Source organism: Rhinatrema bivittatum, chromosome 3 (genome assembly GCF_901001135.1).
Source record: "Rhinatrema bivittatum chromosome 3, aRhiBiv1.1, whole genome shotgun sequence".
Lineage (NCBI taxonomy): Eukaryota > Metazoa > Chordata > Amphibia > Gymnophiona > Rhinatrematidae > Rhinatrema > Rhinatrema bivittatum.
This window is the reverse complement of record NC_042617.1, coordinates 525,339,465-525,627,822: the sequence shown is the minus strand read 5'-3', so window position 1 is coordinate 525,627,822 and position 288,358 is coordinate 525,339,465. Positions and strand designations below refer to the sequence as shown.

The window sequence follows — 288,358 nt, the reverse complement described above, 5'->3', positions numbered from 1 at the left end:
GCGCACTAAAGGATAGCTTTTAAAAAAAATACACTGGTGTAAGTTGCGCATGCTGGCAGAGTGGCAAATGGCTGCTGTACCGGCGGCCTCCAGCTCCGCCCACCCTGCCCTTGAGACCGCCCCTTGATAGAGGCCTGGCTCTTGTGCACGTAATGGGTTACGTACGTGGCTGGGCCTCTTCTAAAATGCGCGCAGCTGATTTAAAATTTAGCTATAAGTCCATTAGTGTGCACTAACACAAAGTACTAATTTTTACAAAATTCGTCTTTTTTGTTTCATGGCTCCCGAAACAAGACGAAATAGACAATTTTGTTGCCTTTGTCTATTTCGTTTAAAACGAATGCACATCTCTAGTAAAGACAACAGTAGACATCCTGAGGCTTCAGCAAAAACATCTCTCAACATGCCACTTCTGAACCAGTACTACAGGTTGCTTTTAGATGTGGGATAGTTGGATGCTGGTTTCCTTCTGACTTAGGGCTGGCAGATTTCCCTTCCATTGTCAATGGGATGGATGAGTCAGGGCTGACTGAGGCACTATTTGATGCAGTTATTCTCCTCCTTGACATACTTCTGAGGCACATGCTTTTTGGTATGGTTAGACCTCTCTTGGAAGTCTCTTCTACCTCCTCTCCTGGGGTCCAGATGCTCTCTTGTTTCTGCATTCAGCATTAACAACTAATTCTGGGCATACTTTTAGACAAAGTGCCAAATCCATGAGGAAAGAGGACTGTACATATTCAGTGTAACATGTACTTGCCATTTTTAATATGACCTCACACTATTTAATGTACAGATGCTATTAATGCTCAGAAGCTACATTTTTATGGCTTACTTTTCACTTAAGGGGTCATTTTCAAAGGAGTTACGCATGTAAATGTGACATACTATCGTAGCAATTTTCAAAAGCTATTTACTCGAGTAAAGTGCACTTACTTGAGTAAATCCTATGGACAATTCAATGGCATATATTGTAGCAATTTTGAAAAGCCCACTTACTTGAGTAAAGTGTATTTACTCGAGCAAAAACCAGTTTTGCTCGAGTAAATGCTTTTTAAAATCAAACCCTTAGTACTGATACTACTTTTTAGTGTGTACACTCTGGGGTAGATTTTCAAATAGCGCGATTTGGTGTACTTTTGTTGGCGCATCAGGCGCAAACAAAAGTACGCTGGATTTTAGTAGATACGCACGTAGTCGCGCGTATCCGCTAAAATCCGGGATCGGCGCGCGCAAGGCTATCGATTCCGTATAGCTGGCGCGCGCTGAGCCGCACAGCCTACCTCCGTTCCCTCCGAGGCCGCTCCGAAATCAGAGCGGCCTCGGAGAGAACTTTCTTTTGCCCTCCCCTCACCTTCCCCTCCCTTCCCCTACCTAACCCACCCGCCCGGCCCTGTCTAAAACCCCCCCTTACCTTTGTCGGGGGATTTACGCCTCCCGGAGGGAGACGTAAATCCCCGCGCGCCAGCGGGCTGCTAGCGCGCCGGGATGCGACCTGGGGGGCGGGTCCGGACCGCCCCGGGCCGTAACCACGCCCCCGGGCCCGCCCCCGAAACGCTACGGCCCGCCCCGAAAACGCCGTGCGGATCGGGCCCGCCCCCGACACGCCCCCCTCGGAAAACCCCGGGACTTACGCGAGTCCCGGGGTCTGCGCGCGCCGGTAGGCCTATTGAACATAGGCGCACCGGCGCGCAGGGCCCTGCTCTCCTAAATCCGCCCGGATTTAGGCGGATTTAGGCGAGCAGGGCTCTGAAAATCCGCCCCTAAAAAATTTAGTGCATCACCCATTAAGTTACATTTTTGCATGTACATTCATTTTTTTTTCAATGCACATACTAAAAAATGTAAAGTTTTAGTGCATAGGCGCCTTGTTCTTTAAATAATTGACTATTAATTTTGAGAAAGAGGAGAGTACAACAATTGGCTGGATTCAGGATCAGTTCTAAATATTCTAGAATTCTCAGAAAGCATCACAAGAAGAAGACAAACAATAGGAGGAGTTCCTTCTGCTGAAACATAAAATAAATTCCCATAAAGTCCAAAGAAATCTATTCGTTGATGCAAACTGATTTTGATGGGTCTGAGTCTTGGTTCATACACCTGCTGAGGTAGCTGAAGAAGTGCTCACAGCCTCCATCCACAAATCACGGCCTTACTTGCCCTCTGTATAGAATGGGAGGTGAGAAGAAATAGGAAGGACAGTGGAGGCAAGATTTTTATTTTAATTACTCACCTTTTCCAAATCTAAGCTCAAAGCAAGTTACAATTGAGAAATATTTATTTTAGCAACCACTGCAGTATCTAGATCTACTGATAACACTCTGGTTCGGAGGGCAGTAATACACTCAGTCTTGTGCTTTCATCCCTGTTGCAGGAGAATACGTGGAAGGAGTGAGCGATCAGGACGTCATCCTTATTCATTCTTGCCGACAGTGGACAACGGTGACTGCCCACAGCCTGGAGGAAGGCCATTACGTCATTGGTCCGAAAATTGACATCCCACTCCAGTACCCAGGTACGCATGAATTATTCGAAGGGCATAGTGACACTACATGAACTTCCATTCAGGTAGGAGAGTGACCACTGCTTCATGGCACATTAGCTAGAATGGGATACCTTAGCCATGTTAGCCATGGAGACATAGAGCAAAATGCTAAAACAGAGGATAGTACAGTTTCTGGAAACCAATGGATTGCATGATCCGAGGCAGAATGGTTTTACTAGAAGTAAATCTTGTCAGTCGAATCTAATTAATTTCTTTGATTGGGTGACCAGAGAGTTGGATCAATGGAGAATGCTAGATATAGTACAACTGGATTTCAGTAGGCTTTTGACAAAGTTGTGCACTGAAGAATTATAAATAAATTGAGTGCCCTTGTTATGGAACTGAGAGTGACTAATTAGATTAGAAACTGGCTGAAAGGGAGATGAAAAAGGGTAGAAGTAAATGGAGTTTACTCTGAGGAAAGGGGTGTTACTAGTAGTGTGCCTCAGGGATCAGTCTTGAGACCATTCCCCCCCCCCCCCCCCCCAATATTTTCGTGAATGACATAGCAGAAGGATTATTGAAAAAAGGTTTGTATTGGCAATGATACCAAAATCTGCAATAGGGTAGGCAGCCAGGAAGGTCTGGAAAACATGAAGAGGGATCTAATGAAGCTTGAGGAATGGTCTAGAGACTGGCAGCTAAGTTTTAATGCTAAAAAATGCAGAGTAATGCATTTAGACTGCAAAATTCTAAGGGAGAGGTACACTATTGGAGGCAAAAGTTTTCTAAGCAAAAAAGAAGAGTGGGATCTGGGGGTGATTGTATATGATGATCTTAAGGTGGTCAAACAGGTGGATAAAGCAATGGCAAAAGCCAGAAAGATGCTTGGTTGTATAGGGAGAGGAATGGTCAGCAGAAAAAGGGAGGTGATATTGCTCCTGTATAGGTCCCTGGTGAGCCCTCAATTAGAATACTGTGCACAATTCTGGAGACCACACCTTTAAAAAGATATATACTGGTTGGAGTCAGGTCAGAGGGTGGCCACTAAAATGACCAGTGGTTTCCATTCTAAAGCATATGGGGATAGACTTAAAGTTCTAAACAGGTATACCCTAGAGGGACCAATCAGAGACAGTGAAGGCGTGAATACATTAATATTATGTATCAGGTAGGGGGGATTTGGAGGGGTGGGAGTTCTGCTGGGCTAAATTTTCTTTTTAAGGTGAGAGGGAGCTGTCTGGGAGGGGAAGGAGGCCTACTGGCAGGACTTAAACTTGACGCAGCCCTGACTTTTTTTTTTAAGGTTAGATGGTTGGGTATGCTTGAGCGAGGAGACAGGACTTGCCAGGCAGACCGACCCACCCAACCCGACCTAGCCCACTTGAGTGGGGTTCGGTGGACTCCTCTTACCATGGGAACTTTAATGCCTGCATCTGAGCAGGCGTAAAATTTCCTGGGATAAAAGGCAGCATGCTAAGCTGCTTCTCTACTAGCACTCCTCCTTGCATTACAAGATAATAGCTAATAAGCATGAGCAATTAGCACGAGCCACGCTAATTAAATCGTGGGTTTGTTAGCAAGGTTTTTAGTACTAAAATCCTTATTACATGTCCGGGTAAGTTTAGCTCCAAAAAACCTGAACTAAAACCCGAGTAAAACCTGCGGTAGGTTCAGCGCAACTTATTTCATAAGCCTCTATGTAAATGTGTTAGCAGAAAAAGACCATACGGCCTATGTAGTCTGCCCACCCACACCAACTATTCAGCTTTACAATTCCTACCACTACCTCAAAGATACTCTGTGCTTATCCCATTGTTTTTTGAATTCAGACACTGTCCTTATCTCAAAAATCTCCATGGGGAGGCCGATCCATGCATCTACCACCCTCTCCGTAAAGAAATATTTCCTTACATTACTCCTGAATCCACCCCTTTCGTTCTCATCCCATGACCCCTCGTTCTAGAGCCTCCTTTCCTTTGAAAGAGGCTCACCTCCTGTGCATACGCAGCCTGCTTTAGAAAATATTTTCAGTTGTCTGAAAATGCTCCGCGTGGTTACATCATCTTGTAGTGTGTAAATCTGTTACAGTGCATTATTATTTCTTGTGTGCTGAATAGAGCGTTGTAGTGCATCACAGTATTTTGCACTGGGTCTGTGGCAGTGCAATAATATTTCTTAGTCAGTGTGTTGTGTTACAGTGCATTCAAGTGAGTTACAGTATCTCTTGCTCTGGTACTTGGTAACTTGCTGGAAATCTTTTCTTTGCTTCATACTAGATAATGCGTTCAGCTGGTGTGTAGTGATTCATGTGTAGTGATTGGAGCTCATAGCTGACTGTAGGGAACCCAATTTACTCCCACTATACATCACTTTCTGTACAAACTTGATAAAGTCAATTAATTTTTCTGTGTTCACATTACAGGGTCATTCTTCAAATTGCATTAGGGTGTTATTGCGAGCGTTAGGACCCTAATGCCCATGATAAAACCGTAATGCATTGTGAGATGCATATGCAAAGTTAATCAAAGGGGAAGTGTTTATGAAAATGAGGGGTATTTAATATTGTGTGTGATAGAGTAATGCACATTAACTGCACCTTTTTTCCTGGTGGAACTGGAGGGGGTGGGGGAGGAAAGAGAGAGAGAGAGAGAGAGAGAGACTCTGAGGTGGCACACATATTAGTCAACTATTTATAGCACTGTAGGAGGGTCAGCTAGTAACTCGAGGTGAGATTTTGGTGGTGGTCCAGGGTTTGGGGCTGGGGGCAGTTTTACATGCACAGTCAGAGGTACGAACAGCACAGTACATATCAGTAAAGCTTTGATGTGATTTGGAGTGAGGAAAGGGACTCAAAGATGAGATTTTTTTCATTGTATTCCCGCCCCCAGCTTGATAGCAACTAGTACTCCTGGGGAAATTCTGTACAAATTGTGCGCTCCGCAGTAGCGCAGAATTCCCTCCCCCCCCCCCACGTAGAATTACCATTTTCTGTGCAGAATTGCCAAATTTTGTGCAGAAAATAGCAGAGGAGACCCCAGCATGCCGCGGAGCTCGTCCCGTGGCACAAGAGACGCGCTCTGTTCGCGGTGAAGATGAAGGCTCGGTGTGCCGTTCGCAGCGAAAAGGGAAGGCTCCCGAGTGCCGGACTGTGCTTCGCTCAATGTGAAAATGGAAGGTCCCCGTGTGCCGCGAACAGCGTGCCGGGCCTTCATCTTCACCGCGAACAGAATGCATCCCGCGGCACACGGGGGCCTTCCCTTTTTGCTGCGAACAGCGCGCCGGGCCTTATTCTTCACCGCGAACGGAGCACCGTCCCGCGGCATGCCAGTGAGAGAAAATGTGTGTCAGAAAGGGGAAGGGAGGGTGAGAGAGAGCAGGAGGGTGTGAGAGACAGCATGGGAAGGGGTGTCAGTGAGAGAGAATGTGTGTGTGCGAGAGGGGAGGGTGACAGAGAGCATGGTTGGTAAGAGGGGGGGGGGGGGGGGAGGGTGAGAGAGAGCAGGAGGGTGTGAGAGAGAGCATGGGAGGTAAGAGAGGGTAGGTAGGGAGAATGCTTGAGTATGGGTTTCAGAGAAAGGGAGCCTATATGAGGGGAGGGGGATGCCGGTGAAAGAGAATGTGTGTGTGAGAGAGGAGAGGGGGTGTGGGGGAGGGTGAGAGACAGCTTGGTTGGTAAGAGGGGGAGTGGGGGGGATGCTTGAGTGGGAGAGGGAGCCTATATGAGGGGAAGGGTGTGGGGGAGGAGAGGGTGACAGAGAGCAGGAGGGTGTGAGAGAGAGCATGGGAGGTAAGAGAGGAGGGCTGAGGGGATACTTGAGTGTGGGTTTCAGAGAGAGGAAGCCTATATGAGGAGATTGTGAAGGAGTGTGTATGTGTGTGAGAGATTGGGAGCTCGTGTGTATGAAAAAGGGATCGTGTGTATGTGAGGGTCTAGCCTCTATGAAGGGATTGTGTATGTTTGAGACAGAGCCTGTGTGAAGGGCTGCGTGAGAGAGAGAGACATAGGTAGCCTGTGTGAGGATGTATGTGTGAAAGAGAAAGGGAGCTTGTGTGGGTGTGTATGCAAGAGAGAGGGTCCTGTTTGAGGGGATGTGTGTGTGCAAGAGAGTGAGGGAGCCTGTATGAGAGTGTGTGTATGTGGAAGGGACAGTTTTACAGTGAATTTCTAGGGAAATTCTTCTCAAAATATTTAAAATTCTGCAACTTTAAGTAATAACTGTTTTCTGTAATAATTTTAAAATGTAATTACTTAAAGACTGTCATGTAAATTGTGGTATTTTGACCAATATAAAATTTGTAGAATTTTGCAGAATTTTCAGTTTTTGTGTGCAGAATTTTAAATTTTTTTGCGCAGAATTCCCCCAGGAGTATTGAGTGCATCAAGCTAGGCCAAGAGTAAAGTACATTGTATAAATCTCATCTTTGTGTCCCTTTCCTCACTCCAAATCACATCAAAGCTTTACTGATATGTACTGTGCTGTTCGTACCTCTGGCTGTGCATGTAAAACTGCCCCCCAGCCCCAAACCCTGGACCACCACCAAAACCTCACCTCGAGTTACTAGCTGACCCTCCTACAGTGGAATAATTGGTTGACTAAAATAAAACCCTTATAAAGAGTCTCTCTCTCTCTCTCTCTCCCTCCCCTTCCCCCTCCCTCCCTCCTTATTAGGTGTGATAATTTAACATGTGTTGCAGGAAGTCAAAAATTACATATTTTCTCTCAACCCATACAAAAGTAACACTCTACAAAAACATAAACAAGCACACCACACAGTTTCCCACATGCTCACACCCACTGAAAACAGCAAGCTCTTTAATCGCCACATCAGAAAAGCCCTCTGCAATCGGGCCATCTGTCACCATCTTATCCTCTCCCCAGCCAAGCTTCTCTGGCTCGGTGCACTTAGTGTGGCTTGACATTGCTTCCCCGGGGAGTTGGACAAGTAAGAAAAGAAAAATAAAGATACTGGCGCCCATCTACAACCAGATGCAGCCTTTATTAACAAGTGAGAAGAGGGCTAAACAGGGCGATGCCCCCCCCCCTCTCCGAGTCCACCACACCCCTTTTTTTATCACAGGTGCTATTCATGCAATTTTTATAGCAAAATGTTGAATCGAGGCCTGAGATAGTAAGTTGCATTTGGATTTAATTACTAGCCTTTCCAACCCTATACTCAAGGTGAGTTACAGTTCAGGCACAGTAGGTAGTTCCCTGCCCCAGAGGACTTAATATATAGCAAGGTCATTCATCAAGCCACGTTAAGGCTATAATGCGTGCTATATTGCGTTTGAAACTAATAAATTACAAATTTGCCTTATACACTGCACCGCCACCCTACTAGAACTAAACATCTCCCCACTAATTGAATTCCTAACAACACATCTAAACACCTCTAAACCCACAATTGTACTAGGTGATTTCAACTTACACATGGACACACACCCCTTATCTCACACATGTCAAACACTAATAGATTTCATGACAGCACTAGGCTTCATCCTAACGACTGATAAACCCACTCACAAAGCAGAACACTCCCTTGATTTAACATTTATCAATCACAGCCACTTAGAACATAGCAAATCGGAATACACTCCGATACCATGGTCAGACCACTTCCTAATAAAATACTCGATCAAATTTACGGAAAAACAAACGATACAAAACAGAGACCCCATCAACTTTGAATACCGCCCTCCATACACCATAGACTCCCTGAAAGACAAACTAGAAGAAAAACTAACCGAAATAGACTGCACCGACTGTGACTCCGCCATAACAGCGTGGACACAAACAACCAAAAACTTAGCCAACGAGATCAACCCAATAAAAAAGATCGACATATAAGAACCCAAAGAAACAAACCCCTGGCATAACGAAAAGATAAAGATAATCAAAAGAAACCTTAGGAAAAAAGAGAAGGAATGGAAAAATAATAAAACAACAGACAACCTGACTAATACAGAAAACAGCTAGCCTACTATAAACAAGTAATTCTCAACGCTAAAAAACAATATTACAGCACTAAGATAGAGAAATTCTCAAATAGTCCACGAGCCCTGTTCACCATAGTAAAAAATCTCACAACTGACAAAAATGACAATTCACAGAGCCTACCAATAACCAAATGTAATGAAATAGCTACCTTCTTTAATGACAAAATCACAAATCTAAAAGCAAAAATCCCTAAAATAAATAAACAAAAAATCAACATGCAAAAAAGAGATGTTAAACAATGGGAAGCATTCGACAAAATATCCAAAATTGAAGTTGAATCAATGCTAAAAAAAAACTAAACCCAGCCCCACATGCACAAGACACAATTCCAACCGCAGAGTTGAAAAAAGTAGCCAACGTAGTCTCTCCAACTCTAACAAAACTCATTAACCTATCATTAACCTAATCATTAACTAAAAGAAGGAAACATGCCAGACTCACTAAAAGGAGCAATAGTAAAACCAATTCTAAAGAAAAAAAACAGCGACCATCTAATCATGAGCAATTATAGACCAGTATCAAACCTGCCCTTAATTGCAAAGTTAATAGAAAAAGCCATACAAAAACAACTAACAGAACACTTAGAGAGCAACAATATACTGTACCCATCACAACATGGCTTCCGCAAAAACTTCAGCACTGAAACACTACTACTTGCACTAACAGACAACATCATGAGAGGGTTTGACAGCGGTAAGCAGTACATTTTAGTAATGCTTGACCTATCAGCGGCATTCGACACAGTTAACCATGACATATTGATAAATAGATTAGAAGAAATAGGATTAAGCAACTTGACTATCAAGTGGTTTAAATCATACCTAAATAACAGATACTTCCAAGTGCAATCAAAGAAGTAATGTCAAAGAAAATAAACCTTCAAACAGGAGTTCCACAGGGATCTACCCTATCCACCACATTGTTCAACATATACATGCTACCTTTATGTCACCTACTAACAGGTTTTGGTATTTCGCACTATATCTACGCCGATGATATTCAGTTAATACTCCCAATTGACGACACAATTGAGAAAACATTAAACTTAGCCAACATGTACCTAGATATAATAAAACAACTTCTAAACCAAATGGAACTAGTGATCAATATAGAGAAAACTGAATTCTTACACCTAGAACGAAAAAACATAATGATCATTCAGAACCAATTACACTCAACAACAACCAAAAAATACATCTAGCTGAGAAAGTAAGAAACCTGGGAGTGATAATTGACCCAGAACTAAGTATGAAACAACATATATCTCAAAAGGTAAGAGAAGGATATGCCAAACTTATGACTCTTAGAAGATTAAAACCACTACTAATGCCCACCAACTTCCGCTCAGTCTTACAAGCCTTAATCTTTTCCAGTACCGACTATTGTAATGCCCTCCTACTGGGCCTGCCATACACCACAATAAGACCATTACAGATTCTACAAAACACAGCGGCAAGAATTGTAACTGGGAAAAGTAAAAGAGACCATATCACTGAAACCTTAATAGAATTACACTGGTTACCCATTGAACAAAGAATACAATACAAAACTTTATGCACCATTCATAAATTAATACACGACGAAAAAGCAGAGTGGCTGAACACAGCCCTCCGCATACATACTCCCCACAGAAATCTAAGATCAGCAAACAAAGCACTGCTAACTATTCCGTCAATCAAGACGGCCAGATTAACACAAGTAAGGGACAGGGCCCAATCCCTAGCAGGACCCATAATATGGAGCACCATGCCGGTGAAAATCAGATTGGAAAGAGACATCAAAACATTCAGAAAAGACTTAAAAACATGGCTATTTAAGCAAGCATACCACAAAGAGAATCAAGAGTAGAACCCAGGGAACTGTTAGTTGCGGTCAGGCAAACGCACACACACACACACCCCTTTCTTCTCTTCTATATTCTAAATTCTTCTTTTTATTTTAAACAACAAAGAACTAGAGTTAAGTAACACCAATCTTATAGCAGAGTTAGAAAACCTAGACATGACTTATAACACTCATCAAATAGTATTTATTATGACATTATGATACAGTATTTTTGATGGCACCTGTTTAAGAGTTAGAATTCTAGACACTCTATACAACATAGTTTTTGTGCCCCATTGTGAACCGTTGTGATGGCGCCCGCTTAACGACGGTATAGAAAAGATTTTAAATAAATAAATAAATAAATAAATAAATAAATAAATATTGCGCAATATTTTGCATGTCCCTGCCCAAATATCCTCCTCTATTACAATGACCTTTTTTGAATGAGATTTGCTTGCATGAATATTGTAAATGCATGAAAAGAAGGTCATTTCTAAGCAATTTGATGGAAAAATGTATTGCAGCCGATCAAAAAGGTGGTCAGCCAGGATAAAATAATAACACCTCCCTGGTAAGTGTTAAATGTGCAGCGGGAGGCCCAGGGTCCTAATGCAGGTCCCGAGGCTCCTGCTGCACATTTAAAGTAGATCCGAAAAAAAACGCAGCCAAATGGGGAGGTTGAGTGGGGGTCATTGTTAGCCCATGTTTGAACTTGAGGCCGCTGGTTGAGGTGGCCCCGACTCCCCCAAAATAAAGAAAAGTTTAAAGTATGTGCACAACCACCCCTCCCTAATGTCCAAGCCCCCCTTCTCCACCCCCCTGGCCACCCCAATGGAGCCGTCTCCCTCTCCCTGCCTACTGGCCCCCGACAGTCAAAGCCCCCCTGCCTGGGCCCCCCGATGGGCAAGCCCCCCTCCAGAGACCCCTTTAACTTATCATCAGTCTCATGTTGGGGCAGGGTGCACCCTCACATCCATGCCAGTCAGCACCATTTTCCAAAATGGCACCCGTCCTGGTCGGTGCATTTTCCAAAATGGCACCAACCTCAGCTTGCCCCATGCATGCGACTGGGGTAAGTTCCGGGGATTGGACTATGGCCATGTGACCTTACCCTTGTCACATGCTGGGACAAGGTGAAGTCAGCGCCATTTTAGAAAATGGCGGCAACTGAACAGTTGTGAGGGAGCACCCATCCCCAACATGGAACAACGATAAGATAAGGGAGTCTCTGGAGAGGGGCAGGGTGGAGGGGGCTTGTCTATTGGGAGGCTAGGGGGTTTAGGGAGGGGTGACTGCTCCTTTTCAGGGGAGTTGGGGTCTTTGACTATGCAGGGCACAGGGGGATTGTCCATTGAGGGGTGGGGGAGGGCGACTGCTCCTCCGGGGGAGCCAGGCTGTGGGGGCAGCTCCATTAGGGGCCGGGGCTTTTACTGTTGTGGGGATGAGGAGCTCCTTCAGGGGCCTGGGTTGATAGGGGGAGGGGCAACTGCTCCTTCAGGGGGACCAAGGAGGCTGCTCCATGGGGGGCTGGGGGAGGGGGACTACTTTGGGGGGCCGGGAGTTGCTCCCTTGGGGGTGGGGGAGGGGTCACTGCTCCTTCGGGGGTTGGAGTGACTGCTCTTTTAGGTGGGCAAGGGAAGGGCTTTGACTATGTGGGGAGCAGGGGGCTTGGACATTGTGGGGGACACCACCATATGCATAGTTTAAACTGTTTTTTTATTTTGGGGCAGTCTCTCTCGACTGGCGGCCTTGGGTTGAAACGGGAGTCATCAATGACCCATGCTCAACCTCTCCGTTTGCCCGAGGTTTATTTGGTTTTTTTTGTGGCCAGCAGCCATTTAAGACAATGGGGGTCCCATGAAGTTGGGGCTGCTATCACATTAAAGGGTCGCTTGCCATGTTCTTTTGTGTCACGGTGTTTGGCCGCAACACAAAAAAACACACCATCAAGCCGCAATGTGTTTTTGGAGGAGGTTCCCCAATATTGGGACGACACCCCCCCTACAATAGTGGGATCCCTCCTGTGAGAGGACATTTGGCTTGATGAATCTAGGGGTAAGTTGGTAAGTAAAGCATTGGGGGATGAAGTGACTTTCCCAAGGTCACAAGGAGTGACAGTGGTAGAAGTTGGACTCCTTGGTTCTCATTCTCCTGCTCTAACCACTCCAGCAATTTGGGATAGTGACTTTGGAGCTACATGCGCTGTCTTGTTTGCAGCTGTGTACATTGATAGTACTATATAAACATTCTAGGGGTAGATAATCAAAAGCCATTTATACAGATAACTGAAAAGTTATCAATCTAAATGGCTTAGCCATGATATTCCGAGACTTATCCGGCTAAATTCTATCTGGCTATCTCTTTATCCAGCTAGGATTTAGCCGGATGTGTCAGAGGCATTCCTGGGGCAGGTGGTAGGCATTCTGGGAAAGGGCGGAGTTAGCTGGTTAGGTTTTACCTGCTAGCTCCGATATTTGGAGTTAGCTGGTGAACCTAACTGGCTAACTTTGGCTGTACTGCAGGCAGATCTAAAGTTAGTCAGATGTAACTATCTGGCTAACTTTTAAGATTGCCGGGTATATTCAGCAGCGCAGCCCTGTAACTGAATATCCCGGTTAGATTATTTGTATCCATCTAACTTATCTAGCCACTCAGCAGCTGAATGTGGACCCCAGTTTATGTATTCTGACTGTCACAGACAGATGGCTCAGAAAGGAATGGACCACTTAGTATGATACATGTGTAGAAACGTCACATCACAGCTGTAAAGTTGATACATGGGGTGATAAAAAAAAAAAAAATAGGGCAAAAACCTAGGAAAGAGGCCAAAATATTAGCACAGAGTTGATGCCAACTTGCTTGGGGAGGTTGGACTCAGTGGACAGATGGTGTGGAGGCAGAGGAATGACTGGAGGGGTATTTTAAGGGTCTGAGATCATTCCCACTGTCGTAGAAAGAAGTTTAATGATTGTTCTAAGTGCGTCCTATTCTGACAGTGATTCATGCTAATAAATAAATAATGTGAAATGTATCCAGGCAAGGGGGGCGGGGAGGGTTTGATCGCCGGTCTCAGAGGAAGAGATCAGAGGGACATGGAAGGAGGGAGAGCAAGGGAAAGAGGAAGAGAGCTGCTTGAGAAATGTGTTAACTTATCTTACTGTGCTCCTTGCTAAACTAATATCAATATCAGCCAACCAGAGCTCCCCAAGGTCAGGCACACCATGGCCCTGAATGAGGGCCGTAGGATGAATCACTTCTAATCCCCCAGTTCCAGTCCCTGTTCTGTTCAGCCTTAGCAGAGGATGAGTAGGCATCTGCTTTCATCACGGCACGAGGCATGAGCAGCTGGGCCACTCAGTCATGAGGAGACAGAAGTAGTTTTTTTTAAAATAATCTTTATCCTGTATCTGCACAATACAGTAGCATGTGAAGTGTGTCATTATACCAACATTGTAAATATTATAGTGTATAATATGATGGACATCAACGAGCATCAACAGCATTGTAATTCATATCCTTGGCCAAGGCTTATTCACTATAGGGTCAATTTTAAAACCCCAGCATGTGCAAATACTGGGAGATAGACGTGTGGCTAGGCCGCCCATGCGCCGAGCGCATTTTCACAGTGGCCCGGCCATGCGCCTATCTCCCGGTATGCGCGGAAGAGCCGGGTTTCGGAAAAAGGGCAGGCCGGGGGAGGGCTGGGGCGGGGTCGGGGCGGGGGCCGGCCAGGACAGCGCCATTAGGCACTGTCCTGGTGAAGTGTGTGCCAGCAGCTGGCTGGCGCGAATAATTTACTGCTGCTCTTGAGAGCATGTAAGTTCTAAAATTTAAAAAAATGGGTTAGGAGGAGTTTAGGGGTCAGGGCAGAGAGGAGAAAAGGGAGGAAGATTAGCTAGGGGGGGGGGGTTAGGGAAGTTCACTCCCAGTCCGCTCCTTTATTCTGTATCTGCGGACTGGGAGGGAACTGGGGAAAGGCCTAATTGCATCGGCACGTGTTTGTTAAAAAATGTCCCTCCACCTTGCGCGTGAATCGCGACTCGCCTGCACATGCACGCGCCAATATAAAATCGGGCGCCCATGTGTGCACGGGTATTGTGTTTTATAACATGCATGCGACGATGTACGCATGTTATAACATTGACGCGTGCACATGGATGCCCATCCGCCCCTTTTAAAATTGACCTTTATGGGTCTATCTCCCATCCTACGCTCCCCACCGCCGGCACGCGCTTGTGCGCACACACACACACACACACACAGACGCACACACACACTTTTCTTTTGAAGAAGAAAAAAGAAAGAGTATTTAAGCCCCAAGCTGTAAATGTTATCCTTGCTTTATCACGTTTCACTGCTAGGCCCCAATGATATTTGTGTTTGCTTAGCAGCATCTCCTCAACAACCAGGATACAGCTTCCCTTGCCCTTCTGGTCTGGCTCTCCACTGAAGTTATAAGCCTCCTTTTGTGACACTGCAGTCTGTTGCTATGGGAATTAATGCAATACCACAGATTATACATTATAGGCCCTGTATTTCATTGCCAATGATTTTCCATGCAATTGGAAATCTTAAACATCGGAAAACAATCAGAAAATAAAAAGAGCGATTTTAGAAGCAGGAAGGTGAAGGTGTTCTGATTTTGTTTCTGGTTTGTTTTGCTCAAAGGCTGTCAATGTTAGTCAAATCAGACATTCCCAACAGGAACTGAGGCAGTGAATGAATGGGAAATCAGTGCCTTAACAGGCTTCTCAGCACAGTGGGCCCTCATCTAAAACCCCTGCTTGTTTGCACTAGCAAATGCAGGGCTAATCCACACTTTCAGAGCCAGTTCTCTGGGTAAATTGGTCGTCTGAAAATTGCCCTAAATCCAGTTTGAAGCACCTGTGGGATACCATAGCACGAGGACTTTTTTTTAACCCGATTGAGGGGGAGAGAATCCTAGGATTGGAAAGCATCGCACGTAGGTTGGATTTTCAAATTCAAGTTCACCACTGTCCAGCACAAACCTGCCCGCAGGAAAAAAGCAGATGCAAAAAGACCAAGGCTCCTTTGTATTGCTCATGGGTAATTTACAAAGGGAAAAGCAGATGCTTTACTTTCCCTTTGACAAATGGGTGGAAGGGACTTTGCCGTCAGGCGGGCTTTTTTTTTTTTTTTAATTGACCCCCCCCTTTAAGTAAGGCAAATAGCAGTGGCAAACGAGTGTACTGAATTAGCTCTGGGATTAGCCCAATCACCCCTTTCTCTCTACAGTCTGGTTTAAAATAACTATAAAGTCTAATAGCTGCTCGTCCCTATCCCAGAATTCTCTGATCCCGCAGTCTGAAAGCTCTGCCCGTCTCTGGTAGGACATACAATCTCTGCCCTAGATAAAACATGCACTGCCCTGCTTTCCTGCTCTGCATATTTCCATCGACCCTCATCCCCCATTCACTGTGTGATACAGGGGGCTGCTGCCAAAAGATGTGTGCTTTATTGAGAGGGGCATTTGTGGGCAAAAAGAGGGGCATACATGCATTTCCCCCCCCCCCCGGACTGAATTTGCTGAACATTTTTAAGGGAGAGAAAAAAAAAAAGAGAAAAATGCTAATTTTATTACCCAGAAAGGAATGATTGTATCTCTTAAATCAGGGCTTCCAGCAACTCTTCAGTCCATTTGCTGTTTCTTTTCACTGACTGCTGCTGCGGGTTCCTGAGTCTCCTCACTATCTCATCGGTGCAATGTAACATGCATGGTGGTGATTACTGAGCGAAGTCTTCTTGTTTGTGGGAATCCTCTTTACTAACTTATATTTTGTCTCTACTCGGGTACTTCCTTGATAGCTCCCATTCATATCCTGATAGTCACTTATGTGCTACGACTGCCTAAAGCGCGGACTGGGAACTTTGTTTCACTTGTTACCCTTAATTGATGTCATTATTTATAACCTCTATAGGGGGCCTTTGTTTTCAGTTTTTATTGTATTTTTTTTTCCTGGGACTTTAGCAGTGTGTTTACTACAGCAAGAACAAAAATAAGAGAAAATCAGTGCAAAAAAACCTGTCATTTCTTTCCACTGATTATTCTCCCATTTTTATTTGTTATAACTCCCAGGAAAAATAAAATAAAAACTGAAATCGAAGGTCCCTGCCCATGAAATATCGCCTGACGTTTATCAGAAATGGTTGCAGATCATAGGGACAGGTTAGCCAATCTCACTTGTTAATTGCTTCTCTGTTGTATATTGATGAGATTTGCAGGTCTGTTTTCGCACCGTGAAACAGGACTAAGGCTTATGGGTACACTGCACTGCCAATCAGGAGACCTGTACTTTATTCCTGGCTCGGATACCTTAGCATGGTCAAGACTGGGAATGTTACCAAAAAAACCAGTTCCTGGGTGAAGGCTGTGCTCATGTACTGACCCCTGGTGATTCTTGAATGTGGTAATCTTCTTCGTCTGGGGCTACTTCAGTGCTTGGCCTGATAAAACCTGATATATGCTGTAAGTCTTGAAGAGATGAGTCGCCTATCTGCCGGTGCCTGATCTGTGTAACTGCTTTGACAGGATCACATTCAGATCCAGGCCTGGATTTGTCAATAGGCAGACTAGGCCTGTGATTAGGGTGCCAAAAATCCGGGAGGTGGGGGAGGGTAGCAGGCTGGCTGAAGATTTACTGCCTTCCAGCTCTGCTGATTCTCACTCAGCAAAGGGCAACCCTTTGCTTCCTGATCCAGTCCCTCCCTTCCCAGGCAGCAGGCAGGGAACAGGAGGGGAGGAATGAGTGAGTCTGGAGCATATACAGCAAAGTGGGATCCTTTTTGGTAAGATTGGGAGGGGATGAATGGGGGATCATTAGGGGGTGCAGGATGAGTGGATCAACTGAAGGGGGGGGGGGGGGATAAGGGGGGAGTGTTTGTGTGTTGGAGAGGAAAATGAATGGTGATGGATTGTGTGCCAGATTGAGAGTTAGGAGAGAGGATGCAAGGGGAGGAGCAGGACCAGAGCACGTTAGGGACCCCTACCTCCTCCATCCCCTCACCCCTACTGAATTTCAGATTCTCTCTCCCTTGATCTCAGATTCAGTCCCCCAGATCCTGGAACCTCCCTCCCTCCCTCCCTCTCCCCCCAGTATATCCTACTCCCTCCTCCTCTTTGTCAGTCCCAGATCTTCCCTCCCTTTTCTTTCATCCCAGATTCCTGAATTTCCTCCTTTTCTTGATCTTTCCCCATCTCCCATCCTCCCCATCCCCAGCCCTCTTTCCCTCTCCCTCTCCTACTCCTCTCCCTATCCCCAGTCCTTCACCTTCCCCTCACCCTATTTCTAATGCTCCTCCTTTCCTCCCCACAAACCCTGGCCCTCTCCTCTTCTACCCATCCCTGGGATATCGTCCCTGTATTGATATTTAAGATCCCTTTTCCTCACCCTAATAAAAACATAAAGTATAAAGACACAAGCAAGTTTGGAAGCATTTTTTATAATGTAATATAAAAGATGGAAATGTACTGGCAATGTGCGTCAGAATTTTCTAATTTTTGCAGCAAACTGTGAGGCTGTGCCTTAGACCTCCTGCTCCCTGTTGTCTGTTCTCTGACCTCACTGGGGGGATTTGGTGGTGGTGGTGGTGGTTGGGGGGTGGCGACAGCAGCAACAGTGCCTAGGGTTGGCAAAACTCCTGAGTCCATCTCTGTTCAGATCTGATGCAGTGCAATTACGTTTCACACAAAATGTCATCCCCCAGATGCCTTGTATAGTGTTTTAGGTGGCATCCCATCATGTTGTGTCATTTCGTGGCAGACAGCAGGCAGAAGGGATATTTCAGGCCAGACTGAAGCCAAGTGATTTTCCCTGATGTTGCTGCAGCTTGAGAGAAGTGGCTGATCAGTGGGTTGGTTTGGTTATGTGATCACGTGGTCAGGCTGTCTCAGTAAAGAGAAAATACTTGAATGGGGTGACAAAGTGAGCAGAGAAAAGGAAAAGAGGACATGTCCCTGAATTCGGTTATCTGTTACAGAACACTTCTCCTGTCTCCAGGTGTAGGTTCGTTCTAACAGGAGATGATTACCTTCTAGGCCCCTGGGGTTTATTCTCTTGAAAATAAATACAGTCAAAGGTATTTCTGCAGGCAAAGCAATGCTTTACCTGTAAAGATTCTCCTTTCAAAACATTGCCTGCTTGATACGCAGATAAATGTGTGCACATAAGATGTGTTCATATGCACTTACGTCTGCATTCGGGAGATGCATTCCTGGGGCAATGGGGTGAGGGTTTGCGATCTAGAAAATGTTTTCGTTTATATGCACATGTAACACCCGGGTTAAGAACCTCCCTAAGAAGACCAGGGTCACCTTTGAATGTTGAGGCTTTTGATGGACCAAATTCTCCTACTAACATTAAACTCCTCTTAGTCCAGAATTCCATGTGGGGGTGTGCGAGGGGGGGCGGATTAACACCAAGGTCCTGAGCATTGTTAAATTCATATTTGAAGCATTAAACTATTTTGTATACAGCAGTAATAATTATGTAGGAAGCTTAAAATGCTTACCAACCTAACTTTATTAATTAATGCTGGAACATTTCTGAAAATGCTCATTTACAATTTCTTATTCAATACAGTCCTACTTAAACTGTATGTCTTATGCAATAAATCTGTGATTTGATAACTTGAATTAATTTGGGCTGATGTTATTGATCCTTTTCAATTGAGGTAGTTTTAGAGCTCTCTCCCAAGATTTGGTAGATAGGGTCTTAAGTCCAATTTAACTATTACAAATTAAAGTCCCATTTATCATCCTTTTGTCCTGATGTACTGGAAGAACTTCTTAGTTGTTGTCCTTGCTCCTTACTGGTACCTAGAAAGTATCTTCTCACTCCTCACTTCAGTATCCGAATGATATTATAGTGGTTAATACCAGGGGGGCAGCCAATGCTCTCCTCTAGACTTCAGTCCCCAGGAATGAATGGAGATTCATTCCCTTGCAGGACTTCCAATAGTCCACGGGCTCTCCTGTTGAGAGACTGCAAACTCCTTCAGGAGAGTGATACTAAGTCCCTGGATCCTGGGACACTCCAATCGATGGAAAAATAAAGTTTACTTGAAAGTGCAACTAAAACATGAGGAAGGAAGGAAGGGTGAATAAAACTTCCTTCACTGCAACTAAACAAGCAAAAAGTATTTCTTTAAAAGAGGGGAAAAGGCACCCTTTTCTCTAATCCATACCCGGACTTCATGCCAAGAAACCCCAGGGCCCTTCAACCAGAAAAGCACAAAAAAAGCAGCAGGCATCGAGATATCCTGGATCCTGAAAGGAAAACTCAAAATCCACACTGCAAAATGGTAGTCCAGGGCTTTATTGTCTGGGGCAGTGCTTCTGAATCCAGTCCTCAGGGGCACATCTAACCAGTCAGGTTTTCAGGATATCCACAATGAATATGCCACTACTTAGCCGGATAAATCAGACCTTATCCAGATACGAGGTAAGTGCCACTGCTTATCTGGATAAGTCTGAACTTGTGCAGCATGGGGGTTTTACATACACGAGCATGTTTGAACATAAGAGCATAAGAACTTGCCATGCTGGGTCAGACCAAGGGTCCATCAAGCCCAGCATCCTGTTTCCAACAGAGGCCAAACCATGTCACAAAAACCTGGCAAGTACCCAAACACCAATAAGATCTCATGCTACTGATGCAATTAATAGCAGTGGCTATTAGCTAAGTAAACTTGATTAAAAGAAGTTAATGGAGTTCTTCTGCAAGAACTTATCCAAACCTTTTTTGAACCCAGTTACACTAACTGCATTAACCATTTCCTCTGGCAACAAATTCCAGAGCTTAATTGTGTAAAAAAGAATTTTCTCCGATTAGTCTTAAATGTGCTACTTGCTAACTTCATGGAATGCCCCTGGTCCTTCTATTATCTGAAAGTGTAAATAACCGATTCACATCTACTTGTTCAAGACCTCTTATGATCTTAAAGACCTCTATCATATCCCCCCTCAGCTGTCTTTTCTCCAAGCTGAACAGCCCCAACCTCTTCAGCCTTTCCTCATTCCCTTTATCATTTTGGTTGCCCTTCTCTGTACTTTCTCTACCACAACTATATCTTTTTTGAGATGCGGCGACCAGAATTGTACACAGAATTTAAGGTGTGGTCTCACCATGGAGCGATACAGAGGCATTATGACATTTTCCGTTTTATTAACCATTCTCTTCCTAATAATTCATAACATCCTGTTTGTTTTTTTGACTGCCGCAGCACACTGAGCCGATGATTTCAAAGTATTATCCACTATGATGCCTAGATCTTTTTCCTGGGTGGTAGCTCCTAATATGGAATCTAACATCGTGTAACTACAGCAAGAGTTATTTTTCCCTATATGCCAGACCTTGCATTTGCCAACATTAAATTTCATCTGCCATTTGGATGCCCAATCTTCCAGTCTTGCAAGGTCCTCCTGTAATGTATCACAATCCTCTTGTGATTTAACTACTCTGAATAATTTTGTATCATCCGCAAATTTGATAACCTCACTCATCGTATTCCTTTCCAGATCATTTATAAATATATTGAAAAGCACCGATCCAAGTACAGATCCCTGAGGCACTCCACTGTTTACCCTTTTCCACTGAGAAAATTGACCATTTAATTCTACTCTCTGTTTCCTGTCTTTTAACCAGTTTGTAATCCACAAAAGGACATTGCCTCCTATCCCATGACTTTTTAGTTTTCTTAGAAGCCTCTCATGAGGGATTTTGTCAAACGCCTTCATGCATATGAAGGCGTTTCTCCCTCGTATCTCCACAAGACCCACCCGCTCCTCTCTTCGTGGAACCCTTATTCCCCCCTCCATAAAATCCACAAGACTCATCTCTACCACCAATAGGGCCCTTTCCCTCGCAGGCCCATCCCTGTGGAACTCCATGCCTCTTGACCTACGCACCGAAACCTCCACACCCACCTTCAAAAAGAAACTCAAAACCTGGCTCTTCCTCCAAGCATACCCCCAATCATCATCATCACCTACTAGCACTCAAACCCAACCTCCCTCTCGTATCAACACCCCCACCACAGGACCCCCACCCACCCTCTCGAAGGAACTACAAACCCCACACTTAACCTCCTGCACATAATAAATTGCCACCTAGCAGAACCGCACACATCTTCCCACTTCTCTCACTGTTGGCCATGCGCTTAGACAAATTTTGTATATAGCCTATGTACATATCATTTCCCCATTGATTCCCTGTACATATTTTTTCCTCATGTATCTGTTTTCACCCCCCCCTACCCCCTCCTTGGTCGCGATCACCCCCACCCCTCCCTCCCTTAGTTATCAAGTTATTTACTCTGTTACTATTGTTTATGTTACACACTGTTCCTTGTAAAGGCTTTGCCTATATATTTTTGGTTTGTAAGTTATCTGTAAACCGGCACGATGTGCAAACGGCTGTCGGTATATAAAATTAAATAAATAAATAAATAAAATAAATAAAAATATGTACTTATATTTTATAAACTGTGCATATCTTTTGTGCATAGATCATAAAATATCGTGGTAACTGTGCATGCATCCATATACACGCGTATATGGGTATGCATGCGAATAGTTTTGCTGGGGTAATTTTAAAAAGCAAGCACGTGTTATGAGCGAGCTCCTCTGGAGGGAGGAGCTAGCAATCTGTTATGGTTACACTCCTATGAAGGGGAGGAGTTAGCAAGCTGTTAGGAATCTGCTCCTGTGGTATGAGGCGATAGCAATCTGTTATGAATCTCCATAGGGAGTTAGCAAGCTGTTATAATCTATTCCTGAGGAAGGCGAAGTTAGTAAACTGATATCCTCAGCTCCTGTAGAGGGAGTAGTAACAAACTGTAATGAATCTGTTGCTGTAAACTCCTGGTGGGGAAGGAATAGCCATCTATTACCAGCGGAGTGCTTGGAGAGAACACTCAGCTGTAGAGGAATATAGATAGGTGAATCCTTGGGCCGATGGCAGATGACTGCACCCCCAGGAGGATATCCTGAGAGGGACCACCAGCTAGGCTTGAGTACGGAGACAGACACAGATAATTCTTTTATTAGACAGGTTAGTAGAACCAACAGAGGTGGCAGTAGTGAGCTGATATGCCCGGCAGGGCTGAAGTCCCTCAGGAACTGGAACAGCGATCCCAGGGTTGCTGAGCTGTAGAGAAACTATAGATAGTGAGTAGACAGGGCATGCTGTGTTCATAGCCAGAACTGGATGATAGATCTCACATAAGGTCGTTAGAAAGCTCAGTAGCTGGAAAGGCTTAGGCTCTCGAGGAGCGAGTACCTGGTTCCAGGAAAAGCTCTGAGAGAGCGATGGTAACTCATAATTGTTAGTAGCAGCGATAGCTTCCAGGCAGTAGAGAATCTTCAGAGTGTTCAGGAACATGGGCCCTCGAGGAGCGAGTACCGGTTCCTGTCGGCAATCTGAAATAGAGAAAAGAGAGCGAGGCCCCCGAGGAGTGGGTACCCCTGGTAAGTCCCAGGAGGCAAAGTAGCTTGGACGAATCCTTTGCTAACTCAATTCATTTAGCAAATACTGAGACCATTTATACTGGAAGCGGATGATGTCAGTTCAGGGGGACGCCCCTGAGGTTCGCACCCTTGCTGGTACATATTTCGGAGTGCGCGCCCTACATCATCAGGAACATGGCGGATCCACAGCGTTGTGCCGCTCCGGGGACACCGGAGGAAGACAGCAAGAAGGCGCCGTGGCAGTAACCTGTCCATCAGGCCCGGAGGGAGTCGCCACAGTGGTAAGGAGGGCGGAGTGAGGGCGTCGAGCAGCAACGGACGCAACAGCACGTAAGCTTGTTTTGAAAGTGTATGTAATTAATGTATATAACAGCCTGCATAAATTTGCAGGCTGTCAAAAAATTACCTCCAACGTGCATCGACATCAGCCTAGGAACTCCTTGCCCCTTGAAAAATCACAGTGGACTGCTGTGCGGGCTCCAGATCTCTTTCTAGCAACCCAAAATAGGCTTCTCTTTTGAGCTCAGGATTTTTTTTTCTCAGGGAAGGAGAGATTCTATGAGTGAGAACTATCTTCCACTACAGTGGGGAAACTCACACCTCTTTTGTCCTTGACCTTATGATTGTAAAATAAATAAATAAATAAAATAATAAGAATGGCTTGCTTTAAACTGATTGATTACCTTCCTTCTTTATCTATCAAAAACTTTCTGGAAAACTTGTCACCCTTGCTCTTGCAGAAGCTCAGGCAAAAAGATATCTTTGACTCCAGTCTTCAGGGATACAGGGGGTGGGAGGGGTAACCCTTCCTTTCAGACAAGATCCAATATAAAATCTTCAAAAGATTAAAAAAAAACACTTCTCCTCCAGTAGAGATTCTGGATCAATCTAAAAAAGCAGCTCTCCAAACATCTTCCTTCTTTCCACAACTCCAGCTTTTGCTTAAGATCAGGGGGGGGGGGGGTGTGAACTCTACCTGCTCTCCTGACTCTCTCCTCAGATCCTACCCCTCTAACCCACTGGGCATGCTCCCGGGGTTTATAAACCCCATAAGTTGCCTCTCCCCCAAAAAGATGGGCTTCAAGCAATGGAAGGAATTCCAAAATCCAACAGCTCCTACCAGCCCCAGTTTAGGAAAAAATATTTGGGGGGAAAAATATTAGTGACAGGCAAAGCCCCATCACACATATACAATTCAGGTTAGTAGCAAATGAATTCACCTACAGAATACCTGAAACATTTTACTTCATTCTGTTTTCGGTTTTGTCGCTAACAAAAACAGCAAAACAAATGTAGTGTTAATGTAGGTTTGCCACTTTACTGTCTGATAATTTTTATGGTTCTATCACGCAATCACTCACACACACTTTATTTGAATGGACACTGATACTGTTAAATTTTCCCATGAATAAATTCACCGTCACCCCTCCCCCCCCCCCCCCCCCCCCCCCGAACCAAACATTAACAAGATGCTGTACACTGCTTGTGTAATTTGTTTCAGCAGCTGATTGTATAGTTGAGTAGGTAACTCACGACAGGTGCACCTTGAGCCCGTTGTCCGAGGGAGTTGCACAGAGTGCCGGTTTGTAAATATGGCCCTGGGTGCAGCACAGAGTCAAAGCCCTGCCAAACAGTTTCACTTTTGGGAACCCTGGATTCTTTCTCCCCAAGTACAGCGATCCCAGGAAAAAGCCTGTGACGAGGAAATATTCTGCTGTCATTGCAGGAGGTCGAGGCCATGCCGTAAATGGAACAGTGTGCGTGATGCTCAGCTCACTACCTGTATGGCTAGTGTGAACCAGACCTGAGAGCGCCGTTTCCCTTCCTTATGTTGATCAATGCTGACCAGCTACTTGGTCTGAGGAGTTTTAAAGCTGAGCTACTTGGATTTTAGCTGTGGTCCGAGGTATTTACAATCAGCATGGCTCCTCTCGGCTCAGCAAAAATCAATGTCTATATTGTAAACTGAAAAACTATTACACTTACTTATTCCACAGTCTGATGGTTTTATGTTTTCTTTTGATGTCATCCAATATTCTTTTGGCGGTTAGAATGCCAGATGGGATGTGAATGTCTTCATTTCATATTTTACAGTGCCTTTAAAGTTGGGTTTCTGTTTAGTTCACTGTCCACCTTCATCCCCCTTGAGCTTGCATCAGACCTTTAAGATATAATGTTATCTGGGTCTATTGGAGCAGTTCCTCACATATTGCAGGGGGGAGTTTTATCTACATGGGGGAAATTCTGGATGTTTAATTTTAGCACATTTTCCACTGGTTCATATCCTGCTGCCAGGAAGAGTGCAAAGATTTTTGCTGCCCACCGGGACAAAGGAGGGACTGAGGACACGGAGAAGACCACAGTGACACTAACAGTAGGGGCGGGTGCGAGAATGGGAAGAAGACACCAGCATGGCAACTGCAGTGGCAGAAGGGAGAATGCCAAGGAAGCTGGTGCTCAGGGCAGCAGGGTGCATGAGCCTTCGAGGAGCAGCGGTGAAGGGAGAGATTGGAGCCAGGAGAAGTGGCGGCAGGGTGGAACCCAGGGCAAGGGGAGATTGTGAAACCCAAGGCCTGGAACAATCGTATTGAGGAAAGGGCATGGAGGAGCTCACAGCATTCCTATCACCTGCTATCAGACTCTGCTGCTGCTGGCTCCTGTCATCTCCCGCTGCTGCTAATGCGGAGCATGCACGGTGACTGGCAGAAAGGGACTGCGGTGGAAGCTGGCAGGCCAAAGTCAGGCTTGTATGCCCCTTTCCACTGTAGGCGATATGGCATCCCACTCCGAGCTGCTCCCTCACATCTAATTTTGGACATCATGCAGTGAGCAAACATACAGTCCTAGCAAGCAGGGAATGAAAACCCAAGGCACGAGACCGGCCGCCAGCAGTATTGGGATTCCCTTATTCTTCTGCTAAGGGGCTGCTACACCTTTGTTGGAGACCAGGTGTAATGCCTATGGATTCACCTAAATCACTTCTGGATTGGCCAAAGAAGTGCGTGACTAATGAGCATAGCTGGGCCTATTAGAATGACCTCCATAGTCTCCGTGGAGAGATCCTAACAGCAGCACATATCGTCGACAACTGCCCCCTCACCGAGTTCAATGGAGGCCCAAAGGCACCTAGACCTGCATCCAACTCTGTTGCTGGCTGGCATAGCTGAGTATGCGTTCACCATAAAGAAGTCCTCCACACTAAAGGCTTTCTGTTTGGTAGAAATCTAAAACAAGTGACTAAAGCTTCTGGAAGAGGGTTGTTGTTTTTTTTTTTCAGTCGAATTTCATCTTCGGGAGAAAAGGTGGTTTCCTTGTGTGTGTGAGTGTGTGTGTGTGTGTGTGTGTGTGTGTCTTTTCTTTCTCAGAGCAGTTGGATATATTTGTAGCCAGGGCTTCTGCACTTATTCTTCTCTGCTGAACTGTGACAAATCAATCAGTATTAACTCTGGCAGTGGATGGGGGAGTGGGCTGGGAAGAGGCAGTCAGAGAGAACGAGCAGAAGAAGGGAGGTGGTGGTTGGGGGTGTGGGGGAGGGCAGGGGGAGAAGGGAGGGCACAGTTACATTGATTCTTCTAGTCATTGCTCTCTGCAGGGTTTGCTAGTTCTACACTTGTAGTAACCTGTATGTTTTTTTATTCATTTAAGATATTTATATCCCACCTCTCTAAAAATCCTAAGTGGGTAACAAATGAACGCTCATACTGGTTAAACATAATACAAATCAACATAAAACAGTGTCTCCTATATCACTGAGAACAAAACAATAGACAACTAAAAAAAAAACCATGTTAAAATGAGCCAAAACAAAGTCTAAGCCTCTACTATTCCAACAAGAAAAATTAAACCCTCGAACGCCTGCTTGAATAAGAATCCTTTGACCGTTTTTCTGAATGTTCTAGTACAAACCTCAGAACGGAGGACCTCTGGTAGTGAATTCCAACATAAATGGCCTGCAACAGCAAACATCCTCTCCTTAGTTTCACATAAACGCACGTGCTTGACAGACAGAACTTCTAGCAAGTTATTTCCTTGACATTGTAACAGCTGGGTAGGAACATAAATTTTCAGAAATGCACTGATGCAGGAAGATGCTGTGCCGTGAATACCTTAAAAATTAAAAGCAGAATTTGAAATTTAATGCACCAAAATTTAATGCACCAAAAGAGAATTATTGAATATGCTTTGATATGAGCTGCCTAGGACTTAGGTACAGATGGCATATAAATGCAAATAAATAAATAACAATGAGAAGTGGTTTAAAAAAAACCAAATTATAATAATACTTGCAGTCTATCTAGCAATTTTTTGGAAGTCCAACATAGCTATAGTTGCAATAATCTAGTTGAGATAACACCATTGTGTCTTGGGGATGCAAAAAAGCCCAGAGTTGCCTAACCAGATGAAGATGGTCAAAAGCTTTCTTCAAAACTTTCAAAGGACAGTTTAGAGTGAAGAATAATACCCAGGCTTTTAATTTTAATAGTCAAAAAAATATTGAATTGTCCAGAATTAATTTCAGACCACTGACTACTCACAGAATCTCTGACTTCTCACCATTAAATTTCTGATGACTAGCAAACATTAAATTCAAAATTGTCTTCAACAAAATCTGTAGCTTCTCCACCAATATCTTCTCCACCATGAACTCTACCAGTGGACTAATATTGACACATCATCCATGTAGATATACATTGCCACCCCTAAATTCCTATTCAGTTCTCCCAATAAGAACAAATAGATATAAATAGTATGGAGGATAAAAGGGAGCCCTGAGGAACGCCACAAAATAGTAACTATGGCTGAAACTTTACCTTTTGTCATCCATCCGTCAAAAAGGTTTCTATCTAGTTAAGTGCAGCACACTCCAACCCATGATCAGTCAATTGTAACACCAAGGGAGGGATCAATTGAGCAGCCTCCTTTTTCTACCTTATCTATCTACTTTCTGAACTCCCCACAATAAACCTGAGCAAAAGAAGATAATGTGGTCATCAGGGAGGCCTCTGTTTTTTACTGTATCACAGATTTAACAAGTCCCTCATGAGAGGCTTCTAAGAAAACTAAAAAGTCATGGGATAGGAGGCGATGTCCTTTCATGGATTACAAATTGGTTAAAAGACAGGAAACAGAGAGTAGGATTAAATGGTCAATTTTCTCAGTGGAAAAGGGTAAACAGTGGAGTGCCTCAGGGATCTGTACTTGGACCGGTGCTTTTCAATATATATAAATAAATGATCTGGAAAGGAATACGACGAGTGAGGTTATCAAATTTGTGGCTGATACAAAATTATTCAGAGTAGTTAAATCACAAGTGGATTGTGATACATTACAGGAAGACCTTGTGAGACTGGAAGATTGGGCATCCAAATGGCAGATGAAATTTAATGTGGACAAGTGCAAGGTGTTGCACATTGGGAAAAATAACCCTTGCTGTAGTTACACAATGTTAGGTTCCATATTAGGAACTACCATCCAGGAAAAAGATCTAGGCATCATAGTGGATAATATTTTAAAATCGTCAAAAAAGCAAACAGAATGTTAGGAATTATTAGGAAGGGAATGGTTAATAAAACGGAAAATGTCATAATGCCTCCGTATCGCTCCATGGTGAGACCACATTTTGAATACTGTGTACAATTCTGGTCGCTGCATCTCAAAAAAGATATAGTTGCGATGGAGAAAGTACAGAGAAGGGCAATCAAAATGATAAAGAGGATGGAATAGCTCCCCTTATGAGGAAAGGCTGAAGAGGTTAGGGCTGTTCAGATTGGAGAAGAGACAGCTGAGGGGGGGTTATGATGGCGGTCTTTAAGATCATGAGAGGTCTTGAACGAGTAGATGTGAATCGGTTATTTACACTTTCAGATAATAGAAGGTCTAGGGGCATTCCATGAAGTTAGCAAATAGTAGGGGTGTGCATTCGGTCCCTACATATTGGCAATCCACAACGGATGTGCCAATATTCGTTGTATTCGTGGGGAAGCGAAACTTATCGCGATTCCCCATGGTTACAACGAATTTTCGCCGAATTATTCAGCCGCCAATTTAAACAACCCCCCACCCTCCTGATCCCCCCCAAGACTTACCAAAACTCCCTGGTGGTCCAGCGGGGGGTCCGGGAACCATCCCCTGCACTCTCACACCCTCGGTACCAGTTCAAAATGGCGCCAATAGCCTTTGACCTGCTATGTCACAGGGGCTACCGGTGCCATTGGTCAGCCCCTGTCACATGGCCATCGGCGCCATCTTGTGCTCCTGCCATGTGACAGGGGCTGACCAATGGCGTCGGTAGCCCCTGTGACATAGTAAGGGCAAGGCTATCGGCGCCATTTTAGTTCCTGGCACGAGTGCAGGAGATCGCTCTCGGACCCCCGCTGGACCCCCAGGGACTTTTGGCCAGCTTGGGGGGGGCCTCCTGACTCCCACAAGACTTGCCAAAAGTCCAGCGGGGGTCCGGGAGCGACCTCCTGCACTCGGGCCGTATTGCCAGTATTCAAAATGGCGCCGGCGCTACCTTTGCCCTCACTATGTCACAGGGGCCAAGGTTTTCTTTTTCTTTTTTACTTTTTACACCCTTCGAGACCTCCGACTTAATATCGCTATGATATTAAGTCGGAGGGTGCACAGAAAAGCAGTTTTTACTGCTTTTCTGTGCCCTTTCCCGGTGCCAGCAGAAACTAGCGCCGACCTTTGGGTAGTCGCTAATTTCTTAGAGTAAAATGTGCGGCTTGGCTGCACATTTTACTTACTGTATCCCGCGCGCATACCTAATAGGGCCATCAACATGCATTTCTGCCCCTTACTGAATAAGGGATAAGGGAAAACGCGAGTCCAAGGGCAGGTTAACAGTGCGCTCCGTCGCAGCGCATTGTACTGTATCGGCCTGTCAAGGAGTTAACCAGGGCCTTACAGGTAATGAATTCAAAGGACCATTACATATGCCATGACAGGAATGATCCTTACTAGTAAGCCAGAATATGCTGAGTGCGATCTCAGTCTCTTAGATTTACAGCTAATGCTCATTTTAATACTTGCAGCATACAAGAGAGCTTCCTTCTGGAGTTCCTAGGGTGTAATATGAACAGGCAGCATATCAAACTGGGCTTGGAAGTTGTTTCTAATCAGGCTGGTGGTGCCCACTACAACTGGGACGATTTCTGCATCTTTCCACCATCGACTCTCAGTTTTCTTTAGTTGTTATTACTTATGCGCTTCATTGCTTTGATTCTTCCACTTAGAGATCTTAAATGTGTGCGAGATGCTTTTTTTGCAGCTTTCCCTTGAAAGCATACATCTTTCTTCTAGTTTTTGGCAGGCTCTCTCTGTGAGCCCTCTTGATTTAAATATAGGATTTGTAACATAAATATAGCAGCACATGATGTCCTTTGTATCTTCAGGGGCCCTCTTAAATTTTTCATTAACTTCTCTGGTTCGCCTCCTGCAGCAGTGGGTCCATGAACAGATTCACTATGGCCTATTACTTCAGCAAGGGGGTTGTCTTCACCTGAAGGGTTTGCACTGTCACTACCACCATCATTACCCTGGTGCTGAACCTAAGGGTGGGCACTTTTTTACCCTGGGCGATGTGTGGACAGCTTGAATTTTTCTTTTTCTCTCCTTTTTTATACTTCAGCAGTAGTGTGGATGCCTTGCTGAGATTTGGTCTGAATGAGATCGCCCCGCGAAGGTACTCGGCAAGATTTGGAGGTGCATAACAATTATTTATTATTCACCGAAATCTCCACAGACCCTGTAGAGCAGAGCTTTCCAAAGTGTGTGTCGCAACACTTTACTGTGTCGCCTGAGGTGTGCCGGTGTGTCGCGCAAGCCCGGTGCACGTGACACACCGGCAAGTGGGAGCCAATGCAGCCGCCGGTGGAGCTCATCCCACTGGCGGCTGAGCAGTGAAGTTTCGCTGGTCTGTGTGCCGGAGACACACAGCATGAAGATCGGTGAGCCGTGGTGGAACTTATCGTATTTTTCGCTCCATAAGACGCACTTTTTTCCCCCCAAAAGTGGGGGGAAAATGTATGTGCGTCTTATGGAGCAAATATAAAAAAAAAACAAACAAAAATCTAACAAACCCCCCCCCCCCAGACCTGCCGACTTAATTTACTGCAACCCCCCCCAAGACCTGCCGACAATTTACTGCAAACCCCCCCCCCTCCTGACCTGCCGACTTAATTTACTGCAACCCCCCCCAAGACCTGCCGACTTAATTTACTGCAACACCCCCCCCCAAGACCTGCCGACAATTCACTGCAAACCTCCCCCCCTCCTGACCTGCCGACTTAATTTACTGCAACCCCCCACCCTCCTGACCCCCAAGACCTGCCAAACGTCCCTGGTGGTCCAGCGGGGGTCCGGGAACGATCTCCTGGGCTTCGGCCGTCGGCTGCCAGTAAACAAAATGGCGCCGACGGCCCTTTGCCCTCACTATGTCACTGAGACCGACCAATAGCAGCGGTCGGTCCCAGTGACATAGTGAGGGCAAAGGGCCGTCGGCGCCATTTTGATTACTGGCAGCCGACGGCCCACGCCCAGGAGATCGTTCCCGGACCGCTCCTGGACCCCCGCTGGACCACCAGGGACGTTTGGCAGGTCTGGGGGGGGGGTCAGGAGGGTGGGGGGTTGCAGTAAATTAAGTCGGCAGGTCTGGGGGGGTTGTAGTAAATTAAGTCGGCAGGTCTTGGGGGAGTCAGGAGGGTGGGGGGGTTGCAGTAAATTAAGTCGGCAGGTCTTGGGGGGGTCAGGAGTGTGGGGGGTTGCAGTAAATTAAGTCGGCAGGTCTTGGGGGGGTCAGGAGGGTGGGGGGTTGCAGTAAATTAAGTCGGCAGGTCTTGGGGGGGTCAGGAGGGTGGGGGGTTGCAGTAAATTAAGTCGGCAGGTCTTGGGGGGGGGTCATGAGGGTGGGGGGTTGTTAATTTAAAGGGTTGGGATGGGGGTTTTTTTGGGGGGGGAGGGGTTCCCAGAGAAAGAAAAGTTTTCTGATCTGGGGAGTGGACCGAAATGGCCCTCCCCAGACCCGAAAACAAAATGGGGAGACAAAAAAAAAAGCTATACACTCCCCTAATTTGCTCCATAAGACGCCCAGACGCAGAGCCGGTTTAGCACAAATTTTTTTTTTTTTAATTTTCCCCCTCTGAATCCTAGGTGCGTCTTATGTTTGGGGGAATTTCAGTGGATGCACAGAGTTACAGAACTGGAGGTGCAGGATTTATATTGACATTCTGTCCCTTCCTATAAATTCCAGTCTTGAAACTGGCCAGCTTTTTAAAATTACGCAGAGGACCCTTTGGACTTTCTTATTAACACCAAATATTCAAAATCTGTGTTCATCCCATCAAGCTCATATATCTCATTAAAGAGGTAAATTGAATAACACAATAACTTTGTTTTATTATTGTTATTCATAAATTAGAACAATAACATTAAGCTTGGAATATTATATATTTTTAATATAAATGAGAGGTTTTCACAAGATAGGTTGTGTCGTGAAACATTTTATTATGTATATATTTAAGGAAACATACATAAATTGTCGAAATACATTTAGTTCGTTTAACCTTTAACCTCTGGTTTGCTAGTAAACTGAATTACTGTATCCCGAAATTATGTTTGTCTAAAAAGTGTGTCACCAACATGAAAAGTTTGGAAAGCTCTGCTGTAGAGGTATGATCAGGTATTCATCAACCTAAAGTAGACCAGGGAAGGCAGTAGTGAAATCAAACTACAAGGCCGTGCATACAGAGTGCTAAAACCAGGACTGCTTCTTTCTGCCTTGAACAGTCAGTTGGCAACATTAGTCTTCCTGTGTGTCTCAGAAAAAAAGAAAAAAAAAGGCAGTTAGAGTTCAGAGCAGCGTCAGAGAGAAGTGCTTCTCAAAGATAGCACACCAAATATGTTCTGTGTTGGCTGCAGGCACCTTGCTCTCATTCTCACCAACATCCTTCCAGTATCTCTTTCTATACAGCTCCCACAGAGGACTCAACAACAGCCGACACCTACTCGCTGCCTGTCAGATTACATCTCACTGCAGTAAGCAGTTTAACCCCCCTATTAGCCGGCCACGCAGGGCAGACAGGAAAGGGCTCACATTCTCAGCGTTTCAAAACCAGAAACCGTGCCTACGTGGAAACATCTTTCTCATAGGTTCTGTCTCAGAGAGACGCCTCTGCTTCCTTACTGCAGATTTCTTAGTCACTGTGGCTCTTCCGTGAGACTGACTGTGCCATTGACTGTGTCGTGCAGTGAACACTCTGAGAGGCTTGGCTTGCTATTGGCCAGAGGGTTCATGATTCAGCTCTTCCTGCTCTTTCTCACACTGCCCTTGTTGAATGAATGAGTATTCTAATGAGCTCTTGCCCGCAGGCTCCATTAAACAAGTAACCCTAGTGGCCTCCCTTGCTTCCCAGCCGCATATTGTTTTAGGCTTCAGAGGAATTTATTGTTCTCCGTCGGGGCGACAGCAGATGAGCACCTTTGCTAGGAGGTGATGTCACTGCAAGGACTTTCATGCCTACAGTAACAATAGAAGCCAGGTTTTCGCTATCGCAGGATCACGATAAAAACATTAAACAGAAGGGCTTCTTTTTAAAACAGATGCTTTTTCAGAATCTACAGCTGCCTATATTTAATCGCAGAAAGGGTGGTAGATGCATGGAATGATCTCCCAACAGAGGTGACAGAAGCAACCCCCCCCCCCCAAAAAAAAAAAACAAAACAAAAACACAGTAAAAGAATTCAAGAATACTTGAGATAAATACAGCAAATACCTAGCATTACAGTTATAGTCTTAAAAGTCTGCATTAGTCTTTTCAGAGAAAATTATCGGTAGCTCAGCCATGTGCAGTGGATATGGATGCTTTTGTATATACATAATTAGCTGTGAATTATTTTTGAAAATTCACTTAACACTTACAAGGGAACATGTAGTTAGAGTAGGGCTGTCAGAGCTATGCCGGAAAGCAGGTAGTCCTTTTAATATGGTATCTTATCTTGCACCCTGCTGTGCCAGCACATATCACAGAATTTCCATAATTACCCATATGGGAAACACATTCACATAAATGGTTCACATTCATGCTTTTTTATTAGTATAGTATACAAATTATAATGCAAAACATGTGAAGAAGGATGCTACATCAGTGAAACAATAAACAATTAAGGACAAGAATAAATCTTCACAGACATAATGTTTCGTTTGCCGCTCACGGGATGGCCCTGCGAGCGACTAAACTTACTCCGATAGCCACAAGGAGATGCAGCCAACAATGATCCTGCGCTCACATGACATGAATGCCGTCATCCTGCCTGGACATCTTTAGGCGCACATGTGAGCCGTGCAGCTCCTTTTGAAGGTGCCGGGATGGAAACGCTCCTGGCGGCCCCCTCCTGATGACATAACATGGCTGGGTATTTAAACCCATGACTCTGTATAGTCGCCTCAGCAAACAGGTCCTTGCCTTGTCTTCAGCCAAAGCCTTCATTGTCTTCAGCCTACCTTCATCTTCGTCTTCAGCCTCAGCCATACTCTTCAGTCTGTCTTCGTCTTCATTTTCAGCCTCAGCCATAGTCTTCAGTCTGTCTTCTTCTTCATTTTCAGCCTCAGCCATAGTCTTCAGTCTGCCTTCGTCTTCAGCCAGGGCTGGCACAACCCACTGTACAAGCCGTGCACTTGCACAGGGTGGCGGCCTCGATAGGGCGACGGCCTCAGGGTGAAGACCAAGTTGAGTCAGCTGCTGGTGCTGCCATCCCACAAAGAAAAGGAGGAGCCGCAGGCTGCAGCGGTGAAGAGGAACTTGCAGGGCCCCATGGTAGTTCCCAACCTGCCACATAGTGAAGATGAGCTGGCAGTGGAGTACCGCATGGAGCTATGGCTCCTCCTCTTCTTCGCCATGCGGGGAAGAAGAACCCTATGGCCGCAGAGTGGTTTGCAACCCATCGTGCGGCAAAGATGAGAGATTTGCAAGGCCATGCGGAGAAGTAGAGAAGGAGCCGTAACGCCATGCGGTGAAGAAGAGGAGCCCTAGGGCCGTGCAGCGGTTCCCAACCTGCCGCACGGTGAAGAACTGTAGAGCTGCAAGGTCAGGATGAGCTGCAGGACCATGTGCTAGGCAGCCAGAAGGAAAAAACAAGCCTGCCGAAGAAATGGAGGGCCAGGGCTGCAGGGGAGGCCTTAGTTCTACAGTGTGGGGTAGATCTTAAAAACATACGCAGGCGTGAACAAAAGTACGCATGTATCTTATAAAATCCGGGGTCGGCGCGCGCAAGGGGGTGCACATTTGTGCAACCTGCCCGCACCGAGCCCAGCGCTCGCTGCCTGTTCCCTCCGAGGCCGCTCCGATTTCGGAGCGGCCTCGGAGGGAACTTTCCTTCACCCTCCCCCCACCTTTCCCTCCCTTCCCCTACCTAACCCACACCCCCCGGCCCTATCTAATCCCCCCCTTACCTTTGTTGGCAGATTTACGCCTGCTGAAAGCAGATGTAAATCTGCGCGCGCCAGCGGACTGCTGGCGCGCCATCACCCGACCCAGGGGCTGGTCCGGAGGCCTCGACCACGCCCCCGGGCCCGCCCCGAAATGCCACGTCATTCCGCAACGCCCCCTGACACGCCCCCGACACGCCCCTTTTACGAAGCCCGGGACTTACGCGCGTCCTGGGGCTCTGCGCGCGCCGGTGGCCTATGCAAAATAGGCGCGCCGGTGCGCAGGGCATTTAAAATCCATCCCTGTATGTATAAGCAAGAGGAAACCTGTGTGTGTCTGCACATGTATGTCTGAGCACAAGTGGAGTGTATGTGGGTGTTTGAGCATTTGTGCGTGTGTGCCTGAGCATAAATGGAGTGTGTGTGGGTGTTTGAGCATACATGTGTGTGGGGTGGGGGTGGTTGGGTGGGTGTCTGAGCATGTATGTGGGTGTCTGAGCATAAGTGGAGTATATGTGGGTGTTTGAGTGTGTGTGTTTGTGTGGTTGGGTGGGTAGGTGAGTGTCTGAGCATGTAAGTGTGTGTGGTTGGGTGTCTGAGCATAAGTGGAGAGTGTGTGAGTGTCTGAGCATGTATGTGTGTGTCTGAGCATATGTGGAGTGTGTGTGGGTGTCTAAGCATATATATGTGTGTATGTGTGTGTCTGAGCATAAGTGGAGTGTGGGTGGGTATCTGAGCAGAAGCAGAGTCTGTGTGGGTGTCTGAGCATGTACATGTGAGAGGAGGTATTTGAAAGAGGGTGCATGTGTGAATGTGTGAGAGAGCACTGAGACAAATGCAAGCTCTAGAGATGAATGAATAATAGGACTAAATAGTAGTAAGTTCTTTTTGAGCAGTAAATTCTTCAGTTTATATCAAGAAAGGTTGAGGTTTTGAAACATAGGGTGTTCTCTTCATATGTGAGTATGTGTGCATTTGTGAGCGTGTGTGTCTGAGCATGTATATGTGAGAAAGAGAGGTATCTTGTGTGAGTGTATGTGTGTGTAAGAGGGAACATGCGTGTGAGTGTGTGAACATGTATATGTAGGAGGGAGCATCTGTGAGCACGTGTGTGAGAGGAAGCATGTGCATGTGAAAATGTATATGTAAGAGGGAACATGTGCGTGTATGAGAGAGAAAGCATATTTATGTTTGTGTATGTATAGCTAAAGATCTATGGGAGAGAGGAGAAAATGTATGCATCTCTCTCTTACTAATCCACGACAATCTGAGTGACTAGAAATCAAATGTTTCCCAGTATGGAGAGTGTGAATTATTTGATCCTTATTAGTTTTAATTTTTGGATGCTGTTTGATGTGTCTGCTGTTTTGAAATATTTTATTGGTGTTTGAGAAATTTAAAACAAATTGTTTGCATTTTTAATTAGTGGCTCTTCCATTCACCAGCTGTTTAGAAATATTCTTTTTATTAGTATGTTTTTACTATTATGATTAATGTATTTATTATATTTCTTGATTTTAATGCTTAATGGCTGAGGATTGGTGATTTCTGTTTTTCCATTGTTGCATTGCAGAGACTCTGGCTTGTTGCAGTTTTCCTATTCAGTTTTTTCCTGCATGTTTCTATTTATATTTTATGGTTTCTTTTTCCTGTATTTGGTGAGGGTCTGCCTGTGTTCTGCCTGTGTGATGTGGAGGAATCTATAGCAGCTTGGTTTCTTCTATTTTCCTAAAAGGAGGTGTATTGGTGCTTTAGGGCCTGATATTGAGTTGTTACTTTTTTAAGTGCTGGCAGTTAGTGCTGTTTTGGTGTGGGAGGTTTATTATATTGTAATTCTAATTTACTCATGGCTTTCTGAGGGTCAAACCCACACCTAACACGCATGACAATAGCACTAATGCCATATGGTTCCAAGTGGGTGTTTTTGGTAGGATTTTCTAGTTGGCACCAAAGAAGTGCTTGCAAATACTTATGATATTTTTTTACCTCAGAAGACTGACCTTTGAATATTCTTTTTCATGCAAAATCTATTATAAATGCATAATTTTTAAGCATGTACCTGGAGAGAGCGGGAGGAGGGGGTACAAGGGTGTAAGATTTGCTTAGCGCACCTAATATTCTTGCACCAGCAGTGGGTTCCGGGGATGGGAGTGAAAACCCGGAAGGTAGAGGGTGACAGTTTTTAAACTTTAGGTTGCTGGAAAGATTTGGGCTTTTTCTGGCAGGCCCGAGACAGAGAACGAAGTGTGGCGGGGGAGGGGAGAAGCACAATAATTGTTTGCACAGGGCAGCAAAAAAGCTAGCACCGGCCCTGTCTTCAGCCTCAGCCACAGTCCTTGGCATTGCCTAGTCCTTCAGCCTTCTTTGGATGCCGACTATCACCTTGCTCTTTGGATCTGACTGTTGTCACATACTCCTGGACCTTATCATAGCCTGGCCCATGTAAAGACTCATCCACCCGCCATCGGCATAGCCCTTAGAGCCCTGCCCACGAGGTTGCGTCAACTATGCCATGGCAAGAGGGGCTCATGCTTACACCAATCACAACACATAAAATAACACATTATTGTGAAGAACAGAGGTGAACATTTCTCATAGTAATATTACTCCTTTAACAGCTTCACAAAGTACTTAAAGGGATGTGTTGGAGGCCCTAAAATAGGTCCTGGCCACTAGTGAATTATTCCTGGAAGAAATATTACCTTTACTTGTGGGTTATGGCAATAAGTCATTGTGGGGAAGGTTTATTATTAAGGGGATTGGTATAGTCCTTTAAAGGAGTGTTATGAGAGAGAACCACAATGGTTCAATATAAGGTGGCGTTCAGAGTGGGAATTGCTCTTTTTGCTGCAGATTTTCTAAAAAGATGATTGGGAGTGGGGAGTTCTCACAGCTCACTGAAGGGCAGTTGGTTGGTCTTCATAATCCAGCAAGGCTGTTATGATTCTGCACTTATGTCCGCAGCGCAGGAGCCGTGGACTTTAATCTTCAGAGCGGCTTGGAGCCATGCCTATTGGGACCCTCTTGCAGCAGGGAGTGCCGCCGACGCTCTCTTCAGCTTCATGGCCTGGAAGCCGCAGTCCCCAGGCTTTCCTTGTGGGTGGAGCCGCCCTCGGTGCTCCCAGCAGCGGCAGGAGCCGCTGCTGACATCGGGGCCCATGTAGAGGCCCGGCTTCTCCCTGCACTGCTCCTGCAGCATGGCTGCTGGCCATGGTTCTGCCTACTTCCTGCTTCTTGTCTCCTAGGGTGCGAGCCGCGCCTCCTTCAGAGTTAGTTTGTCTCAAGGACTTCTCGTCTTCCCTCCTGTTGGTATTTCCTGTTCTTCGTGGGATCCCTCATTGTTCTTCATGTTCCTGTCTCTTCCTGATGTTTCGTGGTTTTCCTGATGTCTTGTGGTCTTCCTGTGATGTTCCAGCTCCTCAAGTCCTCCAGATGTCCATCCTGAGGGTAAGTCCGTTTCGTCTGGTTCCTGTTCTCAGACATTGGAGCCTCGGTCAGTTGAGATCCTTCCTGATGCCTCGTCTCTGCTTCTGCTTCCTGCACCCTTGGTTCCTCATGGCTACCTTCTCTGGCGTGTGATGTTGTGTCTCGTCACCTCGTGGCATGGGCCAGCCTTCTCGTCTTGCAGCACTAGTCTCCGGAGGGTCATTTTCACTTTGAAGCCAAGCCTCATCTTGGTCCCATGTTTCATGCCTTAAGCCAAGTCTCGCCTTGGCCCCCTTCCCTTTGCTCAAAGCCTCGTCTTGGTCCCTTACCCTGGAATTTGTCTCGGCCCTCGGATGTTCTGTTGGCTGCACCATCCATGCCTAAGACTCTGATTGAACCTGTGCCATTCCAGCGTGGTCCGCGACCAGCCATGGGCAGCTGTGTAGGGCGCGCCTTGGTACAAGCTTCTATTGAATCTTCACTATGTTCCGACTTCAACTACCATGTATTTGTCTGGAGTCTCTTCGCACTCAAGCGTGGTCCACGACCAGTCCATGGGCTGTGGGCTGTGTAGGGCGTGCTGCGTTGCAGCCTCAAACCAGTACTTGTTCCTAAAACCTTGATCCTGAGTCTTCATGCTCAAGCTTCTCTTCTGAGTCTTCACATCTCAAGCTTCTTGTCTGAGTCTTCACGTCCCAAGTCTCCTGACTCAGCCTTCATGTTCCAGAGCCTTCGTCTGCCCTTGTCTCCTGTCCGGCCTGCTGCCATTGCTGTTCCCAAGGGCAGGTCCGAAAGGGCTTGGAGTAGTCGGAGGACCACTCAGAGACCAACTAAGTGTGGTTGGTCTCACTGAGGTATGCAGGTCGGCAGGGGCTTGGGCTTGGCCTCAACCCAGACACAGATTTGTCTCACCAGCCTCGGTGTTTCCCCGGAGCTCCTCTTTGGATTCACCGAGGTCCAAGGGCACACATCTCCTATTCTCGCGCAGCAGCTGCTCATGGCATCTCTTGCTCCGTCTAGCCAAAGCCTGTGTTCGCATAACAGAGGGCTAAGGCCTCTCAAGGCCCCCCTTTCTGTAACAAAGGCCAAGGCATGGGAGACTAGTAAACAAGTACGGGACTTCTGGGTGGCATCCAGAGGAATCTAGGAGGAATATGGTCCACAACAGCCTTTTGGACATTTTTACAAAGGAGGTGATTGTTACATTTGCCGGCTCACAGGTCATCCCTGTTAGCTGGCACACTCACGCCAGGACCCGCCAACGCTGTACTCCTCTTTGCAGCGGCAAGAATGCTGTTGCCAAGCTGCCTTCAGGAGTTGCCCTAGGCGTGCCTGTGCACTGTGCACAACTATTCTTAATGGCCTTGCAGCGGGAATCTCTGAAACCGACACCCAGGGTATTTTAACTCCAGTGACAAACAGATGTTTCAGCAAAGGGCACCTACATGCCTGTGTAGAGTGAGTTGCTGCTTCTTCTTCTTCCTGTTTCTGTGTCTGCCTTCTCCCTCCAGTCCAGCCTATCTTGTCTTATCCAGCCCTTGCCTTCCTTCCTGCCCTTCTGTGTCAGACCTTCTCCTTGTCTCTTACACCTGCTCTCGAACTGACTTTTGGATCTGACCCTCACCTGGACTTCAACCTCCCTTGCCTGTAGCCTGACACTGACCTCTGCCTGGATACAGACTATTTTTGCCTGCTGCCCACCACTGACCCTTGCCTGGATACTGGCTCTTCTGGTCTGCCGTTTGCCTCTGACCCTTGCCTGATATTGGACTTATGCCCTTGCCTCCTCCTAGAGACACTCGCCTAAGACCTGTGGCTCCCGGAACCCAAGGGCTCAACCTGAGGGGAAAGGAGTTGGTATAGGAGAGGCTCCTATTCAGTAGGGATGTGAATCGGGTGCCCGATCATTTGCACTTTCGGGTTCGTGTGGACGCGGGAAAATCTCATTTTCCCATGGATCGGCATTTTTCTTTTTAGTGAAAAATCATTTTTCGGCTTAGTGCACGCTAACGGGAGTTAGCGCGCACTAACAAAAATTAACAAAAAGTAACAAAAAATAACAAAAATAAATGTTTTTTTGTTAGTGCGCACTAACAGGAGTTAATGCGCACTAACCAAAAAAGCGATTTTCACAAAAATTTGGAGGAAAAAATGTTCGTTTCACTTTTTAATCAATATATAACGAATTGAGAAATATCATATGATATTTCAATTCGTTATAAAAATGATTCACATCCCTACTATTCAGTCTCTTCCCAGCGTAGATCCGTCTGCTGTCGAAGGCTTCGCCAAACTTACCACAGCACAAGGGTCCATGAATCTTACAGTGAATTGTTCAGAAGGTACTATAACTGAGAAGAAATCTGGGTGGAGATGTGCGTACTGAGATCGCAAATATTTTTTGGAGAAAGAATGTGTTTGTTGTTGCTGTTGCTGCTAATCAATGCTGTGAGAACCTATAAACCTTGATTAATTCAGTGAACTTTAATATTGTTCATCTCTGACTAATGGAAACCCCAGAAATAAACGTTTTATTTTGTTGAAGATACCTTTTGTGTGAGACCTCCTTTATCAAGAGAGGCATACTTTGGAGACAGAAGAATGGGATCTAAAGATTTTGGATGTAATGAGGTGCAGTCAGAGGAGTCACAGAGGAAAAACAAATTTTTGGGTGTGTAGTTCCCTCTCCAGCCTGATAAATGCTACTCTTGCCTCAGTGCTGGGTCTGCTACACCCATCTGCTCGACCAGTTTCATTTTTTTGTGAACACGCAAGAGCCTGGCACTTGCCTCAAAAACAGGCATCAGACATTCTCTCATTATATGTTTATTTATGTATTTATTTGTACAGTTTTTATATACCGTAGTACAGAAACAAGTTTCTATCATTACGGTTTACTTTCCAATTAAAATAAAACCTAAAATATAAATAATTAGAATACATAATTAGAATAAAAATCACAAAGACAGGATTAATAAAATAAATAAGACTAAAAGATAACTACATTCATTACTAAAAAGTAAAAGCTAGAAAAAGTAAAAAATTAGAAGAGTCTTTTCATTCGGGGTCAGCTATGAATGTCTGTTGGAAGTACCATGTTTTTAGCTCTTTTCTGAACTTTCTCAAACCCGGTTGTAATCTCAGGTTCTGTGGTAAAGTGTTCCAAAGTTTCGGACCTGCGACTGAGATAGCTCGGTCTCTCACCTCACTTACGTGGGCAGATTTCACTGTGGGAACTGTAAGGAGACTCTTATTTGCGGACCTTAATTCCCGTTGAGGGACATGAATTCTGATTGACATGTTCAACCAGTCAGTCTTTTCTCCATATAAAATGTTATGTATGGTACATAACATTTTATGTTTTATTCTAAAAATTACCGGCAGCCAATGAAGGCTTTGCAAGACTGGGGTTATGTGGTCTCTTTTTTTAGTGTTTGTTAAAAGCCGGGCGGCAGAATTCTGAAGAACCTGTAAGGGGTCAGTGGTAGATTTCGGCAGACCTAACAAGGTAGAATTACAATAATCAATTCCATTGAATAGCATGGCCTGGAGCACATGTCTAAAATTATTCCAAGAGATGAGTGGTTTTAATCGTCTCAGCATCCGCAGTTTACAAAACCTTCATTGACTTTTTTCGTTATGTGAGCTTTCATATTCAATTCAAAATCCATAATGAGTCCTAAGTTCCTTGCTGTATCATTTAATTTAAAACTTGTGTTGTTATTTAAAATAACTAATTTCTGTTCTAAATTAACATTTTTCCTATCTAAAACCATAAACACAGATTTGTCCATATTTAAAATCAGTTTCATTTGAACTAAAAGGGGGTTACAGGGAATTTCAGGAGCAAGCAAGAATACAAAACATGTGAAATTAAAATGATCAGAGTCTTTGAAACAAACGTAAAAGGATTTAATAATGACATTGGCTTTCTTACCCACTAAGAGATGTAGGCCTTTTGAACTGTTTGAGTTTTATTAACACAGTCATCTTTGCCACTCCACACATTCCCCTTTTCTAGGCTTTATTAGCATATTCAGATAACTTGTGCCTTAGCTGACTCTGTATTATTTAAAAGCAGTGTAAATGTGCTGTCTCTTCACTGGCCTGATGAAAGGAGCTTAGCTTTCAAAAGCTAGTCACAGATACACTGAATTAGTCCAATAAAACATTATCACCTGCAACTTGTTTGCTGACCCTTGTTTCTGAAGAAACCTTGAATTTCTAAAGCTTTGGGCTTTTGAATAAAGCAGTCAGATCCAAAAAAAAAAGACTGCCATTGACCATGAGTTAACGTACATGGTGAATTGTTTCTCTTACATTAAGGGCCGTATCATAAAAATGATTAAAAACATCTTAAATTAACAGCATGCTAAGGGAATGAGTTGAAGATAAAATGCTGAATTGATGCAGGGTGAGCATACCTGCATGTATTTGTGATAATACACTGCTTAAGACACGGTGGGAGCAGTTTTCTTTTTACTGTGTAGTGCAGACAGAGCTCATCTGCTTTTCTGTAAACGTTAACACAGCAAGGCTCTGAAGTGTGTCTTTTTGATGTGTGATCCTTTGGGTCAAGCTGTTCAAACTGGACCCTATCCATACTCAACATTATACTTTGCCCGCATGGATATATTCCTTAGATAGACAAACAGATGCCAGAAAATGGTCCTTAAAATAATAGATGTATACACTATGGAGGTAATTTTCAGAGAATTATGTGGGGATTGTACATGTAAAATTAGCTGTATGCATGTAAGTAACATATACACATGTTTTTGCTACTTTTTAAACCTTGATAGTACATGCATATTTGCAGTGTCACATGTAAATGCAAATAGAGAAAAAAGGTTTGGGGCATTCCAGGGTAGAGTTCAGAAGTAAGTACAAGTCACTATTTTATAAGTGGTATATGCACATTATCAAACTTATCCTTACAGGTTTACAACTGCTAATTGATGCGTATGATTGAAATCACACTTGCCTTTTGTCTGTAGCTCTTAGCTGGGAGATCTAGCTGAACTAGTGAGGGTTCAGGGTGAAGTGCTGGAAGGTCTAGGTGAATCTGGGTGAAGTGGTGGTGAGCACTGAAAGGAGAAGATCATCTTGCTGGTGGCTGAAGAGGATTAGTAAGTATTGCTTTGGGACATTTAAAGACAGAACATTTGGGAGAGAGGTGAAATAGTGGGGTATATTCTTTTGTGTATGTGTGTAGGATATAAAAAGACAGCCAAAGAAAGTTAATTCCTTTAGCAACCTAAACTTAACTAAGAACTCATCAAAATTAAGATGAAGGCAGTAATCCAGTAGCAAGAAGAGGGTTTTCCAGTATTTTGCATCAAGTGTCACATGTATGATTTTTAACCATCGGTGAGAGGTTGTATGTTTGCACCCAGTGCAAAGAACACCTGGCTCTCAGAGAATGAGTCTGATCTCTGGAGGCTAGAGTGGCAGACCTGGAGAAGCTGAGGCAGACAGAGAGGTATATAGATGAGACCTTCAAGGACATAGTAGCCAAGTCCCAACTCCAGTCTGGCAGCCCTGGTACGAGAACATTACCCTGGTGTAGCTGGAAGTAATCCTGTAGAAGGACCTGCTCTCCAGGTGATGCGCTGTTCTCTCGGACTGAGGACGAGTCTCCCAGGGCTACTACCCAGAAGGAAATGGCTAGGTCAGCTGTCATAGTTGGTGATTCAATTATTAAGAATGTAGAGAGCTGGGTGGCTGGTGGATGTGAGGATTGCATGGTAACTTGCCTGCCTTGTGCGAAGGTTTTGGACCTCAAGAGTCACCTAGTTAGGATTTTAGACAGTGCTGAGTAGGAGTTGGCTGTCATGGTACATGTGGGCATTAACGACATAGGAAAATGTGGGAGGGAGGTTCTGGAAGCCAAACTTAAGGGGTCATTCATCATTTTGCGATAAGCCGTTATTGCATGCATTATGTATGCGATAACTGCCTCTCGCAAATCGCGTATGCAAATTAAAACTTTATTCAACAAGGAGGAATTTGGGTGGGGTTTTTGGAGATTAGGGGCTGCCAGCACTCAAGCCGATACAGTAAAATCACGGGAGAGCAGGCGCTTGCCCGCTCTCCCGGCACGCGCACAGGCCACTCTCCTGTGCGCGCGATTCAGTAACAAAAATTATTCAAATTAGGGCTCGCGGTAAAAAGAGGCGCTAGGCACACTAGCACGTCCCTAGCGCCTCTTTTTTGACAGGAGTGGCGGCTGTCAGCGAATTTGACAGCCGACGCTCAATTTTGCTGGTGTCTGTTCTCAAACCCGCTGACAGCCATTGAATAACTCATTGAATAGGAGCGGATCGAAGGCTTAAATACCCGGAGGTACTGATGTCATGCGGTAGGGACGCCCCCGAGGTTCCCGCCATGATATATTGATAAGCGTAGGTAGCATGTGAGCGCGCCCTAGGAGCCACAGGAAGGAGCATGGTGGACGAGGACGCCCATGCTGTGTTGGAGATGCCAAGGGTTTTGGCACTCAGCATCAGAGGCAGCCATCTTTCCCATGGAGAAGGAGAAAGGCAGAAGAGAGGTGAGGCAGAGCGGTCGCAGCCATCTGCGACTGATGGACGCAACAACTGTATAACCTGCAGTCGGATGCGGGTTAAATAGGCGCTAATCCACCCTCTAATGCAATAAGGGGATTAGCGCCTATTTAACGCGCGTCCGATGCGGAGTGAATGGGATAGCGCTCATCACATGCAAATGCAAGTGAATGAGGCTGTTATTCACTCCAAATTACTCAGCTATTAACTCCTGCCTGGAGCAGGCGTTAATAGCTGAGCGCATTGAAAAGAAGTACAGAAAAGCAGAAAAAACTGCTTTTGTTGGAAACAGGATGCTGGGCTTGATGGACCCTTGGTCTGACCCAGCATGGCAATTTCTTATGTTCTTATGATAAACTTGGCGTTGGTTTTCCTAACTGGCGGACTGCCATTATGAAAAACGATGCCGAGTTTATCAGCGTCGGTGTTCATAACCGGCAGACCGCTGGTAACGCGACCCCTAATTATAATATAGCATGGTGCCCCCCTTGTGGGTGCCATGCTTTCCACACTTTTTTTTGCATCGGCCCCTTAAAGGGAGGATCATCTTGGTGAGGGTGTGGTGCTTTATGTCTGAGATGGCATAGAGTCCAACAAGATAAAGACCCTGCAAGAAACTAAGTGCACATGGAAACTTTATGGATAGAAATCCCATGTGTATTGGGGAAATGTTTAACATTAGGAATATACTACCATCCACTTGGTCAAAATGATAAGACGGATGATGAAATGCTAAGAGAAATCAGGGAAGCTAACCAATTTGGCAGTGCAGTAATAATGGAAGACTTCAATTACCCCAGTATTGACTGGATAAATATAACATCAGGACATGCTAGCGAGGTAAAGTTCCTGGACGGATTAAATGACCATTTCATGGAGCAATTGGTTCAGGAACTGATGAGAGAGGGAGCTATTTTAGATTTAATTCTTAGTGGAACACAGGATTTGGTATAAGAGGTAATGGTGGTGGGGCCACCTGACCATAGTGATCATAACATGATTACATTTAAATTAATAACTGGAAGGGGGACAATAAGTAAATCTACAGCTCTACCACTAAACTTTTCAAAGGGAACCTTTGAGAAAATGAGGAAAATAGAAAAAACTGAAAGGTGCAGCTATAAAGGTTAAGAATGTACAACAGGCATGGACATTGTTTAAAAAGACCATCTTAGAAGCGCAGTCCAGATGTAGTCCATGTATTAAGAAAGGTGGAAGGAAGGTCAAAAGATTGTCTGCACGGTTAAAAGACAAGGTGAAAGAGGCTATTTTAGCCAAAAGGACTTCTTTAAAAAATCGGAAGAAGGATCCATCTGAAGGAAATAGGAAAAAGCATAAGCATTGGTAAGTTAAATGTGAAACGTTGATAAGACAGGCTATGAGAGAATTTGAAAAGAAGTTGGCCATAGAGGTAAAAACTCAAAATAAAAAATGTTTCAAATATATCCGAAGCTGGAAGCCTGTGAGGGAGTCATTTGGTCTATGAGATGATCGAGGGGTTAAAGGGGCACTTAGGGAAGATAAGGCCATCACAGAAAGACTAAATGAATTCTTTGCGTTGGTGTTTACTAATGTTGGGGAGATAACCATCTGGAGATGGTTTTCAAGGATGATGATTCAGATAAACTGAATCAAATCATGATGAACCTGGAAGATGTAGTACGCTAGATTGACAAACTGAAGAATAGCAAATCACCTGGACTGGATGGTATACACTCCAGGGTTCTGAAGGAACTAAAAAATGAAATTTCAGGCCAATTACTAGTAATTTGTAACCTATCATTAAAATTGTCCATTGTACCTGAAGACTGGAGGGTGTCCAATATATCCCCGATATTTAAAAAGGGCTCCAGGGGTGATCCAGAAAACTATAGACCGGTGAGCCTGACTTTGGTGCTGTGAAAAATTGTAGAAACTATTCTAAAGAATAAAATCACATAACTTATTGATAGACATGGTTAATGGGACACAGCCAGCATGGATTTACTCAAAGGATGTCTTGTGTCACAAATCTGCTACAACGTTTTGAAGGGATGAATAAACATGTGGATAAAGGTGAACCAGTAAATGTAGTGAATTTGAATTTTCAGGCGTTTGACAAAGTCCCACATGAGAGGCTTCTAAGAAAACTAAAAAGTCATGGAATACAAGGCGATATTCTTTTGTGGATGTCAAACTGGTTAAAAGACAAGAAACAAAGAGTAGGATTAAATGGTCACTTTTCTCAGTGGTAAAATGTAAATAGTGGAGTACCTCAGGGATCTGTATTTGGTCCTGTGCTTTTTAATATATTTATAAATAATCTGGAAAGGGGTATGAAAGTGAGGTGATCAAATGCACAATTAAGCTCTGGAATTCATTCCCAGAGGATCTGGTAAAGGCGGTCAGTGTAGCTGAGTTTAAAAAAGGTTTGGATAATTCCTGGAGGTGAAGTCCATAAACTGCTATTAATCAATAGGGAATAGCCACTGCTTCTTGCCAGTATTAGTAGCATGGGATCTATTTAATGTTTGAGGACTTGCCAGGTACTTGTGACTTGGATTGGCCACTGTTGGAAACAGGATACTGGGCTTGATGGACTCTCAGTCTGACCTGGTAAGGCATATTTTATGTTGTTAAATCTGCAGACAACACAAAATTATTCAGAGTAGTTAAATCACAAGTGGATTGTGATAAATTGCAGGAGGGTGTGAGATTGGAAGATAGGATATCCAAATGGCAGATGAAATTGAATGTGGACAACTGCACTGTGATGCGTATAGAGAAAAATAACCCATGCTATAATTTCACAATGTTAGGTTCTACATTTGGAGTTACTACCCAGAAAAGAGATCTAGGTGTCATAGTAGATAATACATTAAAATTGTCAGTTCAGTATGCGCGGCAGTCAAAAAAGCAAACAGAATGTTAGGAATTATTAGGAAGGGAATGGTAAATAAAACAGAGAATATCATAATGCCTCTGTATCACTCCATGGTGAGACCACACCTTGAGTTTTGTGTGCAATTCTGATTGCTGCATCTCAAAAAAGATATAGTTGCATTGGAGAAGGTACAGAGAAGGGCAACCAAAATGCTAAAAGGGTATGGAATGGTTCCCCTATGAAGAAAGGCTGAAGAGGTTAGGGCTGTTCAGCTTGGAGAAGAGATGGCTGAGGAGGGATTTGATAGAAGTCTATAAGATCATGAAAGGATTTGAACAGGTAAATGTGAATCGGTTATTTACTCTTTCAGATAATACAAGGACTAGGGGGCACTCCATTAAGTTAGCAAGTTTCACATTTAAAACAATTTGGAGAAAATTATTTTTCATTTAATACACAATTAAGCTCTGGAATTTGTTGCAAAGGATGTGGTTAGTGCAGTTAATGAGTTGGGTTTAAAAAAGGTTTTAAAAAAGGTTTGGATAAGTTCTTGGACAAGAAGTCCTTAAACTGCTATTACGTGCGCTGGCCGCAGCAGACCCACGGCTCAGCCCCCTCACCTCTTTCAAAGTAATCCAGTACCTGGTCCCTCGTCTCTGGCAGCTGTGGGTCACCGGCTCTGTCGTCGTGCTGCCCCTGGTGCCTCCAGCTCTGCTACTGCTCCCGGCACGCCACACCAGGCCTCTCCGCGTGGCCCGTGGAGAGACGCCGTTCCGACCAGCGCCGCGCCCAACCAGACCTTAAACCTAGCCGCAGGCCCCGGACGTCAGCAGAGCTCCAGTACATAAGGCCGGGCCCCGCTACCTCAGATTGCCTTTGCAACAGGTCCCCTCGCTTGTCGAGTGCTCGTTGCTTCTGCTGTTCCTGGTTCCTGATCCTGAGTATCCTTGTTCCTGTTTCCTCATTCCTGTGTTCCTGTTCATTCGTTTCCCCTTTGGACTGCTGACCTGGTTTGACCTCTGCATTGACTGATTACTCCGCTGCCTCTCTCCAGCCTTGGATCGCTGCATCACCTGACTACTCTGTTGCCTCTCTCCAGCCCCGGACCTCTGCATTGCCTGACTACTCCGTTGCCTTTCTCCAGCCCCGGACCTCTGCATTGCCTGACTATTCTGTTACCTCTCTCCAGCCCTGGATTTCTGCTTCGACTGTCCATCCACTTGCTTCTCTCCTTGTCCAAACCTCAGCCTTGCTTGCCACCGCTTCCAGATTGCCGCCAGCCCTGAGCCCAGCTTGTTCAATGTCGCCTCTTCAGCCCTTGTCCTGGACGTGGCTTATTCATGCTTCGGCCTGCTCTTGCTCGGGCACCCCCTGTCTGACTGTGTTCCTATTGGCGCCCGGGTCCCTGGGACTCCGCCTCGTCCAGTCCGTACTGTTGCTGCCCCTGGGCTGACCTCGATCCATCCATTGACAACCACCGACGGAGGCCACCTAAGTCCAGCTGGCCCTGGCACCCAAAGGCTCAACCCGTGGGGAACGAGGGCTGGTATTGGTGAAGCGCCAGCCGACCTCCGTCCATCAGCCCTCTCTGCCTGCTGATGGTGGGGACCCGTAGGATCCCTCCTATGGGTAGCGTCAACCTCACCTCGGCCCAAGGATCCACTTCTGGCACAACCACTGCTTATTGGCTTTAGTAGCATGGGATTTATTTAATGTTTAGGTGCTTGCCAGGTACTTGTAATCTGGATTGGTCACTGTTGAAAACCAGATGCTTAATGAAACCAAGGCTTAATGAAACCTTGGTCTGACCCAGTATGGCAACTTCTTATATTCTTATTGGCAAACTAGTGATTCCAAGTACAATTGCAAGTATTTTCAGAAGCGGCTAACATGCATACTTTAGAAAATAACTGTATCCGCATTTAATTCTGGATTATTATATATACATTGTAAGTTTGTATTGCAGGAACTCGCATTCTTGCTCTATCTGTTTTCTAAAATTATGCACATGTATTTTATGTGCATAATTTTATGAAATGGGTAGAGCAAGTATGCATATTCCTGCATTACAAATTTACACATGTGCTGAAACGTGTATTCTTTCGGAGCAGGAATACGCAGTATTCTATAAATCTTGCAGTTCCCACCCCATAGTTTATAAAATACTAGCACAGACCTCTGCATGCTCACTCACGTGCACAAATGATATATCGCAGACAGTTTTGAGAGTTGGGTTCCCTATTTTAATTAGACACTATAAATGATTATTTTAAATGATTGATTATTGCAGCCAGATAGATACTAGAAAATAGATTGAAATTTGGAAGTGATTGTAAATAAAGACATTAAAAAAAATACTACAGAATGACTGTAGATAGAATGACATAAGAGATAAATAATGCAACAGGCAACCAGTGGTAATGCAAAGGGCACAGAGCCAGGTGGCACCTTTAGCACTGGCTCTTCGCCTGCAGCCTGTGCTCTTAACATGAGGCTTTTTCGTTTCTGAGTCCTTGAAGATGGAGCCAGAAGCGCCGAAGAAACAGTCCAGAGGGCTGGCTGGATGGTCCCCTGTGTTTTAGGAAATAAATTGAGTGTGTTTAGTGTTTGAGAAAGGATATGAGCTCAGAGAATTCAATATTTACTCAGGAAGGAATGATGACAAATGATAGGCTTAATTATTCCAATGAAAATCCCAAGGGGAGGAGGCAGGCAGAAGCGAGAGAAAGATCCAGGTGCAATCAGAAAAAGGGGGAAGAAAGGTACACAGAAAATGGGGAGAAAACGTGGCATGGTTAGTGAGGGGAGGAGGTAGGCAGAGGGGAGAATACAGAGATGGGAATGGAGAGCAGCAAAGAGGAACAAGGTGCACAGAGGGGAAGGTAGCGGTAGCTGAAGAAAGAGAAAGAATGAGCATGTGTGTATGTGAAGGTGGGAAAAAGAAGACGTCAATTTAGAATCCAAGGAAGGAAGAAAAGAGGAGGGGAGGGAAAGGGCAGTGATGATGGTGGCAGTGCAGGTAACCCGAGCTGAGCCCATCTGTAAAGAGCCAGCTGTCTGATGACCCCCTCCTAGCCACCTGCCTTTAAACTGGTTGGTTTCTCATCTGTTCCAGTCCCAGCTTATTGAATATATGGCATCTGTCATCCTTCAGACAAGGTAGGGGGTGGGGCATACATTGACACACACCCCCCTTCAGATATCACCATTGATGAACCGAGTAAGTCTTAAATTTGCTATAACTCTAAATCCATCAAACAGTAAAGTAATCAGTCTGTCAGACTCCAGGGGTCAATCCTCTTTCAGTGTCTGCAGATTAAATGTGGAGCAAATTCCTTCCAAGCCATGCAATGCAACAGAAAGAAGGAGAGTTTACTCTTTTGCAGTAGTTGCCCTGCTCCTTTATGTAGGTCTCTTGGCATGATCTTTTCTGGACGTTTGTTAACATTACAAAGCTAGCACATGCTTTAGTATGCTCAGGAAAGGCGTGACACTGATGATTATGTTGGTACAAACCAGAATTCAGGGGCTTTGGTCAGGCAGAGCTCTATGGAGGCCCAGGACTGGGAGGAGCCAATCATTTTACTGGTCAGAATCGAGGGATACTCCCATTATATTAGAACTGTTAGACTTTTACGTTTGTGAGCACTAAAAATCCTTGCAAGTTTTACAATAGAAGGGGACTGGTTGATATGATTGACTATGTTGGGATGGATTTGGAAGATATAGATCTGTTTCCTGGATGGTGTGAGGCTGAACAAGATCCAGAAGCTATACTGGAATATATTGGGGAATAAGGGAGGTGATTGTTTTCTGCTTTGTGGCCTTGTGTCCACAAACAGGGCATCTGAAATAAAGAAAGTGCCTGAAGCAGGGCTTTTAAAAAATGCCCAGCTCATCAATCATGAATGAGCACTTATGAATAAATTATTTGCAGGGAAAAGTACCAACCATGAGAAGATGAAGCTGCTAGTGTAGTAGGTACAAACGAAATATTCTACAGGTAACATTCAAGCAGTCAAAAGATAAGTATGAATCTTTGGAAAACATTTTAGATGAAACAGGTCAGAGATAGGTAGCAGTGTTTTGTAGCTGTGGTACTCACTATAAATCTCACCTACAACATTTAATTGACTAGCCAAGAAGATCCTCACATTTTCAATGCATACAGCATGCATACAATATCTCTTTCTCTTACTCAACCAAAGCGTGCAACATTCAGTCAAGTGGGCCCTGCAATTTTCAGTGCATAAGAAGGTCAGCCAGGGGGTCTTGCCTCTGACTAAGTATATAGCTCTCAGCCAAGTAAGCCTGTACTTCCATATAAACACAGCATTTAGCCAATGGGACTTCACTATTCCATAGTGCTGACTAGGAATATGTAGCTCCTAATTTTTCATTTTTTCATTTCAGGGGGTTTTGTTTTTTGGTTCATTTAGTTTTGTTTTTTTGGTTCAGTACAATTGCCAAACCAAAAAACATTAAATATGAATAAAAACTTAAAACAAGCAACAGAAAAAAAACTGAACCAATAAAAGAAAAAAACAGGCCTCAGGGCCTGGGCCTTCCCAACTGGACCTTTCCAGGCCCAGCTAGGGCCTCCCCAGCCCCTCTAACTCCCACCCCTGGCCCAAAAATTTAATTCAGCCTGTTTAGGACTGCCCTGGATCCTGGTTTGGGCTGGCCTGAAACCTGCCTGATGCCTGGTTTCTGTCTGGTTGAGGCCTAGACGTGGCATGGTCATGACCCCTATTTCAATATGCTAGGGCCAAGGCCCCCCTACCCCAGCCTCCACTTATCCCTTCTAGGATCCTGTGTAAAAAGGAGGAGCAGCAATACCCACTTACTCCCATCTACTTCTTGATCCTTTAAAAATGGCACGTTCGTCTGGTCAGGGTTCTGACCTAGACCCTACTAGGCTCTGACATGGTCAAATTCGTTTTTTGGACCAGGTGCGGAAGTTGGAGGGGTCTGGTGAGGCCCAGCCAGGCAGGCCTGGGCCTCAGGGGTTTCCAGGACTGCAGGAGGCCTATTTTGTTTTTTTTAAATGCTACGAATATGAAAATATTCAAAAAGTTTCAGATATTTTTGTAGGAGGCTATTTTTGGCTTCTTCTGTTCAGAATGAACTGAAAATGGCCTCATTTATTGCAATTTTTGCATTTGTTTCAAAGAAATGAACATCCCTAGTGTGCAACACTTATTCAAGATAGTCTTCCCTTCCCAAGGCATTCAGCACTTAGCCAGGGGATCTTCATTTCTCCAAGACAATCAGAACTCATGTACAGGGACTCTCACTTATGGGTAGATTTAGAAAGGTGCGCGCACACATGGATGTTCTAATTTTATAATGTATGCACGCCATGGGGGGAACATTAATGCAAATTTTGCACAGCGATGCATCCCGGCCTTCCCCAGTTTCCTCTCAGTCAGCTCCAATTAAGGAGTGGACTGGGAGGGAACTTCCTTACCCTAACTTCCCTTCTCCTCTCCTCCCCAATCCCTAAATCTACGTTTTTTGTTTGTTTTTTTACCTTTTTCAGCAATTTAATTCGGCTCCCGAGCTGAAGTAAGTTGCACGCGCCAGCAGAATGAACAATGGCACTGACCCAGCCCACCCCCCCATCCCACCCAGAACACGCCCCCTGGCCCGCCCCTTCCAAGAGGCTTGGCATTTAAGCGCGTACTGGCCTTTACACGCGTGGCCGGGCCTCTTGGAAAATTGGCCCATCACGTGTAAGCCCTGGCCACGCGTGTAAAGGCCAGAATTTACACACGCCAGGCATTTAAAATCTGCCCATTATGAATCCAAATAGACTTTTAGTTGTGAGGTATCACAGAAAATGTATTTCTGATTTTGATGGGTTATTTTGCATTTACATGGAAATCTTATCAACATTTTCCCACCTTTAGTTTCTACTTGATTTCTCATAGCAAGAAATTGTTTTCTCCTGACCTGTGTCTGACGAGACAGGTCAGGATAAATCCACACAGGGGCTCCATAAAATTTTTCTAGCCTCTTCCTCATATAAATGCGAAAAACTGCATCCCTATCCGCTGAAAATACAAAGGAAACATGCAATGTAGCTCTAGTTTCAATTTTTGTATCTACTGAAGCTTCAATTATCTCTGATAAATGTAATTGTACCTCCGCCGACTTATTTTCTACATTCCCTTTCTCCCTCTTAGTTTCTACATAATAAATCTTGCAATGGGAGGGATAGATTTTTGTGGCATTTGTAAAATGGTACTAAGATATTCTTAGACTGGGGAAAAGAGGCATGATAGATGGAAAGCGCTATCTTATATTTCATTTGTATATTGAGTGAATTCTCATTTCCTTAGACCGCTTGATTTTTCTTATCTACCTTTAGTGGATTACCTAATGCTTTGTTCCAAGGAAGATACTTGTGAAAATGATTATCTTATAATGTTATGTTTGATGATGTTATTACAGTATCTAAATTGATTTTTTATTTATAATTTGAAATGCATAAATTAAAAAATAAAAATAAAAAAAAATCTGCCCATTAGAGAATAGCTTTCATGTATCTGGGTGCACGCAAAGTTGCTACTATATTTTATAACCTGAAGGCAAACAATACCTGCAGGCTATAAAATACACGTACATACATATGCGTGCATATGTACTAATTAAGTAGCAGCAATGGGTCTATTTATCATGCTTTACTCTCAACATAAAAAAAATTTGATATATCCTAAGTCAAGATACCCACTCTGCATTCAGTCTTCACAATGACTCACTGTATATTCGTAAACAGCATCAGAAGCTAAGAACACTAGACTCTCCTGGCAAGGACAGGTAGTCTCCTTGCTTCTAAGTTATAAAACCCATCAGGCCTGTTAGCACAAGATACATGGCCAATCTGCCATTATCCAGGTAGCAAATAGTATATCAGATCTCAAGCTGCCCTCTTACATCCATATGGACTACTTGTAGACACTGAAACTTCCCAGCGCATCCTCAGATTCGTCCAGCAAAATGGCGCCAAACCTTTTGCCATGATGTTATTCACAAACATGTTCCAATGCTCCATAAACATTTCCACATTTCTGCGCCATTGTTAATCACCATATCAAACTGCCAAGCTATTAAGAAAAATAAGAATCAAACCACTGGAACATGCAGGAATCACTCTGCCAAAATGATCTCCACCTTGTTGGTGCTATTGCAGATTTTGTAGAAACTGCTGCATTTGATCTTTAGTAACCAGGAATTATATTTTCCCCCTCATATTGCACTCTGAGCTTGGCAGGAAATAAAACTGTGAAACAGATCCCACGCTTATGAAGCTCTACTCATGTAGGCAAACGTTCCTTGCATTGCACTGCTACTCAGGCTGAGCAATCATTGAATATGAGTAATTTAGTTCCCTCATATTCCACCTCTCTCTTGTCCAGATATAAAGCCATGATTTTAGTTTTGTCCACCCAATTTAAGACGTGGGTGATCACAGGCATGGCCAGTTAAGGTTCTCTCTAAGCGGCCCCACACAGTGAGCCCTCTCACAGACTATGGGACTCCCCATGACATCCAAGCTGAGTGCCTCCGGCAACCATTTATCGGAAAAAAGATGGAAGCTCTCTATCTTTTACTGCCTCTGATAACCTGATCACTCATAGGTTATTCCTGCGATTCCTGTTCTCTTGATCTTCCATCTTTTTGATCAGAGCCAAATTTTCTTTTTGCAATGCCAATATCTGAGAGTCTACTCACACTGCGTGGTCCTCTCGAGCCGACACCCACTGTTCAACTTTCGTTAGACATTGAGCCTATGCTTCCAGCCCATCCTTAATCTCATCGATGGCAGATTGAATCTTAGATAGCCGGTCTTCCAGCGCAGCAGAGACACTTTTGGAAATAGTAAGTATCATCTCTTCCAATACTACCACAACAACTTTATCTGTTTCAGATCCAGTTTTGAGGGAATTTGTTGCCATTTTAGCTTCAGGCTGACGGCCCTTTTCCCCTGCAGCTCGAACAGGTTTCCAGCTCATATCTTATCATTTTAGAATAACAAAAGAGTCCATTAGGTGCTTTACCTTACAAAAAGAAGGTATTCGAAGGCATTCGGGCCATAAAAGGCTCGTATCAGTGGTATTCAGGGAGAAGCCCATGGAGCACATCCTTCCAATGTCCATTCAGGCAACTTCCATCATCGAAGTCCCATTTTGTCACTTTTAAGATGTTTACAATCACTTACTCCAGATATTGAGCAGGAGTAAATATACATGAATAAGGTGCCACATTTTCAAGAGTGGAAAACATAAAGAGGGATCTAGCAAAGCTCGAGGAATGGTCTAATGCTTGGCAGCTAAGATTTAATGCTAAAAATACAAAAACCCAAGAGAAAGGTACAGTATTGGAGGTGAAATTCTTCTAAGCACAAAAGAATAGTGGGATCTGGGGATAATTGTATCTGATGATCTTAAGGTGGCCAAACAGGTTGATAAAATGGTAGAAGCCAGAAAGATGCTTGGCTGCATAAGGAGAGGAATGATCAGCAGAAAAAGGGAGGTAATATTATCCCTGATTAGGTCCCTGGTGAGACTTCACTTGGAATACTGTGTACAATTCTGGAGACTGTATTTTTAAAAGGATATAAACAGGATAGAGATGGTCCAGAGGGTGGCTACTAAAATGCTCAGTGGTCTTCTATCTAAAACATATGAGGTTAGAGTTAAAGATCTAAACATGTATATCCTAGAGGAAAAGCGAGATAGGGGAGATATGATAGAGACATTCAAATATCTCAAAGGTTTCCATGCTTAGAAATGGAAAGTAAGCTCTAGAACAAGGGTCATGAAATGAGGGTGAAACGGGGTAGACTCAAAAGTAATCTTAGGAAATATTTCTTTACAGAGAGGTAGGTGGATGCATGGAACAGCCTGCCAGTGGAGGTGATAGAGACAAAAACAGTATCTGAATTCAAGAAAGCACAAGATAAATACAGGGATCTCTAAGGCAGTGATGAGAATTATAATGCTAAATTAATTGGATGGGTAGGCAGACTGGCTGGGCCATAAGGTCTTTTTCTGCTGTCATATTTCTATGTTTCTAGATTGCTTATGAAATAGTAATTTACTCATGTAAATGTTGACCCCCTCCCTGCAACGTCCCTGAGACCTGCTCTTTTTTTTACACGAGCAAATTTATTCGTAGGCCCTGCTTTATGCATGAATGGACAAGAAAGGCCTTATGGTCTTTTTTTGCCACTCCTTGTGACCTTGGGCAAGTCACTTTACCCTCCATTGCCTCAGGTACAAATTTAGATTGTGAGCCCTCTGGGGACAGGGAAATACCTACAGTACCTGAATGTAATCCACGTTGAAATGCCAAAAAGCAGAATATAAATCAAATAAATAAATAAAATGCCTTTTAGCAAAATAGCATGTGAAAAAAACAAATTAGTGCATGAAGTTTGGCACACCTTAGTATGCCGATCTCTTAATTTTTGGGATATACAATTAATGTCTCATGTTTCTTTGGAGCTCTTGGGACATAGATCAGGTAAAACCTGCTTGCCCTTATTCCAGGTTAAATCTCATGCTTTTGTGGGTTTTATTTTTCCCATTTTCTATTCTTGTTAATTTCCCCATAACAAAGAAAAACATACTGTGTTTGGTGGAAACAAATTGTAAAAGTTAAAAACATGGTATTGAATTTACGTTTCCAACAAGAAGTGCCTTGTCAGCCTGATTTCTAACATATTGTTAGCGCTCCCAGCCGCCGCCGCTCGCGGCTGGCCCTGCCTACCCTTCTCCGCGGCGTCGGGACTGCCGCCGGCACCTCTGGTAATGTGGGGAGATGTCCCCGATACGGGCTCAGGCTCTCCTCCCGTCTGGCATGTTCCTCGGCCTCCTCCCCGCTGCGTCGGTTGGCACGCCAGCACTTCCGGGTTCCAGCAAGCCACCACCCTCCTAGGCACGCAGCCGCGCCTCCTGCAGTCTCTTAAAGAGCCCACATCATCGAAATTACTTTCAGCTGCCTGGATGACGTCAGAGCTCGGGGAGTATTTATGGAGGCTGCCTTTTCCTGTTCTTTGACTTGGCAACGAGTCTGCTTGCTTCAGTGAGTTCTTTGTACCTCTGGTGCTCTTGTTCCTGGTTCCAATCTCTCCGAGTCCTGCTCCTGCCTTTCCCAGTCCTGTATCCATTATTCCCTCTGCAGCTTCTGAACTGATTCTCTGGCTTTGGACCTCGGACCAGCAACTGACGATTCTCTGGCTTTGGACCTCGGACTGGCGATTGGCGATTCTCTGGCTTTGGACCTCGGACTGGCTTTTGGCGATTCTCTGGCTTTTGGCCTAGGTCTGGACTTCGAAGAACCTTCCATCTTCCAAAGGGCCCACCTAAGTCCAAGCGGCTCGGGTCCCCAAGGGCTCAACCCGGGGGGGACCTCGGGCTTCCAGTGGTGAAGCTTCCTTCGGCCCTCGCTTCAGCTCAGCCTCGCCTCCCGACGGTGGGGACCTGTGGGAGTTCGCTTCCTCAGGTAGTACCAACTCCCCCTCGGGCAAAGGGTCCACATCTCCTTGGCCTTCATCACACATATGTTGGTATTTGCCTTAAAGCTGCTGTGCACATATGGATACAAGTGTAAGCACAAGGCAGCCCCCCCTGCCCCCACAGCTTGCCCCCCTCAAGCCCTGTTTTGCACAGAGTCCAGACAGAGCATGAGTGTCAGTGCCAAGGCAAGTTAAAGTCAAGATCACCGTGAGGAGGGTTGGAGGAAAAAGAAAAAGAAGGGGAAAGCCGTTTAGACAGTGTAATGTGAATTCCATGAGAGTGCCTTATTTATTTATTAAGCATATTTTTCACCCCTCCCTGTTATACATCCAAGATGTATTTTGTGCCTGTCCCGGCACAGCCTGGGCAGGTCATGGCACCTGTGCTGGAAATTGTTTAATGAGGCAGAATAGCTATGACCCTGCTTCTAACCCCCCTCTTTCTTGCTTGTGTAAGTAGCGTGTCGGCTGCCAGCTTTGTCAGCTTCAGGCTTTTATTTTTCTGCAAAGGACAACATTTTTACCCACAGTTGGGGGAGGGGAAAAGAAGGGCTTGGAAAGATCAATGATTAAACAAGGTCCCAGTCAATACCAGCTGGCTGCTAATTGGTTAAAGCCAATACAAATGGAGCTGGCTGCAATTCTACCAGGAATGTAAAAGTAATCTGGCCAGCAAAGCTTGCTAAACTGAGCATTAATTGCTTTTATATGACGTGTGCTGTGCTATGATTTCATGTGACCTGCAAATATATGAATATGTGGAAGTGACTATGGAAGACTGGACCTTGTGTGTTCTATTTGTAGCAAGGCTTTGCCTCTGTTGCTAATTCTATCCCTTGTTTTTCCAGCTATTAAAGAGTTTTTGCATTTTTTTTGGGGGGGGGGTTTCCCCCATAATCCCTCTCCCCCGAGCATGTGCAGAGGGTTTTTCTCCTGTTCCAGTGGATTGACCAATGAGGTTTTTTGAGAGCGTGGTATTTGGTGAGCCTCCAGGAGACTTTGAACAGAAATGGTTACCGTTAAGTCCCTTCAAAGAATACATCTCTTTATGGAAAAGATTCATAGGCGACATAGTCATGTTTTGGATGGGTCAAACGGAGAAACTGGAAGAGTTTATAAAGTGGCTTAATTCCTGCAATAGTAATTGACAATTCACTTTCACACATAGCAGCCGACAAATATCTTATCTGGACATTACAATTATTCTTACGCAAGAAGATTTTTCAGTTCATCGTAAAACAACGGACAGGAACACTCTCCTACATTATACAAGCTGTCATCCAGAGCATCTTAGAGACAACTTACCAACAGGTCAGTTTTTGAGAATAGGGGGTAGATTTTCAAAGGCCCGCACGTGCGTCCATGTGCGTGTGGTTCCCGGTGCGCGCACACGGAAGTGGCAATTTTATAACATTCGCACATCACCGCGCGCATGTGGCAAAATACGATTCCCGTGTATGCATGCACGCCCGATTTTTAATATCGGCGCGCACATGTGCGGGTGGATGACATCTCGCGCATGCAGGGGGGGAGGATTTAAGAAAATAACGCATGGACTGGGAGGGAACTTTCCTATCCCCCTACCTAGACTTCCTCCCTTTTCCCCCTCTTCTCCCTGACTCCTCAACCTACCTTATCGTAATATTTTTGTTTTAGAACTTACCCGCTCCTCCGAGCATAATGTTCCGCGCTCCGGCCTAATGCCGGTGCGCGCTTCCCTGGGACAGGGCCTAATCACCGCTATCCCGGTCGGCCCCCGACCCACTCAGACCCCCCCCCCCCCCCAGTTCACCCCTTTCAAGGAGCCCAGCACTTTGGAGATAACACGTGTGGCCGGGCTGTTATTAAAATGCGCTCAGCATGCACAAGGCCCGGCCACACGCATATCCCCCAGTTTCTGTGCACGCCGGGCTTTGACAATTTGGGCTTAAGGGTTTGATTTTAAGAAACATGTGTAAATGTAATTACTACTGTAGCAATTTTCAAAAGCCATTTACTTGAGTAAAGAGCACTTACGCGAGTAAATCCTATGGACAGTTCAACTGCATTTATTGCAGCAATTTTCAAAAGCCCACTTACTCGAATAAAGTGCATTTACTCAAATGAAACCCAGTTTTGCATGTCTAAATGCTTTTTAAACTCAGGTCCTATATTCTTTGTTTCTTTAAAGATTTCCTAGTCTTTAAGGCAGACGACTTTGTTGGATGTATCAGTTTAGCCCCTGAAGCAGATGGTCATGTCAAAACTCTAACAGTATCGGGCATTCACTTCAGTGAAGACATTATAAGGGCTTTACCAATCACTCCGTTCTGAGCATTGAGATAAGTACTGATATTCTATAATAAGAACTGGAGGTCTGCTACAGATATGTGAAAGAGAGAAAAGTTGTTATACAAAAAATATTTTTAAATGCAAAGAAAATATTTAAAAAAAAAAAAAAAAAGGATATACATAACATTATTGGTATGTGATTAAACTCGGTGGTCTCAGCTGGTTGAGTGGCGATAAACCATCTTTATATAGTACCAAAAGGTTTCCCAAATAAAGGATATTTGAAGAAGTTTTGAGAAGAGAAGAGTATTGTTATTTGGACCTTTTTGACCAGGTCTTGACAGAAGATCTATTCCCCTGTATCTTGAAGGACTGGTTTCCTGGTTTGTTTGTTTTTTCACCTTTATGCCCAGCTAACAACAAGGGGAAAAACTATTTGATTTTTTGTAAAGAAATTGTGAAATCATCTATTTTATCATCTATTTTGAAAAAAGGGGATTTTTTTTTTCCACTCCACCCTTGGCTTATACTGGTTCTTGAGCAGAGTTATCCCATCCTTCATGGGGAAGGGATCTTGGACACTGGTTCGGCTCCAGAAAGAATGATCAGAGGTTGCACTATGGACAAAGAAACCACTACTTTTGTTGCTATTATTTTTATTTTGCTGTTCATGATTTTTGCGATCCTCATGTGGAACTTGACTTTTAAGTTAAAGTAAATTTTCAGTTGAACAACATTCTTGGACTCCGAACTTTATTTAAGAGCGCCTTTCCTCCAAGAAGACTTTTTATTGTGAATATTTACCAACCAGTGAAAGCAAGAAAGAAGGAGAGAGAGAGATGGCGTGTGAATACATGACTAAGGTCAAGGCCAGATTGTGGGAAAATATCGGCCCGAGGGATTTTTATCCATACCGGCCCATGGGTATACAATTGCATGCACACACACAACATATATATATATATATATATACACATATATTCTATACATATATACACAAACGCAAACACATTTTTGACCACTTAAGTATAATAAAATTACTGAATAAAAGACAAAAATATAGAAAGTTCCAATATTTTAATATAGTGCAAATTTTAAATACTTAATATATAATTTCTAGAATATTTCAGAAAGCACTTTCAATCACCAAGAAACCTACTAGTTTGATACATTTTCTATTTTCAGTGGAAGAGCAAGTGGCAATATAACAATGCAGTGTTCCATAGTCACCGGCAGCTTGAACTGATGGACTTAATCCCAGAGAAAGAAAAAGCTGCTGAGCTAGGACATTTCCCCTTACCACTCACCATACAAAAATAAATATGTAAATGCTGGTGTTACTTCAGTAACAGAAACAACGATTGCCTCCACTATCAGGAACATTGTATAATCCAAAATCCTGCAAAAAATGTTCTCCTGCCAACTGATAACATACTAACTGCCAGACTCAAACCATAATAGCCCTACCTATAAAAGGCAAAACTGGAAATATAACATCAGGCCCTAAAACACCAATTCACCTCCTATTAGGAAAACAGAACAAGCCAGGCTGCTATAGATTCATACACAGAAATTACATGTTAGCAGAATACCTCACCTTGGTCACATATGTGGAGTAGAAATAGACCCTCATCATATACAGAATAAAGAGACAATAAACTATAAATGGAAATGTGAAGACAAATGTGAATTAGAAACTGCCAGATTCTGTATGCAGTGCAACAATGGAAAACAAAAACACTACCATACTCATACAACATCAAACAATAAAATCAAGTATATAAAAAAATCAACCTCATAAAAAGAATAAATATTCAAAATATCTGACAATTAGAACATCCAATAATTTAAAAAGCTCTTTAAAATGTTTAAAAATTTACAAACATAACAAAATATTTCAAAACAGCAGACATCAATACTACAATAATTAAAACTAATAGAGATGAAAAAAATCCTCTGCCATCCATACCTGGGAACATTTTGATTTCCAGTCACCCTGAAATTGTCATGGATTAATAGGGTAGGAAGAGGGTGAACAAACTATCTTCTTTCACACACACACACTCACACATTCTCTCAAATACAAGCATACATGTTCCCTCTCAATCTATCTCATACACACACACAGGCTCTCTCTCCCTCATATACACACACACTCACTGGCTTTCCCCCCCTCCCCCACCATATATACACACACACACACTCACTGGCTCTCTTCCTCTCATATACATAACATTCATATATTCACTCTCACTTACTATCTCCCCCTCAAGCACACACACACACACTCATACTCATTGGTTCTTTCCCCTCATACACACACATTCACTCACTGGCTCTCTCTCCCCCTTATATACACACACACACACACCTACACATACTCAATCACTGGCTCTTTTCCTCTCTCTCTCTCTCTCACATATACACACACACACACATACTTACTGGCTCTCTTCCCCTTATGCACACACTCACTCACTGACTCTTTCCCCCTCATAAACATACATACTCTCCCTTGCTCTCTCCCCCTCATACACACACTCATTCACTGGCTCTATCACAAACCAGGCCTCCTCTTCTGTTGCAGGCGCCAGAGAATGTACTGGGTCCTTTGTATGTATATGAGAGATGGAATGTGTGTGTGATACACCATGTGTATGTCACAGAGAGAAGCGTGTGTCTTAGCATGTGTGTATGAGAGAAAGAGAGATTGTGTTTGTGTATGTGCGAGAGAGAGGGAGCATGTGTGTTTGTGTGAGAATGAATGTGTGCATATGTGCGTATCAGAGGATAAAATTTGTGCACTTTTTCCCCACCCCTACTAATTCAAAGCAATCTCAGGATGGCTGGAAAGCCAAAAGTCCCAGGTATGGAGAGTGGGGAATTTAAAAATCCCTTTTAGTTTTATTGTTGGCTATTTGATGTGTCTGATATTTTGAAATATTTTTTTGTTGATTGGGAAATGTAAAAATAATTTAAATGAGTTTTAAACTATTGGATGAGGTGTGTGTCAATTGTTTTGAAATATTTTAATAGTATGGTTTTACTATTATTATTATTTTATATTTTTTGATTGTATTATTTTAATTTTTATGAGGAATGATGATGTTCCTGTTTTTCCATTGTTGAAATGCATACAGAGTATCAAGCCATTTTTGTTTGCACTTTTGTATTTATACTCTATATTCTGTATTTGGTAAGGATCTGTCTGTGTCATATATGATTTAGGTGAGGTACTCCACTAGCATGTAGTTTCTAAATAGGGATCTATAGCAACCTAATTTGTTCTGTTTTCCTAATATGAGGTGTATTGGTGTTTTAGGGCCGGATGTAATATTTGCAGTGTTGCCTTTTCATAGGTAAGGTTCTTACTGTTCGGAGGCTGGCAGTTAGTGTGTTATGATATGGCTGATTTTCTATAGGCTCTAAAAACATTTTTTGCAGGATTGTGTGTTGCTATTACTGAGGTGACATCAGAATTTGAATATTATGTTTTTTATGGCGTGATAAGGTGAAATGTCATAGTTCTGCCCTTTGTTAGGGAGTTTCTGGGAACACAGAGTGTAGAATGTGAGGTGCAGGATTTGTCCCACTCCTATCTAGAATAATTTTTGATGTATGCTCTTGAATGATTTTAGTGGTAGTTACTAGAAGGTTGAAACTGGCCAGGATTTTTTTGTTACTTGGAAGATTCTTCTGTTTTGAGAGGCCACTGACATGCATGCCCAGCATCTTGTGATAATGCTGCAAAATGCTTGTGTAGCAGTGCCTCTTGCTTTTTAAGCGGGGGTGTCCTGTCTCTGCATATATGGAATTTGGTAACAGACAGCTGTGGAGAGAGCAATTGGGCCCCCGCCAAGATCAAGCTAACAGGGTGGTTGGGAGGGAAATACGTGTATCAAACCTCTCCTCATCCTGTCTCAAATATCCCTCCTTCCGCTTTCCCCACCAGTCTCTCACTCTCTGTCTTTGCTCCACAGTCCATCCCAACCAGTCCTCCTCTCTCACTCCCCAAGTCCAGCCCCACCAGTTGCTTCTTTCTCCCTTTCCACCAGTCCAGTCCTGCCAGTCTCTTTCCTTCCACAAGTTCATCCCTGCCTGTCTCTCTCTCCACCAGTGCATCCTTGCCAGTCATATCTCTCTCTCGCTCTTTCCCTCTCTCAACCAGTCCATCCCTGCCGGTCTCTGTCTCTCTTTTTCCCCATCAATCTCCCAACAGCCTCTCTCTCTATCTCCCTTCACCAGCCCATCCCCACCAGTTGCTCTCCACCAGTCCATTTCCACCAGTTGGTCTCGCTCTCCTCTCTCTCTGCCAGTGCCTTTCTACCCGTCTTTCGCTCTTCCTCCACCAGTCCCTTTCTTGCCAGTCTGTCTCTCTCTTTCTCCCTCCTTTCACCAGTCCATCTTGTTCAGTCTCTCTTTCTCCCTCCACCAGTCCACTTCTGCCTCTCTCTCTCACTCTCTCTCTCTCTTCACCAGTCCATTCCCCTGAGTCGGTCCAGCTCCAGACAGATCCAGTTGTGTGGCTGCCAGTAGTTACACCACAAGTTATTGAATATGAGTACATTCCCCTACATTCACTGCTGTGCTTTGCAATTATATATATTCCATCTATATCAGTAAGCATTGTTTAATAAGTCTTATATATTATGAATGAGTCAGGGGTGCATATAATTATTTCTTTCTCATTACATTAATAACTTTTCTATATACAGCATATTACTGCAGGCAAAAATGAAAGAAAAGCACGTGGGAGTCCGCAGAAATTTTGGAGGTCGAAAAAGGCACTATAAGGGTATACTTAGCTGGGAGGAGACTGCCTGCTCCTCCTCCCCTTCCCTCTCTGGGGAATACTGCTGTGCTACAAGACTTTGCAACTTATTACCTTATATGCGATCTGAAAAAAGTCTAAGAAAGGACACCTATTTGTCTTAGAATCAGACTGCTTTATTTTCAGATACTTCAGGTTTAGCTGTTAGAATAAAATAGTAGGAATGTGCATCGTTTTTCTGACGGATGAAAATATCGTACGATATTTTCTAATCCGTCAAGAATCGGGGGGTCCCCGAAAGCGATAGGAAAACCCCACGAAATGTTCATGTGGTTTTCTTATCATTTTGTTTTGGGGGGGGGGGGGAAGAAAGGGCACACATTAAAAAAAAAAAACCCCAAACCCACCCTGACCCTTTAAATCTAATTATTTAGAATTCCCCACCCTCCCGACCCCCCCCCAAAATCTTTTCTAAAATACCTGATGGTCCAGCAGGGGTCCCGGGAGTGATCTCCCGCTCTTGGGTCGTCGGCTGCCACTAATCAAAATGCCGCTGATGGCCCTTTGCCCTTACCATGTGACAGGGGCTATTGGTGCCATTAGCCAGCCCCTATTACATGGTAGGAGCAATGGATGGCCCACGCCATTTTTTAAGAAACAGTTTTACCACACTTTCACTCAGCAACAAAATATTCTTAGAAGATACAGTATAAGTCCCACCCACCCCCCAGCCCATGGTTTTACCTAGTTAAAGATTCTGCTCTCACTCCAGTTGGTATCGCTGCTGTTTTCCAAAGATTCCTCCAGACTGAGATTGAGTAAAAGGAAAGAAGAGGGTGCTGGCCAGCTCCCAAACTTTTCTATGAGAGGAATAGAAAAGCGACATTTTCTCTTCCGTAGGAAATAATGGGAGTTAGACAAGCAAAGGGGAGTCTGCCCAGATTTACTTCTCATATGAGCAGGAGTAAATGTATTTGGGATAAAGGCCTTGAGCACGCTACCCGGTGTGCGCATGTTATAAAATCCGGGGCGGCGGGCGCAAAGGGGGGTAGAAATTTGCACGTTTCACGCAACGACGAGATTGGGCCTCCCCCAGTTCCCTACCCCCTACTTACCCTCCCTCCCACTTTCCCTCTCCTCCCCGACCCCTTAGAAGGCCCTACCTTATTTTTGTTTACTTGTTTTAGAACTTACACCAGCTCCTGAGCTGGCGTAAATTGCGCACACCGGCAGCCTGCTGTACCGGCCGCCCCCAGCTCTGTCCTGCGCCGCCCCCCAGACCGCCCCTTTTCTTCAACCCAGCTCTTGTGCACGTAACGAGGGTTACGCACGCGGCCGGGCCCCTTTTAAAATGTGCGCTGCATGTGCAAGGCCCAGCTGCTCAAATAACCCCCATTTTTTATGCGCGCCGGGCATTTAAAATCGGGCCATAACTTAATACATTTCTTGACTAGCTTTCGAGATCTATTACACTCTTCTTCAGGCCAGAATTCAAATGAGCATGTATGTAAGGTAATCAGTGAGAGTCAGTACATGTGTGTGTGTCTGTGTGTGTGTGTGAGGGAGCCAGTGAGTGAGTAGCATTGTGTATACAGTATGTGGGTGGGTGAGAGAGCATTGTGTGTGTATGTATATGGTTGAGAGAGCCTGTGTGCAAGGCTGAGTGAGAGGTGGATGTGTATAGTGGATGGATGAGAGACAGCGTCATGGGAATACTGGTGGGTGAGAGAAAACATGTGTGTGTGGGTGAACGAAAGAGAACACTTGTGTGTGCAACAACTCCCCTTCCTCTCTGCCTGCTAATCCGTGACAATCTCAGTTGCATCTGGAAATCAAAAGCTCCCAGGTATGGAACATAGGGAATTTTTAAAAATCCTTACTAATTTTATTTATTTGGTATTATTTGGTGTGTCTGTATTGAAATATTTTATGCTTATTTGGAATATTTTTATTAACTGTTTTGACTTATTCTTTTTATCAGTATAGTTGCTGCTTTGGTCCTCTCACTGTGGGATAGACTTGCCACTGTACCTGCCCCCCTCCCCCCATACACACTCATGGAGTTCTAAGAGGGACCCCCCCCCCGAGCCCCTGGCTCCGATAAGTAGCAGCAGTGTGGTCCTGTTTTAAAAAAGGTTCCCCACCTCTGCGATAAAGGAAAGCATAAGTTAATTTCATCTCTTGTGTGCTCAGCCTCCAAATATTTTTGCTAAGCCCTTCCGTATCCTCTTTTATGACAGTAGATATTCATGATAACTTGATTTTTAGCTATTGTTTAGCTAGTGAAAGCCCAAACCTCTGGAGGTAAATTAAGTCTAAGTTGAGCAAAACAGAAAGTTCCTAAGTATGTACCAGAGCCTTACATGTTTAATTGCTATCAGTATTAGTGCATCAGAAAATCTGGAATTCTAATGCCAAAGAGTAAGGTACCCCTGGATGTTGAGAATTCCTGGGTTCCCATCCCAGGTCTGCCATTTTCTGTGTGCAATCTTAGTTCAGTCACTTTATTTCCCCCTGCACATTGTACCCAACTATAACTGGGATTAAAATAACGATCACAACTTCAGATGCTGTCACATATCTAGAGAATAGATGAGTCACAATCATGAGCCTTTGTCACTGCCATGATTTGAGACAGGGGCATAATCACTGTAGCAACCACAGTCATGGTAATAGCAACAGCTATGGCTATACTCAAGCAAAAGTATCACCTGGAATAGTACTATCTATCCAGTTCATAGGTGTTTCTTTTTCTACAGTCTTACTCCCAAATTTAGCCTTTGTCAGATTCTTACTCGCCAAATAACTCTCCTGCTTATTCTGTGTTCATCACTTTCATCTTGGATGTGGTACATTTTCTTGGCTTCATGATTTTCATGAAACCTCGGATCTGCCTTGGAATCCATCATGTTTTTTCTGTTCTTCAGATGCTTTGGACTGAGTTGAGCATGAAACGTCATTGCGCATGACACAGCATAATAACGTTTTGCATGACGTGTTATCACGCTGCATCATGCATCATGAAGTCATGCCAATCTTCACGATGAGAAGAAGAAAAAGTTGATTTCTTGAAATCTCCAAGTTTATCTGTTGTGAGATATTGGTATTTGGGCTCTGGTCCTAGCTCCCTGCTTCTCTTCTCCCAAGTAATAATCTATTGGCATCATATACCCATTAACAACAATAGCTCAGTCCGGATGAAACTTTTTTAGAGCACTATACATTTCAATTCTACATATGTACATTGAAAAAATGTATATTTTTCTTAATCACCAATACAATATTAGAATATTCACAACAAGTCTAGTAACAGAATTTGCAACTTGCATAGATGCTGTCCATCCCATCCACGGAGAGCAGCTGAGACTAGAATGAGATAAAACTGGTGATAATGTCATTGTTGTCTTGTTTTTCCCCTTCTTTGTACTTCTATTCTTGCTTCTTGTTGCCTAGCTCTCCTTAGTTAGCAAGTACATTTTTTAGTATTTTGTATATTTTGTCTCTCAGTTAAACAAAGTGCCAACAGCACTTTGTTTAACATTTCTTAGTGTTTGGATAATTGCCAGGTTCTTGTGGCCTGGTTTGGCCTCTGTTGGAAACAGGATACTGGGCTTGATGACCCAGCATGGCAGGATGCTGGGCTTGATGACCCAGCATGGCAATTTCTTATGTTCTTATATAGAATTTTATGAGTATTTAACTGTGAAGTAGAAGTTTGGTGATTTACAGGAATGATTTAAAATGAACTGGAAACATATTTTATGCACACCTCCTTGAGATTCTTGGAAAGGTGGTTTCACAATCTAAATAAATAAATACATAGTAAATCAATCTACTTTGTAGATATACTGTTTAGTGATTAAAGCTACTAATATGGTGTATAATTAAGTCAGATTTAGCTCTCTAGACCCAGATGGGAGATGTTCTTTAATTAATAAAGTCCATTATTTTCATTTTAAAGCCAGTGTTCAAATCTCACTGACACTCTTTGTACTTTACCAGCTTCCCAGGGCTCTGCCCAAGCTATTTCTAACATGACTCATTAGACAGTCATTAAATGCTTCTGAAAGATTAGTTCTTGGCTCTTTCTCTGCCCAGCCACTGTGAATTCAATTCCAACAGCACTATCAGCCCTTACCAGTCCAAACTGCAGAAATGAAATCAGGAATGGAACCCAAGTGGCCACTGAGGCAACATAACACCTAAGAACATTTAGACTGAAATTTTGAAGGCAACTTTCAAACTGTGTGCAGAAGTGTAAAATAACTTTTAATTTATTCAGTAACCAGACAACATAATTATAGATTAGATGCAAAGAATCAATCGCGCCACAATTGCATCAAAAAACATCTTTTCACAACAGAAATAGCAGCAAACATGCACCATTATTGACCAACATAATACCAATAACTACCCCAGATCTTGTCATACAGAACATCAAGATTATGCAGGGTATATTTTAACTTTATCATGGAGTCTCATGCACCTGTTTATGCCAGTGCACGAGTTACAGAGTAGATTAGCAGAAGGTGGCTATAGTGAATCTTGCAGCATGTAATAATTGGCCACCTAACTTATGTTGATATGAATTCAAAGTGGTATCTTCCCATATGCCTAGTAGGTACAAGGCTGGCAGAAAACTCATCTTATGCCCTACATATACTCGCCAATTCTTTTAATTTTTGCGCAAGAATTGCCTGGCTTTGGTGCATGTCCATCATGCATGGATAAAGCATCCCTCTTCTTTACTGTTCAATACTCTATTGTTTACCTGTTCAATACTCTATTGTTTAATGTAACGCCTTACGGCGAAAGTTTTGTTCTTTGGAAACCGTCTTGATTTGATTTGCATATCGAGAAAGTCGGTATATAAAAACCCTAAATAAATAATAAATAAATAAATACTGCCTCTCCAACAGTAAATAGATGATAATGGGGAGAATTTAACATAGAATAGTGGGTATCTATATATCCTACACAAATGTTTAGACATTAACCCTACCCTTTGGCTATACAAAGAAACCCTGTGTGCCGCCTTCCAAATTCTCTTCCAATCTCTATCTATTAAGTCCAGATCCAGGTTTGTGTTCCATTAAGGATACTATGGGCTTCTATTCTTCATAGGTCGTATTAATGGCCTTATATAATGGTGATATTATCTTACACCTTTCAACTGCCAGCATTAAAACCATTTCCTGTCTGGAGACAGTCTCATGTTCCATAATACTATATAAATATCCCAATGGATTTCAAATTTGGAACAAATAACAAGAAATTTTTCAAAAATCCATACCTTACATGTTACACTTTTTGAAAATAAGACCATCATATGCCAGACCAAGACTTTCTGCAATATGTATAAGGGTCAGAGCTAGTGTTGTTATGGGAGCGCTAGGAAGCGATCCCGATTCCGGGGAGAGTTGTGTGCCCTTGGACCACAATGCAACTGCAGAGAGGAGCTCCATGGAAACGCCGAGGCAGGTGAGACGTGTGCAAGCACACAGGCTGAAGACCAGGGACTCTGACCTCCGCCGAACCTGACGCATCAGTAGAGACCCAACAACGCAATGCTGGTCTCTGTGGTAGCCCTCCAGCCACTTGATAGCCCTTTTGAACCTGCTGTACGGGAACGGCAAATGCGCCAGGACGGACGGAGCTTGAGGGCAGGCGATGGAACTGGAACAAGACTTGAAAACTGAAAACACAATCAGACGAAGGCTCTTGAAGACATGATCAGATGATACTTGAAGACAGGGTCCGACGATACTTGATAAGGTTGAGGCAAGGCTGAAGAGAAGAACATCAAGGACACTGATGAAGACACTTGATGAGTGGTTAGACGACAGAAGAGTTAAAACTCAGTATGAAGGATTCCGGCCAAGACTCACAGCAGCAACCGTGCTGGACTAAGGCTTTGGGACCCAGCGTGATCGACGCAGGCCAACCTGAAGAAGCGGAGGCTTCAGACCCAGCACGGAAGACGAATCAGAAGGTCAAGACCGAAGTTGAAGAGAGGACGGCCCACTAGGAGGTAAATCCGGAACCAAGACATCCAAGAAGGCCTCCTGTTCCGCTCCCCCCGATCGGGCTCCCTCGCCAATCGCCGGCCCTTCTCTCCAGCGGCTTACTTACCTGAAAGGCCGCGATCCTCCGCCTCCAGCCGGCCTTGATCGGAGCCGCGAACCCTCGCCTCCAGCCGGCCTCGACCCGGACCACGAGCCCACGCTGCCAGTAGGCCCCGAGCCGAGCCGCGAGCCTTCGCCCCGAACCGCCCACAAAAAACGTCGCGGCGGTGACGTCACAGGTGCGACCGGCGGGGTATTTAAACCACCACTCTCCCTGGCGTCGCGCGCCGGGCGTCGCACGCACGAAGGAGCGCGACAAAGGGGCCTGCCCCTTTGTTTCGCCCCTTCGTTTCGACCCTTGCGTCCCCGAGCAGTTTTCACACCAATACCGCACTAGAGCTCAACCAGCATCCAACATGCTCACGTCCTTCCAGCTCTCTTCCGCCAAGCAACCATCCAGCACCCATACAGCGCCCTCTAAGTAATCAACCATCCTGCACCCTCTCAGCAAGCACCCAGCAAGCATCCAGTCTGCGCCCTCTCAGCAAGCATCCAGTCTGCGCACTCATCAGCAAGCACTCAGCAAGCATCCAGTCTGCGCACTCATCAGCAAGCACTCAGCAAGCATCCAGTCTGCGCCCTCTCAGCAAGCATCCAGTCTGCGCCCACTCAGCAAGCACTCAGCAAGCATCCAGTCTGCACCCTTTCAGCAAGCAACCAGTCTGCGCCCTTTAGTCTGCGCCCTCTCAGCAAGCACTCAGCAAGCATCCAGTCTGCGCCCTCTCAGCAAGCACTCAGCAAGCATCCAGTCTGCGCCCTCTCAGCAAGCATCCAGTCTGCGCCCACTCAGCAAGCACTCAGCAAGCAACCAGTCTGCACCCTTTCAGCAACCAACCAGTCTGCGCCCCCTCAGCAAGCATCCAGTCTGCGCCCTCTCAGCAAGCACTCAGCAACCAACCAGTCTGCGCCCATTCAGCAAGCAACCTTCCAGCGTTCTTCCAGAGCACTAACCAACCAATTATTTATCTCCTAATCCCAGCCTATCCTCCCATCTGCCTTCCGCCTACACTCTGCGCCAGCCAGCTAACCATCCACAATGTCTCTTGCTCTTCCAATACCAACTCTACAATACCGCCTCCTACCTAAAAGAACATCTACCAGACGAGCCCTTCACAATAACTTAAAAACCCTCACCCCAATCTTGATTACACCAATCACCCAGCTTCTAGGCCTCTCCCTCTTCTCACTCTCTCTTTTCAATGCACAATCTCTAACGAAGAAATCCCTAATTTTCAATGATTATCTCACCGACGCCAAGCCAGATATCTGTGCAGTTACCGAAACATGGCTTAAGCCCTCAGATACAGCTTTAATAAACCAACTACCTACACAAACCTATGATTTCTTTTCACTCCCGAGACTGAAAAAAAGAGGAGGTGGTATCCTTCTGGCTACCAAAAAAAGCCTCAACTTCTCCCAACATCCTTTCAGCTCTAACTCTAAACTGGAAGTCGGCTTCTTCACCTCACAACATCTTCAAATCCTTCTTGTCTACGCCCCCCCGGGACTCCTAGAATCCAATGTCTCCCCCATCCTTGAAATCACCACCATGCTCATCAACCTGGATACTCCAGCAATCATTTTAGGAGATTTCAATCTGCACATAGACAATCCCTCACCATCTAACAGCTGTGTAACACTCATCACAGCCCTGTCTGCTATGGGATTCCAACAACTAGTCAACGAACCCACACACAAAGCGGGTCACACTCTGGACTTGATTTTCGTCAACAAGGGCATTACGACTACATCCAATCTGAAGAACAAAAAGGTTCCATGGTCAGACCACACTCTCATCTCTACTTCATTCACGCTGAAAAAATCCAACACTCCCTACATCCCCTCTCCTTCATTCCACTACAAGAGGCGATGCTCACCAGAAGACCTTAACAACCAATTGGTCTCACAGCTCCCCCTATTAGACCTCACCGACCCGAACACTGCCATTCGCTCCTGGAACAACATAACAGAAAACATAGCCAACAAGCTCTGTCCTTCAACTACAAAAAAATCTCACACCAATGCATCCAACAGACAACCTTGGTTCACTAATGAACTCAGAAAACTAAAACAAAGTTTAAGAAAAAAAGAAGCGACTTGGCGCAAAACCCCTTGTGACATCACCATCTTTTCATACAAATCCACACTATACCAGTACAAATCCCTCACTTCAAAATCAAAAAAAGACTATTATGCTTCTAAGATTCACAGCCTGGTCTTTGACGCCAAAGCCCTCTTCGCTTATGTCTCCAGCCTCACTCAAACCATTCCGCGAGAAATCCCCGGCAACATGGCACAACCCAAAGCGGAAGAACTCGCTCAGTTTTTCCAAGATAAAATCACCAATCTCCTAACACAACTGCCTCCCAATACAGCCGACCTCCAGACATATCAACAACCTGCCCACAAAAACGTCAGCTTAAACACCTTTGAACCCGTCTCTTCCACGGAAATACAAACCATCCTGAGAAGAATGAAACCTTCGTCTCATCCTGCAGACCACATCCCCTCCAAACTACTTCTATCTGTTCCAGACACAATAGCCACCTCATTGAAAAATATCATCAACTGCTCTCTAGCCCAAGGAACCTTCCCAGATGATCTCAAAATGGCCTCAATCTCACCGCTCCTAAAGAAACCTAACCTAGACCCGAAGGACCCTAACAATTTCCGCCCCATAGCTAACCTCCCATTCATCGCCAAGATCATGGAAAAACTAGTGAACTCCCAACTCTCAGATTTCATCGAAGACAACAATCTTCTCTTCACACCACAACACGGCTTCCGAAAAAATCGAGGCACAGAATCCCTCCTCACCTCACTGACAGACCATATATTACTGGGCCTCGACAAAGGAAACTCTTTCCTATTGATCTTGTTAGACCTATCCGCAGCGTTCGACACTGTCAACCACGCCATCCTCCTAAACCAGTTGTCGTCCATAGGAATCTGCGGCACCGTCCTATCTTGGTTCAAAACCTTTCTCAATAACAGAGGTTACAAAGTTAAACTCCAAAACAAGGAATCCTCAAGATTTGACTCGGCCATAGGAGTCCCACAAGGTTCTTCATTATCTCCGACTCTATTCAATATTTACCTGCTTCCTCTCTGCCAACTTCTCACTGACCTCAATCTAAGTACTTCCTATACGCAGATGATATTCAAATCATCATCCCCATCAAAGACTCATACTCTAAAACTCTTGACTACTGGGAATCATGCCACCAAAAAAATCAAACATCTACTCAACAGCCTTCACCTCATCTTAAATTCCTCCAAGACAGAAATCCTACTCATCTCTCCTGAGAACAATACACCTAACATTGCTCTTCCTACCAACCTACATACCACACAAGTTAGAGACTTAGGAGTGTTATTGGATAACCGGCTAAACTTCAAGGCACACATCAACAAAACAACCAAAGACTGCTTCTTTAAACTCCAGGTTTTGAAAAGGATAAGACCTCTCTTCCATGCTCAAGACTTCAGAACGATCATCCAGGCAGTCATTTTTTCAAAATTAGACTATTGCAATTCCCTATTGCTAGGTCTGCCTTCTTCCTATTCCAACCATTACAGATGGTGCAAAATTCAGCAGCCCGACTACTAACAGGCACAAGAAAAAGAGACCACATATCACCCATCCTGAAAGAGCTACATTGGCTACCCGTATACTTCCGTATCATGTACAAAGCCATATGTATCATTTTCAAAAACTATACATCAATGCACTTCCCTCGATCTTCAATTCCCTCTCCAAGTATACAACTCGACAAGACCTACCAGAGATGTTTATAGAGGCACACTCCAAGTTCCCCCTGCGAAAACGACTAGACACATTACCCTAAGAGATCGCGCCACCTCCACAGCTGGCCCCCTTCTGTGGAATTCCTTGCCCACAGATCTCAGACTAGAACCCTGCCTCCTAACTTTTAGGAAAAAGACTTAAGACTTGGTTATTCAAGCAAGCTTTCCCAGACACAATTTAATGACACAATTAATGACACAATCCAAGGACACAATCCAAGGACTCCTCTAAAACATTCAGCCATTAATCATGCCATTTGCACATAACTTGTAATTTGACTTGTATATCGTTTAACCAGTTTATTCTTTCCTATTTCTTCCTCTTCACCAAGTTTTGCTACCCTTGTTAATTGTAACTGTACCTTCGGTCACCTCAGTTCTAGTTTGATGTATTTAATGCACTCCCGTTTCATGTAAACCAGCAAGATATGTTCTCATGATTGCCGGTATATAAAAACCTTAAATAAATAAAATAAAAAAATAAAAATAAATAAAGAAGAAGGCTACCCTGACGAGGGAGCCAAAGAGTCTGAAGGCTTCTTTGATGAAGGAGCCAAAAAGGGTCTGAATGCTTGACAGCAAAAGAACTGAAGACGAAGATGTCAAAAGGATCTGAAGATGAAGAGAACTTGACATGAAGACGTCTGGAATGTCAGGACATCTGGACTTCATCCCCCAGGGCACTCAGTCAAGAGCATAATGGAGGTGTCGAGAGAACTAGAGAATAAGACATCAAAGACATCTGGACATCTGGACCTCGGACCCCCAGGTCACTCAACCAAGAGCAACGAGGAGGCTGTGAGAGGCAGAACAACTAGACGACGGACTTCAGGAGAGACAGGACATCAGAAGGCAAGGACTTCAGGAAGATCTGAAGGTAAGGACATCAGGAGGGTCGGACGACGAAGACATCTGAAGACAAGGTCATGGGATCCGGCGAGAGACCAAAACATGGAACGAAGGAGGCAGGACCAGGGACAGCAGCCATGCTGTGAAGCAGGCGTAGGCCCGAGGCATCGAAGGCGGCTTCCTGCCGCAGAAGAGAAGCTGGGAGCGGCTCCAGCTGCAGAGCAGGTCCCAAAGAGAGCGGCTCCAGCCGCTTAAAAGAAAACGGCGGCCTCCGGGCCACATGGAAACGGCGACGGCGGCCTCCTGGCCGCAAGGAGGAACAATAGCGGTGGCTCCAAGCTGCGGGGGGCTGCGCTGACATTGGCGGCTCCCAGCCGCGAAGGAGAGAAGACGTCAGCGGCCTCCTGGCCGCAAGGAAGGAAGCAGCAGCAGCAGCTGACCCGCCGCGGAGCACGGTGGCACGGCCCGCCATGCGAGAAGGAAGGCATGGGCGGCCTCCAGGCCGCGAGATGGAAGAAGAACGGCGGCTCCCTGCCGTGGAGCACAGGGAGAGCAGGTAAGCTGGCTGGAAAAAGGTGAAAGGCTGCATGTGGGCCTATCCCACAAGCAGAATCGTAACAGGTGTAATCATAAGTCCACAGTCCTAGAGCCCCCTTTTTTAAATGTTTTTTAAAAAGCCAAATTTAGGCACTTAGGTAGAAAGCTGAAATCCAGAATCTGCAGGGTAGCATTCTCTGAAATGCTACCTGTTCCACGTGCAGGTCCCCAGAGGCAGGCAGAGCTCTGGAGTCTCTGTGTGGATGAGACGATGGTGCAAGGAAGAGGAATTCAGTTTTGTAAGGAACTGGGAAACCTTTTGGGGAAGAGGGAGTCTTTTCGAAGGGATGGCCTCCACCTTAAGCAGGGTGGAACCAGGCTGCTGGCAATAACCTTTAAAAAGGAGATAGAGCGGCTTTCAAACTAAATCAAAGGGAAAAGTCGACAGTCTTTCAACAGTGAATGGCTTGGAGGGAGGTATCTTCGAAGGATACTATTTAAACATTAGAGTTAGGGCTTCCCAACAGAGAGAATCCAATAATAAGAAAAGTAGTCCAAATGCCTATAATTAAAGATGCACTTTCAGTTATCCATCTAAATGGCTTTAGAATATCTACCCCTTTGAATCTAATGTGCCTCTTCCTTTTTTATGAATTAGCAAAATAGCAGTGTCTATTAATCTATGAGGAAGGTCCAGATGTTCCCTAAGATTCTCTAGAGCTCTAATCAGTGGAAGTGCTAAATTCTGAAAAAAAAATATGTTTCTACAAATCTAGGTGAAACCCATTCAGCCTGGGGATTTTCCCTTTCTCACAGGACAAGCAGGATGGTAGACCTCACATATGGGTGACATCATCAGGATGGAGCCCAATCACGGAATATTTTTGTCAAAGTTTCTAGAACTTCAACTGGCACCTACTGGGCATGCCCAGAATGGCACTAACCCTGCAGCCAGCAGGGGTCTCCCTTCAGTCTCTTTTTTTTCCATGCAGCTTTGGCCACACGGAGTTTTGGAGCTCTTCACAAGTTCCTGACAGGAATTTTCTTCTCAGGATTTTTTGTTTAAAAACTTGCAAAAGTTTATACCCCCTAGGGTTCTCCCTTCTCTGCCGTCGATTGCCGCGTCCATAGGGTAAGTTTGTCCCGTTTTTTTGGTCGGTTCCCGGTGGGGACCTGTGTAGGCCTTTTCGGCACTGACCGCAGCCAGCCTAAAGTTTTTGACAGCCACGATGGCGACGGGTTTTCATTGGTGCCCTAACTGTCCGAGGACAATGTCAATCACAGTCCCTCATTTGGTCTGTGTATTATGTCTCGGCTCATTGCACGACATGGAGACGTGTACCAATTGTGCCCAAATGACTGAAGGGCCGTCGGGCACGTTTGGAAAAAATGACGCTCTTATTTCAGTGCCCATCTTCACAGACGCCATTGACACCGTCCCCGGCGAAGCAACGCCATCACTCCGATGCCGAGGAGTCCCGATCGGTGTCTCAGTCTTCAGCGTCCCTGTCTTCATTGCTGGAGTCAGGAAAGGCTGAGCACCGAGAAAAGCACCGGCACAAGCATCGAAGGCCTATGCCATTGACTTCAGGGACACCAGTGGCGTCATCGTCGGGTCTTGAGCCACCAAAGAAGAAAACCTGAGCTGAGGAGCCTAAAACCTCCTCGAAGCCGGATACACCGACGTATCCCTCACCTTTGGTGGGCGCAGCCACTGAGACTCCACCGGGACCGGTGGACCCTCTGGCATTGCCTGCCATGCCTCCCACTCCAGACCTCAGGTTCACCACTCCAGAATTCCGAGAGGTATTGCACCGGATGGTGCAAGAGGCAGTGGTCCAGGCTGTCCAGGGCCTCTCCAGACCACCGACACCAGCACCGGTGCCTGATGCCACCGATGCTACTCCCTCTCCTCGATAAGCTTGATGTGCTCATCGGTGCCCTGCCGGGGGCACCGAGGAAATCTCTGATCCCCATGGCTCCATCGACATCCATTCCGCTCTCATTGGATGAAGAGGAAGCGTCGAGGCTGGGGCCTTCGGGAGTGCCCGCGCCGAGGAGACCGGCGAAGTCACCGATACCATCAATGCCACTTCACCTGGCACCAGTGCTGGATCTGGATTTATCAGTGCCAAGGCTGAGACCATCAATGCTGGCACCGATACCTTCGGTGCCAAGACCCCCTCCGGCCGGAGGGGGTCCTTTTCTGCCACTACGACCACCGATAGATGCGGGGGATCAGCCATATGATCCCTGGACAGATGATACATCAGATTCCCAAGACTCGGCCAATGTCCCATCAGAGCCGTCACCTCCGGAGGAAAGGCGCAAGTCTCCGCCGGAAGACCTCTCCTTCATTAGCTTCATCAAGGAGATGGCGGATACTATTCCCTTTACACTGCACACAGAGGAGGAGTCCAAGCATAAAATGTTGGAGATACTTCAGTTCCTGGATCCTCCAAAGGAAATAATGTCTGTCCCCGTCCATGAAGTTCTGCTAGATTTGACGCAGCGAAACTGGGAGCATTCTGGGACGGTTCCTCCTGTAAATCGCAAGACAGATGCGATCTATCTGGTGCAGCCATCGCCTGGCTTCCAAAAGACGCAATTGGCGCATCAGTCGGTAGTGGTGGAGTCCGCCCAGAAGAGGGCCAAGCGTCCAAAACCTCATTCTTCAGCACCACCCGGGAAGGAGCAGAAGTTCCTCGACACTTTAGGGCGCAGAGTGTTCCACGGAGCTATGCTCGTTTCACGAATTGTGTCGTATCAATTATATATGACCCAGTACAATCAGAATCTCTTCAAACAATTACAGGACTTTGGTGAGTCCCTACCAGAGCAGCTTCAAGATCAGCTGAACTCTATAGTTAAGAAAGGCTTCGACGCCAGGAAGCATGAGGTCAAGACGGCGTATGATGTATTTGATACTGCATCCCGATTATCAGCGGCTGGCATCAGTGCCCAGCGTTGGGCTTGGCTGAAGTCCTCGGATCTCCGCCCGGAGGTTCAAGATCATTTGGCTGATCTCCCCTACACAGGGGATAATCTCTTTTTGGAGAAAAGATCCAGGAGATGGTGGCCCAGCTGAAGGATCACAACGAAACACTCCGTCAGCTCTCGGCCGCTCATGCTGAGTTTTCGACTTCCTCCAAATGGCCGTTTAGACGGGAGATGAAAATGACCAGCGAACAAAGCCCAGAGATATTATCCTCCACCAGCACAAGCTCTTCCATCCTGTCTGTTCCAGAAGCTTCCACCACGGCAAACACGGGCTCAGAAGGCACAACCTCCTGCTCAACCTACTCCTGCCTCGGGATTTTGACTTCCCGCTAGAGCGAATGTTGTCTTCCCCCTCTGCCATTTCTGCCAGTCGGAGACCAGCTCTGCCACTTTACCACCATATGGCTAAAAGTCACCACGGACCGGTGGGTCCAGTCGGTCGTAACTCAAGGTTACCATCTAAACTTCCTCTCCGTCCCATCGGACACTCCACCTCGGCCGGGGTGGACCTCCCTCCGACCACTCCCATCATCTGCAAGAGAAATAACTTCCCTCCTACAAGCAGTGCCATAGAACCAGTTTCTCTTTCCCCAGAGGGGACACGGCTTCTACTCCTGATATTTTTGAATACCAAAAAAGATGGGAGGCATTCGCCCCATATTAGACCTTCGGGCCCTAAACAACATCTTCGGAAAGAGAAGTTGCGAATGGTAACCTTGGGCTCCTTACTACACTGCTCCAACAGGGGGATTGGCTTTGCTCTCTGGATCTCAAGGACGCATACATGCACATAGCAATAACCCCATCTTACAGAAAGCACCTCCGGTTCCTTGTCGGAGACCAACATTTCCAGTACCAGGTACTTCCATTTGGCCTTGCATCAGCCCCTCGTGTCTTCACGAAATTCCTGGCAGTAGTAGCCACATACTTAAGAAGACTAGGCACTCACATCTATCCTTATCTAGACGACTGGTTGCTGAGTGCTCGGTCACCGGAAAGGGTTCTTCACTCCCTCCATCTTACGATGCAGCTGCTACTATCCTTGGGATTTCTAATCAATTATCAGAAGTCTCATCTGATTCCATCTCAAATCCTCTCCTTTATCAGAGCGGATCTTGACATAATCCAGGCAAAGGCTTTTCTTCCCAGGGACCGAGCTCACACGCTGGCATTGCTGGCGCATGCTGTGCAGTCTCGCTGAACCACGACAGCTCATCATGTGCTCGTCTTGCTGGGACATATGGCGTCCTCGGTCCATGTTACCCCAATGGCTCGTTTGGCCATGAGAGTAACACAGTGGACATTAAAATCCCAGTGGTCACAGGCACATCATTCAATGGCCAACATTGTCCATATCACAGGCAGCTCCGCCTCTCATTGGCGTGGTAGATCTAAGAGTCCCACCTTGTCAAAGGACTACCATTTCAAGCTCCAGAACCTCAGATAATCTTAACAACCGATGCTTCCACTCTAGGTTGGGGAGCACATGTCAACCACCTGCAGACTCAGGGAACCTGGTCGGCAGAGGAGTCACAGCATCAAATAAATTTTCTGGAGCTCCGAGCGATCAGATATGCTCTCTGCGCATTCCGGGATTGCTTGTCCAACAAAACCATTCTAATCAAAATGGACAACCAGGTAGCGATGTGGTACATCAACAAGTAGGGAGGAACCGGATCCTACCTCCTATGTCAGGAGGTAACACAAATTTGGGCTTTTGCTCTATCTCAGGCCATGCTACTGAGAGCGACCTACCTGGCGGGTGTGGACAATGTTTTAGCGGACAATCTCAGTCGAGCATTTCAGGCCCACGAGTGGTCCCTCAACCCCGTGGTGGCGGACTGGATATTTCGGAAGTGAGGGTATCCGAGCATCGACCTATTTGCGTCGCTTCACAATCACAAGGTGGACAACTTCTGCTCCCTATGTCGCAGTCGCCAAACTCCACCACGGGATGCATTCACCCTGTCCTGGGCGAAGGGCCTCCTTTATGCCTACCCACCACTTCCTCTCATCAGCAAGACTCTCGTGAAGCTACGCAGAGACAAGGGCCTAATGATTCTAATAGCCCCCTACTGGATCCCCATCTTTTGAGACCTCTCAGTGCGTCCACAGATTCGCCTAGGCAAGGATCCATCCCTGATATCACAGAGGAATGGACAATTGCGCCATCCCAACCTTCAGGCCTTGTCACTGTCAGCTTGGATGTTGAAAGGTTAATTCTGCGGCCACTCAATCTCTCAGACTCTGTATCTCAGGATCTGCTAGCTTCACGAAAGACTTCTATTAGAAAATCTTACCATTCCAAATGGAAGAGATTCTCATTGTGGTGCACTGCAAAGGCGTTAGACCCTTTTACCTGCCCCATGACTCAGTTTTTGGACTACCTCTGCACCTCTCGGAGTTGGGTTTACAAACACTCCTCCATCAGGGTTGCATGTCAGTGCGGTGGCCACCTACCATCTGGGGTACAGGGGATGTCTCTATTTCGATACAGCCCCTGGTGGTGTGCTTTTTGAAGGGCTTGCTTCACCTCAAGCCCCCTCTCCATCCCCCGGCCCCAGCTTGGGACCTTAATGTGGTATTAGCTCGACTCATGCAACCTCCGTTTGAGCCTCTGCATTCCTGTGAGTTGCAACATCTTACTTGGAAGGTCCATTTCCTTCTTGCGTTGACGTCTACTCACAGGATCAGTGAGCTACAGGTGCTGGTTACTTACCCCTTACACAAAATTTCTTCATGATCGGGTGGTTCTTCTCACTCATCCTAAATTTCTACCGAAAGTGGTATCTGAGTTTCATTTAAATCAATCCATAGTTCTGCCTACTTTCTTTCCAAAACCCCACTCACTTCCTGGTGAGCGGGCTCTCCATTCCTTGGACTGCAAATGTGCGCTGGCCTTTTATTTGGAACGCACTGCAGGCCATAGGAAGTCTACCCAGCTTTTTGTCTCCTTTGATAAACTTAAGCTGGGAATCCCGGTGGGAAAGCAGACCCTGTCCTCCTGGCTGGTGGACTGTATTTCCTTCTGCTACCAACAAGCAGGCCTTCCGCTTCAGGGACGTGTTAAAGCGCACTCCATTAGAGCAATGGCAACGTCGGTAGCACACCTTCGTTCTGTACCTCTTACTGATATCTGCAAAGCTGCTACTTGGAGTTCTCTCCATACCTTTGCAGCCCATTATTGCCTGGACAAGGCTGGCGCACAAGATTCTATTTTTGGCCAGTCTGTTCTGCGCAATCTATTCTCAGCTTAATACCCAAACTTCCGTCCTACAACCCGCTGGGATTTTCAGGCTGCCCGTTATCCAAAAGACCACCCCTGTTGTTGTGCCTGTTGCACGTCTTCGGGTGTTTTTGGTACATGCGCGGGCATCTTCAGCTTGTTATTCACCCATATGTGAATAACCTCCTGCTTGTCCTGTGAGAAAGCAGAGTTGCTTACCTGTAACAGGTGTTCTCACAGGACAGCAGGATGTTAGTCCTCACGAAACCCATCCGCCCACCCCGCGAGTTGGGTACGCTTGCGATTATTGGTTTATTTTTCGCAACGCTTTTGGACTATACATGAGACTGAAGGGAGACCCCTGCTGGCTGCAGGGTTAGTGCCATGCTGGGCATGCCCAGTAGGTGCCAGTCAAAGTTCTAGAAACTTTGACAAAAGTGTTCCGTGATTGGGCTCCATCCTGATGATGTCACCCATATGTGAGAACTAACATCCTGCTGTCCTGTAGAACACATGTTACAGGTAAGCAACTCTGCATATGGAAGACTAGTTATTGCTGTGGATATTTTTTACCAATAGACTTTATGTAAATTTTCAAAGGGAAAACTTTTCTATTGAAATTGGATTGGAAAAAGGTAAGTGTACATACTTGTACCTGCTATTTGTGCGGCTCCTTTCTCCAGTGAAATTATGCATATACATGCGTGCATGCAACTGTGCACATATGCACATAAGTGCTAACCGCTATCTCTGCCCCCAGGAAAGCCTCATTTGCACATAAAAGTACACATGCACTGGCACTATGTGCATATTTTTATGCACAGAGAGGGTAGGCAAGATTCAAAGAATCCATTTCGGTGGATAAAACACTTTTACTTGTAGAAATGCCTTTGAAAATATCCCTCTGGGTTATGGACTCAAGATTGATTTTTTTCAGTCTAAAATTATATAAAATGCCTATTAGTAGAGCTAGCATTTATCAGAAATCACAGGGCTATACTTGTAGCATCACAGCTTGTTACTGGAGAATGTTTTTGATCTCACAGAAGGACTAAATGCAGGTGAAGACAGATAGTAGAATCAGAGCAGCCCAGAAAGAGGCATCACAGGACAGAGAGCTAAGTGCAGATCACATCCGCATATTTAATCTAAAAAAGTCTAAGTGAATACATGTTGATGTTCTAATCCTGAGCAACAATGATGCAGATATCCCTCTACTGAAATCCAAAATGTTAATAAATAAAAAAAAAAAGGGATACAAAGTTTTTTTTAAACCAAAATGACAGAAATATCAAAAACAAGTAAAAAAAACCAAACAAATTCATAAAGAACACGGCACCAGAATTGTGAGGTGCTAATAGGTATGCATCCACCGCCTCTCACCATGCAATGGGCCACAAGCAGTATCAGTTCAAACAACTTACGTATCATTCATTTGCCGGTTCTAACCCCGTTGAGTATTTCAGAATCAAATTGATAACCGATATAATAATTATGAAGTTAAATACAAACTGTGTGTCTCCTACCCTCTACAAACAAACTCAAACCACTCTGTTCAAAAGAAAAAAAATGAATGACATGAAACACTTATCTTGTAGTTTTCTTGCACTTTCAAGGAAGAAGGCCGCAGAAATCCTTTGCAATGACCTAAAGAGGCTCAAAGTGCCTGACATAAGCTCATGTTTCGGCAGACCCAACCGCCTGCATCAGGGGCAACTATAAACAGGAGTGGGTAAATGTCTGAGGGGGTCATTTTCGAAGGCTTATCGCGTGCGATAAGCTTCTATCGCAAGCGAAAAGTCCCTTTTCGCGTGCGATAGCATGCTGGGGGTGGAGTCGGGGCGGCGAGGGGGCGGACTCGGCGATGTCTTCGCTGGCGGCAATAAGGTTAGTAACCTTATCGTCGCTAGTAGCACGCCGAATAGCACCACCTTTCACGGTGGTGCAATTTGGTGCGAAAGCCGGCAGCGAAGACACTGTGGTGGTGCGAAGGCTGCCGGCTTTTGCAGGCCCGCCCCCATTTCCGCTGGTTTCATCATTCTGTGGTAGAATGGTGAATCCAGGCCTAAGATAGATAAGCCATCTTCAAAGCTGTCGTTAAACCAAAAGTCAATGTAAAAAATGGTGACAAAATGATCAGCCCTGTCAATATATGCCTAGTTCAACAAGCAGAACTCTTAAAATATGTACCCCCCCCCCCACACACACACACATTCAGTAAGAATCCCTAAATATTAAAAAGAATCACCTAAATTAACATTTGCCAGACAGCCTCAAAATATCAAAATGGACCTCAATATGTTTGGACTTGTACTGTCAAAGATCATCCCAAAACACACACAAAAGCAATGACACTTAAATGTCAATAGGCACCACAAAAAGATTCACACATATAGACATTGATGTTAATGTACAGATATTTCAAAATGTCCATTTAGTGCAGTAGCCTATTCATATACAGCCCAACTTTGAAAAGTGCGAGCGTAAGTGGGCCTGTGGAGATTTATGCTAGTATTTTATAAACTATGTGGTGGGAGCTACTTTAGGAAGCTGCACAATTTATAAAATACTGCTTATTTCTACTCCTAAATGCACACATGTCTCAGTACATGCATACATTTGTAATGCATAAAATCACATATTCTCTGCATCCATTTTATAAAATACATGTATATATGTTGTGCACAAAACTGTACAATGTGTGAATATTAACCAAGAATTTTACAAAAAGGCAGGTATTTTATAAAGTATGCACATGCATGTGTATGAAAATACGTGTGCATGTGCTTGAAATCACCAGTTTGCTGATACCTCCACCACTTCACCCAGACCCTCCAGCACTTCACCCTGAATCCCCACCAGTTCATCAGACCTCCCACCTAAAAATTACAGACAAAAGACAAACATGATTTCAAATGCATAAGTCAATTAGCGGGTGTAAAAGTGTACAGACAAGTTTGGTAATGTATGCATGCATACTGCTTACAAAATAGCAATTTGTGTGCATCCTTCTGATCCTCACACTGGAACACCCACAAACCATTCTTTTCTCCCTGTTAACATTTCCACATGATACTGCAAGTATGCACGTACTCTCAAAAATGTATAAAATAGCATATACACACGCACATGCTACTTGTATGGGTATTTGCTAATTTTATGTGCACAGCTCCTGCGCAACTCTTTGAAAATGACCTCCTTAATGAAGAGCAAAGCATACCAGCTTCAATCTAAACCATTTCATTAGGTTTGGATAGAGTAATTGCTGAAAATTGCTTGCATGACTAGTCTGAGATAATTCTAATAGTACATAAGAACATAAGAAATGTCATGCTAGGTCAGACCAAAGTCCATCAAACCCAGTATCTTGTCTCTGACAGTGGCAAGTACTCAGCAGATCCCGTAAATAGACCTATTTTCTGTTACTTGCTCCCTAGGATAGCAATAGCTTTCTTTGGTCTACCTGGTTAATAATGTGTTATGGACCTTTCCTCCAAGTTCTTGATCACGTCTGCTGGCATACAGGTTGAAAATAGCTTTAACTGATTACATTCACAGTTTCTGTGTGAAAGATACTGAAGAATAAGATAAGAAGGGTTAGAAATGAGTGAAATTAATATAATTATTTATAAAGAACAGTTACTGCTACTTATAAGAAGGTTAGAATGTATAGAATGTTAGAAAGTATAGATTTATTATTTATTTATTTAAGAATTTTTTATATACCGGGGCACGTCAAAAACATCACCTCGGTTCACATTGTAACGTAACGTAGCAACAGGCTTTACAATAATTTAGAGTAGATAAGTATAGATAAACATTATTTAGCTTTACAATAAATTAGAGTATATAAACATTATGACAACTAATTCAGTTTAGGATAGGTGGATTATGAGGAGGATACATGATAAACTGTTGAGGAGATGGCATTGAAGGTACGATACTTATTGCAGTTAGTTTGTCATCCATTTCATTGAGGGACTATTTTGTTCTACTTATTCAGTTCTGTTTTATAATTACATATGTATCCAGCACTTTGAAAGAGATGTATTGAGAAACAAAGATTTGAAGGTTTGGTTAAAATAACACAATTTTATTTTGCTCACCCTAAATTAATTTGTTAAATAAATTGCCAACAGCTCAAGCATATATAGAATTTAATGAGGATTTAACTGTAGGGCAGAAGCTTTGTGTGATTGTATAGGAATGATTTTAAATGAACTGGAAAGAAATGTTTATGTGCACCATCTTGAGCTCTTGGCATGGTGATTTCACATTCTGAATACATAAATAAGCAGTACATCCATCAACTTTGCATGCATGTTAAGTTGTTTAGTGATCACTGTTATAAATATAAATATTTAGCTCTGTAGATCTTCTTGGGAGAAGTTTAATAAAGTCAGTTTATTTTCATTTTAAAGCCAGGACTCAAATCCCATTTCTCACACTGACTCTCCTTGTAACCTTGGGATAGTCACTAAATGCTCCATTGCCTAAGGTACAAACAGGGCGATTAAAAAAAAACCCGTGTTGAGCGCCCGCTCTCCCGACGCGCGCCCAGGCACCTCTCCTGGGCGTGCAATACAGTATTTAAATTAGGGCCGGTGCTAATAAGGTGCTTCCCTAGCGCCTCCTTATTAGCGGAAGCGGCAGCTGTCAGCGGGTCTGACAACCGACACTTAATTTTACCGGCGTCAGTTTTTGAACCCGCTGACAGTCACGGGTTCGGAAACGGACGCTGGCAAAATTGAGCATCTGTTTTCGAACCCGCCAGATTTTTTTTAATTTTTTTTTTTAAAGAAGTTTTGGTTTGTTTAATTTTCAGGGCCTCCACCTTAATATCACTATCACTTACAATATAAGGGGTAATAATAGCGTGTCTAAAATACGCAGCCAAACAGGGGCTAAACGGTGCTCTCGGCCGTTCTGTATCGGCTTGAAAGTTAGATTGTAAGCCCTCTGGGGCAGGGAAATACCTGCTTTACTGATTATAGCTTTCCTTGAGCTTGGATTTGGAAAGGTGAGTAATGAAACCTAAATAGTGTGCATTTTGCCTGTTTAGAATTGTAAGAAATATACTCAAATTATTTATAATGGATTAAGACAGAAGAATGTTTTAGCATTAATACATGCAATTCAGAAAATGTGCCTGAGAGTAGAAGATAATTGTTGTTATTATGTTCTGATAGACCATCTTGACAAGGATACGGTTATTTCTATTGCTTATGCAGGAATTATATGAACAAGGATCCCTGCAGGTTCGGAGGGCAATGGATTGTGCTGACCCTTAATGTTGTGATGGGCTATTTATATGAATTGGATCCTTCAGCAGCTAATCACATAGGAATTCTCCCTACTCTTCTACAGTTTACAGTAATGTAACCCCTGTGATGGTTGAACCCGGATAATAGTTCCAAAGGCCATATCTCAAATTTATATTTTAGGTGAAATACTTTTATCATGCAAAATGATGCAGTCCCAGGGTTTCCTGCATGCATGAAAAGATCTCTTTCAAGGCCCTTCGCATTGCATTCACTCAGTTCCCAATTTAAAGTTCTTAAGCACAGCAGTGATGGTAACAGCATAGATGAGCATTAAAGCCATCAAACAAGGAAACATGCTGAAAGCTTTGGATTGTTTCTAAGAATACTTTTAACTGATGGGTTGTAAGTAATTAAATAAAGTTCTTTACAGCTGCTTAGTTCACTTTTAGATAGTAAAAATACTTCCAAATAAATTTGTGATTTCTTACAGCCTTAAATAAAGCTTAGGATGGTAAAGCCAATTGATTTAGGGGGTCATTTTCTAAGCCTATCGCTTGCCTATCCGCTTGCCGGGGGTGGAGTCAGGGCGGGGAGGGGAGGTATCTTCGCTGGCGGCAATAAGGTAAGACACGTTATCACCGCCAGTAGCACGCCCAATAGCACCACCTTTCACAGTGGCGCTATTGGGTGCGAGGCAGCGATAACACTGCGGTGGTGCGATTGCTACCAGCTTTCACAGGCCCACCCCCCATTACTGCTAGATTCACTATTCTCTGCGAGAATGGAAAATCCAGGCCTTAGTTCTTTAAGTTACTGATTTCTTCCTTCCCATGGACGTAAGGCAAGTTGATGGCTTCCTTCCCAATGTAGGTGAAGTTTCCAAGATGGAATTCATATTAACAGTCATTTATCTCCTCCCTCCTCCATGCTGTCTCCTCTTACTCCTCAATCTCCTCATTGTACCCGAATGGCACAAGTCATTTTCCTTCTCTCCTTTTCAGTATCAGGGTGATACCCTTTACTCCTCTTCTCCCAATCTCAAGTAGATATTTTTGGGCCCAGAATGGGGTTCAAACTCCTTGCCTCTCTCGTCTTTCTCCTTCTTCCTCTCAGGATGGCTGAAAGTCATCCACTTCTTGGATCTTCATGATCTCAGGTTCCTTGTGCAAGAAGGGAGCATATCCCATTTGACTATAAAGCAGAAATTAAACTAGTTTAACCGAGTCCCAAGTTACTGGGCACTCCAAATTGAAATAAATTAATTCACCCATATAAAAGGGATTGGGAGAGTGGAAAGAAACTCATATCCAAATAAAAGACTCCATGTAGACAGAAAATCAATTTATCAAAAAATTAGAGAACAGTACAAGGCATTCTGTTTCTGTGAAAGCAAACAGGGGAATCCACAAAATAAAATGGTGGTCTGGCTCCATAAGCCAAAGGGAAGCATTCATTACTAGCTTCCACATGGGAGGAGGGGAGGCTATAAACACACAAGGTTACTATTATGTCTTTCCCCATACTAATGGTATTTCCTGACTATATTCTAGTAGGGAGCTGACAGGATCCCTACAGTAACATCACAGTACTGTATTACTATGTGCATTGGTTTAGTTCCACTTGGATGTCAACAACTGAACTGCCTCAACAGAATATCTCCTGAGGGACTCATTTCTGTCTGTCACAAGTTAAGCTACCCAACCCCCCTTACAAGGGGATCACCTTCCAAACACTGCTGAACACTGACCCACTTGATGCAATGTTGGGGACATAGTTTCTGTGATGGGGACAGACGTAACCTGTAGAGTCCTAAAGAGAACCACTCTCCAAAAATAAGCAATGATCCCAGAGTCTGTTCCAAATGAAAAGGAATTTACTGCTCAGAAAATATATACAAAAACCAAAGCAGGAAAAACCAGTGTTTTAAATCACACAAGCAACAAGAATGAAAGTACAGTTCCTTATGCTGCTTAGGTCAAACACAGGAATCCCTTGGTATTCCCTAATGAAGATTTATTTCTGGAATTCAGTGTCAAGAACTGCAAAGTCATGCATTTGGGGTGCAGTAATCCAAAAGAGCAGTATGTGATGGGGAGGAGGGGTGAAAGACTAATGTGCAAAGTCTGGGAAAGGGACCTTGGAGTGATGGTGTCTGGCGATCTGAAGGCAATGAAGCAATGTGACAAGGCAATATCTAAAGCCAGAAGAATGCTGGGCTTTAGAGAGAGGAATAACCAGCAAGAAAAAGAGATGATAATGCCTTTTCTACAGATCTTTGATGAGGCCTCACCTGGAGTACTGTTTTCAGTTCTGGAGCCTGTAACTCAAAAGGATGGAGGCGGTCAAGAGAAGGGCAACCAAAATGGTATGGGGTCTGGATCAGAAGACTTATGGGGAGATAGAGATGTGAATCGGAACTGGAATCGGTTCTAATTCCAGGTTCGGGGACTATTGTGAAATTTTTTTCGGGCGGTCCGATCGTTTGTTTTTTTTTATCGGCTGCGTCTGAGCTGATAAACAAAAAACCCACCCCGACCTTTTAAAACACATCCTTTAGCTTCCCCCACCCTCCCGACTCCCCCCAAAACTTTTTTTAAAGTACCTGGTGGTCCAGTGGGGGTTCCGGGGAGCGATCTCCCGCTCTTAGGCCGTCGGCTGCCACTAATCAAAATGGCGCCGATGGCCCTTTGCCCTTACCATGTGACAGGGCATCCATGCCATTGGCCGGCCCCTGTCACATGGTAGGAGCACTGGATGGCCCACACCATTTTGGCAAGTCTTGTGGGGGTCAGGAGGGTCCCCCAAGACTTGCCAAAAGTCCCTGTTGGTCCAGCGGGGGTCCGGGAGCGATCTCCTGCACTCGGGCCGTCGGCTGCCAGGAAACAAAATGGCGCCGATAGCCTTTGCCCTTACTATGTCACAGGGGCTGCCGGTGCCATTGGTCAGCCCCAATAATCTATTGGTAGGAGCACAAGATGGTGCCGATGGCCATGTGACAGGGGCTGACCAATGGCACTGGTAGCCCCTGTGACATAGTAGGTCAAAGGCTATCGGCGCCATTTTGAAACCGGCAGCCGAGGGTGTGAGTGCAGGGGATGGCTCCCGGACCCCCTGCTGGACCACCAGGGAGTTTTGGTAAGTCTTGGGGGGGTCAGGAGGGTGGGGGGTTTGTTTAAATTGGCTCATTTAGGTGGCCGAATAATTCGGTGAAGATTCGTTGTATTCGTGGGGAATCGAGATATGTTTCCCTTCCCCTCGAATACAACAAATAGGGCCCTATATGTTGCGGATTCCCGATTCGTAGGGAACGAATGCACACCCCTATTTATTTCTTTAAAATTATTTCTTAACCACACAGTTCAATATGTGTGACAGTTTACAAATCCCAATGGAATACTAAAAATCCTTCTCTTCTTCCCAAAGGTACTCACAGATAATAGGCTTGACCAGAACAAACCTCTACTTGATGTCTAAAGTTGGAGCCTCCTAGGTTAGCCTCCTTAGATTCTGTAATAGAGCACCTCTCTTTTGCTTCACTACAGAATCCATGGCAGAACACAGTCCCTTTGTTGCCTCTCCCTGGATCCCTCCAAAACGTTTCCTTTTCAGGACTCATGGAGTCTCCCTTTTACAGATTTAATCTCTTTGACCTGCCCTCTGGGGGATGAACCCTCCTATTACTCCTACTTTCACTATACCCATAAGGAACTCCCCCTTACCAGAATGTTCCTCATAATATCTATGGGAGGAAATCCCTAATCCCCTCTACAGATATAAAATAGTAGATTCTGATTAGTATAAGGTCCTGAACACTGATTCAAGGATGTCAAGGGAAAAGTCAAATAGGAAAAAGCATTAAAGTACATGTTTGTAACAAGAAGTAGAAAGGTGTTTTTGCATTATGATGAGAGAGAGAGAGAACCTAGCCATAGTGCCACCACCCTCAATAGTTATTTATTTCTCTATGGGAGGCCCACCTAGGAACTGGAGGTGAGGTTTAGGTATTAGTGTAGGGGGTTAGGGGCCACTTTGACATTCAGTGTGAGACGTACGAACAGAACTGTGCTCTCTTGTGAACATTTGATGACCCTCAGAGTGAGGAACCTCACCCAAAGATGAGATTTGTACAGTGTTCTCTCAACCTAGCTTGATGTTACACAGGTAGAGAGTCCAACAAGTTAGGTTGAGAGAACATTGCACAAATCTCATCTTTGGGTGAGTTTCCTCACTCCGAGGTTCATAAAATGTTCACAAGAGAGCACTGTTCTGTTCGTACGTCTCACATTGAATGTCAAAGTGGCCCCTAACCCCTACACTAATACCTAAACTTCACCTCGAGTTACTAGGTGGGTCTCCCATAGAGATATAAATACCTATCTAGGGTGATGGCCTTATGGCTAGGCTCTCTCTCTCTTGCTCTCTTGTAGTAAATATGGTCCCCCCTGTGGTTGGATGTAGGAAATACCATATTCTGGCACTTATCTCAAAGTGCAAAAACATGATCACAATTTGCGGTACTTTAGCTCTTCGCATAGGTATTAGTGCAAATTGCAATAAACTCCGTATTACCATAAAACACACCCCTTTTCCCGTCGCATGCGTTATTTACCGCATTTTGATAAATCCAGGCTTAAGACTCCTTGAATAGAAATGCACGTACTTTAATCAACTTGTTTTGTCTTTGAAATAATTTCAACTTCTCAAAAAGTTATAATTTGAGTTTGCATGAAAGGCCAACTTTTAAGCTTCCTGAAAGGGAAACATTAGTAACCAGCAAGGTGTGATTTCCTTCTTGGTTATAAGTAGGCAAGCTTACAAAATAAAGTGGTTTGCAGATGAACTGGCTTCAAACACCAAGCTTCTCAGCTGTTGGGCACACAACCATCTCTGACCCAGCAACAGGAAGAGTCTGTGACATCAGCTCGTCCCCCATTCTATTGAAAAAAGGTGATAATCTAACATCATTGTGTCTCCTGACCCAATACATAAACTCCTAGCATCCAAAGAGCCTAACTTTGAAGAAGACTTGTCAACAAACTGCTTTTGGTTTTAAACTAGCATCCTGGCAGGAAGGCATTCACAATTAGCTGGATGGCAGAGCTGCATTTTGGGAAACATTAAAGCTGTCTTATAACACATAACACATTTATACTAAACTTCTGTACCTAACAACAATTATTTTCTAAGGGACTGTGGGTGATTTTAAAATGCTAGAAATTTGATACCCTGGAAATAAAAAAGTTTTGGGCACATGGATCCACAAACTGAAACCTATAGCAACTGTGGAGTTAACATACATTTTTTTAGCAAGAATTAATCTCCCATCCGTTGCATACTTCAATGAACTCTGCCCACCACCTTGGTTTCATCCTCCTTGTGTCTGAGTGACTGTCTTGCCAGGCCTGCAGGCAGAGGGTGTGCATGAAAATGGAGCTTCGTGAATGGGCCTAGCTGTCCTTTTCAGGCCTGAGATCTGTTGCCATGGTGAGGCAATACTAAAGATCTCCAAGGTGGGCGGGGAAGAAAAGGATGTTAAAAGGAGGCATAATGTTTGAAGAAGTGCAATTTTCTATCTCTGATGAAAAACTCTCTCTTTCTCCTTTTACGGGCTTTCTTATTGTTCATTTTAAAATGGTACAAAACAAACAGGAAAATCTGTGCATTTTTTTCCTCTGCGATTGAAAAAACTGATTTTATCTTTCCTTCCTTTCTTCTCTGAACGTATTCATTTATTTTGACAAAGGTTTTTCTGAAAAGCAAGCTAGATGTGGTTTGTTAAATAGCAGGTCAGATCAGTACATGCTAGAGCATAAGTTGTTGTCTTGGTGATGAAAATTTTGTACATGAAAAGTTCTTTTTATAGATTTCATAAAACTCTGCACTCTCATACCTGCTGGTATCTATGTTTCAGTGGCCTATCATATTATGTGCTGTCTACTGAAATTATTCCCAAGATATGTTTACCCTTTCCTAATTTCTGAAAAGATCATCATTTTCTTGAAGCAATTGCAGAACCAAATGGTATATTAACAGATGTTGAACCCCATGGATACCCATCCATGTTCAGTGCCCTATTCTCTCTTTTCAAGTTTTATTCAGTGCTGGTTATCACTGAGAAAACAAATTAAATAAAGAGGCTAGGTAATATTCATAAAAGTTAGGAAGATTGATTCCCCATCTACTTTAGTTATCTTTAGAGTCTTCAAACTAAGGGGGTTATTTTCCAAACTAAATGGGGGCGGCATCAAGACCGGAACAGGAGGAGTCGGGGCAGCACCGGGGCGGACGTCGCGAGGACATCGCGGACAGCGAAAAGGTAAGAACCCTTTTCGCTGCCCATTTCATGCCCAATAGTGCCACCTTTTATGATGGCGCTATTGGGTGCGAAAGCCGGCAGCGATCGCACCGCAGAGGTGCGATCGCTCCCGGCTTTTGCAGGCCCGTCCCCTGCTTGGCCCCCCCCCCCCCCCTCAGCCCCACATTAGCGAGCGATTCAGGGAGCCCTGCGAAATAGGAAAATCTAGCCCTAAGGGGGTTATTTTGTAAAACTAACGCACGCAAAAAGGGACTTTTCGCGTGATATAGCTAGATCGGGGATGGTGTCGGGGAGGAGTAGCCACCGGAAGGAGAGGAGTTGGGCAGCACCAAGGCGGACGCCGCGAAGACAGCACGGATGGAATAAAGGTAAGGAGCCTTTTTGCTTCCAATTTTTGCGCCTAATTGCACCACCCTTTCATGATGGCGCTATTGGGGTGCGAAAAGCCGGCAGTGATCGCACCCGCCCCCCGCTTTGCCCCCCTGCACCGCACAATTCATAGAGCTGTGCGTCGTTAGAAAATTCCGGCCTAAGTCTAGAAATGTTATTGTTCCACAACAGACCAGTAATAATCTTGTTAAAGGGGGGAAAAAAAGGTTGCAGGGCCAATGGCAACATATTAAATAAGAATAAAACCCTGGGTAGCCAACATAGGCTCGGCGCGCGCAGGGGGAGCTTGGGCCAGGTTTTCGGGGTGTACGTGCGTATCTTATGCGCATACCCCTTTGAAAATCTGGCCCTAAGTGTTAGCTGTTGGTATGCGATTCCACCAGGTCTGTTGTAAAAGGTACAGGCACCGAGGCAGGGAGAGCAGGCCCTCGAGGAGCGAGCACCTGTTCCCTGAAAGGCACCTGAAATAAAGCAGAGGGCCCCCGAGGAGCGGGTACCTAGGTTAGCATAAACCCCGAAGGGCAGAGAGAGAGCTTCCTGTGGCAGCACGGAAGTGGCAGAGTAGCGTAGACAGGAATGGATTCGAGTCCTTGCTAACTCGGAGAGCTAGCAAATTGAAGGTAATATACCTGGATGGCGTGACGTCAACATGAGGGGATGCCCTCGAGGTTCGCGCCAAGGATGGTTCAAAGACATGGGTTGCGCGCATGCGCGCGCACCCTAGTAAGTACCTGGGAGGAGCAATGGCGGGAGGCTGCACCATAGCCGTACTGGGGACGCCAGAGAGGTCGGCTTGAAGACGCAGAGGTAGCCATCTTGCCCAGGTAAGCGGGAGGAGCCGAGAATAAGGTGAGGCAAATGGGGCGAAGCCGTCGAAGACCGACGGACGCAACACCCATAAGACTTACCATCTTTTCAACTTCTGACCAGCCCTCAAATCTTTGAGTGTAATAATTGGAGCATCCAGCTCCCCTCTCCCTGCTGAGTCTCATTTAGTTTAGGCAGAGGTACATCTTCTAAAAAACCTCTAAATTCCTCTAAAGCTCTCAATCCATCAGGGGAATATAGATTAATACAGAAGTTTCTAAAAGCAGCAGCCACTGCATGAGGAGACATGAGAGACCACCATCAACTTTGATCTCCTTAATACCATTATTCAATTTCTTTCTTCTCTGTTGACATGTCAGAAAGGTACCAGGTTTATTACTTTTATCAGAAATCTCAAGACTTAGAAACTCTCAGCATATACTGTATCTTAAGTAAAGAATTGTTACTGTGACCTTAAAGTCCAAAGTTATTTGAAGTAGGTTTCTTTCCCTGAGTTTTTCTGCTCAGCTACCAGCTGATTGATGGTTTTCTGCATCTGAAGATTTTAGCCCTTCATTCCTTCTTTTTAAAGGCTGCCATAGAAATCAAATAGCCTCTCCTTGTGGCTTTCCCTGCCTTGCACAATGTTTTAATATCAACCTCAGACAACATATCATTAAACTGAAAATAAGAACATAAGAAAATGCCATACTGTGTCAGACCATCAAGCCCAGCATCCTGTTTCCAACAGTGGCCAATCCAGGCCATAAGAACCTGGCAAGTACCCAAAAAACTAAGTCTATTCCATGTTAACATTGCTAAAGGCAGTGGCTATTCTCTAAGGGGCAGATTTTAAAAAAATACGCGAGCGCGTACTTTTGTTCGCACAGCAGGCGCAAACAAAAGTACGCTGGATTTTATAAGATATGCGCATAGCCGCGCGTATCTTATAAAATCCGGGGTCGGCGCGCACAAGGGGGTGCACATTTGTGGCAACCTGCGCGCGCCGAGCCCAGCGCCGCCTGCCCTGTTCCCCTCCGAGGGAGGCCGCTTCGATTTCGGAGCGGCCTCGGAGGGAACTTTTTCTTCGCCCTCCCCCCAACCTTCGCCTCCCTTCCCATACTAACCACCCCCCCCCCCCCCCCCCGGCCCTATCTAAAACCCCCTCTTACCTTTGTCGGCAAAGTTACGCCTGCTTTCAGCAGGCGTAACTTTGCGCGCGTCGCCAGCAGCCCCGCTCCATCCTCCGGTACTGGGGGCTGGTCCGGAGGCCTCGACCACGCCCCTGGGCCGGCGCCACGCCCCTGGGCCCGCCCCTGAAACGCCGCGTCATTTCGGGAACACCCTTGGACACGCCCCCTCCCTCCCCTTTTCGAAAGCCCCGGGACTTACGCGCACCGGCGGCCTATGCAAAATAGGCGCGCCGGCGCGCGCGGGCCTTTTAAAATCCGCCCCAAAGTGAACTTAATAGCAGGTAATGGACTTCTCCTCCAACAACTTATCCAATCCTTTTTTAAACACAGCTATACTAACTGCACTAACCACATCCTCTGGCAACAAATTCCAGAGTTTAATTGTGCGTTGAGTAAAAAAGAACTTTCTCCGATTAGTTTTAAATGTGCTCCATGCTAACTTCATGGAGTGCCCCCTAGTCTTTCTACTATCCGAAAGAGTAAATAACCGATTCACATCTACCCGTTCTAGACCTCTCATGATTTTAAACTTCTCTATCATATCCCCCTCAGCCGTCTGTTCTCCAAGCTGAAAAGTCCTAACCTCTTTAGTCTTTCCTCATAGGGGAGCTGTTCCATTCCCCTTATCATTTTGGTCGCTCTTCTCTGTATCTTCTCCATCGCAATTATATCTTTTTTGAGATGCGGCGACCAGAATCGCCAATGCCATTAGCAATGGTAACATGGAATAGACTTAGTTTTTGGGTACTTGCCAGGTTCTTATGGCCTGGATTGGCCACTGTTGGAAACAGGATGCTGGGCTTGATGGACCCTTGGTCTGACCCAGTATGGCATTTTCTTATGTTCTTATGTTTCTTATGTACACAGTATTCAAGGTGTGGTCTCACCATGGGGCGATACAGAGGCATTATGACATTTTCCGTTTTATTCACCATTACCTTTCTAATAATTCCCAACATTCTGTTTGCTTTTTTGACTGCCGCAGCACACTGAACCGACGATTTCAATGTGTTATCCACTATGACACCTAGATCTCTTTCTTGGGTTGTAGCACCTAATATGGAACCCAACATTGTGTAATTATAGCATGGGTTATTTTTCCCTATATGCATCACCTTGCACTTATCCACATTAAATTTCATCTGCCATTTGGATGCCCAATTTTCTAGTCTCACAAGGTCTTCCTGCAATTTATCACAATCTGCTTGTGATTTAACTACTCTGAACAATTTTGTGTCATCTGCAAATTTGATTATCTCACTCGTCGTATTTCTTTCCAGATCATTTATAAATATATTGAAAAGTAAGGGTCCCAATACAGATCCCTGAGGCACGCCACTGGCCACTCCCTTCCACTGAGAAAATTGTCCATTTAATCCTACTCTCTGTTTCCTATCTTTTAGCCAGTTTGCAATCCACGAAAGGACATCGCCACCTATCCCATGACTTTTTACTTTTCCTAGAAGCCTCTCATGAGGAACACCTTCTGAAAATCCAATTATACTACATCTACCGGTTCACCTTTATCCACATGTTTATTAACTCCTTCAAAAAAGTGAAGCAGATTTGTGAGGCAAGACTTGCCCTGGGTAAAGCCATGCTGACTTTGTTCCATTAAACCATGTCTTTTTATATGTTCTGTGATTTTGATGTTTAGAATACTTTCCACTATTTTTCCTGGCACTGAAGTCAGGCTAACCAGTCTGTAGTTTCCCGGATCGCCCCTGGAGCCCTTTTTAAATATGGGGGTTACATTTGCTATCCTCCAGTCTTCAGGTACAATGGATGATTTTAGTGATAAGTTACAAATTTTTACTAATAGGTCTGATATTTCATTTTTTAGTTCCTTCAGAACTCTGGGGTGTATACCATCCGGTCCAGGTGATTTACTACTCTTCAGTTTGTCAATCAGGCCTACCACATCTTCTAGGTTCACCGTGATTTCATTCAGTCCATCTGAATCATTACCCATGTAAACCTTCTCCATTATGGGTACCTCCCCAACATCATCTTCAGTAAACACCAAAGCAAAGAAATCATTTAAGCTTTCCGCGATGGCCTTATCTTCTCTAAGTGCCCCTTTAACCCCTCGCTCATCTAACGGTCCAACTGACTCCTTCACAGGCTTTCTGCTTCGGATATATTTAAAAAAGTTTTTACTGTGAGTTTTTGCCTCTACAGCCAACCTCTTTTCAAATTGTCTCTTAGCCTGTCTTATCAATGTCTTACATTTAACTTGCCAATGTTTATGCTTTATCCTATTTTCTTCTGTTGGATCCTTCTTCCAATTTTTGAATGAAGATCTTTTGGCTAAAATAGCTTCTTTCACCTCCCCTTTTAACCATGCTGGTAATCATTTTGCCTTCTTTCCACCTTTCTTAATGTGTGGAATACATCTGGACTGTGCTTCTAGAATGGTATTTTTTAACAATGACCACGCCTCTTGGACATTTTTTACTCTGCCCATTTACTCATTGTTGTTTTGGCATCCCTCCATATCCTGCAGGTGGGACTCATATTGAGGTGAATTTTCAAAGGAGTTACGTATGTAAATGCAACATATCATTGTAGCAATTTTCAAAAGCCATTTACTCAAGTAAAGTGCACTTTGCAACTAAGTCCTATGAACAATGCAATGGCATATATTGTAGCAATTTTCAATGATGTGGCTGATTTTTTCTAAGTCAGCCATGTTATTTTATTTTCATTGTTTTGCCTATACCTTAGCTGCTTTGCATGCAAATGTGTATAAAAAAGTTAATTATAATATTGGTGAATATTTGTGAAACAATGCACAATATCGCCATTTTTATTTATTTATTTATTTGCTTTTATATACCGACATTCGTTGGCGTACATCACATTGGTTTACATAACAATTGGAATAGTATGACAAGGGTCGTACTATTTTACATTTAACAAAAACTGGTTGGAATTAAGTATACAATGTAACAAAAATTTTGCATACTTGCAAGTCAGCAAGTATTGCATACAATACTTGCTGACTTGATCTAGCCCTGACCATCCATTGCTTTGCGTGCTTGCTGCATCTTTTCTCGAGTTTTTGATACCAAATATGCCTGATACTTCACCAAATATGCCTGATACTTCACCAAATATGCCTGATACTTCACTTTCAATGCATATACAGCATAGCTCTCTGCTTCAATGACAGGGGAGAAGAATAACTGATACTTCACACATCCAGCAGAGCTCTCTGCTACAACGGCAAAGGAGAAGAAAAAGGGTTCGCACTCAAAACGCGGGGAGTAGCTGGCTTGTTACGGCAGTTACTACCCCAAACCAAATGTGCCTGATACTTCACTTTCCATGAATATCCAGCATGGTTCTCTGCTGCATCGGCATGGGAGAAAGACTGATACATCACGCATTTCCAGCATAGCTCTCTGCTTCAACGGCAGGGGGAAAAAAACAAAAACAAAAAACAAAAACAAAAAACTGATGCTTCACGCATATCCTGCATAGCTTCAACGACAGGGGTGAAGAAAAAAAAAAGGATTCGCAATCACAAAGCGAGGAGTAGCTGGCTTGTTACGGCGGTTACTACCCCAACCAAATGTGCCTGATACTTCACTTTCAAGGCATATCCAGCATGGCTCTCTGCTTCTACAGCAGGGGAGAAGAAAAAAAAAACCAACAAGAGCTGTACAACATAGTCTAGGTAAAACAAATAAGCATGGGTGTAGCTTGCTTATCGCAGCGGTTACTGCCCCTACTACCCCTAACTAATCAAGCTAGATATTTCACTTGCATGCAGCTCCATCACTGCTCTCTACATTAATGGTGGGGGTGGAAGGGGAATAGAACAAGGAGCTAAGAGTAACAGATAAGAATGAGAGAAAAAATGTGTGAGGCTTGCTGGGCAGACTGGATGGGCCATTCGGTCTTCTTCTGCCGTCATTTCTATGTTTCTATGTTTCTATATTGCTTCAGCCCTCGATTTATACCTTTTTCATCTATTCTTCTTTCTCTGTTGCTCTGCTCCTACCATTTCTGTTTTCAATCACTGCTGCTGCTAACCGCTGCTCCAAGCCATAGGTACAAACAGCACAGGAGACACCTGTGAAGATTGGGTATCATTTGGAGAACTGAGAGTTGAAAGAAAAGTAGATTTATTCTCTGTACTGTCTACCTAGCCTGATACCCAATCTTCACAGGTGTCTACTGTGCTGTTTGTACCTATGATGGTGTAGCTAAAACTGCCCCCCCAAGCCTTCCCCACCCCCAACCCCTCACCCCGAGTTTGAAGTCCATCCTATTATAGCACTATAAATAGCAAAGTGACCCCACTTTGCTCTCTCTCTCAATTTTTTCTGCTGGTACCGTGGATTGCAATCTGAATTTGCAGTAAAATAACTAGGTGTTGAAGTAAATGGGAAATTTGCCTGGCCATGCCCCCTTTTTCTAATCGGGCGTTAGGCTTGCTCTAAATATAGCAAAATGATAAATGTAGGCCTTAGTGATTGGTCATGTAACCAAGAGAAAAATATATGTGAGTATATATCTCGTTGATTTCTGCACACAGTTGAGTGCAAAGGTTTAGGCTCCCTACTGAAATTGTATGTCACTGAATCTCATAGTGAATAGAAGTTGATAGCTTTCTGCAATTTTATAATGCAAAATTATTATTTGATGATTTTAACAGATTGAAAATAATAAAAAAGTAAATATGGCATATGCAAAAGTTTGAACCCCTTTTGTTGATTCATTATCATTTTTTTAAGACATTAATAAACTTCAAAACATTGATTGACTTGTTAGGCCTTCAATTAGTCAGATGAAAACACTTCCACAGTTGAACAAATACTCACCCTTCTAACCTCTCAGATTATGATTGTTGTTCTGCACTACTTTCAACAACCATGGGCTCCTCAAAGCAGCTATCTGAGCATTTCAAAAATGAAGATAATTCACTCTCTCAAAGCAGGGGATAGCTTTAAAAAATATTTCTCCAAGTGCTTCCAATTGACAATTTTAACTGTTACAAATATTGTTAAGAAATGGAAGCTATATAGAACTGTTGAAGTCAAGGCAAGATCTCAAAAAGCAAGAAAAATCTTTGATAGAACTGCCCAAAAATGGGTCAAATCTGCAACACAAACCCACAGATCACTGCAAATGACTTACTGAAATGTTTTGCTGACACTGGAGTAGTTGGCCACAGGTCCACAGTACAGCATTCCTTACACAATAGAGTTCTTAATGGCAGAGTTGTCCTCTTCATAAAAATTGTCTAAAGAATGAAAAACAAAATTTGATAAATCTGAAACTTTTTAGAACATATCTTAGAAGTTAATGTCCCACAGAAGGTGAAGAAATTTAAGCAGAAAAGAGGTTGGATATTTCAGCAAGACAACGATCTGCAGCATACCTCAAAATCAACCATGAAGTACTTAAAGGAGAGAAAGATGAAGGTTTTGGAATAGCCTTCAAAGTCCCCAGACCTGAAGATTATTGAAAATATGTGGGAAGTATATGTGTAAGACCTAAGAATATGGCTGAGCTAGAAAAGGTCTGTGAAGAAGAGTGGGAAAAATTTCAGAAAGCTGGCTACAGGAAACATTTTGAAACTGTTTTTTCCTCCAAAGGAGGTCTATAACAAAGTACTGCCTGAAAGGTGTCCAAATTTTAGCACACGCCATATTCATTTTTTTTATTATTTTCAATCTGTTAAAGTCAGCAAATAGTAATTTTATATTAAAATTAGCAGAATGATGTCATATTTAACTTTGTCATAAGGCAACAAATAATGGCATAAAATAAACCAAGCGATCCCCCAAAAAATGTGAAACATGACAAAAAATTCACAAAATGGGATCTCCAGCATTAAACTTCTTCAAAAAACAATGTTAACACAATGACATCATTTTTAATCCAATCCCACAACTGTGAAAAGATAAATATTATTTAAAAAATATAAACAATATATTGAAACATAAAGACACCCAACATTTACATATTAAAACATCTTAATGCAAAATCTTTATATATTTTATTTTTATACTCACATATAAATTCTAAAATGCTTTCTAGTATCTATCTCATTGGTGCCCTCCCCCATATGGTAAAATCCATAGTATATTACTCACTCATACTTCATACAAACCATACACACTAAAAACTCACACTCAGAATACCACACAAACAGGGTCATTTATCATTTCACGTAAGGGCCTTATCGCACACGTTAGGGGCCTAATGCACACGATAACACCCTAACGTGCGCAGTAAATATCGCATCGCAAAATACGTATGCAAATTTAAAATTAGAATTTTAGTGGGATGAGTCTAGGTAGAGTAAATGGAAATGAGGGTGATCTAGCATGTCATGCGATACAGTAGCACACACTATTGCAGGATTTAATGCCGAAAATAACTACACCTATTTTTTCTGCATTACGGTGAAAAAAGTATTTATCTCGGGCGATATCGCGGATCATGAGTATTATTACAGGGATTATCGCATGCGATAAAAAGAGGAATGCTAATGGACAGACCTATAAGGCCTTCCTAGCCCAATAAAAACACCTATTCTTACCTGGTCTAGCTTCCTAAAGCCTGAGGGGTAGATTTTATAAATCTACGCATGCGCGAACAAAAGTACGCCGGATTTTATAAGATACGCGTGTATCCGCGCGTATCTTATAAAATCTGGGGTCAGCGAGCACAAGGGGGTGCACATTTGTGCAACTTGCATGCGCTGAGCCCTACGCGCGCTGCCCGTTCCCTCCGAGGCCGAAATCGGAGCGGCCTTGGAGGAAACTTTCCTTCTATCCCTCTGCACCTTCCCCTCCCTTCCCCTACCTAAACCCCCCCCCCCCCCCCCCCCCCAGCCCTATCTAAACCTTCCCCCTACCTTTGTTGTTAAAGTTATGCCTGCCAGAGGAAGGCATAATTCTGCGTGCACCAGCGGGCTGCTGGCGAGCCATCACCCGACCCGGGGGCTGGTCCGGAGGCCTCGACCACGCCCCCGGGCCGGTGCCACGCACCCGACACGCCCCCCCCCCCCGGAACGCCCCGAAATTCGCGCCGCCCACCCAACACACCCCCCTTGTGAAGCCCCGTGACTTACGCGCGTCCCGGGGCTTGCGCGTGCCGCCGAGCCTATGCAAAATAGGCTCGGCGTGCGCAGGAGGGTTTTAAAAGTGTTACGCGTGTACCTTATGCGTGTAACCCTTTTAAAATCCGCCCTTTATGTTTGTGGCAAGTTTAATTGTGGGGGATATTGGATACTTCGTGAGGCTTGCCGCAAATGACAAGCGGAACAACAACAACCTCAGGAACAGGCAAGGGCAGTTCCAAGCTCTCCTAGGGAAGTCCCTGCACTGCAGGCAGAGCCATAAGCCCCACAAGGTCAGGGCCCAGGGCAGCACCTGGCATACAGGTGGCCACTGCGGAGGAGGTACAGGCAGTGTATCTTTCTTCCACAAACATCCTTGCTGGGCCTGCCAGAGGACTATGTGGTTAGCAGGTATCACCTCAGCTCTTGGGCTATCCTGGAATTATATGAAGAAATCCGAGGGGATTTGTATCCGGTCGCTGAAAGGTCCCACGCTGTGCTTGGCCTCACCTGCATTTCATGGCAAGTGGCTCCTTCCAAATGACAGTAGGGGTTGTGGGTGAAATGTCCCAAACCACTTTTTCCCCGCTGTCTGGACCAGGTTATCACAGCAATCTCTGACCGCATTAATCACTACATAGCATTTCCTCGGGACAGGCAGGAGTTGAAAAGAGGCTTTTATGCCTTCACAAACTTTCCCAATGTTTTGGGAGCTATTGACTGCACTCTTGTGGCCATCATTCTACCCCGAGACAGGAAGGAGATGTACTGCAACAGAAAGCTCTTCCACTCCATCAATGCGCAAGTGGTCTGTGACGCTCGAATACACCTCCTCGATGTGGTGGCCAGGCACCCGGGAGCTGCGCTTGATTCCTTTATACTTCAGCAATCGGGCCTGTGTGAACATTTTGAGAACGGCCTGTACGGTGATGGTTGACTCATAGGTAAGACAGACACTTCTTTCTATATTCCATCTCTGGCTTTGTGTTTCTGGTAAACAGCACAGAAATAGGGGGTGGCTGGGGGGGAGGAAAAGAATCACTGCCATAACAAGTGGCTTCTACAGTTACATCTGCAGGCCATTGGGCCAGGGCCTGGCTTTTTCGGACCATGCTGCAGAGGCCTGCAAATCTTGTAATGGCAAACAATACACCAGCCCTAAACCTTGGTGTGTGAGCTGGTACTTTCTACTTTCAACAGTTTGTCTTGACCCTCACACACCTCAACCAGAAGCAGTGTCCTCTGTATGTTGGTGGCTTGGCATATTCCCTGTGGGGGGGCATAAAAATGGGTTCCTATAGAGAACATACTGCATAGCCAGCAGGGACATTTGCAATTACACCATGAGGTACTGTTTTTGCAGCTGACACAAGTGTGTCAGCTCTTATGTTTTGCTTCAAGGTTGGCATCCTGCTACACACCAGTAGCCTTAGCTCAATTGCGAGGGCCTGGCATGCAATTGTTGGAATCCCCAAATGCAATTTAGTAATCCTGAAGAGCTGAACTACTTTTGCCTGCTGTTATCCTGCACATATACTGGCCCAGACCAATGTGACTTAGGCTAGGCAAATGGAACTTTAAGGCTCAGGGAAAGGTACAGGCTACCTTTTACAGTAGTATAGGATGCAGTGCTTTGCCAGCCAGATCTGGAAGTGACAATACTATGATTGAAAGCTTAAATCTGTCATTGCTGCAGGAGATTCTGGGTACGGTTGCGGGCTCTGGCTTCTCACCCCCGTTGCCATTCCCAGCACGCCGGCAGAGACGAGGTTCAACGATGCCTTATGTGCCACCCTCTGTTTCATCAAACACACCTTTGGAGTTCTTAAAAGTCGCTTTCACTGTTTGGAGAAGATGGGTGGAGCTTTAATGTATGCCCCATCCAAAGTTGCAGATATAGTGATGCTTTGCTGTGTCTTCTATAATCTCGCTCTAGGCCATGGACTACGAATGGACATACATCCTCATGTGTCCCTGCACCAGCCCAGGACAGCAAGCTGAGTGGCAGCCAGCTTTACTAAAACCTTATACAACACTACTTTGCCTGATAGGCCTCACCTACCCCATCACCTCCCAGGGAAGGGAGGCCAGTAAACTGTTAACTGTTGCTGTCATTGCTATCATCTTTCTTTCTCTCACTGCTTCTCTGTGAAGGTCAGAGAAATAATAGAAAACACATATGCCTACTCAGGATTCAACTTGACAATGGAGCAGAAGACTATACTAGAAAAACAATTGTGAAAGTAAAGATTACATCAAAGGCGTGTGGCTGCCATAATGTGTTCTGCCTGATAGTGACACTAAAAGAGGCATGTGTGGCTCAAAGGTTTGTGGCCTAGCTAGCATCGTGTGGCTTGCCAGCCCTCCGCAGCGAACCCCATCCTAGTACTCACATGGTAATGAGATAGTGGCATAAGTGTGATGCCACCCCAGCTGCTGCTCGAGCATGGAGAACTACAGCTCTATAAATTCTGTACATCTGAAATAGCTCTGAAGCATAAAGGCACAGCCTAAAGGTACAGCTAGTCAGTTTCAGGTTTCACCAACAGATTTCCCATTTTACTGCCTCATTTGGTAGCTGAGAATCGTGTACATGTGAAGTTATACACCTGTACTGGGTAGGCTTACTCTCACATGGGCGTGGCAAGACTTAGCTCACACCACTGTCTCAACTGTTTCAGAGCCACTGCAGACTCAGTTTTCCAACTGGATCCAGATTTATAGAACATGTTGATCCAGTCCTGGTTTTACTCCATGCATGCAGGTATTGCTAGTTTTGGTTTGGCTCCAAAAAGCTATAGGAAAAGCAGATGAAATTGCAACATGTAATGTGTTCCAAACCAGGTCAGGATTTACCTGTCATGCCATTTCCTTCCAAGCTAGCATTCATCTTGGTGGTCTCATGCAATCCAACACAGATGTCCCATACTACACCTAGCTTTGCAATGTATAAATGATAATGTGTAGAAGAAGAGGGCCTTGACCGTCGTCTGTCATGTAGGTTCCTTTACCTTCTTGGGGAGCCTACACTAGGATGCAGGTCTGGCTCTGTGAAGGCAGGATTGGGAATCAGATGGTGTCCTGCCTTCACTTGTATTTTCCAATGACCTCTGAGATGTCATTATCACTGTATACTTTCTAAGCACTCTTAGAGCACCAATATCTCTCCTGATAAAAAGTTGACATCATAGAAGCCAACGGTAAGGTGTGTAAGAACTCAGCTATCACAGATAGCCTTACTGAGATATAGAGATGTCCAAGTGCTGCAAGGCCCATGGCTGTTTTGGCTCAATGATAGGCATGTGGTGCAGCTGTATGGACGTATGTATCTACCCACAAAATATACAGAGTATTTTGCTTTTAGCTACAGCAACTATCTCTTACTGTCCTGGTGCATTCTGTGACCACCCTTAAAGCACATTTCTGCATCGGAGGTGGACCCTTGGGCTGAGGTGGGTTTGATGCAACCTGTAGGTGAGGATCTATGGGTCCCCACCATCAGCAGGTGGAGTGGGATGAAGCTAGAGGCTGCTGGAGCTTCACCTATACCAGCCCTCATTCCCCTCAGGTTGAGCCTTTGGGTGCCAGGGCCGGCAGGACTTAGGTGGGTCTCGAGGTTAGCTAGAGAAGAAAGGTGATTCAGCCCAGAGACAACAGTCAGTAGATCGCACAGTCCTATCCTGGACTGGATTCGGTATTGGAACTCAGGCGCCAAAGGAAAAATGAGAAAATGAAGGCGCTTAAGCAAAGGAAGGCTAAAGCCTTGAAAGTCCACGTCGAGGATAGGCAAGGAGAGGCGTCACTGACAGGCTAGGGTTAGAGCCGGCGACGAGTAGAAGTTGTGGCAAGCAACGTAGAACTCTGGACACGGGATAGTCTGTAGCATAGTTGTTCAAGGCAGTGGTCAGGACACGAAGAATGCAGGCATAGTCAGTCAAGGTAGTGGTCAGGGCACGGAGAATGCAGGTGTAGTCAATCAAGGCTGTGGTCAGAGCACGGAGAAGGCAGGCGTGGTCGAGCGTGGTGAAAGTCCGGGGTTGGAGAGAAGCTGAAGAGTGGTCAGGCATAGTGGAGGTCCGGGGCTGGAGAAAAGCTGAAGAGTAAACAGGTGAAGCAGAGGTTTGGGGCTGGAGACAAGTTGAAGAGTAGTCAGGTGTAGCGGAGTTCAAATCCAATGAGTCAGACCAACACATAGACGAAACAGGAACTAGAAGAACAGGAACCAGGAACCACAGTAAAACAGGAACACACGATGAGACAAATCTAGGATCAGCAACGAGTACTCGGAGTACGAGGAGACCTGTTGCAAAGGCAACACTATGGAGCGAGGCCTGGGCTTTTATATGCTGAAGAGTCTGACATCAGCATCCGGGTCCGCGGCCAGGTTCCCATCACAGGCCCTTTAAAAGAATCAATGATGCAAGCACGCGTGCCTTGGAAGGGGCATGGCACTGATGGCGGTGTCTCTCCACAGGCAAAGTGGAGAGGCCCGATGAACAGGAACATCTTAGCTAGCAACACTGGGTGGCGTGGCAGGGCTGGAGGCACCAGAGGGAACCCAAGGTTGGAACTGGCGGCCCTCCGCCACCAGCGCAGAGGAGCCAGGAGCTGGAGTCCATCTGAGAAGGTGAGAGGGCTGTGTTGCGGGGCTGCTGCAGGCGACACACATAACAGTACTCCCCCTTTATGCCCCCCATTCCTGGAGTTGGGGTTTGCCCGGATGGGCTCGGTGGAAATTCAAGAGGAGATTCGTATCCAGTATGTTTCGAGCTGGCTCCCAACAAAGGAGGTGGCTCAGGAGCTTTCCAGGTAGGCCAGGACAGAATCACAGGCTTTAGAAGCGATACATGGAATGTATTATGTATCCCTGGTGTAGGGGGCAGCCGAAGCTGGTATGAAACAGGTCCGATGCGTCGGGTAACCGGGACAGGCCCAATAAACCTAGGAGCAATTCTCTGTGATGGAATTCGAAGTCAGATATATCTGGTACTTAACCGGCGTCGACTGTCAGCAGTTCTCTTGGCCCGGGAGGCGGCCTGCGCAGGTGAAGATTTGTCTGTTCCCATAGTGTCTTAAGGGTATCCGTAGTAGCCTGTGCCGCAGGGGATGGCACAGATAGAGGTATGGGTAATGGTGGTCGTGGTTGTTTCCCATAGACAATTGAAAATGGGAACGTTCTAGTAGCCATGGCGATGTGAGAGTTGTGAGAAAACTCTGCCCAGGATAAGAGGTCTGACCAGTTATCTTGTCAGTCATTGATGCATGCGCGCAGGAAAGCCCTCAAAGAGCGGTTCATCTGTTTGGCTTGCCTGTTGGCTTGGGGATGATAGGCGGTTGTAAGGCTGATGTTAATACCAAATTTTCGGCAGAGTGAATGCCAATACCTGGTGATGAATTGAGGACCTCGATCTGAAACGATATCCATGGGTAAGCCATGTAATCTGAAAATATGGTGGAAGAACAATCGCGCTAACTCTGGAGCAGATGATAGGCCCAGCAGAGGTACGAAATAGGCCATTTTTGAAAAGCGGTCTATGGTGACCCAAATTACGGTGTGACCCTTAGAAGGTGGAAAATCCATGATGAAATCCATAGACAGGTGAGTCCACGGTTCTTCGGGTGCTGGAAGCGGTTGAAGAAGACCCCAAGGTCGCCCGACCGGGCGTTTTTGCTGTGCACAAACATTACAGGATTCGACATATGATTTCGCGTTGGAGACCAAGGTAGGCCACCAGAAGAACCGCTGGAGCAGTACCACGGTTTGTGCTCGTCCTGGGTGACCATCAAATTTGGAATTGTGTGCCCAGTGGAGAACTCTTTCTCGGAGTCGTTTGGGCACTACTGTTTTCCCAGTAGGAACTGGGTGAGTGGCAGACAAGGAGATACCAGCCAGGTTGATTATATGGGTTGGTTCTTCCAGAATGTCTTCAGGCTCAAAGGACCATGATAGGGCATCTGCCCGGAGATTCTTGTCAGTTGGGCGATAATGGAGTTCAAAATCAAATCTTGATAAAAAACAAAGCCCATCGAGCTTGATGGGCATTGAGACATTGTGCTTGACTCAAATGTTCCAGATTCATATGATCAGTGAACACCATAAATTTATGTTGTGCACCCGGGCACTACTCTTCAAGAGCCAATTGGCGAGCAATTCAAGGTCCCCAAGGCTGTAATTTTGCTCTGCTGATGAGAATTTACGGGAGTAAAAGGAACAAGGAACTACAGTACCAGAGGCATTGTGTTGACTTAGGATGGCCCCAGCCTCAATGGCGGAGGCATCCACTTCGACAAGAAATGGACGAGTCGGATGTGGGTGGTGTAGACAGGACCCCTTTTGGAAGGCTTCCTTCAAACGATGGAAGGCGGCAATGGCTTCAGGCGGCCAGTTTTGTGTGTTTTGGCCTTTATGAGTTAAGGCTGTCAGAGGAGCAGCCAGTGTCGAATAATGTGGGATGAAGTGACGATAGTAATTAAGAAATCCTAGAAAGCGCTGGAGTGCTTTGAGTCCCACTGGCTCAGGCAAATCCCAGATTCCCTTTAATTTAGCAGGGTCCATGGAGAAGCCTTGCTGAGAGATTATATAGCCCAGGAAGGGCAAACTGGGCTTTTCAAATAGACACTTGTCCAATTTTGCAAACAGATGGTTTTCACGAAGACGCTGGAGGACGGTTCGTACGTTGGCACGATGCATGTCGAGATCTCTAGAAAAGATGAGGATGTCGTCCAGATAAGCCACGACTTTAGTGTACAATAGATCTCTAAAAATTTCATTCATAATTCGTTGGAATACTGCGGGTGCATTACAGAGGCCACAGGGCATCACCAAGTATTCGTAGTGACCGTCCCTGGTGTTAAAAGCAGTTTTCCAAATGTCATCGGGACGAATTCTCACCAGGTTATATGCCCCACATAAATCCAGCTTCGTGAAGATGGAGGCACCCTGAAGATGGTCGAACAATTTAGAAATCAGCGGTAAGGGATATTTATCCTTACGAGTGATGGCATTTAGGTCGCGATAGTCAATACACGACCTAAGTGACCCATTTTTCTTGGTCACAAAAAAGAATCCCGCCCCAGTGGGTGATGTAGATGGGTGAATAAATCCTTTTGCAAGATTTTCCTGAATGTATTCGGTCATTGCCTTTGTCTCAGGTAAGGACAAAGGAGGCATGGTTCCAGGAAGGAGATCAATTGGGAAATCAAACCTTCGGAGAGGTGGAAGAAGGTCAGCCTTCTGTTTAGAGAATACGTCCTCATAGGCAGCATATGGAGAAGGTACGCCAGAGGATGTAATAGCCAGGGGAACCACAGGAGATGGTATCACTTTTTGGAGGCAGGACTGATGGCAAGCGGGACCCCACTCTAATAGTTGCAATGAGGCCCAGTTGAATTGGGGGGAATGCTTCTGTAGCCAGGGGAGTCCAAGTACTATAGGGTGGATAGACTTATCCAATACTAATAATTCAAGTTCCTTGATGTGTAAAACCCCAGTACGTAACTGGACAGGTTCTGTAGTCAAGGAGATTCGGCAAGGTAGCAGCCCTCCGTAGATAGAAGCAATACATAGAGACGTGTCGAGCGAACGGGTCTTTATACCCAAAAGCTGCACAAGGTCTTTAAGGATAAAATTACCTCCTGCTCCAGAATCTACTAGAGCAAGAACTGGGAAGGCCCGGGAGTCCCAGATTAACGTGACCGTTACTGACATTTGAGGGGCCGGAGAGGTTGCACCCAAGTTCAGGACCCCTACTGAACTTGGGCCAAGGAGTTTCCCAGACAGATAGGGCAAGTCTGCAGATGGTGGCCAGGTGCTCCGCAATACAGACACAGGCAGGTTTGTTTCCGCCGGAGGCGCTCTTCCAGTGTCAGCCACACGCGACCCAACTGCATAGGTTCTTCCACTTTGACCACTCTAATGTCGCTGCAGGATGCAGGGTTGGTAACTGGTGGTGAGCGGGAGCGAACCCACGAAGGCTTCTTGGGCATCTGACTCTCCTGGTGACGCTCTTGAAGATGATGGTCAATTCGAACGGCCAAATCTATAAGGTCCTCCAAAGAGGAAGGGAGCTCCCGTGCAGCCAACTCATCTTTTAGCTGTGGAGAGAGTCTGTCCAGGTAAATAGCTCGGAGGCAGTCTTCCTGCCAAGCGAGCTCGGTAGCCAAAGTCCGAAACTCGATTGTATAATCAAAAAGACTTATTTGTCCTTGACGGAGGTGTAGTAAGCTGGTGCTTGCCACGGCATGTCACTCAGGATCATCAAAGGTCCATCTGAAACCAACACAAACTGAGCCAGTTCCTTCAACAAGGAATCCGAGCATTCCCACAGGGGAGAAGCCCAGGCCAGCACTTCCCCTTCAAGGCGGGACAGGATAAACGAAACTTTAGTCAACTTGTCCTGGAAGACGGAGGGCTGCAGGACAAATTGCATGTAGCATTGATTTATGAATCCCCTGCAGAGTCTGGAGTCGCCATTGAAGCGTGGAGGCACTGGAAGTGCCAACAAGGCTCGAGGCATCGATGGAGGTGGCTGTGGAGGAGGAGGAGCTGAATTATTCGTGAGGGCATCAAGCCGGGCGTGAAGATGAACCATGGAGGAGGCCAATGTCTCAAGGAACTGCTGCTGTTCTTGTACCTTGGATGCTAGGCCTGGGATGGCCTGGAGGGCACGTGGCTCCACTGAGTCCATGGCCTTTGCAACCTGTTGCATCGGAGCTGGACCCTTGGGCTGAGGTGGGATTGACGCAACCCGTAGGCGAGGACCTAAGGGTCTCCACCGTCAGCAGGTGGAGTGGGCTGAAGCTAGAGGCTGCTGGAGCTTCGTCTATACCAGCCCTCGTTCCCCTCGGGTTGAGCCTTTGGGTGCCGGGGCCAGCAGGATTTAGGTGGGCCTCGAGGTTAGCTAGAGAAGAAAGGTGATTCAGCCCAGAGACAGCAGTCGGTAGATGGCGCAGTCCTATCCTGGACTGGATTCGGTACTGGAAATCAGGAGCCAAAGGAACAATGAGAAACTGAAGGAGCTTAAGCAAAGGAAGGCCGAAGACTTGAAAGTCCATGTCCAGAGGATAGGCGAGGAGAGGCATCACTGACAGGCTAGAGTTAGAGCAGGCGATGAGTAGAAGTTGTGGCAAGCAACGTAGAACTCTGGACACTGGATAGTCTGTAGCGTAGTCATTCAAAGCAGTGGTCAGGGCACGAAGAAGGCAGGCGTAGTCAATCAAGGCAATGGTCAGGGCACAGAGAAGGCAGGCGTGGTCGAGTGTGGCAAAGGTCTGGGGTTAGAGAGAAGCTGAAGAATGATCAGGTGTAGCAGAGGTCCGGGGCTGGAGAAAAGCTGAAGTGTAGTCAGGCGAAGTGGAGGTCCGGGGCTGGAGAGAAGCTGGTGAGTAGTCAGGCATAGCGGAGGTCAATTCCAATGAGTCAGTCCAACACATAGACGAAATAGGAACTAGGAAAACAGGAACTGGGAACCACAGGAAAACAGGGACACACGATGAGACGAATCTAGGATCAGCAACGAGTATGAGGAGACCTGTTGCAAAGGCAATGCAATTGAGCGAGGCTTGGACTTTTATCAGCATCCGGGTCCACAGCCAGGTTCCCACCACGGGCCCTTCAAAAGAATCAATGATGCGCTTGCACCTAGGAAGGGGTGCGGCGCTGATGGCTACGTCTCTCCGCAAGCCACGCGGAGAGGCCTGACGAACAGGGACATCTTGGCTAGCAACACTGGGTGATGTGGCAGGGCCAGAGGCACTGGAGGGAACCCAAGGTCGGAGCTGGCAGCCCACTGCCGCCAGCACAGAGGAGCCAGGAGCAGGAGTCCGTCTGAGAAGGTGAGAGGGCCGCGCCACAGGGCTGCTGCGGGCGGCATGCGTAACACATATAGACTGATCACTCCTGTGCCAAACAGCTTGCAAATAGTTCCATTTGCAAAGTCATTCCACAAGTTTCTGTGCTTTCATGCTTGCAGGCCCTTGCTGATCAACATGCCTATCAGGACTTGTAGGGAATCAAGAAGAGCTGCTATCCTGTACAGTTAGTGCTGAGCAGGGTTGGTGTGCTCCTACAGTCAATGATCTGCTCTATATATATATCAGAATGGCTAGAGAATGGAGTAATAGACAGCTGACGATATTGTCAGCTGATGACTTAATGAGCCAACAAGCTGACTCTATAGTAAATAACACACAGTGATTAATGTATAGGCCTACTGCTCCTAGAGGTGTCATGTGGTTGCCCTGATGGCTGATGGCCTTTCTGTGTTGCTCTCTTGCTAGACGCCCATTTAATGGCACTAAGCTCTTGAGAGGCCCATGTCAGTACCTCAGACAAAGAAGGTGTCATATATGCCTCTGACAGATATGTTTAATGTGGGCAGGTTTAGATAATCCGTGCCATGGAAGAACTCAGACTATCTCATTAGAAGTTAGGGAAAGCTGCCACAGACATCAGTGTTGTTTGATGACAAACATTCCTGGAACATATGCATTGGCCATGTGTAGGTACAGGAAGTGCTGCAGGTATTGCATACTAGAGATGTGCATTCGTTTATCACGAATTAGGCAAGGGCCATCCATTGCTCCTTCCATGTGACAGGGGCCGACCAATGGCACCGGTAGCCTCTGTCACATGGTAAGGGCAAAGGGCCACAGGCGCCATTTTGATTCCTGGCAGGCCCGACGGCCTGAGAGACATCGCTCATGGGACCCCGCTGGACCACCAGGGCTTTTAGTAAGTCTCGGGGAGGGATCGGGATGGTGGGGGGGGGTTGTAATAAAGTAAATTTGAAGAGATGGGGTGGTTTTTTTTCGATTCATTTTTTACGATGCTATTTGCCTGTGGATATTCTGGACAAGACACTAGCTGAAAAACGACCCACGGGAAAACAAATTTTTCCCACGAAGTGCCCGAACCAAAACCCGACCCAACACAGAAAAACAAAGCTCATCTCTATTGCATACACAAAAGATAAGTGTGTGAGTGTGTGCCGGTGAGTGACGTGCTGTGTTAGTTTCTTTCGATCTCTATGAATGGGCGTGGTGTTACACTCAGAGGTCCCTCCCTTGCCACAGGAATCTATATCCCAGAGCAGGCAATGTGTGTGCATTAATTTTGAACACACACCGTTTGGACAGCAGTGATCGAGTGCTTGCACTCTTGAGAATGGGCATCTATGACAAAGGTGAAGGTAAACAGAAGGAAAAACAGTAAGGAACAGGGCAACTCAATCTGAAATCACAATTATAACAAACTCCTAATCCACTAGCCACTACTCACCTCCTCTCCTCTAACCCACGCCTTGACACACCCTCAAAGAGGCAGCTACAAGAAGGCTGTATATACTGAAAAAAAAAAGTACCACACAGTAATTTACACTAGCGGCATAAAATGACGCGGCATGCGCTGACGTTCCACTCAGTTCCGCAACACACGATGCGCTCATGCAACACTGCATGCGGTGACACAATGCCATGTGCGCTATTTGCCTATGCGATGAGGCACTGCTATTTTTCCTAACCACGCCCTTTTTTTTCGCGGGTGCTATTTTCACTGTATTTATATATTTATATTTATATTTATAGCGATTTGATGAATCTAGGTCAAAAATTGCAACAGAGACCCTAGATATTTCTATCCCAAACAGTTTTTCAGCTTTTTACCTCACATTATACAGGTATACTATTTATTTTATCCTTCTTTTACCCAACAAAGACCTAAGTTTTGCCTGTCACCAGGCTTCATCAGGAGAATATTACACTCCATATAGTGGATAAACTTCAAACTGCATTTGACTTGTAGACTTGTAGACTCAGTCTCACAACAGGGGCCTCTCACTTATCATACTGCCACCTCAGAATCCTACAGCAGGGAATTCTCACTTTTACAGGTGAAAACATTCTACTATGCTCTTGAGGCCCTATTCTGATCAGAACAAAGTGTTAACAAATGTCAACATAATAGCAATATCATCACTCTTTCTCTTTTCCAAAGTTGCCTTGCACAGCAGGCACTACAGTTTGGTAGTAATGACTGCATTCATATTTTTCAAGCTGCTATAAAGCATGTTAGGGCTCTGTCTGGATGGAAGGAGGTAAATAAATTATTCCTGTATCTTCCTTGACCCTTTGTCCAGGTATCTCCTGTCCTTTTCTTCCTCCTGGTCTTGGAGAGAAATGACTTTCCTGTAGAATGCAGTAAGCTAATGGAATTGATCTGACAACATTCCATTAACTGTATCCCAGGCACAGAGTCTCTGCTGATTGAAAATTGATTGACAATACTACAAGACATATGATCACCTCTTCAGCCTCTTCTGCTCTGGAAACTCCTCAACGTTGTTTCAATCACAAAGACATCTCATGGGGGTCAGAGGAGTGAGAGATCTTGGAGGACTGAGGAGGAGGTAGGGGGAGTGCTTCCTGGAAATAAATTGATCATTTAGCTTCCCATCTTCTTTTTCTTGGTCCTAAGTACCTGTGTGAAATGAGGCTACAGTGCTTGTATTCTCCCTTATCCAAAGGTTTAGCAGAGAGTCAATAGAAACTGGAGCTTAAACTCCAGTGTTTAATTGCAGCATTGCACTATTATACGGAGCCCAAGCCCCAGTTTTCTATACTAGAACATATTTTAGCTGTGTTAAATGTTATCATAACTCTATAGCACTGTAACATAATGCATATGAACCTAGAAACAAGTAAGCAGAGTGCCTGTTCAAATCTGTAAAGAAATACAGTAACAGTGATGAAGTGAACTCATTTCAGCTCCCATGTCTGAAATCTAATTAACCTTAACCCGAATCATTTTGCTATAAACAACTTTTCCCTGATGTGTCATCAATAAAAATAACAAAGTTATCTTTGCAGCAAAAAAACAGCAGTTCTAGAATTTATAATACCTGTACGTCTTTGTATTTTACATACCTAGTTAATGAATCTATAGCACCTGCCTGCATGCATTTGTTCAATGCACATGGTTTATTTCTTCAACGATTTATTCTATTTTGAGCATATATACATTAATGCAAGCAGCAAGACAATTTACGCAGACAAATATGAGAAACACATTGACTTTTAACCTCAGTTCACATTACGATTATTGATATCTCAGTATTTACAGGTCAGCCCCAATATGGAGATAGCAAGTTACAACTGTTGGAATATAGGGAGAGAGATTTCTTTCTCCCTTTTTCCTTTTCATTCCTGTAACTTTGATCCCCCTCTTCTTCAGATGACTCTGGGGAAGTCTCACCAGCCTTAAAGCTGGAAGGACGCATCCTCTCAGGCACACCCTCAGCATTGCTCATTAGCCGGCACTTTTGTCCTGTGCCATTTGCAGGAATATTTTCACGCAAAGTTTGCTCCAGTTTCTAATAAATCTTTCAGAAATTCCGAGAATCTTCTCCAATATGCCAGATTAGCTCCGGCAAAGCCAGTTACAATACATTGTAATCTTTATCTCAAGGAGAAGAGCATCTCATTTTTTAAAAAATTTCTCTGGCTCCAATTTTTATCAGATTCTATAACTAGTTAAGCTGTTTTCTTCCTGGAAAAGATGGTGGATGCATTGCATGAACTCTATGCAGAGGGAAATGCAAACCAAAGCAGTAACAGAATTGAATAAGGCATGGGTTAAAAGCAAGGGGGTATGGAGAAATTACTTACCTGATAATTTTGTTTTCCTTAGTGTAGACAGATGGACTCAGGACCAATGGGTATTGTGCTCTCCTGATTAGGGATGTGCACCAATGGCACCGATAGCCCATGTCACATGGTAAGGGCAAAGGGCCACAGGCACCATTTTGTTTACTGGCAGCCGACGGCCCGACGCTCCCGGGACCCACGCTGGACCACCAGGTACTTTAGGAAAGTTTGGGGGGGGGGTTCAGGAAGGTGGGGTATTGTAAATAATTCGATTTAAAGGTTCGGGTGGGGTGGTTTTTTTTGGCTCGGGACAGCCAAAAAAAAAAAAACCATCCGGACCGTGGGAAACGGAATTTCTCGCAGGTCCATGATACCGAAACCAGAACTAATTCCGGCACCCGATTCACATCTCTACTCCTGATAGCAGATGGGAGATGGAGTCAGATTTCAAAGCTGACGTCAGCCTATATATAACCGTGCAGCGTGCTTAGCTCTTCAGTATTCTCTTTGAAAAGCCAGTGTGGATATATGTTGCTTAATACTTGATTATACTTCTGCCTGGAAAAACTATGCTACCTTGATAGTCTCCAGAACTAACATAGGGCGTGATTTACTAAGGTTTTTCTCCCATTCTGTGTCTATGGGAAAAGTGCCTAATAAATAAGTGCCTAATAAATAAGTGCCTAATAAATAAGGCCCATAGTTTGGGTGTGGGTTTTTTACCTCCATTTTCCGTAGCTTACTTAAGAGGATGTTTAAAAAAGGATTACAAAAATCAGAATACATTAGGATGGTAGCTAACAAGCCAGAACTGGACTAAAATGTCTTGTTTGAATGCAGTTAGTTTGGTGGTGAGCTGATTCAATCCAATACTGAAAGAAACAAATAGGGAAAGCATGCAGAGATATGGCTTCAGGAATGCTTTCCGAAACAGATTTGTAACGGGGGGTGAGTGTGGGATGTGGCCATGAAGGGGTTTGCAGTAGAAATTTATTTGTGGGGAATGGTATAGTTATGTGAGGGTGTTATAGGTGGGGGTGTGTGTGGAGTTAGATGGAATTGTGTGTGAGCGCATATCTGTGGGTTCGTGCAAATGGATGGGTGGGAGTAGTGGAGGTGTGTTTGGGGATGTGGAGTTCTGTATGTGGGGGCATATTGAGACCATGGATGTGTGGCATATATGTGAATGTGAGTAAGCCTTGTATGGGTGGGAGCAGTTTGAGGAGGGATTGTGGGGGGTGTTTTTGCGGGCTATAGCTATATGTTGATAACAGATATGATTGTGAGGGAATGTATGAGTGGCTGGGTGTTTATGGGTGGGTTTGGGTGCTGAGGGTTGTGTGTAGGATAGTGTCTGGGGGATGTGGGTGTGTATGTGTAGCCTGTGCTACAATAAATTGCTCGTTTGCAGCATCCTTAGCGTTTTTTGCAATTTGTGGGTCCTCCCCCTGCTCTATCCCCACATGTTTTGTGGACTGTGCCTCAGAGATATAAATTCCCCTCCCTGAGCATGTGATTAGGGTCCTTGTCTCTCCCTAAGAGGATTGATCTAGAGGTGTTGTTCTGCTTCCCTAGTGGATTGTGCACAAGAAGAGTGGAATGTTTTGAAGGCAGGATTTTTTGGAGAGTTCTGAAGATTGTTCAAAGTTTTGGGGCCAATTCCTGAGAGAATGGCCAATACCTGCAATCTTGTACAGCTGACACCTAGAGGTTTTCCTGCCTTTGCACCCAGAGAACAACAGAGGAGAAGACCCAGGGATTTGTTGCTGATTTGGAAGATTTTTCTGAGCGACTGTTAGAGCTAATTGTTTTAGAAGAGTGGTTCCTTTTGGGTGGGGGTGGGGGTGGGTAAAGGGTGGAGGGGGGACTCAATCCAGGGGTAAAAATGTGTTAAGCGTTGTTCTGAGGAGGGTTCAGGAACCAGCCCAACTCAGTGTTGTTATAATCTGTTTATTCAAAACAATAAAAAACGTTTAAACATAGAAGAGTGGTTCCCAAACCTGTCCTGGAGGACCCCCCCAGCCAGTCAGGTTTTCTGGATGCCTACAATGAATAGGCATGAGGGCGATTTGCATGCACTGAGTGAATTACATGCAGATTTATCTCATACCTACCATTGCGGATATCCTGAAAATCTGACTGGCTGGGGGTCCTCCAGGACAAGTTTGGGAACCACTGTTTTAGAAGAGGTTTTGGGCTTTTTTTTGAGCAAGGGATTTTTGTCATCTTAGTCCTTGTCTTATGCTGGTTGCTGCGGAGGACTACCCTTCCCTCCAGGGGGAAGGTATTTTTGAGTTGGACACTGGTTCAGTTGGGAGAAGAACAACGTGAGGATATAGCATGGATAAAGAGACTCTGGACTTTGTGATTATGATTTTCTTAATGTCATTTCTAAGGTTTGCCATGGATCTTACTTTTCAAACTTTAAGTACTTATTTTGCACTTATTTTGCACTTATTTTGCAACCCTGTTCTGGAGGAGTTTACTGTTTCCCGAAGACACACATAAACATTTGCATCTGGGGCTTCCTCTTCCATCACTTCCCTATTTCCCTTTATCCCAAACCTGGATTCTTTGGTCAAGGGGGAAAGGATAACCTTTTAGGCCCAGACATAAATGAGACTCTTTTTTGCTATTAATACTATTAATAGCAAAAAAGAGTCTCACAGAACAATAATGTTTCCAATCAAAAACTGTCAATATCTCTTGACATTTTTTTCAGAGAAAATCGCCAATTAATTATTTATGAAAGGTGGACTCTCATAATACCCCGTGAATACTGAACATTTTATATTTTCAGTGTTTTCACTGAATCTTCAGTCAAATTAAAAAAAATTTTTTATATGCTTATAAGAATCAAGAAGCATGCTTCCCATTCATTGTGCCCTGCTCGACATGATACCGTCTTTCAAACCAAACCACTGCTTCAGGGGCCTCTTGTTAATCATAGTGTTGTTAATCCTTTAGGCCATAAACAAGGGTTTCTCTAAAAACGATAACATTTGAATGTTAGAACAATATATATCATGTGGGATAACTGCAATATTCATTTTTCAAGTGACTTTAAAAGGGAGAAGCAACTTAACGCTGACAAACTATCTCCTCATCAGCCGGCCATCTTTAGTGAACTGTCATTGTTAGTTGCTTTATAAATGCACCCGATTCATGAAACTACCTGTTATCATGACATTAGGATGAGGTAGGATGAATATAAAGGGATACCACCCATCAATCATATAGGACCACCTACTCAATTTCTTTACTCAGTCCAAAAAGTATGACAGTCTCCATTCAATATATTCACATTTGTTTCTTTGCACTGAGAGGCAGTTAGCAATAAAAGTCCAGATTTTAAAAGGCCTGTGCGTGTAAAACCTGGGGTTTACGTGTGTGGCTGGGCCTTGCGCGCACCGCACAAATTTTCAAAGGGGCCCAGCCTTGCGCGTAAACTTCGGTATGTGCACAAGTGCTGGGCCTCTTCTAAGGGACGGGCTGGGGAGCAGGGTCTGGGCAGGGAGAGGCGGGCCAGGGGTAGGCCGGGACAGCGCCAATGTACGCTATTCCGATGACTTGCACGCCAGCAGCCAGCCGGCACGCGCAACTTACTTCAGCTCCGGCCCTGAAGCAAGTTGAAAAACAAAAAAAAAAGGATAGATAGGTAGGGTTTAGGGGGTGGGGAAGAGGGAAGAGGGAAGAGGGAGGGAGTTTAGGTAGGGGGGGAAGGGAAGTTTCCTCCCAGTCCCCTACTTAATTGGAACGGACTGGCAGGGAAGTGGGGAAGGCCCGATTGCGTCACCTCGCGTAAGTTGCAAAAGTTCACACTCCCCCTTTTGCATGCACAGGGGCAGATTTTAAAACCCTGCACACATGAAACCAGCTGGATTTAAGCGTGCAGGGGACTTGTGCGCCGGCGCGTCTATGTTGCCTAGGCCGCCAGCTCGCGCAAAGCCCCGGGACACGTGTAAGTCCGTGGGCTTTGCTTGGGGGGCGTGTCGGGGCCAGCGCGGCATTCAGGGGTGTGGCCATGGGCTTGGAGCTGGCCAGGGGGCGTGGCTGAGGCCTCCGAACCAGCCCCCAGCCTGGGGAATGGCACGCCGGCAACCTGCCGGCGCATGCAAGTTACACTTGCCTCAGGCAGGCAGAACTTTCTTAACAAAGGTGGTAAGGGGGAGGGGATTTAGTTAGGGCTGGTGGGTGGGTTAGGTAGGGGAAGGGAGGGGAAGGTGGGGGGGGGGGGGCCGGAAAAAAAGTTCCCTTCGAGGCCACCCTGATTTCAGAGCAGCCTCGGAGGGAATGGAGGCAGGCTGCTCGGCTCGGTGCGCACAGGTTGCACAATTACGCAACCCCTTGCGTGCGCCGACCCTGAATTTTATAACATGCACGCGGCAGCACGCACATGTTATAAAATCAGGCATAGATTTGTTCGTGCCGGGTTGCACGAACAAATCTACGCCTGCGCATAACTTTAAAAATCTACCCCACATGTTATCAAATCGGCAAGTCCATGTGTGGCGCCGGGAACTGCGCACATCTTTTAAAATCTACCCCTTAATGTTGATATATTGTTTCCTCGTCAGTTGGCCATCTTTAGTGACCTGTCATTGTCAGTTGTTTATAAATGCAGCTGTTTCATGAAACTACCTATCACCATGACATTAGGATAACATAAAGTGAATGTAAAGGGATGCAACCCATCAATCATATAGGAAAGCCCACTCGATTTCTTGATTCAATCCAAAAAGAACAAGTCTTCATTCAATATATCCACATTTGTTCACTCCATGCTAATCTCTGAATCCTATCACCCCCCACCAATTTGCAGGAACAATTTCTAAGACAGTCCATTAATGTCTTCAAAAGAATGTTTATGATCCTCAAAATGAGATACCAGCAGAGCTTCCATTTTATATGTATTGATGCAACTTTTGGGGTAGATTTTCGTTACACACAGAAGATACGCGCGTAACCCCTAAAAACCTCCCCCTGCGCACGCCGAGCAAGCCCCGGGACGCGCGTAAGTCCCGCAGCTTGAAAAAATGGGCGTTCCGAGGGCGGGGCCGTGGGTGGGGCACCAGCCTGGGGGCGTTCCGGGGGCAGGACCGAGGCCTCCGGAACAGCCACCGGGCCGGGGGATGGAGAGCCGGCGCGAGCAAGTTACGCCTGCCCAGAGGCAGGCGTAACTTCTTCAACAAAGGTCAGGGGGGCTGGGGAGGCGGGTTAGATAGGGGAAGGGAGGGGAAGGTGCTGGGGATGGAAGGAAAGTTCCTTCCGAGGCCGCTCCAATTTCGGAGCCGCCTCGGAGGGAACGGAGGAAGGCTGCTCGGCTCGGCACGCGCACGTTGCGCAATTGTGCACCCCCTTGCGAGCGCCGACCCTGGATTTTATAACATGCATGCGGCTGCGCGTGCATGTTATAAAATCGGGTGTAGATTTGTTCGCGTCGGGTTGCTTGAACAAATCTACACCCACGCACATGTTATAAAATCTGGCCCTTTGGTTTCGATTAGGCATGTCCTAACCATACGTTTCGTCATGCCAACATATTTTAAGCCACAAGGGCAACAAATCATGTAAATTACAAAAGATTTTTTACAGGAAAAAATTGATAGATAATGAAATCCTTTGATGTGTAGATGAAAATAGATGATCAGATTGTAACCTCAAAGAGCCTAAGTTGCAGTTGTATTAAATGGAGGACTCATTTGGAATCACAGAAGGAGTATACAGACAGGATCTGATCAATTGATCTTTGATATTACATCCACTGTCAGCGGTGAAGACACTGAAAATATAAAAAGTTCAGTATCCAAGGGGTGTTATGATGGCCCACCTTTCATAAATAATTGGCGGTTTTCTCTGAAAATATTGTAAAGAGATATTGTCAGTTTTTTGGGGTTTTTTTATTTAATATTTATTAAGTTTTATAATTAATACATTTGAGGGCTTGATTGACAGGGATGATTTTTTGTTTTCTTGATGTTAACAGGGTAAATATATAATTGAAATCATAAATCATTTCTGTATACTGTATTCAGGTAAATACTGCTCGATGAGATATTGTCAGTTTTTTGAATGGAAATATTGTTCTGTGAGCCTTTTTTTGTTATTAATTTTTCTGTACGTCTGCAGTTATTTTGGGCTGTTTTCACAAGAGAGTTGTGTATAACAGGAGTAGTGGGGTGTGGGACCTTTTGGGGGACGTGTGACGTGTGTGTAGGTGGGGTGTGGGATTTTTTGGGGGGGCGTGTGGCGTGTGTGGAGGTGGGGTGTGGGCTTGGGGAAAGTGTGTGTGGTGTGGTGGGGAAGGGAGGGTTAGGAATTGAGAAGCTGCACCATTTCTTTTCCCTGACTCTGTGGGGGAGTTTAGGTATATATGGATGTGTGTGGATGAGAGTGTAGGTGTGTATATATGGGTATGTGTGTGATGGGGGGGGGGAGGTGAGTGTTGGGGTATGTGTGGGTGGAGGAATGTGAGAAGACTTTGTGAGTAGCCAATTGCTTCAGTTATTTTCTCTCCGCCTTTGTTGCTTTGTGGCAAAGTGCTTTTGGGGTTGGAGGGGCACCTTTCGAATGGAGCACTGGTCAGTATCCTAAAAGTTGAAACAGCTCCTAGCAGTTTCCCACAGAAAGCAATGGGGATTTTGGGGGGAATCTTAGTTCTCTGAATATACTGATCTGATATTTCTGGTTTTCGAACTTGTCCAAAATATTTCACATTATTTTTTTCTGCATGACAAATTTGATGAATGTCCATCCCTTTACTGGAGAGTTGCCTGCAGATAGTCAGAAGGTCGGACAGATGAGCATCAATACTTTTTATATAATGTTTTCCCACATTCTGTATGCTAGAAAGCATAAAAAGAGATGGCATAGGGAATACTAGTCTCTGGCATTCCTCACTGTTTGATGAACAAACCATCACAGAGGGATATCAAATATTTTGCAGTAAGCAAACATTCTCATGATTCGGGGTGTCTGCGGCATCTGGTCATGCTTCACTGGAGTCCATCATTCCCATGGAGTCAGTGCTATGAAATGTCTTTCTCATCAGCTTGCCGGAGCTGGGTATTCTGTATTCCATTGTTCTTGTGCAAAGCCTTGGAGAAAGAGGATCCTCCAATGGCAAATTAAATTAAAAAAAAAAAAGACCAGTTTCTAAGCAACCCCAACTCCTAAAGTTGCAGCACTTGATAAAATACAACAGAATCTGCATCTTGCGGTGACAAGGAGGAAGTGCACAGCCAGGCAGACTTGAAGTGACGAGTGAGGCTATAGGGTTGGTGACAAAGGAATAAAACAGTAGAACAGAATATTGCTGTTTGCTCACTGTGGAAAAAAGTTCACAGAGGTCTTAAGGGCTCTAGTTAACCCTTCATAGTCTTGATTTGTTTTGGTGGGTAACGAGATTTTAAAAAATTGAAAGGGATACTGGTACAGCATAAATAAAGTATAGCTGTATATACCAGCCATGGTATGATAACTGCTTTCTTGAAAATTACCCAAATATTTCCTTGCTTGAAGAAATGCCAATGGCATGGTGTTGGCAGCTTAGCAAACTGCATTATGGTGGTACAAGATTAAAGCTATTTATTTTCAGTTTAAACTGAATTTTACTGAAAAAAAATCCTAGATTCTCTAGTCAGTATTCAGTTTTTACTGATTTTTGGCCTGTTTTTTAGGGCACACAGAAATTTGTTTTGGTCCCACAGATTTCATGACTAGCCTAGATTTTCTTCTCATCTTCACCCCCTTCCTTTTGGTACCAAGTCTTCCTCTCTCATGCCCTAGTATGATCCCCAGACCTCATGTCCCTCATCCTCTCTCCCTCACCAGCACTCTCGCTGGCACAGGAGAAGCTGAGTGGTGTTTCACACTTCTAGTCACAAAAATAAATCCTGATATTTACCCTGAAAAATGATGAGTCATTATTTGCACCGATTTTTTCCCCCCATTTTTGTTGTAATAAACATTGATAAATTCCCAGGAAAAAATAAAAAACTGAAAATGAAGACTCTTGTCTATGTTGGATAGACCTGCTATACCTGTGCATAGCTCTTGAACTAACTTCTTGTGCACTTGGAAAGAGAAATCATCAAACTGACAGGCCTAAGAAAAATCCCTATTTTTACATGATGTATCATTTTTAAAAATTAGGAAAATACATTCGCTGTGGGGATAATGGGAGCAGGGAAAGAAACTGTAGGAGTCATTACCCACACTGCCCTTTTAATGAAACCTCACATAAAAACAGTAGTACAATCACCATTTGCCAAACTTTGTCCTCTACTCAACCCAGATGATTTCTGTACAGTATTACAATCCCTTATATTTATATTGTAACACCCTATATATTGGACTTCCTCCAACTATCATTACGCTCCTTACAAATGATTCAGAATGCTGCCGCTCGTATCCTCACAGGTGCAAAAATACATCATCGCATTATACCTGTTCTCCAGTTATTGAATTGTTTGCCAATCCAAATATGGATCCTCTATAAACTTGCGGTCATGATCCTTCTCCACAATGTTACAGTTCATGGATCAATGCTGCTTTAAAAATTCATAGCCCAGTACGTACCCTCCAGTCGTCCAGTCAGAACCTTCTAGATGTCCCCTCACCATGATTAGCTCACCTTTCAGAGACCCAAGAAAGGGCATTTTCAACAGTGGGCCCCATTTGTTTTGCAACTCCTTATCACTAGTAAATTTGCACAAAACTACAGATTTAGTACGATTCAAGAAGGCTCTCAAACCATTTCTTTTCTAAAAGGGTATTTAACTGCTGAAAGCTTTCCCTCTCTTTCTTCTAATGATTCCAGTAGGTCCCTCTTATCTGCAGGCTGAAAGTGAAATTTGTGTATATATGTTTATGAATTTTTGTTGTTAAGCTGTTATCGATTTTTATGTTGTAAGTATTTCTGTTTGCCACCCTGAACTGTTGTAGGGTGCACATTACAAATTAAAAAAAAAAAAAAAGAAAGAAGCTCAAACATGTTTGTGAATGGCCACCTTTTCCCCATAAACACATGATTACTGAAAGCAAAAACATGAAATTTTGAAGTCAGTTTTGGATGCTATGAAACCAAAAGCATAGAAGAAAATCAGGATTAGGAATTGATCACAGGCTAAAGAGTCAAAAGTACTTTATTCAAGCATTATTCTATTTCCCTTGTCCCCATTTTCTCACTTGGTGATCTCTGCCACTCCCCTCCTCTCCAGTTAGCATGTCTGAGGAGTTCAGCAGTCCCTCATCTACCCAAAGGCTGGAGGAAGGTATCTCCTTTGAGAAGCTCGCTCAGTGTTGCTCATTGCCCAATAGAAGTTGACACAGTAGTGGCAGCCATCTTCCCCTCTACCCGGGCCCAAGCTCATCTCCTGGGCAGCATGCTCAAATCCAGCTGGCCCCAATGGACAGGAGATCTGAAATAGGATCTCCTGTGCTGCCTGAGCCCCAGGGTCAGCCTCTTTATTAAAAGTCAAACTTGCCACCTTCATCAGAAGGAGAATAACCCTGAAATGTTTCACCAGTCATTATCACAAGCATGTACACCTGAACATTCTTATGGCAAACAGCCTGTGATAGTCACAGTCATATCATTGGTTATCCAGATCTTTGCAGTGTTCAGTTATGGGCATAGAGGAACATGTTTAAAAAGTAACCAGACTATGCTTCCTTCAGTTTGTCCATGAATAATCATCTTGCTATACATGATCTCCAGGTTGAAAAATGTGGTATGTTAGTGCTTTTACCTAACTTCTAGTTGCTCCAGACTACCTGTTATGCAGGCCTGAACTGAGTATCCATGATCTGAAAGATAGCTCAGCAGAACAGATGCCTGCTGCTCAAAGATCTCTTCAGTTTGATAGTTGTGTCTAATATGCAGAAAGTCCTCATATTCTGAATAGTGGTCCTTGGCTGAATAGTGATTAGAGTTGGCCACAGTCTCTTTCCTATAGCTGTTACTTTAGATACAAATGTGTTCATCAACATACATATTTAAATCTTGAAAATGAATTTTTCTAAAATGCCATTAATGCTGTCAGATCCATGTTGAGATCATTAAGATGTGACGTATAATGAGTTCCAGCGGTCTGGTGGAGGTCATCATCCCAAATAAAAATAGTAAATGTAACAGTACTAAAACAGAATGTGTAATGTATGTACTGTTACAGAGATGAAGAGAATTCTCTAACTTCCATCCTGTTATAAAAATTATGAGAAGAAGCAAAGGTGGCCCTAATGGCAGTGGCTCCAAGCTGCAAGAAATATTGACCCTCAAACACAAAATAGCTGTAACTAAGGTGAAAATCTGTCCATTCTACCAACAGTTTGTTGCGCTCCTCCTGCGGCTGGAGCCACGGGACGCCGCTTACCTTCACGGGAGGAGGCTGCGAAGCCGCTCCCCAACACGGCTGGAGTCGCCGCTGATGTCAGCCCTGCTCACGGGCCGGAGGCCACCCTCTGCGCTCTCCTTCAGCGGCAGGATTCTGCCACTCCCGTCGGGGCCTGGCCTGAGGCCCAGCTTCCTCCTGCATGACAGCGGCAGGGATGCCGCTGTCCAGGGTTCTGCTTCCTGTTCCTGCTCCTCCTAGGGGGTAGGCCCGCAGCTCTCTCCCCTTCTTAAAGGGGTAGCACAAGTGGGGTCCTCCTGGCCCATCTGTGGACTCCTCTCTGGGCATAGTCTCTTCTAGCCCTACAAAAGGGCTCAGTGGACTCTTCAATGTCGCCTTGGCAAGGATCTTCATTCCTGGGAGCAGTCCTTCCTGGACTCTGTGTTCTGTTCCACTTGGACTTCCATCTTCTGTTCCTGCCTGGCGTTTTCCATCTTGGATCCCTCATTCTTGTTACCGTGATGTCTTCTCGTCCTTCATCCCTGGATGTCTCCATGGCTGGCAAGTCTCTTGAGGTTACTGGCTTTTAATTCTCTTTGGCTGAGTTCTGCCTCAGTGTCCTGGCTCAGGGTTCTGTCTCTGGATACCTGGCTCCGAGCCCCAACTTTGAGTTTTCCCTTGAACTTTGTCCAGGTCCTCGGAGCTCCTTGCTCCAGTCCTCATCTTCAGTTCCAAGTGTCAATTCCTCGTCTTCAGCTCCAAGCACCAAGTCGTCTCTTCTGAACTTCAGTTCCGAGCCTCCGTCTCCTCTAGACTCCATTCCCAGACGAGGTTCGTCTCACCACAAGGGCACACACATCTTGCCCTGCACTGGGGAGCGCCCCCTAGCGCTCCTTTCTACTGCAGTGCAACAAGATTGCCAAGGCCTCCGAGTGTCCCATGCTCAAGGCTGCCCAAAGCGCAACACATTTCATTCTGCTGCTTATAGTTTCATGATCCAGTTCTAGGAAAAAATGTCAAAACATAACCCCATTGTGCATCAAAAGGTTGGCCATGCCCCATATGATACGATGGCAAACTAAAAACAGAATCTCTGAAGTGTGCATCAATACATTGAGGTAGCATTTCCATACAGAATCAAACTCTAGTATCGATTTTATGCCAAGTCACTTACCTGGAACCTTTTTGAACTGTGGCAAATTGTTTTCTTTTCCTCCTCTGCAGCTGAAGTGAAAAATGGAGTCTGCTGTTGGCCCCCACTCACTATCTTTTTTATTTTACTTATTTCATTTTTTTTTTATTAGAGAATAACCACTGTCAATCCTTGATAAAAAATATGTAAACACACAGTCCCTATGTTGCCAAAATCCAGATGTCTCTGAAAACGCATGTCTTGCATGAATGCCGCAGGCTTCTGATGGGAGCCGGAGCTTTTTAGCTAGGGTTCAAATGGAATGATTACCACACCTACAAAGGGTAATTTGCAAACAGAACTTAGCAAGGATTTTCAAAGTGAAATTAAATCTGCTTTGAAAATCCTTGGGTAAATGACCTTGGACATAAGAAAATAAGATCATAATGCTTGCTATACTGGGTCAGGTCACAAGTACCTGGCAAGATCCCAAGGATTAGATAGATTCCAAGCTGCTTATCCCAAGAATAAGCAGTGGATTTCTGCAGCTCTCCCTTAATAATTGTTAATGGACATTACCTCCAGGAAATTGTCCAAACCTTTTTTAAATGCAGCTGTATTAACAGCTTTCACCACATCCTCTGGTAACGAAATCCATTAAGTAAAAAAATATTTACTCTTATTAGTTTTAAATGTATTAGCCAGTAACTTCATTGTGTGTCCCCTCATCTTTGTACTTTCGAAAGAGTAAACTACTGATTAACATTTACTCACTCCATTCCAGTCATTATTTTATATCTCTATCATATCTCCCCTCAGCCATCTCTTCTTCAAGCTGAAGAGTCCTCTTTAGCCTTTCTTCATAGAGTTGTTCCATTCCCTTTATCATCTTGGTCACTCTTCCCTGTACCTTTTCTAATTCTGCTATATTTTTCCTGAGATGTGATGACCAGAACTGAACACAATACTCAAGATGAGGTCACACCATGGAGCGGTACAGAGGCATTATGATATTCTCTATTTTATTCTTCATTCCTTTCCTAATAATCCCTAGCATTCTATTTGTTTTCTTGGTTGCTACAGTCACACAGAGCAGAAGATTTCAACGTATTTTCAACGATGACACCTAGATCCTTTTCCTGAGTAGTGACTCCTAATGGGGAACCTTGAATTTTGCAGTTATAATTTGTGTTTCTCTTCCCTAAGTGCATCACTTTGCACTTATCTACATTAAATTTCCTTTGCCATTTGCATGCCCAGTCTCCCAGTTTTGCAATGTCCTCTTGTATTTTCTCACAATCCTCTTGTGATTTGACAACTTTGAATAATTTTCTGTTATTGACAAATTTGATCACCTCACATGTTGTTCCTCTTTCCATGACATTTATAAATTTATTGAAAAGCATCGGTCCCAGAACAGATCCCTGGGGCACTTCACTATTCACCTTTTTCCATTGGGAAAATGTACCATTTAGCCCTATTCTCTGTTTTCTATCTTTTAACCAGTTGACAATCCACAAAAAGACAATAGGACTTTCTAATTTCCTAAGAAGTCTCTCCTGAGGGACTTTGTCATATGCTTTCTGGAAATCTAGATACACTAAGGGGTACATTTTTAAAAAAAAGTAAACTGGATTTCAATAGATACGCGCATATCTTTTAAAATCCGGGGTCGGCGCGCACAAGGGGGTGCACATTTGTGCACTTTGCGCATGCTGCCCGTTCCCTCCGAGGCCGCTCCGAAATCGGAGCGGTCTCAGAGGGAACTGTCCTTCCGCCACCCCCCACCTTCCCCTCCCTTCCCCTATCTAACCCACCCCCCAGCCCTCCCTAAATCCCCCTCCTAACCTTTATCCAGGAAGTTACGCCTGCCTCCGGGCAGTCGTAACTTGCGTGCGCCGAATGTCTGCTGGCGCGGCAGGCCCCGACACAGGCTGCTGTGTCGGGGCACTCGGCCATGCCCCCAGACCACCCCAGACCGCTGCCATGCCCCCAAACATGCCCGAGCCGACACCACGCCCCCTGGCCACACTCCCAGACTGCCCCTTTTTTGCAAGCCCCGGGACATACGCGCGTCCCGGGGCTTGCGTGTGCCGCCGAGCCTATGCAAAATAGGCTCGGCGCGCGCAGGGGCAGATTCCTCACGTTACGCGCGTAGCCTTTGAAAATCTGCCCATAAATGAACTGGCTCACCTTTATCCACATGTTTATTTACACCTTCCAAAAAATGTAGCAAATTTGTGAGGCAAGACTACCCTTGGCTAAATCCATGTTGGCTTTGTCCCATTAAACTATGCTTATCTGTATGTTCAGCAATTTTGTTCTTTATGATAGTTTCTACCATTTTGCCTGGCACAGACATCAGACTCACTAGTCTGTAATTTCCTGGATCACCCCTTGATCCCTTTTTAAAAATTGCCATTACATTGACAACCCTCCATTCTTCTGGAACCATAAAAGATTTTAATGATAATTTACAAATTTCCAGTAGCAGGTCTGTAATTTTATTTCTCAGTTTTTTCAGCACTCCGAGATGTATACCATCAGGTCCAGTAATTTGCTACTCTTTATTTTGTCAATTTGCCCTAGCACATCTTCCAGATTTACTGAGATTTGTTTCAGTTACTCTGAATCATCACCTTTGAATATCTTTTCTGGCATGGATATATCTCTTATATCTTCCTCAGTGAATACTGAAGCAAAGAATTCATTTAGTCTCTGCTATGGCTTTGTCATCCATAAGTGCTCTTTTTACCCCTTGATCATCTATTAGTCCAACTGACTCCCTCACAGTCTTTTTACCTCGATGTACCTGAAAACATTTTTATTATGAGGCTTTTCTTCCAAGGCAAGCTTCTTTTCAAATTTTCTCTTTGCCTTCCTTATCACAAAGTTATATCAATGCATGTAACTACCAATTCTGCCCCAACCCCATCTCCCGGAACATCTTTATACAGTGCACATATAAGTGCATATGAAACTGAGTCGCACACATACTTTTATGCACAGAGGCTGCTGATTTATTCACAAAAGCTGATTTACATGCATAAACCAAAGTTTATGCATATAAATCGTTTCAGTTATTCCCCCCATAATGTCAAATGATAGCAGCTCCAACAATCAAGGATTGCCTAATACTTTTTATGGTAAAGCTGAAGACAAGATAATCCCTTAAATTTTGACTTCTATTATGTGCAAAGAAAAGCTTTTCTTAAAAAGTTGAAAACATTCTTAGAACTGGCCAATGTTTTGAAGTAATATGGTTAATGAATCTTGCCTGTTTGAATAAGATAAAATACAAATGACAGGATTTTTTTTTTTTTTTTTTTTTTTAAGAGGGTAACCACAATAAATCCTGATTTACATACTAAGGGGCAGATTTCAAAGGGTTATGTGCGTATATTACGCACGTAACCCCGAAAACCCACTCCTGCGCACACCGAGCCTATTTTGCATAGGCTCGGTGTCGCGCACAAGCCCCAGGACACGCGAATGTCCTAGAGCTTGAAAAAAGGGGCGGGGAGTGGGTGGGGTGGGAGCTTGGCCAGAGGCCTCCGAAGGCCTGCTAGGCCAGGGAATCATGCGCCGGCACTTGGACGGCGCACGCAACCTACACCTGCCTGGAGGTGGGCACAACTTAAAATTGGACACCTTACCACCACCAGGGATAGAGCCTTCACCATTGCGGGCCCCACCCTCTGGAATTCCCTCCCCGCCAAACTCCGCCTAGAACCGTCCCTGAGCCATTTTAAAAAAGGAATCAAGACATGGCTCTTCAAACAGGCATACCCCAATTCCTCTCAAACCTAGTCCTTTCCCTCCTCGAACCTCCTCAGCTCCCGCTCAGCCTACCTACCTTCTCCCTGACCTCCCCTATACCTTCCCTGTACCCCCTCCTCCCTCCCCTAGCCCCCCTCATCCTCCGCCTACCCCGCCCTCTTCACCCCGTAGCAAGCTCTCCCTGAAAATACCCTGGCTCATTTGTACCACTGTTTCTTCCCTCCACACCCCCCTGCTCCTTTTCCCTTTCTCCTCTCCCTTCCCGCTCCCTCCCTCTCTTCCTCCCCCCTGCACCAGCATTTATCTGTACATACGTGCACTTGCCTCCTTCATACTGTAAATAAGTTCTATATGCTAAGTTCTTAAGTGCACATGCCCCCTTAGCATTGTATATATTTCACTTGCATATCTAACCCTAGCATGAATGCAAAAGTTGTAACTCTGCTCGTTGACTCTCCTCACCTGTACTTTTATACATTATCCTGCTAGCCCCCTTCCCCGTTCGCTGTAATTTCCTTTCCTAGTTACTTGTAAACCGACATGATGTGTCCTACGAATGCCGGTATAGAAAAATGTTAAATAAAATAAATAAAATAAACTTAAATCATAAAGGTAGGGGGGGATTTAGGTAGGGCTGGGGGACGGGTGGTGAAAGGAAAGTTCCCTCCGAGGCCGCTCCGATTTCGGAGCGGCCTCGGAGGGAACTTGGAAAGGCATCGGGGCTCCCCTAGGGCTCAGCCCGCGCAAGGTGAACAAGTGTGCACCCCCTTGTGCGCAACCCTGGATTTTATAACATGCGCACGGCTGCGTGCGCATGTTATAAAATTGGGCGTAGATTTGTGTGCGCCAGGTTGCGCACACAAATCTACACCTGAGCGTAGGTTAGAAAATCTGGCCCTAAGCTCTTTTTAAAACTTCCTTTAATATATTGAGAGATTCTTTCTGAATAAAATACTTACCCATCTCCTTTGCCTGATATTTTAAAGGCATGAATGATTGTAGAAAGTCTTCTCAATCTTAAAATATATCGTGAAAATTTGATGTGGATAAGACACCAAATACAAAAGATATTTGGTGGTGGAGTGTGGGGATGACACATGGACACGCACTGTTACGGCTATGGCTGCTGTGCAACCGCCTCACCACCAGGGGTCCCTCTAGAGCTGGATCTCCTGACAGGCCCAGTCCATCTCCCTTCTCCTCTCTATGTTCTGGGCTGTCCCTTATAACCCTGCCTGACAGTTCCCTCAGTGCTTCGGCATCGAGCTCGCTTGGGCTCCCTGCTCTAGCCTTCCTTGCTTGCTGTGCATTTGGTCCCTGGACCTTGCCTTGCGCGGCCTTCGGGCCTTATTCCTTGCCTTGCGCGGCCTTCGGGCCTTATGCCTTGCCTTGCGCGGCCTTCGGGCCTTATTCCTTGCCTTGCCTTGTCTTGCCTTGCCTTGTGTGGCCTACAGGCCTTCTGTGTGTGTGTGGCCTACGGGCCTTCTGACCTGCCTTGCTCTGCTTACGGTGTGTGGCCTACGGGCCTTCGGTGTGTGCATGTGGCCTACGGGCCTTCTCTGCCTTGCCCTGCTTACGGCGTGTGGCCTACGGGCCTTCTGTGTGCGTGTGGCCTACGGGCCTTCTCTGCCTTGCCTTGCTTACGGCGTGTGGCCTACGGGCCTTCTGTGTGTGTGTGTGGCCTACGGGCCTTCTCTGCCTTGCCCTGCTTACGGTGTGTGGCCTACGGGCCTTCTGTGTGTGTGTGTGGCCTACAGGCCTTCTGACCTGCCTTGCCCTGCTTACGGTGTGTGGCCTACGGGCATTCTGTGTGTGTGTGGTCTACGGGCCTTCTGACCTGCCTTGCCCTGCTTACTGTGTGTGGCCTACGGGCCTTCTGTGTGTGTGTGGCCTACGGGCCTTCTGACTTGCCGCCTGCCCTGACCCAGCCTGAACCCAGACACTGTTACTTGCCGCCTGCCCTGACCCAGCCTGGACCCAGACACTGCTACTTGCCGCCTGCCCTGACCCAGCCTGGACCCAGACACTGCTACTTGCTGCTTGCCCTGACCCAGCCTGGAACCAGACACTGTTTCTAGCCATTCCTGTCTCTCTCCACCTGGAATCACCCTGCTGGGTGGTGTTCATGACTCCTGACCGGAGCCCAAGCGTAACAGTATGCCGAAGCCACCAATTTCCAGGGGAAGAGATAGGTCTGTGTGCTAAACCGGTGAGTCAACTTTTTCACTATTACAAGATGCCTCCTTCTTCAAAGTTTTATACCTGCAATTCCTGTCAGACCTTGAATTACCCAAGCTATCAGAACTGCCTAGCCTGTCAACTTGCTGGTCAGGAACACTGGACATGCAGTAACTGCAATAAGAGAAATGTCTCTGTCTACCAAGAGTGTTTAAACTGTTCTACTCCAAAGCCAGGATGGTGGAAATGTTCATGTATTCCCAGCCTATTACCACCAGGCAAACCGTGCCCCTGTTGTTCAGCTACAGGACCAGCTGCTTCATTAGGGAGAACAGTCAGCTCTACTACCGTGCGTTCAGCTTCTGGCCCAGTTAACAACATTATTTCATGTAACAGTTTATGGATTAAGCATTCTAGCACTTCATCTCTGGACACTTTGGAAAAAACTTGCTCTGAAAATCTCAGAACACACCGGGTTAAGAAACCTTCGATAACTTCCACGTTAGAGCACCAGAAACAGAAGCAGAGGGAAGTAATTAACTCTAGCAGGGCTCTGCTTCCCACAGCTGCCAAGTGGACACTAACGAGCACCTTCCCTAGACGTCCTAGAACTGCCTGTGCCTTCTCTAAACTGCTCCTCCAGAAACAAAATCAGGAGCGTCAGACTTTGGCTCGAGGTATCAAGCCCACGGCAGTACAATCTGTGTCTTCCATGCACACTACTTCTAACCTTGCTACTCTGCCATCTGAACCTGCTGCACAACCCCGAGAAGAGCCTGAGTCTGCTGAACCGGTCCTGCTGTCATCCCCGGAGGGGTCCGAACCGGCCCTGCTGCCGCCCCTGGAGGGGCTCAAACCGGTCCTGCTGCCGCCCCTGGAGGGGTCCGAACCGGTCCTACTGACAGACTTTCTGACTCAGCCATCTGAGCCTGCTGAACCGGCCCTGCTGCCGTCCTCGGAGGGGTCCGAACCGGCCCTGCTGCCGTCCTCGGAGGGGTCCGCACCGGTCCTGCTGACAGACTTTTTGACTCAGCCATCTGAGCCTGCTGATCCGGTCCTGCTGCCGCCCCTGGAGGGGCTCGAACCGGTCCTACTGCCGCCCTGGAGGGGCTCGAACCGGTCCTGCTGCCGTCCCTGGAGGGGTCCGAACCGGGTCTGCTGCCGTCCCCGGAGGGGTCCAAACCAGTCCTATTGACAGACTTCCTGACTCAGCCATCTGAGTCTGCTGAACCGGTCCTGCTGCCGCCCCCCGGAGGGGTCCGAACCGGGCCCGCCAACTGACTTTGTTACTCAACTATCTGAGCCTGCTGTACCGGCCCAGCTGCCGCCCCGGGAAGGGTCCGTACCGGTCTTGCTGCCTCCCCGGGAGGGGTCCGTACTGGTCTTGCTGCCGCCCCTGGAGGGGTCCATACCGGTCCTGCTGCCGCCCCCGGAGGGGTCCGAACTGGGCCTGCCAACTGACTTTGTTACTCAACTATCTGAGCCTGCTGTACTGGTCCAGCTGCCGCCCTTGGAGGGGTCTGTACCGGTCCTGATGCCGACCTTGGAAGGGTCCGGACCGGCCCTACTGTCGCCTCAAGAAGGGTTACGGACTATTTCTCTGCCCCAGGTGGGGTTTGTGTTCCCCTTGTCACCCCAGGAGGGGTTATAGAAATTTGCACCGCCTCTGCTACCCCGGGAGGGGTCTAACCCTGCCGCCTTATCACCCCAGGTGGGGTTATGGACTGCCTTACTGCCTCGGGAAGGAGTTGAACCTGCCGCATCACCCCCGGAGTGGTCTCACGTTATTATTGATTACCTCCTGCACAGATGGGATCCAGGAGGAGGGGGAGGCCTTGAGGGGGGGGGTACTGTTACGGCTATGGCTGCTGTGCAACCACCTCACCACCAGGGGTCCCTCTAGAGCTGGATCTCCTGACAGGCCCAGTCCATCTCCCTTCTCCTCTCTATGTTCTGGGCTGTCCCTTATAACCCTGCCTGACAGTTCCCTCAGTGCTTCGGCATCAAGCTCGCCTGGGCTCCCTGCTCTAGCCTTCCTTGCTTGCTGTGCATTTGGTCCCTGGACCTTGCCTTGCCTTGCGCGGCCTTCGGGCCTTATTCCTTGCCTTGCCTTGCGCGGCCTTCGGGCCTTATTCCTTGCCTTGCCTTGCCTTGCCTTGTGTGGCCTACGGGCCTTCTGTGTGTGTGTGGCCTACGGGCCTTCTCTGCCTTGCCCTGCTTACGGCGTGTGGCCTACGGGCCTTCGGTGTGTGCGTGTGGCCTACGGGCCTTCTCTGCCTTGCCCTGCTTACGGTGTGTGGCCTACGGGCCTTCTGTGTGTGTGTGGCCTACGGGCCTTCTGACCTGCCTTGCCCTGCTTACGGTGTGTGGCCTATGGGCCTTCTGTGTGTGTGTGGCCTACGGGCCTTCTGACCTGCCTTGCCCTGCTTACTGTGTGTGGCCTACGGGCCTTCTGTGTGTGTGTGGCCTACGGGCCTTCTGACTTGCCGCCTGCCCTGACCCAGCCTGAACCCAGACACTGCTACTTGCCGCCTGCCCTGACCCAGCCTGGACCCAGACACTGCTACTTGCCGCCTGCCCTGACCCAGCCTGGACCCAGACACTGTTTCTAGCCATTCCTGTCTCTCTCCACCTGGAGCCACCCTGCTGGGTGGTGTTCACGACTCCTGACCGGAGCCCAAGCGTAACACGCACATAGATATAGTGATCTCATGTGCCTATGTTTCTTATTTCAGAAAGTAAACAAAAAATGGGACATGTGTGTAACACCTACATCTATGTGAAACAAAATTTAAATTCCAATTGCTGTAATTTAACTGAAAAAAAATTGAAAAAAAAAAAGTTATTGGTTTCCATCCAAAAGAAATAAAATGTCATCAATGTACCATTTCCAAATCCTGATCAAAGAACAAAATAGAGAAGGGTACACCCATCTTCCTTCAAGTTCTGCCACATGCAGACATGCTATAATGGAAGTCATAGTAATACCCCCATGATCACTACCTCCATAGTGATCAGCTGGCAGATTGCTCTTGCCCAGCATTAATACCTAATGTAGTTGTTTGCATTTTTTCAATTTAGATGATGGGTATTCACTTAAGTGTTACAGTGCAGTAACACTAATGTGCATGTAAATAACACACTTTGTACATGAGTGTTAGGCAACTCCCATGTTAATCCATGTTAACGCTAACACCCTTTAGTACATAGTCTTCCTACTTAAATAAACACAATAAACACAATATTTGTTCTAAAAGAATTGAACCTTACCTATGGTTGATGCATTAAAAGATTATAGACTATTGTATTAGTTTGCAAATAAAATGTACAAACTGTTTTCTTTTTCCTGAGTTCTTAAGAACAAGCAAATATAAGAGAAAATGACTGTCTTACTCCTTCTAACTCAAGCAGCAGGTAGGTTGATGAGGAGCAGCATCTTGACAGCACAACATGATCACAACTAGGACAGTACAGATAGACTGAACAGTTATGGCAGTTTGAAAGCAGGAGTTCCAAATCCCCTTCTAATTCAGAGATGTCATCCAATAATCATACAGCAGGCAGGCTGATGAGGAGAGCTGTCTTGGCAGGATGACATGATGATCAGGGCTAGGACAGTTCTAATCGGTGAAAGTTCTTTTTCACTCAGCACACAATTAATCTCTGGAATTTGTTGCCAGGGGATGTGGTTAGTGCAGTTAGTGTAGCTGGGTTTAAAAAAGGATTGGATAAGTTCTTGACGGAGAAGTCCATTACCTGCTATTAATTAAGTTGACTTAAAAAATAGCCACTGCTATTACTAGCAGCAGTAACATGGAATAGACTTAGTTTTTGGGTACTTGCCAGGTTCTTATGTCCTGGATTGGCCACTGTTGGAAACGGGATGCTGGGCTTGATGGACCCTTGGTCTGACCCAGTATGGCATGTTCTGATGTTCTTAATTAGTTCAGAGGCACTGAGCAGTAATTGCAATCTGAAGGCAGGAGTCACAAATCTATTCTGAGCTCAAAAATGTGATTTTAAAAAGTTTGCTTGTCCCATCTTGAACATCTGTGTGACATGATTTTTATTTTCTTTAATTGGTCCACATCATCTTATCAGAAGGGATTTAGGATTTTTTAAATATTCTGACAGAACATAGAAAATGCCCTTTGTAAAGCACCTCACCATTTGTGCTGGTTTAGAGATGCTAATGTATTAAATCCAAACATTGGCTTAGTTTATTTTAATTATTCAATTACTGCAATTCCTTAATCAGATATCAAAGAATTGTACAAAACTAAAATAGTTTGTTGAGAAGGGTCGTTTTCATGGTTGAAATGTTTAAAGAGGCTTAGGAAAACTATACTAAGTTTTCAGAGACATGCCAGGCAAACGAGAAGTCATGCTGACTTAGACAATATCTGTTGACTTGTAGAGTCACTTCTATAAAGAAGTCCCAAAATCTTTTCCCAAAGTCCATTTTGTAATAGGCCTGTTTTGGTCTAGCCATAATTCCTATAGCCTACCTGCAATTTTGGAAAAATATATAGTTGTTTTTTTTCCTTTTCTGTCAAAAGCTGTCATACAACCTAGGCTCCCAAAGAAGTTTCTAGACCATTCACAGCACTGGTGCTGATTGTGTATTTCTCCAGTACTAAACCAGTTACCAGATTACCAAGTTACCATGCTTTGCAAAAATCCAAAGTGATACATGGCAAAGAGGCTTATTACTATAAGGAAAGTTATCTATTTATTTATTTATTTTTATTTACCGAAGTTCCTGTATGAAATACAAATCACTCCGGTTTACAAGGAACAGAAAATCGCCCAGGGCTTTACATAAGCGCCTAAAGGCTTTATATAAAACAATTGATCAGTATGTTACCATAAGAACAATAACAATAAAACAGCAAAATCGCCCAGGGCTTTACATTTGTGCCCAAGCCTATATATAGAATAATATAAATTAAACAGTAACACGCAAACGGTTTTACATGAGAACAACTGAACAATGTAGTGGAAAGGAAGCATATGGTAGGAGGAAAGTTATGAAGTACAAGCTAGATTAATGCATTAAAGGGAGTGATTGCCTAAAGGTTGAAATAATATTGTTATTACTGTGTTTCTGAATGAATGTCAAATTTCACATTAAATGTTGAATAGAATAACTGAAAAGCCTGTTATATTACAATTTTAGGGAAATTTAAGCTTCTGGATCAAGACCGGGACATCCGAGAACCTGTACAGTATTTCAGCAGCGTAGAAGAGGTGGCCAACGTCTTCCCAGACCGGGTCTTTGTCATGGAGGCTATCACCTTCAGCGTGAAGGTGAGTTGCCATCTTTTGCAGAAACTTCACTGACTTCTCGTACTGAGCTAGGATAGTTCCAAAGATACGGAAATCAGCTTTCAAAAGTTTCTGTTCCCTCTGGGGTATAATGTGCTAAAATCTTTTCTAATGACTAGAAAACTGGCATAAGATATCAGATGAGGGGGAAATGTGGGTTTCTGGTTAAAACATTGAACTTCAAGTCAGTAGAATGAATGAAATCCAAGTTCAAGCTGGTTCAGACCCTCTAACTTTGAGCAAGTCTCTTTATCTCCTCGTGCCTTAGTTAACCAGTCATGACTGAGGAAAAAAACCAGTACTAATAGCACTTCTTTCTTCCCTTACTTCTCTTGGTGGCCTTCATGTAGTTCTGGTTCCAGAAATGCTGCCATGCTCTATAGATCAGAGATGGCTGCACCCTTCTAAAGAGTTAAATTGTGAAGCTGGTTGGGATCTTGTTTGGATAAAAGATATAACACCCAATAATATTGTAACTCTTAATTACTGTGAATGTTTAATGAGTTCTATCTTGCAAATGATAACCAGGAATAAGATATCCGTCATATCAGAAAGATATTGGTCCTTTTATTATTATTACTGAAAATGGATGGAGATTCCCTTTTATTGAGGATGTGCTTCCGTATGAAATAAAATAGGAAATTTCAACAACATTTCCTATTTTATTTCATTTTGTTTTGAACACAAATTAAAGAAAAGCAAGCAAAGGGGTAGATTTTTTTTTAAAAATACGTGTGCGTAGGGGTGGCGCGCGCAAGGGGGGTACATTTTTGCTATATTCACGGGGCGACGCATCGGGGCCTTCCCCAGTTCGCTCCAATTTAGGAGCGGACTGGGAGAGCACTTTCCTAACCCTTACCCTAATCTCCCTTCCCTTTCCCCTGTCCTCCCCACCCTGTAAAAACCCATTTTAAATCTTTTTACCTTTTTTTTTTTTTTACAAGTTAATTCAGGGCACGACCTGAAGTAACTTACGCGCGCTGGCAGCCAGCCGGCATGCAAGGCTCCGAGACAGCGAATAATGGCGTTGTCTCGGCCCGCCCTCCCCGCCCAAATCACGCCCTCTGGCCCAGCCCTTCCAAGAGGCCCGGCACTTGAGCGCGTCCCGGCCTTTACACGCCTGGCCGGGCCTCTTGGAAGATTCACCCGGCGCGCATAAGGCCCGGCCAGGCACGTAAAGGCCGGGATTTACCCGCGCAGGGGCTTTAAAAATCTGCCCTAAAATGTTTTATTTTTCATTTTGATTAAAAAGCATTAGCAGATGCAGCCATCCCTGGGGATTCTCCGCCCTTGAATAAGCTCTCTGCCACCCTAAGAGGTAGCTGCATCTGCCCCTCACCGGCTCAGCACTTGGACCCCTTTACCACACCCTTTCCCATGTCCTGATTTTATCTGATTTTTTTTATATTCCATTTCTCTGCACTTCAAAGCAGATTACGTTCAGGTACTGTAGTAATCCATGAATTTAAATGGGCAGGAGTTATCTCCAGTCACTCCTGCCCTGCTGCTGTGTTATTTCAAAATGGTTAGGCCAGCAGGCAGATTGCCCTTGCCCAGTGAAGATCTGTGGATGGGTTGGAGGGTGGGGTTAGAGAGGCTGAAACCAGGCCCGGGGGAGGGGGCATATTTTTTGTAAACTTTGGTGGTAGGGGAAGGCGGGTAGGGTACAGACCCAACCGTTTTTTCTTTCCTTTTGTTTTTCATTGTTTGTTTTTTGTTTTAAAGAAATGAAACAAAATTAAACAAAGAAATGAAAATAAAATAAAACAAAAAAATGAAAAAAAAAAATGTTCATTGCACAACCCTACTTTTTACTTCTTTCATCGAGACCTGTTCCAGGGTAATATGCTATCGCTAGGTGATTTCAATCTGCCAGATGTTGTTTGGGATATCCCAACTGTGGTGTCATCTAGAAGCAGAGGGATCTTGGATTTTCTGCAGAAAGAACTGTTCCAGCAACTGGTAACCGAAGCAACACATGAAGGGGCAATACTGGGCCTGGTGCTAACAAATGGGGAGAGTACTTCTGATGTCATAGTGAAGGGTACCTGGGATCCAGTGATCACCGAATGGTGTGCTTCAGTATTAGAACAAAGGCAATGATGGTGTTTTCAAGACGAGGGTCCTGCACATCAGGAAAACTAACTTTATTAACATTTGGAGTATCTCAAGGATTATTAACTGTCGGGCCGATACAGTAAAAAAACGCTTGAGAGCGGGCGAGCGCCCGCTCTCCCGGCGCACACACAGGACACTCTCCTGTGCGCGCGATACAGTAAGTTAATTTATTTAAATTAGGCCTGGTGGTAAAAAGAGGCACTAGGGACACTAGCGCGTCCCTAGCGCCTCTTTTTGGATAGGAGCGGCGGCTGTCAGGGGGTTTGACAGCCAACGCTCAATTTTTCCGGCATCGGTTCTCGAGCCCGCTGACAGCCACGGGCTTGGAAACCGGACGCCAGCAAAATTGAGCGTCTGGTTTTCGGCCCGACAGCCGCGGGCCAAATTCAAATTTTTTTTTTTTTACTTTTTTTACTCTTTGGGACTTCCAACTTAATATTGCTATGATATTAAGTCGGAGGGTGCACAGAAAAGCAGTTTTTACTGCTTTTCTGTGCACTTTCCCAGTGCTGGAAGAAATTAGTGCTGGAAGAAATTAGCGCCGACCCAAAGGTCGGCGCTAATTTCTGAAAGTAAAATGTGCAGCTTAGCTGCACATTTTTCTTTCTGAATCGCGCGCGCATACCTAATAGGGCCATCAACGTGCATTTGCATATTAAGGGCGCTATTAGGTGCCACGGGTTGGACGCGCGTTTTCCTACCCTTACTGAATAAAGGGTAAGGGAAAACGCGCGTCCAAGAGCAGGCTAACAGTGCGCTCCATTGGAGCGCACTGTACTGTATCGACCTGTGTATGAGGTAAGCTGGGAGAAGTAGAAGAGCAGTGGCAAGACTAAAATCAGACATTGTAAGGGCAAAAAACTTTTTGTAATGAAAGTAAATAAAGGTATGAGGAAAAGAGGCCACTGTGGTTTTCTAAAGAAGCGGCTGAAAAGGTAAGGGAATAAAAGTTAGCAGTCATAAACTACAGGAGATTGCAGAAAGAGGAAGACGGGCAGTAATATCTGGAAAAGCTAAGGGAAGCTGAGAAAGTAGCTAGGAGAGCAAAGTACGAAATGGAAGAAAAATAGCTAATACAGTAGAACACAACTTTTTTTTTTTTATATTAATGGCAGAAAGAATTGGAAAAGTGGGACTATAAGACTCAAAGGCGAAGGGAGGGAATATGTAGAGGCTGAGCAAGAGAAAATGGAATTGTGCAATAAATAATGCTCTTCAATGTTCAATGAGGAAGACCTTAGAATAAGACCACAGAAAACGTCCACAAATAGAAATGGAAGTGAGGCAGACCTCAAAACAATTTTCTGAAGACTGCTCGTGAAGAGCTAGCAAAACTAAAAGTAGATAAAGCAAGGGGGCCAAACAGGATACATCCAAGGGCATTAAGGGAACGCAGGGAAATTCTGACAGCTCCACTGTGTGGCCTTCAACATTTTAGATTTAGTCGTGGTTTCAAAGGACTGGAGAGAGGCAGATGTGATTCCTCTGCACAACACTCCAGGGAAAGGGGGGTTACTAGTGGGGTGCCACAGGGATCAGTCCTCAGTCCGATTCTGTTCAACATTTTGGTAAGCAATATTGAGGAAATGTGTGCTTTATTACAGATGGCAGCAAAATCTGCAACACAGTAGACACACTTGGAAGATGTGGAAAACATGAGGAAAGATCTAGTTAAGCTTGAGGAAAAGTCTAGAATCTGGGAGCTTAGATTTAATGCACTTGGATTGCAAAATCCCAAGGGAGCAGTACAGTATAGGCCAGGGGTGGAGTTCTTCTCTGCACAAAACAAGTCTGAGATCTGGAGGTCATCATAGCTAACCAGGTAGACAAGGTGATGGCAAAAGACAGAAGGATGCCTGTGTGAATAGGGATAGGAATAGTCAGCAGAAAAAAGGAGATTTGCTTCTGTATAAGTCTCTGGTCAGAGGTCATTTGAAGTACTGTGTACATTTCTGGACACTGAACCTTCAAAAGGATATATGGAGTCGGTTCAGAGGGCAGCTACTAGAATGGTCAACTATCTTCATTATAAAACACATGGGGACAGACTTAAAGATCTAAACATGTATATCCTGGAGGAAAGAAGGGAAAAGGAAGATAGGATGCAGACATTTAAATGCCCCTACAGAATAAATGAACAGGAGGCAGACCTCTTTCAATAGAAAGAAGGGTGTAGAACCAGGGGTCATGGGATGAAGTTGAACGGGAGTAATCACAGGAGTATTCTAAGGAAATATTTTATTAGAGAAACGGGGGTGAACACATGGAATAGCCTCCCTGTGGAAGTGGTGGAGACAAGGACAGGATCAGAATTCAAGAAAACTTCGGTCAAGCACAGAAGATCCCTGAGGAATAGGAAGAGAATAATGCCATTTGTGTCTCACTTCTCTATCGGATAGGGACCACTAGAAAGCAGATTTCTAGATGTGATATGGATCTAATATATTTTCTGCCTAGGGCAAGAAAATAGATTGGATACATATCACATACAGGGAAAGCATGCAATGGCACAGCTTCTAGAATGCTTTCCAACCCAGATTTGTAGAAGGAGCATTTGTGGGTGGAGGTGTGTGCAGAGGGGAAGTTTGTGATGGAAATATGTTTGCAGGGCTGGGGAGGATGTAAGTGGGATGTGGGTAGAGTTGTGTGTATAGTGATATGTGTGTTTGGGTGGGTTTGTGATGGGTGTAGGAATGTGTACATTGATTTGGGTGAGGATGTGTGCATGTAGGAGTGTACAAGTTATTGGTGGGTGTGGGTATCTGTGGGTGTGGGGAATAGGAGGACAGCCAGGGCCAGTGCAAGTTTTTTTGCTGCCCTGTGCGAACAATAATTGTGCTCCCTCCCGCCCTGTTCATTCATTGTCTCTTCCGGGCCCACCCAAAAAAATCCCAGCACCCTTCAGTGATACAAACTTTGAAAACTGATACCATCTCCATACCTGGGAACTTTTGATTTCCAGTCACCCTGTCCTGTCTTTCTTATATTTACACACACACACACACAAGCTCATACACACATACGCTTGCTCTCAGACAAACCCCCAGGCATCTCCAGCTCTTCTTTGGTTGGGATCTGCCAGCAGCCCTGGGCCCTCCTCTTTATTTCACTTGCTGGCAGGTTGGTATCCATTTGCAGCCCCATTCTCTCTCTCTTTCTCTCTCTCACACACATACACACAACCCAGGCAGCTTCCATTCTTTCTCACACACACCACTCAGACAAGCTCCCATTCACACCCACACACCCCAGGCAAGTTCCCTTTCACAGCCACCCAAATGCCAGGCAGGCTCCCATTCACACACATACACGTGCAGATTAGGCAGGCAGGGTCCATGGGGCATTCTTCTTCATTGGGAAGAGCAGCAGTTCTGCACCTTCTCCTGCATGCTGGCCCCGCGGTAATTCAACACTCGTGGTGCTAGCACTTCCTGCGAGATGAGAATACAGAAAGTGCTAGAACCGCGAGTGTTGAATTACTGCGGGTGTTGAATTTCCGCGAGGCCAGCACTTAGGAGGAGCTGCAGCACGAGCTTCTTCCACGCCAGTGGAATGGAGCCCATTGGCAGCCGGATGGGCTTTCTGATTCTTCCGCTGTTGGTGGGTGGGATGGGATCCACCAGTGGCCATATGGGTCTCCTGCTTCTTCCATCATCAGTGGGATCAGGTCCAGTGGCAGTAGCTCAGTCCTCTCCTTTCACCCACTGCTGACCCCCCTAAGGTCTGCCACCCTGTGCAATTGCCCGATTTGCACACCCGGTTGTGCCGGGCCTAAGGATAGGTATGTGGAGGTATGTAGGCATGTATGGAGTGTATGGGTGAATTTGTGGCAGGTGAGTGGGGGTGTGGGTGCTTATGTGAAAGGGTTTATGGGGGCATGTGGCTGTATAAGTGTGTGGGTTTGGGTTTTGCATGGGGATGAGAGTGTGTGTGTGTTAAGTGTGAGAGTGTAGGAATGTGTGAGTGTGTGTGTAACCGTATGTGGTGAGGGCTGTGTAGGAGTAAGACATGTGTGTTGTGTATGGGGATCTGGATGTGCGTGTGGGTGGCAGTTGAATAGGATTTATGAAGAACTGGGGTGTGTATATGTGGGAATATGTGGTGTGCATAAATGTAGATGTGGGTTTGGGTGAGAGTGTGGGAATGGATAGTATATATGATCAGTATGTGTGGGTAGCAGGTGAGTGGGAGGTTATGGGGAGTTTGGGTGGGTATGTATATTTGGAAGTGTGTGGGCATGTGTGGGGTTTCTGTGTGGAGTATGGGTTGCGGGTTTGAGTGGGTGGGTATGAGGGTGGTGCATGTCTGTGTGGGTGTGTGTGAGACCTTGGAAGTGTGGGGGGAGGTGGCTTTAAATGTACCTTCTTGCCATCCTTTGCCAACTATTTTAGCTATTTTTCTCAGTCTCTGTGGCAAAGTGCTGGAAGAGTGAGAGGGCATGTGGAAAGAATTCCTGTTCATCATTTTTCTACCATTTTCCCCATAGAAAGCAATGAGGATTTTTTGAGGGGGAGACTTGGCTCCCGAAATATACTGACCCGATGTTTGTGATTTTCAAACTCCATCAGAGATATTCACATTTACTTACTGTATGCCAAATTTGGTGAATTTGCATCCCTATTTTGGAGTAATTTTGCCTACAGAAAGATGTACAGATGGACATTGATCCCTTTTATATAATTTTTTCCAACATTTTGTATGTTGGAAAGTCTTAAAATGGTCATAAAATAGGAGGGTCACTTGATCAATCACACACCTGCATGTTTACAAAGATTCCATTATTCATAGGACAAATCTCACATCCTACCTTTCATATATAAAAGTCCTTTATTGAATCAATTATCATATCAACTATGTGAACTGGACAAATTAATCTTTACCACTACCCTTGTGGTCATGAATGGGCTTCTCATGCCATGCTCCTCATATGATTTCTATCATTGCCATACTGATCTATAGAGGTGATGGCAATAATTGGGATGGTATGGCTTTCTAATCAGGAAAGCCAAGATCACCCTTCCCCTACAAAATTCCAGCTGGTGCTCTCGGGTCACTACACTGAACCCAAGAAGATACTTTGGAGACTCCTCCTGCCTCTTCTGGTAAGTACTTCTCTTTGTATTGTTATATTTGATGTAACTAAATTAATTATAAGGGAAGATTTGATAATCCTGATATGTTCTATCTGACATTGGTTCTTTTAATAGTCTTATTATAGGTTCCATTTGTACAACATACAGTAAAATATGAAATATTAAGTATTTCTTCAGTGGTGAAAAAAGTAAAAACACTGAATGTTCCTGAATATAATAATAATAATAATGATGATAATAAAGAAGAGTATGAGAATGCCAGATATTTCTGAAGTATTGTAGACATAAACTGGTCTGAGTAATCATTTACCCCATGTGAATGTCTTAAATATTCAGTGAATTTTTAGTAGTTTTTGATTTGCAAATAACAATGTCCAAAGAAATCATAAACCAAACACAAAAGAAGCACAGTCAAGCGAGTCAAACAATCCAAAAGCCTTAACATCAGCCAATGTTTCGATAATGCTGCATCAGGTGGTTAATAGAATTTCACTTAGCTGTATAAGATGCTGTCATTGGACTATTTGCCGTCTCACAGGTATATTTTTAAAATATACCTGAAAATACATTCATTGCATTGATATACATGGTTTCAATGTATATTATGTATGTGCAAGTAAGCCTATATATGTGCAGATGTTGCAGGGTAGAGATAAGCATATTTCATAAAAGGTACATATATCACAGACGTGGGTTATAAAATACTTGCATATATTTGCTCATGGCCATATAGGCAAATATATGCCACCTCATGCATTTCTTTGAAAGTTATCTTCTACATTGTTAAGACTACACACGCAGTTAGTACCCATATGACTGAACACCAAAGCTGTTTAAAACAATCTTATGATTCAGCTCTTCCAGTATCACACTGTTTGGAATTTCACCCCATTTTTTCTGAAGTACATTTCTTTGTTATCGACCAGATGGTACCTCATTGGCAAGGGAGAGATTTCTAGGATACTACTTCAAAAAGAACAATGATGGATTTATCGTTTAAACACAAGCCTTTTAGTTTAAATCTTGATTTTTCTGTTTTATTGTAATGGCACTTTGAGGTTGTGATATTTTTATGTTTTTCAGTTTGAATATTCTTTTTATTTTTTGTGTTTTGTTGCTGTCATCTTTTTTTTTCAGCGTGATATTAGCTGATTTCATTAAGTTGATTCTGGATGCTCTTCGGTTATGTCGTTTTAAATGGAAACAATTTGGGGGACTTGTACTGACGGGACTCCCCTTTACCTGGCTGTGAGACTGTGAATAGTCCCATGACAGCATCTTATACAGCAAAGTGAAAGTTTATTAACCTTTCTTCCTGATACAGGATTATTGAAACTTTGGCTAATGTTGGGACTTTTGAATTGTTTGACTCTCATGACTGTGCTTGTTTTGTGTTTAGTTTATAATTTATTTGAATGTTTTTATTTTCAAATCAAACACTACAAAAAATTCATTGGATAATTAGATATTTTCATAGCATAAATGATTAGTCAGATCACTTTATGCATAGGAGTTAGTAATATTCAGAGTTAACTAGTGTTCTGATATCTCTATGTATTATCAATATTATAATTAATATATTCAGGTGCATTCAGTATTTTTTTTTTCACCAGTCTATTTGGTTTGATTGATTGTGTGAGTTGATGACTACCCCTTTCATGTTTGAGTATTTCTTGAGTAACATTTTTCCTGGCCTTTGTTTTTCAGACTGATGCAGGACAGGCATCCACCCTGTTCCTGATGATGGGGTGGTTGGGTACCCTACCAGTTAGATTTCTTTCCAGACTATTTGGATGACAGGATGACCCATGTTGCTGCAGGAGGGCACAGGGTAGTGTATGCTGTGCAGTTGGATGCTGAGTACAGTTTTTTCAGTGTTTTCGTACATTAGCATTGCTGTCTGTGTGTGCCTGGCTCAAAATGTGAATTGATATACTGTCTGCTTGTCACAAATACTCATGTGCAGGCATGATTACTTTGTGCATTTCATGCATGTAAGGTCAGCTAGTTTGTCACATGTTCATATGGATTCTCTGTTGGTGTGCTACCCATTAGATATGCATGTAATTGTTGGTCAGTTTTTGTATGTTTACCATACATTAGTAAGGGGAAGAGAGGGGACTATTCAATCACAGTGTTGTACTCACACTCATGTTATTTGTTAGTCTTTCTTGAATGACATGTTTTCCCTTGCTTTTATTTTTCAGACCCATGCAGGATTGAAATCTACCTTGTCCCTGATGTGTGTTATCCCTTTCATTAGTTCTGTTTTCAATAATTTTTAATCTGTTGCTATTTTCTGCCTAGATCCCTCCTTTCATGTGTCTGTGTTTTGTTTTCTAAATAGTTGTTGTGTTAAACTTGGGAGTTTTATGTGTTACAGAGGGTTTCATGAAGAATTTAAGTACTTCTCTCTTATACTGTTTCTCTTATTTTGCAGCCATACAACATACTGCTCCTATGGTTGTAGGAGCAACAGAAGCCCCGGCTGGAGAAATAGAGGAAGACCCCTAGCCTACCGAGTAGGTACAGCATAGAGGGACCCAGTCACACTCCAGTCCAATCGCCAACCCCTCAGCCCTCAAGAAAGAGGCAGAGGGTACAGTTTTTCATTTTTTGTTAATTCACTTTTTTTGTAAATAAAAGTTCTAATTATATTTGATTTTCAGTGTGCGGTGTCAGTTCCAGTAAGAAAAGTTTTTTGTTGTGCTGTGTTTGGCAGAAAAGATACGAGTGGTGAACTGTCAGTGATGATGTGGTATGAAGGAGTGATATTAGTGAAATGTGTGCTGTAGCCTAAAAGATAAAGACTATATATGGTAGTGCTATGAGTAGTCACTATGGGTAAGTCATGCTTGCTAACGTGACAGTGCAAAATGCCTTTTCTAAATGTGTCTTTTGATAGCCATAAACTACTATGGATACATAGCCCCATGGATATGTCTTGTATATTTGAGAAGATAATAAGTGGATATGTGCTAAAAGGTTTACTTACATATAGAAAGAATGTTGAATGCAAGTATGTGAATGAAATGTGACTGAATGAGTGTGTGAGACAGAGAGGGAGTACAGATGTAAATGCATGTAAAACTAGGCTCAGAATAAGACTAAATAGATGGAGAGCATACTTTATATGTGTATGTAAGCATTAAGATAAGCCAAAGTGATTTTAGAAAAATGAATGCAGTGATTCCTGGAAGAAAGCATCACTGGCCCAATTAAAAATGACTTTTGGATAGGGACATTTGACTAGTGTTTAAAAACAGGGGAGACTAGTTAAAATATTTTCCAGGGTTGTGGTTCAGACATGGCTCCTATTTTTCAAGATCCTAAAAAGGATTTTATAGGTAGGAAGTAAAGGGAGCTAATCAGTTTTGGCAGCACTTAGACCCAGACTTACAGTTTGATGGAGGAGTAAATATATTTGTGTTTGAAGGCTACTAGAAGAAAATAATAGTTGCATATATATTTGAGTGAATTATGGGCATGTCTGTGAATAGTGTGGAGGGTGATGGCTTCTACTGCCGCATGCCTCAAATATCTTTTGAAGGTTATTTATTCTAAATACTGGTTTTACAACACTTGCTATTTGGCTTTTTGCATTGTTCAATTTCTAAAGGTCAAAAGTGTTTGAGTGAATTTCCTTAGAGAATGATAGCAGTAAATAATAGGATATAGAGGACTTAGCTAGTAACGAATGCTGGAGAGGACTGTAAAAACAGAGAAATAACAATATCTGATTTGGGGGGCTTTGTCATAAAATGTAACCTGAATTATGCATGTGGATCAAATGTTAAAGTCACAAATATAATTGATAGGCAATTATGTTCCATAGAACTGAGAAGCAAAAGGAACATTAAAGAAGTATTATTACTAGATAGTATTTCCATGGTAAAGTGGGCAATTTTTTAAACCATTCATAAGATTTGATGCCCATGGGCACATTGTATCCATGGGCCTGCAAGCTAATTTTCAAAAGAAAATTCACCGCAGAGTTTCTTCTTGAAAATTTGGGCCAGCAGGGGAATGTGGCTACTATGTATCTGTGTACATTTCACCTGCTTTGGAGCAGGTACAAAACACATGTGGAAGTCTGCACTGGATTTTCAAATGAAATCCTTGTTCATACTTTCCCTCAGCTGAACTACCGTCACCCCTTTTCTCTCCATGGATAAAAGTGTGCATGTACTTTTACCTGTACTGAAGGAGGCTGGGGCAATTTTTAAACCGGCTTTTTATGTGGGTAAACACCTATTTACCCATGTAACAAGTTTTGAAAATTGCCCTCATACAGACCAGTGCTTCTACAGCACATGCTGCCTGCATGATATATTAATATCCTCCAGATAGTACATCTCCATGAAGTGCTGTATGTAAACAAAATCTTCTGGTGTACAGGCAAGTAGTCATAGTGGGTGTCTACAATAAGATAGCCACTCTCTGTAACTGCTTCCAGATTAATAGCATCATTCCGCTAACTTTCAAATAGGAAGCAGTGGCAATAGAATAACCACCACAAGTCCCTTGAGGTATTGTTTTGCTGGGATATTTGGTGTCTAAAGGACAATGATTGTATTATACTGAATAATTTTGAGAGTTGACTTGAAGAGAGTACTGGGCATACATTAAATCCTACAGAGGACATCATAAAAACTAGAGTGCTATGTTAAATAAAGTGCAGATATCGTACATGTCCAGAGACATTACCCATTAGTGTTCTCTTTTCTTTGGGCTGGGATGTTTGCCAGAGGGATGAGAAGAGAGTTCACAGACCAATTGATTTATCTAAGATCCAACACAAATGCATACAAAGGATGTTAGGCCCCTGGAACGACTCAGATTCGGTGCATTATATGTTCCCCCCTGACACTGCTGTCAAGCCATAGCACTGAAGCAGAAGTGTTTGACTAGGACCAAGGACAGTTTCCTACTTTCGGTTCTTACTTATGAGGCTGTCATTGCTGAACAAAACAGAAACCCAATTTAGGGTCTTCTCCTGCAGGCTGTATACTTACTGAGTACATAGCAGGTTGACACAGAAATCCAGTTCAATGTATTTATCTTTCAAGGGTTTTGCCTGCAGTACAAGGGGGTCTGTTTCTGGCAGATTAAAAACCCAGTTTTTTGTCTTTTCACTCCAGAGACTCTATCTAGAATCCCATTCAGTTAGGCTCAAAAAATTCAGTACAGAATCTTCTCTTTCCATGACCTGTTTAAAGGGATTCAGAGACCATTCCTGGTTTTCACAAGAAAGCAATGTAGGTTTTGTGACTGTCCCAGGTAGTGCATTCACAGAGAGCATCTTTAACTCGGTATGGTAAGAACAGTTTTTCATCTGACACAGAAAAAGTTAGAATTTTGAGGCTTCCACTGAATAATAAATGATTTTGCCTTGAATAAAATTCACAACAATTATTTTGATTTCTAACCATCGAGAAGCTCAATACCATCTGGAATCATTAAAGCGTTGTTGGTGCCTGCATTGCATTGCTGCCTTACGAGAGGCTGCAAAGTAATCAGCTTGCAAGTTTTATTGACACACTGCCTCCCTCTTTGGGATACATGGCAACGTGGGCCCCTTTCTAAGGGTTCTTGCCAACAGGGAAATGGATGCGTAACAGGAAGCAAAACAAAAGAGGCGATCCTTGGGCAGTGAGAGCAGTAGTCATCCTTTTTTGTGTCCTGTTTATAGATTGTGAACTCATCTGAGTGACCAGGAGAAAGAGAAGGGTTTTTTTTTAATGTGTTTATTACTTTAGCAAGGAATTGTGCATTAAAAGACCAAATGAATAGGTTTTAAAATTTAAGAGAATCAAAGCGAAAGATAAATATTTAGTTCAAAGATCATTTAGGGTGCATTCAAAAGATTAAAATGGAAGGCACAAATTAAACTAAACTAAATTTCCTTCAGGATTCAGGGAAGCATTTGTCTGAAACAATCTAGTATCAGTTTATTGGAGGGATTTTCAGCAAAAGTATTACTGACTTGTCTGGTTATAATCTGAGCAGTATTTGCCCTTCCTTAATTACTGAGTGAAGTCTCCTTAGGAAACTTATCTTGTTCCCCTCAAAAACAATTTAAATACTTGAATATTGTTAATTTTCTCCCTCTCCTTGAAATTCACTGGAAGCAAACTAATGTCATGTTTAGGTCAACCATCTTTTTTGGGAACTCCATGTCAGATTGTTTTCTATTTTTCCCCGAGTTCCAGAAATGTTTTGTTATCCTTTGCTGCTTTCAGATTTCTTGTTCTTTTTAGAAGGAAGCTTCAGCAAGACTTCATTGAGCCTTGTACAATTTTGTGTTTCCTTCAGGTAGTCTCAGGGGAGTTCAGTGAGGACAGCGAGGTCTATAATTTCTCCCTGCATGCCGGTGATGAGCTGACGCTGATGGGCCAGGCCGAGATACTGTGTGCCAAGACGGTGAAAGAGAAATCACGTTTTAACACCATCCTGAGAAAGCTAGGCAAGGCGGGCCCCTTGGGCAAGCAGGTGAAAGGCAAAATGCCCTGCCTGATTTGCATGAACCATCGAACCAACGAGAGCCTCAGCCTTCCCTTCCAGTGCAAGGGGAGGTTCAGCACTCGCAGCCCACTGGAGCTCCAGATGCAGGAGGGCGAGCATACCATCCGCAGCATCATCGAGAAGGTGCGCCTGCCGGTCAACGTGGTGGTGCCAAGCCGACCGTTGCGCAACCCCTACGACCTGCACATTATCCGAGAGGGCCACCGCTACAAGTTGGTAAGCATCATTTCTAAGACAGTGGTGCTGTGCTGCCTTCTGCGCAAGGAAGAAGTGACTCCCTTCCACTTCCTGCTGCTCACAGATATGCCTCGCTTCATGCTGCCTGAGGGGTTGCTGTGTGGAGACCCCCACTTTGATAAGCTGGTGAGAGATAGTTCTTTGATCTGTCAAGAGCAACGCTTTAATCCAGATGAGTACTCCAAAGCGGTGAGGGAGGTAAAAACGGACTTTTCGGAAGAGTGTGCCAGCCCCCGTAGGATCCGGGTCTGTCTTCAGGGTTTCTCCTCTAGCTCAATGAACTATGCCCGGGAGGAGCTCACCCAGTCTTTTCAGCGCCTCTCCCTGTGCATGTACAGTGGGGCACTCACCCACTCCGGTGAGGATACAAGCAGCCCACAGAATTGTCGAGATACCACGTCAGGACAGCAGCTCCTATCCCATGAGGTTCAAAATTCATCTGAAACCTCAGACTCGGACCGAGAATATGTGACACCAGATTGGGTGGAACCCGATTTCAGGACTCAGGAGCAGTTAGAAATTCCTTACGAGGAGTTATGGACTAATCAAAATGCAGAGAACTACTCAGAGCCAAGCAGTAACCCTCCGGGCCTGGAATGTGGCAATAAGGGACAACAGGATTTAATATCTTTTGTGACTTCCCCTCCACTGGAGAGCTCAGCAGGGTCTCCTGCCCTGCCTGCCTTACCTGCAGAGGAAACCAGGACAGAGACCCCACCACCTGTTCCACCAAAATCCGAAGCAGTAAGTTATAGCATCTTTGGAAAATATATCCCTCTTTATCCTAGATTGTATGAAAACTAGCCAACTACATGGCCCAAAATTAGATTAATGCTACAATTTCAAATTAAACAGGATGCTTTATATATATGGTATCAATACAAGAGACTCAATTGCAATGTATGAGGCAAGTGATATGAGAAATGAGTGAGTGACTCTATTGGGTGGATGTCACCAATGAGATGATGCCACCCTGCTGATAGATAAGTTGGTACTAGATCCCTATCACTACCACACATTTATAACAGGACTTCCCAGACCTATCCTTGTAAGGCATTAGCTCAAAAAAAAGAGAGATGAGGTAAGCAGCACTTTCAAAACCGGTTAGAAATTGTTGAAATGTGCCTTAAAAGCAATGCGAAAAATAAACACCAAACAAAATATTGAAAATGCAGGGTATGAGAAGGCCAGCAAACTCCAAAATCACTTTATGTGATTTTACTATCTTCCGTGCTCCTTGAGGCAGGTATTGCCGAAACGTCGGCCCATATCAGAGTTGGACTTTGGGTTCCTGTCTGGAGGCTGATATCATGTAGTTTGGATTGTTTCAGTGAAGTATCTTTTGCCCTTGAGTAGAACCTGAGTAGAGACTTTTAGTTTCATTGCATATTGAAAAATACCCAAAAATAACAGACTAATTGATTATGTTTTGGGGTAAATGATTGATTGAACTAGGCAGCGTCAGTTGCAGCTCTGTTGTTTCCCACCTTTCTGATGCCCTGCGTTTTCAACATTTTGTAGTGTTTGCTTTTCATATTGCTTTTAAGGTCGCTACATTTCAACACCTTCTACCAGTTTTGAGAGTTTTGATTACTTACCTCTTTCTCTTTCTGATCTGTGATATTGTTTTGAGGGTAGGCGGCTCCCCTTTTCATTTATTTCTTGTGACCCCCACAGCCAGATAGATTTTCAAGATATCCCCAGTGAATATGCATGAAATAAAGTTGCATATACCGGGTCTCCATTGTATGTACATATATCTCATACATATTCATTGTAAATATCCTGAAAGCCTCACTGGTTTGGGGGTCAATAGGACAGGTATGGGAACCGCAGAATCATAATGTCTGAGTGTATTGTTAAACAGTGCTAGACACATTTTATCAACCTTTGCAAGCCAAATGAAAACTTCTAAAGTGATGTGTTAAATGGGGTGATAAGCAGTTTATTTATGTATTTATTTATTTAAGTGTTTTGTATACCGTCGTTCCATGTCAGAATCACTAGTTCATAACGGTATACAGGTTATAACCCCACTTTCAGGAAAGGGCTAAGCTCCGGTGGGGCCACAGAAGAATTTTATTGTCTCTTTGGGGCAGGAGCCCTGGCTAGCTGGACACACTCTCTTTTCTTCCCCTAGGTGTGAGTTATTTATTGGGTGGGGGGGGGGGAAGTTTCATTTCCGGGCCCCGAGCGCTAAGAGTGTTGTGCAGCTCTGTAAAGTCCTGGGAGAGGAATACACATTAGTAAAGTTGCACTGTGGGTTATCAATGCCAGAACAAACCACGCTATGCTCCGTGGTGGTGTCCAAAGTAAAGATTACTGGCAGATAAGCAGTTGGGTATGGCACAAATGATTCAGTTCTCAGCCTCACAGTTAAACCATTCAATTTACAGTTCTTTCTCTCAACCTGTGCAGAAGTATCGCTCACAGGGACCCAGGGTATCCCCACTTTCCAGGGAGTGCAGGAGGGAAGGCCCTGGGTGGGAAAGGAACCCACTTTTGTTGTGTGGCAGGGATTCCCCCTCTGACCCTGGATAAAAATGGACAAAACAGTCTTGGCACAGAGAGTTTACAAGTCCCTCTCTCTCCCCAGGGCGAAGACTCAGGGCGAATGTCCTCTGAGATGTTAAGAAAATTCTTACACAGTTAGATCAGTGTCCTTGTTCTTTTTCTAGTCACTTGGACCCCAGCTAGGAGGAATCCTCCTGAAACCTCAACTCCTCATATTCCAGTCAGGTAGGGAAGGAGCAGCCAAACACTTCCTCCTGAGTCTCAAATTAAAGCTTCTTTCCTTGAAAATCAAATTACCACTGGAGGGTCCCTACACCGAGACACCACCTCCTCCGTCCTCATTCAACTATAGAGGGACAGATCTTCCCTAACCTATGTAGCCCCAAAATCAGGGTTTCCCAATCCCTGAGTCCAAATGGTGCACAGGGTTTCACCAGGGCTCCTACCAAGAAAATTGTAAAAAGCCCGAAAATATACCCAGAGGGATAGCCCAACCAGCTAGAGAGTAGACTGGAAGGAAACCCTCCTGACCCTGGTCAGATTCTGCAGGCTGGGTTAGCCTGATTCCCCTGACTGGGCCTGAAAAATACAACTCAGATTAAGCTCCTCAACTACCCCTAACATCAAAACAACCATAAAGGACTGCCCACAGATTCTCCTTGTGTGGAGCTGCTAAAAAAAACCCTCTCAGGGGGACGGCCATTCAGACCTCTCAAAGGGAGGGGCTGCATTTGAATGGGATCCTCTGCCTTACTGACCTGCACTGCTCTAGCTGGAAACTAGGACTTCCCCAGGGCTTACTGGTAGTGCGAGCATAGGGTCTGCTACACAGTGAATGTAAGGACCAATTCCATATGGTTTTAAGAACCCAGAGGATGTCCTGTGAAGAAGTGGATGAAACAGTGATTTCAGTTGCAGATAATGAGATAATTATTTATCTGTAATTGTTATTCTCCAAAGGTATTATTATGTGTTAGTGCTACCATGTGGCCAGCATAGGCCATTACCTAGGGTGGCAGACCTGCAAGGGTGGCAAAATCCATCCATCTCAATGGCTCAGCTTCCCCTTCTTCCCTCCATGACTTCCCCTACTCCCTTCCTTTTTTTCTCTACTGCTTTTCCACTCCTCTTTTTGTCCTCCTCATGCCTTGGTTCCCCTTTGCTCTGCCATCCTGCTTACTCAACCCATCTCTGCTCTGAAACTACAGAGTTGAGCAGGGTGGTCTAGGATCTGATCTCTGGCCATATAACAACAGCCTCCTGTTTGAAAATGAAACAAATGGACAGGGAGTGGAGGCGCCATCAAGGAGACCGTGGGTCTGGAGCTGCCTCTATCCCTGACAGAATTCAACTTCTAGGCCACCGCAAGCAGTTCAGTCATCAGAGCACAAATGAAGTACAGGGAAAGTGAAAGCGCACTCAGCGAGGGGTGAAGAGGGGAAAACCAGGAACAAGAAGGCGTGAAGGCACACGGGATGGTGGGGAAGGCTTTGAAGTGTGTTCCTGGGAGGAAGGGAAAGGAATGAAAGAATGACAGGGAGGAAAGTGTGACACCAAATAAGGTATGCCAATGGTGGCAAAATCCTACTTAGCAGCTCGGGTAGAATATTCATAAATATACAATGATGGGTCAAGGGACCTGCAGTGTGCTACTCTGAGGGGCTTCTCGAGTTTTGAATTCTAGAACTTAGAAATCTGCCTAACAACCAACTGCCAACCATACCCTCAAGCCATTACTTCTGAAATGGTGGCAAAATCCTACTTAGCAGCTCGGGTAGAATATTCATAAATATACAATGATGGGTTAAGAGTCCTGCAGTGTGCTACTCTGAGGGGCTTCGCGAGTTTTGAATTCTAGAACTTAGAAATCTGCCTAACAACCAACTGCCAACCATACCCTCAAGCCATTACTTCTGAAATGTTGGCAAAATCCTACTTAGCAGCTCGGGTAGAATATTCATAGATATACAATGATGGGTCAAGGGACCTGCAGTGTGCTACTCTGAGGGGCTTCTCGAGTTTTGAATTCTAGAACTTAGAAATCTGCCTAACAACCAACTGCCAACCACGCCTTCAAGCCATTACTTCCTTTGTGATCTGCAGAGATAAACTCTAAATAGTACAACTCCCAAAGAAGAGGAGTTTGCCTTGTGTGAATCCATGAAAATCTACCCTTCAGACACCAGTTATATATATATGCAATTATTCTATCTCCAAAAGTAAATATTTCAATGTAATCATGCAGAGAGGATGTCTTTAGAGAAAATGACTGACAAGCATAAAAAAAACAACAAGATACTAAAGATGAGCCTAGGAGGGAAACAGAGTTGCATGCTCAATACCTAACAGCATACTGCAACTGAGCTCTAGAATGCAAGGGAGAATATAACAAAAAAAAAAAAAAAATCATGGTAACCATATTAATACCAATTTATGTTTCTGAAATCTGTGAACCTTTTGAATCCCTGAAATAAAATTATTAATTGAATGTAAATATAAATTTAGATCAGTCATGATTTTGGCTGCTAGGTAGCCTCCCCGCCAGCAGGAGTCTTCACTGGCCATGTTCTGCCCTGCTCTAGCCACCAGCTTGAAGGCTGCATGACACAGCAAGGCCAAACCTATAAGAACCTCCCTCACAGATTCCTCAGGACCTCATCGAGTCACCTCAGCTCCTTGCTTTTGCCAACCATGCCTTGTTTCTGCATGGCCTTAGTGGCCGCCTTGCCTTGTTCCTAGTGTGCCCTGTTTAGTCCTTCATTTTTTTGAAGGGGTTAATAAACATGTGGATAAAGGTGAACCAGTAGCTGTAGTGTATTTGGATTTTCAGAATGTGTTTGACAAAGTCCCTCATGAGAGGCTTCTAAGAAAACTAAAAAAAAAAGTCATGGAATAAGAGGCGATGTCCTCTCATGGATTACAAACTTGTTAATTGTAACTGCATCTCTTCTCCACGTTTAATTATGTTTCTGGTTATATTTTTGCACCCCTGTTTTCTGTAAACCGACATGATGAGAACGAGTTCTTGAATGCCGGTATAAAAAAACCTTAAATAAATAAACTGGTTAAAAGACAGGAAACAGAGTAGGATTAAATGGTCAATTTTCTCAGTGGAAAAGGGTAAACAGTGGAGTGCCTCAGGGATCTGTATTTGGACCCATGCTTTTCAATATATTTATAAATGATCTGGAAAGGAATACGATGAGTGAGGTTATCAAATTTGCGGACGATACAAAATTATTCAGAGTAGTTAAATCACAAGTGGATTGTGATACATTACCTTGCAAGACTGGAAGATTGGGCATCCAAATGGCAGATGGCAGATGAAATTTAATGTGGACAAATGCAAGGTGTTGCATATAGGGAAAACTAACCCTTGCTGTAGTTACACGATGCTAGGTTCCATTTTCCACCCAGGAAAAGAATTGTCGGCTCACTGTGCTGCAGCAGTCAAAAAAGCAAACAGAATGTTAGGAATTATTAGGAAGGGAATGGTTAATAAAACAGAAAATGTCATAATGCCTCTATAACGCTCCATGGTGAGACCACACCTTGAATACTGTGTACAATTCTGGTTGCCGCATCTCGAAAAAGATATAGTTGCAATGGAGAAGGTACAGAGAAGGGCAACCAAAATGATAAAGGGGATGGAACAACTCCCCTCTGAGGAAAGACTGAAGAGTTTAGGGCTGTTCAGCTTGGAGAAGAGACGGCTGAGGGGGGATATTATAGAAGTCTTTATGATCATGAGACATCTTGAACGAGTAGATGTGAATCAGTTATTTACACTTTCGGATAATAGAAGACTAGGAGGCACTCTATGAAGTTAGCAAGTAGCACATTTAAGACTAATCAGAGAAAATTCTTTTTCACTCAACGCACAATAAAGCTCTGGAATTTGTTGCCAGAGGATGTGGTTAGTGCAGTTAGTGCAGCTAGGTTCAAAAAAGGTTTGGATAAGTTCTTGGAGGAGAAGTCCATTAACGGCTATTAATCAAGTTTACTTAGGGAATAGCCACTGCTATTAATTGCATCAGTAGCATGGGATCTTCTTGATGTTTGGGTAACTGCCAGGTTCTGGTGGCCTGGTTTGGCCTCTGTTGGAAACAGAATGCTGGGCTTAATGGACCCTTGGTCTGACCCAGTATGGCAAGTTCTTATGTTCTTATCTGGACTTGACTTGGCCTTGTTTGTTCCCTACATCCTGCCTGGGCCTCCTCGTGGCCCTCCTTATCTGCTGCCTATCTTGTCTTGTCTAGTATTTACTTTGTTTTGTCACTGGTTCCTGTTTGCTTGTGTCTGTGTAAACCTTGCCCTGTTCTTGGATTCCTGTTCTGACCTTCTTCTGACCTATCTGGGCCTAACTGTAGCCTTTCTGCTTCCTTGGGTCTCCCCGTGGCCCTTCTTGCAGGTGGGTCATGCTCTCCCAATGGCCTAGCTTGGCTGTATATCTCTGCCTTGTCCGTGTTCCCAGTATGGCCTGTTTTGACTTTCTTGTCTTGTTCTGTTTGTTCCTGTGTTCCTTGTCTGTTGTTTGTTTGTGTTGTTTGCTGTGGGCTGCCCAATGGCCTTCCTGTTTTCTGTGGCCCTCCAGTTCCTGTGGACCTCCCAATGGCTCTCCTGTAGCTTATCCAGGCCTCCCAGTGGCCTATCTAACCTGTCTGTACACTGCCTTCACCCTTGTTACAGTTTAGTCCATGTTTTACCTTGTTCCTGCCTGTTTATTTTACCCTGTTCCTGTCTTGCCTCTCTAACCAGCCTTGTTCCCTTGTCCTGCTTTTCCCTTGCTTTCCCAATCAGCCTCCCTCAGACTGATCTTTGTTGCTTACTGGGACTGTCTCTAGCCCTCGCCTCTGTTTGATCTCCACCTGCCCTGACCTCTGCCTGGACGTCAACTGTACTTAAACACTGCCTGCCTTCACCATAGCTTGCCATGCACCCTGCCAGGGAAGTCCTGCCAGCCACCAGAACCTGCGGACTCAACCCAAGGAGGAGGTGAACAGCCAGGCAGAAGACCCTGCCCTGCCTTGCCATAGAGCCCTGTACTTCTCCTACTGGGGGAATTCCCGTATCCAGTTTGCCTGACCTTGACATCCATAAAGCAGGCATCTTTACTTAGAAAAATGACTCAGTAGTCTGAGATATCAATCCCAATCCAGCAGATAGTTGTTTCTTCACCATAGCAGCCTCTTCCGGTACACTTCTGCACGCCTCCCCCCAGGCTTCTCTCTTGATTCCCCGCAGGCAGGCTGCACTCCTCCTGTAGGGGCCTCCTGAGCTCAGCAGCACTAGACTGTTCTCTTTCATGCAGAGACTCGCACCAGGTTTTCCTCTTGGTGCCTCCACTCTCTCAGCATGCGACCATGCTGACGCGGTTGTACTTCCCATCAGCCCTGCTGACCTCTGGTGCTGCTGTACTTCCAGGTCCCATGGCTCAAATCTTTCCCCATGCTGCAGAGCCTGACCGCGGCTGTCTCCTTGGTTGCTGGTGTGGCCTGGCACCGCTCAGACATCCCTTTTTCAGTCACGCTTCCGCTCTGTCCCTGCGCCACTTGTGGGAGGCTCCCAGGGCACCTCCCAGCTCAGTGGCATAATTCCTTCAGCCCCAGCAGTGCAATCTCTGGGCCTCTCTCCTCTGCCGTACCACAAGGCCCAGCCCAGCCAGCGCTGCTCTCTCCTGCAGGTGGGTGACTGCGCTGTGGTAGCTCTTTTCCACAGCAATCCTCCACTGCTGCTGTTTCTCTGACGTTCCTCCATCCTGTCGGCTCATTATTGTGCTTCAGCGACTCCAGTGCCCCTCTACTCCCACAGGACTGCTCTTCAGTCTCTATCTGACTATTAACAGTAATGGCTACAGATGGCCTTTGCAGTATCCTCCCTTGCTGCTACTGGGGAAGTGTTGGGCCGATGGGCAGGCTGCTCCTCTAGCTTGACAGGCCATCACATCAAACCCTCCTCCCAGTGTGGTGGAGGGTTCGGCTCCTGGACAGTGCAGCTGGCCCCTCCTTCAGCCATAGGTAACATCACTCCCAGCTAGCACCCCCCCCCCCCCCCTTCTCTAAGCAGATGTCACCAGGGATTTCATGGACTGGTTTCTGCTCTTCCTATCCTGACATCAGCTCCTCCACCCCTTGGAATGTTTCCTTTCCTCCCTTTCCCCTCATACAAAGCTGGTGGCTACCTTTAGTCCATTTAGTTCTGTGGGGACATATATTCCAAGTTTCTCCAAAGCATCACAAAGTTCACAAAAGTCCTTTTATATTCCTGTCTTCATGCCTGTCCAATGCCCTCAAGCCCCAGGGGCTGGGTGCCATTTTATGTTACACCTACTTCAGTGTCCCAAAATAAGTCCCAGTTCTCTTGCGCCAGCCCTTTCAAGTCCAGGGCATGGATTCTCTCAATGGGCGGGAGGCTTGACCTCCTGAACCCAAGGCATGTGGGGAAAGACCACCAAATTCTCTCTCTTTCTCTCTCCCCCTTGGGTGTACTCACTGTCCATTGGCACAGGAGGTGAGTGCTTTCTTCTAAAAAAAACACAGGCAGGGAGACTTGCATGGTGTTCCAAAATAAAACTTTACTGCAACAAAATAAACTTTGCAGTCCAATTCAGAAAACTTTACACAACAAAAATAAACTTTGCAGTCCAATTCAGAAAAACAAAGTCCATGAATCTTCATACAAAACCAAAAATTCCACAGTGCCTGTTCCCAACTTGTTGATCTCTGAGGCAATATTGATCATTTCAATGCCCACTCTCCTGGGTGACTGAAAGTGGGTTCCTGGCAAAAAGCCAGGTCTCAGTCTCTCTGCCGGTGATCAGAACTCTGGGGGCCTTGATTGGCAAAGTCCAAAAATCTCCGAAAATACAAGCCCCTTTTCAGAAGGTAGAGGGGCAAAACTGTACCCTTTTCCCAGATTCCCTCATGAAAAAAACATTGGTCCCAATAACTCAAATTCTACTCAAAACTCAGTGCCCAAACTCCTCAATGGCATAGGCCTGTGGGTCCCACAATAAAAAAGGCTGAGATTTGGTCAAAAGGGTAAAACATTAGTAAGGCATCAGAGGATTCCTTACACTTATTTTTTGAAGCACTATTTTTCAGTAAATTGAGGATAGGTGTTTTCAGTTGGCATGAGTGTGAGAGAACTTGTCCTGCCTTTAAGGAAGAAAAGTTCTGTAAGGTGATTGGTTAATAAATGTGTCAGTCTCAAGAGAGAAAACACTGCCACTGATCTGTTGATTTGTAGATGATGCCACTGATCTGTTGATTTGTAGATGATGAATCACAAGTGTCACAATCAGGAGCACGTCTGCAACAAATTGTTGAAATTCAAGGTTAGTCTATTTCTTCATTTAGACCCTGATATTCAAATAAAAGAACCCCACTGCTGCATACTTATTCACTGAGTAATAGAGTTATAGTAAACTGGGGAATTTTAATATTAATTGGCTCTGGCTTGGTTATATTATTTATTATTGTTTATTTATTACAAAGATTTTATTACCCGCTTTCCTACTGTAGTACTCAGAGCAAGGCACAGGATTATTGGGTAGTTTACTTTTATGTATATAATAAATTACATATAATATAGTACAATTATACATACAACAGTACAATATATGGCAAAGTATGGTACAAATTACACAAAACAGTTTGACAGTTATATAGCATGCAAGTACATATACAGGGTGCTAGGGTCAGAGCTGTGATAGTAAGAATCAGGAGGTTAGGCCTGGTTAAAAAGCCAGGTTTTAACCGTGCATGTTTGTAAAGGGATAGCCAGAACCACAATGCCATCACGGGATCCTGTCCCTGCAGCGATGGAAGTAGGGATTTGGTTGTGCCTAATGAAAATGCCCCGTATGTGTGTGGGTGAGAATGGGAGCTTGAATGTGTATATGTGAGTGAGAATGGGAGCCTAGGTGTACATCTGTGTATATAAGAATGGGGACCTGGGTGTGCATTTGTGTGTGGGAGAATGGGAGTGGGGAGAAGGGGGTTGAGAGTAAGAGCTTGTTGTTGTGGTAGAGCATGTGAGAGTGAGAGTTTGGAGAGTTTATGTGTATGTGTAAGTTACAGCATGTTAGAGTGAGAGCTTGTGTGTGTGTGTGTGTATGGTAGAGCATGTTAGAGTACAAAATTAGATTGTAAACCCTCTGGGGATAGGGAAATACCTATAGTACCAGAATGTAATTTGATTTAAAGTGCCAAAAAGCAGAATATAGAAATCTAAATAAAATACATAAATACGTAAATATTTGCCTGAGAGCATGTGTGTGTGTGTAGAGAATGTGAGAGTGAGAGCTTGTGTGTGCATGGTAGAGCATGTTAGAGTGAGAGCTTGTGTGTGTGTGTGTGTGTGTGTGTGTGTGTAGAGAGAGAGAGAGAAAGAATGTGATAGTGAGAGCTTGGGGGACAGCATATGAGAGTGAGAGCTTGTGTGTGTGAGGGAGTCTGTGAGAGAAAGCATGAGCCAGTATGTGTGTGTGTGTGTGTGTGTGTGTATATGTGTGTGTGAGGGAGGAAGGGAAGACGACAGTAGGAGAAGAAACAGAACAAGAAGGAATTAGGAAACGACCAACAAGGGAAAAGTGGGAAAAGAGAGACTGGGATCAACTGATTAGAAAAATACAAAGATCAGACAACAAAGGTAAAAAAAAAAAAATTTATTTTGAGATTTTAGTAATTGGAATATTCCACAACAGCAAATGAGCAACAGCCAGCACTCAAAATACAACATATACCCCCAAAGAGTGCTAGATCCACGTAAACACAGTCCGAAATTCACAGAGGTTTTAAATCCAAGAATGTTCTTTATTTGAGAACGGCAACTCCACTGTATATAATCAGATGCTCAGGGCGAGGGTCCCCCGACACGGACCCATGTTTTGCCGAGGCTGCGTCGGGTGGGACACACAAAGGATATCAACAATTCTATAAACAAAAGTTAGAAAAGAACTGTGTAAGAAATGGTGCCAAAACCGAACCCTTCCCATACTTAGTACAGACATAAGTCTTACCTCAATCTAGTTTCAAAATTTCATGGCAGGGAGCGCGCTACATGACATAGCGTAGTGCGCTCCCTGCCATGAAATTTTCTGTACTAAGTATGGGAAGGGTTCGGTTTTGGCATCATTTCTTACACAGTCCTTTTCTAACTTTTGTTTATAGAATTGTTGATATCCTTTGTGTATCCCTCCCGACGCAGCCTCGGCAAAACACGGGTCCGTGTCGGGGGACCCTCGCCCTGAGCATCTGATTATATACAGTGGAGTTGCCGTTCTCAAATAAAGAACATTCTTGGATTTAAAACCTCTGTGAATTTCGGACTGTGTTTACGTGGATCTAGCACTCTTTGGGGTATAAGTAATTGGAATATGCCATCTTTGGGAATGTGCATTTCTTATATTTTTGTATTTTGCTCTTTCATCAGTATTCCACTGTTCAGTCTAGTTTCTCACACTTTTTCGGTTTTGTCTGCATGTTTCTGTTTCTAATTTGTAGTCTTTTATTTCTAACAGGCCGATACAGTGAGGAGCGGTAGGAAGAGCTGCGATAGTGCCGGGCGCACCCACGGTTGCCGCACGCACAGTCCGGCTCACCTACCGCTCGATACTGTATTTAAAAAGCTTGCAAATGCAAGCCGCGTCCAAGAAGCGTCCGTGAAGCGTTAGGCCCGCGCAACCCATTTTACTGTATAGAGCGCTATACAGTATCCTGGGTGCGCTGGCCTAACGCTTCACGGACCCGCTGGTATCTGTCATTTCAAATGTCATTTGAAATTGCCAGTCCTCGGGATTGCCAGTCCTCTCTCCCCTCCTCCCGAAGCAAGGCGCAGGGAGGGGGGGAGAGAGGACAGGTGAAACGACATGCAAAGTGTAAAGCAACGAAGCGACTTACTTTTCTTGCAGCCCTCCTCCGGAGATGGACATTGGCGGAGACGGACCGCGGCTCCCCTGCCTCCCGGGGGCAGCCGGCGGCGAAAGCAGCCCCACCAGCGAAGATGGATGCCTGCACGGGCGAAAGCGGCCCCTGTGCGTGCAATTTGGCCGCTCAAGACGTGATGTCACATGCTGTGACGCCAAACGTCGTGACGTCATGCCTTGAGCTGCCCAATTGCACGCACAGGGGCCGCTTTCGCCTGTGCAGGCATCCATCTTCGCCGGCAGCTGCCTCCGGGAGGCAGGGGAGCCGCGGTCCGTCTCCGCCGATGTCCGTCTCCGGAGGAGGGCTGCAAGAAAAGTAAGTTGCTTCGTTGCTACTTTTTTTTTTTTTTTTCGCTTTTTCTCTTTTTTGATTTTTTCCGCTTTTGTTGCTTCGGGAGGAGGGGAGCGAGGACTGGGGCTGCCCGGAGACCAGCACCCATGGACGCGGCCAGGGCAGGTGAGCGGAGGCTGGGGGAAAGTTTGCCACCTACCCTTACCCCTGCCTCTAACGCAGGGATAAGGGTAGGCGGTAAGTTAGCAGGTTAAACGCGCGGCAAAACTGCAGGTTAAAAAAGCGATAGTTGGGGCACGCGTTACTGTAAGGGAGGGAATAGCTAATTCGATCGTTTACATCTAATATACATGCCGCGGGCGGAAGGGGTTACCTGGTGATTTAAAGAGGCGGTAAGAATGGGTTAAAGAGGATAGTGTATCGCGGGTTGAACTAACGCGGCTGAAAAGTGAGTAGAAAGCGGGTTAGAAGCAGGGTAACCGCGGCCGCACTTTACTGTATTGACCTGTAAGGTAGGTAAGGGTTGGTCTCTGTTTTGCCTGTGTGTGACTGAAGTGCAATATTTCTGCTAGCGTGTAGTTTCTCTGTAGTAGTCCAGCTTGTTCTGTTACTCCAGTAGGTGATGTATTAATGTTCTAAGGCCTGGTGTAGTATTTGTATTAGTGCTTTTTCATAAGGTTACTGTTATTTGAGTCCTGAGAGTCAGTGCTGTGACTGTATGGTATGGCAACGTTCTTGATGTCTCTTTTCTTTTTTTTTTTTGCATAATTTTATTTTACTTCACAAAATGTTTAGTAGTGGAGGGATATTTTTGCTGAGGTGACACTAGAATTTGAATATTTTTTTTCCATATTGGATGTAATGTGAATTGTCTTAGCTCTGCTCTGACCTGTTCTAATGATTAATGCTATTTTATTGTAGTTATGATGATTTTAGGCTTTCTGCAAAAAGAATTCACGAAAGAATACATTGATTTTTGTTTTATTACATGATTGATTGGATCTGTTTGTTTTCTTTGCTTTTTACATGATATACTTGTGCATTTATAAGCAACAAGAAATATAAAATTAATACAGATGAATAAAGAATGTTTAATGCTGGTAAGTGCTTGAAATAATTGAGGTAACATTTTTTAAAGTTTCATGCATGATGCATAATGGTTGTTGCAAACTACTTAGAAAGCCATTGTAGGGTGCAGTATATGGCATTATTTATCAATAAGAATACAACTAAAAGGTCTCAAACCTGCATACCTACAGCCCACCCACGTTAACCTTGTGCCCACCCAAAAAATAAGTTCTGGCTATGCCACTGATGTTGTTAAACATTTACAAGGGTAGCGAAGAAAGTAGTGCCAAGAGCAACAGTCTCTTGGTGCATAGCTAGAAATTATTTTCTTTTTTCTTGAGAGGATCTTGTAACATCAGGAAAAGCCCAAATAAGCTGACCCATGAATTCCACTGAAGCCTTTTGAAAATATGTCTGAAAATCAGGTCAAAGTCCTCTCTAATCACAGAAGAGGCCAATAGTGTAGCTCTATTGGATTTTTCACTATTCACTGTTTCCAGTATCTGCATTTTATTCTGCATATCACCTAATGTTGAAGGGATAACAGTCTGTGCTCTTTTTTTAAATGGCAATTAATAAGATTTGTTGAAAGGCAGAACGGCATTAACCGGAATTTCAAGAATTTCAACAAAACATTTCTTGAGAATTTCCAATGGAGTACATCAAGGAACCCTTGGAAAATTTAAAAATCGAAGATTCAAACACCTAATTTAATTTTCCAGTTTTTCAATTCATCTATGAATATACAAATTATCTTGAATCAGAAAAGTAGTAACAGATTTAAGTTCTCCAATCTCATTTTTTACCTCAGTAAATTTATCAATACTATTAGAATTTTCCTCTTGTTTCTTTGCCAAAACCTTGACAGGCTCTGCTAAAGTGGAAATATCCTTAGATGTAGTGCATAGAAAAGAGTCCAGTCTAACAAGATCAGCCCATTTTGAGTCTAGAGTTAAAACAGGGGGCTTAATGAGAGGGGGCAGGACTGACTGCTCTTGCAACAATGGAAGAGATAAAGATCCAACAATAGTACCTTCCAACGAAGATCCTCTATCAACCCCCCTCAGCATTCCTCGATGCTGCAGATCCTCCTACAGCCAGTATGGATCCTGCAGGACCTTCCTCTGCTTCACCGTAATGGGGACACAGACATAAGAAATGTGGGGTTGGCAGCAGAGAGTCAAGAGAGGTGAGGAAAACGTCCTGTCCAGTTGAGTTGACTGCTCTCTCACTAGATGTGGCACTGTAAACCTTCCCCTCCTCAGAGCCTGGATCCCTGTCCAAAAACAATTCCATTGTCCTGCTAAGTTGAGGAAATTGAAAACATCATAGGTAATGAATGAAGTTTATCCTTCCTCTTAGGGGGGCATTGTAGCAACACAAGAAAGGGAAAAAGAACAGAAAAAAATAATTTATGGAGCAATAGAAAGACACCAGAGAGTCATTTTGCATCTTGAGTCCTTCCCCTGTACATCTGATTTTCAAAAATATGCACATTTTATGTGCAAAGTGGATAGTTTCCTTTTTAAAGTTGGCTACAACATTCACAGGTGCAAAAGTACTCATGGACTTTGTAACTACTCAGGTCTTTCATTATCCCTAGAATTAGAAGTAATTTTTACTTTACACGTGGAGCTTCCAAAGTCATTATGAAGAACAATAAACTAAGAATATATAACCCCTCTTCTAGAGAGGTGCCAAGAAGTGCCCTGGGATCCCAGGGTTAAGTTCTCATCCAGTCCAGCAGCTCTGGGGTATGGACTCTCTGAATGGGGGGAGAATATACCTCAAGGCCCAAGGTATAGGGTGATATCTCAGTAGGTTTAAGCTGGATGAGTGTAGATACCAGAATAAACAGGCTGGACATTCTGGATGGGTGTTTCAAAGTTAAACTTGACTGGCACTGTATAAATACTTTATTCTCATTGTATCCATGTCCCAAAGTTATTCTCCAAACTACTCCTCTATCTGTGAATATTACCCCAGTATTGGGGTTCTGAAATGTTCTCAGACCATGGAATAGCAAGCATCCCAGGTAGGCCAGAGGTTTCCTAGGTATAGTGGAATCACTTCCCACACAATATCTGAGGTTCATATGTACTTCGGATCCTCCAAAACTTCGTGCTCGTATGAGCGCACTGTATTGCATCGGCCCCACAGTATTGCGATGGTCCTGGTGATATAGACTGGGCATATCCAGTTTAGATCCCTCTTCCTATCCTAGCACTTTACTCCTGGGGGAATTCCGCGCTAAAAAATTTTGCGCACAAAAACTTAAAATTCTGCAAACTTTATGTTGGTCAAAATAAGACAATTTACATGACAGTCTTAAGTAATTACATTTTAAATTAATACAGAAAAAAGTTATTACTTAGAGATGCAGAATTTAAATATCCCTGTCTCTCTCACGCATACATCTTCACACAGGCTACCTATGTCTCTCTCTCATGCACCCCTTCACACAGGCTCTGTCTCACACGTACACAATCCCTTCACACAGACTAGCACCCTCACATACACATGATCCCTTTTTCATACACACAAACTCCCAATCTCTCACACAGAAACACACTCCTTCACAATCTCTTCATATTGGCTCCCTCTCTCTGGCACCTACACTCAAGCATCCGCCCCCTGCTCTCTCACCTCCCCTGCTCTCTCACACCCTCCTGCTCCCCCCCTGCTCTCTCTCTCTCTCACACCCGCTCCCCCTGCTCTCTCACCCTCCCCTCACCTCTCTCACACCCCTCCCCCTGCTCTCTCACCCTCCACTCTCCTCTCACACACACACATTCACTCTCACCGGGCCTTCATTTTCGCTGCGAGCGGAGCACGTCCCGTGGCATAAGGGGGCCTTCATCTTCGCTGCAAATGGTGCACACTCTGCTCGTGACACACAGGGACCTTCATCTTCGCTGCAAACGGCGCACTGGGGCCTTCATCTTCACCGCGAGTGGAGCATGCCCTGCAGCACATGAGGCCTTCATCTTCGCTGCGAATGGCGCGCCGGGGCCTTCATCTTCACTGTGAGTGGAGCACCAAGGCCTTCATCTTCGCGCACTCAGATTGCAACATGCCGGGGTCTCCTCTGCCATTTTCTGTGCAGAATTTGGCAATTCTGCGCAGAGGGGGAATTTTGCGCAAATTCTGCGCTCTGCAGTAGTGCAGAATTCCCCCAGGACTAGCACTTGGAGTTTAGCAACTCTTTATGATTACCGCACCAAAATAAAGTGTGAGATGACATTTCTTTAGGAATTAATTCATAAAACGGGGGAATTTGTTCCCATTGTGTTTCACGGATGGAAATAAGACTTCTCTTGCATAACAGGTAGAGACATAATCAGGTGAATTTTCAAAAGGACTTACATGCGTATATGTAACTACTATCATGGCAATTTTCAAAAGCCATTTACTCGAGGAGTATACTTATGTGAGCAAATGCTATGGTCAATTCAATGGTATATATTTTAGCAATTTTCAAAAGCCCTCTTACTCCAGTAAAGTGCCCTCATTCGAGTAAAACCTAGTTTTGCGCATGTAAATGCTTTTTAAAATCAGGCCCTAAAGTTTTCACAGTATCGTGAATTATTTAGCTAGAGGGTAATTTTTGTAAACCACCAGTATCACGCGTAGGGCCAAAGTCCTACTTTGCACTTGCTGTCCTTAGCCTGAAGGGTCCATCAAGCCCAGCATCCAGGGCCGGTGCAAGGACACTAGGAGCCCTAGGCAACCCCCTTCAGTCTTGCTAACCCTCCCCCCCCCCCCCCCCAACCCCGACCTCCTCCCTCCCAATAATCGTAAAATCAATATTTTGAAAAAGAATATTTTGAATTAGCTGACAAACAGAATAAATTTGGAATCTATCTACCCCTTGGGATCCTGCCAGGTATTTGTGACTTGGCTTGGCCACTGTTGGAAACAGGATACTGGGATTGATGGTCTGACCCAGTAAGGCAAGCCTTATGTTCTTAACTTTCAATAATTAAAAAATCATATTTCAAAAATATTCGAAACACTGAAAAATATTGCAAAACAGCAGACATAAAAAAACACCCCATGATTGGAAGCCTTTCCGTTGGAGAGTGACACCACGAGATGTAAGGGAGAGCAGGACTGCAACCCGGAAGAGCAGGCAATCCAGCTCCTGCCCCTCCCCCCTGTTGTCAGCTGGGAGCGAACGCTGTGCTATTTCATTCAAAGCACAGCCGAAGCCGCGCGCCAAAGGGGCGCGCCCCTGGGAAAGATTTTGGAAAAAAGATCCTCTCCATATCTATGGGGAGAAAGAGGAAAATAAGGAATCTTGGCTTCTACACCCGTGGGTAAAGGAAGTGAGAGGACCGATGGATGATCATCTAATAAGGAGGGTGAGTCAAACCTCTAGAAAGGTTATCCCAGATATTACATTCTCATCTGGGGCTTCTGTGAGTCCTGCCCAGTGCCAAATATACAATCCGCCCTCTGGTAGCAATGGGGTTAGTGAAGTTGAAACTTCCCCAAAGCTGATGACTTTAACATCTATTAATAACAGAGGGAAAAATGTAATGGATCAGGCATCAGAGGCTAAAGTGGCAGATGAAAGTAATACAGCAATGTGTGCAAGTAACCTGCCCCTTGAATTAGATCTAGAAGTGACTGAGCCTGAAACTATTACCTTGACAGATGTGTGGAGAGCTGTTATGAAAATGGAGAGAGGATTATCTCAATCCATGTCCCAATCCACCAATTTTGCTTTAGAAACGAAGAAAACATTGGAAAACGTTTAGAACAACTGGAAACGTCAAATACAGCTACAGCTTTGCAAATAGCATCATTGCAGACATCAGGAACTACTTTTATTAAAGATTCATTGATTATATATAAACAAATAGAAGGACTGGAAATTTCGATGAGAAGCAAAAATTTGCGCCTCTTGAATTTTCCCATCACTAGATTACTTTCAGCACAAGAACTATTTAAAAAATATGTGAAGGAAATATTGTGTATATCTAATGATTTGCTTATATCAAAAATTTACTATGTTACAGATTTAAAAAGAGTTGTGGCTGTATCAGATGGGGGAATGGATGTTCTTGTACCTGATAGCTCCAATTTAACATCTTTTTTGGAGGCTTCAGAAGATAATATTCAAACTAGAGCCACTTTAATAGTGACTTTTAGTTGAGAACAGCAAAAGGTTTTGGTGTTACAAAAATACTTTAAAAATAAAAGTTTACTTTTCTGTGGTCAACTAGTGCAAATGTTCCCAGATGTTTCCAGGAGTACAAAACTTAGAAGGAAACAGTTCCTTTCAATGAGGCAGAGAGTATTGACCTTAGGGGCTACTTTCTTCCTAAAATATCCCTGTAAGTGTTGGATCACATTTCAAAAGAATAAATTTGTTTTTTCAGACCCTGGTCATCTGGAAACTTTCCTTTTAGATAAAGGTGGATAGGGTTATAGCAGCTTCCAAGTTGGATAGTTAGGGCCTTATTTTCCAATATCGCATTGGTAACGCATTAGGGGGCGTTACCAATGCAAATGAGGCTTCTTTCGTGCAGTGGGAAAACATCGTGTGCGGCGATGTTTTCGCCATTCGCGAAAACATTAGCACCGCACGCAATGTTTTCCCACTGCACGATGATTCTTTCAGTCTTTTATCGCAGTGCACAATAATTGCCGGTTTCGTTTATCACGGTGCACGATATTCCCAGACAGCCTGCTCCTGGAGAGAGAGAGAGAGAGAGAGAGAGAGAGAGAGAGAGAGAAAGACTTACTATAGTGCCTATGCCCTACATAGGTATTTTAACCCCTATAGGAGGGCCACCTACTAACTCGGGGTGGGGATTAGGTATGAGCGTCGGGGGCCACTTTCGCATTCCACATGAGACCTACGGACAGAACAGTGGTCTCTAGTGCAGATTTGCTGGCTGTCGGAGTGAGGATGCTCACTCCAAGAAGTGGTTTGGGCAACGTTCTCTCTACCTAGCTTGATGGACACTCTACCTGGGCAACAACATGCTAGGTGGAGAGAATGTTGGCCAAATCTCCGCTTGGAGTGAGCGTCCTCACTCCGACGGCCAGCAAATCTGCACTAGAGACCACTGTTCAGTCTGTAGGTCTCATGTGGAATGCGAAAGTGGCCCCCAACCCCCGACGCTCATACCTAATCCCCACCCCGAGTTAGTAGGTGGCCCTCCTATAGGGGTTAAAATACCTATGTAGGGCATAGGCACTATAGTAAGTCTCTCTCTCTCTCTCTCTCTCTCTCTCTCTCTCTCTCTCTCTCTCTCTCTCTCTCTCTCTCTCTCTCTCTCTCTCTCTCTCTCTCTCTCTCTCTCTCTCTCTCTCTCTCATATGGCGGTAATCCTTTTCAGGCCTGTAACGCAGTCCATAACACGAGGTTGGAGTTGTAGTTATTAGCCGCGATAGCAGCCGCGCTAACACTGCGGCTGTTTCGCCGCACACGATACACAGGTTCTCGCTTTACATATGCTCCGCCCCAACTCCGCCCCCTGAATACCAAATGACTAATTTGCATTCGCAAATCGCGTTAACAGCTGTTAACGCGATTTGCGAATTTATCGCATGCGGTAAAGTGCTTGGAAAATGAGGCCCTTTAGTTTGGTAAAAATTATATATCTCCTGAATTATCAGTTGGATATTTTCTTGAATATTGTTTAATGATTGTGCTTCCCATAATGTGGACTGTATTTGGTGATATTACGTTTGGTTTTTTTTACTTATATAAGATTGCCTATTTTATGTTGATGTAATTCACAATATTCTTATCTCATTGGAAAATGTTAAGAAATTTAATTAAAATAAACAAACAAAAAACCACTCCATGATTAAAACTAACAAGGATAGAAATCCGCCAGCTCTCCATACCTGGGAACTTTGATTATTAGATGCCCTAAAGGGGTGGGGAGGGAGGTTATTGTGCACAAACCCTTATCCTCTTTCTCACATACACACACATACATGCTCTCTCCATGTACTCAGGCTCTCCTACACATACAGTCTCTCTCACTCTCATATATATGCATTCCCTTTCTCTCTCTCACGTGCACACCCTCACTCCCTTTCACAGGCTGTCTCTGTCTTTCACACACACACACACACACACCCTCACTCATTCCCACAAGCTCCATCTCTCTCTCATTCACACATTCCTTCACACTCTCTCTCTCTCACACACACACACACACACCCTCACTTACAAATGCTCCCTCATTTTCTCATTCACACATAGGGTCCTTCTTTTACTCAAACTCAGAAGCTCACTTTCTCACTCTCTCACACATTTCCACAGGCTCCCTCTCTATAACACACACCCTTACTGTTCGCATGTGCCCCCTGTCTCTCCCTCACACATACACCTTCCCTCTCTCAGTCTCTCATTCTAGGCTTGTCTCTTCTGTGTCTTTGCTGGGATGGCACCCCACAGCTCTCCCAGGCCTCTTCTCTCCTTCTTCAGCCACCGGCACGATGGGCTCCATCAGCGGCTTTCTTGGGCCTCTCTCCCCTGCCTCTTCAGCTGCGGCCAGGATGGCCTCCACCTACATCTCTCCCAGGCCTCTCTCCCCTGCCTCTTCAGCCACAGCAGGGATGGGTTCCACCTGCGGCTCTCAGCCCTTTATTCTCTGCTTCATTGGTCGCAATTGGATTAGGCTCTGCCCACAGCCTCACTACCTAGACCTTTCTTCCCTGCTTGTTGACTGTGGACCTGCTGGGTCTTTCGTCCCTGGGTCTTCGGCCACCAGGACAGGAGCTTCAGCTGTTGATTTTTAATGCCCCCTAAGGGCTGGCACCCTAGGCGACCACCTAGTTCACCTAATGGACGTGCCAGCTCTGCCAGCTTCTTGCTTCCAACAGTGGCCAATCCAAGTCACAGGTACCTGACAAGTACACAAACATTAAATAGATCCCATGATATTAATGCTGGCAACAAATAGTGGCTATTCCCTCTGATTAATAGCAGTTTATGGACTTCTCTTCCATATAGTTATCCAAATCTTTTTTAAACCCAGCTAGACTAAATGCCTTATCCACATCCTCTGGCAATGAATTCCAGACCTTAATGGTGCATTGAGTGAAAAATAATTTTCTCCAATTTGTTTTAAACATGCTACTTGCTAACTTGATGGAGTGCCCTGTAGTCCTTCTATCATCTGAAAGAGTAAATAAGTTTCACATTTACCCATTCAAGACCTTTCATGATTATGTAGACCTCTATCATACTTCTCCAGCCGTCTCTTCTCCAAGCTGAACAGCCCTAACCTTTTTAGCCTTTCCTCATAGAGAAGCTGTTCTATGCCCCTTATCATTTGGTCGCTCTTCTCTGCACTTTCTCCAGTGCAAATATATCTTTTTAGAAATGCGGTGACCAGAACTGAACACAGTATTCTAAGTGTGGTCTCATCATGGAATGATACAGAGGCATTATGGCATCCTCCATTTTATTTGCTATTCCCTTCCTAATAATTCCCAACATTCTGTTTGCTTTTTTGACTGCCGCAGCACACTGAGCCAACATTTTCAATGTAATATCAGCTAAGACGCCCAGATCTTTTTCCTGGGTGGTAACTCCTAATATGGAACCTAACATTGTGTAACTACAACATGGGTTATTTTTCCCTATATACATCACCTTGAACTTGTCCACATTATATTTCATCTACCATATGGACACATAATCTTCCAGTCTCTTAAGGTCTTCCTGAAATTTATCAAAGTCTGTTTGTGCTTTAACTATTCTGAATAATTTTATGTCATCTGAAAATTTGATCACCTCACTTGTCGAATCCCTATCCAGATCATTTATAAATATATTATAAATATATTAAAAGCACTGGTCCAAGTACAGATCCCTGAGGCACTCCGCTTTTTAGTTTTTCCACTGTGAAAATTAACCATTTAATCCTACTTTGTTTCTTGTCTTTTTAACCAGTTTGAAATCCACAAAAGGACATCACCTCCTAGTTTTCTTACAAGCTACTCATGAGGGATTTTGTCAAATACCTTTTGAAAATCCAAACACACCACATCTACCAGTTCACCTTAATACACATGTTTATTCACCCCTTCAAAAAAATGTAACAGATTTGTGAGGCAAGACTTCTCTTAGATAAATCCATACTGGTTATGTCCCATTAAATTGTGTCTATCTATATGTTCTGTGATTTTAGTCTTTATAATAGTTTCCATAATTTTTCCTGGCACTGATATTTATATATTTATTTATTTAACTTCTTTTACTATACCGACACTCAAGACCAGGTCTTATCGTACCGGTTTACATTAGAACAAGGGGAAAAATCAATTAACGTATAAGTGGAAAAGAGAAGTTACATTAAAACAGGGAGAGTAAAAACATGGATGTCGGAAGATAGGACAGAATTAAGTAATTGAACAATAAGTTAACAAAATTACAAACTATAAATTAACATAAAACAATAAATTAATAATACAGGAAACATGGATTATAATCAGCGGAAATATACATGGAAATATATATATATGGAATATATACAGCTGGAATATACATGTTATGTCAGATGGGAGGAGTGGCGGGGGTGAGGGAAAAGGGTGGGTTGAGGTTGCGAGTGGAAAAGGGAAAAAGTGAAAAAAGTTTGGGAGTGCGGGGAGGGAGAAGGGTGGGTTGGAGGGTGAGAGAGAGTTGGTTAATATGGAATCCTTCAACGATAGGCTTGTGTGAACAGCCAGGTTTTAAGTTTTTTTCTGAAGGTTAAATGGCATTGTTCCTGGCGTAAGTCTTGAGGAAGCGAATTCCAATGTAGGGGACCTGCTGTTGAAAAAGCTCGCTTGTGGATGGAGTTGTGAACTGATGATTTGTTGGGAGGGGCCTTGAGCTTACTTTTGTAGGCAGTTCTTATTGGTCTTGAAGATGTAAGTAGTTCCAGAGGGAAGGTGAGTTGGAGAGAGGATTGTTGGTAGACCGATTTGTGGATGATAGTGAGAGCTTTGAACAGTATTCTATGTTGAATAGGAAGCCAATGTAAGATTTTTAGGATAGGTGTGATGTGGTCCTTGCGCCGTGTGTTTGTAAGGATCCTGGCTGCTGCGTTTTGCAGCATCTGTAGAGGTTTGGTCGAAGAGGCGGGGAGACCGAGTAGAAGAGCGTTGCAATAGTCAATCTTTGAAAACAGTATTGCTTGAAGCACAGAACGGAAATCCTGGAAGTGTAAGAGCGGTCTTAGATGCTTCAGGACCTGTAGCTTGAAGAAACATTCTTTAGTTGTAGCGTTAATGAATTTTTTGAAATTCATTCTGGAGTCAAGGGTGGCCCCAAGGTCTCTGACATGGCTTGCTAGTGGGGTTATTGTGTTATTAGTGAAGGGGTGGTTATCGCTAGGGGAGATAACCAGGAGTTCCGTTTTGGACGTATTTAGGACCAGGTTGAGATTCGTGAGAAGCTGGTTGATGGCATGTAGGCAGTCGTTCCAGAAATTTAGAGTTGAGGAGATGGGGTCCGAGATGGGGATTATGATTTGCACATCGTCTGCGTATATAAAATGGATGAGGTTGAGGCTATTGAGCAGCTGGCATAAAGGAAGTAGGTATATGTTAAACAGGGTAGGGGACAGAGAAGAGCCCTGTGGTACTCCTTGTTTTGATGGGACGGGGTGGGATTCTTTGTCGTTTATTTTAACTTTGTAGTGCCTGTTGTTCAGAAAGGATTTAAACCAGAGCAGTGCAGAGCCAGAGATGCCTATTTCCATTAGACGGCTGATGAGGATGTCGTGATTTACCGTGTCAAACGCCGCAGAAATATCGAGTAGGGCTAGGAGGTAAGATTGTCCCTTGTCAAGGCCCATCAGGATGGTGTCCGTTAAAGAAAGAAGGAGGGATTCTGTGTTTAGGCGTTTCCTGAAACCGAATTGAGAAGGGTATAAGATATTGTGGGAGTCCAAGTAGTCGGTGAGACGGAAGTTGACAAGTTTTTCCATTATTTTAGCTATAAAAGGTAGGTTTGCGATGGGGCGGAAATTTGCTGGGTTGGCTGGGTCCAGATTGGGTTTTTTTAGTAAGGGTTTCAGCGAAGCAATTTTTAAGGAGTCAGGGACAGATCCTTGATTGAGGGAACAATTTATGATGTCTGCCAGAGATCTGGCAATGGTGTTAGGAATGGTGAGGAGAAGTTTGGTTGGTATTTGGTCTAGAGGGTGAGATGAGGGTTTCATTTTCTTGATAATCGATTCTATTTCCAGGGATGATGTAGGTTCAAGAGATACTAGCGTCTGTTTAAGAATAGTAGAGGATGGATTTTGGCTAGGAGTTTGGCTGGGGGGTTGTAAGGCTATTGAAGATTTGTTGGATGTTGCCAGTGGGCCAAGTAGGTTTTTGACTTTGTTGTCAAAGAAAATCGCCAACTCTGTAGATTTGTTTTGGGCTTCTTCTTCTGAGAAGGTAGGGGAAGTGGGAGTGGTGAGGGCTGCCACATATGAGAAGAGCGTTTTCGGGTCGTATAGGAAACCGTGTATTTTTTTGGCATAAAAATCTCGTTTGGTGCGGGTGATCGATGTTCTGTAGAAGCTCATTGCTGTTTTGTAAGTAGCCAATGATGTGGGGGAGGGGTCTTTCCGCCAGCGTAGTTCCTTGTGTTGTAGGTCTTGTTTGAGTTTTCTTAATTCCGTAGAGAACCAGGGTTTTTTGTTCGAGCGTGCTGGGTTGATAATTTTTGAGGATAATGGGCAAATTGAGTTTGCTACTGCGTGTGTGATTGTTTGCCAGGAATTAATTGCGGTATCAGCATCTGTGAAGTCCAGTTTGGATAGGTCTTTGGCAAGGCTGTTGTTGAGTGCGTCCATTGAACAAGGTTTCCTGAATTGGATGGAGGATTTGGAAGCAACAGGGGTCTGTTTTTGATTAATGGCTAGTTTTGTAACTATCAACGAGTGGTCTGACCAGGGGATGGGGGAGCAGGAAGGTGGGGAGATGGGCGAGATGGTTTCATTAGTGAATATCAGGTCAAGCGTGTGGCCTGCCTTGTGGGTGGGATTATTTATGATTTGATTGAATCCCATAGCCTGGAAGGAGGAAAGTAGGGCTTCGCAATTGGAAGATGGGGAGGGAGAATCAACATGGATGTTGAAATCTCCTAAAATGATAGCGGGTAAGATGGAGTCGATATGTTTGGCTATAATTTCGATGAGTGGAGAGGGGTCGGCTTCTAGGAGCCCTGGGGGGGCGTAAATAAGGCAGATTTGGAGTTGGGAGGATTTGAATAATCCGATTTCTAATTTAGTCGTAGATTTGAAGGCTTGTTGAGTTAGTCTTAATTCTTTTTTTGTGATTAACATTATTCCACCCCCTCTTTTTTTAGGTCTGGGGATAGAGAAGACGTCATATTGTTGTATTGGTAGTTGGTTGATTATGGCTGTATCAGTGTTTTTCAGCCATGTTTCGGTAATGGCACAAATGTCCGGTTGAGAGTCTAGGAGATGGTCGTTGAGCAAGTGAGATTTTTTTGAGAGTGACTGTGAGTTTAGAAGGCTTAAGGTTATTAAGGATAGACCTAGGAATTGTGTTATTGGGGAGATCATGATTGGAATCAGAGATCTCTTTGAGCGTAGATTGAGTAATGGTGCGTTAGCTCTGGTGGGGATTGAGCGAGGGATAATCGGAATGGAGAAGGTTTGTAGCATGTTAATGTCTTTTTTGGATGTAGGTTGATGCTGGATGCTGGAGTGGCTGGATGAATGCTGGATGCTGGAGAGGCTGGATGCTGGGGTGACTGAATGAATGCTGGATGCTGGAGAGGCTGGATGCTGGAGTGACTGAATGAATGCTGGATGCTGGAGAGGCTGGATGCTGGGGTGACTGAATGAATGCTGGATGCTGGAGAGGCTGGATGCTGGGGTGACTGAATGAATGCTGGATGCTGGAGAGGCTGGATGCTGGGGTGACTGAATGAATGCTGGATGCTGGAGAGGCTGGATGCTGGGGTGACTGAATGAATGCTGGATGCTGGAGAGGCTGGATGGATGCTGGAGAGGCTGGATGCTGGAGAGGCTGGATGCTGGGGTGACTGAATGAATGCTGGATGCTGGAGAGGCTGGATGAATGCTGGATGCTGGAGAGGCTGGATGCTGGAGAGGCTGGATGCTGGGGTGACTGAATGAATGCTGGATGCTGGAGAGGCTGGATGAATGCTGGATGCTGGAGAGGCTGGATGCTGGGGTGACTGAATGAATGCTGGATGCTGGAGAGGCTGGATGAATGCTGGATGCTGGAGAGGCTGGATGCTGGGGTGACTGAATGAATGCTGGATGCTGGAGAGGCTGGATGAATGCTGGATGCTGGAGAGGCTGGATGCTGGAGAGGCTGGATGCTGGGGTGACTGAATGAATGCTGGATGCTGGAGAGGCTGGATGAATGCTGGATGCTGGAGAGGCTGGATGCTGGGGTGACTGAATGAATGCTGGATGCTGGAGAGGCTGGATGAATGCTGGATGCTGGAGAGGCTGGATGCTGGAGAGGCTGGATGCTGGAGAGGCTGGATGAATGCTGGATGCTGGAGAGGCTGGATGCTGGGGTGACTGAATGAATGCTGGATGCTGGAGAGGCTGGATGAATGCTGGATGCTGGAGAGGCTGGATGCTGGAGAGGCTGGATGCTGGGGTGACTGGATGAATGCTGGAGTGGCTGGGTAAAGGATAGAAGCTGGAATGGGTTAGCGCTTATAAGGAGAGGGTGGGGTAGTTGATGGAAAGTAGCGACGGTTGCTTCTATGGCCCCTTAGTTGCGAGATTCCAGGGGCCGACGCCGACTGCGCAGGGAGGCCGACCTGGGCTGAGGGAGTATCGTGGGATGGTGGGGCAGGAGGAGTATAATGGCTGCCAATACGAGAATCGTGGTTCTGCTGCTATTCAGGTGCGCACGAAGGGGCACACAAAGGGGCAGGCCCCTTTGTCGTGCTCCTTCGGCGCGCGACGCTCGGCGCGTGACGCCTAGTAGGGTGTGCAGTTAAAGCCTAGCCGGGCTGTAGCTGGTTGGCTGGCTTCTGGTTGAGGGCGGGCCTTGTCGCGTTTCGCGGGTTTGTTTTATTCGTTTTTCGCCGCGTTTCCTCCTATGGCTTTGGGCCTCGGCGCACGCGGCTGGCGTTGGGGTCCCCCGGGTGGGGAGGCCGTGTACTGACCTGACCTTCCCCCGGTGGGGCTCCGGCGCCGGTCGCGCATGTCTCCGGTCGCGGCGTGGACAAGGGGCGAAATGGCGCCTGCAGCCTAGCTTTAAAGCCCAGTCGGGCTGTAGCTGGTTGGCTGGCTTCTGGTTGAGGGCGGGCCTTGTCGCGTTTCGCGGGTTTGTTTTATTCGTTTTTCGCCGCGTTTCCTCCTATGGCTTTGGGCCTCGGCGCACGCGGCTGGCGTTGGGGTCCCCCGGGTGGGGAGGCCGTGTACTGACCTGACCTTCCCCCGGTGGGGCTCCGGCGCCGGTCGCGCAGGTCTCCGGTCGCGGCGTGGACAAGGGGCGAAATGGCGCCTGCAGCCTAGCTTTAAAGCCCAGTCGGGCTGTAGCTGGTTGGCTGGCTTCTGGTTGAGGGCGGGCCTTGTCGCGTTTCGCGGGTTTGTTTTATTCGTTTTTCGCCGCGTTTCCTCCTATGGCTTTGGGCCTCGGCGCACGCGGCTGGCGTTGGGGTCCCCCGGGTGGGGAGGCCGTGTACTGACCTGACCTTCCCCCGGTGGGGCTCCGGCGCCGGTCGCGCAGGTCTCCGGTCGCGGCGTTCTCTGGTTTCCCAGATCACCTCTGGAACTCTTTTTATATAGCAGGGTTACATTGGCCACCTTCCAGTCTTCAGGTACAATGGATGATTTTAATGATAGATTACAAGCTACTTCTAATAGGTCTGAAATTTCATTTTTAGGTTATTGCAGAACCCTGGGGTGTATACCATCTGATCCAGGTGATTTTCTACTCTTCAGTTTGTCAATCTGGCCTGCTATATCTTGCAGGTTCACTGTGATTTGCATCAGTTCATCAGAATCATCACTTTTGAAAACTATCTCCAGAGTAGGTATCTCCCCAACAATCAGTAAATAATTCATTTATTCTTTCCATGATGGCCTTATCTTCCCTAAGTGCCCCTTTAACCCCTCACTCATCTAATAGTCCAACCAACTCTCTTGCAGGCTTACTGCCTTGGATATATTTTAAAAAGTTTTAGTATGAGTTTTTGCTTCTATGACCAACTTCTTTTCAAATTCTCTTTCAGCTTGTCTTATCAATGTTTTACATTTAACTTGCCAATGCTTATGCTTTTTCCTATTTTCTTCAGATGGATCCTTCTTTTAATTTTTGAAGGAAGATCTTTTGCCTAAAATAGCCTTTTTCACTTCACCTTGTAACCATACTAGCAAGCGTTTGGCCTTCCTTCCACATTTCTTAATGCATGGAATACATCTGGACTGCACTTCTGAGATGGGTTTTTTTTTTTTTTTTTTATTTCTCAACTTTTACAAAAAATATACAATAAATCATTGTATCGGAAAATACAGAAATTATATAGTTAGTAGTGGGCCATTCCTGCCCTTAACATCAGAAACAAAATCAAAAGATTTCTTATTGACAAACATCGTTTTCTTATTACATAGGAAATTTGGGGGGTGGAAAGGAAACTATACGAGGAGTAACAAAAGAAACAATTGCAAATTACTAGCCCTGTAACTACCGCCTTTACATATAAATAAATATATAAATAAATATAAATAAATATAAATAAGTAAGTTCCTGTTCATTGTACACCGACGTGATATCTTTGATGAGCGGCGGTATATAAAAAAACTATAAATAAATAAATAAATAAATAAATAAATAAATAAAGACCTCATTACAACTCCTCAGGTGGTCTCCTACCAGATAAAAAATCCTTCAGCTGGGCTGGTAAGAAGAAAACATATGTATTACTGGCCAGTTGTATTACACATTTACAGGGGTAGCGTAATTTAAAACTACCCCCTGCTGCTATGGTCTCAGGTCTCATAAGTAGAAATTCTTTTCTACGCTGCTGCGTAGATTTAGCTAAATCGGGATATACCCGAACAAGGCCTCCACAAAAAGAAACATTTATATTTTTAAAATAATTCTTCATTATCAAAGATACAGCTGTTTCTTCAAAAAAGGTCACAAAGAGCACCGCACGATCAATGATTTCAACATTAGAGTTTTCTAAGTAATCAGTCAGATTATGAAATTCTGACTCTTGAGGGGGAAAAGTGATCGGCGTGCTACTTCTCTTAGGAAGAAAGAAAAGCTTTTTAGTAGCTGGTATCTCAGTCTGAGGAATCTTCAAAACCTCCATTGCAAATTTTTTAAAGGTTAATAAGGGTATTTCCCCTGCAATTATAGGAAAATTCAACAGTCTCAAATTTAAATGTCTCATATAGTTCTCTATCGATTCAATTCTTCTTAAAGATGAAATCCTTTCTGAGACCATTGTAACATTAATACACTGGAGGTTTTTTTATATCATCGTTGATTTTCTTTATAGAATTATCTTGCACCAAAAACTTTTGCTTAGTGTCCTGTTCGAGTACACCAACCTTAACCGCAATCTCGTCCAGTTTCAGGGCTTGATTATCTAGTTTGGTAGACATTTTCACCATTAGTTCCCAGATGTTATCCAGGGTAATAACCGCCGGTTTGTTCAATTGCTGGGAGAGGGTTCTTACCCCGGTTCTATCGGGACCGCTCGCTTCTCCCGTTGTTCTGGGTCCTTTCGCAGCCTCCTCCACTCCTCTGCTCGGTTCCTCGGTCCCTCGGGGTTCCAGGATTTCTCCTGCCTCTCCAGCCGTTCGGTCGGCGTCTGAACCACCCAGCTGAGCATGCCCGATGACTTCATCAGCCTGCGACTCAGCTCCTCTGCCGACGGGCGGGGGCAAGGCTCTAACCGGCGTCCTGAGGTCTGGAGGGCTCAATGATAGCTCCCCTGGTGAGTATGGCTCTCCTCCCGCCTGCAGCCCTCAATTGCGGCGTTTGGAGGGAGAATTCGGTTATTAACCGCTGACCGGCAGCATTATCAGGGTTGGGTGGGAAGACCCAAATCTTGCCTTTCCGTTTATGAGGCATCAAACTCGAGGAAATAGCGTTATTAGCTTAAATTTAAATCGTGGATCCGGAGCGATTCGAATTCACTCCCTCTCAGGGCGCCATCTTGGATTCTCCCCCCTGAGATGGTATTTTTTAACAATGTCCACACCGGTTGTACACTCTTAGGGGGAACGGAGGAAGGCTGCGTGGCTCGATGCGCACAAGTTGCACAATTGTGCACCCCCTTGCGTGCGCCGACCCTGGATTTTATAACATGCTCATGGCTGCGCGTGCATGTTATAAAATCGGGCGTAGATTTGTGTGCACCGGGTTCCGCGCACAAATCTACGCCCACGCGTAGTTTTTAAAATCTGGCCCTTAACATTTATCTTAACTCTTAACCCATTTATCTTAACCTTTCAGTTTTTTTCTAACTATTTTTCTCATTTTATTGAAGTTTCCCTTTTGAAAGTTTAGTGCTAGAGACATAGATTTACTTATTGTCCCCCTTTCAGTCATTAATTCAAATTTGATCATGCTATGATCACTGTTGTCAAGTAGCTCCACCACTGTTACCTTTCCCACCAAATCCTGCACTTCACTAAGAATTAGATCTTAAATATCTCTCGATTTTGTTGGTTTATGAACCAATTGCTTCACAAAGCTGTCATTTATTCCGTCCAGGAAATGTAACTCTCTAGTATGTCCTGATGTTATATTTACTTAGTCAATATTGAGGTAATTGAAATCTCCCATTATTACTGCACTACAATTTGGTTAGCTTCCTAATTTCTCTTAATATTTCATCATCTGTCTCATCATTTTGGTTAGGTGGACAGTAGTATACTCCTATTGCTACACTCTTCCAACACACAAGAGATTTCTACCCATAAAGATTCTATTGTGCATTTAGTCTCTTGCAGGATCCTGTTGGATTCTATGCCATCCCAGACATAAAGCTCTCCCCCCCCCCCCAAGTTGCTCCTCCCTATCATTGTGATATAATTTGTATCCTGGTATAGCACTATCTCATTGGTTATCCCCCTTCCACTATGCCTCTGAAATGCCAATTAATTCTATCTCATCATTCACTACTATACACTCTAACTCTCTCACTTTACTTCTTAGACTTCTGATGTTGCATACAGACATTTCAAAGTGTGTTTTTTGTTTGTATTAACAGCCTACTTTTCAGTTGACAGGGATAATTTGGAATCTTTTAGCTCAGATGATTATTTACTTATAGGCAAATAGACTACTTCTGCTTTTATTGAACCTCTCTGTTGGCATCCCCTAACTCTCCTGCTTCATTAGTATCCTTCCAAGATACCTCCCTCCAAACCATGTGCTGCTGAGCAACTGTTGGCTTTCCCCTTTGTTCTAATTTAAAAGCTGCTATATCTTTTTTAAAAGTTAGCACCAGCAGCCTGATACCTCCCTGGTTTAGGAGGAGCCTGTCCCTTCATAAAAGACTCCCCCATCCTCAAAAGTTTTCCCAGTTCCTTACAAAACCGAACCCCTCTTTCTTGTACCATCCTCTCATGCATGCATTGAGACTCTGGAATTCTGTCTGCCTCTGGGGACCTGCATGTGGAACAGGGAGCATTTCAGAGAATTCTAGCCTGGAGGTTCTGGATTTCAGCTTTCTATCTAAGAACCTACATTTTGCTTCCAGAACCTCCTTCCCACATTTTCCCATGTCGTTGGTGCCCACATGTACCACGACAGTTGGCTGCACCCCAACACTGTCTAAAATCCTATTTAGGTGACGCAGGAGATCCACCACCTTTGCACCAGGCAGGCATGTTACCAGGTGATTCTCATGTTCACCATCCACCCAACTCTCTACATTCCTAAAATTTATTTATTTATTTATTTGTTTATTTAAAAGTTCTTATATACCATTATACAATTGGTTAATTGATCTATGTGGTTTACAATGTAACATACATAAAATTGAATCACCAACTATGACGGCTCGCCTAACCCTCCCTCCTGGGCAGTAGCCCTGGGAGACACATCCTCAGTGCGAGAGGACAGTGCATCACATGGAGAGCAGGTCCTTGCTACAAGATCACTTCCTGCTGCACCAGATTGATACACTTCAACCGAGATCTTCCTACTCCAAATCTTCACCAGGGCTGCCAGACTGGAGTTGGGACTTGGCTTCTATATCCCTGAAGATCTCATCTATATACCTCCCTGCCTGCCTCAGCTCCTCCAGGTCTGCCACTTTAGCCTCCAGAGATCAGACTCGTTCTCTGAGAGCCATGAGCTCTTTGCACCGGGTGTACATATATAATCTCTCACCCATGTGTAAAAAGTCATACAGGTGGCACTTGATGCAAAAGACTGGAAGGCCCCTTCTTACTGATGGACTGCTGCCTTCATTTTAATTTTGTTGAGTTCCTAGTTAAATTTAGTTTGCTCTGGGAATAGGAATGTGTACAATTAGAGCCCTTTAAATGTATTGGTATATTCACTATTAATCTGGCAGTGACCTGCAAGGGGATAAGTCTACTTTCAAAATTCCTGGGTAGGACTGGTACGCTTGGGGACATACACATGGGATGTTATATAGCTGCTCTGGAGCAGGCGTAACTTATCACATGCACATTTATATACATATAAAAATTACAAATATGCACCTAAATGATTTCCTCACCCCAACTCCCTGACCCAGAATTCTTCTTGCTAGTCCAGGGAAAAGTACATGTGAAACCATGTTCCGCATGTTCTTTTCTTTGCACTATCCTTTGGATAATTTTCAAAAGCAGATTTACACACATGTAAATCTTTTTGAAAATGTCTCCTTTAGCTGACAAGCATTCTATAGATATTAGAAATGTAGGCATGTCTAATTAAACTGAGTCAGATCTGGAATAACAAAAATAATAATTGTGATGACATTTTTATAATGTTGCATGTGAATGGAAACACTGCTGGTGGGTTCATAAGATGCAAGAATGTGCAACGATCTGGTACTGAAGCAGGAGAGCAAGATGCTTCGCCTTCTTCCTCTGTGGTTCCTTACCAGGGGTGGGAGAGCAGGGGCTGTTTGGTGTTGTCAGAAGACGAGTTGGGTGGGTTTTGTGAAACAATATCAATGAACATTTTCTGTACTGAGAATTATACCCTTGTGAGACTCAAGTATAAAAGAATCAGCCAAAGCAGTAATTTGTCAGTGTGGCAAACTAGAGAAGTCCCAGATTATAGGTAATACGTTGGAGATTTTTGTCTTCCCATCCCTCACGCCCTCTTCTTTCATTTCACACCTTTCTTCTGCTTCTCTCTTTCTCTGATTTTTCTTCTGTTTACTCTCAGTCTTTCTTCTTTCCTTTCATGCCTTTATTCCAAAATACATTTTCCCCTTTTCCCCTTCAAGGTCTAATTCTTGTGCTCCTTCTTTTATCTGAGCTAATCTTTTCTTTTCCCTTCTTTCCTTTTCTTCTTCTTACCTTATTTTCCTTTTCTGGTTCCTTCTGCTCCTTTTTGTCTCTTATTTTCCTTCATTTCTTTTTCTCTTTCCACATTTTCAATTTAGTTAATTTGCTTTTACTGTTGTGGAGCGCTAGGAGAGCGGTTCCGCTTACCAGGAGATGTGTGTTCTTGGACCACGGCTCGACCCCAGAGGAACTCCGAAGAGGTGCCGCGGTAGGCGAGGCATGCCCGAGCTTGGGCTGGACAGGAGCGAGGCTGGACTGGAGACAGATGACTGGAGATACTGACCCTCCTCCGGACCTGCACACTTCGGAAGACCAACAACGCAATGATGGTCTTCTGAACAGTCCTCCAACCGTTCCAAGCCCATCTGGACCTGCCGCAGGGTACGGCAAGAAGCGGCAGGCTGGATGGAGTCCAGGGCAGCGAAGACCGGAACATGAAGATTCAGGCAAGACTCAGTAACGAGGTACTTGGATGCACAGACGAAGACTCAGGAACGAGGTACTTGGACATAGACTTGTCCTACATCCGCAGGAGCGGGACCGGTGCAAGGAACTGAAGAATCAGGAACAAGATACTTGGATTGCACAGACGAGACTTAGGAACGAGGTACTGGAATGTAGACTTGGGTTTACGGACATTGGCACGATCCCTCAGGGCGCCCTACACAGCCAGTACCACTGGTCTGGTCACGGAAGAATCAGGAACAAGGTACTGTAGACTCAGGCAAGATTCAAGGTATTCAGAAGACTCTGGTAAGATACAAGGTATTCAGAAGACTCAGGCAAGATTCAAGGCATTGCACCACGGAGCGCCCTACACAGCCCGCCCGTGGGGCTGGTCGCGGACCACGACATGGCACACCAGGAAGAGAGGCACAAAGAACCAGGGGTTCAGGATAACAGGACAGGATCACGGACATCAGGATCAGGAGAACAAACATCTGAACTGGTGTACAATCATTGAAATGTACAGTCATACATCAATATGGGAGGAAGGCGTGTCCTTCATACATTCAGTTGGGAGGAAGGCGTGTCCTTCACTGGACAGCATAAATTTTAATTGACCAAAAAAGAAGAAAAAAAAGACAGCAGATAGCCTGATCCTGGAGCTCTTGGCCTAGGCTTTGGGCCCTAGTATGGGATCCAACCTCAGTTGGGCGCCAGCTTCATACTCAGGCCTGGGCAGAGGCATAGGCCCAAGCCTTAGCAACAAGAACCAGCATCGGCCAGTCCTTGACATTGAGACCAGGCCTGGGTCTCAGCAATGGGACCTGGCATTGGACCCCAGCCTTGGGCTGAACCCTGGCTTCAGATCTAGGCACAGGCCCGGGCCCAGACCTCAGCAACAGGACCCAGCCTTGGTCTAGCTCCAGTGTCAGACCCAGGCTTTGGCATTAGGCCGGGTCTAGTTGTCAGGCCTAGGCATAGATCTAGGTCTTGGCAACATGACCGAGCCAAGAACCTATTGTTTTTTTAAACGCACAAATACAAAAATACCCAAAAACTTTCATCTGAGGATAATTTTAGGTTAATTTCATTTGTATGAGCCAAAAATAGCCTCATTTGTTGCATTTTATTCGTTCATTTGAAATTAATGCACATCCTTAACGTTTGTATAATAAACTGTTTTTTTAAATTTGGAGTGAGAATATTGGTTCCTTACATAGGCTGCTTGCAGATTTGAGAAATCCTTCTCTGCGTCATTGTTCACTAAATAGTTTCTAAAGCCTTTGCTCTAGTCATTTTAGTAAATGGAGCTGTCCTTATAGGATATTGGTGTAACCCTACTCCAGGGTACTTAAAATAATGAGATGATCTGACCTCATTTAGAGTAAGAGCCAGTCTCTCTAGTTTATTTTGTGGGTCCGTCAATTTGGGTCATAAGATAGTGAAATGGATCCAGCTAAATCAGTGAGATAGGTAACTCCTCTTGGATTGGTCAAAGAGTCATCCAGTACTCTCCCCTCCATGAACCCTGTCCCTCATTTGATATTTAAGGGCTGACCACAGAATTCACACCACTCCAGGGTTAAATCTAACACTTAACTTTTATTTTCTGGGATGTCTAACCAGCAACTATGTATAGCACTTATAGATGGCACACAAAGTATATTGAATTATTCAGAGTTCATGGGATACTCAGCCAAGTTCAACATTCAATAACAAGGTAATAACCTGCATCCCAGGGTTTGGAATGCCCTTCAGCATTCTTGCTTCCCTCCACTATTCCATCATAGCTCTCTTGATACCCTATTGAATGTAATCTACAGCTTACATCCCTTAATAATTAGGTAACAAAGATTTCCCTATCCTGCAGGTACCCCTTTTTCCCATGTACTAGCATCCCCTCTCCACCAAAGGAAAGGTGAATTACAATCTCCAGATGAGTATTAAAATGGACTTTTAAAGTGCTTAGTCTTTTATCTCTTACCTCCTCTTGAGAGAAGTGGAGAGGATCTGATCAAGAATTCAAAATTAATTCTGTGAACCTTGTCAAGAAAGGAATAAGCCATTTTCTGGGCAGAGAGGGATGGTGGGTGGGAAGAGGAGGCACTCAGAGGAGTGGTGTGGTGAAGAGAAGGCAAGGGCTGTAGTCAAAGATGTCTGTCAGGTGGACATAGTACACTTGCTTTGCAGTTGCAATAGTAGACTGAAAGAAGTGAATATAAATTTGAATATATGCAGTCATGATTTTAGCCAGAGATGACAAGTCACCCCTCCCTGCTGTTTGCTGTGATTTTTTAGCAGCAATGTTGGTGCTGGGATGGGATCAATATATACACGAGCCTACCCATCGTTTAGGGCACACCTTAGATTTCTTATTTATAAGTGACAAGTTTGCAGCCCTCCAATCCCCTAAGGTTATTGTGCAAACGGTCCCTTGGAGTGAACATAGTTTAATATCGCTTGGTTTAACCCTACCATCTCAAGTCTCCAAAAGCTCTGTTAAAGAGGTGGTTTTTTTTGTTTTGTTTTTTAACAAATGTGGTCATATTGATCAGAAAATGCCCTGTGCAACTTGGCTACCTGCCCTGGCCTGTTTGTAGGCTAAGAATGTAGATGAGGCAGTAGCTTTATGGAATTACTACTTTGCAGACAGCAGGTGATAAAATTGCTCCAGAATGCCCTGATAGATTTAAAAGGTCTCATGCAGCACCATGTTTTTCAACCGATATTCGAGCTGCTAAAGCACACTCAAGCGTCAGTACTAATGAGACTGATTATACCAATGCCCTTGAGCAGTGCAAACTGAAAATTGCAAAGGCTAAAAAGGCATGCGGGCAATAGCCAGCGTGAAGTATTTAATGTAGTCAATCGAATAATTTCTGTTCCTAGCAATTCCATTCTGCCTTCTTCCGCTGCTGCTGCTGCCTCATTAAATTCTAGTGCCTTTGCACAATTTTATCAAACAAAAATAGCCAAGCTTTGTGCTGGTTCATCATCTGCCGGCAGTAGTTCTGTTCTGTATTCGTCACCTTCTGTAGTGCGATGGGAGGAATTTGAACCTGAGTCTAAAACTGAATCTATCGACTACATCAAATCAATAAATTCAGCTAACTGTCATTTAAACCCGTGTAATACAGCTGTTTTGAAAGCTCTGGCCGATGATATTTGTACTCCTTTGAACATGTTAGTCAATTTATCTTTAACTGAGGGGTTCTTAAAAAAGGCAGCTCTTCGATCTTTACTCAGAAATCCTCAATGAGGTCCTTTGAACCTGAGCAACTTTCATCCAAATTCCTTCAACAGTTAAGAACATAAGAAATTGCCATGCTGGATCAGACCAAGGGCCCATCAAGCGCAGCATCCTGTTTCCAACAGTGGCCTATCCAGGCTACAAGTACCTGGCAAGTGCCCAAACACTAAGTAGATCCCACGCCACTAATGCCTTTTAGTCATACTAGGCCTCTGGAGGGGATGAGCCTTACCTGGATCTTTTTGGGGGAATGGCCCCCATCATTTTTTATAAGGGGAGGAAGGGCCCTTCCCCCAGTGGGCCTGGGCTGTTCTGATGCTGTGATATCTGCCCTGGATCAATCAACAATTCTGCTCTTGAAATTACTTCCCTAGCCTGAGACTAAGCTATGGTTTTCCACCTGAGCTACTCTCCTAGGATTTCCTTCAAGTAGAAGGAGCCTGAAGGAATGGGCGCCTGCTTGGCTCCCTAGCCAGAGCATTTTCAGAATCCATGTGCAATCCCCCTTCAGAAAAGTGTAAATTATCCTTGTAACACTGCAGGGCTAAAAATTGCATGCTCTCTCTTTAAGCGCTGTTAGGACTGTGGTTTGCAAGATGACATAGAACCGGCAGCCCATTTGAGGCATTCCCTAGAGCAGCGCTTCTCAACCGGTGTGTCGCGACACACTAGTGTGTCGCCAAACACCGGCAGGTGTGTCGCGTCTCCCGGTGTCCCACTGCCCCATTGTACTTTCCTTCTCCCTTTTTCCAGCCCCCGCGGTCCAATTGAAAGCTTCCTTTCTTCCTACCCCCACTGCCCAATGGGAAGCCTCCTTCATTTTGCCTTCCCCCGCGCAGGCCAATCGGAAGCCTCCTCCCTGCCACCTGCCAGTGGTAGTAGGAAGAAGGGAGGAAGCCTTTGATTGGCCGGTGAGGCAGGCATGGCACTGCCCGGGAGTGGGGTGGGAGGAATAGCAGTGTAGGACCCCGACGAAGCAAGGCCGCTACGGGAGCCCATCCCCGTAGCGGTGAAGAGAAAACCCGACCCCGACGGTGCAAGGCCGCTACGGGAGCCCATCCCCGTAGCGGTGAAGAGAAAACCCGACCCCAACGAAGCAAGGCCGCTACGGGAGCCCATCCCCGTAGCGGTGAAGAGAAAACCCGACCCCGATGGTGCAAGGCCGCTACGGGAGCCCATCCCCGTAGCGGTGAAGAGAAAACCCGACCGCGATGGTGCAAGGCCGCTACGGGAGCCCATCCCCGTAGCGGTGAAGAGGAAAACCCAACCCCGATGGTGCAAGGCCGCTACGGGAGCCCAGCCCCGTAGCGGTGAAGAGGAAAACCCGACCCCTAGCGACGAAGAGGAAACCCGACCTCTGACTGAGGCGCCCATCCCCGTGGCGCCGAAAAAAAAGGCCCGCCTGATTAAAGCCAAGGCGGAACCGCAGCCCATCCCTGCAATGAAGGAAGAAGTTATTTTTGGTGAGAGCTGGTGTGTCTGTGTGTGAATGGGGGCCTGGGTGAGAGCTTGTGTGTGAATGGGGGCCTGGGTGAGAGCTTGTGTCTGAGGGTGTGAATGAATGCCTGGGTGAGAGCTTGTGTCTGAGGGTGTGAATGGGTGCCTGGGTGAGAGCTTGTGTCTGAGGGTGTGAATGGGTGCCTGGTTGAGAGCTTGTGTCTGTGGGTGTGAATGGGGGCCTGGGTGAGAGCTTGTGTGTGAATGGGGGCCTGGGTGAGAGCTTGTGTCTGAGGGTGTGAATGGGTGCCTGGGTGAGAGCTTGTGTCTGAGGGTGTGAATGGGTGCCTGGGTGAGAGCTTGTGTCTGTGGGTGTGAATGGGTGCCTGGGTGAGAGCTTGTGTCTGAGGGTGTGAATGGGTGCCTGGGGGAGAGCTTGTGAGGGTGTGAATGGGTGCCTGGGGGAGAGCTTGTGTCTGTGGGTGTGAATGGGTACTTGGGTGAGAGCTTGTGTCTGTGGGTGTGAATGGGTACCTGGGTGAGAGCTTGTGTCATTGGGTGTGAATGGGTGCTTGGGTGAGAGCTTGTGTGTAGGGGTGTGAATGGAAGCCTGGGTGAGAGCTGGTGTGAATGGGTGTAAGAGCTTTTGTTGTGTGATTGAGAGCTTGTATATAAGAGAACATGAGTGTGATTGAGAGAGCGAGACTGGTCAGGGAGGTGATGTGTTTCTGTGTGAGAGAGAGAAACTGGTCAGGAAGATGACTGGTGTGAAAGAGACCGAGGACTGGTCGTGGGGTCTATTTGGGGGTGTGTGTGTTGTGAGTGACTGGTTGTGGGTGCTAAGGAAGAAGATTGAGGACAGAGCTTCAGCAGCCCTTGCTGCTTCTGGTTAGTGCTATTGGCCTGGAAGGGAAAGGAGTAGGAGAGTTGCTGGAGAAGGTAAGTAAAGGTGGCTTTTTAAATTTATTTTCCTGATTGACTGCCATTTTAATTATTGGGTATTATGCGATGTCTGCTGTTTTGAAATATTTTATTGATATTTGGACATGTTTTAATAATTTTTATGAGTATTTAATTGAATATTATTCTGTTCAGCAGCTGCTTTGTAACATTTTTGGTATAACTTTACAATGATTTCTGTGTGGGGCTCTGTAGCAGCTTGGCTTATTCTCTTTTCCCAATAGGAAATGTTTTAGTGTTTAGGGCCTGGTTTAATAGTTGTATTTCTTAGATAGGGTTGTTACTGTTTGCGTGTGTTCCGTAATACAGGTGTAACTTTGTGCAGGTTAGTTTGTGTGCATTATTGCAAATCCTGAGTCTGTTAGGTGCTATATTTCTCTTTCCATTTCTCCAGGTTCGCACTGTATGCAGAGTGGCTTTTTTGGTTTTCCGTTCCAGTTTCTGTCTCCATATTTATAATTTGTGTTTTTTCTGTACTTGGTGAAGGTCAGTTCTGGGTGTGTGACCAAAGTGAGGTGTTTTACTAGCATGTAGGCATTTGTATCAATCTTATTTGATGTGTTTTCTCAATAGGATATGCATTAGTGGTAAATTACTGTCTTTTCATAAGGAAGGCTATTGTGCCTGGTAGTAAAGGGAGTTTGTTTTGCTTTTACTGAGATGTCATCAGAACCAGAATATCTTTTTTTTGTATGGTGAGTTGTACAGGTTATGCCCTAGATCTGCTCTGCACTCATTGCTGAGGGTTGAGGGGATTCCTGTGGATGCAGAGTTCATGTTTACACTTAGCCCCGTGATGGTCACATGTTCAGTGTGTCACGCATATGAGAACCATTTGTCAGGTGTGTCCCGGCCAAAAAAAGGTTGAGAACCACTGCCCTAGAGGCTCTCCACCTTGAGTACTGAGGCAAGCTGCTTCTTTTTTTCCTGCCTCCACATAAGAACATAAGAAGTTGCTATACTGAGTCAGACCAAGAGTACATCAAGTCCAGCATCCTATTTCTGACAGTGGCCAATCCTGGTTATAATTACCTGGCAAGTGCCCAAATATTAAGTAGATCCCATGCTACTAATTCCAGTAATAGTAGTGGCTATTCCCTTGATTAATATCAGTTTATGGACTTCTCCTCTAGGAACGTATCCAATCCTTTTTTAAACCCAGCTTCACTAACTACCCTAACCATATCCTCTGGCAACAAATTCCAGAAATGTGTGTTGAGTGAAAAGGAATTTACTCTGTTTTGTGTAAATGTGCTACTTACTAACTTCATGGCATGCCCCCTAGTCCTTCTATTATCTGAAAGAGTAAATAAACGATTCACATTTACCCATTCTAGTCCTTTCATGATTTTATATACCCGTCAGCCATCTCTTTTCCAAGATGAACAGCCCTAACCTCTTTAGTCTTTCCTCTTAGGGGAGCCGTCCTTCCTTCTTTATCATTTTGGATGTTCCACTTCTCTGTACCTTCTCCAATGCAACTATATCTTTTTTTAAATGCAGCGACCAGAATTGCACACAATACTCAAGGTGCGGTCTCACCATGGAGCAATACAGAGGCACTATGACATTCTCCATTTTATTCACCATTCTCTTTCTAATAATTTCTAACATTCTGTTTGCTTTTTTGACTGCCGCAGCACACTGAGCCGATGATTTCAATGTATTATCCACTATGATGCCTAAATTGTTTTCCTAGGTGGTAACGCCTAGGGCCAGGGAATTAAGATTTCCCCAGGAACCTGGAGTTCAGCACTTATCTATATAAATAAAAATGTAAATGTTTGTTTGTTCAAAATCTTAAATCTCCGAAAGTTCTTCACCGATTGCTTTGAAATTTTGACACAACGTTGCATTCGAATACGCGCGTGTTTTTATATACCTGTCACAATAGCAGGAACGCATTAAAATTTTACCTGGAAAAGATGAGGCTCTTCAAGAAATCTACAAAATTATTTGTTTTTCAAGGTACTGGTAAGAAGGCTCTGCCACAGCAATTCCCTACCCTCTCCTTGAGGTACACCTATACAATCGGGTTTTCAGGATTGCACAATGAATATGCATGAGATAGATTTGCGTACCCTAGCTCTCCAGTGTATAGTCGGAGACCTAGGGTATGCAGAGTGCCTTCAGGAGAGGGTTGGGAAACACCGGTCTCTACGATCTCATATTGCTGAGTCATAGAAGTCCTCTACTTATGAAAGGTCCCAGACTGCAACAGATTCCTTTTGGATTTTCACAGTTCTACCTGGATCCAACAGACTTCACACCATGACCCAACCTGTATCTATGTCCCATTTAAAGATCCTATACAGGGTCTTCACTGATGCTCCTTGATCCCGTATTAGTGGTTTTTCTTCTTCTGAGCCCCTCAGAAGAGAAGGCATTATATCACTCCAAATGAGAAAAGGGTAAACAATAACTTCCCCTAGTCTTAAATAGGGTATCTTACCGACTGTTTCAAAATCTTCTGGGACCACTCTCCCTACAGCCCTTCATTAGCTTTTGAAGAGCACTAACAGAGTTTATTGGCCTTGGCCTCTGGATCCGGGGAGTAATCTTTCCTCAGAGCTCCAGACTATAACCCAGGAAAAATAGTCCTTAACACAGCTCCACCTCTTTAGGCTGCATGGGTATTGGGCATAAAGTGGATAAAATTAACATGAGAAGGCAAGGCATAAAAGTGCCCCTGACTTAGCCCCCTCTCCCCCACCACCATACCAAATAAATCTCTCAGACAGTTGAGATGGAATTAATCAGGCCACAGTTTATTAATCACATGTTTAAATGGCAACCCAAGCCCTAACATGATGACTTAACACATATCCATTAGCCCCCCCCCCCCCCCAATCTGGCATCCAAGTAATCGCCACCACGGCCCAGCAACAACAGTCCACGGCTCTAGAGAGCCATCTGCCGAGACCTCCCTGTCGCGTCTCAACAGGAGAGGTCCTGCCACAACCTGGTCAGTGTCCTCCTTGTCCCTAGGCTGCACATATAACAGACTTAAAGGTTCAAATACAATGCATAACTAGGCCTTGGGTTACCCACAACTGTAACTCCTAATCCTAAATGAACATAACCTAAGCAGTACAGGTTAAAATTCAAACAGACCCTGCTCCCCCCCCCCACCATGGGAGCAAACCAACCAGGACCTGGGCTGGGGCCATTTTGAAACATAACTCTTACAAGGAGGGACAAATGGGGAGGGAAGGGAGAAGGGGAGGATTCACCATCACATACTGTGCTCACAGACCTTAGAGATCACTCCTCTCCCCACTCCCCCACCCAGCAAAATCCCTACTTGTAAGCCACCCAACCACTCCCTGCCAGGCGTACTTGGGGAAGGAGCCGAGGCAGCACCGCACGTACCGCCATGTTAAGGTGATTGTGAGAGACCTTGCTCCCTCAGCCTGAAACAATACTGGTTAATGTGACTAGGATCATTAAACCCACGCCCAAAACTTGGAACAGTTCTTAATGGGGACAGTTTTCAAATAGCCCTTGTAGATGCAAACTGCAGGGGTACTTTTAACTTGCCTCCTTTACACAGATTTTCAAAGAGAAAATGCCCACATTATACCTCTTAGAAAATTAGAAAGGGCGAAGTATGTGTGTTAAAAGCAACCACATACTTTGTACCCTTTTGTCAGGTCGATACAGTAAAGTGTGCTCCGTCGGAGCGCACTGTCAGCCTGCTCTGGACGCGTGTTTTCCCTTACCCCTTATTCAGTAAGGGGAGGAAAACATGCGGCCCACCCGCGGCACCTAATAGCGCCATCAACATGCAAATGCATGTTGATGGCCCTATTAGGTATGCGCGCGGGATCCAGTAAGTAAAATGTGCAGCCAAGCCGCACATTTTACTCTAAGAAATTAGCGCCGACCCAAAGGTCGGCGCTAATTTCTTCCAGCTTTTCTGTGCACCCTCCGACTTCATGGCGATATTAAGTCGGAGGTCCCCAAAAGTAAAAAAAAAGTAAAAAAAAAAAAAATTTGAATTCGGCTCGCGGCTGTCGGGCCGAAAACCGGACGCTCAATTTTTCCGGCGTCCGGTTTCCGAGCCCGTGGCTGTCAGCGGGCTCGAGAACCGACGCCGGCAAAATTGAGCGTCGGCTGTCAAACCCGCTGACAGCCGCCGCTCCTGACAAAAAGGAGGCGCTAGGGACGCGCTAGTGTCCCTAGCGCCTCCTTTTCCCCGTTTTTCCCGCGTCACCTCATTTAAATACTGAATCGCCTGCACCGGCGAAGGGCTGGTGCGCGCGCCGGGAGAGCGGGCGTTCGTCCGCTCTCCCGCGGTCTTACAGTATCGACCTGTGTGTGAGCAAAATAGTGCACATACATTTGAAAATCAAATGTGCGCCTCCTGTTCTCCTCCCCTAATTTAAACACACCCACAGGAAAGCCTCTTTCCCTCCCCACCCCCACCCATAGCTAAAAGTGTGTGTACTGTGCAACCCACAAGTGATTTTAGCTGCATCTGAGAACAGCAGTTTTCAGTCAGGCCATTTCACCCAGGTAAATGCCTTTGAAAATTTGTCCTCGCTGGAGGAACTGCAGAAAACTTTTGACACTGAGGACAGAGCTTTCGGCCATTCTCATGGATCAGCAGATCATCCTGTTCAGGCTGAGCTGAAACTGTAGACCTGACCTAAGCCAACTTCCTTTGAGTTGAAACTCCCTGGTTCTCATATGAATCCTGGCACACAGAGCCATCTCTAGGTCAGACACTGTGCATCCAGGGCTGGCACGTCCATTAGGCAGACCTAGGGCGCCGAGCCGTAGGGGGTGCCGAAGAGTAGCCACGTGGTGTTGCAAGCGGGGCCCATCCCGCTCGCAGCAAACAGAAATAGAGACCGCGAGCCCTGAGAAGCACACAGTGTCGCGCCCCCCCCCCCACCACCTGTTTCGGCCCCGACTGTTTCTATTTCTCTTTGCCGCGAGCGAGATAGGCCCCGCTTGCGGCACCACATGGCTGCTCTTCGGCGCCCCCTATGGCTCGGCACCCTTGGAAACATACAGTCGGCGCTGAAACAGGCACAACTGGGGGGCGGCAGCGCAAGGGTCACCTAGGGCACCCAATACCCTTGCACCAGTCCTGTGTGCATCACAGGCAAAGACTGGCAGGACCGCGTCCAGCGTGCTGAAGAGCCACAGATCTGAAAGAATGGAGGAGACTTTGTCCTCTGAAAACATGAATAGGTCAAAATAGGTACAGAATTTTGCTTTTAAAGTGAGATAGATCCTGTGATGGGTCCATGGAAATCTTGTCTCAACTGAAAATCCCACTATGCTCTTGCAACGGAAAAATCACCTTGTCGCAGGACTTGTGACAAACCAGTTGCTTCCATTCCCTGAAGGCTTATGGTGTTCAGGTACAGAAAAACAAATAGGCCTTGAATTCTGTGCTTGACTGAGGCAAGGGTGAATGGAAGAGCCCTTACAGTTTTGCAGTTTGCAAAATCTGGCTCCCACTGCGTGGTCCATCTGCTATGAATAACATTGAAATTCCTAGAAAAATGATATAAAAACTGAAAACTAAGGTCCCTATATATATATATTAAAATAGAAAAGGCACTTTTTTTTAAAAATAAAAATTTAGAGTCTAAAACATATAGGAAGTTGGTGTGCATGGAGGGGAAGAGGAAAGAGGTGATTTTGGATAAGGTCTGCTCCTCCTTCAGCAATGAAAACAGTGCAGTCTGTCCAGGGCTAAAAGCATTGCTGCTGCCAAGCTTCTGAGGCTGCCATAGCAGCAATTTTTAGTTCTTTGGAGCCCGGAAGCAGACTCTGTGGGAATTTCTGTTGCTGCCGGACTTCCCTGCACAAGAGCAACAGGAAAATTAGGCAAGAAGATTGTTACAGAAGGAAAAGATGGAGCAGGAAGTGCTATGATGCAGTTCTAGTCTGAAGCTGCTAGCCTCAATTGGACTCCCACAGCTCGTGACTGCTGTGAGTGTAACTGGAAAGGCAGTTAGTGTGTCATGTTTACATAATCATGCTGATGAGAAAATGGCATCCTCCTAACTGCTTCTAAAGAATTCTTCCTGTTGGATTATAATTTGACTTGGCTTTACTGATCATCAATTTCAGGACCAACTTTCTCCTTTGTTTGGGACAGATTTATTTATTTTTTTATATTCTGCTTTTCACACTTTTTTCAGTGTTTCAAAGCAGATTACATTCAGGTACTATAGGTATTTCCCTATCCCCAGAGGGCTTACAGTCTAAGGGGGTCATTTATCAAAATCACGTGTATATATACCTCCTTTAATTGTGGATACCCTCCTATATATCAGAATCTCCCCCTCCCCACCCCCATATATCAGAATCTCCCCCTCCCCACCCCCGTTTAGATAACCTCTTTCATGTATCACACTTTTATAATTTTACTTATATAATCTAATCTGTTATTTGTATGCTCTGAATGTTCCTTATTTAATTATCTAATTACGCAAAAATTGTAAAGCCTGTTGCTCAGTTCTGTTATATGTAAACCGACGAGATGTTCCCAACGTTCGTCGGTATATAAAAGTTACTAAATAAATAAATAAATAAATAAAATAAATAAAAATGCGTTAAAGCGTTTTCGCATGCATTAAGGGCTTATCGCATGGACGCAATGTTCTCTCTACCTAGCTTGATGGACTCTCTACCTGGGTAACATCAAGCTAGGTGGAGAGAACATTGCACAAATCTCATCTTTGGGTGAGTTTCCTCTCAACGAAGGTCATCAAATCTTCACAAGAGAGCACTGTTCTGTTCGTACGTCTCATGTTGAATGTCAAAGTGGCCCCTAACCCCCTACACTAATACCTAAACCTCACCTCGAGTTACTAGGTGGGCCTTCCATAGGGATACAAATACCTATCTAGGGAGAGGACATTATGGCTTTTCTCTCTCTCTCTCCCTATCTCACTCACGATTTGCAAAGCATGAAAATGTTATCACAATTTGCACTAACTTAGCTCTTCACATAGGTATTAGTGCACATTGTGATAAACTGTCTATTTGCATAAAACACACCCCTTTTGCTATCACATGCAATACTTATCACATTTTGATAAATCCAGGCCCAAGTTATACCTGAGGCAATGGAGGGTAAAATGACTTGTCCAGGGTCACAAAGAACAACAGTGGGACTTGAACCCCAGTCTCTTGATTTATAGCCCACTGCTCTAACCACTAGGCTGCTCCTCCAGATAACACTTGTTTTTCTCCTGTGTTATAACAAAGTCATTTTCCATTTATTATTTTGTTTGTTATAATATTGAAATTCCCAGGATAAATAAAATAAAAACTGAAACAAAGGTCCCCAAATATATAACAAGCAATAAATATATTTAGAATGTAATAGCAGACGTGCATAAATAAAATTACACCTCCAGACCAGTACCCCTGCCTCCTCCTTCTCTTCCTTCCAGCAGGCTGCATATCCTTTACCCAAAGCCTACTTTCTCCTACCAGCAACAGCAGCTCAAGTACAATGCTTCCTTCTTCAGTTGTGGCTCTAGCACAGTGCTCCCTCTTACCAGGACTCAAACAGCAACAATGCTATCAATAAATATAGGCCAATGAACAGATGCACTGAAAATGTGTTTAGAGGGATATATACCTTGAAACTCTAATACTCAAATTATGATCACCTCTTTTCAAAACATTTTTTTGAAATATTTTTTTCTTGTGTATATTTTAATCACCCATACAAATTGGTGAATATTTCTTAATCACTATTTTTTAATTGGAATTCTGTCAAAAAAACTTTTTTTTTTTTTTTTTTAATTCTTTGGAGGGAGAGGAAGGTTTCATACCACATTATTTTTGTCACTACCATCTGGTAATGTACTCATTTTAATCCTTAACTGACCTCCTCCGACTTAATTTTTCTTTGTTTTTATATCCAGCATAAATTAAAACTTTTACATTGACAGTTCAAACAATCACCGGTCAAACGTAGACCTGCAACTTAATTTATAGTGCCAACTCAACGTTGACTTCTAAAATGCCCACTTTCTTTCAAGACAAGTTCTTTTAATCTGAACATTAAACCAACTTATCTGCTTGAAGATAATCATTTCCCAGCGAGTCCTTGTTTCAGATCCATGGATCTTTCCTCAGGGGATTTTCTGCCTCCTTCAAAACTGTCGGAAGTGTTTGGTGCTTCATTTCTCAGCACGCCTTTAAATTCTTAAACAATTCTTAAACAAGCTCTATGGCATGTATATGATCTCTATCGCCGGTTCACATTGAATCCCCATTTTTGCTGATTGCTCTTATATCCCTCTCCTGGTTTCGAGGATCACCAAACAACGATTACGTATTTTGTGACATCATCTCGTATTTTTTAAATGAGGAGTCCCATTTAGTTTTTCATTGAGTCCGTCCGGTGTTTGAGTTTGTAGTGTGAAGATCTAGAATGCCTCTCTTCGATTCAAAATATCTATATGATTGCCACCACATAATGACTGCTGGACTTGATCTATAATTGTCCATTTTAATTGTGTGAAAGTATGATTGTTTTGTATGCAATGTACAACAATCGGGGCGGATAATGTCTGTGTGTTTAGTCGGAACTTGTGTTCATTCAATCTAGTTCTCATACTGTGTGTCTTCCTACCAATATATACTTTCGGGCAAGTACAAATCAAGGCATACTCTATATGATCTGAATTACGTTCTGCGGGATACTCTATATTTTGTTACAGGATCTGTCCATGTTGTACCTTCGATACAGTTACAAAATGTGTACATTGACCACATTTAAAGTGGCCTTTATCCCCTTCCTCAACATATGGACTTGTCTGTGCATGAACAAGTTTGTCTCGAATGTTACTGCCCCTCGTGGTGACAATCATTGGGGGTTCTTTAAAAATGTCATGTAACTTTAAGATGTGCCAGTGTTGTCATATTGATGTTGTGATCACGGCCGTTGCCACTGTCTGTTTAATTACACATACAAGTTGTGGATCCTGTCCTTTTGGGTTTGTATTGTAGTAAGGCCTGTATGTCTGAAAATTTTGCCCGCTTATGAACCTGCTTCACTACCCTCTTAGGGTACCCTCGTTGGAGAAATCTATCACGTAATAGCTCTGCTTGTATTTCGAATTCATACATGCTGGAACATATCTGTCTAATACAGAAGAATTGACTAACCGGTAGCCCACATTTGAATGAGTATGGGTGATGACTGTGGAATCTGAGGAGATTGTTTCTATCGGTCGGTTTGCGAAATACTGATGTTGTTAGTTCTCCGTTATTCAATCATATAGATACATCCAGAAATGTCATCAATCGATCGGACCACTGTGCTGTAAATTGCAAATTCTCATTAATTGTGTTGATCCATGTACAAAATTGGTTCAGGCGATCTTGTGTGTTTTTCCATATGAAAAAAAAATCTGTGTTTTGGCACCAGATGATTATATCCTGTCACCATTCGGATTTGTAAATGGTGTTCCATTCGAATTGTGCCATATATAAATTCGCTGTTGGTGCCAACGGTAAAAACAAAGAAAAATTAGGTCGGAGGAGGTCGGTTAAGGATTAAAACGAGTACATTACTGGATGGTAGTGACAAAAATAATGTGGTATGAAACCTTCCTTTCCCTCCAAAAAAATGTTTCTTTAAAAAAAAAAAAGTTGGGTTTTTTTTTTTTACAGAATTCCAATTAAAAAATAGTGATTAAGAAATATTCACCAATTTGTATGGGTGGTTAAAATATACACAAGAAAAAAATATTTCAAAAAAATATTTTGAAAAGAGGTGATCATAATTTGACCAATAAAAAGGCAGCAGTGTAAATATGACACTGGGTTCCACAGTAGTAATACACCTCCTCCTGGAAAAACAAAACAAACTGGACTGCTATAGACCCCTACACAGAAACTACACACTACCAGTATTCCCCACTTCAGTCACATATGCAGAACATAGATTCTCACCAAATGTAGAATAAAGGAGCATAAATTAGAAAAGTGCAGATAAAAACTGGAATGGGAACCTGAAGAAGCCAGACTCTGCATGCAGAGCAACAATGGGACAATATAAATAGAAATGCATTTCCTTCTGGACTGTGCAAAATAAAGACTAGGAGATGCAAATTCCCATTGCTGGCATATTTCAATCATTAAAATTAAATTTTTTCTTCCTACTTTTGTTGTCTAGACATTTTATTTTTCTAATCATGTTGGTCCAACTCTCTTTTATCCACTTTACTCTTGTTGGTCTTCTAACACCTTTTCTAGGGTCTCCTTTTCATTTTTTTCTTCTGTTACTTCTTGAATTCTTCACTTCCTCTCCTATATCTGTCTGATATTGATTGTTCCCTTTCATCTCATTTTTCCTTTTTTATTTAAATGTTTATTAAATTTTGAACACCACTATATATATATATGCAAAAGCAACACAGACTCCAGTTTATACAGTGTCAACTTTTCCAGTCCTTCACTCACCCCTCCCCAACATTCCCCCCACTCTCCTACCATCCCAACATTCCAAATCTTATTCCAGTTTTTCAACTTTTTCCAAACTCCCAAAAAAGCTGAAAATGTATTTCTCCTTATCTCCTTATTTATTTCCCCAAATTCTCTTTTCTGCCTTTTTATCAATTCATAAATTGTATCCTTCCTTCTCCTATTCTCTGACCCTCCACTTCTCCCTGTCCCAACTCCCCCATCCATCCTTTCACTAAGGTGCTTCCCTTACCAATCTTATGCAATCTGGCTCCCTTGTCCTTCTCCCCCAACATCCACTTCCTTTCTGGCTTTCTCAAACCCTGCCCCCTCTCCCCAAATCATCTCCATGCTGACACTTTCCAACATCCACTCTCACTATTCCAAACCATTCCCTCTCCCTCTTCCCCTTCGAAGATCTCCCATGCCTTACAGTCACCTTCTCTCATGCTCTTTCATTACCCATCATAATCTACCTCTTCCTCTTTGCCATTTTTTCACATTTTTTATTTTTTCAATCTCCCCATCTTCGGTCTTACTCCTTCAACTCACCCATCCTGCATCTCAGTCTCTTACCCCTATTGTCCTTCTCACCCCTCAGATTCATCAAAAAGTGTTAATAATGCCCGTGTTAAGAAAAAGGGGTGTGTTTATGGAAATTTTACAATTACCGCACCACACGGTAAGTTACTGCTTTGCACCGGTAGTATCACATGGTGAGAGAGAGAGACTATCTACAAGGCTCTCACAGTAGTTAAGTATTTATATCTGTATAGGAGGGCAATCTAATATGTTGAGGTGAGGTGTTGGTAGTGTTTAGGGTTTAGGCGCCAGTTTCGCATGTAGAGTGAGACATGCGAACAGCGCAGTACACCTTGGTGAAGATTTGACATAATTTGGAATTAAGAAAGTCTCACAAAAATGCCATTTCTACTATGTTCTCTCCCCCTAGCTTGATGGACTCTATAACAGGGTACCATCAAGCTAGGGTGAGATAACATAGTACATTTCATCTTTGTGAGACTCTCCTCACTCCAAATACGTCAAATCTTCACCAAGGTGTACTGTGCAGTTCGTACATCTCACTCTACATGCGAAACTGGCCCCTAAACCTGGTAAGAACACTTCTTTCTCTCTCACCCTCTCTGTCTCTCTCTCTTTCTCTCTTTCCCTTGCCCAGAAATGGCCAAAATGCAATTCCAAAAATGTATGGCAAATTGCATTATGGCCATTTCAGGCATATCACACGGCATATTGCACAGCTTAACACCAGGAAAAAATGTGTATTTATTTCTGGCATTAAAACCATGCAATATTGCCCCTCATTTAACAAAATCCCGCCCAAACTCCTCAGCGAAACAAAAATTTGCATTCACGCTGTGCATTACAGTTCTTTTTGCATGCGTTATGACGTTAACTAATGCGTTATCACGTGCGTTAACGCCATAGTGCATTTTGATGAATGACCCGGGCAGTCCTCAGTCTCCCTTTTTTTAATCTTTTGCCTCTTTGCCAGCTTATCTCCCACTCTTATCCCTTTCCCATTCCTGCCATTCCCCCCTCTATTTCTCACTCCTTAACAGTTCTTACCCATCCTTTAGTCCCCCCACCCCCTTCTCTTATTTCATCTGACATCCATCACGACTATCACTCCTTGCTTATATTCCTCACCCAAACATTGAATCTCTGCCATTTCCTTCCTTCCAATCCCCAAGTCCCTGCTCTCCTGACTCCCCACCTAATCTCTAATTCCCCACTGCTCCCCATCCCTTCCCCATTCTTAATCATCCAGTCCCTGCTCATACTCTTGATTCAATTTCTGAGTCCCTTCTGTTCCCCTCCAGGCCCCAAGTCCCTATCCAATCTTTGAGTCTCATCTCTTATCTCCCAATTCCTTAGCTACCATTCTCCCAAATCCTTGCTGTTCTCCTTCCTCTAATCCCAATATCTCTACTCTCCCTAGTCCTCACCCAATCTGTGTTCTCACTGTTTCCCTGCCATCCTCAAGTCTGTACTCTACCTACCAATCACTGAGTTCCCACTCTCAAGTCACCATTCAATCACCCAGCCCCTACTCATACCCCTAACTCAAAATGAGTTTCTGCTGATCCCCTCCCTTCAGTCCCTGCTCTCCCTAGTCCCCACCCAATCTTCAAGTCCCCACTCCACTCACAGTCACATGATCTTACTCTCCCAAGTGCCCATTCAATCTCCTAGTCTCCACTAATACCATTTACCCATTCTCTGAGTCCCCTTTGTTTCCCTCTCTTCAGTCCCTGAGTCCCTGCTTTCCCTGCTTTCCCATTCAATCTTCATGTCCCCATTTTCCCTCTATCCTCAAGCCTTTATTCTTCCAAGCCTCCACTCAGTCCCCTGGTCTTGGCTCTCCCTTGACCTAATCTCCGAGTTCCAGCTGTTCCCCTCCCTTCAATCCTGCTTTCCCAAGTCCCTACCCAATCATTGAGATCCCATGGTCTTCCCATCCCCGAGTCTTCATTCTCCCGTCTACACTATCCCCCAACCCATTCCCTGAATCCATACTCTCTTCCCCTTTCTCCCCCAGAGCTTCAAAGCTGCTCCTGCTTAAGCCTTTTCCCTCTCCTTCCCTCCTCCATGACCCAGTCCTTGCCAGCAGGAGGGTGAGGCTGGCATTCTGGTATGTTTAGCCTTCTCCTCTTGCCACTGGTGCCTCTTCCTCTCACACAGTTCAGATGAGCTATTTAAATCTCACAGGAGACATATGTGCTGGCTGCAGGAGAAGCGGGTTAGAAGCATTTACATTTACACTTATATACACTCTTTCCTCATAAATATGAACCCAAAGTGGTTTACATCAAATATAAAAATATAATAATCACCTCTTTGGCCACAGCTGGTGGAGGCAGGGAACAGCGCATCTTCTACAGGCCCGTGTGTCCCACATTAGAAGGGTGCCCCGGTGGACCAACTGAGGAGGGTTGGGAGCGTTTTTTCTTAGCTCCTGTAGCCTGCATCAGAGGGGTTGATGCTCCTTGAGGCATTACGCTGGGGTAGCCGCCCTGGTCAGCCTCCCTTCCTTCTGGCGCTTTGCTGATGCAGTCTACACCCTCTTCTTCAATTTTTCTTAAACCATTTTCATTCTGCCTGCGGTTATTTTGGGGGATTTGACATTTTCAAAGATTTTACTAAAGATAACTCTTGATAATTAAAGTCCATCATGGGAAGGAAGAAAAGTGAAGTGGTAATCTACTGCTGGCAAAACATCAGTGCTAGCATCTTCAAACAGATCCCAATTTTTGCCATCAATTTTATCTTCTTCAAAGAGCAAGTGAAGGGCCTGGTTTTAAGCTTATTTTTTATTCTTTTTTTTCACATTATCTATTCTAGTTTTTATACAGTAGGCTTGATTGAATTGTCTTTGCCTTTTATAGGGGACGTTAACCTATATACAGTATATGGCCAGGAAAGTTGAATTTGTGCAATATAAATTATAATCTATGATTTGTGATCTAAACCTTGAATAGCTGGATTGAAAAATTAAACCAAATCTCAAATTGCTGGCCATGGAGGAGAGTAAATCCTAGACTGCAGAACGCAAGTTGGATAAGCTCATCTCTAGTCCGAGGCAGATTTACCAGTAGACAGTGTAGGCAAGTGCTGACCCAGTGGGACAGCTGTCCTGCTGTAAGAGTCACTTCTTTTATATCATCGACTGTAGTGCTGTACCATCTTTTAAGAGAAGGGATGGTGTGAGCAGATGGCTATCCACAAGGGCAGCTGGGGATCTAAATCTGCCATTGCTCAAGTCTGAATATGTCTTGCAGACTATCATGTAAAGTTGGATCTGCTCTTTTAGAGTAGGGTTGTCAAATGGCTCCGGATTTTCAGGACAGGTTGATCCAATCCTGGTTTTACTGCATTGCATACAGGAACTTGTTCCAATTTCCCGATTTGTATTCACTAAAAATAAATACATAAAAAGACTATGAGGTCCATATTCAAACACAGTCCGGCTAGCAAAGTTAGCCTGATAAACTTATTCAGCTAATTTTGAAGGTTTATTCAATAATGAAATAATTGAATATAGCCAGCTATGTTAAAGTTAGCTGGCTAATTATAACTTCCTAACTTTCGGACAGGTCTTTGGTCCACTCAGACTTAGCTGGCTAAGTCATCTTGCTAAATCTGAATATTGGAGTTAGCTGGTTAACTTAGCTGGCTAATTCAACTCCTCCCAGTTATGCCCCTGGAAGCCCCTAACTTAACCGTCTAAATTCTAGTCACCTAACTTATTAGGAAGCTAGAATTTAGCTGGATATGTGTCCAAATATTAATTTAGCTGGCTAATGTCTAAGGCTGGCTTTTCCTATGGCTCACAGGTTTTTGAATTCCGCGGTAACGGTGGGCAGGGGGCGAAGTGGGGGGTGGGCCTGAGAAAGCCGGCAGCGATCGCACCACCGCGGTGTTATTGCTGCAGGCTTTCGCACCCATTAGCGCCATCGTAAAAGGTGGTGCTATTGGGCGTGTTACTGGCAATTGTTCTTACCTTTTCACAGCCAGCGATGTTTCCGCCGCGTCCGCCCCAGTACCGCCCCCAACTCCTCCTCTTCTGGTGCCGCCGCCCCGACTCCTCCCCGATTTAGATAGAAAATAACCCCTTAAGTTAGCCGGTGAAAAGCTTTTTGAATATGGACCTCCATAAGTCCCTGCATGCAGGGGAGTAAAACCAGGAATGGATCAACCCACCTTGAAAATCTACAGCCAGTTTGCAACCCTATTTTAGAGAGTGATTTTCAAAGGGACATCTGTGGCTAAAATCTTATTCTGTCTGCAGAAATGACTTTTTTACAAAATTGCCCACTTGGTACGTAGGTAAACTTACACGTTTGTTATGTTTGCACATAAGTTTACCTGGACCAAACACAAGCATTCCTGGGAGTGGAGTTGGGGCAGCGTTTGGACTTGTGTGAACAGGTTTGGAAAGTATGCCTGTACATTCTCATGAAAAATTGGTGCGGGTAGTTTTGGTGAGATAATTTTCAAAGCAGACTTATGCGCATAAGTCCACTTTGAAATTTGGTGTAAGTTACACGTGCAGTTTACGGCATTTTTTGTGCATAATGTTACAAAATTACCCGCATAAAGGGTTTTTATTTCTCAGCAGGTTCATAGTATAAGTAACAGGACCTGTGGCAAGTTGTGAAAGGGGCAGGAGATGTCTTACCAAGTAAGAGTCAGGAGAGAGAAAGAGAAAGCGTATCATTTGCCAATCCAACATCATCTTTTTTCCTGTAAGAGAAATTAATCCGGCAAACAAATTGCCCACAGTCCTGGAGTCTGCCTAAATAATTTAAAGACCACTAAATACACATCTCTCTTAATGAAGCTTCAGAAAGCCGGAAATGCCATCTCAGCAAGTATTCTGGGGGCACCAAATCACTTGCTCCATCTCAGATTTCTTTCATTGTTCTCGGCTTCCATTCTCTCTCCCTCACTGTCTGCCTGAAATAGCACTTGGCTCTTTGTAGTGGACGTTACAGCACCATTCAGCATAGCTGACCAAAAACTGTCCATGTGGTATTACTCATCTATTATTTATCTATGTAATGCAACAACTTTTAGAAGAAAATAAAGTATTTTTTTAAAGTTATTAGTTCTGCAGTTTCTTAGAAGAGTTTTAATTTATCTATTATTGTCTGACCTTAGACTCTAGCTGGATCCATGCTAGCTTTGCAATAGGATTAGGAGAGGAAAGGAAACCACTGGGAGCAGAAAATAAGGTTATGGCAGATGGCAGAGTGTAAAAGATGTTGGCAATAACTTGTTTTTAAAGTGTGTTTTCTTCCAAGGCACATTTAACATAACGGAACAATTGTTAAACAGTGCAGCTTGATTGTAATTTTTTGGGGGCTGGATATATTGCAACTCAAGCTTTTAAATAATAATGTAGGATTTGGTGCCCTGCAGCCAAAAAAGTAACGCATTATGGGGAAATTCAAGGATTGCGGACACCAGGTAAGAATTTGTTGCGAGTGCATCACTGAAAGGGATCAGGAACTTGAATAAACTTCAGTATTTTCTTGCTATTATCGTAAAGAGGAAGGACAAATCAGAAAAACATATCCCAGTGAATTTGTGGTGTCTGTTGCTGTTCCTGTGCATACTTACGTTCAGCGGGCATCAATGTTTGGAGCTCCCATTGTGTTTCAGGGAGAGTTGCAGGTGGAATTTCTGGGGGTATTCTCCCCAACTCAGAGGCTACTTTGAGCTACAAGGATTGGGTCCCCCACCACCAGCGAGTACGGTGTTTAGCAGAAACTCTCTTGATCTGACACTGCAGATAGTTGTCAACTCTGTAGCAGAGCAATGCTCCTGAGGCAGTGATCACTGTGGAAGCCTTTGACTAAAGTGTGGCAGAGGGTATTCATCAGTTGCAGGCTGCCATGGCTTAGGAATGATAATAGTGGCTGCAACTTGGCTTAGGAATGATGTTACCCCAATGAAGAGTCGATCTTTAGTCTAGGTCTTTCCATATGTACCTCTATGCAGTACAGGGGCTTGTAAGATCAATGCTGGTGGCTTCCAAAGCTGTATCGCTGGAATCATAAGTGTCAGCTTTGTAAGTGCAATGGGTGCTCAAGCACCCATAATATTGAGCAAACTCCTTCAGTGTGACTAGGGAGGGGTAATCTGCGTTGAGTTTAGCATCCTCAACAATTTAAAAAAGTTGTCCTCTATGGCTGAAATAGATATGAATTGCTATCTCCTGGACAGAAATCTCCATCATAGGCTGTATTAATCAGTTTTGCTCTTTTTCTAAAGATTCTGAGGCCAATATTCCAAGACATTTAGCTCAATAACTCACAAATATTGATGGCCTTAAAAAAAAAAATGGTGAGGTCCATATTCTGAAACAGATCAGAGAGCAAATTTATTCCCTAGATTCATCAAAATGCATGGATAACAAAAAGGGGCATGTTTAGGGAACAATAATTCCTATTTTTGCATCTTGTGGAAACAATGTTAGGAATTATTAGGAAGGGAATGGTTAATAAAACAGAAAATGTCATAATGCCTCTATATCGCTCCATGGTGAGACTGCACCTTGAATACTATGTACAATTCTGGTTGCTGCATCTCAAAAAAGATATAGTTGCGATGGAGAAGGTACAGAGAAGGGCAACCAAAATTATAAAGGGGATGAACTGCTCCCCTATGAGGAAAGGCTGAAGAGGTTAGGGCTGTTCAGCTTGGAGAAGAGACGGCTGAGGGGGGATATGATAGAGGTCTTGAACGAGTAGATATGAATCAGTTATTTACACTTTTGAATAATAGAAGGACTAGGGGGCATTCCATGAAGTTAGCAAGTAACACATTTAAGACTAATTGGAGAAATTTCTTTTTCACTCAACACACAATAAAGCTCTGGAATTTGTTACCAGAGGATGTGGTTAGTGCAGCTGGGTTCAAGAAAGGTTTGGATAAGTTCTTGGAGGAGAAGTCCATTAATGGCTATTAATCAAGTTTACTTAGGGAATAGCCACTGCTATTAATTGCATCAGTAGCTTGGGATCTTCTTAGTGTTTGGGTAATTGCCAGGTTCTTGTGGCCTGGTTTGGCCTCTGTTGGAAACAGGATGCTGGGCTTGATGGACCCTTGGTCTGACCCAGTATGGCATGTTCTTATGTTCTTAGGGAGAGAGACTGAGAGAGAGACTATCTAAAAGGCCTTCATATTAGTCAAGTATTTATATCTCAATAGGAGGGCCATCTAATAGCTCAAGGTGAGGTGTTGGTGGTGGTTTAGGGTTTAGGGGCCAGTTTCTCATGTAGGGTGAGACGTACGAACAGCACAGTACATCTTGGTGAAGATTTGACATCATTTGGAGAGAGGAAAGTCTCAGAAAGATAAAATTTTATATTATGTTATCTCGCCCTAGCTTGATGGTACCCTGTTATAGAGCCATTCAAGCAAGAGTGAGAGAACATAGTAGAAATGACATCTTTGTGAGAATTTCTTAATTCTAAATGATGTCAAATCTTCACCAAGGTGTACTATGCTGTCGTACATCTCACTCTACATGAGAAACTGGCTCCTAAACCACCACCAACAACTCACCTTGAGCTATTAGATTTATTTATTTATTTGCAGGTTTTATATACCGACATTTGTTTAGTAACCTCACATTGGTTCACAATTACTTATTTATTTATTTATTTATTTAGCATTTTTATATACCGACATTCTCGATACAAATATCAAATCAGGTCGGTTTACATAAAACAAAACTATCGCGGTGAGGCGTTACAATAAACGGAGTTTCAGAACATGAGAATAAATATTAAATAGACAACAGTGACTCTTCGAATAACGAGCATAGATATAGTAAATAGCATGTAATCAGATAATAGCGTAAATAACTAACTTGTATTAAAATAAATAATAAAATAGAATAGTATAAAATATATATATATATAGACAACAGTAACTCGTCAAAAAAAAATGTGAGAACATGTAGAAGATAACTACAAAATAAATGATGAGCTAATTTGTGATGTCCAGATGAGGTGTAATCGGGCCTTGAAGAGAAGAGATGTGGGCGGTTGTGGAATTTATGGTGTGGTCATGGGACTTGTAGTGAATTATTTTATTTTGCTCTTTGGCCCATGTCAGAATGTTCCTGCGATTCTGGAAAGGCTTGCCGGAAGAGCCACGTCTTCAAATTTTTCTTAAAAGTTATATGACAGGTTTCTTGGCGTAGATCCGGTGGTAATGAGTTCCAGAGGGTGGGCCCGGCTGATGAAAGTGCTCGTTTAGTTCGTGAGGTTTTAATCGGGGGAGCATATAAGGAACCTTTGTAGTTGGATCTGATAGGTCTTTGTGATGTGTGAAGTCGGAGTTGCGAGATTAACAGAATTAACAATTAACAGAAACATTGCAGCTGTGCTAACTAGAACAAACATATGCAACAGTGCTTTACAATAAACATTTACAATAAACAATAAACTGTACAATAAATTTGTTAACGAACATATGCAACAGTGCTTTACAATAAACTTGTTAACCGGGGGGGGGGGGGGGGGGGGGGGGGGGATGGGAGGGAACAGTGGAACAATGGAAGGGAAAAATAAATAGTGGTACAAAGCAAATTGTTATCTCACTGAACTTATAAGTCTATAAATAAATAGCATGAATTTTATAATTCCGAGGTCGCGGCTTCCGTTCATGGACCTTCCCGCCTGTATGCCCCGCTGCCTTGAGCGCCCGGCCATACGTCCAAGTTTGACTGGCAGCACATAAAAATTATATAACAGTACATACATGGATCTGCAACACTGTGCATTCTCAAGTTTGTATTCTCAACTCAGCTATGCGTTCTTATTTCAGCATCTACTACAGCCTTATTCTAGACGCAGGAGGAAGGCTCCATATAGGCGTCTGTAGAGACTCTGTATGGGCATCCGTATAGGCCTCTGTAGAGACGTCCATGTCTCCGCTGGACCCCGGAGCCTCAGGACGCCCATCTCTCCGGTGTCCATAGAGGTGTCCATGTCCGGAGCCTCAGAGACGTACAGTTTAACCCTAGCCTGGCGCGGCTCCCATCTCTCCTGCGTCCGTAGAGGCATCCATATCTGGAGCCTCAGAGACACCCAGAGATGGATGGTACAGTTGAACCGAAACAGAACACATACCTCCTCCGGTCTTGCTGCTGGGTTCTCCGTTCTTGCTGCTGGGTTCTCCTTGCTGCTGGGCTCCTCTGTTCGCCTCTCCAATCTGCCGAGCATTTCTCAATCGAGCATGTCTCATTCTGCTTCTCAACCAAATGAAAAATATCGCCAGAAACAGTATATACATGTTGTCCATGGCGCTGTCCGGTACGAAGCTGACTGAACACCACACTAACGCCAGGGACAGGGTAGGCGGTAAATATTCAGGTTAAAGACACAGTAAATAAGCTGGTTAACAGGGTGATAATTTGGGTGCACATTACTGTATCGGAGGGAATAGCTAATCTGATCATAAACATGTCATATACATGCGGCGGGCGGAAAGGGTACGCGTCCTTTTCGGCAAGCAGTAAGGACGCGTAAAAGCCGATACTAATTCGCGGGTACACCTTACGCGTCCAAAACGTGCGTCCAAAGCGGGTTAAAAACCAGGTAACCACGGCCACGCTTTACTGTATCGGCCCATAAGCCAGTTATCTTAGCTGGCTAACTCAACCCCTCCTGGAACCCCCTAACTTAGCCAGCTAAATTCTAACTGGCTGGATAGTTGCCCAAACATTCATTTAGCCAGCAGCTGAAGAAGAAAGAGTCCACGCACATGACTTGCCAGCACAAGATCAGCATAGAAGTGCCAGCCCCGAGAGTTTTGAATATCGCAGGGCCTGCACATGAGGAGCAGCAGCAGAACAGGTTCCTGCATTTTCCTCAAAGAGGCACAGAGGAGTAGCAACAGCAGTGGAGAAGTATAACAGGCCCTGCTGGGGCTGCCAGCAAAAAGAGAAGCCTGCCTGAGTTGTGTGTGAATAAAGTTTATACCGGCCCACTAATCCACGACAAACTCAGGGTGACTGGAAATCAAAGGTTTTCAGGAAAGCAAGTTGGAGATTTTTCTGTCCTTATTAGTTCTAATTATTGGGTTTTTGATGTCTGCTATTTTGAAATATTTTATTACTGTCTGAAAATATTTTAAAACTTTATATTATTCTTAATTATTGAATATTCTATTCATCAGTTCTTTGGAAATATTCTTTTTATTAATAAGATTTTACTATTGTGATTGATCTATATTTCTTGATTATATTGTTTGATGATTTATGAGGACTGTTTTATGGTGATGCTTCTGTTTTTCCATTGTTGCATTGCATACAGAGTCTGGTTTGTTGCAGTTTGCAGTTCAGTTTGGGGTAGATTTTAAAAGCAGGTGCGCGCGTGTTATAAAATCCGGGGTTGGCGCGCACAAGGGGGTGCACAATTGTGCACCTTGTGCGCACCAAGCCGTGCTGCATTCCCCCATTTCCTCCCCCTAGCCTGACCTTCCCACCCATTCCCCTAACCTTCCCCCCCCCCAGCCCTAATCTAAACCCCCCCCCCAAATTTTTGTTTTACCTTTTGCGCACGCTGGCCGATTGCCGGCACATGATCTCTGACACAGCGGCAGCACATAAAAATTATATAACAGTACATACATGGATCTGCAATTCTGTGTATTCTCAAGTTTGTATTCTCAACTCTGCTATGCGTTCTTATTTCAGCGTCTACTACAGCCTTATTCTAGATGCAGGAGGAAGGCTCCGTATAGGCGTCCTTAGAGACTCCGTATGGGCATCCATATAGGCGTCCGTAGAGACGTCCATATAGGCGTCCGTATGGGCGTCCGTAGAGACGTCCATATAGGCGTCCATATAGGCGTCCATAGAGGCATCCATGTCTCCGCTGGACCCCAGAGCCTCAGGACGCCTAGCGGCTTACCCGCGTCCCGGGGCTTTACGTGTGCCGCCGGACCTTTTTAAAATAGGCTGGCACACGTAACGTTTTGAAAATCCGGCCATTTATGTCTACATGTTTCTATTTATACTTTATGGTCTCTCTATTCTATATTTGGTGAGGGTATGTCTGTGTTCTGCATGTGTGACCAAGGTGGGATATTCTACTAGTGTTAAATTGGCAGTGTTTCCTTTTCATAGGATTGTTCCTATTTGAGTGCTGGCAGTTAATAATGTTTTAATATGGGAAGTTTACTATATTGTAATTATAATTCAGATTACTCTAGGCTTTCCAAGAGCCAAACCCACACCCAACTCGCATTACAGTAAGCCTAATACCATATAGGTTCCAAGTGTCTTTTTTTCTGCAGGATTTTCTGGGTGGCACCACAGTAGTGCAAGTATTTCTGTGAAAAAATGGTGCTAGCTACAGGGCCAACCCCAGCTACAGGGCCAGCCAACACCATTTTTACATACTGGTAGGTGGGACAGAGCACCTGGGGATCATTTCTACCCAATTTAGGAATTTTTGACTTCAGATGGAGTTAGATAAGTTCAGGGCTGTGTCAATTTTGAAAATTTGGATCACCGGAGAGAGCAGGGCTTTTTTCGGCAGGGAAGGGGGCCTGGGACAGAATTTGAGACTGACAATTTATATCTTGTGTTGATTATTGGAAAAACAAAAATTCTGTGTTAAAAAAACAGAACAAGGAAGGGAGCAGCATGGTAATTGTTCGCACAGAGCAGCAAAAATGCTGGCACCAGCCCTGCCCTGTGGATTTAAATGGAGCCTTGCATGGACTCCTCTTTTTTTCTAACAATAAATGTGTTCTGACCATTGTTTAAGATACAGTATAGTTAAAGTAAGGCTACCAGATTTCAGGTGGGCAAACTAAGTCACTTTTCCCTATAGCACCAATAGTGGTCAAGTAGTTAATTTGCAAGGAGGAGTGGAATCTCTGATGGACTGTCACCATGGAAAATTGTAATAATCTACTCAAAATATACCTAAAAGCAGATTCTTTGAATCTTGAAACCACTAATGAAAATCTTCAGAGGGATAGCTGTGTTAGTCTGATAAAGCAAAAATGACAAGAGGTGGGTGTCATCATATAGACTAACAAATTTTATTGAGGCATGAGCTTCCGAGGACACCCGCTTCATGAGATGCATTCCTCTGTTCCTGAAAGCTCATGCCTGAATAAATCGGTTCATTTATATGGTACCACTTGCCTCTTGTCATTTTTTAAACCATTAACTTCAATACAAAGCCTCAGGGCTGTTGGGTATACCCTATACAAGGGAAATAATTATGCACCATAAAAATTGAAGTCAGACAACAAAAGCAGTTGTTATCAACATGTAAATTATAAAACAAATCAATAAAGAATATGTAACAAAACCCCCCAAACAATATTAATTCTGTGTGAGACATGTCTCGATCAGAGATTTTGAACTGGGTCCCAGAATATTTTACACCAAGGCCAATGTGTTAGGATTTGTAGATATGTGAGCCCTAGGCTGAGGTGAGAGATGGTACCGCCCACAGGGAGGAGCCCTGTGAGCCTCACCATCGGAAGGTGAGGTCTCAGCCGTGGAATAGAGTATTTAATAGAGAAATAGAGAGGCATGGCCCGTGGAGCGGGGAGTGCAAGAGAAAGTCACAGAGTCTGTGTGATGGGTTATACCCAAGGGGAATACCTCTGTAGTGAAGATACTGTAGTGGTCCACAGAGTGGGGTACACCGATGAGGCTCCTAAGTAGAGGTGATACGGTAGTGGTCCATGAAGCAGGGCACACCGGTGAGAGGTCCTCAGGAGATGGTATGGTAGTGGTCCGCAGCGTGGGGTACACCGATGAGGTTCCTCACCTAGAGATGACACAGTAGTGGTCTGCAGCACAGGGTACACCGATGAGGGTTCCTCACATGGAGATGGTATGGTAGTGGTCCGCAGCGCAGGGTACACTGATGAGCGTTCCTCACTGGAGTTGGCACAGTAGTGGCCTGCATCACGGGGTACACCAATGAGGGTTACTCACTAGAGATGGAGCTGTAGTGGTCCGTAGAGCAGAGGTACTCACAGTAGGCGAAGGTTCCAAGAGAATCCCCAGGACATGGGGTGAGGTGATAGGTGATAGGCCCTCCAAGGAGCGGACAGCCAGAGACAAGGAAGGGCCCCTGTGGAGTGGGTACCCAGAGCGTCTCACGCCAACGAAGCAGGAACAAGAAAGGGTAGTCCGTACCTAGAGAAGCGGATTCAACAATGAGGGAACTCATTGCCAAGTCGTCGGTAAGCAGGGCCAGCTGGCTTAAGTATCAGAGAGGAATGATGTCATCCGGAGGGGATGCCCCTGAGGTTCCCACCATGATGTGCTTAAGACTGACCCATGCACGTGCGCCTAAGTGATTCTGAGGGCAAGATGGCAGTCGGCAGCGTCTGCGGCATCCAGGGAGGCCCAGGAGCGGTAGGCAGGCCAGCAATAGCTGGCTGAGGCTACCAGTCTTCAAAGGGAGTCAAAGCTGCAAAGAAGGAGGTGAGCAACAGAGGTTGCAGCCGTCTGCAACCAACTGGCGTAACAGAAACCCCCTTCTTAGGGCCCCTCCCCAGGGGTTTTGGTTTTTTTGGGTGAGAAGTATGGAACTGTTTGATGAGCTCTTTGTCAAGGATATTGACTGCAGGCTCCCAGTTGTTCTCTTTGGGGCTAAATCCTTCACACGAGATCAGATATTCCCAATGCTTACCGCATTTCCTCATGTCCAAGATATCCTCAATCTGATATATTATATTCTCTTCAGCGGTCAGAGTTGGGGTTCAGGCGGTTTCTTAGAAAATTTGGACAGAATGAGTGGCTTTAACAGCGAGATGTAGAAGGCATTATGAATCTTGAATAGATGAAGACTGTAAGTGACCGGGCCCAGGCAGCGAAGTATGGGGAAAGGCCCGATATATCTGGGAGTGAAGCGAGCTGAAGGCAGTTTCAAATGAATAAAGTGGGTGCTGAGCCACTTTGTCTCCGGGGTTCAACTGAGGAGCTTCCCGATGATGGGCATCGTAGAACTTCTTTGCTTTCTGACCAGCTTGCTGTAGAAGTTGTTTGGTGTGTTCCCAAAGTTGGTGTAATTCTTGCGCAGAAGCCTGTGCCGCCGGAGACGACACAGACAGGGGTAGTGGAAGAGGAGGCAGAGGCTGGCGTCCGTATACTATTTGAAAGGGTGATGATCCAGCAGATGCAGATTGGTGAGAGTTTAAGGCAAATTCGGCCCAGGGTAGTAAGTCGGACCAGTCATTCTGCCGAGAGTTCACATATGCCCGGAGAAACTGCTTTAGGGTACAGTTCGTCCTCTCTGTCTGACCATTGGCCTGCGGATGGTAGGCTGATGTGAGGTCCAGGGATATGTCGAATTTTTTGCATAATGACCTACAGAATTTTACTGTAAATTCAACCCCTCGATCAAAGAGTATATGTCTCGGGAGTCCGTGGAGGCGAAAGACGTGGCGAATGAACAATTTCGTTAGTTCCAGAGCTGAATGTAGACCTGGTAATGCCACGAAGTGAGCCATCTTTGAAAAGTGGTCCACAGTGACCCGAATGGTATTGTTGCCACTGGATGGGGATAAATCCACAATGAAATCCATAGCTATGTGTGTCCACGTCTCACTAGGTGCAGGAAGAGGTTGAAGGAGCCCCCAAGGGCGGTCTGCCGGCAGCTTCTGGCAGGTGCAAATGGGACATGACTCCACATATGCATGAGCATCCTTTTTCAAGGCTGGCCACCAGTAGAATCTCTGAAGAGTGGAAAGAGTTCTAGCTTGTCCAGGATGGCCTGCGAGCAAGGAATCATGCGCCCGGCGGAGGATTTTCCTTCTGAATGGTCTGGGAACCACTGTCTTCCCAGATGGCACTGTGTGTGTGGCAGAGAGGAGAACTCTCGTTGGATTGATGATGTGCCGTGGAACGTTTGGAACATCTTCCGTGGTAAATGAACGGGAGAATGCATTGGCTCGGGTGTTCTTATTGGCTGGCCGATATCGCAAGAGGAAACTGAACCGGGTAAAAAAGAGAGACCATCGGGCTTGCCTATGGTTAAGGCATTGAGCATGGTGTAAGTACTCGAGGTTCTTGTGGTCGGTGTAGACCGTGATTTGATGTTGCGCTCCCTCGAGCCAGGGACGCCACTCCTCGAAGGCCAGTTTAATCGCCAGTAATTCCTTGTCCCCGATTCCATAATTATGCTCTGCCAGAGAGAAGCGTTGAGAGAAGAACGAGCATGGGTGCAAGGTGTAATTGGTGGAATGCTGACTGAGGACTGCACCAACACCGATGTCTGAACCGTCCACTTTGACGATGAAAGGTCATCAGGGATCAGGGTGATGTAAGCATGGTTCTCGTAGGAATGCCTCCTTGAGTTCTTGGAATGCTGTCACGGCTTCAGATGACCACTGGAAGGGATTGGCTCCCTTTTGTATCATATCTGTGAGTGGAGCGGTCAGTGTTGAATAATAGTGGATGAATGACCTTTAGTAGTTAGTAAAACCAAGGAATCTTCGCAGCTCCTTAAGACCTGTTGGTTGAGGCCAATCCCAAATACTCTTGTTTTTTTGTGGATCCATCTGGAACCCCTGGCTTGAGACCACATAGCCCAGAAAAGGGACAGATTCCTGGTGAAAGGAGCATTTCTCCAGTTTGGCATATAACTGGTTATCCCTTAAGTGTTGTAGAACGTTGAAGACTTCCAAGTGGTGGCTCTGAAGGTCTTGTGAAAATACCAGGATGTCGTCCAGATAAACCACGACACAACTGTAGAGCATGTCTCTGAAGATTTCGTTCATCATATTCTGAAACACTGCCAGGGTGTTGCAGAAGCCAAATTGCATTACCAAATATTCAAAATGGCCGTCATGGGTGTTAAATGCAGTTTTCCATTCGTTGCCCCAGCGTATCCTGACCAAATTATATGTTCCTCTGAGGTACAATTTGGTAAAAAATCTTGGCCCCTTGCAGCCTGTCAAAAAGTTCAGAGATTAATGGCAAGGGGTAATGATCCTTTAGGGTAATCTCATTTAAGCTGCGGTAATCTATGCATGCCCGGAGGGAGCCGTCCTTTTTCCCCCACAAAAAAGAACCCGGCTCCAGCAGGAGACTTAGAAGGCCAAATGAAGCCTTTCGCCAAATTCTCTTGTATATATTCAGACATGGCCTTTGTCTCAGTCAGAGAAAGTGGGTAGACCCTTCCTCGAGGAGGCTCAGTGTTGGGTAATAAGTTTATAGTGCAATCAAATGAACGGTGAGGCGGTAAAGTGTCCGCGCCTTTCTTGGAAAACACGTCTTTAAAGGAGGAGTACTGCGGCAGAAGACTCGGGAATGATGTTGTTGTAGCTAGACAAGGCATCGGGGTCACAACCTCCAGGCATTTCCCATGGCAGGAGTTGCCCCAGTGGGACAATTGTAGAGTGCTCCAATCGAAATGGGGTGTGTGAAGTTGTAACCATGGCAGTCCAAGGACCACAGGATGTATAGCCTTATCCAGAATCAAGAAGGAAATGGCCTCCATGTGCAGTGATCCGGTGGGAAGTTGGATGGGGACCGTGGAGAAGGTAACTTCGCCTGGTAATGGTTAGCCATGGATTGAAGAAAGCAGTAATGGTGTAGGTGTCTGGACGGTGGTGATCCGAAGGTGCTCCACAAGTTGTCTGAGTATAAAATTCCCACCGGCCCTGAAGTCCGCTAGCACCAGGGTGTGAAACTCTAGAGCATCTAAGTTAATTGAGACAGGCAGTGTCAGTGGATGAAATGGTGCGGTCAAGCCTAGGAGAAATCATCTGGCAGATCCTAGGCCTGTGAGTTTCCTGGACAGAGTGGACAGGAGGGCCCCGCATGACCTGGTTGGCCGCAATATATGCAAAGACCTGATCGGCCGCAATATATGCAAAGACCTGATCTTTGCCGACGATGCTTCTCCTTTGTGGATAGATAGCTGTGACCCATTTGCTTCGGTTCCTCTTCTTCGGCGCTAGCTGTAGAGGAGGTCTGGGTGGATGGTGTTGGGTGAATACGTGAAGCACCTGAAGACATTCTCTTGGATCCCCTGGCCTTGTGCGATCGCTCACGCAGATGGTGATCAATGCGATCGGCGAGGTCAATGAGAGAATCCAACGCCTCAGGGAGTTCTCATGCTGCTAATTCGTCCTTGATGCATGAGCGTAGACCTTCTAAGAATATGGCACGCAGGCAGCCCAGATCCCAGTGTAACTCCGAAGAGAGAGTCCTAAACTCGATGACATAATCGGTCAGTGCACTGGCACTGACCGATTATGTCATCTATACTCCTGGCACTGCAGGAGTGTAGATCCGGCAATGGTCTTGCGACCAGGGTCATCAAATACGGAGCGAAATAGGGTGAGGAAGCCTGGTAAGTCGTTGAGGATTGGGTCTGTTCGCTCCCACAGGGGTGACGCCCAGGCCAAAGCTTTTCCATCCAGGAGGGACAAAACTTGGAAACTACATCAGGGAAATATGCAGGTTGTAAAGAAAAGTGCATGCTGCACTGGTTCAAGAAGCCCCTATACAACAAGGGGTCACCTGCGAAATGAGGAGGTGCCAGCAAGGGCACTGGAGGCCGGAACGGTGACGCATGTGAAGCAAGGCTTGACTTGGTAGGCATTGCTTCACATGCCTACCAAGTCAATTAATTAATGGTTTATTTAATTAATTTATGGAGTTAGCCAAAGTCTCTAATACCTTTTGCTGTTCTATAATTCGCTGGGCTAGGCGGGTATTGGGAGCCCTAGGTGAATTTTACAGTCTTGTGCACCTACCTTCCCCCCTCCCTATGGCCTCCACATACAATTAAAAATTATGCATTAATAATAGATTTTACATTAAAAAGGACATTCAAAGTGTTGCGCCGGAGGTGGACCCTTGGGCCGAGGTGGGGTTGACGCTACAAGTAAGAGGGATCCTACGAGTCCCCACCGTCGATAGGCAGAGAGGGCTGATGGACGGAGGCCAGCTGGCGCTTCACCAATACCAGCCCTCGTTCCCCGCGAGTTGAGCCTTTGGGTGCCGGGGCCAGCTGGACTTAGGTGGGGCCATCGGTGGTCATTGATGGGTGGACAGAGGTCAGCCCAGAGGCAGCAACTAATTTAGAGATCAGTCTGTACTGGACGAGCCGGAGTCCCGGGCACCAATAGGAACACAATCTGACAGAGGGCACCCGAGCAAGAGCAGGCCGAAGCCTGAATGAACCACATCCAGGACAAAGACTGAAGAGGCGTCTTTAAGCAAGCTGGGATCAGGGCTGGCGGCAATCTGAAAGTGGTGGCAAGCAAGGCTGAGGTCTGGACGAGGAGAGAATCAAATGGATGGTCAGATGGAACAAAGTCAGCATGGCTTTACCCAAGGCAAGTCTTGCCTCACAAATCTGCTTCACTTTTTTGAAGGAGTTAATAAACATGTAGATAAAGCTGAACTGGTAGATGTAGCTGGATTTTCAAAAGGCGTTTGACAAAGTTCCTCATGAGAGGCTTCTAGGAAAAGTAAAAAGTTATGGTATAGGTGGCGATGTCCTTTCGTGGATTACAAACTGGCTAAAGACAGGAAACAGAGTAGAATTAAATGGACAATATTCTCAGTGGAAGGGAGCGGGCAGTGGAGTGCCTCAGGGATCTGTATTGGGACCCTTACTTTTCAATATATTTATAAATGATCTGGAAAGAAAAACGATGAGTGAGGTAATCAAATTTGCAGATAATACAAAATTGCTCAGAGTAGTTAAATCATAAGCAGATTGTGATAAATTCCAGGAAGACCTTGTGAGACTGGAAAATTGGGCATCGAAATGGCAGATGGAATTTAATGTGGATAAATGCAAGGTGATGCATATAGGGAAAAATAACCCATGCTATAGTTACACAATGTTAGGTTCCATATTAGGTGCTACCATCCAAGAAAGAGATCTAGGCGTCATAGTGGATAACACATTGAATCGTCGGTTCAGTGTGCTGCGGCAGTCAAAAAAGCAAACAGAATGTTGGGAATTATTAGAAAGGGAATGGTGAATAAAACAGAAAATGTCATAATGCCTCTGTATCGCTCCATGGTGAGACCCCACCTTGAATACTGTGTACAATTCTGGTCGCTGCATCTCAAAAAAGATATAGTTGCGATGGAGAAGGTACAGAGAAGGGCAACCAAAATGATAAAGGGGATGGAACAGCTCCCCTATGAGGAAAGGCTGAAGAGGTTAGGGCTGTTCAGTTTGGAGAAGAGACGGCTGAGGGGGGATATGATAGATGTCTTTAAGATCATGAGAGGTCTTGAACGAGTAGATGTGACTTGGTTATTTACGCTTTCGAATAATAAAGGGACTAGGGGGCATTCCATGAAGTTAGCAAGTAGCACATTTAAGACTAATCGGAGAAAATTCTTTTTCACTCAACGCACAATAAAGCTGTGGAATTTATTGCCAGAGGATGTGGTTAGTGCAGTTAGGTTCAAAAAAGTTTTGGATAAGTTCTTGGAGGAGAAGTCCATTAACAGCTATTAATCAAGTTTATTTAGGGAATAGCAACTGCTATTAATTGTTTCAGTAGCATGGGATCTTCTTGGTGTTTGGGTAATTGCCAGGTTTGGCCTCTGTTGGAAACAGGATGCTGGGCTTGATGGACCCTTGATCTGACCCAGCATGGCAATTTCTTATGTTCTTATGTACATGCTTGGTTGGGAACGAGACTTGGCGATAGTATTAACAGAGGAAGACTGTGACCTTTGTTTTTTGCAGACCCGCCGTAGTTCCATCTCCTCTTCTCTGTTGGAAAACAGTTATAAAGTTTTATTTAGTTGGTATACAACTCCGACTAGGCTAAATAAGATGTTTCCTAATGCCAGCAACAAGTGTTGGAAGGAATGTGGTATGATAGGTTTCTTACATATGTGGTGGTCCTGTCTGGTTTTACAACTGCTTTGGTCTCAGGTGAAGGGTTGGTTGAAAGAATTATTAAAAATATCCCTAATACTGTTTCCTAGGATTACCTTTGTAAATTTCCCAATTGATAATGCTTCAACACAGTAAAGATTCATTATTCAGACTGGGACTGCAGTCCACGCTGTGAGAGGAGCAATAGTGAAGGCGTGGAAGAATGTTAAAGCACCCATCTTCGATAGTGTTCTTCTCCATCTGAAGTAGATTTATTATATGGAAAAACTGACTGCATTGAAGAAGGATAAAATGCATAGATTTGAGGAATCTTGGCAATGACAGAGCTCGAATCCCACTTAAGTTCTGCAGCCCACTGGGTTTTATTTAGCTGATCATGATTTCTTAAGGGATCTCTCTTTCCATGTGTCTGCTGTTTATGTTGGGTTGAGAAAGCAACAAGGAAGGCTATCTAAAAAAGCCGTGGAGGCAACAAAATTTATTTATTTATTTATTTATTTATTTATTTATTTATTTATTTAAATAATTTATATACCGGAGGTTCCTGTATAATATACATATCACCCCGGTTCACAAAGAACAGTAACTATCGCTACAAATAGCGGTTTACATAGAACAGAATGAGGATTAGAAGCCAAGATGTCAAATTTTAATCCTTTATTGGAGACTTGGAATTTTCAAAAGTGCCCGACTCAGGCAGAGTTTCGCCCTCTGTCAAGGGGCTGCATCAGGGGCTCTGTTGTATCATATAGCATTCATGTAAGTACAGATGGAGTATAAAAAAATGCATCAATGGTCTCCTTGCAGATTTTGCTTTAAGCATGTACCCAAGAGGTTAAAATCATCATTTTCCACTAGATTTCACACAGGCTGCATACTATATTCAAACACTCATGGATTGCTTCTTATTCAGTCACATATCTTCACGGGTGTTAGCAGAATGCATCTAGGAAGCTACTCCTATATAGAGCAATGCCGGTGATGTTATCAATAGGGACCATGGGGACTTCCGCACGCCTAAGGGAAGGCACGGGTAGCTGGAGCTGGCAGCATCCTTCCACGTGGTGCCCGGTGGCCTCCTGCCGGGGGAAGAGTCAGCAGCATCCTGCCACGCTGGGAAGAAGAGCAACTGATCCAGCTGCAGATGAAGGAAAGGCAGTTCGCTGGAGCAGCCTGCAAACTGCCAAATGCAAGACCTGAGATTGCTTTGCTCATTGCTGCAGATGTTGAAACTCACTATATACAGACCTGCTAGATCAATGAGGTATGCTCAAGAAGTGCGGCTTTGGCTTCCTTCTCTTAAGGAGGCCTTGTCTTACAGAGGTCCACTACTCTGGAACGTTTTGTTGAAAGCTATCGGAGACATAGAAGACTGTGTTACTTTCAGGAAATTTGTGAAGACCTGAGTATTTCCACTCATATTGGGCTAGTCTATTGGGAACCACCCCTAAATAATTATTATGATCAATCTGATAAATAGCCTAATGTAAGGTTTTATTCTGGTCTGTTCAGTGCTTTTAAATTTAATTTATTATTTTTATTTAAAATATTTTATGTTCTATGTTGTTCATTTTGTCGTCCTATTATTGTACCTGATTGTTATTTGATATACACTTTGGGGCAGATTTTATAAATCTGCGCACACGTGTACTTTTGTTCGCGCACCGGGCGCGAACAAGAGTACGCGGGATTTTAATAGATACGCGCGTAGCCGCGCATATCCATTAAAATCCGGGGTCGGCACGTGCAAGGCTGCCCAAAATTGGCAGCCTGCGCGCGCCGAGCCACACAGCCTGCCTCCGTTCCCTTCGAGGCCACTCCGAAATCGAAGCGGCCTCGGAGGGAACTTTCCTTTCATCCCCCCCGCATCTTTCCTTCCCTTCCCCTACCTAACCCACCCCCCCCCCGGCCCTATCTAAATCCCCCCTACCTTTGTCGGCAAAGTTACGCCTGCTGGAAGCAGGCGTAACTTTGCACGTGCCGGGCTGGCTGCCGCGCTCCGTGTTCCAGTCTGTGGGCTGGTCCGGAGGCCGCGGCCATGCCCCCGGGCCGAAACCACACCCATGGCGCCGCCCCCGAAATGCCACGTCACTCGCGACACGCCCCCGAAACGGCGCATCATTCCCAGCACCCCCCTGACATGCCCCTCCATGCAAGCCCTGGGACTTACGTGCATCCCGGGGCTTGCGCGCGCCACCGAGCCTATGCAAAATAGGCTCGGCGCACGCAGGGGGGGGTTTGGGGTAGATTTTCGGGGGGTAAGCGCGTATCCCTTTGAAAATCTACCCCTTTATTCACCAGCTTTGAGCGTACCTTTTGCAACAGCAGTTTATGAGTTGGAATAAATAAATATTTGCCTCAAAATAAAGCTAGCCCCTTTCAAAAATGCCAGTAACTACATGTGTCGAGTTACTTGCCAGCTACTGACTGCCTGCCTGATTTACGTGAACTAAATATTTTTCTAATTGTTGAATTTTTTATATTTAATCTAAATCCTGATAAACCTTCTATCATCCTAGGTGATTTTAATATCCGTGTCGATAAAGACCCTTGTTCTGCAGCCAGCCAAACTTTGATTAATGCCCTATGTGCTATTGCTTACAATTTACCCATTTAATGTTTGGAATACTGCATCGCCTTACCAGTATTTTACCCCCCCCTGTTTAATGTATTCTTATGGTTACATGTAAGGGCCCCCGCCCGAAAGTTATTTATATTCTGCTGTTATATGTAAGGGCTCTGCCCAAAAGCTTTTGTTCTTTGTGAACCGATGCGATGTGCATACGAACATCGGTATATAAGAGACTTTAAATAAATAATAAAAAAAATAAATAAATAAAGAACCCACACATAAATTAGGCCATGCTTTAGATTTAATTTTTTATAAATAAATTTGCTAAAGTCAGCATCAACTTTCACGATAACTCCAGTTCCTTGGTCAGATCACTCGCTGATCCATGTGGATTTTAATCTCATAAAATCATTTACAGAAGCGGTGCATAGAAAAGGGGGGGTTGCTATTTTACTACATAAAAATGCCAAGTTTCAAGTTACTAACACCCTTAGTGATGCAGAAGGCCGTTATGTTATTGTAATAGGAGTTTGGAATAATAAGCCGGTTACCATCTGTAATCTCTATGCCCCAAATGTCTACCGCCATGCATTCTTTGTAGAAATTTGCAATTTACTGCAGACCCATGGACAAGGTACATTGTATGTGGCCGGGGATTTCAACTGTGTACATGAGGCTACTCTGGATAGAAACAATCCCCTACCCAGGTCGCAAGGAGAGCAAAAACAAGGTGTGGCGTATTTGTGTCGGAAATTGTTTTTAACTGATGTCTGGAGGACATTGCATCCCAGTGAAAGGGACTATACACACATCTCGAGGTCCCATCAGACTATGTCCCGCATTGATTATATTTTAGTCTCCCAACAGGATTTTTTCTCTATCTCTCAGGCACATATAGAAAGCCTGGTCATTTCTGATCATACTCCAATCTCGATTGATATCAAAACCCCGGGTTCCGACCTTCAGGGGCGAATATGGCGATTCCCCACTTTTTTAAAAGATGAGGCTCACTTTCAGACTTTTCTAAAGGAAAAGTGGAAACACTTTGCCCAAGACAATCACCAGCATGCCGATACTCCCCTTCTTTTTTGGGAAACGGCTAAAGTTGTCCTCCGAGGGGAAATAATCTCCTACGTTCATGCTAGAAGTAAAAGAATAAATCAGTCCATCTTAGATCTAGAGACAAAATTGAAGCGAGCGAAACGAGTTTTCGCGGCGTGCAACACCAGTAAGGCCCGGGTGGAGTTTTATAGTATTATGGGCCGCCTGAATACACTCCTGGACACTAGGGCTCGACTTTATTTATGGGGGGGACAAAATCATTTTTTAAATTTGGAAATAAACCAGGCCGCCTGCTAGCTAGACTAGTGAGAAACCAAAAGCCCCGATCGTTCATCACGCGTTTGCAGACGCAGTCGGGACGGGAGACGGTAGACGAAAAGGAAATCTGTGCTTCCTTCCAGAAATATTATCAAAATTTGTATAGCCTGGAGGCCGGGGAAGGGAGTGAACAGGCAGAGGATTTTTTCCGGAACCTGCGTCTACCTACCTTGTCCGCGGCCCAGCGAGAATTTTTAAATAGGCCGCTCCTGACTTATGAAGTTTCACAAGTAATTTCAGCGGCCCACACAGGGAAATCTCCAGGGCCTGATGGGTTCTCCTACGAGTTTTACAAAATCTTGTCCCCGTATATTAGTGAGCCCTTAACCAATTACTTTACAACGGGGCTTAAGCAAGGGGGGTTTCCCGCCTCCTTTAATGAAGCCCACATAACACTTATACCAAAACCGGGTAAAGACCTGACTTTGCCATCCTCATATCGGCCAATTACCTTGTTAAATTGTGATTTCAAAGTCCTAGCGAAAACCTTAGCGGAAAGATTGAAGATTTTTCTCCCTTTTTTAATTTCCTCACACCAAACGGGGTTTGTGAGAGGACGGAAACCGACTGCGACTATCACTAAACTGCTCACGGCGATGTCCATCTGTCGAATGCAGACTACTCCGGCACTAGTGGTGGGGCTGGACTCTGAGAAAGCCTTTGACCGCGTTTCTTGGACGTACCTTTTTATGGTTTTACAGAAGTTTGGGGTTGGGGGAGATTTCCTATCTTATGTAACACTACTTTACGATGCTCCCTCCTCCAAGGTTTTAGCTAACCACTGCAAATCAGGGGACATCTCTATACAGAGGGGAGTACGACAGGGGTGCCCCTTATCCCCACTACTATACATTATAGCTTTAGACCCTTTGTTGCGGAAGATTGCGGAGAGTGGTGGGGTGCGGGGATTTGGAGGGCCAGCACATATTTTCAAAATAGCTGCTTTCGCTGATGATATGTTAGTTTACCTGACCCAACCACAGCATTCTCTTCCATATGTCCTGGATATATTAGATCATTACAGTTTGTTCTCTGGATTAAAGATAAATTATGATAAGTCAGAGGCCCTTGATGTTACGGGTACGCTAAAGGACACTTGGCAGGGGGGCTTCCCCTTTCGGTGGACGGCGGACTCATTAAAATTTTTGGGTATTCATATCCCCTGTAATTTGAGCAATTTTTATACTGCGAATATTCGGCCCTTACTCGCAAAAACTCTAGACACGTTAAAACGGTGGACATCACTCCCATTGACTCTTATGGGGCGTATTCATCTATTTAAAATGATACTTGTCCCTAAATGGTTATATCTCATTCAGCTAGCCCCGCTTTGGATACTGAGGGCAGACCTTTTTCGATTACATCGGGGTCTGCGTTCGTTTCTTTGGAGGGAAAGGAAAGCCAGAATATCATTAGACGTGCTCATGAGACCGAGAGAACAAGGAGGTCTGGGATGCCCCAACTTGGAACTCTATAATTTGGCTTGTGGAGTGCGCCATGTTCGGGATTGGCTGTCAGGACTCTCTACTTTGACCCCCCATACCTATCTATTGGAATGGTACGGAGTCCGAACCTTAAATCCTTTAATACAATTACCCATTCAGATGGTTCCTCACTATTTGAAATCACAACTCCTACTTCGACTCTGTCGGAGGGCGTGGCATCTTTTATGTAAAATTGGGGGATTGGCAAGCCTACAACTTAAGTTTTTAACCATCACGGGACATGAGCTTTTTCCGCCAGGGACTGGGGGGGGTGTCTTCCAACGTTGGAAACATTTGGGACTTAATCATATATCTGATCTGTATGATGACAGATCGGGCACTCTTCTTTCCTTTGTAGAGCTCCAGAGGCGATTTTTGGTGCCCAGTAGGGATTACTTTGCTTATCTTCAAATCAATCACTTCCTCCGTACGGCAGAGCACGGGTTGGTAGACACGGCAGCGGTACAAAAGCTGGGGGAGCTCGTGCGGATAGGTAGAAACAACAAAAATACGGCCTCCCTGCTTTATAAGGAATTGCTGGCATTTTCCGCTACTGATATACTTGCGCTGCCCTATGCAAAATGGACAGAGTGGGCCTTGTTCTCGTTGACGTATACTGAGTTTGAAAATTGTTTTCATGATATCCCTCTACTGTCTGAAAATGTCTATTTACAAGAACTGCAGTACAGATTTCTCTGGCTTAGTTATATCACCCCTAATAGGGCCTATCAAATGAAAATAGCAACCTCTGCCCAATGTGGTAGATGTGGAGTTCCCTGTACGTACAAGGATCAGTCCAGACGGTGGGTTATGTCCCCTGTCCAGCAGATGGAGTCAGAACAAAAGCTCGAGGGGGGAGGTCCTATATGACCTCACAGCTGAAGCTAGAATCCTCAGTATCTTCTGACTCCAGCAGATGTGAGCAGGGGACTGGCTAGTCCCCAGCACAGGTTATTAGGTTTTAGGCCTTCCTGTTTTCTGAGGAATCAAGAAAAAAAAATTTAAAAAAAAAAAAAAAAAGGTTATATATTATTTAAAGAATAATTAGAGAAATTTTTTCTCTGGCAAGATAAGTGACTGCTACTTTGTAATGGTCCTTTAAGGGGAGGGACTTGCTTTCGGTCTTTACTCTCCTTTTTTGTGTTTCTCTTCTCGAAGGTCCGTTTTTGGGGGTAAGTGTTCTTTTCTCCTCAATTTTTTATTTCAGGACCTCACCTCTTGCCGTTTCTGACTGGCACTGGAGGGCAGCATTTTTGTTTCTGTCAGGGGTAACCATCAGTGACACTGATAGAGTTTCTCCCCCCCCCCCCCCCCCCCCCCCCGCTCCTGGTTAGCTTCGACGACTTGCAGCCCCGCGAAGACATTTCCCCGGGGCTGCTAGCTGCCGGGAGGTTCATTCCCCGGCGGCTCTTTCGTTTTTTTACAGGGAGCGGGGAAGTATTCAAGGCGCCTTTCAGGGGGTTTTGTTTTTATTTTTGGCGCGCCGCTCGTTCCTGCCTCCCCTCACAGCTATGCCACGCGCGTCGGCTTGTGCCTCCTGCAGTCGGCAGACGAGTCGGCTCTCCTCTGAGGGACTTTGTTCATCCTGTATTCCGGCTGAGGGAATCGCAGAGCAAGCTGGGGACGGCACAGGAACTCTCTCTGAGGAGAGCGCTTTTCAGAAGCGGCAAGCCCCGTTCCCGTTGAGCGCGGGAACGGCGGCCATTTTATTTTCTGACGAGGAAGCCGACGGTTCAGAAGAGGATGCAGGGGGATCGCGTTTGCCGCCTCCCTCCGTTTTGGCTCCCATGACTGAGAGAATTGACAGTCAGTCGGCAACTAATGTTCCGGGAGGTTTTCCTCCGGGACTCCCCGGTTTTTCTCCGGAGTTTGTGGTACTTATGCACCGGGCTTTCCTGCAAAGCAGTCAGCCTCTGGGACCCTTTTTGCAACCTACCCCAGCTAAACTTCCACGTTTGGATGTTTCCTTAGGGGGACCTTCGACCCTAGGACCGCCTCAGCATTTAGGAGTGTCACAGGCACCCTCCAAGGTTCCCGCGGGACCGACAAGCGGTGCTCCTTTAAGTCCACAGGTGGACCCCTCTCAGGATCCAACTGGGATTGATCCCAGTGTGTCTGTTCAAATGGAGGGCGACGATCCACGGGTCCTTAGGATATTTCAGGCGGAAGAGTTGGAAGGACTCATTCCTCATATTCTTCAAGAGATGGACATTGATCCTCCCCCGGAACCGTCTGCTCCGGATCCTAAGGTGAAACAGGGGGATCCCCTCCTTGCAGGTCTTCGGCCGCTTGCCAAGGCTTTTCCCACCCATCCCAGTTTCCTGCAGTTGATTTCTAGGGAATGGGATGCTCCGGAGGCATCTCTCAAGGTCAGCAGAGCTATGAATAAGCTCTATCCTCTACCTATGGAGTTTCTTGAATTGCTTAAGGTCCCAGCGGTGGATTCCGCGGTTTCAGCAGTAACTAAGAGTACTACCATTCCAGTTACTGGTGGTACTGCCTTGAAGGATCTTCAAGATAGGAAGCTGGAGGTCTATCTAAAAAGAATCTTTGAAGTTTCCGCACTTGGGGTCCGAGCGTCTATTTGCACTGCCTTGGCTCAGAGAGCAGGACTGCGTTGGGTACAACAACTGCTCACCTCGCAGGATCTCCCGGATTCCGAGGCTCAGCAGGCGGACAGGTTAGAATCGGTGCTGGCTTATGGGGCAGATGCCCTATATGACCTTCTCCGGGTCTTGTCTCGCTCTATGGTAGCAGCGGTCTCGGCCCGTCGTCTTCTCTGGCTCCGCAACTGGTCGGCTGATTCTTCTTCCAAAGCACGACTGGGATCCCTGCCTTTCAAAGGCAAGTTCCTTTTTGGGGAAGATTTGGACCAAATTATTAAGTCTCTCAATGAGAATGCGGTACATAAACTTCCAGAGGACAGACCCCGCTCTACCAGGTCTTTCAGCTTCTCTAGAAATCGAACTCGTAACCAGCGTCGAGCAAGAACTACCAGACAGCAACAAGCTCCTCGGTATCCCTCCTCGCGCTCTCAGACTTGGAACCGGTCCTTTCGTGGGCGTAGATCTGGTAAGGAACCAGCTGGATCTCGCTCTGCCACCAAACCAGCCCAATGATGCCAGATGGACCCACGAGCCGATCCCAAGGATAGGGGGTCGTCTCGCTCTTTTCTACAAGGAGTGGGTCCGCATCACATCGGATCAGTGGGTCCTGGACATTCTAAAGAACGGTTACGCATTGGATTTTGTCCGCGTTCCCAGGGACAGGTTCCTCTTCTCCCCTTGCGGGTCGTTCCACAAACAAGAAGTTGTTCGGCAGACCCTCGATCGACTACTAACCTTAGGAGCAATAAAGCCAGTATCCGCCTCCAATCTGGGACGAGGTCATTACTCAATATATTTTGTAGTGCCCAAGAAGGAGGGGCAATTTCCGTCCCATTTTGGACCTCAAGACCATCAACAGAGCTCTACGGGTCCCGCGTTTTCGTATGGAAACCCTACGCTCGGTCTTAGCTGCGGTTCATCAAGGGGAATTCCTTGCATCTCTAGATCTGATGGAGGCATATCTTCATATTCCTATTCATCCAGATTTCCAGAAGTATCTTCGCTTCAAGATTCTAGGTCAGCACTTTCAGTTCCAGGCTTTACCTTTCGGCCTCTCCACGGCACCACGTGTCTTCACGAAGGTAATGGTGGTAGTCGCGGCTGCTCTTCGCAGAGAAGGAATCTTAGTTCACCCATATCTGGACGACTGGCTCATTCGGTCAAAGTCTCAACTGCAGGGTGTACAAGCCGTGAACCGTGTGGTTTCTCTTCTACGATCACTAGGCTGGATCATCAATCTCGACAAGAGTCATCTCACACCCTCACAGACGCTGAACTTTCTGGGAGCTCACTTCAACACAAAGGTGGGCAAGGTGTTTCTGAAACCGGAACGGGCACAGTCGTTGCGTGCGCTGATTCGGCGATTCTCATCCCTCCCAGAACCCACAGCCTGGGATTATCTTCAGGTGCTAGGGACTATGGCGTCCACAATCGACCTAGTTCCATGGGCCTTCGCTCATCTTCGGCCTCTTCAGTGGGCTTTGCTGTCTCGTTGGAAACCGGCTTCAGGGGATTACCGAACAGTACTTCCACTCCCAGCGGTGACTCGTCTCAGTTTCCATTGGTGGTTAGACCCTCGACACTTAGCTCGGGGAGTGTCCCTGGAAACTCCGGACTGGGTAGTAATAACCACGGACGCCAGCCTCACCGGTTGGGGGGCGGTCTGCCACTTAAGTTCCATCCAAGGAATTTGGACAGAAGAACAAAGGAAGTGGTCCATCAATCGTCTGGAGACCAGGGCAGTTCGTCTTGCTCTCCAGGGTTTCTTCCCGATGGTTCGTCAAAGGGCGGTCCGGATTCTATCCGACAATGCAACAACAGTGTCTTACATCAATCGCCAGGGAGGCACAAAGAGTCGCCTTGTAGCTTGGGAAGCGGAGAAGTTGATGCGTTGGGCAGAGCTCAACTTACTCCGCCTATCAGCCTCTCACATAGCAGGCGTCGACAACGTACAGGCGGACTTTCTCAGCCGTCAGCGACTGGATCCCGGGGAGTGGGAACTCTCCATGGCTGCGATGTCCCTGATAGAACATCGTTGGGGCAAGCCTCGCTTGGATCTCATGGCCACAGCGGCAAACGCAAAGGCACCACGCTTCTTCAGTCGCAGAAGGGAACACGGCGCAGAAGGGGTCGATGCGCTAGTCCTGCCATGGCCACACCGGATTCTTCTTTATGTCTTCCCACCGTGGCCTCTGGTGGGGAAGGTGTTAAGGCGGATCGAGACCCATCCGGGTCCGGTGATCCTGGTAGCTCCGGAATGGCCTCGTCGTCCGTGGTTCGGGGATCTTCTACACCTCGCTCACGACGGTCCGATCCGGCTCGGTCATCTCCCACGGCTTCTCAGGCAGGGGCCCATATTTTTCGAAGCGGCGGATCGCTTCTGTCTTGCGGCCTGGCTTTTGAGAGGCGTAGATTCAGGCGTCGGGGATACCCGGAGGCTGTGATTTCCACTCTTCTACGAGCTCGTAAGTCTTCTACTTCGGTTACTTATGTAAGAGTCTGGAAGGTTTTTGAGGATTGGTGCGTTTCACGCTCTCTTATTCCGAGTAAAGCTTCGGTCGCACAGATTCTTGACTTTTTGCAGTCAGGTTTGGAGATGGGTCTCGCCTACAACTCCATTAGGGTACAGGTGGCTGCCTTGGGAGCGCTTCTCCATAATGGAAAGGACTCGCTTCTCTCGGCGCATCCGGATGTTGTACGCTTCCTTCGGGGAGTACGACAGTTGAAACCTCCGATCAGACCACTCTGTCCTTCATGGAGTCTCAACTTGGTACTCAAGGTACTGGGTGATCCACCATTCGAGCCTCTACGGTCGTCCACCATAAAGGATCTTACGCTTAAGTCTATTTTCCTGGTGGCTATTACTTCAGCGCGTCGCATTTCAGAACTCCAGGCGCTGTCCTGTAGGGAACCGTATCTCCGTTTCACGGACTGCGGAGTATCCTTACGCACGGTGCCTTCCTTTCTTCCAAAGGTAGTCTCTCCTTTTCATCTCAACCAGTCGGTCGAATTGCCTTCTTTCTCGTCGGAGGATTCTAGACAACTGCGTTCTTTGGATGTCAAGAGGTGTCTTTTGCAGTATCTGGCATCTACAAATGAGTTTCGGCTCTCAGACCACTTGTTTGTCCTTTGGTCAGGGCCTAGGAAAGGTTGTATGGCTTCCAAGGCTACTATCGCCCGTTGGTTGAAGGGTGCGATAGTCTCAGCGTACATTACGGCTGGAAGACATCCACCGTTGGCTGTTAAGGCTCATTCTGTAAGGGCTCAAGCTGCCTCTTGGGCGGAGAGTATGTCAGTATCTGCGCAAGAGATTTGTAGAGCGGCCACCTGGAAGTCACTGCATACCTTTTCCAAGCACTATCGTCTGGATGTACGGGCTCCCGTGTTCGGATCTTTCGGAGATAGTGTCATTCGAGCAGGGCTTTCCAAGGCCCACCCGTAGTAGGGAAGCTTTGGTACATCCCACCGTCTGGACTGATCCTTGTACGTACAGGGAAAAGAAAATTATTCCTCACCTGCTAATTTTCGTTCCTGTAGTACAAAGGATCAGTCCAGACACCCTCCCTAATGTCTGGGGGGAATTCTTTTTTGGGGAATACCTCTGCTCGTCCTTACTACTCTTTTCTGTCTCTAACTCTGACATTCCCTGGTTCTCTAGGGAATGGTCGAGTTTTTGTGTGTTTGTTTTTGCAAGTTCCATGTTTGTAATGGGTTTAAAACAGTTCAATTGTTAATTACACTTTTTTGAACAGTTGTGTTTCTTGATTCCTCCAATGTTTTTTTTCCTCTTTTTGGCTCTGAAAGTATTGTTACTGAGGATTCTAGCTTCAGCTGTGAGGTCATATAGGACCTCCCCCCTCGAGCTTTTGTTCTGACTCCATCTGCTGGACAGGGGACATAACCCACCGTCTGGACTGATCCTTTGTACTACAGGAACGAAAATTAGCAGGTGAGGAATAATTTTCTTCTCCCGACAGTACTTTTTTTCATTGCTTTTGGGACTGCCCGAAAATTTCCCTTTTCTGGAAACAGATGGGTAAAGCGTGCTCCTTTTTTATGAGACGGAAACTCCCACCGGATCCCAACTTATGGTTATTTGGGTTGGGATCTTGTTTATCAGAATCTTTATCTGATCCTGAGCGCCTTTTGATTGGGAGAGCCGGCCTATTGGGGAAACAAGTAATATTAACTACTTGGCTTGAGGTCTTTGCCCCAAGTTATGACAGCTGGTTCCAAAAAATGGTTCGCCTATGCTCTACAGAGCATGCCCTACTTACAGAGGCAATGCCAAAGAGGTCTGTACATATTAAGCAGGTTTGGACTGGCTTTACCAGATTCTTAACTCCACGACCTGGACAGTCCTGGGATCCGTGGGCTGATGACCTGACGACTTAAATCGAAGGTGCCACCGAGTTGGGGGGAATCAAAAAGGGAAAGAACACTGAAGACGCCGACATACGGCTCACCACGCATGGACATGAGCGCCTACCTAGCCTCTTTATCTTGGACTTTTTCCTAACTATACTATCCACCACCACTTGCATTCAGGGGGGGGGGGGAGGGGGGGGGGGGGGGGAGGACGGAACGAGCGATGGAAAGTCATACATTCATTATTGGTTCCTAAGGGGCCTTTACTCTGTTGTTTACAGTTGTTGTTTGTATTTGTTTGTATAAAAATGAAAAACTGAATAAAGATAGTTTACAAAAAAAAAATCATTTAAACAAAAACCAGCAGAGTCTCTTCAGTTTAAGTACCGACCACCGTTTAAGTCTGATGAGCTGAATAATGAACTCGCAGATAAATTAACTAACATTAACTTAACATCTACACAATGTGCAGTAGAATCATGGCTAGAAATAACCTCGGAAATTGCAGACAGAATTAATCCTATCTGAACCAAAACATTCATAGATAAGAGGAAGAAAAATCCTTGGTATAATGAGCAGATTAGGGCTAATAAGAAAATACTAAGAAAAAAAGAAAAAATTTGGAGAAAGAGTAAAACCACAGAGGCGCTAAGTAACTATTGCGTGTTCCTAGCAAATTACAAAACATTAATCGACTCCGCCAAAAAAAAAAAAAAAGAGTATAATGTTAGGAAAATTCACAAATTTTCTAATAATCATAAAGCGCTGTTCAATATTGTGGATAAACTAACTTCTGATTCGGGTCATTCTCAGTTAAATCTCGCTGAGGGACGTTGTGATGAAATTGCACGTTTCTTCAAAGATAAAATAGATAATTTACTATTCAATCTAGATTACTCTAAACAGATTATTACCCTTAATGCAAGAGATACTCCAAAATGGTCAAATTTTGATGATATTTCTACCATAGAGGTAGATCAACTACTGCAAACATTAAATCCAGCTAGTCATCCTTTAGATGCCATAAGGATCACAGACTTTAAATTGATCCCTGAAACAATCTTACCAGCCATTACCAGTATTATAAATATGTCACTCAGTGAAGGAGTCCTCCCAGACAACCTTAAAGGTGCAGTGGTTCGACCTATTCTAAAAAAGAAAAATCTCGATCCAACAATATCGAATAATTACAGACCCGTCTCAAACCTTTCCCTCATTGCAAAATTGATTGAGAAGATAGTTTATAAACAATTAACTTTAGATCTTGATTCTAATGATATCCTCTATCCCACCCAATTTGGTTTTAGACGTCATTTTAGCACTGAAACATTACTTTTATCACTTTCTGATACTGTGCTGAGAGGGATGGACCACGGTCAGTCATATCTCCTAATTCTTTTAGATTTATCTGCGGCTTTTGACACGGTAAACCATCAGTTTTTATTACAGAGATTAACTGAAATTAGACTAACAGGCACGGTGTTAAAATGGTTCGAATCTTTCCTGTCTAACTGGTTCTTTCAAGTTCAAGTGAACAATACCATCTCCCATAAAACTGTTCTTAACACCGGTGTCCCACAGGGCTCCACACTCTCTGCGTCCCTGTTTAACATTTATGTGCTGCCTCTGTGCCACTTACTGTCCGGTCTTGGTCTGACATATTACTTATATGCAGACGATATACAGATTATATTGCCCATAGAGGATTCTGTAGAGAAAGCCCATGAAATTGTGTCTATTTATCTGAAAGCAATAAAACAATTACTCACACAAATGAGGCTGGTTTTAAATATCGAAAAAACAGAGATTATTCTTTTAGAGAGGAAAATAACCCCCAGATGTACTAGTAAAATATCACTTCAAGATCATACTACTCTCGAACTAGCAGAGCATATTAGGGACCTGGGTGTCATCATTGACTCCCTTTTCCCTGTCCCCCACCCTACTCATAACCAAGTCATATTGTACATATTGTATATAGGCTATATGCCATTTCTATATACCCACATCTAATATTTAATTTTAATTTTATTCATATGTTACAATGTTCCTTATATTTATTGTTTAATCAACTGTTCTCTTGTTACAATGTAAAATAGGGCAGTTCCGGCTCTATTCAACCTGTTTTCTGGAAACCGATGTGATATCTCGATCGAATGTCGGTATACAAAAGAAATAAATAAATAAATAAATAAATTCAGTTTTAAAAAACATATTGCAATCAAAGTAAGAGAAGGGTACTCAAAGCTACTAACATTGAGACGTCTGAAACCCCCTACTTGCTCAAAATGATTTCTGCACAGTACTTCAAGCACTTTTATTTGGTAGTATTGATTATTGTAATTCACTACTCTTAGGACTGCCCATCTCCACTATTCGACCCATTCAGGTCCTCCAAAATGTAGCAGCGAGAATTCTAACTGGGAAAAAAAAAAAGTGAGCATATCACTCCAACCTTGATCGATTTACACTGATTGCCGATAGAATCTCAGGTTAAATTTAAAACAATTTGCATTTTGCACAAGCTGATCCATGGTGAACAGGTAGACTGGCTGAATGCTGCCATCAGACTGCACATCCCGCAAAGAAACCTGCATTCTGCCAGTAAAGGCTTATTAACACTACCCTCTGTTCATTCAGCCCATCTCCATCAGGTGAGCGAGAGCTTTATCACTTGCAGGACCCAAAATTTGGAACTTACTTCCAACACCTATTAGAATGGAGACTAACTTTAAACAGTTTAAGCGAAACTTAAAAACATGGCTTTTTAATGAGGCTTTCCTAAGTCAGTCTTAAAAGTCTTATTTTTAACATTTGCTTTTACTGTTTTACTGTTTTTTGGATATAAGTTTACCTGTATTTTTTAGAGAAAGTTTGAAGCTTTTGTTTTATGTTATTGCAGTTATTTTTTATGAATTGTATTTTATAATTTTATTATGTTAACAATGAATTTTAGGTTTTTCTTTTAGGTACGTTTTAGATTTTATTTTTAAGATTCTATTGTGGCCAAATATGATGTGTCCTTTATGTTGTGAACTGTTACCCTTGGTGACGGTATACAAAACCTAATAAATAAATAAATTGTTGTAATGCTGCTCTGTTTCCACACTGCAAGTTCAAAAATAAGTGTCTTTGGTAGGGCAATACTTTATGAGGTCAATACAGAAAGGCTTTTGTCTGGGTAACTTCTGAAGTGACATCAGAGAAAAAACAAAATTTGAACATTGCCCCCTGCTCCCTGGCTAAATTTTATCTGGGTAATGAGCTACCCGGTTAACATTTAGCCAAATTACAAGAGATTGTGAATATGGCATTACCTGGCTAAAGTTAGATGAGTAAGTCTGGTTGGAAAAATACTTGTTCTAGCCAGATAACTTTATATGGGTATATTCATCATGTTCTGCTGAATATCTACCTGTGTGTGACCTTGGTAGGCCCTGAACCAGCCTGAGGGAAGCCTGTCTACACAATCATAACTATTCTTTTGATATTTATTTTTATGCAGTTGTAATGGAGAAAACTAATGCTCAAAGAGGTCACAGAGAGGGTTTATGGGACAGCAGGGCTATAAAGTCAAGAGTTCAAGACTTCTGGTTATAGGCTTTAACCATCATGTCTTATCTTCACTTTATTTATTTATTTTATGTATATTCCACTTTCTAGCATTTCAAAGCAGATTATCTTCAGGTATTATAGATATTCTGCCTCTTTTAAACAACGAATATTTACTCAGCGTCTAGGAATTGGGGTGCTCAGCTAGGAATGCAATCCTGCCACAGCACAGAAGAGAGATACTGGTAATGGGGTAGAGGAAAGGGAATGCTTTTTTTCTGATTGCAATTTTGTTGTGCTTTGCAGGTAAAGGAAGAATGCCGTTTGCTGAACGCGCCTCCTGTTCCGCCACGAGGGAGCAAACCACTTTCTACTGCAAGCCCTCCAGTACCACCCCGCTTTCCAAAGGCACAACTTCCACCAGCACATTCACCCAGCCCCAGCCTGTCTTACTACTCTTCAGGACTCCATGATGTGTGAGTGACACTAGACATTCAGCTTGCCGATACATAGGAGTGTGCAGACTTTTTTTTTTTTTTTCATTTCGTTTTTGTTTCATTACATTGGTGGTGGTAGGGTTTCTTTTTTAATCTTTTTAGTCTATTCTATTACATAATAGCATGCATTAAAATGTTTTAGTGCATGCTATTGTTAGTGTGCACTAAAAGCCTCCCCCCACCCAAGGCTTCCTAATCATGCCTTCTCCGCATCCAAATGGGGCAGGATCAATCCCAAGTTGTTTCTGTCCCATCAGTGCAATATTTCAAAAGGGACAGTCACAAATTATTGGCTGCTTATTGTAAATACTGTAGTAATATGTAAATGGCTTATCTATCTCAGTATAATGTGACTGGAATTTACAGTTTTCTGTGGAAGCAATGACTTTCAGCTAACAAAGTTTAACATGACAGACCATCTGTGAGCATCCATAGGTAATGGGAAGTCCCCCAACAGAAGTAATGGGAGATAACAGGGGGTCCTCCATGGTTTGCTTCTACCGAGATCTTCCCTTATCCAGGCGTCCCTCCTCACCTCTGAATTGTGTTGCTGCTTGTCCTGTATAAAGGGCACCAGCCCTGCAGCAGTAACAACTCGGGAAAGAAAATTCAGCAAGGGGCTTCCTGGAAGCTGTTGAGCGCTCACAGGCCTTGCGCGATGCTTTACCCCCTTCTGCCACATGGGCTTCCTATTACGTGCACGGGGGGGGAGAGGTGCCACAGGGTCTGTGAGTATGCACTGGCTTGCTGAATTTACTGTCCCGAGCTTCCGCTGCTGCGGGGCTGGCGCCACTATACGTGACGAACATTAGATCGAGATGCTGGCATGGCAGCGGCATAAGCAGCACTACGGCAGCTAGAAAAATTTGGTGGCAGAGGCAGGTGCCTGTTCCTAAATCCTAACCTGATAGAATGTGAGTAGTCAACTGCCAAAGGGAAACAACAAACAGTTGCTAAAAAAGGATGTGTCCCTTGCACCCGCTATTCAAGCAGGCAGCCAAAGGGGGACAAAATAGCATCCATCCATTTTAAAATGTACATGTGCTGTTTTACTCTCATAACCTAAATTCGCTGATAGGATTGATTACTGGTAATTTTAATCTGGCTCAGGTCAACATGTTCTTTCAGCCACATTACAGGAAGCCAATTTTCAGGCAAGCCACTTTACCCAGGCAAATGGCTTTGAAAGTGTTCCCAGCAGAAAGGTGTGCAGGTACAAATCATGCCCTCGCCCTACATCGCTTATCCTTCTTTACAATGTTTTCTTTTCCCTCCACGCAGATCAGGAACTCGCAGTGGAAGCTGCTCCCCTTCCCCGGACTCTTACTCTCTGTACTGCTATCCATGCACCTGGGGAGACTGCAAGGCTGGAGATTCTTCAAACCGTCAGCTTGCTGGGAACATGCCCTCCACTGTGCAGCCCACCCAGACATCCTGGTCCGACCCTTGGGCCTACGCTGATACGGGCCCTAGTGTTGCCAGTGGGCGCTCTACACCTCTACTGAGTGCGGACTCTGCTATCAAAACCTACTACAGCTGCCCTAGGCTGAAGCCTCCTCACCCACAGAAACGCTTCGCCCCCTTTGGGGCTCTGAACCCTTTTTCCAATCCTGCCTACTCCTCCAGCCCTTCATCTTCTACAGAGTGGCTGGAATCCTTAGAGCGCCAGAAGTCCCCCTCTACTGCCTCAGAGTCATTTGACCCATTCGATGTGAGCAACAGTCAGAGCCCATCCCCGGATTCTGTGTCCATCGCTTCTGAACTGCGATTCAACCCGGAGTTCCGCACTTGCATGCCAGAGTCTGTGTTCAAGGGAAGTGGCGGGGGATCCTGCCCTGTCCCTCCACCCAGGCCTCCAAAAGGCTTTGATATGGAGAACATTGTGATCAGAAGCACAGATCCACTTTCTCCAACAATTTTAAGGGGGGCTGAGGGAGGTGTCACCAGAGTGTACCTTACACAGGGAGTCATTGAAGTCCCTCCAATGTCAAGAAGCAGCCTGGACACTTCTCATGTCCCAGGCATGACTAGAGCCAGTGGGGATGGTTCACCATGGCACCCCCCTTCTGACTTGTCCACCTTGTCTGTGGAAGAGGTGTCCAGATGCCTGCGGTTCATTGGCCTTTCTGAAGATGTGGTGTCCTTTTTTGTTCGAGAGCGCATTGATGGCAGCATCTTTGTACAGCTAACTGAGGAGATTCTCTTGGATGACTTTAAGCTCACCAAACTGCAAGTGAAAAAGATCATGCAGTTCATTAAGGGCTGGCGACCCAAGATTTAACAGGTTCTAGAGTGACATTTATGTTTGGGGGTGTTTTTTCTTTGCTACATGCACAGGAGTCACTGGAGGTGCTGCTCGTCTCTCAGAATTGGCAGGGCACACTTCGAATAAATCACTTCAGACAGCAGCTGTGGTGGTATCACTGAAGTCCAGGCCTTAGCAGTGCAGATCTCAGAGCTAAATCATTCTACACGGTTCCTAAATGCCTGTTTGAGGGCAGTGCTTGGAAACTTGTGTGTCCTTCCCAGAGCCAGCGGGAATTGGAAGAAACATCACTGCAGAACGATTTGTGCTAGATCAATAAAGTTTAGCTGGGCATGTCTGTGAGAATGGACTGCTTCCAGACATGGGGTTGAAGTAAGTAGGGATATGACTGGCACCATACTTCTACTGTGTAAAATGTACAAATATTGCAAAATATGACTAAAAAGTTACAAAAACATGGGTTTCTTAGGGTGATGAGGTGATCATTGAATTGTGAGACTATGAGTTGTCAGTTTATGCATTGTGAATTTGAAAGAACCTTACAACCCTTCTAAACACATAACCCACATATTATAAACACATTAAAATGATGTAAGGTTAGTCTTACTTTTATTTATCAGTAAAAAAAATACATAAAAACTGTCAGTTGCAGCAGAGGAGAATCTATTGTAGAAGAAACCTACTTGAAAAAAAGTTCTATTTTGATGGCACTCAATCAGCAGCTCAGGTAGAATTTCCTGGTTTTAGCATACAATACGACTAATTTTATGCTGCATATAAATAACATGACATTCTAATTGGACCAATATCTGTTCTTGATTGCACAGAGGTCTCGATAGTTCTGCCACTCTTATTTGAAAACTTGGGTATAAAAACTAATTTTTAAATGGTAAACAAATGTATTTTACTTAAGACCATAGAGTACAACAGAATCAGCTTAATGCCACAGTAGGGAAACATTATTCATTCAAACTGAGAATGGGGCATTATGAGCACCCTGAACCACAGCTTGGCCGTTTATAACAACAATAATAGTACATATAAATAATTTGGATATTTAGCCCACCTTTTCAACTAATCCACAAAAGTGGCTCACTGCATCATTAGTAATTCAGGTACAATAAGTCCCTGCCCATAAGATCTTACAATCTAAGTGGGTATCTCAGGCAATGGGAGATAACTGGACTTGCCCAAGATCACAAGGAATATCAGTGAGGAAGGTCACTCCCATTAGCAACTGGTAATATTTCCAAACCAATCCATTATCTGTACATTACAAAGCAGGGATGGTTTAGCCAGCTCAGCTTTTTGTATAGCAGCACAATGGTCCAGGACTGAGGACTCCTGCAGAAAATAAATAAGACATATGGTGACATATTTTGCTTGTTTTTCCCCTAGTCACAAAATAGAAGAATCCTACTATGGTCCACCCTACAAGACAGATCAAGCAAGCAAATTATGAGATTTAAATAAATGTATTATGCTCGCAACATGAGATTTCATGATGGTTCTCAACCCAGTCATAGAGGTACACCTAACTGATCTTGTTTTCAGGATATTGACTCTCAAATAATATAAAAACTAGGGGACACTTCATGAAATTAGTACGTATCACATTAAAATAAATCGGAGAAAATTCTTATTCATTTAACACACAGTTAAACTCTAGAATACATTGCCAGAGGATGTGGTAAAGGCAGCTAGCACAGCTGGGTTTAAAAAAAAAGGTTTGGACAACTTCCTAGAGAAGTCCATAAACTTTTATTAACCAAGCAGACTTGGGAAAAACAACTACTTATCTTTGGGCGTTAGTAGCATGGAATCTATCTATATTTTGGATCCTTTCAGGCATTTGTGACCTGAATTGGTCACTGTTGGAAACAGGATACTGGGCTTGATGGACCCTTGGTCTGGCCCAGTATGGCAGTTCTTATATTTTTAATGCATATGCATGAGGTAGAATTGTATATATTAGAGATTCAATGTGTGCAAATCTCTCTCATGCATATTCATTGTGACTGCTCTGAAAATCAATTTGGTTAGGTGTGCCTCCAGGACTGGATTGAGAACCATACCAGGTCATCAAGGGCAGCTAAGTCAGTTCTAGTTTGGGCCCATTGTGGGTAGGCCATATATTTCTTTAATCAAAACAGCTTAATTTGTACAAACAGAACTGGCTCAGTCTGTCCCTGGCGACCAGGAGTCATGTGTAATCCAAGATGTTTCATCACAAGTAAATATAACTGAGCTGCCTAGGCCATAACTAAACTCTGTCTTTTATAATTTATTACCCTTAAAATTCACCATATCTTTGGCATACATATTGTCACCCAAAAAAGTTACAGCCATGCTCTGTCTTTATGTGCAGGGGTTATGCACCCTACATGCATGGTGAGAGTTACCACTGTGAATGGGGTATGTATGTGCTCTATGCATGGCATTCCTTTTCCTGCCTCTAGTCTTTTATTTCAGTATGTGGATGCCATAACATTCTGGAAGTGCAAGCACTAGGTGCAGCTGTGATTGCAATTGTCAAAATAAAATTTCAATCCCGCTAGTTAATTCCAAGCTATCAGAGACCCAAACCTTTTTTTTTTTAATCTCCAAAGCATTCTGGGAATTGTAATCCATCCTTTTATGTTAAATAAATTAGGGTAACCAAACCACTTCAGATTATCAGGGAGAGTTTGAGCCAGTCTCGGTTTTTCCCTACTGGGGGCCGATGCAACATTTTTGCCCAGGAAAACGGGTGCTCATTGTTGAGTGCCTGTTTTCAAAAAACGCACACAGCCGCCTCTCCTGGGTGCGTGATGCAATATTTAAATGAGGGGTCATGCTAAAAAGCAGGCACTAGGGAAAAATTATGCATCCCTAATGCCTTCTCGGCATAGGGTGCACAGGAGAGGTGGCTATCAGTGTGGGTTGGGAAAACAGACGCTCGATACGAGCATCCATTTTCTGCTACCAGCACAATATACATGCATGATTTACATGGCCTAGACCATGTATCTTGTGTGTTTATATTGGGTGCCCAGAATTATGGTTTGGTTTTTTTTTTTACTCTAGACATTTTTATTTATTTTTTTACTGAATCTGCTTTCTGTGGTTCCTCCTACTTAGTATCGCAGTGATACTAGTAGGAGGAATCACAGAAAGCAGGATATTTTGTTTTTATCAATGAGCACTTGAGCGCAGCATACCTTGATGCCAGCCCCTACCTAGCGTAAAATTAGCCATGTTACAATGGGCGCATTAGCAGTGCAGGAAATGTTTTGCATCGTGGGTATTAGCTAATACCGGTTGCCTCATCTACATGGAATTTACATGGGGAGAGTGCTATGTGTGGTTTGGATGCATGTTTTGGATGTGCTAATCCCCGTATTGCATCAGGGGTTATGGATGCACGTCCAAAGCGCATGTCCAATCGCAGGTTAAACCGTGCCCTAGCCACAGCACATGGTATTGCATTGGCCCCATTGTATACAGAACCAGGATTAGTTTAGCCCCTCCCTGATGAAACGCTGGAGCCATTTGGTAACCCAAGGCTACAAGAATACAAACCCCAGTCTACTGATAAATGAAAGCTCAAGAGCCAGGATGAACACAAGTGTTCCTGATAGCCTGCAGTCCTATTATAAAAAGTATTTGTGTCTTATTTTGCTGTTTAGCACAGCACACAATATGCGGTGTTTTCTAATTACTTACATTCACATGACCCCCGTCCTATCCAATGATGGGTTTGAAGCAGCAGCTGAGTCATTCTGTACTCTTCAAGCAGGCTGTTTTTATTTACATTTTGGTAACTGAAGGTGCACCTGCCCTATTGCTCTTCTCGCTCTTTCGGCTGAAAATTCTACAGAGCAGATACTGAGTCCTTCTGCCAGGCAACTACAGAGGGGTCCATTTTGGAATTCTTTCAGCTAGAGCTGAGAATGTAAAGAAAGAAGCCAGAATGATGTTTTGATCCCTTCTGATGCTGCTTGCAGGCTAATTTTAGTCTGGGAAGGCGTCTGATTTTGTTTCGTTTTTGCTGTCTCCTAATACTGTAAAGAAGGGCGTGAACTCCCTTTTCAGTTTACACGCTGCTGTGTCTACAACGACAGCAGGGTCACGGCTGTGGCCAGCACGTTTCTTCCAATCAAAGGGGCTGATCCTATGGGCACTGCACCTCTCTCAAATGGAGAGTAGACATGTACCAAAAAAAACCCCATGTCTGCCAATTTTATTTTATTGGCTAGTTTTGCTTTTTCTAGGCTGAATCTCTTCTCATACTGACAGCAGTGGAACTGTTTTTCACTCTCTGCTTATAGTCCTGGCTCTCTATTTCACAGGAGATGGGTGCAGGGAAGAATACTCTCCAGGGCCCTCTGTTGGGAAGAAAGGCATACTCCAAGAGGTATAAAAAATGAAACACGGCATGTTGTATTTTTATGTTCCCAAAGATTTTTCCTTTTACTGTGAAGTAAATATTTCTTCTACTGTTTACAACAGAATTTAAAGGGTTTAGGTTTTTGGGGGGTTTTTTGTTCCTCTATGCCAGAAGTTATTACTTGTGTAGGGAAGTCCTTCTCCTTCTTCAGCCTGATCTCCAGTGACTTCCAACATATTATATTACTTCTGGTAGGGTAGTGACATCCACCTACCCCTGGAATAATTATATAATTACTAGAGTATCAAGGCTGCATATCCTACATGAAGTCTACTTACAGGATAAAGCTGGATAAAGTAAGTACATTTAGTCCAAAGGCATACATGGCAGCATCTGAATGCTTCAGACATACACAAATGCAGACTGATTCAATTCTCCTCCACTGTTGTCGGACAGACGTTCTCTTTTTCTGGCAGGGGATTGTACTCTGCTTCTCTGATCACAGTCCAGTGCTCCTCTGGCTACCTATCTGCATTGGGAAAAAGCTCATGTAACCCCCCTTGGGAGGGGGAAATCACACTTCCAGCCCTGAATTTATATGCATGGGGGAGGGCTGGGGAGAGAGCTCTGGGGTTCTGTGGAAAGGGAGCAAGACGCGCTTCAAGGCCTCTGAGAGGGTTACCAGAAAAAACAAAAACAGCCCACTCAAAGTTTCAGCAGGTACAAAACAAAGCTCATAAAAATCCACAGGCAAGAAAAACCAAACGTGTTTTTCTAAGATATTCAAAATCACTTTCACATGCAAAGCAAGTCTTTTTGATCCCTGGTTACTCTCTTTGTCTTCCTACTGGTATTCTGTTTAGCCCAGAAGTGAATAGATAAGAAACCATCTCTCTTGAAATTTCTCCAGCTATAATGAGCTCCCCAAGACCAATCTCCCACTTCCTTCTAGTGAATAGAAGTTCCTGGTTCATGTCTGTCTTCCTGAATCCTTGGCTATGTAAATTAGAAGATAAAGCAATTTGCCTTCCTTTCCTGCCTCCCAGTTTCTTCAGTGAACACTCTGCTCCCAACTCCAACTCTCTTGAACTCCAGATTAGAGATTCCTCTTTAGCTTCTGGCTTGTGCCTCATGGGAGGTGCTTTTTATATCATACCCTTGCCCCACTCTGTTGCAAAGTGGATCCTTGGGCCGAGGAGGAATTGGCGCTACCTGCGGAGAGGGGACCCACAGGTCCTCACCATCAGCAAGCTGATCTGGCTGAAGCAGAGGCCCAACTGGAACTTTGCCAATACCAGCCCACGTTCCCCTTAGATTGAACCCTTGGGTGCTGGGGATGGCTGGTCTTAGGTGCAGGCCTCTGGAGAATTGTAGAGGTGAAGATATTACAGGCCAGTGCAGTAGGGAAGCTGAGTTGGTCCAGTGCATGGAGTGGCAAAGGTCTGTGGCAATCGGAGGACCTCAGGGTAGTGGCCCAGGTGGAGGTCACAAACAGGTTGAGACTGCACTTTGTCATGGTCCAGGCAGAAGGTTGTAAGGCAGGCAGAGAAACATGGAGTCAAGGTCCAGGCAAAGGTCAAAGGCAGGCGAAGTTCAGTCACAAGCGAGGCAAGATCCAAGGTCAGAGGCAGGCAGAGAGTCAGCAACATTGAGGTGCAGAACCTGGGGTTAAGCTGGGAGTCCAAAAAAGAACACTGAACAGAAGGATAGGAACCCACAGGAGACTGACAACCGAAGACTGACCACGAAGGAGAGATGAGGAGAAGACCAGGACATGGAGAGACAGCTACACAGGAACCAGGAACAAGAACCAGGAGCCAAAGACAAGGAATAGAATGCAGGAACAATGCTGAGGCAATAGCTGTACCGGAGGGTAGACGACCTATTGCCAAGGCAAGGGGGTGTAGCAGGAGAGAGCCTTAAGTAGGCCCTAGGCGGTGATGTCATCACTGGGCGCCCTGGTCCAATTCCTGTCACTGGTCCTTTAAGAAGAGCATGAATGGGGGTGCGCATGCCTGGGGGAAGCTGGGATGGCTGCAGCATCGGGCCCAGGAAGAGCGTGGCAGCCTGCCACAAGTGTAGAAGACCGCGGCAGTCAGCCGCATCCATCATGGAAGGCCTCCCCTGGCAAAGGGTGATTCCAGCAGGGCTCTGGGACTGGAGGTGAGTGCAGCGGTTCACGGGAGGCAGCGAGCTGCCAAATGCAACAGTAGCCCCTCTTCTAAACCCACCTCCTGAGGGTTTAGGGTTCTTAGGGTGTGTAGCATGGAATTCCTTGAGGAGGTTTTTGTCCAGTATATTGGAGGCAGGTTCCCACGGGTTCTCTTCAGAATTGTAAACCCTCCCAGGAGATAAAGTTTTCCCATCTCTTGCCTCATCTTTGAATATTCAACACATCCTTTGTCTGATAGGTAACATCCGCCTCAAAGGAGAATTCTTGTGGCTCCATGGTCTTCTTGAGGGCATGAGAGAATTAATGGCTTTAACAGAGAAACATGGAAGATATTGTATATGCCTAGGGAGATAGGTTGTCATAGCTGGCCTCACTTGCCATTAAATTGGGAAATGCCCAATATATCGGGGGTAAAGCACATATAGGGCAAACGAAGATGAATATGGTGGGTACTGAGCCAGACTTTGTCTCCTGGCTTAAATTGAGGTGCCAGTCTCCGGTACCGATCAGTGGTTTTATTGGCACTCTTGGTCGCCTTCTGAAACATCTCCATGGTGGTCCCTCCACAGTTCTTGGAGTTCCTGAGCTGTCATGTGTGCTGCGGGTGAAGGGATGGTCAGAGGAATTGGCAAAGGAGGCCTTGGTTGTTGCCCATATACAATCTGGAAGGGGGAAGATCCCGTAGTGGTGCAAGTGTAGAAATTGTGAGAGAATTCCTCCCATGAGAGCAGAGATTCCCACTCATCCTGGCGGGTGTTGGTATAGGTTCATAGAAAGTTTTTCAAAGTGTGATTGGTCCATTTGGGCTATCTGTTAGCTTGAGGGTGGTAGGCTGTTGTGAAGTCTAGCGAGATGTTGAATTTTATTTTATAGGGATTGCCAGTATTTAGCCATAAACTGGGTACCTTGATCTGAGACAATGTGTCTGGGCAATCCGTGGAGATGAAAAACATGATGAGTGAATAGTTGAGCCAGCTTTGGAGCCAAGGGAAGACCAGATAGTGGTGTGAAATGAGCCATCTTAGAGATGGTTCGGAGAGAGGTATCTTCAAAGGATACTAATGATGCATTAGAATTAAGGCATCCCGACAGTGAGGTTCCAATAATAAGAAAAGTAGTCCAAGTGCTTGTAACTAAAAACTCACCTGAGCTAAAAAATTCTAACTTATCCCTATCAATTAAAAAGCAGAATGAAAATACAAACAAAAAACAAACTTTGAAATGTTTGTATGCTAATGCCAGAAGTCTAAGAAGTAAGATGAGAGAATTAGAATGTATAGCAGTGAATAATGACATAGACTTAATTGGCATCTCAGAGACATGGTGGAAGGAAAACAACCAATGGGACAGTGCTATACCGGGGTACAAACTATATCGCAATGACAGAGAGGAGCACTCGGGAGGCGGTGTGGTGCTTTATGTCCGGGATGGCATAGAGTCCAACAGGATAAACATCCTGCACGAGACTAACTGCACAATTGAATCTTTATGGGTAGAAATCCCTTGTGTGTCGGAGAAGACTATAGTGATAGGAGTATACTACCGTCCACCTGGTTAAGATGGTGAGACTGACAGTGAAATGCTAAGAGAAATTAGGGAAGCTAACCAAATTGGTAGTGCGGTAATAATGGGAGACTTCAATTACTAACAAGAAAGATACGATGTGCGAACGGCTATCGGTATATAAGAGACGTTAAATAAATAAATAAATAAATAAATAAGAAACGTTATGCAATTCAATTTTTTCTTTCAATGTGCAATATAATCTTTTAAAGGACCATCATAACACCCATGGGCATACTGACTCATTTGCAATCATGTATTGCCTCCTCGGGTCATGCTTAATCATGGGTCCATGTCCTTTATTATTAAACACTTTTCTCTTATTTTTTGTCTTATTTTTTCAAACGAAATTTTCTTTAAAATGAGGTGGAATGATACCTTCCTTTTATGAAGTTTCTTCGGTTTTCACTCGGTGCAACCGTACTCCCGAGGATAATTTTATTCGGAAGACCATTCAGTGACAGTTTTCTCTCAGAGGGCGATTAGCCCTACTCCAGCCCGACGTACGTTTCGCTAGTGCTGCTTCAGGGACTGTGATCAACGTGAGTTCTTCCGTTCTTTTCACCGAAAGGTTCTGCTCCTCATATCTGCTTTACTGCAGACCTTACCGCCTTTTCCTTACTTGTCGGCAATCCCTATAAAAAAAATTCAACATCTCGCTAGACTTCACAACAGCCTACCACCTTCAAGCTAACAGATAGCCCAAATGGACCAATCACTGGATGATTGGTTTATTTGGGCCGTCCAGTTTTTCAACTGGATGGACGCCGACAAGTAAGGAAAAGGTGGTAAGGTCTGCAATAAAGCAGAGTAAGTGGATATGAGGAGCAGAACCTTTCGGTGTTAAAGCCCTTACTGGAGACTATGTATCCAAGGAAGGGGAGGCTTTCCCTTTCAAATAAGCATTTTTCTAGGATGGCATAAAGCTGGTTGTCCTGGAGACTTTGAAGTACCTGGCGAATGTCCTGGCAGTGTGCCACAAGATTAGGATGTGTACTACAACACATTCATAGAGAAGATCCCGGAAGATCTTGTTCATTGTGTTTTGGAATGTGGCTAGAGCATTGCATAAGCATTGTGTTGAAGGCCGTTTTCCACTCGGTGTCGTGTCGTGTCAGATATGAATTAAATTGTAAGCCCCCCGTAGATCCAGTTTGCGTAAGAGTTTTGCTCCCTGCAGGTGGTCAAAGAACTCAGAGATTAAAGGTGAGGGATAGCTTTCCTTTCTGGTAATTGCATTTAGGCTCCGATGGTCTATGCAGGGGTGGAAAGATCTGTCCTTCTTGCCAACGAAGAAGAACCCTGCACCTGCCATGGAGATAGAGTGATGTATGAACCCCTTGACCAAGTTCTCTTGCATATATGAACCCCTTGTCCAAGCTCTCTTGCATGTACTCAACATTGCTTTCATTTCTGGAAAAGACAAGGGATATACACTTTCATGCGGTGATTTGGCATGAGGTAGCAATTTGATGGTGCAATCGTATTTTCTGTGATGGGGTAAGAGTCTGCTTTCTTCTTTGAAAAAACATTGGCAAATTCCGTGTACTGTGGAGGAAGGCCCTACAAAATAGCAGACACCGAGAGACACTGAGGGGTCTCCACCCTTTCCAGACCTGAACTGTGGCAATCAGGGCCCCATTGGGAAAGGTGTAGCAAGGTCCAAACAAAATGAGGTGAATGTTGTTGGAGCCAAGGTAACCCCAGGACAATGAGGTGGATGGCCTTGTCTATGACGTGAAAAGCCAGGTGCTCGATGTGGAGAGAGCCGGTACGTAGTTTTACTGGAACTGTGGTGTGGGTAATTTTACCCAGCAACGGAGCCCCATGGATGGGGGAAAGAACAAGTGGGACAGGGCATGAGAGCATTGTTATCTGAAGTTCATCCACAAGAACCTTCATGAGGAAAATGTGATCTTCAGGAATAGAGTAGTCTTCATTGGAATATCCTTTGAATGATGACTCACTGTTACCGTCTATTTCCTCAGACATGCAGCTCCACTTCTTTGTCTCTCTGTACCATAGAAAAAACAACATAATAAGACAATCAAGTATATAAATAGGACATCATCGCCTCTCTCCCCACCCCAAAAATGAAAATCTCCAGGCAAAGCATAGCTATGCAAGCCAGAAATAAGATCAAATTCCCACCCTCCCCCTGGAAAGTGCAGGCAGAAACAGACTCCATCGTTATCCCCTTCAACCCATGGCCGAGAAGCAATCAGAAGTACTTACTATAGAGACAGAGACCGTTGTGTCTGAGGTCTGTCTTCTTTTTGTATGGATTCTTCCTTTTTCTTTCTTCTTCCTCTTTGCTTGTACAAATGGGGCAAAGAAGCCCATAATAACATATACAAGGAAAGGATGCATGTGACATTTTGAGAAGTCAAAGAAGTGATGAAAGCTTCCTGGACTCAGGAGGCCATTGTTGATATCTTCCAAGGTGTTCAAACACTCAAGGAGAGATGATAATGAACATTTTCTAAGGACAGAAGTGACACAGGGCTCAGCTGAGATTAGTAGCTGATTAGCAGCAGACAGCAAGATTTTGTTTCTTACAAAAAGGCCTTTTGCATCTAAGCACAGCATAAAACTGGGGCTATGATGACGTTTGAACACATCCTGACCCGTAGGTCACTCACATTAAATCATGCTGAATCATCTCTGGAACCAGAAGCATACATTTGATTTGAACCCTGAATGTTATGCAAGTTAACCCATTCAAGGAAAACCCATTAGGTGAGGATACAGCTAGAATCCCTGCAGGGTCAAACCATTTGTAGTAAGTCAATGAGACTTTGTAGTATTATGTACTGAGTAGTCAGTGACAAATACTGAAATGGACATAATTTTAGAAACAAAACCAAATCATTTATTCCCCTTTTAGGCCACTGTGGTTAGAGTATAGAAAAGCATTTGAAACTAGGAACTCAATCTAGAAGTGACTTAAATGTTCCTTAAGATATGGAGCCGTTCTTCTCTAGGTGGCTCTCCCCACCATCCATTCATCTCCCATTCCTTTGTCTCCTGCCATGCTTTCTTTCATACAGGTTAAACAGTGTGGGAGAGCCGGCGCTCCTTGTTCTCCTGCGCGCACGATTTTGTATTTAAATTAGGGCCCATACCAATAAGGAGGTGCTAGGGACACTAGCGCGTCCCTAGCGCAAGCGGTAGCTGTCAGTGGGTCCGACAACCGACGCTTAATTTTATCGGCATTGGTTTCCGAACCCACTGACAGCCACGGGTTTGGAAAACAGACGCCGGCAAAATTAAGCGTCTGTTTTCAAACCCGCCAACCGACAGGCAGATTTTTTTTTTCTTGAACTTTTTAATTTTTTTTATTTTTGGGGCCTCTGACTTAATATCGCTATTAAGTCAGAGGTGCTGTCTATGGTTAATGCCTGCCTTTGGGCAGGCGTTAATTTCTGAGAGTAAAATGTTCGAATTGGCTGCACATTTTACTTTCAGTATCCTGGGCGACTAATAGGCTCATCAACATCAATTTGCATGTGATGAGCGCTATTAGTTTTTACGAGGTTGGCCGCATGTTTTCGAGGCACTATTACCCCTTACAGTATAAGAGGTAATAGACACGCATTGAAAACGCATGGCCAAACGGGTGCTAAATGGTGCCCTTGGCTGAGTGCACTGTATTGAATCGGCCTGACAGTATTTTTTAAATCAAAGAGGAGGAAATGACCCATTTTCTCTTCTCCCTCAAACTCACTATTTATACCTCTGATCCCATTCTCATCCAGCTCCTCAGTTCTATCTTCCCTACCATTCATCTCTTCCCTCTGTTACATCCTCAATCACTTGTCATTGCAACTGTCCCCTCTTCCTTGAAACATGCTGTGATCACACACTTCTCAAAAACCTTCACTGGATCTTACATGCCCTGCTACCTTTCGTCCCAATTCCCTCCTCCTTTTTGCATCTAAACTGCTTGAACATCTCCACTGTATTTAATTTTTATGTCTCAAGTCATTCTGGATTTGCTGCAATCTGGCTTTTGCCCTCTACATTCCGCAGAAACTGCTCTCACCAAAGTCTCCAGTGACCTCTTTGTGGCCAAAGCCAAGTGCCTTTACCTGATTTTCATCCTCCTTGATGTATCTGCTGCTTTTGACACTATTGATCAGTCTACTTGACATACTGTATTTGTTTGGTTTTCTTCTTACCTCTCCCATCATACTTTTACTGTATTCTCTAGTGGTTCTTCTGCCACTTCTATTTTGTTTTTAGTAGCATTCTTATGTTATCCGCCCAGAACTGTGGATGGAGCAGAATATAATTTTTTAAAAATAAATACACTTCTTCCCTCAGTATTCTGATCTCCTCGTATGCTTTCGATGCCCAGATCTACTTCTCTACACCAGAAATTTCACCACAAATCCAGTTCCAAATTTCAACCTGTTTATCTGACATCACTGTCTACACATCTTGCTACTACCTTAAACTTAATATTTTTTCTCCCTTTCCTCTTTTTCTGTCTCTGTGGATGGCACACTCATCCCCTCGGCCCATAAGTTTGGGGGTTATCTATAATGCCTCTCTCTCTCCTTCTCTATGCACATTCAAAGCACAAATAAAGTGTGTCATTCCTTCCTCTGTAACATCACTAATATCCATCCCTTCCTTTCTGAGCATGGCACCAAAACACTGATCCACTCTATTATCATCTCCTGCTTAGACTATTGCAACTTGCTCTTTGTGGGCCTCTGACTGAACTGTCTTTCTCCACTGCATTCTATTCAAAAATCAGCTGCACAACTTATCTGTCTTAATTGTCACTATGACCATGTAACTCCTCTTCACCAGCCTCTACACTGGCTTCCTTTTCGCTTCCATATACAGTTCAAGCTTCACTTACTCTGTAGCTCTTCATCACCTATCTTCTCTTCTCTCTCTGTACCCCCTTTCTTGTGAAATCTGTTCATTCGGCAAGTCACTCTTATCTATATCTTTCTCTTCTACAGCCAACTTCTGATTCCATGCTTTCCACCTTGCTGTGCCATATGTATGAAATAGACTTCCTGAGTCCTTGCGTCATACTTCCCCTCTGGCTGTATTCAAGTTTAAAAATTCACCTTTTTGAAGCTGCTTTTAAATCCTATGCATTTCTCTACAATAAATAGACTTCCCCACAGGCTTGGCTGTCATGTGTTTGTCTTGACTAGATTGCAAGCTCCAAGGAACAAAGAACTGTCTCTTATATGTATCCGTTCAGCGCTGCACATGTGTCTAGTAGTACTGTAGAAATGATAAACAGTAGTGGTAATAGGCAGACCTCAGGCAGTTATGATAGCTGAACATGCATGCTGCCCTCTAGTGCCAAAGGTGGCAAATCTTGCCATAGGTGAAATTACGAATTGTTTCAACACAGAGATGTTTATCATAAGGACATAAGAAATTGCCATGCTGGGTCAGACCAAGGGTCCATCAAGCCCAGTATCCTGTTTCCAACAGAGGCCAAAACCAGGCCACAAGTACCTGGCAATTACCCGGCAATTACCCAAACACTAAGAAGATCCCATGCTACTGATGCAATTAATAGCAGTGGCTATTCCCTAAGTAAAATTGATTAATACCCATTAATGGACTTCTCCTCCAAGAACTTATCCAAACCTTTTTTGAACCCAGCTACACTAACTGCACTAACCACATCCTCTGGCAACAAAGTCCAGAGCTTTATTGTGCGTTGAGTGAAAAATAATTTTCTCCGATTAGTCTTAAATGCTAACTTCATGGAATGCCCCCTAGTCCTATTATTCGAAAGTGTAAATAACCGAGTCACATCTACTCGTTCAAGACCTCTATCATACCCCCCCTCAGCCGTCTCTTCTCCAAGCTGAACAGCCCTAACCTCTTCAGCCTTTCCTCATAGGGGAGCTGTTCCATCCCCTTTATCATTTTGGTTGCCCTTCCTGTACCTTCTCCATCGCAACTATATCTTTTTTGAGATGCGGCAACCAGAATTGTACACAGTATTCAAGGTGCGGTCTCACCATGGAGCGAAACAGAGGCATTATGACATTTTCCGTTCTATTAACCATTCCCTTCCTAATAATTCTTAACATTCTATTTGCTTTTTGGACTGCTGCAGCACACTAAGCGAACGATTTCAAAGTACTATCCACTATGATGCCCAGATCCCTTTCCTGGGTGGTTGCTCCCAATATGGAACCTAACATCGTGTAACTACAACAAGGGTTATTTTTCCCTATATGCAACACCTTGCACTTGTCCACATTAAATTTCATCTGCCATTTGGATGCCCAATCTTCCAGTCTTGCAAGGTCCTCCTGTAATGTATCACAGTCTGCTTGTGATTTAACTACTCTGAATAATTTTGTATCATCCGCAAACTTGATAACCTCACTCGTATTCCTTTCCAGATCATTTATATATATATTGAAAAGCACCGGTCCAAGTACAGATCCCTGAGGCACTCCACTGTTTACCCCTTTTCCACTGAGAAAATTGACCATTTAATCCTACTCTCCATTTCCTGTCTTTTAACCAGTTTGTAATCCATGAAAGGACATCGCCTCCTATCCCATGACTTTTTAGTTTTTGTAGAAGCCTCTCATGAGGGACTTTGTCAAACGCCTTCTGAAAATCCAAATACACTACATCTACCGGTTCACATTTATCCACATGTTTATTAACCCCTTCAAAAAAATGAAGCAGATTTGTTAAGCAAGACTTTCCTTGGGTAAATCCATGTTGACTGTGTCCCATTAAATCATGTCTTTCTATATGCTCTACAACTTTGATCTTGAGAATAGTTTCCACTATTTTTCCCAGCACTGAAGTCAGGCTCACTGATCTATAGTTACGTGGATCGCCCCTGAAGCCTTTTTTAAATATTGGGGTTACATTGGCCACCCTCCAGTCTTCAGGTACAATGGATGATTTTAATGATAGGTTACAAATTTTAACTAATAGATAAGAAATTTCATTTTTTAGTTCCTTCAGAACCCTAGGATGCATACCATCCGGTCCAGGTGATTTGCTACTCTTTAGTTTGTCAATCTGACCTACTACATCTTCCAGGTTCACAGTGATTTCGTTCAGTTTGTCTGACTCATCACCCCTGAAAAACATCTCCGGCACTGGTATCTCCCCAACATCCTCATTAGTAAACATGGAGGCAAATAATTCATTTAGTCTTTCTGCAATGGCCTTATCTTCCCTAAGAGCCCCTGGAATTTATCAGCATTTATAAGGAATAAAAATGGGAGAGAAACCAGTGACTCGGTTTTTTTTTCCACTGAAGTTCTGCCTTTGTTGTTCCTTTATAATAAACAACGCTAAATTCCTGGGAAAAATAAAATAAAAACTGAAAACAAATGTTCCTAAATACATGGAAGAGTAAAGCGAGCACTAGAGGGCTGGGGGCAGCAAAGCTGGTTTCACTAATAGCACTGACTGTTTTATTTTACAGCACTTGGCATCCTATCAAGATTTTAACATGCTTTTCAAACATAGCCTCAGACACATATTTGCAGGCTGTCTCTAGGGTGATGTGTACCACTTTTTTTTTTTGAGTGGCCTAACACTGCATTACCACTTTTGAAGGAGGTAGAAGGAGCAACATTATTATTAGCACTCAGCTCTGGCCTCACAAACTAAGCAGACAATGAGAGCTAGAATTGCCCCTAGATTGTACACAAAGCCAGGGTTAGAGGCCAGAGAAATTTGATTTTCAATCATTTATCCTCAGGATGATTGGTGTATTTCTACTTCACCCCAGCTAAGGGATATCTGTAAGGTCTATGGTAGCTATGTCACTCCATCTGGATTCCTGGAAATTTGAAGGACTAAACTGTATCAAGTGACAGTTTAGAGTACCATAACATGCAGCTACTGCTAGGAGAAAGTGGCATTAAATAAAATATTCCACTTAAGCATGCACTGGGCATAACTTCCAGTGTTTACAATACTGAGCGTTATCACACTTATCCTGATTAAATGAAAAGCTTCATCTTCAGGTCTTATTTTTAAAAGGAATTCCTAAGCAATTCCCCTTGTATCATTGGAAGCTACCAGACATGGCTTTCTGACTGGGTCTATGCACTGTATGTGATTTCATCTGTGATACTGAGGCTCCTATAACCCAGAGAGCATGCAATGCAATTTGTGATTCTTACCAACATGTGGTTCCAAAGGGGAGCTGCTGGGATAGTTTAACAATACTAAACTAAATACCACATTTTCTATTATATGCCCAGGAACCTGTGAGAACTCTTTTGAACATACTCAGGGCATCTTGCAACAGTTATTGAACTAACACACAACCTGAGCTTCATAAGTTATTGTTGCTCTGCAGTAGAAAAGCATGGAATGTTTTCCAAGTAGCAGCAATAGCTACTTTCTTCAAAATATCAACTTTCATGTTTCTTGGCTCTCTAGCTTTCTGCTTTTGGTCTTAATTTTAGGTCTTCTTTCTTTTTCTGTCCTAATGTATTGTGTCATATTAATGCATTTTGCAATAAAAGCTGTGCACCTTTTGATCATGGCCCTGTTTAAAAAATCTCTTTCCACTCTTCTGCTGTTCTTTGACAGATCAGTGCAATGGCTGCATGGAGTAGTGATAAGCAGCATCCCAATTTACTTAGACTCAGGCTGAAGGGAGTGGCTAAGTAGAAAGCACTTTCAAATTTCAGAATAAAATAAAAGAAACAGTGATCTAAAAATGTATTACTAGTACTGCACTACTGGTCTACGTTGGTGCTTGAGAGTTGCAAACAGGTCAGGCTGTCAGCATATCATCTTCTTCTCACAAATTAACAATCACATAAACCCTCTAGCTGAGCTTTTTCATGTTGTCACTAAAATGGCTAACAGAATGAGATCACTTGTTGGTCTGTTTTTGGCTATGATCCAAGCACAAGATGTGAGCTGTGTGCTAAGGAGAGTCTTGTCATGTTTTTATGGCTGAAATTGAGAACCTATATATTATAGAAGAATTGAGACCTATGATTATAAGGGTTGATGTGAGAACTAATTTTACAGTCCTGTCAAATACTTGTTTTTGTTTACATTGGTGTATGATGGTCTCCACCATTATTATTAAAATATTTTGTGGTTGGGGTTTATTTTGGGGGAAGTGTATGTAGGACAATTTATGTTGGTTTAATATAGGGGGCTAACACCTTGCTTCCCAATCCCATTGGGAACATGATGTTTTGCCATTACAAAAGTAGGAGGCGTAAACTTCAGTGTTATGAAGATTCATGGATGTTTGATCTGAGGGCCCAGTTAATCTGCAAATTTTGGCTAGCCTCAAAATAAGACCCATTTGCAGTTTTCAAGGACCATGGCAGTCTACACTGATTCAATTGGGAAACTAAACATTGATTAGGCCACATGCACAACTCAATCACCTTATTATACAAGGTGGCTTTTTGACAAGTTATACATGCTTTAAAAAACATTTTAAAGTAAGAAAATGTTTAAATTCTCCTATGTTTAATAATTATGTGAACACAAAACAAAAGAGCTCAGAAAAATGTCCATCTATTGATGGATCAGATTGGCTGGCTACTTCCATGTGTTCTAATTGCGTATCAGTATAGAGCAGGAAATTCCCTTTGACATCCAGGTATATAGTAACATACCCCTTTCACAGTGATGTTCTTGAAAATGCCAGAACTCATTTTAAGGCTCTCCAATAAAACCTAACAGCCAGAGGCCTTCACCTCCACTGAACAAGGTACTTACAAAAAAAGGAAAACATTTTATATGATTTGTTTAATGGCTGATCAGTTCTAATATCGAGTACCCATAATGATCACTGAATTCGATGCATGCAAGATGACTCTGATGGGTTGCCTAAACCTATAGGTGTGAAGGGAAGAGGACAACCCTAAGATGAGACCTTTCAGTTTTGCACAAAAAAAAACAAAAACAGAGAAAACAATTCTGAAAAAAAAAGCACAACTTTTATGTGAACATGTGTGTGTTGAATACAGAGTTGCCTTTTGTACAGCATTTACAGCACAGCAGGAGTTTAGCACATTGTGAAAAAGAATAAAAATGCACACCCTGTAATTTGAACTAAAATTACTCTTTACTAATCACCGTTCTTTAAAGCTGTATAGTCTGATCTGTGTCAGGACTGGCTCTAAATTATACAGTTTAATTATACCATTGTACTTAACTACCTTTAAAGGTTTTTTTTCCCCCTAGGGGTGAGTGAATTTGTATTTATTCCTCTGAAGTAGATCATTAATGTCAGAATGAAGTTGGGTTTTTTTTGTCCTGTTTTATTTTAACACTGGCTGATGACAGCTGACTCAATACAGATGTGCAGATCAAATACATCATTTTTTTGTTGGTTTCTCACTCTCTCAACTTAATCCTTGTGGATTAGTGAAATAAACTGATCAAAAGGAGAAAGCTGGATCTAAAAAAAAAAAAAAAATCACAAGGTCTCCGTCTTTCTTTTCCTTACAGCTGCCAGAGGCTTAGGAGTCTCAGGATTAGATCTGTGCTGTATCTGCCTCCAGGGCTGTTGCAAAGGATAGATAAGAGGGGTGACCACCTTGGGCACTAAGCTGAGGGGGGAGGGGCACCAGCTTGCCACTCTTTTGAGTCAGTCTGCAAGTCTATAAGAATGGCAGCCCAAAAGGGTCATCGGCCCACGGTGCCATTTTGTCCAGTGACTGCCTGTCCTACCTTCCAAGACAGACAAGAATGGAATTATTTTCCTTCATTAAATGTGGTTTCCTCCACAAGGAGGTGCCAGAGGGTTGAAAGCATTTTGAACAGCAGTGGAAGTTTTTATGGGTCCAGGCACCTGCACAGACCGATCTGTATTGGACCTCAGCTCTTGAATCTTGCTTGGAAGCAGGTTTTAAGACGTTCATGAGGCTGCACACAGGAATTAACACATACATACCACTGTAGGTAGAGAAGAAACCTCATCTGAGAGATGGGGGATTGCCTGGATTCTGATATCAAAACAGCCACTAACCTACTCAGAATCCACTAGGACTCCCTGGCAAAAGCAGCCCCTCAAACTCTTTAGCAGAAAGTGTACAGCAGCATAGTGCCACACAATTAGTACCTTATCACAAGCCAGTGCTGCTTAGTACTTAATGCAGGTTACCTGACACACCATCATCTAGTTCTAATAAAAACTGTTGCTTGCTGTGTAGTACATGCAAACAGGGGCATCCATTTCAGTTGGCACCAGCATATGTTTTTTTAAATATCACAGCAGGGCACAAAGCTGGAAATCACAGAGACTTGATGGGCCTGTGGCCACCACTGAGAAAAAATGGTTGCATAGATCAAGTATTTTTGCAGCGCTGGATTTCCCCTACATTGCTCCTTTTTGTTCTGTAATCCAGGAGACAAAGCTAAACATATAAATGTGTTCTGAATTACTGCAAACTGACATAAGATCAGCTTATTTATAATGCAATTGGCCTTTCCCTCCCAATCTACCTTCACAATAACAGTGGCATACTTCCTGCCTCCCTCTCCCGCACAGATCCATTTAAGGAGCACGCAAGTAAGCAGATGTGCATTCCAAAAAATAGGTCCATTAGTTCTGTGCGGAGCATCTAGTTTCATTCACCTTCCACTGAAATGTATAATAATAGCTTCCAGATTGAGCAAAGAATAAAGCAAAGTTGCTTATCTGTAACGGGTGTTCTCTCAGGACAGCACAATAAGTCACATCATTCAACAGCATCAAGACATAGAAGCTTTCTCAGAGCTCAGTGAGATTGATGTGGTCTTTCTGAGTAAGCATGGACCTTCCTGCGCACTCATCTTTCACATCTTCTCAGTCTACTAGCAAACTAGCTTCAACTCTATAGAAGAAGTACGAGGGATTGTGTGGCTGATTTATTTGGCTTTCTCCATAGATAAGCAAGTTCAGTCACACAAGTAGACTTCCAAACTGAGGGTTTCAAATAATTTCATTTCATGTCAGCACTGGATCATTGCAAAAAATATATGTTTTGTCAGCAGATGGAGGGTAGAGTTGATTAATTTTAAAAAGTTTCAAAGAACTGTCTGAAGCTGCTGGCTTGATGCCAAGCATTTTCCAAGCAATAATGAGCAGTGAAGATATAAATGGAAGATCTTGTGACAGCTATGCAACTATCTTCCATGTAAGCAAAGCGAAAATGTGCTAAGGAAGTGATCATGGCCATCATTTGATGGGCCTTCACTTTATTTTGGAGGTGTAGTCCTGTTTTGATTGTAGCAATAAGTTATGCAATCAGAGATCCAAGTAGAAAGAGTTATTTTTGTAGTGGAAAACCCAATTTAGTCAGTTTAAAAGAAAAGAACAGTTGCAAGTATTTTCCCAGGTAGAAAGACTCTACAAATGTAGGCAGAGCCTGCTTGCCCTTATTGGCATTTGCTCTTGGAAAGAATGTAGCCAACACAACAAACTGATTTAGATGAAACTCAGAGTCCTCTTTTGGTAAAAATTTAGGATGCATTTTCAAAACTCTTCAGTTGTGAAAGAGCTAGGTGTAAGGAGGGTAATTGCCAGGTTCTTGTGGCCTTGTTTGGCCTCTGTTGGAAGCAGGATGCTGGGCATGATGGACCCTTGGTCTGACCCATCATGGCAATTTCTTATGTTCTTAAACTAGTGTAATTCACTTATTCTTTTGCCTGAAGTAATGGCTATCAAAAATCAAACTTTCCAAGAATGGAGTTTAAGGTATACTTTTGCCATTCAAATGATGGGTTCATGTCACAGTCTGGCAGGCTAGAATCGGGGAACACCCCTGCAGAAGCAAGACAGGACTGCAAGGCATGTCTAGGGCTGGTCTTTTGCCTAACCAGCCCCCTACCCCACAGGTTGAGCCCTTGTGTTCTGGGGCCGATAAGACTTGCCTTCTGCAGAACATCTTGGCTGGTGCTGGCACAGGTTGGGTCTAGAATTAGATGCAAGCTGGAAGCTGGTACTGAGAGCAGACAAGAACTGGATGTAGACAGGGCTGGAAGCCAGGCTGGTACTAAGGGCAGCAGAGAATGGATATAGACACAGTCTGGGAACTGGATATAGACAGGGCTGGAGACTGGGACTTGTACCAAGGGCAAGCCAAAGACAAAGGGCAAGGCATGGAAACAAACAAAAAACTGCACTCGATAGGGCTGGGCAGAACAAGGATTGGACAGGACAAGACTAGACTAGGACTGGACTAGACAGAATAGGCAATAAATAGGAAAGCCCCACCAGTTACAAGGCTGACTAGATGAATCTAGAAGGCCTGAAGGCCGCAAGGCTGGACAGGAAAGACTATGAGGGCACCAAGCAAGGCAGGTAAGGCAGAAGGCCTGCGTAGGCCACAAGGCAAGGCAGAAAGCCTGAGTGGGCTGCAGGGCAAGGCAGAGTAACACGGCAAGGCTGGCCAGGTCAGAGAGCCGAGGCGACTCAAATAAGAGGCACTGAAAGAATGGATAATCTAGGTTAAGTAGGGCTGGGGCTGAGGCATCAGGTCATCAACAAGGAGGTAACTTGTGCGGCTGTGAGCAGGGCTCGCTGAGGATCCCTAGTGGGGGGGCTGCATAGCAGGCAAAACTGTGATAATTCATTAGCTGAGCAAGGACTATTTAGATCCCATAGAACTGGAGAATCTTTTGTTGAAGGTTTTTCGTGTGCAAGACCTTTCATGACTCTGGCAATTGTAGGGTAATGGGAAATGGGAGCACATTCCCACAGCTCACGATTTGCTATTATAACTTTATGGCAACCTCTGATAAAAGTTAATTTTTAAACCAGAATTAGAAAGGCTTCATAGATATTCTAGTAGAAAGGGAACAGGATATTTAAGAAGATGCTGGCTGTGAGGTGAGCACTAGATTGTAAACCTTTTCCATTTAAAGTTGTGTAATTCCTAGTGAAGAATTTCCTTGGAGCAAGAACAACATTCTTAAGGTTAGCGAGCAAATGCACGGATGAGCTCAATTGCCTTTCAATATCAAGAGCCAAAGATTGAAGGTTCGACTTTAGGAGATTCTAGTTGTGTTGTGTGATAAGAGATGGGAATATTTTCCATTTTACTGGTTGATAAAGCACTAGGCATCAGAACCATGGAAACCATTACTAACTGGGCCAAAAAGGGATTATCAATATCATTCAGCTTCCCTCTTCTTAGTTTTTGAATAGTTCCTAAGATGAGGGGAACTGGGGGAATCAAATAGAGTAGTCCTACAGTCTAAGGAATTAAAAAGATGTTTGCTGCTAGCCTGCTTCTGGCTGATCTCCTGCAGCAGAATGTGGGAACGTTGTTGTTGACAAGAGGCTTATCTGTGGAGTGCACTAATATTGAAGAAAGTCCTGTGCTACTTGGTTGTGCAGTGACCATGTGGGTGTAATTGATAACTTAAATGGTAAGCTATATAATTTTGGCCTCCCAGCAGACTGCTAGAAGAAAAATGCCCTGTAAAACAGCCCATTGGTAGACCATATATGCCTCCAGATAAAGTATGAAGTTCGCCCTTGTTTGATTTAAAACCTTGCTAGCTAGTTGTCTGGACCACAATCATCATGTTCTGCAATCAATTACTTTTAGAGTATTAAAGATCCCATTCAATGCTAGTTGGTCTAGGTATAGTAACTTGTCTTGGTGTGACCAATTTCCTTAAGAATTGAAATCCCTCAGATGAGCTCCCCAACCTTAAGTAGAAGTATCTGTGGTCAGAATTTTCTGATATTGGGGTTGGTGAAAAAAGTTGCCTTTTAAAAAATTCATCCCATCCAACCATCAGTAGAGAGACTTTATCAGAGATTTGGATATTTTCACCTTGTCCAATAAGGGTTGATGGTTCCAGTGAGGCTTTAGCTCCCACTGAGCCTGTCTCATGTGATGTCAAGCAGATGTGGTGACAAAGTACCATCTCCAGATCACCTAACATTTCTATGAAAAAAGAGGAGCAGAGAGCTGAATTTGAGTTGTGATAGTTAAGATTAGCGTGGATAATTTAATAGTTCGTTATTAGGGAAGAAATACTTTTCCTAGACTAATGTCAAGATGGGCTCATATGAAACCAATTAAATGAATTGGGTTTATGAGGGACTTTGCTAGTCTTGATGTACTTTGCACCAGTACTTCATAAAAATAACAAACCTTAGAGCGTGAAAAAATACCCAGGATTTACGCAATGCGTTGCTAAAAATGAGATGCAATTCATTGTCTACGTAAGGCCATCATAGAATAAGGACACTAAACCATAGCAAATACTATAAATCATATTTGTTCAAAGCATATGTGTAATATAATCAGTCATACATAACTTTTTTGAATGCAAACAGTAATGAGAACACTTATCTCTTTGCCAAAGATTTTCCATTGTTCTTATTATATAGTCCCATGACTTCCAATGTTCTTACATTATAATCCTGGCACTGATTCAATGTTTAAAAATGACTTGTCAGAATAATGTGTACAGGCAACATACACTATGAAGAGGATAGTGAATAAAAACACATCAAATGATCAAGGGATACATTTAGAAAAGAAAAAAAAAAAGTTAAATCGTTGTTTTGGCCCAAACAGAACAGTTGGTAATCACTCATATATAAAGCCCTGTTAATGTAGCAAATAAAATCAATACAAAGAGAATCCTACTGAATCTTTCTTGCAGTGGAGAATATTGGACTTCTATTCCACTCAGTGTTTATGCCCTTTATTCTATGTTGGACACACTAGCTGGTAGGGATGTGAATCGGGTGCCCGATTGTTTGCGCTTTTGGGTTCGTGTGACCGTGGGAAAATCTTGTTTTCCCACGGATTGGCTTTTTTTTTTTTTTTTTTAGTGAAAAGTCGTTTTTCGAGTTAGCGGGCACTAACAAAAAAACATCAAAAAGTAACAAAAAAATAACAAAAATAAAACAGTTTTGAGTTAGTGCGCATTAACCCAAAAAACGATTTTCATGAAAATTCGGGGGAAAAACTGTTCATTTCACTTTTTAACAGATATATAACAAATTGCAGATTTTTTTTTTTGTAATTTATTATTTATTCAAAAATCATAAAATGCATACAAGAAGCTTTAGACTGTAGGACAAAACAGTAATTGTACCTCCAGTCACTTAGATAACACTAATAAGCTGTAATCAAGTACAATAAAAATGTTTTGCAGATTTATCTTATTTTTCATACTCCTGCTGCAGATCCAGACTTTGAAACCTAAATCAGGGCCAGGATGATAATATAAGAACATTGGATGACGTGTGATTATATTAGAAGACATTTGATAACAAATATATAGAGAGATATGTAATGAGAATGCTTCACTAGCTCTTTGCATTCCAAAAAATATGCTATGCCTGACCAATGATTATATTGCATAGATGCTTTGAACAAATACTATCTGTAATATAGGGCATGGTTTAGTGTCCTTATACATAAGATGGTCATACTTATATAATGAATTACATCTCATTTTCAGCAACACTGAGTGAATGCAGGGTGTTATGTATTTTGTACCATCTTGCATTCAGTCTTCACAAAGCTCCCAGTTCATGCTGCCATACTTTAGTGTAGGGATGGTGGTAGCAGGGTGATGTGCTGCCGGCCGTGAAAAAATGGGTAAAGATCCGAAGACTTTGAAAGGCACTGCATCTTTATTTACCTTCCTAACAAAAAGGTTTATTTTCCTTAACATCTCCTTTTAGTTTTGCAGATTACTTTTCTATTGTTCCTAGTTTATCACAACAATTTAAAGATTCCTTGAGGTAGCCCCAATCTTTTAACATGACCCTTAACTCCATACCTACAGTAAAGCAGGTGGCAGCATTATATTGTAGGGATGTTTTGCCGCAGCATGGACAGGTAAGCGGGTGAAGATAGGCAAGGATGGATGGTGCAACATACAGGCAAATCCTCACAGAAAATCTTTTCCAATTTGCCATAGACCTGAGCCTAAGGAGAATCTTCATCTTTGAGCAGGACAAGCATTCTAAGCACAGAATAAAAGCAACAGGGGAGGGGGCTCAACAGGAAAAACAGGAATAGCCTCCAGTGGCCCAATCAAAAACCCACACCAAATCAAACAAAATCTGTAACAAGACTTGAAGACTGCAGTCCACAAATGATCCCCAGCTAACTTAAAATACCTGTTCTGCCAAGAACAGGCGAACATTACCCTATATTGCTATGCAAAGGTAGTAGACAAACTACTCATGGCTATGAGTAGCACTGCAAAAAGGGCTTCCAAACTGAGTCAAGGAGGGTGAAGAAAATCAGTTTTTTTCCTTACTTATGAAAAACATTTCTATAATTCTTTCATGATGGAAGGGTAGAGTGTTGAATAATACAGTGAATAAAACTCATTTAATGCAATTTGATTTGTATTTTTTAAAACAGCAGAATATGAAAACATACAAAGGTGTAAATATTTTACAAGGCTCTGTATGTGGTCAGAAGTGCCACTTGTAATACAGGTTTCTTTTGTTTTGTTTTTTTAGGTGAGGGAAAAGTAGGTAAGATATATTAGATTTTGAAATAACCACATCCATTTTATATCAATATGGGCTTAAATGCAGTACTATTTGAGCCTTTTTCACTTTTGCTACTGTAAAGATATCAGACCAATGAAATGAAAATTTCATAGACACCAATTCCAGGTAGAAAGTCCTCTGAAACATGGTGATAGCTTCACTAATCAGAGTATGACAAACAGCATTATACACCCAAAGAGGAGCATGTGCATTTACTGTATGTGAAATGCTACTTTAAGCCTCTACACAAAGCTTAAAGAGAAAATTTAAAAAATGACTTCTAAAAGAATGAGGAAAATCTCAATATAATCCAGGAGCAATAAAAGGAGAAACAGCAGAAAAAAAATGGCATCCTATCACCAGGCTAGAAATGAAATCTGAGCAAGGGCAATATGGACCAGACCAAGAGCTGAGAAATATCCCTGATAATCATACTTCCCATAACTTTACTTGACTATTTCAACATTTTTAACTTTTCATCACATTTTAATAATTATTTTGGAAACACATGTAAAACTGTCATGCCAATAAAGATACATGAACCTAGAACACTAGTTTCAGGGAGCAAGGAGGAATTTGGTTGTCTGAAGTAGCTGAGAGCTACATTACATACTAGAGAGAAAGCAGAATTGCTTACCTGTAACAGGTATTCTGAGGATAGCAAGATGTCAGCCCTTACACATGGGTGACATTGGATGGAGCCCAGCACGGAAAACTTATGTCAAAGTTTCTAGAACTCTGACTGAGCCTCTCTGAGCATGCCCAGCATGCATTATAGTATGCATCCACACGAGGACCCCTCATTCTTAAAGCAAAGAATTGAGAATGAAAAATGAAAATAAGAACCCACAAAGTAGAAACCCAACTCTGCAGGGTGGTGGGTGGGTTTCGTGAGGACTCCTACCTTGCTGTCCTTGGAGAATACTTGTTACAGGTAAGTAACTCTGCTTTTTCTGAGGACAAGCAGGATGGCAGTCCTCACACATGGGTGAGTCCCTAGTATAGGTTGCCCCCTCCCCCAACATAAAAGGGGACCAACAAAACATCAAAATAAGTGTCAATGGGCACAACTAGTTTTGTTGGGGGGGGGGGGGGGGCAGGCAGCCTAAATAGAAAAAATGGGCTCTAGGTGGGAACAGAGTTATGTTCTACACTTCAAACAAGTTTCGAAGGACAGACTGTCCTAACAGACTGTCATGTTGGCCAGCCCTATACAGAAAGTAATGTGATGTGAATGAGTAGATGGAACTCCATGTCACAACTCTGTAAATCATCTCAATGGGGACTGCTCGCAAGCGGGCCACTGACACTGCCATGGCTCTGACAGAGTGAGTCTTGACATGGCCCCCAAGATGCAATCTCGCCTAGGCAAAACAGAAGGAGATGCAGTCTGGTAGCCAATTAGAAAGTGTCTGCTTAGCAACAGCAATCCCCAAACTGTTCTAATCAAAAGAAACAAGAAGCTGGGTGGACTGATTATAGGCTTCTGTCCATTCTGGATTGAAGGCTAAGGCTCTTTTGCAGTCCAAACTGTGCAGGGCTTGTTCGCCTTGGTACGAATGGAGCCTGGGAAAAAATGTTAGCAGGACGATGGACTGGTTAAGATGGAAGTCTGACACTACCTTAGGCAGGAACTTAAGATGCCTATGCAAGACCAGCCTACACACAAAATCTTGTGTAAAGTGGATAAGTCACTAAGGCCTGTAGCTCACCAACTCTGTGAGCTGAAGTGACCACCAACAACATATGACCTGTCAGGTACTTCAGGTCACAGGAGCAGAAAGGCTCAAAGGGAGCTTTTATTAACTAAGGTAAAACCACATTGAGGTCCCTCCCTTAAGGGAAAATTCATTTGAAGCAGCCCCCACATGAATCATACAACTATAGACTGTATCAAGATGGGCTAACCTTATACACTATGGTGATTAGCACCAATGGCACTTGTGAACTCTAATGGAGTTGTCTTCATACCAGCCTCCGAAAGGTATCAAAGATAGTCAAGCAGCACTTGTGTGGAATAGGCAAAGTGATCTAGGGCTTTCTACTCACACCACACAAAGTCCATTGCACTGTAGTGAAGGAGGTTTTCTAGTGGAAGGATCTCTAGAAACCAACAGTACCTGAGACATTTTCTGAGAGATCGAGCAGTTGTAGCACCAGCAACAGGGCCTGGAGGTTGGGATGCCGCAACCTGCTCTGATCAAAGGGGAAAGCAGACTGTCGCTCAGCAGCGCATGGTTCGGAGAGAGGTATCTTTAAAGGATACTAATGATGCATTAGAATTAGAGCATCCTGACAGTGAGGTTCCAATAATTAGAAAAGTAGTCCAAGTGCCTGTAACTAAAAACTCACCTGAGCTAAAAAATTCTAACTTATCCCTATCAATTAAAAAGCAGAATGAAAATACAAACAAAAAACAAACTTTGAAATGTTTGTATGCTAATGCCAGAAGTCTAAGTAGTAAGATGGGAGAATTAGAATGTATAGCAGCAAATGATGACATAGCCTTAATTGGCATCTCAGAGACATGGTGGAAAGAGGATAACCAATGGGACACTGCTATACCGGGGTACAAATTATTTCGCAATGACAGAGAGGAGCACTCGGGAGAAGGTGTGGCACTATGTCCGGGATGGCATAGAGTCCAACAGGATAAACATCCTGCATGAGACTAAATACAAAATTGAATCTTTATGGGTAGAAATCCCTTGTGTGTCGGGGAAGACTATAGTGATAGGGGTATACTACCGTCCACCTGGTCAAGATGGTGAGACGGACAGTGAAATGCTAAGAGAAATTAGGGAAGCTAACCAAATTGGTAGTGCAGTAATAATGGGAGACTTCAATTACCCCAATATAGACTGGGTAAATGTATCATCGGGTCATGCTAGAGAGATAACTTTCCTGGATGGAATAAATGATAGCTTTATGGAGCAATTGGTTCAGGAACAGACGAGAGAGGGAGCATTTTTAGATCTAATTCTCAGTGGAGCACAGACTTGGTGAGAGAGGTAACGGTGGTGGGGCCGCTTGGCAATAGTGATCATAATATGATCAAATTTGATTTAATGACTGGAAAAGGAACAGTGTGCAAATCCAAGGCTCTCGTGCTAAACTTTCAAAAGGGAAACTTTGATAAAGAGAGAAAAATTGTTAGAAAAAAACTGAAAGGAGCAGCTACAAAAGTAAAAAATGTCCAAGAGGTGAGGTCATTGTTAAAAAATACCATTCTAGAAGCACAGTCCAGATGTATTCCACACATTAAGAAAGGTGGAAAGAAGGCAAAACGATTACCGGCATGGTTAAAAGGGGAGGTGAAAGAAGCTATTTTAGCCAAAAGATTTTCATTCAAAAATTGGAAGAAGGATCCAACAGAAGAAAATAGGGTAAAGCATAAACATTGGCAAATTAAATGTAAGACATTGATAAGACAGGCTAAGAAAGAATTTGAAAAGAAGTTGGTTGTAGAGGCAAAAACTCACAGTAAAAACTTTTTAAAATATATCCGAAGCAGAAAGCCTGTGAGGGAGTCAGTTGGACCATTAGATGATTGAGGGGTTAAAGGGGCACTTAGAGAAGATAAGGCCATCGCAGAAAGATTAAATGATTTCTTTGCTTCAGTGTTTACTGAAGAGGATGTTGGGGAGGTACCCGTAATGGAGAAGGTTTTCATGGGCAATGATTCAGATGGACTGAATCAAATCACGTTGAACCTAGAAGATGTGGTAGGCCTGATTGACAAACTGAAGAGTAGTAAATCACCTGGACCGGATGGTATACACCCCAGAGTTCTGAAGGAACTAAAAAATGAAATTTCAGACCTATTAGTAAAAATTTGTAACTTATCATTAAAATCATCCATTGTACCTGAAGACTGGAGGATAGCAAATGTAACCCCAATATTTAAAAAGGGCTCCAGGGGCGATCCGGGAAACTACAGACCGGTTAGCCTGACTTCAGTGCCAGGAAAAATAGTGGAAAGTGTTCTAAACATCAAAATCAGAGAACATATAGAAAGACATGGTTTAATGGAACAAAGTCAGCATGGCTTTACCCAGGGCAAGTCTTGCCTCACAAATCTGCTTCACTTTTTTGAAGGAGTTAATAAACATGTGGATAAAGGTGAACCGGTAGATATAGTATACTTGGACTTTCAGAAGGCGTTTGACAAAGTTCCTCATGAGAGGCTTCTAGGAAAAGTAAAAAGTCATGGGATAGGTGGCGATGTCCTTTCGTCGATTGCAAACTGGCTAAAAGACAGGAAACAGAGAGTAGGATTAAATGGGCAATTTTCTCAGTGGAAGGGAGTGGACAGTGGAGTGCCTCAGGGATCTGTATTGGGACCCTTACTTTTCAATATATTTATAAATGATCTGGAAAGGAATAGGACGAGTGAGATAATCAAATTTGCAGATGACACAAAATTGTTCAGAGTAGTTAAATCACAAGCAGATTGCGATAAATTGCAGGAAGACCTTGTGAGACTGGAAAATTGGGCATCCAAATGGCAGATGAAATTTAATGTGGATAAGTGCAAGGTGATGCATATAGGGAAAAATAACCCATGCTATAATTACACAATGTTGGGTTCCATATTAGGTGCTACAACCCAAGAAAGATCTAGGTGTCATAGTGGATAACACATTGAAATAGTCGGTTCAGTGAGCTGTGGCAATCAAAAAAGCAAACAGAATGTTGGGAATTATTAGAAAGGGAATGGTGACTAAAACCGAAAATGTCATAATGCCTCTGTATCGCTCCATGGTGAGACCGCACCTTGAATACTGTGTACAATTCTGGTTGCTGCATCTCAAAAAAGATATAGTTGCAATGGAGAAGGTACAGAGAAGGGCGACTAAAATGATAAAGGGGATGGAACAGCTCCCCTATGAGGAAAGACTAGAGGTTAGGACTTTTCAGTTTGAGAAGAGACAGCGGAGGGGCATATAATAGAGGTGTTTAAAATCATGAGAGGTCTGGAATGGGTAAATATGAATTGGTTATTTATTCTTTCGGATAATAGAAGGACTAGGGGGCACTCCATGAAGTTAGCATGTGGCACATTTAAAACTAAATCGGAGAAAGTTCTTTTTCACTCAACACACAAACTCTGGAATTTGTTGCCAGGGGATGTGGTTAGTGCAGTTAGTGTAGCTGGGTTTTAAAAAGGGTTGGTTAAGTTCTTGGAAAAGTCCATTACCTGCTATTAATTGACTTAGAAAATAACCATTACTAGCAACAGTAACATGGGATAGACTTAGTTTTTGGGAACTTGCCATGTTCTTATATCCTGGATTGGCCACTGTTGGAGACAGGATGCTGGGCTTGTTGGACCCTTGGTCTGACCCAGAATGGCATGTTCTTATGATAGCCTTTTATCACAATGGAAAGACCTTGGCCTGAGCCATGTCTAGCAGGATTTCTATGAAATCCAATTGCAGTGACAGGCTGGGATGGGACCTGGTGTAGTTGATGATGAACTCTAGCGACTCCAACACCCAGATGGTCAAATGTTCTCTTTGGCCCCTATGTGAGGTTTCCTTGTCCAGCCAATTGTCCAATACAGACAAAACATGGTCTCAGTTGGTGAAGGTGCGCCGCCACCACAGCCAGGCACTTTTAAAGACATATGGGGCTGATGCTAGCCCAAACAACAGAACACAGTACTGGAAGTACTGTTTTCCCACCACAAATCTGAGATAAAGCAAGTGTCACTTACCTGTAACAGGTGTTCTCACAGGACAGTAGGATGCTAGTCCTCACATATGGATGACATCACAGGATGGAGCCCTATACGGAAAACTTTTCTGTCAAAGTTTCTACAAAGCTTTGACTGACACTGGCACACTGAGTGCATTGAGCATGCTCAGCCTGCAATTATCCCTGTGAACCACAGGTGTCTCCCATAGTCTCGCCTTATAGCTAAAAGCGCAAGCGAAACTAAAATAAAGTAAAAACGTTTACAGACCCAACTCCGCGGGGTGGCAGGTGGGTTTCGTGAGGACTAACATCCTGCTGTCCTGTGAGAACACCTGTTACAGGTAAGCAACACTTGCTTTCTCACAGGACAAGCAGCATGGTAGTCCTCACATATGGATGAGTACCGAACTGAGGATGCCCGAGAGTGCACCAAATGCACCCAATACGTGCAAAAGGCGCAATGACGGGGGTGGAATTTGGAACGGAGGGCATCCTGAAACCTGTAACGGGTTGGTGGAAGGATGTTGGGTAGTTAAACCGAAAAGAATAAGAGTAGACGGACTGGCCAAACATGGAGCATGCCAGCTAGTCGTATCTAAGCAATAATGGGCTGCGAAGGTATGGAGAGAGCTCCAGGTTGCAGCCTGATAAAATATGTACAAGCAGCAGCGACCGAGGGGAAGCAATTGAGGATGGGAAGGATGCAACAGAGTGTGGTTACACACAGTGTTGTAGTGAAATGCCTACTTGTTGGTAGGAAAAGAGATACAGACAGTCAATTAGGAGGAATAGGTCTGTTTGCCCACTGGAACTCGCAGCTTGACTCTTGCCACAGAAGGAAAGAGTTAGGTGGAATTCCTATGGAGTGCAGTGCGATCTAGATAGAATGCATGTGCACTATTACTGTCCAAGGAGTGGAAAAATCCTCTTGCTTTGGTGAGAGAGGTGTTGGGAAAAATGGGCAGAGTATATTCTGAGTAAGGTGAGATGCAACTTCTACCTTAAGGATATGAAGCTGAATACATAAAACCACTCGGTCACGGAAGAACGCAGTGTCGGATGAGTATGTAACAAGGTGTGTAATTCACTGACCCTGTTGGCAGGAATGACATTTATGAGCGAAAGAATTTCCCATGCCAAACTGTGAAATAAGAGGAATGGAAAGGCTCGAACGGAGAACGTATGAGACTTATAAGCATGAAATATAGGTGCCATTCTGTGACTAGTGAAAATAGAGGCGGCTTGATCAGTGGATAATTCATGGTAAGCCGACTAAGAAGGGGTTTACCGTTAATCAGGTATCCCCACTCCCAAACGATACACCAATTGAAACATAGGTGTACCTATGTGGAGGATTGTCTGGGGAGCAGAATCCGAGGGAGCAAGAGAAAAGAGTGGTGTAGAAAAAAGAAAAAGGGTAATATCCTTTTGTATGCGTCATGTGGTAAATCATGCCATTTTGAATGGTAGGATTTGTGTGGAAGGTTTTGTGACGCTACCAGTACCTGAGAACATCAGTGAGTCTACGATTTGTAACTGACTGGTGAGAAGGCGAATTGGTTACTGGTGTGATAGATTGAGAAGTATGGGAAGCATACTGGTCTCAGCCAGGATGTGGGTCTGAGGAACAGTGAACCCCGTCCCGGTTCAGCATTAGAAGAGTGCTGGCTATGAGAGGCAGCGGAAGAGAAACATTTAAGAGGCTCTTGATGGAAGATAGGCGTCTATGGGAATGCATTGGAAACATGTGTAGGGAGTAGAATCTGTGCACCTTATGGTTCGATTCGGACGCAGAGGGCAAGTTCAGTTGACCTCAGCACTAGAAGATTTTTCTCGCCACACATGTAGTCCGAGACCATTCAAGAGGATAGAACCTATATGGAGAAGGTCTGTTAGTGCGTTCAGTAAGTCTCTTAGATAAGTGGCCCGAGGATGCATAGAGTGAGCAAGGGCCAAGGGTAGAGCTGCGCAGCTCCCTTGCAGAGCAGCTAAGAGGTTGTGCGTGCTTGTGTGTTGGAAAGCACATTGTCCCTATGCTGTCTGTCTGTATGCACAAAGATTGGTTGCAGAGGCAGTATTGGAAGGCATAAGGGTATAACTCATGGCTACAAGCTCCAGGAAATTTATGTGAAACTGTGCCTGGAGCGGAATAGATGCATATTGGGTTGAGAAGATTTTAGGTCAAACTTACAACCCTGAGTAAATGCGAGCATGAGCAGGATCACACTAGGTTTTGGTTCTAGATCTGCAATATGGATGAGGGACGAAAGCGCTTTCGTCCCTCATCCATATTGCATCTAACCCATAGCAGTTTTGGATCTATGAGGAAAGAAATTGATAGAGAGGTTCTCTTGGTATTGTGGCTGACATAGCTGGCATAGCGATATGTGACACTATTACTGTTCTTGAAAGGTACATGACCTAGAACTTTTCGAACCATGTGGCCCGATTTAGAGAACACATCTCAATGGGAATGCAGCAGAAGCGGGTACTTACCATCTGACCTGGATCGCCGAAGTACGAGCTGGTGAAGATTGCTGGCTCCGTGGATTTCAGGAGTCATCGAGGAGTAGCCTGTCTGACGTAGACGCCCGTCTCAACTCTGATGCCTGGTATGGTGGCGCAGGTATAGAGGAGACAGGCTGAGCGTGGCTGGCGCTGCCACAGTAATTTTGTGGAGGGCCACAATCCCGTACCGATGTCGGTGGGGCATGCATCAGGAAGAGGGGAGCCATCTTTGGCTCGTGAACCTGGCCCTCGTCGCAGCGGCTCAATGTCTCGTGACGCTAGTGCAGAATTCTTCAGAACTCGTTCCGGTGTTTCTGGAGCACCAAGGACTGCCACACTGTGCGGAACAGTGGCAATGGCAGTGGTGATGTTCTCCAGCACTGAGAAGGATAGCACCGATGTGCTGGATGGCGTCTGTGGCGGACGGTCACCGTGTCGGTGATGATGCGTGCCACGGTGCTCGACCCGGTCCTTCCCCAGCATAGAGATGGATGCCCTTGCTGTCTTGGATGGCGACTGATGACAGATTGTCAGCATGCCTGCACTGCCTCTGGCACTATGTAGTGTCGTAGGCTAATATGGGGTTTTAAAAAGAACCCAAAGCATGGAGCACTGTGTTTAGGCGAGGGCATTATGTGGAGGTGCTATGTCGGTATTGACTGTGTCTATGACGCCCAAAGCAGCCTCGAGGGTATCGTCAAAAATATATATGAAAAAATGATGACCCGGGTACAGCAATGACGACAGTGACGGAAGCACTGACGGCATTGGCGTAGGTATCTATTGAAACAATGTAGCATTGAATAATCGAAAAATGTTGAGATTACTTACCTGATAATCTCCTTTTCCTTAGTGTATGCAGATGGACTCAAAACAAATGGGTATAGTGTGCTCGTGCTAGCAGTTGGAGACGGATCTGACGTCAGCACGGGTACATATACCCCCACAGGAAGTGTAGCAAATCAGTAATCTTCCTTGCAAAAGCTTTTATGGATATATGTGTGACTGACCGATCGATTAAATGAACAGGATTACCCTGAACAATTGATGGTAGCTGGAGACTGCCAGTGTACTCAGCCGGAAGGCGTCGACACCCGGCAGGGTGGAGGCCCTATTATAAGAAAACATGTCTTACCGCGAGTCGGCGAATCCCCATGTATACCAGCAGTCTGGCGGGATGCTGAGTCCATCTGCATACACTAAGGAAAAGGAGATTATCAGGTAAGTAATCTCAACATTTCCTAGCGTGTAGCAGATGGACTCAAAACAAATGGGATGTACAAAAGCTACTCCCGGACTGGGCGGGAGGCTGCCCGAGGACCGTTTAGGATTGCCCTCACAAATGCTGTTGTCCTCCCTGGCCTGGACGTCCAGACGATAGAATCTGGAGAAGGTATGGAAGGAGGACCACGTCGCTGCTTTACATATCTCTGCAGGCGACAGCATCCTACTTTCTGCCCAAGAGGCCGCTTGCGCTCTGGTAGAGTGAGCCTTGACCTGTAGAGGCGGTGGTGTTCCCGCCTCAACGTAGGCTGCCTTGATAACTTCTTTGATCCAGCAGGCGATGGTTGGCCGTGAGGCCGCTTCCCCTTGCTTCTTCCCGCTGCGAAGGACGAACAGATGGTCTGTCTTTCGTACTGCTTCTGACATTTCTAAGTATCTGGCCAGTATTCTGCAGATGTCGAGATGACTCAGTATTTGACCTTCTTCTGACTTCTTCAAACCTTCCGTAGATGGCAAGGATATGGTTTGGTTGAGGTGAAAGTGTGAGACCACTTTGGGTAAGAAGGAAGGAACCGTGCGAAGATGGATAGCTTCTGGAGTGATTCTGAGAAATGGATCACGGCAGGACAGTGCTTGTAGCTCAGATGCGGCGTGCTGAACACACAGCCAGTAAGAACACCATCTTCAAGGTTAATAAACAGAGACAGGCCTCGAAGGGGCCTGAAGGCGGATCCCGCTAGAAATTCCAATACTAGGTTGAGGTTCCACAAGGGCACTGGCCACTTCAGTGGCGGGCGAATGTGTTTGACTCCTTTCAGGAAGCGTGAAACGTCTGGGTGTTTGGCAATGAAGTTGCAGTCACTCCTGGGACCGTAGCAAGACAGCGCTGCTACCTGAACCTTGATGGAGCTGAGGGACAGACCCTTCTGAAGTCCATCTTGTAGGAAGTCCAAAATGAGAGGGATCTTAGCGGCATGTGAATTGGTGCTGTGAGAGTCGCACCAGGCTTCAAAAACTCTCCAGATCCTTATATATGTTAGTGATGTGGAGAACTTGCGTGCTCGGAGGAGTGTATCGATTACCGGCTCCGAGTATCCTCTTTTCTTCAGTCTAGCCTTCTCAATGGCCAGACCGTAAGAGAGAATTGAGCTGGATCCTCGTGGAGGATGGGACCTTGCTGCAGCAGGTCCCTGTGCGGAGGCAGGCGTAGAGGAGTCCCTGCCAGTAGTCTTCTCATGTCTGCGTACCAGGGTCTTCTTGGCCAGTCTGGGGCCACTAGAAGAACTAGGCCTCTGTGTCGCTGAATCCTGTGTACAATGGCGCCCAGCAGTGGCCATGGAGGAAAGGCATATAGCAGGATCCCCTGAGGCCACGGTTGTACCAGGGCATCGATCCCCTGGGCTCGAGGATCCCGCCTGCGGCTGAAATATCTGGGAACTTGAGCGTTGGACCTGTCTGCTAATAGGTCCATGGCTGGCGTCCCCCATCGATCCACAATTATCTGAAAAACTGTGGGTGACAGCTGCCACTCCCCCGGGTTTAGGCTTTCTCTGCTGAGGAAGTCTGCCGTCGTGTTGTCCTTCCCGGCAATGTGGATGGCGGAGATGTCCTGAAGATTTGCTTCTGCCCAAATCATCAGGGGAGTTATTTCTAGGGACACTTGTTGGCTTCTGGTTCCGCCCTGTCGATTGATGTATGCCACCGTGGCGGCGTTGTCTGACATCACTCTGACCGCTCTGTCGCGAAGTCTGTGGGCAAATCGCAGGCACGCAAGCCTGACTGCCCATGCCTCTAGTCGGTTGATGTTCCACCTTGACTCTTCTCTGGTCCACCGCCCTTGGGCGGTGAGTTCCTCGCAGTGTGCTCCCCATCCGTTCAGGCTGGCATCTGTGCTGAGCAGAATCCAGGTTGGGGAGGACATTCTTGACCCCCGGCTCATGTGGCTGGGCTGTAACCACCACCGTAGCTGATTCCGCACTCTGGCCGGCAGAGGTAGGTGTGTGGTGTAGTTCTGTGATCGTGGGCTCCATCGAGCTAGAAGGGCGCTTGGCAATGGTCTCATATGAGCCCACGCCCATTGCACCACTTCCAGAGTGGATGCCATGAGGCAGAGGACTCGTAGGTAATCCCGAGCTGTGGGCCGGCTGGCGCTCAGCAGGACCTGCAGATGATTCTGGAGTTTTGACTTTCTCTTGGAGGTCAGGCTGACCTTGTCGTCTTGGGTGTCGAATTGGACCCCTAGGTATTCCAGCGACTGGGACGGCTGTAGGGAACTCTTCTTTGACTACCCATCCTAGGCTTTCCAGAAGAGCTATAACTCTGTTGGTTGCCCGGTGACTCTCCTCCGGTGACTTTGCCCTGATCAGCCAATCGTCCAGGTAGGGATGGACGAGAATTCCTTCCTTCCTGAGTGCTGCCGCCACTACTACTATGACCTTGGTAAAGATCCGCGGCGCGGTGGCTAACCCGAAGGGTAGAGCTCGGAACTGGAAGTGCTGATTCAGGACTTTGAAGCGTAAATAGCGCTGGTGATCCCGATGGATTGGGATATGCAAGTAGGCTTCCGACAGATCTAGGGAGGTGAGAAACTCCCCTGGCTGTACTGAATTCTTGACAGACCGCAGAGTTTCCATGCGAAAGCTGGGGACCCGTAGGTGTCGATTGACCGACTTGAGATCCAGGACGGGCCTGAAAGTGCCCTCCTTCTTGGGCACTATGAAATAGATGGAATAATGCCCAGAATTTATCTCTCCTGCAGGTACTGGGATTATGGCTCTTAGGGCCAGGAGCCTCTGTAAGGTCACTTTCTAGTGCCGCTTTCTTGAGCGGTGAGCAAGGAGATTCCACAAACTTGTTCGGCGGAAGCCGAAGAAAATCCAGGTAATATCCTTCTCGGATGATGGCGAGAACCCACTGGTCCGAAGTGATCTCGACCCACCTGCGGTAGAAGAGGGTTAGCCTGCCCCCTATGGCTGCTACCCTCGGATGTGTCGGCTGATTGTCATTGTGGGTTACGGCCGGGGCCAGAACCCGGGCCGGTTCTCTTCTTGTTGTGCTTAGTCCGAAAGGGCTGGTTCCTGGCCTGAGAACGAGGTGCTTGATAGCGAGTCCTGTAGGGGTTGAAGCGCTGATAATTTCTACCTCTGGATGGTCTAGAAAAAGAACGCTGGCTCCTCCTCGACCTGTCTTCTGGTAGACGGGGTAATGGAGAGGCACCCCATTTAGTAGCCCAGTTCTCAAGATCGCTGCCGAACAGTAGGGAACCCTTAAAGGGCATTCTTGTGAGTCGTGTCTTGGAGGACGAGTCGGCCGCCCAATTACGTAGCCAAAGCTGTCTCCTGGCTGCCACTGAGGACGACACTCCCTTGGCTGCTGTACGGACGAGGTCGGAGGCTGTGTCAGTGAGAAAAGCGAGAGCTGATTCCATGTCTTCTCCTGGGGTGTTGTTTCTCGCTTGTGATAGACAGGAACTAGTCACCACGGTGCAGCAAGTCGTGATTCGTAGGGACATGGCTGCTACCTCAAAGGCTTGTTTCAGAATGGTGTCCATGCGTTGGTCATGCATATCCTTGAGGGCCGCTCCCCCCTCCACCGGAATGGTAGTGTGCTTCACAATTGCGTTAACTATGGCGTCTACCCTGGGGCACGCCAGCAGCTCCTTGGACGCCGGATCCAGAGGGTACATGCCTGACAAGGCCCGACCCCCTTTGAATGAGGCCTCCGGTGCCTTCCATTCCAGATCGATTAGCTGCTGTACTGCTTGTAGGAGGGGAAGTGGTGAGCCGTTTGGCATAGGCCCTCTAGCAGGGGGTTCATCTTAGGGTCCCCTGGGGAGTCCTGGCCCGGAATGGCCAGCTCCGATAAGCATTGTGAGACCAGGCCTGGAAGATCTTCTTTCCGAAAGAAGCGTCTCATGGTCCGATATGGTTCTATCTCAGAGGGAAGTTCACCCTCCTCGGGGGGCTCCTCATGGTCCTCGGAGCAATCCGAATCCCCATAATCGGGGCTGTCAGGTGGCGATTGGCCGCGCCTAGGTCTCGAGGGTCCAGGGGCCAGATCAACCGGGACGGAAAGACCCATACGAGGAGCAGACTGCATCTGGACAAAGGCGTGAATCCCCTTGAATAACTCCACCCAGGAAAGCGAGGCCGGATCTGGCCATAGGGGCACCAGGTCTCTCGGGTTCCCTGGCTGCTCACCTCGGCCTGCTAAGTCCGGTGTGCTCCCTGAGGAACCGCTGGGCTGGGACAGGTCCTGTCCTGGAACTCCCATGGCCTCCTCACATTGGGCACATAGGAAGTCTGCTTCCTCGCTCTGTGTGGCTCTGAGGTTGCATGCTGAGCAGAGGCTTCGAGCTTTCATGCCAGATTCTGGAAGTGCCGGCTCTGCCGACGTATGGGCTCTCTTATGCTCCATTCGCCTGAAATTCGGTGTCGCCCAACGATGTGCGCCTTAACACGTGCGCTTAACAGCATGCGCCTAGAACGGGCGTCTTATGAATGTGCGCCTATAACGGGCATCTTATAAATGTGCGCCTATAACGGGCGTCTTATAAATGTGCGCGTATCCTAGTAGCGTGCGCTTAGTCAACATGCGCCTATCGCGTGCGCTAAGCAACGTGCGCTTAGTTGGCGAAGATGAGTCGTCAGGCAAAATGGCGACCTCCTTGGCGGGATGCCTCGTAGGCAGGCCCAGTTAGTCCACACTTCCTCGGAGACCAAGTAAAGATGTACGCCTTACCTTGTCTTCGGCGCTTCCCGGCTGCGACCCGGGCAGTCTCCGGCTGCGGGGGGAGAGGGTGAGTACCTTCACCGCCGCGCTTAAGGAAGTGCACCCGCTGCCTCTAGGCCTTGCCCGAACTCGTCTCGCTCGGGGGCCAAGTCCACGCCGGGACAGAGGCTGCCTCTAGGCCGCGCCCGAACTCTTCTCGCTCAGGGGCCAAGCCGCGCCCGAGCCCTTCTCACTCGGGGGCTGGGTCCCTGCTGCGAACCGGCCACCGGACCGAGGCTCTTACCTCCCAGGGACCACGGAAGTCAGCTCGGGAACTCAACTGGGTGAGTGACCGCCTGGTATCACCCACAGGAGTGCGGGGCTCGTCTTCAGTAGGTTTCTTCTATGAATTTAGTCGTTAGAATTTGGAAACACGCTCAGCGAGCGTGAGGTAGCTCCAAACTGCTTTGGAGACGGAAATTACTGATTTGCTACACTTCCTGTGGGGGTATATGTACCCGTGCTGATGTCAGATCCATCTCCAACTGCTAGCACGAGCACACTCTACATGAGTCCATCTGCTACACGCTAGGAAAACATCGTTGGCATCGGAAAAATGATACCGGCATTGACGGAGTCGATGACCGCATCGATAGGAACGAAGACACCGATGGAAACGATGTGGGCGCCGAGGGCATCGGCGGCACTGACGGTGGCGGGCGCCGAGGGCATCGGCGGCACCGGCAGTGGCGGGCACCAAGGGCATCGGCGGTGGCATTGACCCCGGCACCGAGGGCATCGACGGAATCGACCCTTGCATCAATGCCATTGATGGAATTGACCTGGGCATCGATGCCATGGACAATGGCATCGATGGAAATGTCCTGGGCATCGATGACATCGATAAAGGATGGCATTGATGGAGATTACTCTGGCATCGATGGAAGTGCCCTGGGCATGGATGGCACTGATGAGACAAAGGTGTGTCGATGGCATCCATCCAGGCAATGATGGCACCGATGAAACCCAAGGAAAAATCAGTGCCATGGATGAAAAACATGGATGGCACTGATAGAAACGATACAGGGACCGATGGCATCAATGTATCGTGGGGGGGAGGGATACAGATGGCATCGAAGAATCCAGGACGGTCTAAAGGGGGTACCGATGGTAGCGATGGGGGCATTGACTGCGCGAGGGTACCGAGGAAATCGAAGGACCTGAAATCGACAGGGGCCCTGGTGGCAACGGAAACCGTGGAAGTTCCTGTCCCACTAGCGCTAATAACTAGGCAGAGTGTCAGAGAGGGAACCTCTCAGGCTATGTGTGGCTAACTGAAAACATAGGGAGAGGGAAGGCTGCAGTTGGTTGGCAGGCCAGGGAGGTGACAGGAACCAACCAAAAAAACAGGGCACAGTACTCACAGAGTGTCGAATAAACGTACGCGAAGGGAGACCTGTGCAGGGAAAAGTGTGAAGTAAAAGTTTAAGTGTTTCCGTGTGGAAAAAGTGTTAGAATTTCTCACAGAGCTCTTAACCGCTATGCTTATTGCAGAGCAGAAAAAAGAAGACTGAGGGAGACACCTGTGGTTCACAGGGATAATTGCAGGCTGAGCATGCTCAGTGCACTCAGTGTGCCAGTGTCAGTCAAAGCTTTGTAGAAACTTTGACCGAAAAGTTTTCCGTACAGGGCTCCATCCTGTGATGTCACCCATATGTGAGGACTACCATCCTTGCTTGTCCTGTGAGAATTCCTGTAACCGTGGAAGAACGCGATATGGGTGTATGTGTCCTTCAGACTGAGAGAGCAAAGCCAGTCCCCTTTTGTCTACAAGGGGGATCACAATGCCCAGAGAACCCATCCTGAACTTTTCCTGTTTGATAAGCTTGCGCAGGGTCCTTAGGTCGAGGAAGGGAAAGAGTCCTCCTGTTTTCTTTGGAATCAGAAGTACTGGGAGTCAAATCCCCACCCTCTTTTCCCTGGTGGAACAAGCTCCACCACTCTTGCCATTAAGAGGGAGAAGAGCTCCCTTATCCTGATGTGCTACTGGCCCCCAATAGGGGTTTGAGGGGCAATTTGGCAGGGTACTCAAAAGATTTAATTTGTACCCTTCGCGGATAATGGACAGAACCCATTGGTTGGAGATTACACTAGGCCACTAGTTCGCGAAGAACCGCAGCCTCCTCCCGACTCAGGGATCCATCTCCCCTGGTATCGCACTCTGCCTTGCTCCCTGTAATCTAGTCAAAACCCCATCCTGGGAGTTGACCGGGGTGCCGGCTGGAGCTTTGGGGCCATCTGCTGCCTGGGATGGCTGCGAGGGGGGCCTGCTGCTGTTGACTGGGTTGAGGAGACAGAGTATTTCTCCTTGGGCAGAAGACAGACTTCCTCTGGCCAGACCTCAAAGACCTCCTAGCAGAGGACAGGACCTGGATACCGGTGTAGAGCGGCTTAAGTGCTGCATGGTGTCCTGCATCTGAGCCACCGCATCCTTCACTTTACCTCTGAAGAGACTCTCTCCAGTACACAGCATGTCAGCGAGTAGCTTCTGCATTTCCTGATAGATTGGATGCCCTCAGCCAATTGAGCCTGCAGGCACCTATCCCAGCAGCAAAGATCCTCCATGTCATCTCAAAAAGTCAGACTCAGTTTTTTCTGCATTCCAGGCCCTTATGCAGTTGCCTCAACAGCAGGAGGGTCCTGCTGCTGTTGAGACAACTGTTTCCAGATGTAATGCATGTACTGGCTCATGTAGAGCTGGTAGGCTATGCGGGCAATAAGCATGATGCCCTGAAAAACTTTCCTCCCAAGAGAGACTCAATGCTGTGACCACTAGGCTCCACAGGGAAAAAAAAAAAGCGACCGAGGGGATCCTACATGGTATAATGCATGTCGGGCTAGCTTAGAGAGACTCAGTCAAAGTTCTAGAAACTTTGGCATAAGTTTTCCGTGCTGTGCTCCATTCTGATGATGTCGCCCCATGTAAGGACTACCATCCTGCTTGTCCTCATCTAGCACAAATGGGTCTTGGTTTTCAGAATATCCATAATGAATATGATGAAATATTTGCATATAGTGTAGGCAGTACATGCAAATCCCATGCATATTCATTATGGATAACCTGAAAATCAGATCTGTGTGTGGGTTTGAGGACCAAAGTTAATTCTATAATACAACTATAGATCTTCAAGCCTCAATGCCAATGTTTGCAGAGGCACAATAAGCCTGCAAGGCATACAGGACAGCAGATAGGTTCTCTTGCATAGTAAATGATAGTCTGAGTAACAAGGTACAGAGGACAAATTGTGAGAGTGGAAAGGAAAATAAACTTCAAAAGAGTTATGATAAAGTATTGGCAACTTTCAAGATAAATCTTTGGTTGAGAATACCAATGTCATGTCTTAAAAACAAGACATCACATCAGAATAGATCACACAAGCAGGTCTGCAAGTATGCCTAGTACAATTAACAAGAAAAAAGAAAACAGGGCAAAGAAAAAAGGCACCTCGTTCAAAACAATTTGGTTTTATTGTTACAAATGTTGGGAAACTTAACAAAGTGCTGCACTGGACCGGCCTCATTGCAAGTGTGCTTGATTTCTGTAGCTTGAGTTAGCAACCAAAACACACCAAACAGCCTTCAGCTTTCCATTTTACAACATTACGTGCAAAATTAAACAGTATAGTAAAACATTGTTAAGGGCATGGAGATCAATGTCTCAGTAATCTCACTTAAGGCACAGACAAGCTAGAAATCTTATCAATGTTATTAGACTATCTCCTCCTCACTGCACTTTTGAGATTGCTTATGTGTAGATTGATTTCTCTATAGCCCAAACTCCAGCCACATGGGCCCGGCAATTATTAGTATCTCTTGGGATCAACAATGCAGTACGCTAGTGGCTGTGGAATTTCTTGCTGGGGTCCTTGGCGTAGTCCTTCAGTAGCTGGCAAGGTGTGAATTGGCTTCCATAGACATCTTCATACTTGTACAGTTTGTCTACCAACTGCTTGGCTCCATACGAGTCTATGTACCTAAATGGACCTGTCATAGAGCAATGAGAAAT

General features: G+C 44.6%; 2 protein-coding genes across 2 annotated transcripts in view; one reads left to right on the top strand and one right to left on the bottom strand.

Moving 5' to 3' along the window:
* Positions 1 to 79,054: 79,054 nt before the first annotated feature.
* Positions 79,055 to 244,976, top strand: GAREM2 (GRB2 associated regulator of MAPK1 subtype 2). Its single transcript, XM_029596903.1, has 5 exons — positions 79,055 to 79,934; positions 140,490 to 140,620; positions 154,165 to 155,355; positions 242,107 to 242,276; positions 243,579 to 244,976. The coding sequence occupies exons 1-5, from the start codon at positions 79,055 to 79,057 to the stop codon at positions 244,576 to 244,578; spliced, it is 3,372 nt and encodes a 1,123-aa protein (XP_029452763.1). The 3' UTR covers positions 244,579 to 244,976.
* A 42,821-nt stretch (positions 244,977 to 287,797) lies between these two features.
* Positions 287,798 to 288,358, bottom strand: part of HADHA (hydroxyacyl-CoA dehydrogenase trifunctional multienzyme complex subunit alpha) — a 348,879-nt gene continuing 348,318 nt past the window's right edge. Inside the window, 1 exon segment of the mRNA XM_029596270.1 lies at positions 287,798 to 288,336. Within this exon segment, the coding sequence (XP_029452130.1) occupies positions 288,188 to 288,336 (149 nt within the window). The 3' untranslated portion in view covers positions 287,798 to 288,187.

What these genes read in the sequence shown, in the direction of transcription:
- GAREM2 (XM_029596903.1), top strand. Translation starts at nt 79,055, where the DNA reads ATGCCACTTCACCTGGCACCAGTGCTGGATCTGGATTTATCAGTGCCA. An exon ending in CTATCACCTTCAGCGTGAAG is followed by an intron (nt 140,621 to 154,164) that starts GTGAGTTGCCAT and finishes TGTTTCCTTCAG; the next exon opens with GTAGTCTCAGGGGAGTTCAG. An exon ending in TTCCACCAAAATCCGAAGCA is followed by an intron (nt 155,356 to 242,106) that starts GTAAGTTATAGC and finishes TGTGCTTTGCAG; the next exon opens with GTAAAGGAAGAATGCCGTTT.